Here is a 288,358-nt window from a genome sequence, read left to right on the forward strand (position 1 = left end):
AATATGATATCAACAAATTGAAGAATAAAAAATATGATTATTTCAAGAGATACAGAAAAAGCTTTTGATAAAATTCAACACCCATGTATAACAAAACCCTTCCCAAAAGTGGGCATTGATGGAACATACCTCAACATAATAAAGGCTATATAAAACAAACCCACAGCTAACATTATACTCAATGGTGAAAAGCTCAAAACATTCCATCTAAGATTAGAAACAAGATAAAAATGCCCACTCTTGCCACTTTAATTCAACTTAAAAAGCAATTTTTTTTGGATCCATCTCTTAGAGTAATAGAGAAGGAAATGGCAACCCACTCCAGTATTCTTGCCTGGAGAATCCCAGGGACGGGGGAGCCTGGTGGGCTGCCCACCTATGGGGTCGCACAGAGTTGGACATGACTGAAGCGACTTAGCAGCAGCAGCAGCATACTGAGCTCTTTATTTCTTCATATGGCTTTGAGTTACTTTCTGGTGTTCTTTCATTTCAACCAGCAAGATTCTGCTTAGTATTAAGGACAAGTCTAATGAACTATTTTTCATTTATCTGGGAATATGTCAATTTGTTCCTTACTTTTGAAGCTCAGTTTTGCCAGATAAATAGTTAAAAAAAAATTTTTTTTTCCTTTTAACTCTGAATATATTGGCCTGCTGCCTTCTAGGTACCAAAGTTTCTTATGAGAAATGTTGGCAATCTTACTGAGGGTCTCTTGTGTGTAAGAAGTCACTTCTCTCTTGCTGCTTTCAGGGTTCCCTTTGTCTCTGGTTATTGATAAATTGAATATAATGAGTCCTGATCTGGATATGACCAGGACTGACCCCTTAGAAGTAAACTTAAGTTTTCTGAGGCCTTTTCTGAGCCTGCACATTTCCCTAAGCGTGTGCAGTGACTTTTTAATTTCTCCTGTGTATGCAGTTGCTTTTGAATATTCCTAGTCTTTAATGTCAGGCTTCCAAAGGGGGGAAAAAAAGGTGGAAAAAATGTACTAGCCCTTTTCAATCCTCTGTAAATAACTTCATTTGGAGAGGGAGGGGCTTGTAACAAAGGCGGGGGTGGTGCTTACAAAATAGCTGTCTGCCTCTGTGTCTCCACCTTTATGATCAGAAGCAGCACTCAGCAGTCAGAACACAGATCTTCAATATTTGGATAACAGGATCCTTCTTATCTACCACGGTTCCTGCAAGTTGCTCCAGGTACACATACACAGTTGCCTGCCATGAGGCTGATGGTGCAGGGAAAGGGTGGGCAGAATGAGTAGCCTCTTCTGAGGTACGATCTTAAACTGACAGAAACTAATGGCAATTTGCTGCCCAAGTCTTCCCCTGGAAACTACAAATGTTCAATAGGTTCCAGAGTTGCAAAACAGTTACATTAGACAAATTCTGCTAGTTCAGTTGCCTATGTGTGAAGACAGGTTTCTGGTGCTCACTCCTCATCTGTCTTCCTAGAATCTTTCCCCTCTATCTGTTGCCCTTTAAAGGGGTCAGTTTAGTAGAATATACTGAATTGCCTTATCACTGAACTCAGAAATTTTGCTATTAGAAATCAGTCGTTTAGAAAATATTCACAAGCATATATTCACACACAAAGTTATACATACCAGAAAGTTTCCTGCCAGCATTATTGGTAACAATGACAAGTTGAAAATAATCTAAATGTTCATCAATAGGTGGATGATTAAATATATATATATATAAATTGTTTTGTAAGTTAATAAATATATATAAATTTTATCATATAATTATATACTTATTAGTTCAGTTCAGTTCAGTTGCTTAGCTGTGTCCTACTCTTTGTGACCCCATGAACCACAGCACACCAGGCTGCCCTGTCCATCACCAACTCCCGGAGTTCACCCAAACTCATATGTGTTGAGTCCGTGATGCCATCCAGCCATCTCATCCTCTGTTGTCCACTTCTCCTCCTGCCCCCAATCCCTCCCAGCATCAGGGTCTTTTCCAATGAGTCAACTCTTTGCATGAGATGGCCAAAGTATTGGAGTTTCAGCCTCAGCATCAGTCCTTCCAATGAACACCCAGGACTTATAATACATTATAAATATATGATATATGCACACACTGCTTTACTAGGTACTCATGAAAAGACTGGAATAGGTAAAATAAACTGGCATAGTAGGATTCTAAATTCCAGTATTTGGTTACAAAAATCAAGTTGTAGAAAAATGTAACATGATTCCATTTGTGTATGAGAAATCCACATATATGCAATCATGAATAAAAAGTTCTGAAAGAATAAACAAGTATTTATTAATAATTTTATATCTAGGAGAGACATGGAGAGGGTGGAAAAGAAAAATTTAACTTTTTACTCCTTATACTTCTTTAGTATTTGATTTTTTTTAAAGCAAGGAACATGGATTGCTGTGGTAAAGATAATTTTTTTAATAATAAAGAAAATAATTCTCCATGAATATTTTCATATTTATGCATGGTCAGTACTTACTACTGAAAAGAAATTTCTGGAAACTTGGGTTAAAGAATTATTGCATGCCAAAGAAGCCTTAGAGGGTGGAAAATATGTATTGTTTCAGAGGGATTTAAAGTCGTCTTTACCACAGAGCAAATTATTTACATCTCAGGATGGTGAAGGGAAGCTAGAGACCTCCTTTCATTGCCCTGAGGGAGATCAGTTTATATTGTAAGCCTGGAGCAAATTTCTCTCTCTTTCTCTCTCTCTCTCAGAGGGTCATATGTGTTAACAACTTCTGTATAAACTCCAAGTTTCATAATTTCAGTATTCTTTTTCTTTGGTGCATACTCTGCTGCATATGTAAGTACATTTGACTCTCAATACATCACCACGTGACAAATTGTGGTATGAGAGACTAATGCAAGATGTTCTTTGAGCAGATAAAAGGTCTGTTTCCTGATATATGGATTTGGTGTTACTGGAAATCTGTGTATTTGTATAACTATGCAGGCTAACTTGTTAGCTTTCAAGTAGGAAAACATCTCATACTCTTCGCAGTTTTGGACTTAACATCAGGCACAGCTGAGCTTAGTTGGCTTGTTTAGTGCATTCTGCTCCTCCACAAGTTAAGGATGGAGAGACTCTAGTCATGGACGATTCAGTTCAGTTCATTTCAGTCGCTCAGTCGTATCCGACTCTTTGCGAACCCATGAATCGCAGCACGCAAGGCCTCCCTGTCCATCACCAACTCCCGGAGTTCACTCTGACCCACATCCATCGAGTCAGTGATGCCATCCAGACATCTCATCCTCTGTCTTCCCCTTTTCCTCCTGCCCCCAATCCCTCCCAGCATCAGAGTCTTTTCCAATGAGTCAACTCTCCGCATGAGGTGGCCAAAGTACTGGAGTTTCAGCTTTAGCATCATTGCTTCCAAAGAAATCCCAGGGCTGATCTCCTTCAGAATGGACTGGTTGGATCACCTTGCAGACCAAGGGACTCTCAAGAGTCTTCTCCAACACCACATTTCAAAAGCACCAATTCTTCGGTGCTCAGCTTTCTTCACAGTCCAACTCTCACATCCATACATGACCACAGGAAGAACCATAGCCTTGACTAGACGGACCTTTGTTGGCAAAGTAATGTCTCTGCTTTTCAATATGCTATCTGGGTTGGTCATAACTTTTCTTCCAAGGAGTAAGCGTCTTTTAATTTCATGGCTGCAATCACCATCTGCAGTGATTTTGAAACCCCCCAAAAATAAAATCTGACACTGTTTCCCCATCTATTTCCCATGAAGTGATGGGCCCGGATGCCATGATCTTCGTTTTCTGAATGTTGAGCTTTAAGCTAACTTTTTCACTCTCCTCTTTCACTTTCCTCAAGAGGCTTTTGAGTTCCTCTTCACTTTCTGCCATAAGGGTGGTGTCATCTGCATATCTGAGGTTACTGATATTTCTCCCGGCAATCTTGATTCCAGCTTGTGCTTCTTCCAGCCCAGCGTTTCTCATGATGTACTCTGCATAGAAGTTAAATAAGCAGGATGACAATATACAGCCTTGACGTACTCCTTTTCCTATTTGGAACCAGTCTGTTGTTCCATGTCCAGTTCTAACTGTTGCTTCCTGACCTGCATACAAATTTCTCAAGAGGCAGATCAGGTGGTCTGGTATTCCCATCTCTTTCAGAATTTTCCACAGCTTATTGTGATCCACACAGTCCAAGGCTTTGGCATAGTCAATAAAGCAGAAATAGATGTTTTTCTGGAACTCTCTTGCTTTTCCCATGATCCAGCGGATGTTGGCAATTTGATCTCTGGTTCCTCTGCCTTTTCTAAAACCAGCTTGAACATCTGGAAGTTCATGGTTCACGTATTGCTGAAGCCTGGCTTGGAGAATTTTGAGCATTACTTTACCAGCGTGTGAGATGAGTGCAAATGTGCGGTAGTTTGAGCATTTTTTGGCATTGCCTTTCTTTGGGATTGGAAGGAAAACTGACCTTTTCCAGTCCTGTGGCCACTGCTGAGTTTTCCAAATTTGCTGGCATATTGAGTGCATCACTTTCACAGCATCATCTTTCAGGATTATAAAGAACTCCACTGGAATTCCATCACCTCCACTAGCTTTGTTCATAGTGATGCTTACTAAGGCCCACTTGACTTCACATTCCAGAATGTCTGGCTCTAGCGAGTGATCATACCATCGTGATTATCTTGGTTGTGAAGATCTTTTTTGTACAGTTCTTTTGTGTATTCTTGCCACCTCTTCTTAATATCTTCTGCTTCTGTTAGGTCCATACCATTTCTGTCCTTTATCGAGCCCATCTTTGCATGAAATGTTCCCTTGGTATCTCTGATTTTCTTGAAGAGATCTCTAGTCTTTCCCATTCTGTTGTTTTCCTCTATTTCTTTGCATTGATTGCTGAGGAAGTCTTTCTTATCTCTTCTTGCTATTCTTTGGAACTCTGCATTCAGATGCTTATATCTTTCCTTTTCTCCTTTGCTTTTCACTTCTCTTCTTTTCACAGCTATTTGTAAGGCCTCCCCAGACAGCCAGTTTGCTTTTTTGCATTTCTTTTCCATGGGGACGGTCTTGATCCCTGTGTCCTGTACAATGTCACGAACCTCTGTCCATAGTTCATCAGGCACTCTATCTATCAGATCTAGGCCCTTAAATCTGTTTCTCACTTCCATTGTATAATTATAAGGGATTTGATTTAGGTCATACCTGAATGGTCTAGTGGTTTTCCCTACTTTTTTCCATTTAAGTCTGAATTTGGCAATAAGGAGCTCATGATCTGAGCCACAGTCAGCTCCCTGTCTTGTTTTTGCTGACTGTATAGAGCGTCTCCATTTTTGGCTGCAAAGAATATAATCAATCTGATTTTGGTGTTGACCATCTGGTGATGTCCATGTATAGAGTCTTCTCTTGTGTTGTTGAAAGAGGGTGTTTACTATGACCAGTGCGTTCTTTTGTCAAAACTCTATTAACCTTTGCCCTGCTTAATTCCGTATTCCAAGGCCAAATCTGCCTGTTACTCCAGGTGTTTCTTGACTTCCTACTTTTGCATTCCAGTCCCCTATAATGAAAAGGACATCTTTTTTTGGGTGTTATTTCTAAAAGGTCTTGTAGGTCTTCATAGAATCGTTCAACTTCAGCTTCTTCAGCGTTACTGGTTGGGGGATAGACTTGGGTTACTGTGATATTGAATGGTTTGCCTTAGAAGCAAATAGAGATCATTCTCTCATTTTTGAGATTGCATCCAAGTACTGCATTTTGGACTCTTTTTTTGACCATGATGGCTACTCCATTTCTTCTAAGGGATTCCTGCCTGCAGTAGTAGATATAATGGTCATCTGAGTTAAATCCACCCATTCCAGTCCATTTTAGTTCGCTGATTCCTAGAATGTCAATGTTCACTCTTGCCATTCCCTGTTTGACCACTTCCAATTTGCCTTGATTCATGCACCTCACAATCCAGGTTCCTATGCAATATTGCCCTTTACAGCATCGGATCTTGCTTCTATCACCAGTCACATCCACAGCTGGGTATTGTTTTTGCTTTGGCTCCATCCCTTCATTCTTTCTGGAGTTATTTCTCCACTGATCTCCAGTGGCATATTGGGCACCTACTGACCTGGGGAGTTCCTCTTTCAGTATCCTATCATTTTTCCTTTTCATAGTGTTCATGGGGTTTTCAAGGCAAGAATACTGAATGGTTTGCCAGTCCCTTCTCCAGTGGACCACATTCTGTCAGACCTCTCCACCATGACCCGCCCATCTTGGGTGGCCCCACAGGGCATGGCTTAGTTTCACTGAGTTAGACAAGGCTGTGGTCCTAGTGTGATTAGATTGACTAGTTTTCTGTGAGTATGGTTTCAGTGTGTCTGCCCTTTGATGCCCTCTTGCAATACCTACCATCTTACTTGGGTTTCTCTTACCTTGGACGTGGGGTATCTCTTTACGGCTGCTCCAGCAAAGTGCAGCCGCTGCTCCTTACCTTGGACGAGGGGTATCTCCTCACCGCCGCCCCTCCTGACCTTGAACGTGGAGTAGCTCCTCTAGGACTACTAGGGATGGACTATTAGGGATGAACTATTATTAGGGATGGACAGTGCTGAGTTTGTAGTTCTGAGGCAGCTCTGGAATAAAAACCTGGATTATGTATTCTGCTGAGGGGAGAAGGTGTTTGTTACAGTAGGGATCCCACTTACATGAAGGAGACCTGAGCTAACTGACATACAACTGGATCCCATCTGGGTCTGTAGAAGGGGATTAGTCTGATTTCTGTCTTTCCACCATCTCAGCCTTTTCCAAAAGAAAGAAAATTATTATCATTTTAGAAAGGAATTTGCTGCTCTGAATGTATGCATATTAAAGTGCTTACTGAGCTCTCTTCCAAGCTGCTCTTAGAACACACCCAAGTGGACACTTCCCAGCCCTCCCCCTCACACCCAAAAGGAAATTACTATGCTGACATCTCAGTTTTCTAGGATAGTCATCTCAAGACTTTCTATTTCTTGACAGTCTCTGTTGTCTATTAAGAATATCCCTTAAAGATTACAATCCTAGAATATTGGGTAAGGAAGGGACTACAGAAAACATCTTCACGTGACCATGATGCAACTGAAGCTCTGAGGAGTTTGAAGCCCACTATCTTCTGATAACTATCATTCCTTTTGTTATCAATTATATTGGATTTCAAGGCTTATCACATTTTTTCTGTCACATGGATTTGGTCTTAATCATTTTGCACCTCTAAGGTCACTTTTCTTTAAGATTTGTTCTGTGCTTATCATACTGGCCTTTATCTGCAGGCTCTGGTTAATAACTACATTTCCTCCAATCTTTTATTTATTCAAAGATTGCGGTCTGTATTAGTATTATAATACAATTTTCTGTAATGAAGGACATGTTTTATAATCTGCATTGTTCAGTATAATAGCCATTAGCTAAGGAGCCTAGTGGGCTACTGTCCATGGGGCTGCAAAGTCAGACACAACTGAGCACAGCTACATGTAGCTACTGAGTACTTGAAATGTGACTTGTATGACTGAGAAACTTAATTTTTAATATTATTTGATTTTAACTAATTTAACCACATATGGGTAGTGGCTACCATGTTGGAAAGCAAAGTTCTATACAATTATTAATTTCCTTCCTTCCACAGACATTTCTAGGTTAAAAATAGTCAGTTCAGAGATAATTTGGATAATAAAACTATCTAGACAACCTGCTATCATGGCCCACACTCCCAAGACCCTGTTATATTTATTTTTTCTAAGACAGAAGTGACTTGGCAGCTTTACAGTAGGATGTAATCAGATGAAGACTAAGAACATCTGGGCCATGAAAAACATGGGAAGACCAGAACAGTGATGTAAGAGGATGCTTTTGGATGGCCATATTTTGCCTCATGAATATAAGAACAAGATAAAATGCTCTGGAAATAGAAGTAATTGATGAAATGCAAAGAAAAAACATGCAGTGGACAGAATATCCAAATGGATACTAAGCCTAATATTTTATGAGGACTTCCTGTGCCGCAAAGAAGCTATGCACATGCACTATTTCATTTAATCTTTGCAAGTCCATGAGGTAGATATTATTATATTCCCCCTTTTATAGACAAAGAATCAAAATGTCATACAACTACTAAGTGGAGGATTCCAGACCCCAAGTCAGGTCTACCTGGGTCCAGAACTTTGTATATTTGCATTTATGTACTGGGAGGCGAAATTCCAACTCTATTACCACCTTTCCATGAAATTAAAAGACGCTTACTCCTTGGAAGGAAAGTTATGACCAACCTAGATAGCATATTGAAAAGCAGAGACATTACTTTGCCAACAAAGGTTCATCTAGTCAAGGCTATGGTTTTTCCTGTGGTCATGTATGGATGTGAGAGTTGGACTGTGAAGAAGGCTAAGTGCCGAAAAATTGATGCTTTTGAACTGTGGTGTTGGAGAAGACTCTTGAGAGTTCCTTGGTCTGCAAGGAGATCCAACCAGTCCATTCTGAAGGTGATCAGCCCTGGAATTTCTTTGGAAGGAATGATGCTAAAGCTGAAACTCCAGTACTTTGGCCACCTCATGCGAAGAGTTGATTCATTGGGAAAGACCCTGATGCTGGGAGGGATTGAGGGCAGGAGGAGAAGGGGACGACAGAGGATGAGATGTCTGGATGGCATCACTGACTCAATGGACGTAAGTCTCAGTGAACTCCGGGAGTTGGTGATGGACAGGGAGGCCTGGCGTGCTGCGATTCATGGGGTCGCAAAGAGTCGGACACGACTGAGCGACTGATCTGATCTGATCTGATCTGTGGGATCTTATGCAAATAATCTCACTTCTCTGGGCTTCAGTTTGTGTGTAAAATATAGGGGTTGGATTCAATGATTTCTAAGTTCTAATTTAGCTTTGACATCCTAACACTCTGACAATCAAATTGCCCCTAATTTCCTTGAAGATTTCACTATACCATGATGGGCTGCTTTCTTTTGTTTTGTTTTCCCCTCTCTTTTGTTCCATGAGCCACAAAAGGATTTGATTTGGATAGCAATAACATTCCCAGATTTTCTCTGTGGGTCAAACATTAAAAAGGATAGTTTAACATTCTTCTAAAAATGTTAAAGAGACATATTCTTTTGAAACATAATGCACACATGATCCCAGTGATACCTTGCCAACAACATGAAATGCCATAAATTTCTCTCTTAGAGTGGGGGTTCATTACTGCAGAGGGCTCTCTGTGGGGACAGGGAGTGGTAGTAGGTTCGAGGAAGTTTTTTTTTTTGAAAAAGCACATTTGACAGTACAATAAAAGTGTGCTACTTGGAAAAGTATATGGGGAAGGGGCATTGTAGTTTGCTAATACTAAATAAACCACTATGAAAAATCTGCTTAGCTGATGAAGAGTATATGGATACAGAGATTGTGTGGGAAGAGAGGAAGAGGCATAATACCAGAGGAGGAAGATGAAGGGTGGTCAGTATTTGGTGGACATGGTGTAAAAGCAAGATTTTTTGAGAGTTAAGTTCATTATTTCCTTCCTACATTATTATTAATTACAAAAAAATAATGCTTATAGTAAATAGTCAAACTATACAGAAATTTACAAAGAAAAAGGCAGATTCTTGTTCATAAAAACCCATTTGTACACACATATATTCAATTTATTATTATAAACAGCTGTATAATATTTTATAACAGGCATGCACACATTCCTATATTGGTAGGCATTCATTTTCTAAGATATTTTATGTATATTGAAAAAATATACATATCCTGCCTCAAAGATAGACAGATCATATGGCAGAAACTGAATGAAGTCATAACATCATAAAGTCAGAGGATGAGATAGCTGAAAAATGAAAGTGAAAGTCACTCAGTCATGTCTGACTCTTTGTGACCCCATGGACTATGCAGTCCATGGAATTCTCCAGGCCAGAATACTAGAGTGGGTAGCCTTTCCCTTCTCCAGGAGATCTTCCCAACCCAGGGATTGAACCCAGGTCTCCCACATTGCAGGCGGATTCTTTACCAGCTGAGCCATAAGGGAAGCCATAACGTTATAAATCTAGTCACCTAATTTAACCAATGAGGAAACTGAGGCCCAGACAGGTTGTCTCCTCAAGGTCACGTAACTTGTAAAGTGTCGCAGTCATGATGAAAAATCATGGGTCCATCCTAGCCTTAGAAAGAAAAAGGATGTTACAAGTCCATCTATAATCAGATGCTAAAATGTTTCTTTCTCAGAGTGGTTTGAGTTATATATAGTCAAGTTTTAAAGTCCTACACAGCTCAGGCCCCATCCTTCTTATATTCCAGAAACACTTTCCCATTTATTTTACACATAGACATATAATTCCCATATTAATGAAAGCAAAGACTGAGCCGCCTCTATTACTTGAGGCGGGAGCAGAGTGTAATGGTTTATAAGCCCAAGTTACAGTCCCTGCTCTATCTCTTACTAGTAATACAACTTTGCTAAGTTAATTGATCTAAGCTTCAGTTCAGTGAAGTGAAAGTCGCTCAGTCGTGTCCAACTCTTTGTGAGCCCATGGACTATACAGTCCATGGAATTCTCTAGGCCAGAATACTGGAGTGGGTAGCTGTTCCCTTCTCCAGGGGATCTTCCAAACCCAGGGATTGAACCTAGGTCTCCTGCATTGCAGGTGGATTCTTTACCAGCTGAGCCACAAGGGAAGCCCTAAGCCTCTGTAATAGGGGAGAATAAAATTTTGCCTTATATTACCATTAGGAGAATTAAAAAATAAAACAAGTAAAATGGCTGTTAAATAATAAGTAAATTTCAACTATCACTATAACATGTCAGACATTGTGCTAGGTCCCAAAGATAAACAATTAACAAGATACACACATTGTGCCAATTCTTAAAGGGCTGATATTTGAAATTCTCTAACTTAATATTTTCACTAGTTGGGCCATTCTACAAGATTCCATTCCTTGTTTTGGATCCTTCTTTATCTAGTCAGTATAAAATTTGTCCCATCAAAACACATTTATCTTTTAAGACCCGATGGAAATCCCATGTCTACCATAAATTCCTTCCTGATTATTTCAGCAGGAAGTCATCTCTTTCTTTTTTTATACTCCTATAATCTTATAGCATATGGTTTTATAGCATTTTCACTATCTTCCCTGTGTCAGAATTAATTATGTCTTCTTTAATCTTTGTAGTCTTCACACAGATGGCCAAGAGTCACATGCAAAAATGCTCAACATCACGAATTATTAGAGAAGTGCAAATCAAAACTACACTGAGGTATCACATTACACTCATCAGAATGGCCATCATCAAAAAATCTACAAACAATAAATACTGGAGAGGGTGGTTCCTTAAAAAACTAAAAATAGAACTATCATGTGTGTGTTAGTCACTTGGTCATGTCTGACTCTGAGATCCCATGGACTACAGCCCATCAGGCTCCTCTGTCTATAGTATTTCCCAGGCAAGAATATCAGAGTGGGTTGCCACTGCCTCCTCCAGGGGATTTCCTGACCCAGGGATCCAACCCACATCTCCTGTGTCTCCTGCGTTATTGGCAGATTCTTTACCCACTGGGCCATGATAGAAGCCCCTAGAACTTTTATATGACCCAGCAATTCCACTACTGGGCATAGACCCTAAGAAAACCCTAATTCAAAAAGACACATGCACCCCAATGTTCCCTGCACCACTATTTACCATTGTCAGGATATGGAAACAGTCTAAGTGTCTATCCAGAGGAATGGATAAAGAAGATGTGATACATATATAAACGGAATATTAGTCACAAAAAGGAACAAAATTGATTCATTTGTAGAGATGTGGATGGACCTAGAGTGTATCATACAGAGTGAAGTAAATGAGAAAGAAAAAATACCGTGTGTGAAGGTATGTATGTGAAATCAAGAAAATGATACAGATTAACCTAGTTTCAGGGCAGGGATTGAGACGCAGATGTAGAGAATTGATGTGTGGACACAGGGCGGCAGGGAAGGTGAAATGAACTGGGAAGATAGTTTGACATAAATATACTACCATGTGTAAAATAGATAGCTAGAAAGAACCTGTTGTATAGCACAGGGAGGTTGGCCTGGTGCTCTGTGATGATTTAGATGGGTATGATGGAGGAGGGCATGGGAAGGAGGTCCAAGAGGGAGGGAATATATGCATACATACAGCTGACTCACTCTGCTGTACAGCAGAAGCTAAAACAACATTGTAAAGTGATTATATGCCAATTAAAAAATAAATCTTTGTAGTCAGTGCTTATTTGGTAATTGGTGATGTCAATTCCATCCATAATATTGTCATGCACCATTTTTACCTCAGTAATAATGATACTTTTATAGATGTAAAAGCTAAGGCTCACAAAGATGAATTACCTAAAGCCTATTAGATGGTAAGTGATACAATAAGGAACCAAGATCTTCCAAAAATGGACTTATCTCAATTTGGACAAGTCACTGTTCACAACTGAACAAGAAAAACATAATAATGTGTGAGGGAAATATAGAGTACAACTTGATACTCATAAAAAAATGCCTTAAAAAACCAAATTTCCCTATGTGTTGATTTCCCACCATGTGTGAGACATACATGGTAGATGTGACAGCCAGCCAATGACAGAATCAGGGTCATATTCGTGTCTCCTAAAGGTAAGCTCAGTGGTCTTTTCAATAGAATATACTTAGTGTGTTGCCACTAGCTACTTTGTATCCAGCATCCATCTACAGCCTTTAAACTGAAAGGGATCCCATATGCTTTGTCTGTGCTATTTTTGTTTGTATGCATATTTAAAAATAGAAGAAGTTGATTAGAAGAATGAACCAATAAGTAATCAGAAAAACTAGTTAACATTACCATTAAAACATATCATATCCCATCTCCTAAGGCTCAGCATACTTGCCTTATACATCACTTTTATTTACCATGAGATGCTTTAAAGGATTTCTTATTAAAAAGCGAATCATCAAATTTTAGTATGTGTCATTGAACTGTTAGTCACTCAGTAATGTCTGACTCTTTGCAACACCAGCAACCCCATGGACTGGGGATTTCCAGGCTCTTCTGTCCATGGAATTCTCCAGGCAAGAATACTGGAGTGGGTTGCTATTTCCTTTTCTAGGGGATCTTCCCAATCCAAGGATTGAACCTAAGTCTCCAACATTGCATGTAGACTCTTTACTGTCTGAGCCACCAGGGAAACTCTCATATCATTCAGTTCAGTTCAGTTCAGTCGCTCAGTCATGTCCGACTCTTTGTGACCCCATGAATCACAGCACGCCAGGCCTCTCTGTCCATCACCAACTCCCGGAGTTCACTTAAACTCACGTCCATCGAGTTAGTGATGCCATCCAGCCATCTCATCCTCTGTCGTCTTCTCCTCCTGCCCCCAATCCCTCCCACGATCAGAGTCTTTTCCAATGAGTCAACTCTTCACATGAGGTGGCCAAAGTACTGGAGTTTCAGCTTTAGCATCATTCCTTCCAAAGAAATCCCAGGGCTGATCTCCTTCAGAATGGACTGGTTGGATCACCTTGCAGACCAAGGGACTCTCAAGAGTCTTCTCCAACACCACAGTTCAAAAGCATCAATTCTTCGGCGCTCAGGTTTCTTCACAGTCCAACTGTCACATCCATACATGACCACTGGAAAAACCATAGCCTTGACTAGATGAACCTTTGTTGGCAAAGTAATGTCTCTGCTTTTCAATATGCTATCTAGGTTGGTCATAACTTTCCTTCCAAGGAGTAAGCGTCTTTTAATTTCATGGCTGCAGTCACCATCTGCAGTGATTTTGGAGCCCAGAAAAATAAAGTCTGACACTGTTTCCCCATTTATTTCCCATGAAGTGATGGGACCTGATGCCATGATCTTCGTTTTCTGAATGTTGAGCTTTAAGCCAACTTTTTCACTCTCCTCTTTCACTTTCATCAAGAGGCTTTTGAGTTCCTCCTCACTTTCTGCCATAAGGGTGGTGTCATCTGCATATCTGAGGCTATTGATATTCCTCCGGGCAATCTTGATTCCAGCTTGTGTTTCTTCCAGTCCAGAGTTTCTCATGATGTACTCTGCATATAAGCTAAATAAGCAGGGTGACAATATACAGTCTTGATGTACTCCTTTTCCTATTTGGAACCAGTCTATTATTCCATGTCCAGTTCTAACTGTTGCTTCCTGACCTGCATACATATTTCTCAAGAGGCAGATCAGGTGGTCTGGTATTCCTATCTCTTTCAGAATTTTCCAGTTTATGTGATCCACACAGTCCAAGGCTTTGGCATAGTCAATAAAGCAGAAATAGAGTTTTTCTGGAACTCTCTTGCTTTTTCCATGATCCAGTGGATGTTGGTAATTTGATCTCTGGTTCCTCTGCCTTTTCTAAAACCAGCTTGAACATCTGGAAGTTCATGGTTCACGTATTGCTGAAGCCTAGCTTGGAGAATTTTGAGCATTATCTTACTAGCATGTGAGAAGAGTGCAATTGTGTGGTAGTTTGAGCATTCTTTGGCATTGCCTTTGTTTGGGATTGGAATGAAATCTGACCTTTTCCAGTCCTGTGGCCACTGCTGAGTTTTCCAGATTTGCTGGCATATTGAGTGCAGCACTTTCACAGCATCATCTTTCAGGATTTGGAATAGTTCAACTGGAATTCCATCACCTCCACTAGCTTTGTTCGTAGTGATGCTTTCTAAGGCCCACTTGACTTCACATTCCAGAATGTCTGGCTCTAGGTCAGTGACCACACCATCGTGATTATCTGGGTCGTGAAGATCTTTTATGTACAGTTCTTCAGTGTATTCTTGCCACCTCTTCTTAATATCTTCTGCTTCTGTTAGGTCCATACCATTTCTGTCCTTTATCGAGCCCATCTTTGCAAGAAATATTCCCTTGGTATGTCTAATTTTCTTGATGAGATCTCTAGTCTTTCCCATTCTGTTGTTTTCCTCTATTTCTTTGCATATCATTAATATCCTATAAATCAATATTTCAGGCTTGACTAGGATATTTTCCATTAAAAATCATGTTTTATGCTGGAGGGTTTCTTGTTAAAATACATAAATAATTAACATACCTTATTGTACAGGAGGTGGTGATCAAAACCATCCCAAAGAAAGAGAAATGCAAGAAGGCAAAGGGCTTGTCTGAGGAGGCCTTACAAATAGATGAGAAAAGAAAAGAAACAAATAAGAAAGGGAAAGCTATATCCAACTGAATGCAGAGTTACAGAAAAAAGCAAAGAGTGATAAGAAAGACTTCTTAAGCAAAACAACACAAAGAAATAGGGAAAAACAATAGAATGGGAATACTAGAGATCTCTTCAGATTGGATCTATCTCAGATCTATTTCAGATTGGAGATACCAAGGGAACACTTCATACAAGGATGGGTACAATAAAGGACAGAAACAGCAAGGACCTAACAGAAACAGAAGATATTAAGAAGAGGTGGCAAGAATACACAGAAGAACTATACAAAAACGATCTTACTGACCCAGATAACCATGATGGTGTGGTCACTCACCTAGAGCCAGGCATCCTAGAATGTGAAGTCAAGTGAGCCTTAAAAAATATTACTATGAACAAAGCTAGTGGAGGTGATGGAATTCCAGCTAAGCAGTTAAAAATCCTAAAACATGATGCTGCACTCAATATGCCAGCAAATTTGGAATACTCAGCAATGACCACGGGATTGGAAAAGGTCAGTTTTCATTCTAATGCAAAGAAAGGCAACGCCATAGAATGTTCAAACTACTGTGCAGTTGTGCTTATTTCACATGCTGGCAAGGTAGTGCTCAAAATCCTTCAAGCTGGGTCTTAATAGTACATGAACTGGGAACTGCCAGATGTACAAGCTGGATTTAGAAAAGGCAGAGGGATCAGAGATCAAATTGCCAACATTCATTGGATCGCGGAAACAGCAAGAGAATTCCAGAAAAAACATCTACTTCTGCTTCACAGATTACATTAAAGCCTTTGACTGTGTGGATCACAACAAATTGTGGAAAATTCTTAGAGAGATGGGATTACCAGACCACCTTATTTGCCTCCTGATGAACTTGTATGAAGGTCAAGAAGCAACAGTTAGAACTGGACATGGAACAACAGACTGATTCAAAATAGGAAAAGGAGTAAGTCAAGGCTGTATATTGTCAATCTGTTTATTTAAATGCCATGCTGGATTAATCACAAGCTGGAATCAAGATTGCCAAGAGAAATATCAACAGGCTCAGATATACAGATGATATCACTCTAAGGGGAAACAATGGAAACAGTAAGAGACTTTATTTTCTTGGGCTTCAAAATCACTGCTGATGGTGACTGCAGCCATGAAATTAAGATGCTTGGTTCTTAGAAGAAAAGCTATGGCAAACCTAGACAGAGTATTAAAAAGCAGAGACATTAATTTGCCAACAAGTTCTGTCTAATCAAAGCTATTGTTTTTCCAGTAGTCACATATGGATGTTAGAGTTGGACCATAAAGAAGACTGAGCACCAAGGAACTGAAGCTTTTGACTTGTCATGTTGGAGAAGATCCTTGGACAGCAAGAAGATCAAACCAGTCAATACTAAAGAAAATAAACCCTGAATATTCATTGGAAGGACTGATGCTGAAGCTGAAGCTCCAATACTTTGGCCACCTGATGTGTAGAGCCAATTCATAAGAAAGACCTTGACTCTGGGAAAGATTAAAGGCAGGAGAAGGAGGGACGATAGAGGATGAGATGGTTGGGTGGCATCACTGACACATGAGTTTGAGAAGCTCTGGGAGATGGTGGACAGGAAAGCCTAGTGTGCTGTAGTCCATGGGGTCACAAAGAGTCAGGCATGACTGAGCGACTGAATAGCAACAACATGTACAAATATCAGAGTTGGACCCTAGAAAAAGCTGAATGCTGAAGAATTGATGCTTTTCTAATTTTGGTGCTACAGAAAAGTGTTCAGAGCCCCTTAGACAGCAAGCAGATCAAATCAGTCAATCCTAAAGGAAATCAACCCTGAATATTCATTGGAAGGACTGATGCTGAAGCTCCTATATGTTGGCCACTAGATGTGAAGAGTCGACTCTTTGGAAAAGACACTGATGCTGGGAAGATTGAGGTCAGGAGAAGTGGGAGATAGAGGATGAGATGGTTGGGTGGCATCATTGACTCAATGGACATGAGTTTGAGCAAATTCTGGGAAATTCTGAAGGATAGGTAACCCTGATGTGCTACAGTCCACGGGGTTGCAAAGAGCTGGACATGACTTAGCAACTGAACAACAACAGTAACCTAAAATAAAGTATTTCTACTGTTTAAATTTTTTTAGGGCGTGATTCTGTTTGGCAGCCATGTTTTAGAATTGGTCTGTTCTCTATCCACATAACTTTCTCTTCTCCATCATTATTTTAAAATTACTTGTTTCCACCACTCTATTTCATCTTACCAGTTTTAAATATTTCCTTTTAAAAGTGCAGCATAAAATTTACCTTGATGGAATAAAGAAATGAAAGCAAACTAGATGCTTGAAAAACAGAGATCCTGAGCAATTTATCTCTGCCATGGATGTTCACCTTGAGGTTAAACTTTCCTGCTATCTTGAATATTCAGTGCAAATCAAATGTACACTATAGATGATGGAGGTGAGGAAATATAGTAAGCAAAGTGAAAGCATTACTCCATCCCTTGGAGTGGCCTCTCTGCTTGGGGATCAAAATTTACCCATTAAAAAAAAAATAGCTTTAGGAAAACAAATATGAGTGAGGTACATATGGTATACTGAGGACACCAATTTGGGTGCAATGAAATTGCTAGAGTGATTCAGGGTATAATTATAAATATTTGCACATTTAATCCCATTTTATAGATAAAGAAATCAGTTCAAGGCCTTTCCCTTGGATTTAAAGCTAGCAAGTGTCACAACCAGGATTCAACACAAGGTCTGAGTCCAAATACTCTTAAGTTCTTTATTAAATAATATAGTAATACTCTATTATAAAATGTCTTGCATTTATTTGTTATGTTTTTGAGTGAAATGATAAAGCATTCTTTGATTTACAAACAGGATATGTTGGGCAATGGATCTCTATAGAGGTGATATAATTTATGAATTAGGTTGGGGTTTATCTTCAATTGAAGATATCTTCCTATTGAAAAAGGAAGATTTAAAAACCTTCCTATTGAATTCTAGAACTGTTATCATACAAAGCTTTACACTAGAGGAAACAGCTTAGGTCCCTGAGAAGGGCCTAGGGCATTGGCACAGATTTCTTGCTTCAGGAGGGCTAACATCAGGTGTTAGAATCTCACATGGACCCAGTTTCACAGCAGTGTTTGGTGACACAGACCCGATAACCCCAGACAGGAAGCACACTAGACACTTTTTCTCTTGTTCTGACTAGGCCAAGGCAGTCCTTATGCTCAGAGAACCTCAACCTTTGCCAAATTTCATCAAAAGAAGTAACTCAATAAGCAAGAAGTTGAGAGTGCAGCTGTTAACCATCTTATTTTAAAGTGCAGCCCCATCTGTCTTAGCAACAAACATGCCCATCACAAACCCATTCTCAGATCTGTGATCTATGAGAAAGCTCACGACTCCACCTGTGAGCTCCCCAGACATAAACATACCATATCAAATAGATGGGTAATAACCTGGAACTTTCACTCCAATAAAAACTGCCTCCTCTTATCAGTTGGTCAGGTCAGACCAGAACCCCAAGAGTGTTCTCAGATCCAGCTAAACACAGAAGGCTGCTTTTGTTGTATACTGGGTTATAGAAGATGGTTAAATAAATATTTTCCAAGCTTAAGACCTATTCGAGACAACACACCTGGCTCATTTTTGCTTGTTCAAATTCAAATTATTGTATGACCTCAAAGGACATTCATCTTGTAATAAACAAAGGATGATATACTTGTGAAATAATAAAATTAAAGAACACCTTAAAGCTCACTCAGTCTAAATCTCCTTCCCATAGTAAAACATTTTCTAAAGTACCAAAGATGAATGGGATCAGCAACAGTTAAAATATTTTTAAAATCCATTTTTAAATTACAAACAATTTCAATAATATAGAAAATGTCAGATTTAACCCACACAAAGTACTTTGGACATTTTTATCTCAGATGTTTAAAAAAATTGTGATCACACATTTATTATACATATGTACATGTGTATGTATATATAGTATTGCTTTTTGTTGTAAGTTTTACACAAATGGGAGTGTTAGCTGTTCTGAACTCCTAATGTGGTACACTGCAAAAAACATTGCACTTTCCTTCACCACAACTTGGGGTCAGCAGATTGGCTTCACGGCATGCAGGCAAGTGGACCCAAGCTTGGTTTGGTAGTTTCAGCACCCAAAGTGGGGCACAGTTCCAAGTGAATGTCTCCCCTTTGCAAATTGGCGCCAGCTAATGGTGGCTCCTGGGACCAGTCCAACAGCCTGCTGCATGTAGGTGCCTCAGGGATGGCCCCGAGTGCTGGCCATCAACTGGGTGTTCTTGGCCCACAGTGCTTTTGATTTCTGTGATGAAGGAAATAAGGCATTCACAGGCCACCTGAGATGTCTTTGGAAATTCATAAGCAGGTGCCAGGCCTTGCACCCACAGTCCTGGGAGGGTGTGGATAGCAAGAACCCCAAGGAAATCCACGAGAAGACACCAGGCCCTGCCCCTGCTGTTCAAGGAATGAAAAAGAGCCTCGATACCGGAACACCCTGTTATCAAGGGGATAATAGCCAGCACATGCCAGGGAAAGAGGCAGCAAGCATCCAAACTAAAAAGCATCTCCTCAATTCCAGAAAAGAGAGCAGAGTAGGATCTGAGCTCCCCTCTTCTCACGAAAACACCAAATTAAAATTAACTGCTAAACAACCATCAACAAAAAAGATTTGAACTTATCAAGAAGATATTTTATATTCAAAGGCAAGAAGCAACAACAGAATGGCAGGAGGGGTGCTTCTGAGATGTAATCAAATCACATACCTGACGGGTGGATGACCCACAGACTGGGCAAACACAGTCTCCCATACTGCAGGGCACACACAAGGTCTCATGTACACTGGGACACAGCACAAAGAAGTACCTCCATAGAAGCCAGGGCTGGACCTACCTACAAGTCATAGAGGGTCTCCTGGGGAGGCAAAGTTGACTGGCTCACTTAGGGGGCAGGGACACTGGTCCCAGAGACCCAGGGAATACTGAGTGGCATGAGCTCTCCTAGAGGCATTTTGGCATTAAGACCTGGCCCTACTCTATAGGTTACAGGTTTCAGTGCTGGAATGCCTGAGGCCAGACAACCAGCAGGACAGGAAAACAGAGCCACCCATCAGCAGACAGGGTGCCTGAAGCCACACTGAGCTCACAACACAGCCTATAAACACACTCCTTGACATGGTCCTGCCCACCAGAGGGACAAGACCCAGCTCTACCCACCAGTGAGCAGTCACCAGTCCCTCCTTCCAGGAAGCCTCCACAAGCCTCAGGATAAACCTCACCCACCAGACAGCAGACACCAGATGCAAGAAAAGCTATAATCCTCTAGCCAGCAGAAAGGAGTCCACAAACACAGAAAGTTAGACAAACTGAGAGGCCAGATAAATGTTTCAGATGAAGCAACAAAACTTATAAGAACAACTAAATGAAGAGGAGATATGCAACCTACCTAAAAAATAATTAACAGTAACTATAGTAAAGATGATCCAGGCTTCGAAAAAGAATGGAGACACAGACTGAGAAGTTACAAGAAATGTTTAACAAAGAAATCAAAGATATAAAGAACAGAAATGAACAAGATAATAACTGGAATGAAAAATATACTAGAAGTAATCAGTAGCAGAATAACTGAGTCAGATGAATGAATAAGGGAGCATGAAGACAGAATGGAAGAAATCAATTCCATGGAACAGAACAAAGAATAAAGAATGAAAAGAAATGAGGACAGTTTCAGAGACTTCTGAGACAAAATTAAGATACATCAACATTTATCATTATAGGGGTCCAAAAAAAGTAGAAAAGAGAGAGATGTGGCCTGGGGAAGTATTTGAAGAGATTATAGCCCCAAACTTCCCTAACATGAGAAAGAAAACAGTCACTCAAGTTCATGAAATGCAAAGAGTCCCATACAACATAAACCCAAGGAGGAACATGCCGAGACACATGTTAATCAAACTGAAAGAATTAAAGACAAAGAAAAAGTATTAAAAGAAACAAGGGGAAAACAACAAATAAAATACAAGGGAACTCCCATAAGGTTATCAACCGATTTTTGAGCAGAAACTCTGGAGGCCTCTCAGAAGGGTGTGGCAAGAGGTATTTAAAGTGATGAAGCGAAAAAATAAGATTTTTTTTTTTTTTAACAAGAATACTTTACCCAGCAAAGCCCACCTTCGCAATTAACAAAGAACTCAAAAGTATTACAAACAATAGCTAGGAGAATTCAGCACCACCAAGCCAGTATTACAAAAAAAAAATCCTAAAGGAACTTCTCTATGCAGAAAAGAAGACACAATTAGAATAAATAAATTGAGGAATGGGGATGCTCATTGGTGAAGGCAAACATAAAAACAATGTAGGAAATCTTCCATAAAGAAATATGATGCAAAAGGGAGAGTACAAATGAAGAATAGGAAATACATTTGAAATCAACAGATCAACAAGTTAATCTTGTACATATATAGAAGGCTAAATCAAAACCTCATGGGAACAACAAACCAAAAATCTAAAATAGATACACACAAAAAATGAAAAAGCAATCAAACACATCATGAGAAATAGATGTCAAATCACAAGAGATAAAAAAAAGGGGGGGGGGGGAAGACCTTCAAAAACAAATCCAAAACAATTAACCAACAGGCAATAAGAATATTCATATAAATAAAATCTTTTTCTCTCTTTTTTGGGGGGAGGGGAATGTGCCATGGTTCATGCTGTAGTTTCGCCAACCAGGGATTGAACCCATGCCCCCAACATTGTGATTGCGGAGTCTTAACCATGAAATCACCAAATAATTCCTTGACAATTACCTTAAATGTAAATGGGTTAAATGGTCTAGCCTAAAGACACAAACTGGCAGAATGGATACAAAATCAAGACCTGTATAAATGCTGTATACAAGAGACCCACTTCATATCTATAGAAACATATAGAATAAAAGTAAGGGGATGGAAAAAGGTATTTCATGCAAATGGAAATCAAAAGGAAGGTAGAATAGCAATACATATATCAAAAAAAAAACAAAAACAAAAACAGACATTTAAGAACTGCTATAAGGGACAAAGGAGAAGGCAATGGCACCCCACTCCAATACTCTTGCCTGGAAAATCCCATGGATGGAGGAGCCTAGAAGGCTGCAGTCCATGGGGTCGCTGAGGGCCAGACATGACTGAGTGACTTCACTTTCACTTTTCCCTTTCATGCATTGGAGAAGGAAATGGCAACCCACTCCAGTGTTCTTGCCTGGAGAATCCCAAGGATGGGGAGCCTGGTGGGCTGCTGTCTATGGGGTTGCACAGAGTCGGACATGACTGAAGTGACTTAGTAGTAGTATAAGGGACAAAGAAGGGTATTACATATGATCAAGGGATAAGTCCAAGATGAAAAAACAATTGCAAACATATATACACCCAACAGATGAGCACCTCAATATATAAGATAAATGCTAACAGTCATAAAAAGAGACAATGACAGTGACACAATAATAGTGGGGACTTTAATACCACACACTCATTAATGGACAGATCATCAAGACAGAAAATCAATAAGGAAACAAAGGCCTTAAATGACACATCAGACGAGAGGAATTTGATATTTATAAAACATTCCACCTGAAATAAGCTTATAGGAAGAAATGAATTTCTTCTTAAGTGCACATGAAACATTCCCTAGGAGAGATTACATATTGGAACACAAATCAAGCCTTGGTAAATTTAAGAAAATTAAAATAATCTCCAGTATCTTTTCCAACTATAACACTAAGGGATTAGAAATCAATTACAGGAGTAAAAATGTTAAAAAAAAAAAGGCAAACACATGGCAGTTAAACAATAGGTTATGAAATACCCAATGGATCACTGAAGAAATCAAAGAGAAAATTTAAAATAATACCTAGAGACAAACAACAAAAACACAACAGTCCAAAACCTCTGAAATGCAGCAAAAGCAGTTTTAAAATGGATGTTTACAGCAATACAGTCTTACTTTAGGAAACAAGAGAAATCTCAAATAAACAACCTAATCTTACATCTCAGGCAAGAAGAGAAACAAACAGAATCCAATGATAGTAGAAGAAAAAAAAATCATAAAGATGATATCAAAAAAAATGAAGATAAAGAAAACAATACTAAAGATCAATGAAACTTAAAACTGGTTCTTTCACAAGAAAAAACTGATAAAAACTTCAGCCAGCCTCATCAAGAAAAAAGAGAGAAGACTCATATCAATAAAATTTAAAATGATTAAGAAGTTACAGCAAAGACCATAGAATTACAAAGAACCATAAGAGACACTCCTACAAATAAGTGTTATTGTTCAGTAGCTCAGTCATGTCCAACTCTTTGCAACCCCATGGACTGCAGCATGCAAGGCTTCCCTGTCCTTCACCATCTCCCAGAGCTTGTTCAAACTCATGTCCATTGAATCAATGATGCCATCCAACAAGCTCATCTTCTGTCATCCCCTTCCCTTCCTGCCTTCAACTTTTCCCAGCATCAGGGTTTTTCCAATGGTTCAGCACTTCGCATCAGGTGGCCAAAGTATTAGAGTTTCAGCATCAGTCATTCCAATGAATATTCAGGATTGATTTCCTTTAGGATTGACTGGTTTGATTTCCTTGCAGTCCAAGGGATTCTCAAGAGTCTTCTCCAACACCATAGTTCAAAAGCATCAATTCTCTGTCACTCAGCTTTCTTTATGGTCCAACTTTCACATAACTATTTTCACACATAACTACTAGAAATACTACAGCTTTGAAAATACAGACATTTTTGGCAAAGCAACGTCTCTGCTTTTTAATATGCAGTCTAGGTTGATCATGGCTTTTCTTTCAAGAAGCAAGCATCTTTTAGTTTCATGACTACAGTCACCATCCACAGTGATTTTGGAGCCCAAGAAAAGAAAGTCTGTCATTGCTTCCATTATTTCCCCATTTATTTACCATGAAGTGATGGGACCAGATACCATGATCTTACTTTTTTCAATGTTGAGTTTTAAGCTAGCTTTTACACTCTCCTCTTTCACCCTCATAGAGGCTCTTTAGTTCCTCTTTGCTTTCTGGTATAAGGGTGATGTCATCTGCATATCTGAGGTATTAATATTTCTCCTGGAAATCTTGATTCCAGCTTGTGCTTTATCCAGCCTGACATTTCACATGATGTACTCTCCATGTAAGTTAAATACACAGGATGACAATATATAGCCTTGACATACTCCTTTTCCAATTTTGAACCAGTCTATTTTTACATGTTAGATTCTAATTATTGCTTCTTGACCTGCATAAAAGTTTTGCAGGAGGCAGGTAAGGTGGTCTGGTATTCCCATCTATGACAAGACGGCAGAGTAGAAGGAAGTGCGCTCATCTTCTCCTATGAGAACAACAAAATCACAACTAGCTGCTGAACAACCATCAAGAGATTCCCACCAAAAAAGACACCCCATGTCCAGGAGCAAAGGAGAAGCCCCAGTAGGACAGTAAGCAAGTAGTAAGTAGTATTAGTTGCTCAGTTGTGTCTGACTCTTTGAGACCACACTGTGGATTGTAACCCACCAGACTCCTCTGTCCATGGGGTTCTCCAGGCAAGAACACTGGAGTGGGTTGCCATTCCCTTTTCCAGGGGATCTTCCCAACCCAGGGATTGAAGCCAGGTCTTCCTTCATTGCAGGCAGATTCTTAAACATATGAACTGTAGGGAAGTACCACAACAGAAATGTAGGAGGGGGACAATCAGGTCTAAAATCAAAGCTTATACCCATACTGAGCCAGAGAAGCTCAGAGGGCACAAACAAAACTTTATGTGCACCAGGATCCAGGGAAAGGAGCAGTGACCTCCACCAGAGACTGAGCCAGACCTGCCTTTGAGTGTTTGAGTGTCTCCTGTGTAGGCACAGGTCAGCTGTGGCCTGCCACAGAGACAGGGGCTCTGGCAGCAGTTGTGGTCATGGAAGGTGAAACTTGTGGCATAAGTCTTCTTAGAGGAGGTCACCATTAGTCCCACTATAGAGCCACTGAACAGGAAACCCATGAACTGGAGAAAAATTATACCACAGAAGTTCTTGCACTGTTTCAAAAGTTCTAGGCACCACAACAGATTTCCCAACCTGGGGATCTGGCAAAGGGATTGAGAACCTCTAGGGAATTTGAAGGCCAATGGGAACTTCCACAGGATTGGGAAACAGAGACTCTTGGAGGGCACAAACAAAACTACAAATAACTATAAGCCAATAAAGTATAGAGCCTAGAAGAAATGGACAAATTCTAACAAAGATACAACCACCAAGACCAAACCAAGAAGTAGAAAGTATGAGCAGAACAATCACAAATATGTGAATTAAGGAGTTTTTTTTTTTTTCCATCTCCTCCATTTTCTTTTTTTTTTTTTTAATTTAAATTTATTTATTTTAATTGGAGGCTAATTACTTTACAATATTGTATTGGTTTTACCATACATGCACATGAATCTGCCACGGGTATACACGTGTTCCCCATCCTGAACGCCCCTCCCACCTCCCTCCCCGTACCATCCCTCTGGGTCATCCCAGTGCACCAGCCCCAAGCATCCTGTATCCTGCATCGAACCTGGACTAGCAATTCATTTCTTATATGATATTATACATGTTTCAATGCCATTCTCCCAAATCATCCCACCCTTGCCCTCTCCCACAAAGTCCAAAAGACTGCTCTATACATCTGTGTCTCTTTTGCTATCTCGCATACAGGGTTATTATTACCATCTTTGTAAATTCCATATATATGCATAGCCTATCAGGCTTTTCCATCCATGGGATTTTCCAGGCAACAGTACTGGAGTGGGTTGCCATTTTCTTCTCCAGGGGATCTTTCCAACCTAGAGATCAAACCCGGGTCTCCTGCATTGCAGGCAGATGATTTTACCCTCTGAGCCACCAGGGCTCATATATGCATTAGTATACTGTATTGGTGTTTTTCTTTCTGGATTACTTCACTCTGTATAATAGGCTCCAGTTTTATCCACCTCATTAGAACTGACTCAAATGTATTCTTTTTAATGGCTGAGTAATACTCCATTTTGTATATGTACCACAGCTTTCTTATCCATTTGTCTGCTGATGGACATCTAAGTTGCTTCCATGTCCTGGCTATTATAAACAGTGCTGCGATGAACACTGGGGTACACGTGTCTCTTTCAATTCTGGCTTCCTCGGTGTGTATGCCCAGCAGTGGGATTGCTGGGTCATAAGGCAGTTCTAAAGAGAGTTTTTTAAAAATTCAACAAACGAAAGTATACCCAGATGACTTCACAGGCAAAGTCTGCAAACATTTAGAGAAGAGTTAATGCCTATGCTTCGGAAACTCTTCCAAAAACCTGCTGAGGAAGGAACACTCCAAAACTCATTCTATGAGGCCACTATCACCCTGATACCATAATCAGACAGAGCTACCACAAAAAAATATTACAGGCTTATGTCACTGATGAATACGGATGCAAAAATCTTCAACAAACTACTATCAAACTGACCGCAACAAAAGGACAATACAAGGTGATAAGCTGGGATTTATCTCTAGCGGGCAAGGATACTTCAATACACAGAAATCAATCATCATGATATACCACATGAACAAACTGAATAATAAAAGCTGCATGGTCATGTCAATAGGTATAGAAAAAACTATGGACAAAATTCAGCATCTATTTATTATAAAAAGTTCTCCAGAAGCAGAGCAATGGTCATAGCAAACACCCTCTTCCAACAACACAAGAGAAGGCTCTACACAGACATCACCAAATGGTAAACACTCAAATCAGACTGATTAGATTCTTTTCAGCCGAAGATGGAGAAGCTCTACACAGTAAGCAAAGACTGGGAGTTGACTGTGCCTCAGATCATGAACTCCTTATTGCCAAATTCAGACTTAAATTGAAGAAAGTAGGAAAACCCACTAGACCAATTAGATATGACCTAAAACAAACCCCTTATACAGTGGAAGTGACAAACAGATTCAAGGGATTGGATCTGATAGACAGAGTGCCTGAAAAACTATGGATAGAGGTTCGTGACACTGTATAGGAGGCAGTGATAAAAACTATCCCCAAGAAAAAGAAATGGAAAAAGGAAAATGGTTCTCTTAGGAGGCCCTACAAGCTGAGAAAAGAAGAGAAGTGAAGGTAAAGGAGAAAAGGAAAGATATAAGCATCTGAATAGAGTTCCAAAGAATAGCAAGGAGAGATAAGAAAGCCTTCCTTAGTGATCAATGAAAAGAAACAGAGGAAAACAACGAAGTGGGAAAGACTAGCGCTATTCTCAAGAAAATTATAGATACCAAGGGGATATTTCATGCAAAGATGGGTATAATAAAAGACAGAAATAGTATAGACCAAATAGAAAGAGAAGATATTAAGAACAGGTGACAAGAATACACAGAAGAACTGTACTATAGAGATCTTAATGACCCAGATAACCACGATGGTGTTTTCACTCACCCAGAGCCAGACACACTAGACTGTTCAGTCAAGTGGACCTTAGGAAGCATCACTACAAAGAAAGCTAGTGGAAGTGATGGAATTCCAGTTGAGCTATTTCAAATCTTAAAAGATGACCCTGTGAAAGTGCTGCACTCAATATGACAGCAAATCTGGAAAACTCAGCAGTGGCCACTGGACTGGAAAAGGTCAGCTTTCATTCCAATCTCAAAGAAAGGCAATGCCAAAGAATGTTCAAACTGCTGCAAAATTGCACTCATTTCACACAACTAGCAAATAATGCTCAAAATTCTCGAAAGGCAATGGCACCCCACTCCAGTACTCTTGCCTGGAAAATCCCATGGACGGAGGAGCCTGGTAGGCTGTAGTTCATGGGGTCGCTAAGAGTCAGACACGACTGAGTGACTTCACTTTCACTTTTCACTTTCCTGCATTGGAGAAGGAAATGGCAACCCACTCCAGTTTTCTTGCCTAGATAGACCCGGGGACGGGGGAGCCTGGTGGGCTGCAGTCTATGGGGTCGCACAGAGTCGGACACGACTGAAGTGACTTAGCAGGCTTCAACAGTACATGAATCAAGAACTTCCAGGTATTCAAGCTGGATTTAGAAAAGGTAGAGGAACCAGAGATCAAACTGCCAACATCCACTGGATCAGAGAAACAGCAAGAGAATTGTAGGAAAACATTTATTTCTGCTTCATAGACTATGTTAAAGATTTTGATTGTGTGGATCACAACAAACTGTGGAAAATTCTTAAAGAGATAGGAATACCAGACCACCTTACCTGCCAGAGAAATCTGTATGCAGGTCAAGAAGCAACAGTTAGAACTGGACATGAAACAGTACTGGATTCAAATTGGGAAAGGAGTGCATCAAGGCTGTATATTGGCACCCTGCTTATTTAACATATATGCAGAGTACATCATGCAAAATGCTGGACTGGATGAAGTAGAAGCTGGAATCAAGATGTCTGGGAGAAATATCAATAACCTCAGATATGTAGATGACACCAACCTTATGACAGAAAGCAAAGAGGAACTAAAAAGCCTCTTGGTTAGGGTGAAAGAGGAGAGGGAAAAAGCTAGCTTAAAACTCAACATTGAAAAAAGTAAGATCATGGTATCTGGTCCCATCAGATTTGCCACTTCATGGCAAATATATGAATTAACAATGAAAACTCAAAGATGTCCTTTTCATTATAGGGAACTGGAATGCAAAAGTAGGAAATCAAGAAACACCTGGAGTAACAGGTAAACTTGGCCTTGGAGTACAGAATGAAGCAGGGCCAAGTCTAATAGAGTTCTGCCAAGAGAACGTACTGGTCATAGTAAACACCCTCTTCCAACAACACAAGAGAAGACTTACACATGGACCTCACCAGATGGTCAACACCGAAAACAGATTGATTATATCCACTGCAGCCAAAGATGGAGAAGCTCTATACAGTCAGCAAAAACAAGACCAGGAGCTGACTGTATATCAGATCATGAACTCCTTATTGCTAAATTCAGACTTAAATTGAAGAAAGTGGGGGAAACCACTAGACCATTCAGGTATGACCTAAATCAAATCCCTTATGACTATAAAGTGGAAGTGAGAAATAGCTTTAAGGGACTAGATTTGATAGACACAGTGCCTGATAAACTATGGACAGAGGTTCATGACATTGTACAGAAGACAGGGAGCAAGACTATCCCCAAGAAAAAGAAATGCAAAAAACCAAAATGGCTGTCTGGGGAGGCCTTACAAATAGCTGTGAAAAGAAGAGAGGTGAAAGGCAAAGGAGAAAAGTAAAGATATACCCATCTGAATGCAGAGTTCCAAAGAATAGCAAGGAGAGATAAGAAAGCCTTCCTTAGGGATCAATGCAAAGAAGTAGAAGAAAACAATAGACTGGGAAAGACTAGAGATCTCTTCAAGAAAATCAGAGATACCAAGGTAAGATTTCATGCAAAGATGGGCTTAATAAAGGACAGAAATGGTATGGACCTAACAGAAGCAGAAGATAGTAAGAACAGATGGCAAGAATACACAGAAGAACTGTACAAAAAAGATCTTCATGGCCCAGATAATCAAGAAGATGTGATCATTCACACTCACCTAGAGCCAGACATCCTGGAATGTGAAGTCAGGTGGGCCTTAGGAAGCATCACTACGAACAAAGCTAGTGGAGGTGATGGAATTCCAGTTGAGCTATTCCAAATCCTGAAAGATGATGCTGTGAAAGTGCTGCACTCAATATGCCAGCACATTTGGAAAACTGAGCAGTGGCCACAGGACTGGAAAAGGCCACTTTTCATTCCAATCCCAAAGAAAGGCAATGCCAAAGAACGCTCAAACTATCGCACAATTGCACGCATATCACACACTAGTAAAGTAATGCTCAAAATTCTCCAAGCCAGGCTTCAGCAATAACATGAACCGTGAACTTCCAGATGTTCAAGCTGGTTTTAGAAAAGGCAGAGGAACCAGAGATCAAATTGCCAGATCATCAAAAAAGCAAGAGAGTTCCAGAAAAACATCTATTTCTGCTTTACTGACTATGCCAAAACCTTCGACTGTGTGGATCACAATAAGCTGTGGAAAATTCTGAAAGAGATGGGAATACCAGACCACCTAACCTGCCCATTGAGAAACCTGTATGCAGGTCAAGAAGCAACAGTTAGAACTGGACATGGAACAACAGACTGGTTCCAAATAGGAAAAGGAGTATGTCAAGGTTGTATATTGTCAGCCTCCTTATTTAACTTCTATGCAGAGTACATCATGAGAAACGCTGGGCTGGAAGAAGCACAAGCTGGAATCAAGATTGCTGGGAAAAATATCAATAACCTCAGATATGCAAATGACACCACCCTTATGGCAGAAAATGAGAAACTAAAGAGCCACTTGATGAAAGTGAAAATGGAGAGTGAAAAAGTTGACTTAAAGCTCAACATTCAGAAAACTAAGATCATGGCATCCAGTTCCATCACTTCATGGCAAATAGATGGGGAAACAGTAGAAACAGTGGCTGACTTTATTTTGGGGGGTTTCAAAATCACTGCAGATGGTGACTGCAGCCATGAAATTAAGATGCTTACTCCTTGGAAGGAAAGTTATGACCAACCTAGATAGCTCATTAAAAAGCAGAGACATTACTTTGTCAAGAAAGGTCAGTCTAGTCAAGGCTATGTTTTTTCCAGTGGTCATGTATGGATGTGAGAGTTGGACTCTAAAGAAAACTGAGCACAGAAGAATTGATGCTTTTGAACTGTGGTGTTGGATAAGACTTGTTGGATAAGATTGCAAGGTGATCCAACCAGTCCATCCTAAAGGAGATCAGTCCTGGGTGTTCATTCAAAGTGCTGATGTTGAAGCTGAAACTCCAATACTTTAGCCACCAGATATGAAGAGCTCACTCATTTGAAAAGACCCTGATGCTGGGAAAGATTGAGGGCAGGAGGAGAAGGGGATGATGGAGGATTAAATGGTTGGAAGGCATCACCAACACAATGGACATGGGTTTGGGTGGACTCCGGGAGTTGATGAGGGATGGGAGGCTTGGCATGCTGAGGTTCATGGAGTCAAAAAGAGCCAGACACGACTGAGTGACTGAACTGAACTGAGCTGAACAATGAAAACACTGATGGACTTTCTTTTCTTGGGCTCCAAAATCACTGTGGATGGTGACTGTAGCCATGAAATTAAAAGATGCTTGCTCCTTAGAAGAAAAGCTATGATCAACCTAAACAGCATATTAAAAAGGAGAATCCTTACTTCGCAAACAAAGGTCTATATTGCCAAAACTATTTTTTCCAGTAATCATGTATGGATGTGAGAGTTGGACCATAAAGATGGCTGAGTGCCAAAGAACTGATGCTTTTCAACAGTGGTGTTGGAGAAGACTCTTGAGACTCTGCTGGACTGCAACGAAATTAAACCAGTCAATGCTAAAGGAAATCAATCCTGAATATTCACTGGAAGGACCAATGGTGAAGCTCTAATACTCTGGCCACCTAATGTGAAGAGCTGACTCTAGAAAAGACCCTGATCCTGGGAAAGATTGAAGGCATGAGGAGAAGGGGATGACAGAAGACGAGATGGTTGAATGGCATCACTGACTTAATAGACGTGAGTTTGAGCAAGCTCTAGGATATGGTGAAGGACAGGGAAGCCTTGCATGCTGTAGTCCATGGGGTTTTGAAGAGTCAAACACGAAGATGACAGAGGAATAGGATGAGGAGAGCACTTTCTCCGTCACAGATTCATCAAAAGGTCATTTGAATGTTGATCAACTTCCACAAAACAGCTTCTGAATGCTGCTGGAGATACCAGGCCCCTAGAAAGACAGCCCAATCTCTTCAAAAGGAGGTACAACAAAATATAAAAGACAAAACCAGAGACATAAATTTAGGGACAGAGACCCATCCTAGGGAGGGAGTCGTGAAGGAGGTGAAGTTTCCCCACAGTGGAAAACCCTCTCACAGGCATGTCTGTGGGGACTTTTGGAATCTAAGAGGGCAACATAACTGGGAGGAAAATACAAAAACACAGAATATGCACTTAACTGCAGTTGTCAGTTGAGAAGTGGCCCAGACACTCGTGTCCACCACGAGCAAGTGGGGGCTGGGCATGGAGAGGGGCTGCATCACTGGGCTTAGGGTAAGGACTGGGCCTGAATGCCCTGAGGACAACCTGAGGGAGCTAAAAGAGCAACCCAAACCGTGGGATCACCAGAGGGACAAAAAAGAAAAAAAAAAAAAAAAAGACCTTTCCTACAACAGGCTCTAATGCCTCACAGTACCCCTAGTGCGCCCACAGAACAAAGGACTTACTGAATACGAAAGGAGAGCAAGCCTGCTGCTGTATAGGGCCCTCCCTCCCCAGAGGCAGAAGGGCAGGCATGCAACAGCCAGAGCCAAAAGGCAAGGGGCTGCTTTAATCCCAGCCCCAGAGACCGCATCTTCCACCAAACTGTGAGCAGGTTCCCAGTTGCTAACCACGTCTTCCTGGGATCCTGGACAGTTGGCATCTGCCAGGAGTGTCACAGCCTGAGATCAGCTCCCCAGAGGAGACACACAATATGCCTGGGACTGTGCCCTTGCGGTGCACCCGGGACACTGAGTGATTGGGACCGGGGAGGTGAATAAGACAAACGGCCCACCTGGGACAGTGCGCCTGCCAAGCACCTGGTCTCCTGAGCTACTCGGACCTGGGAAGGGCAAAAAATGCACAGCTCTTCTGGGTCTGTGCCTCTTTGGAGCACCTGAGAACCTGAGCAGCTTAGTCCTGGGAACTGCATGAAGCAGGACCCACTTGGGACAGAGCCCTTACAGAGCACCCTGGAGCTTGAGCAGTGTAGATCCAGGCAGTACACGCCACCTTGGGCTGTGGCAAACCCAGTGAGGTCCATCACTGCAAGCATTCCTCACACATGTCAGCAGTATGTGTTTGTAGTGTCCCTCCCTCCCCACAACACAACTGAACAAGTGAGCCTAAATAGGTGGTCACCTTCACCCCACTTGTGCCACGGCAGAAATTAGACACTGAAGAGACATGCAAACAGAGGAGGCCCAAATAAACAAAGAAAGGGGAACCGCTCTGGAAGTGACAGGTGTAACAGATTAAAACCCTGCATTTAATACTGGAGACTATGAATTTGAGGGGCACCTATAGACCTTGAGAACAAGTACAAGCTGGAACAAGGGACTATCTGACAATGAACTGACCCTACACTGCCCACAACAGTCCCAAAGAAATTCCTAGATATATATTTTACTGTTATCACTTTTTAATTTTTTTAAAAAAAATTTAGTTCTTTATTACTCCTTTAACTTTCATTTTTATCAGATCAGTCACTCAGTCGTGTCCGACTTTTTGCGACCCCATGAATCCCAGCACGCCAGGCCTCCCTGTCCATCCCCAACTCCTGCAGTTCACCCAGACTCATGTCCATCGAGTCAGTGATGCCATCCAGCCATCTCATCCTCTGTCGTCCCCTTCTCCTTCTGCCCCCAATCCCTCCCAGCATCAGAGTCTTTTCCAATGAGTCAACTATTCGCATGAGGTGGCCAAAGTACTGGAGTTCCAGCTTTAGCATCATTCCTTCCAAAGAAATCCCAGGGCTGATCTCCTACAGAAAGGACTGGTTGGATCTCCTTGCAGTCCAAGGGACTCTCAAGAGTCTTCTCCAACACCACAGTTCAAAAGCATCAATTCTTCGGCGCTCAGCTTTCTTCACAGTCCAACTCTCACATCTATACATGACCACTGGAAAAACCACAGCCTTGACTAGATGAACTTTTGTTGGCAAAGTAATGTCTCTGCTTTTCAATATGCTATCTAGGTTGGTCATAACTTTCCTTCCAAGGAGTAAGCATCTTTTAATTTCATGGCTGCAGTCACCATCTGCAGTGATTTTGGAGCCCAGAAAAATAAAGTCTGACACTGTTTCCACTGTTTCCCCATCTATTTCCCATAAAGTGATGGGACCAGATGCCATGATCTTCGTTTTCTGAATGTTGAGCTTTAAGTCAACTTTTTCACTCTCCATTTTCACTTTCATCAAGAGGCTTTTTAGTTCCTCTTCACTTTCTGCCATAAGCGTGGTGTCATCTGCATATCTGAGGTTATTGATATTTCTCCAGGGAATCTTGATTCCAGCTTGTGTTTCTTCCAGTCCAGCATTTCTCATGATGTACTCTGCATAGAAGTTAAATAAACAGGGTGACAATATACAGCCTCGATGTACTCCTTTTCCTATTTGGAACCAGTCTGTTGTTCCATGTCCAGTTCTAACTGTTGCTTCCTGACCTGCATACAAATTTCTCAAGAGGCAGATCAGGTGATCTGATATTCCCATCTCTTTCAGAATTTTCCACAGTTTATGTGATCCACACAGTCAAAGGCTTTGGCATAGTCAATAAAGCAGAAATAGATGTTTTTCTGGAACTTTCTTGCTTTTTCCATGATCCAGCGGATGTTGGCAATTTGATCTCTGGTTCCTCTGCCTTTTCTAAAACCAGCTTGAACATCAGGAACTTCATGGTTCACATATTGCTGAAGCCTGGCTTGGAGAATTTTGAGCATTACTTTACTAGTGTGTGAGATGAGTGAAATTATGCAGTAGTTTGAGCATTCTTTGGCATTGCCTTTCTTTGGGATTGGAATGAAAACTGACCTTTTCCAGTCCTGTGGCCACTGCTGAGTTTTCCAAATTTGCTGGCATATTGAGTGCAGCACTTTCACAGCATCATCTTTCAGGATTTGGAATAGCTCAACTGGAATTCCATCACCTCCACTAGCTTTGTTCGTAGTGATGCTTTCTAAGGCCCACTTGACTTCACATTCCAGGATGTCTGGCTCTAGGTCAGCGATCACACCATCATGATTATCTGGGTTGTGATGATCTTTTTTGTACAGTTCTTTTGTGTATTCTTGCCACCTCTTCTTAATATCTTCTGCTTCTGTTAGGTCCATACCATTTCTGTCCTTTATCGAGCCCATCTTTGCATGAAATGTTCCTTTGGTATCTCTGATTTTCTTGAAGAGATCTCTAGTCTTTCCCATTCTGTTGTTTTCCTCTATTTCTTTGCATTGATCGCTGAAGAAGGCTTTCTTATCTCTCCTTGCTATTCTTTGGAACTCTGCATTCAGATGTTTATATTTTTCCTTTTCTCCTTTGGTTTTCACTTCTCTTCTTTTCACAGCTATTTGTAAGGCCTCCCCAGACAGCCACTTTTATTTTTTGCATTTCTTTTCCATGGGGATGGTCTTGATCCCTGTCTCCTCTACAATGTCACAAACCTCATTCCATAGTTCATCAGACACTCTATCTATCAGATCTAGGCCCTTAAATTTATTTCTCACTTCCACTGTATAATCATAAGGGATTTGATTTAGGTCATACCTGAATGGTCTAGTGGTTTTCCCTAGTTTCTTCAATTTAAGTCTGAATTTGGCAATAGGGAGTTCATAGTCTGAGCCACAGTCAGCTCCTGGTCTTGTATTTGCTGACTGTATAGAGCTTCTCCATCTTTGGCTGCAAAGAATATAATCAATCTGATTTCGGTGTTGACCATCTGGTGATGTCCATACATAGAGTCATTCATTTTTATAGCCTATTACTATTACTCTTCAAAAAAATACATTTTTAAACAAATTCCATATATTTTTTTTTAATTTTTGTAATTATGTTTTGTATTTTCTATATATTAGTTTTGAGAGTCTAACCTCTATTCTAGGTTTTTAATCTTTGCTTTTGATATTTGCTATCAATTTTGTACCTCTAAGAATATAATCTTCAGTATCCATTTTCACTTAGGGATTTGATTACCAGCTTGATTGCTCTCTCTCCTTTTGACTCTGGTTTTCTCCTCCAGGTCACCTCTATCTCCTTCCTCCTTCTTCTCTTCTCTACATAACTCTGTGAATCTCTCTAAGTGTTCCAGGCTGTGGAAAGCACTTAGGGATTTGATTACTGGCTAGATTGCTCTCTCCCCTTTTGACTCCTCCTTTTCTTCTCCTGGTCACCCCAACTCCTTCTTCCTTCTTATCTTCTCTATATATCTCTGTGAATCTCTCTGAGTGTTCCTGGCTATGGAAAATTGTTTCACCAATAACATGGGGGTTTTATATTGGGTTTTATCTTCTATGCTGTCTTGAGAAGTCCTGAGGCATCTTGAGAATTGTTTCACCAATAACATGGGGGTTTTATCTTGGGTTTTATCATCTATGCTGTCTTGAGAAGTCTTGAGGCTACTGTAAGAGAAGGACCTAAAGTCAGAGGCAGGAGGCTTAACTCCAAAACTTTACAACATCAGGGAACTCCTGTCTCCAGGGAATATTAATAGACAAGAGCTCACCCAGAAGTCTCCACACCTACACTGCAACCAAGCTCTATGCAAGAGCCAACAAATTCCAGTGGAAGACACACCACACTAATTATCCAGCAAAACAGGAACACAACCCTTAACATTAAAAGATGAGCTGCTCAGAGTCATGCCAAAGCCACAGACACCCTAAAACTGACTGCTGGACACTTCACTGCACTCCAGAGAGAAGTGATCCAGCTCCACCCACCAGAACACAGACACAAGCTCCCTCAAACAGAAAAGCTTGCAAGCCATTAGTCCAACCCCACCCACAGGGAGCAGACTCCACCAATTAAAAGGAACCACGAACTTCCAGCCTTCAGAAATAGCAGCCCAAACACAGCAATATAAACAAAATGAAAGGGCAGAGAAATATTCAGCAGGTGAAGGAACGTGATAAAAACCCCAAAAAACAAATGAAAGAGGAGGAGATAGCCTACCTGAAAAATATTCAGAATAATGATAGTAAAAATGACCCAAAATCTTTAACAATGGAGTTACAAAATGGAGTTACAGATAAATAGACTAGAGACAAGGATTGAGAAGATGCAAGAAATGTTTAACAGGGACCTAAAAGAAATAATGAAGAATCAGTCAATAATGAATAATGAAATAACTGAGATCAAAAGCACTCTGGAGGTTACCAACAGTAGAATGACTGAGGCAGAAGACAGGATAAGTGAGGTGGAAGATAAAATAGTGGAAATAAATGAAGCATAGAGGAAAAGATAAAAAAAATAATTAAAAGAAATGAGGACAACCTCAGAGACCTCTGAGACAATGTTAAACACCTCAACATTCGAATCATAAGTGTCCCAGGAGAAGGAGACAAAAAGAAAGGGTATAAGAAAATATTTGAGGAAGTAAGAGTCAAAAAATTCCCTAATATGGGGAAGGAAATAGCTTCCCAAGTCCAAGAAACCCAGAGAGTCCCAAACAGGATAAACCCAAGGCAAAACACCCCAAGACACATATTAATCAAACTAACGAAGATCAAACACAAAGAACAAATATTAAAAGCCACAAGGCAAAAGCAACAAATAACAGACAAGGGTATCCCCATAAGGATAACAGCTGATCTTTGAACAGAAACTCTTCAGGCCAGAAGGGAATGGCTGGACATACTTAAAGTGATGAAAGAGGAAAAACCTACAACCATGATTACTCTATCCAGCAAGGATCTCATTCAGATATGAAGGAGAAATCAAAACCTTCACAAACAAGCAAAAGCTGAGAGAATTCAGCACCACCAAACCAGCTCTTCAACAAATGCTAAAGGATCTTCTCTAGATAGGAAACACAGTAAAGGTTTATTAAAATGAACCCAAAACAACAAAGTAAATGGTAAAGGGATCATACTTATCAATAATTACCTTAAATGTAAATGGGTTAAATGCTCCAACCAAAAGACAAAGACCAGCTGAATGGATATAAAATAAGACCCTTATATATGCTGTCTACAAGAGACCCACCTCAAACCTAGGGACACATACAGACTGAAAGTGAAGGGCTGGAAAATGATATGTCATGCAAATGGGGACCAAAAGAAAACAGGAGTAGCAATACTCATATCAGTTAAAATAGACTTTGAAATAAAGATTGTGATAAGAGACAAAGAGAGACACTACATAATGACCAAAGGATCAATCCAAGAAGATTTAACAATTATAAATATATATGCATCCAACATAGGAGCACCTCAATACATAAGACAAATGCTAACAGTATGAAAGGGGAAATTAACAGTAATAATAGTAGGGGACTTAAATATCCCACTCACACCTATGGACAGATCAACCAAACACAAAATTAGCAAGGAAACACAAGCTCTAAATAATACAATGGACCAGTTAACCTAATTAATATCTATAGGGCATTTCACCCAAAAACAATGGAATTCACCTTTTTCTCAAGTGCACATGAAACATTCTCCAGAATAGATCACATCCTGGGTCATAAATCTAGCCTGGGTAAATTTTTTAAAAGTTGAAATCACTTCAAGCATCTTTTTCATTCACAATGTGGTAAGATTAGATGTCAACGATAGTAAAAAATGAGAAGGCAATGGCACCCCACTCCAGTACTCTTGCCTGGAAAATCCCAGGGATGGAGGAGCCTGGTGGGCTGCAGTCCATGGGGTCACTAAGAGTCGGACACAACTGAGTGACTTCACTTTCTCTTTTCACTTTCATGCATTGGAGAAGGAAATGGCAACCCACTCCAGTGTTCTTGCCTGGATAGTTCCAGGGACGGGGGAGCCTGGTGGGCTGCCGTCTATGGGGTCGCACAGAGTCAGATACGACTGAAGCAACTTAGCAGCAGCAGCATAGTAAAAACAAAACAAAACAAAAAAAAACTATTAAAAATACAAACATATAGAGGCTAAACAACACGCTTCTGAAAAACCAACAGATTATGGAAGAAATATAAAAAGGAAATTAAAATATGCATATAAACAAATGAAAGTGAAAACACGACAACCCCAAACCTATGGGATTCAATAAAAGTGCTAAGAGGGAGGTTCATAGCAATACAAGCCTACTTCAACAAACAAGAGAAACATCACATAAACAACCTAACTTTACACCTAAAGCAAATAGAAAAAGAAGAAAAAAAGAAACTAAAAGTTAGTAGAAGGAAGGAATCATAAAAATCAAAGAAGAAATAAATGAAAAAGAAACGAAGGAGACTGTAGCAAAAATCAACAAAACTAAAAGCTGGTTCTTTGAGAAGATAAATAAAATAGACAAATCGTTAGCCAGACTCATCAAGAATAAAAGGGAGAACAATCAAATCAATAAAATTAGAAATGAAAATGGAGAAATCACAACAGACAACACAGAAATACAAAAGATCATAAGAGACTACTATGAGTAATTATATGCCAATAAAATGGACAACTTGAAGAAAGGGACAAATTCTTAGAAAAGTATAACCTTCCAAAGCTGAACCAGGAATAAATAGAAAATCTTAACAGACACATCACAAGCAGATAAATTGAAGCTATAATAAAAAATCTTCCAACAAACAAAAGCCAAGGATCTGATGGCTTCACAGGTGAATTCAACCAAAAATTTAGATAACAGCTAACACCTATCCTACTCAAACTCTTCCAGAAAACTGCAGAGGAAGGTAAACTCCCAAACTCATTCTATGAGGCCACCATCACCCAAAGACCAAAACCAGACAAAGATGCCACAAAAAAAGAAAACTACAGGGCAATATCACCGATGAACACAGATGCAAAAATCCTAAATGAAATTCTACCATACATATTACAACAACATATTAAAAGGTCATACATACTCATGACCAAGTGGGCTTTATTCCAGGGATGCAAGGACTCTTCAATATTCATAAATCAATCAACCAACGTGATACACCATATTAACACATTGAAAGATAAACACCATATGATTATCTCTATAGATGCAGAGAAAGCTTTTGACAAAATTCAATACCAATTTATGATAAAAACTCTCCAGAAAGCAGGCACAGAAGGAAAATACCTCAACATAATAAAAGCCATATATGACAAACCCATGGCAAACTTATCCTCAATGGTGAAAAATTGAAAGAACTACCTCTAAAATCAGGAACAAGACAAGGGTGTCCACTCTCACCACTACTATTCAACCTAGTTTTGGAAGTCATAGCCATAGCAATCAGAAGAGAAAGAGAAATAAAAGGAATCCAGATTGAAAAAGAAGAAGTAAAACTCTCACTGTTTGCAGATGACATGATCCTCTACATAGAAAACCCTAAAGACACCACCAGAAAATTACGAGAGCTAATCAATGAATATAGTAAAGTTTCAAGAGAGAAAATTAATACACAGAAATCTCTTGCATTCCTATACACTAACAATGAGAAAACACAAAGAGAAATTAAGGAAACAAATCCCATTTACCATTGCAATGGAAAGAATAAAATACTAAGGAATAAATTGACCTAAAGAAACAAAAGACCTATATATAGAAAACTATAAAACACTGATGAAAGAGATCAAAGATGACACAAATAGATGAAGAAATACACCGTGTTCGTAGATTGGAAGAATCAATATAGTGAAAATGAACATACTACCCAAAGCAATCAATAGATTCAATGCAATCCCTATCAAGCAACCAATGGTATTTTCCACGGAACTAGAACAAATAATTTCACAATTTGTATGGAAACACAAAAACCTGAATAGCCAAAGCAGTCCTGAGAAAGAAGAATGGAACTGGAGGAATCAACTTGCCTGACTTCAGTCTATACTACAAAGCTATAGTCATCAAGATGGTATGGTATTGGCACAAAGAAAGATATATAAATCAATGTAACAAAATAGAAAGCCCAGAGATAAACCCATGCACCTATGGACATCTTATCTTTGACAAAGGAGGCAAAAATATACAATGGAAAAAAGGCAATCTCTTTAACAAGTGGTGCTGGAAAAACTGGTCAACCTCCTGTAAAAGAATGAAACTAGAACACTTTCTAACACCAGACAAAAATAAACTCAAAATGGATTAAATATCTAAAAGTAAGACCAGAAAGTATAAAACTCTTAGAGAAAAACATAGGCAGAACACTCTCTGACATAAATCACAGCAAGATCCTCTATGACCCACCTCCCAGAGTAATGGAAATATAAACAAAACAAACCAATGGGACCCAATTAAACTTAAAAGGTTTTGCACAATGAAGGAAACTATAAGCAAAATGAAAAGGCAGCCTTCAGAATGGGAGAAAATAACAGCAAATGAAACAACTGACAAAGAATTAATCTCCAAAATATATAAGCAGCTCATGCAGCTCAATACCAGAAAAATAAACTCAATCAAAAAATGGGCCAAAGAACTAAACAGCCATTTCTGCAAAGAAGACATACAGATAGCTAACTAGACATGAAAAGATGATCAACATCACTCATTATTAGAAAAATGCAAATCAAAACCACAATGAGGTACCATCTCATGCCGGTAGAATGGACGCCATCAAAAAGTCTACAAACAACAAATGCTGGAGAGAGTGCAGAGAAAAGGGAACCCTCCTACACAGTTGGTGGAAATTCAAACTAGAATAGCCAATATGGAGAACAGTGTGGAGATTCCTTAAAAACCTGGAAACAGAACTGCCATATGACCCAGCAATCCCACTGCTGGGCAAACACACTGAGGAAACCAGAACTGAAAGAGATACAAGTACCCCAATGTTCATTGTAGCACTGTTTACAATAGCTTGGACATGGAAGCAACCTAGATGTCCATTGGCAGATGAATGCGTAAGGAAGTTGTGGTACATATACACAATGGAATATTACTCAGCTATAAAAAAGAACTGATTTGAGTCAGTTCTAATGAGGTGGATGAAACTGGAGCCTATTATACAGAGTGAAGTTAAGTCAAAAAGTAAAACACCAACACAGTATATGAATCCATATATATGGAATTTAGAAAGACAGTAACGATGACCCTGCACGCAAGACAGCAAAAGAGACATAGATGTAAAGAATAGACTTTTGGACAATGAGGGGGAACAATGTGGGAGAAAGCGAGTGTGGGACAATTTGAGAGAATAGCACTGAAACATGTATATTACAATATGTAAAACAGATGACCAGTGCAAGTCTGATGCATGAAGCAGGCACTCAAAGCTGGTGCTCTGGGACAACCCACATGGATGGGGTGAGATGGGAGGTGGCAGTGGGGTTCAGGATGTGGGGACACATGTACACTGTGGCTGATTCATGTCAACGTATGGCAAAATACACAAATTGTGAAGTAATAGCCTCCAATTAAAATAAATTAATTAAGTTTTTTAAAAAGCACACGTTAGCCAGGTACACTGGCATCTCAGATAAACAACAAATATGTTTGTAGTGTAAGTTCTAAAAACGCATGGGACATATTTATCCTGTAAAAAATGATTGGGAATTTCCTGGCAGTCCAGTAGTTAGGACTTTGTGTTTGCACTGCCAGGGTCTAGGTTTAATCCCTGGTCAGAAAACTAAGATCCTGCAAGCTATGAGGGGTGGCCAAAAGTAATAAAATAAAAATGGTTGCTGGTCTGAGAGTACAAAAATTAAAAAAAAAAAAAAAAAGAGTCAAACACGACTGAGAGACTGAACAATAACAATTCCAGAAAGTAGGAATAGAAAGAAGTTACCACACTAATAAAATCCATATATGACAAACCCACAGCTAACATCATGCTGAATGGTGAAAAGATGAAATCGTTTCCTCTAAGATTAGGAAGAGGTCAAGAATGTCCACTGTCACCACTTTTATTCAACAGAATTTTGGAAGTCGTAGCCACAACAATCAGAGGAGAAAGAGAAATAAAAGGAATCCAAATTGGAAATGAGAAGTAAAACTGTTACTATTTACAGATGATATAGTACTATACATAGAAAATACTAAAGGCTACCAGAAAACTACTGGAGCTCATAACTGAACTTGCTTAAGTAGCAGGATACAAAATTAATACATGGAAATTGGTAGCATAGTTCTTTACACTAACAACAAAAGATCTGAAAGAGAAATCAAGAAAATAATTCCATTTACCATTGCATCAGAAAGACTTAAAGATCTAGGAAGAAACCTACATAAGGAGGGAAAATACATCTACTTTGAAAATTATAAGACACCAATAAAAGAAATTGCTGATGAGAAGTGTCACAAACAGATAGAAAGATATAGCATGCTCTTGGATTGCAAGAATCAATACTGTCAAAATGACTATAGTACCCAAAGTAATTACAAATTCAATGTAATTCCTTTCATATTAAGAAGGTCATTTTTGCAAATGTAGAACAAAAATCTCAAAATTTGTATGGAAACGCAAAAAACGTTGAATAGCCAAAGCAATCCTGAAAAAGAAAAATGTAGCTAAAACAATCAAACTCTCTAACTTTAGATTATACTATCAGGCTACAGTCATCAAAACAGTATGGCACTAGCACAAAAACTGACTTACAGATCAATGGAACAGAAGGGAAAAGCCAGAAGTAAATTCATGCACTGATGATCAGGTAATCTACTACAAACCAGACAAGTATACACAATAAGAAAAAGACAGTCCTTTTACCAAGTGTTAAGAAGTTGGACAGCTCAGTTCAGTTGCTCAGCCGTGTCCGACTTTCGCGACCCCATGTTCACAGCATGCCAGGCTTCCCTGTCCATCACCAACTCCCAGAGTTTACTCAAACTCATGTCCATAGAGTCGGTGATGCCATCCAGCCATCTCATCCTCTGTCGTCCCCTTATCCTCCTGCCCCCAGCATCAGGGATTTTTCCAATGAGTCAACTCTGCATGAGGTGGCCAAAGTATTGGAGTCTCAGCTTTAGCATCAGTCCTTCCAGTGAACACCCAGGACTGATCTCCTTTAAAATGGACTGGTTGGATCTCCTTGCAGTCCAAGGAACTCTCAAGAGTCTTCTCCAACATCACAGTTCAAGAGCATAAATTCTTCGGTGCTCAGCTTTCTTCACAGTCCAATTCTCACATCCATACATGCATGACCACTGGAAAAACCATAGCCTTGACTAGACAGACCTTTGTTGGCAAAGTAATGTCTCTACTTTTGAATATGCTATGTAGGTTGGTCATAACTTTCCTTCCAAGGAGTAAGCGTCTTTTAATTTCATGGCTGCAATCACCATCTGCAGTGATTTTGGAGCCCAAAGAACTAAAGTCAGCACTGTTTCCACTGTTTCCCCATCTATTTCCCATGAAGTGATGGGACGAGATGCCATGATCTTTGTTTTCTGAATGTTGAGATTTAAGCCAACTTTTTCACTCTCCTCTTTCACTTTCAACAAGTTGTACACATACACACACACGCACACACACATGCACACACACACACACACACACACAGAAGTCACTCAGTCATGTCCGACTCTTTGCAACCCCATGGACATCTGCATGTAAATCGAAGTTAGAACACACCCTCTCACCATACATAAAAATAAACTTAAAATGGGTTAGACCTAAATGTAAGACCAGATACTATAAAACTCAGAGGAAAACACAGGCAGAACACTGATATAAATCACAGCAATATTTTTTTGGATCCACCTTCTAGAGAGATGAAAATAAAAATAAACAAATGGGATCTAATTAAACTTAAAAGCTTCTGCACAGCAAAGGAAACCATAAACAAAATGAAAAGAAAACCCACAGAATGGAAGAAAATATTTGCAAATTATGAGACTGGCAACAGATTAATCTGGAGTACATTAGGGAGGTTCCTTAAAAATCTAAAAATAGAATTACCCTATGATACAGCAACCTCACTCTTGGGCATATATCCACAGAAAACTATACTTCAAAAAATACATGCACCCCAATGTTCATTGAAGCACTAATTACAATAGTGAAGACACAGAAGCAGTCTAAATGTCTATTAACAGGTGAATGGATAAAGAAGTTGTGCTACATGTATACAATGGAATATTCAGTTCAGTTCAGTTCAGTCACTCAGTCATGTCCAACTGTTTGCTACTCCACAGACTGCAGCACTCCAGGCTTCCCTCTCCATCACCAACTCCCAGAGCTTGCTCAAACTCATGTCCATCGAGTCAGTGATGCCATCCGACCATCTCATCCTCTGTCATACCCTTCTTCTCCTGCCTTCAATCTTTCCCAGAATCAGGGTCTTTTCCAATGAGTCCGTTCTTCCCATCAGGTGGCCGAAGTTTTGGAGTTTCACCTTCAGCATTAGTCCTTCCAATGAATATTCAGGACAGATTTCCTTTAAGATGGACTGGTTTGATCTCCTTGCAGTCCAAGGGTCTCTCAAGAGTTTTCTCCAATACAACAATTTAAAAGCATCAATTCTTTGGTGCTCAGCTCTCTTTAGAATACAACTCTCACGTCTATACAAGATTACTGGAAAAAGCATAGCTTCGACTAGATGGACCTTTGTTGGCAAAGTAATGCCTCTGCTTTTTAATATGCTGTCTAAGTTGGTCATAACTTTTCTTCTAAGGAGTAAGTGTCTTTTAATTTCATGGCTGCAGTCACTAACTGCAGTGACTTTGGAGCCACTAAAAATAAAATCTGTCACTGTTTCCACTGTTGCCCCATCTAGTTGCCATTGTGATGGGACCAGATGCCATGATCTTAGTTTCCTGAATGTTGAGTTTTAAGCCAACTTTTTAACTCCCCTCTTTCACTTTCATCAAGAGACCCTTTAGTTCCTCTTCACTTTCTGCCATAAGGGTGGTATCATCTGCATATCTGAGGTTATTTATATTTCTCCTGGCAATCTTGATCCCAGCTTGTGTTTCATCTGGCCTGGCATTTTGTGTGATGTACTCTGCATATAAGTTAAATAAGCAGGGTAACAATATACAGCCTTGAAGTACTCCTTTCCTGATTTGGAACCAGTTTGTTGTTCCATGTCCAGTTTTAACTGTTGCATCTTGACCTGCATACAGATATCTCAGGAGGCAGGTAAGGTGGTTTGGTATTCCCATCTCTTGAAGAATTCTCCACAGTTTGTTGTGATCTACACAGTCAAAGGCTTTGGCATAATCAATAAAGCAGAAGTAGTTGTTTTTCTGCAATTCTCTTGCTTTTTCTATGATCCAATACACGTTGGCTGTTTGATCTCTGGTTCCTTACCTTTTCTAAATCCAGCTTGAACATGTCGAAGTTCTTAGTTCACGTACTGTTGAGCCTGTCTTAGAGAATTTTCAGCATTACTTTGCTAGTGTGTGAGAAGAGTGTAATTGTGTGGTAGTTTGAACAATGGAATATTACTCTGCTACAAAAAAGAAGGAAATAATGCCATCTACAGCAACATGGATGAACCTAGAAATTATCATACTAGGTGAAGTAAGTTAGAGAAACATAAATATATGATATCACTCTCATGTAGAATCTGATTTTCAAAAAGAAAAGGAACAAATTAACTAATGTACAAAACAGAAACAGACTTACCGAAAACAAAAGCATGGTTACCAAAGGGGAAACATAGCTGTGAGGGATAAATCAGAAGCCTGGGGTGAACACACACACTACTATATATAAGATATAAAATAAATGAGGACATACTATATAGCACTGGAAACTCTACTCAATATTCTGTGATAACCTACATGTAAAAAGATTCTTAAAAAAAATATATGTATATGCATAACTAAATCACTTAGCTGTATAATTCAAACTAACAGAACACTGCGAATGAAATATACACCAATGATGAATGAATAAAATCTAAGGATATAAAAAAATTTACACAAATACTATTTAAGGGTGTATATATCTATTTATAAGTCGATTTTTTTTACTGAGCATTATACTTTTCCATCCCAGATTAACAAATATTATGCAATATTTACATCATTTAAGCAATCATCTAATATTTCACTATATTGATATATCCAGTATCCAGGGTGACTACACAGTTTATTATCGAAAGCAGGCCTCTTTTGGAAAATCAAAATAGGGTCAATTAATTACACCACAGATTGGGACAAGATGGCAGAATAGAGGACATGCACTCATCTCGTCTTGTGAGAACACTGAAATTACAACTAGCTGTTGAAGAACTATCAACCGGAGGATGCTGGAACCCACCAAAAAAATGAACCCCATGTGCAAAGACAAAGTAGAAGCCACAATGAAACAGCAGGAGGGGCACAATCATGATAAAAATCTAATCCCAAAACCACCAGATGGGCAACCCACAAACTTGAGAACAATGATACCAAAGAAGTTTTCCCACTGCTGCAAAGGTTCAGGTTTCCTGGCCTTGGGATCCAGCAAAGTGACTAAGAATCCCCAGGGAATGTGACTTTGAAGGTCAGTGGGATTTGGCTGCAGGACTTACATCAGACTAGAGGATACAGAGACTCCACTCTTGGATGGCATACACAAAATCTTGTGTGCACTAGAACACAGGGGAAGGAAGCAGTGATCCCACAGGAGACTGAGCCAGACCTACCTGCTAGTGCTGGAGAATCTCCTGTAGAGGCATGGGGTGGCAGTGGCTTATCATGGGGACAAGGAAACTGGCAGCAGCAGCAGTTCTGAGAAGAAGCTCATTGGCATGAACCCCACTGGAGGACACTATTATCCCTACCATAGAGCCTACAGACTCCATGGCTGACTCTTCTCAGGCAAAACAACTAACAGGGAGGGAGGGCAGCCCCACCCTTCAGCAGACAATTGTATTAAAAATTTACTGAGCATGACCCTGACCACCAGACAAAGATCCAGTTTTCCCCACCACCAGTACCTCCCATCGGAAAGCCTGCACAGGCCTCTTCTTATAGCCTCATCTAGGAGCCATGGCTGCACGGGCACAGGAGGGCCTAGAGGAGCTATCCCATATTGAGGTCAGGAAGGGCAGCGGTGAGGAGATACCCCTCGTCCAAGGTAAGGAGCAATGGCTGCGCTTTGCTGGAGCAGCCGTGAAGAGATATCCCACGCCCAAGGTAACCCAAGTAAGATGATAGGTGTTGCAAGAGGGCATCAGAGGGCAAACACACTGAAACCATACTCATATAAAACTAGTCAATCTAATCATACTAGGACCACAGCCTTGTCTAACTCAATGAAACTAAGCCATGTCCATGGGGCAACCCAAGACGGGCGGGTCATGGTGGAGAGATTTGACAGAATGTGGTCCACTGGAGAAGGGAATGGCAAACCACTACAGTATTCTTGCCTTGAGAACCCCATGAACAGTATGAAAAGGCAAAATGATAGGATACTGAAAGAGAAACTCCCCAGGTCAGTAGGTGCCCAATATGCTACTGGAGCATCATTGACTCGATGGACGTGAGTCTCAGTGAACTCCGGGAGTTGGTGATGGACAGGGGGGCCTGGCGTGCTGCGATTCATGGGGTCGCAAAGAGTCAGACACAAATGAGTGACTGATCTGATCTCACCATAAGGCAGACAGAAGAAGCAAGAAGAACTACAATTCTGCAGCCTGCAGAATGAAAACCACAATCACAGAAAGTTAAACAAAAGGCAGAGGATTAAGTCTCAGATGAAGGAACAAGATAAAATCCCAGAAAAACAACTAAATGAAGTGGAGATAGGCAACCTTCCACAAAAAGAATTCAAAATAATGATGGTGAAGATGATCCAGGATCTCAGAAAAAGAATGGAGAAGATGCTAGAAACGTTTACCAAAGACCTAGAAGAACTAAAGAACAAACAGAGATGAATGATAAAATAACTAAAATGAATAATACACTAGAGAGAATCAATAACAATTGAGGCAGAAGAATGGATAAGTGACCTGGAAAAGGAATGAAGACAATCTAAGAGACCTCTGGTACAACAGTACACACACCAACATTTGCATTACAGGGGTCCCAAAAGGACAAGAGAGAGATACAAAGGACTCAAGAAAATATTTGAAGAGATAATGGCTCAAAACTTCCCTAACATGGGAAAAGAAATAGTCAGCCAAGTCCAGGGAAGACAAACAGTCCCAGGTAGGATAAACCCAAGGGGGAACACACTGAGAAAGAGTAATCAAACTGACAAAAATTAAAGACAAAATATTAAAAGTAACAAGGAAAAACTGAAAAACAAACAAACAAACAAACAAACCATACAAGGGAACTCCCATAAAGGTATCAGCTGATTTCTCAAGAGAAATTCTGTAGTCAGAAGGGAGTTGCATGATATATTTAAAGTGATGATAGGGAAGAATCTGCAACCAAGAATACTCTGCTTAGTGAGACTCTCATTCAGATTTAATGGAGAAATCAAAAGCTTCACAGACAATTTGAAGAGAATTCAGCACCATCAAACCACCTTTACAACAAACGCTAAAGGAACCTCTCTAGGCAGGAAAAACAAGAGAGGGAAAAGACCTATAAAAATAAACCCCAAACTATTAAGAAAATGGAAGTAAGAACACACACATCCATAATTACCTTAAATGCACATGGATTAAATGCATCAACCAAAAGACAGATTGGCTGGATGGATAATAAGACAAAACCCATATGTAGGCTGTCTACAAGAGACTCACCTCAAATCTAGGGACACTTACACACTGAAAGTGAGGGGAGCAGAAGGTATTCCACTAAAATGGAAGTCAAAAACAAGCTGGAGTTGCAATACTGTTATCAGACAAAATAAGACTATAAAACAAAGATGGTTATAAGAGACAAAGAAAGACACTACATTAATGAAAGGATCTAAACCAAGAAGAAGATACATATGCACTCAACATGGGACCATGTCCAATAGAAGGCCAGTACTAACAATCATAAAGGGAGAAATCGACAGCAACACAATTATCATGAGGAACTTTAACACCCCACGTTCATCAATGGACAGATCATCCAGACAGAAAGTTAATGAGGAAACACAGACCTTAAATAACACATTAGACCAGATGGACCCAATGGACATTTACAGAGCATTCTATCTAAAAGCAGCAGACTACACACTATTTTCAAGTGCACAGGGAACATTCTCCAGGATTGACCACATGCTGGACCACAAGGTGAGCCTCAGTAATTTAAGAAAATTGAAGTCACATCATACATCTTTCCTGATCACAATGCTATGAGATTATAAATAAACTACAAGAAAAAAAATTATAAAAAATACAAACATATGCTAAGTACTGAATAGATTACTGAATAAATCAAAACGGAAATAAATAAAATACCTAGAGACAAATGAAAATGAAAGTACAGTAGTCCAAAACCTGTGGGATGAAGCAAAAGCAGTTTTAAGAGGGAAGTTTACAGCAATACAACCTTATCTCAAGAAATAAGAAAAACCTCAAATAAACAACCTAACCATAAACCTAACACAACTAGAGAAAGAAGAAAAAACAAAACCTCAAGTTAGTAGAAGGAAAGAAATAATAAAGATCAGAGTAGAAATAAATGAAATTGAGACAAAGGAAACAACTGCAAAGATCTATGAAATGAAAAACAGGTTCTTTGAAAAGATAAACAAAATTGATAAACCTTAAGCCAGATTCATCAAGAAAAAAGGTATATGACTCAAATCAATAAAATTAACAATGAAAAAAAAGAAGTTACAACTGAATCCACAGAAATACAAAGGATCATAAGAGACTACTACATGTAACTGGATGCCAATAAAATGGTCAACCTGGAAGAAATGGACAAGTTCTTAAAAAGGTTTAGTCTCCGAAGATTGAACCAAGAAGAAACAGAAAATATGAATAGACCAATCATAAGCACTGAAATTGAAACTTTGATTTAAAAACTCTCAACAAAGTTGAGGAGTTGATGGCTTCATAGGCAAATTCTATCAAACATTTAGAAAACAGTTAACACCTATCTTTCTGAAACTGTTTCAGAATATTGCAGAGGAAGGTAAACTTCAAAACTAATTCTATGAGGCCACCATCATTCTGATACCAAAACCCCAAAGATACCATAAAAATACCACAAAAATATTACAGGCCAATATCACTGATGAACAGAGATGCAAGAATCTTCAACAAAATACTAGCAATCTGAATCTAATAACACATTAAAAAGATCATACACAATGATCACGTGGAATTCACCCCACAGATGCAAGGACTTTTTAATATCTGTAAATCAATCAATGTGGTATACCACCATGAAGAAATTGAAGAATAAAGACCATATGATCATCTCAATAGATGCAGAAAAAGCTTTGGACAAAATTCAGTACCCATTAATGATAAAAATTCTCCAGAAAGTTGGCATAGAGGGAACATGCCTCAACATAATAAAGGCTATATACAACACACCTACAGCAAACTTCATAATGGGAAAAGCTGAAAGCATTTCCTCTAAGATCATGGACAAGACAAGGATCTCCACTCTCACCACTTTTATCCAACATAGTTTCAGCAGTCATAGCAATGGCAATAAGAGAAGAAAAAGAAATAAATGTAATCCCAATTGGAAAAGAATTTAGAATGTCACTGTTTGCAGATGACATGATACTATTTACAGAAGATGCTAAAGATGCTACTGGAAAACTACTAGAGTTAATCAGTTTGGTAAAGTTGCAAAATTAACACACAGAAAACTTGCATTTCTATACATTAACAACAGAAAATCAGAAAGAGAAATTCAAGAAACAATTTCATTTACCATCACATGAAAAAGATTAAAATACTCAGGAATGAATCTACCTAAGGAGACAAAAACCTGTACTCTGAAACCTATAAGACACTGATGAAAGAAATCTAAGAAGACACAAACAGATGGAAAGATGTACCAAGTCTGTGGGTTGGAAGAGTCAGTATTGTCAAAATGACTACACTATCCAAGGCAATCTACAGATTCAATACAATCCCTATCAAGTTACCAATGGAATTTTTCATAGAACTAGAACAAAAAAATCTTAAAATTTGTATGGAGACACAAAAGACCCTGAGTAAGGAAAGCACTGTTGAGAAACAAAAACAGAGCTGGAGGAATCTGGTGCCTTGTCTCCAGACTATACTACAAAGCTAAAGTCATCAAAACAGTATGGTACTGGCACAAAAACAGGAATATAGATAAATGGATCAGAAAAGAAAACCCAGAAATAAACCCATACACCTATGGTCAATTAATCTATGACAAAGAAGGCAAGACTACATGATGTTGGAAAGAGAATCTCTTTAATAAGTGGTGCTGGGAAAACTGGACAGCTACATGTAAGAAAATGAAATTAGATCATTCTTTAACACCATACACAAAAGTAAACTCAAAATGTATTACAGACATAAATGTGTGATCAACTCTACACAATTCCTAGAGGAAAACATAGGCAGAACACTCTCTGACATAAATTGCAACAGTATCATTTTTGATCCACCCCCCAGAAAAATGGAAATAAAAACAAAAATAAACAAATAGAAGCTACATAAACTCAAAAACTTTTGCACAGCAAAGGAAACAATATACAAAACAAAAAAGACAGTCCACAGATTTGTGGAAGATATTTGCAAATGATGTGACCAACAAAGGGTTAATATCCAAAATTTACAAACAGTTCAGGATGCTTAACAGCATAATACAAACTTCCCAATCAACAAATTGACAGAAGACCTAAACAGTCATTTCTCCAAAGAAGATATAGTGATGGACAAGAGGCACATGAAAAGATATTAAACATCACTTATTATTCAGTTCAGTTCAGTTCAGTCACTCAGTCATGTCTGACTCTTTGCAACCCCATGAATCACAGCACGCCAGGCCTCCCTATCCATCACCAACTCCTGGAGTTCACTCAAACTCATGTCTATCGAGTCGGTGATGCCATCCAGCCATCTCATCCTCTGCAAATCAAAACTACAATGAGATATCACCTCACACTAGTCAAATGGCTATCAGCAAAAAACAGATAAACAATAAATGCTGGAGATGGTGTGGAGGGAAGGGAACTCTCCTACACTGTTGGTGGGAATGTAAATGGCTACAGAAACTATGGAGAACAGTATGGATATTCTTTTAAAAATTAAAAGTAGAGCTAACCATATGACCCTGTAATCCCACTCCTGGGGCATGTATTAAGTCCAGAGAAACACATGATTTAAAAGGATACATGCACCCCAATGTTCACTGCAGCCCTGTTTACAACAGCCAGGACAAGGAAGCACCCTAAATGTCCATCTTCAGGGAAATGGATAAAGAAGATGTGGTACATATATACAAGGGAGTGTTACTCAGTCATTAAGAAGAATGAAATAATGCCATCTGTTGTAACATGGATGGACCTAGAGATTGTCATCCTGAGAAAGCAAGTCAGACAGAGAAGGAGAAATATCCTATGACATCCCTTATAGGTGGAATCTAAAAAGAAATGATAGAAATAAACTTACTTACAAAAGAGAAACAGTCTCATAGACTTAGAAAACAAACATTGCTGCCAGTGGGAAGGATGGAGGGAAGAGATAACTGTTAGTGAGTTTAGGACAGACATATACACACTGGTATATTTAAAATGGATAAGCAAAAAGTACCTATTGTACTGCACATGGAACTCTGCTTAATGTTATATGGCAGCCTGAATGAGAGAGGAGATTGGGAGAGAGTGGATACATGTATATGTATGGCTGAATCCCTTTGCTGTTCATCTGAAACTATCACATTGCTTGTTTGTACAACACTGTTGGTTAATTGGCTATGTTCCAATATAAACTAAAAAGTTAAAAATAATCACATTAATATACTAGGCATATCCTAGGACTGCTCAAGGCAAATCAGGAGGTAGGGTCATCCTGAGTATGCTAACATTTTAACTATGTGTTCTGGTACACAAGTACAATAGTTTTCTTTAACATTATAGTGTAAATTTTGAGCCTTACATGCTTATGTTCACTCTACTACATACTGACATATTTATTTGCAGATTTATATTCCCTTAGTTATCCTTAGTACTTAAATATTTCCCCTCATATCTTTACAGAAGCACTTGAGGTGGCATTTCATTATTGTCTTAGTTTGCATTTCCCTGATTAACAGTGAGATTGTACAACCTTCTAAATGTCCAACAGCCATCTGGATTTCCTCTTTTGGTAAGTATCTGTCATTTTTGTGTCATTATATTTGGATTAATCTCAAGTAAACAAAATATAACTGTTAATTTTTAATCTTATTTAACAATCTCTTTTAGGTAAGTGTAGGCAACTTATATGTTCTGTGATTATAAATGTATCCCAGTATTTTCTTTCTTGATTAAACACTGCAAGGAGTTATCAATGTTATTAATATTTTAAAATAAATATATGTTATTGTTCTTGTTCATTTGCCCAGGGATGTACAACTCTTTGCATCCTCATGGATTGCAGCATGCCAGGCCTCCTTGTCCCTCACCATCTCCAAGGTTTGCCCAAGTTCATGTCCATTGCATTGGTGATACAACCCAGCCATCTCATCAACAATTATATGTTGGTTATAGACAAATTTGGTGAAAGTTGGTAACTTAAAAACATCAGTCTTTCAATTCATGAATATGGGATATCTTCCCATTTATTTTGACCTCAGTAATGTTTTGTTGATGAGGATGTCCTGAGAAATCTGTATGCAGGTCAAGAAGCAACAGGTAGAACCAGACATGGAACAATAGGCTGGTTCCAAATTGGGAAAGGAGTACATCAAGGCTGTATATTGTTTCCCTGTTTATTTAACTTATCTGCAGAGTACATAAAATGCCGAGCTAGATAAAGCATAATCCAGAATCAAGATTGCCAGGAGAAATATCAATAACCTCAGATATGCAGATGACACCACACTTATGACAGAAAGCAAAAAGGAACTTAAGAGCCTCTTGATGAAAGTGAAAGAGGAGAGTGAAAACCTGGCTTCAAACTCAACATTCCAAGAACTAAGACCATGGCATTTGATACCATCACTTCATGGCAAATAGATGGGAAAACAATGGAAACAGTGACACACTTTATTTTCTTGGGCTCCAAAATCACTGCAGATGATGACTGTAGCCATGGAATTAAAAGACGCTTGGAAGAAAGTTATAACAAAGACACATTACTTTGCCAACAAAGGTCCATCTAGTCAAAGCTATCATTTTTCCATTAGTCATGTATGAATGTGAGAGTTGGACTATAAAGAAAGCTGAGCACTGAAGAATTGATGCTTTTGAACTGTGGCGTTGGAGAAAACTCCTGAGAGTCCCTTGGACTGCAAGGAGATCAAACCATTCATTCATAAAGGAAATCCATCCTGAATTTTCATTGGAAGGATTGATGCTAAAGCTGAAACTCCAATATTTTGACCACCTGATGCGAAGAGCTAACTCATTGGAAAAGACCCTGATGCTGGAGAAGATTGAAGATGGGAGGAGAAGGTGACAAGAGAGGATGAGATGGTTGGATGGCATCACCAACTTGATGGACACGAGTTTGAACATGCTCTGGGAGATGATGAAGGACAGGGAAGCCTGGCATGATGTAGTCCATGGGGTTGCAAAGAATCAGACATGACTGAGCGGCTGAACTGAATGTTTTGTTAGCTCTGTGCCCAGTATTTATTTATTTTTTATTTATTTGGCTGTGCCGGGTCTTCATTTCAGCACATGGGATGTTCATTGCAGGACACAGGATCTAGTTCTTCAACCAGAAACCAAGCAAGGGCCCCTAGCATTTGGAGCACAGAGTTTTAACCACTGGAACACCAAGGAAGTTACCAACCCAGTGCTTATTTCTGATGCTATTGTAGATGATATTTTACAGTTTTTACCCAGATAATCACAATGGTATAATCATTCACCTAGAGCCAGACATCCTAGAATGTGAAGTCAAGTGGGCCTTAGGAAGCATCACTACCAACAAAGCTAGTGGAGGTGATGGAATTCCAATTGAACTATTACAAATCCTGAAAGATGATGCTGTGAAAGTGCTGCACTCAGTATGACAGCAAATTTGGAAAACTCAGCAGTGGCCACAGGACTGGAAAAGGTCAGTTTTCATTCCAATCCCAAAGAAAGGCAATACCAAAGAAAGCTCAAACTACTGCACAGTTGCACTCATTTCACATGCTAGTAAAGTAATGCTCAAAATTCTCCAAGCCATGCTTCAACAATAAGTGAACCATGAACTTCCAGATGTCCAAGCTGGTTTTAGAAAAGGCAGACGAACCAGAGATCAAATTGCCAACATCTGCTGGATCATGGAAAAAGCAAGAGAGTTCCAGAAAAACATATATTTCTGCTTTATTGACTATGCCAAAGCCTTTGACTGTGTGGATCACAATAAACTGGAAAATTCTGAAAGAGATGGGAATACCAGACCACCTGACCTGCCTCTTGAGAAATCTGTACGCAGGTCAGGAAGCAACAGTTAGAACTGGACATGGGACAACAGACTGGTTCCAAATAGGAAAAGGAGTACATCAAGGCTGTATATTGTCACCCTACTTATTTAACTTCTATGCAGAGTACATCATGAGAAACGCTGGGCTGGATGAAGCACAAACTGGAATCAGGATTTCTGGGAGAAATATCAATAACCTCAGATATGCAGATGACACCACCCTTTTGGAAGAAAGTGAAGAGGAACTAAAGAGCCTCTTGATGAAGTTGAAAGAAGAGAGTGAAAAAGTTGGCTTAAAGCTCAACATTCAGAAAACTAAGATCATGGCATCTGGTCCCATCACTTCATGGCAAATAGATGAAGAAACAGTGGAAACAGTGGCAGACTTAATTTTGGGGGGCTCCAAAATCACTGCAGTTAGTGACTGCAGCCATGAAATTAAAAGAGGCTTGCTCCTTTGAAGAAAAGTTATGACCAACCTAGACAGCATATTAAAAAGCAGAGACATTACTTTGCCAACAAAGGTCCCTCTAGTCAAGGCTACGGGTTTTCCAGTAGTCATGTCTGGATGTGAGAGCTGGACTCTAAAGAAAGCTGAGTGCCAAAGAATTGATGCTTTTGAACTGTTATGTTGGAGAAGACTCTTGAGAGTCCCTTGGACTGCAAGGAGATCCAACCAGTCCATCCTAAAGTAAATCAGTCCTGAATATTCATTGGAAGGACTGATGCTGAAGATGAAACTCTAATACTTTGGCCACTTGATGTGAAGAGCTGACTCATTTGAACAGACCCTGATGCTGGAAAGAATGAAGGTGGGAGGAGAAGGGGAAGACATAAGATGAGATGGTTGGATGGCATCACCGACTCAATGGGCATGAGTTTGAGTAAATTCCGGGAGTTGGTGATGGACAGGGAGGCCTGGCGTGATGCAGTCCATGGGGTAGCAAAAAGTTGGACATAACTGAGCGACTGAACTGAACTGAACTGAATTGCTCTTAGGAGCTAGAAGTAAGTACAGTTGACATCTACATAGTTATCTTACAGGAATTCCTTTACTAGTAATGGCTTTCCTTAAATTAACTCATTGATTCAAACTATAGGTTTGCTAAAAATATAAAACAGCATCACATGAATAAAAGCAGTTCTGATTCTTTCTTTCCACCTTCATCCCTTTACTTCTTTTTCTTATTACACTGGAGTACAATGGTGAATGGTAGTAGTGAGAGATATTGTTGCTTTGTTTTTGACTTCAGGGTGAAATTCTCAAAGTCAGAACATTAAGAATACTAACTGTAGAGTTTCTGTAGATGATCTTTATCAGATTAAAACTCTCCCTTATTCCTAGTTTGCTGAGATCATTTAACATAAACATAAGTTGAGTTTTATGAAATGCTTGCATCTATTGAGATAAATAAGTTCTTACCCTTGCTTTCTTCTGTTATTATATTAGTTGATTTTTCTGAGTATTAAGACAAGCTTGGATTAAACAAATCCCACTTGGTTATAATGTATTATGCTTCTTGTATATTGCTTTTTTATTGACTGCCTGACAAGTTTGGGCCCTAAAATACTATGTGAGATTCAGTTTTACCCTGAAGAGATTTCAAAGCTATCTTTTGAGACAGTTACCCCATGCAATTTCAAAATATGGCAATAATTTTGAGTCTTCCACTCTGATAGAACTTAATCTCCTAAGTCCTTAAAGACAACAGAGATTTCATTATGAAAGTTTGTAGCCCACATCCCTAGCTTCCTCGGCTGTTTCAGAACTCAAGTATCTTGCTGGAAAAATTGGTCATGTGTTTCAATCCTTTTGAAATTGTAGAGTTTAAATTTATAATTCAGGTAGGCGATTTGCAACTGAGAAGAATAAGCAAATTATGTGGAAAGGAATCATTTTCTATCAGACAGTACAGAGATATTCCTGACCAGTGTATAGCCTGTAAACTCTGTCTTTAAGCCAGAGAAATGAAAGGAGGGGCTGAAGGATGCCAATCCAGGTACTAGATTAATTTAAATGCTATTGTATCTCCAGCACTTGTTCTAACAGTCTCCTCCTAAACACTCAATACCTGCATTCATAATGGCTGGCCCTAGGGACTCAAAACAGCTCACTGTCCCCACTGAAAGGAAATGAAAAATCGACTGATGCTAAACAGACCTCCTTTAGCAACTACAGCCATCTAATAAGCACTGTATCCAGCAGTGTGATTAATGATTTTTTTTCCCTTTACCTTTAAGAGCAACACATTTCAGAAAGTAGGGGAGAGAAAAAGAATGAATAAGGGGGATGAACAAGAGAGAGGGAAGAGATGTAAAAGTGAAAAAAAAAAAAAAAAGAAAAACTACATGTGAGAGGAAAGGGAAGAAAACAATTATTCAATATGAAACAGAGCTAGCCAGAATTGTATATTTTCTCCTAATATAAAGGATTACACCTTTAACCTATGTAAGAATGCCAAGTTATTGGCATTTATTGTTTATTGAAAACAATAAAGAGAAAGGAAAACCAAGAGAAGCTCTGTATCAGCCTACAATACTTTTGTTTTTATCTGTTCCTAATCTCAAAAATGAATGAAGCTTCACTACTACACTTTATATTTGCACATTAATGGCTTTAAAATTTAAATTCATTGGGAGGGGCAAGGAATTGAGAGAAGTGCTATTCGGCACATTGATATTCCTCTAAGCTTTCTATTTCATATATACATACATATATTAATATATATTGCATCATATATGTTATATATATGATATATGATGCATGTATATTTATCTAGCTAGTTAGCTAGCTGTGTATAAATAGATATTAATGTATCATGAGGAATATGAGATTGTAATATCCACCTCCTCATTTATTGACATTGTTAATTTTCCAAATCTGATTGCTTAGGCCAATGTCTGCTCTCTTCTTCACTTCCTCAAACATGTCAAGTAGTTCTACAACATGGAAAAAACTTCTGCCAGGGAAGAAGTTTATGCATTATGCATTATGAAGTGTGTGCTTTTTTTGTTAATTAACCTCAGCCTAGGTTAAAGATATAAAAGCTATTTCCCTTCTTCATTTTAAGTGCCTACTCTGGACCTTCATGTACTGAATTCTCAACAGCTTCCCATAATGCTGTAGATATCCCATTAATATGAACTCCATACATTGGGGCCTGAGTGTTGAGTCATGTATGACGACAAGAGAACATTTTGCAGAGGAACCTGGTGGAAAGAGAGGGGGAAGCTATTTAGGGGTGTTTTGTGTAATTAAGGTTTGAAGCAGCCTGCAGCCAAGAGTCAAACACTTGTGCACGTGAGAGAACAAGCCGGTTTGCTTGGCTGAGGCAGAAAGTAATTGTGGGTTAAAGATCAATCATAAATAAGAACAAGAATGCTGAGAGATGTTGATGGACAATCTTAAAGGCCCATTTGAAGCATTTGTAATTGATTTTTTTAAAAAAAAGACAAAAGAAAACCATGTAAATTTCTGAAAGCCTATCAATAGATCAAAGATAAGATTCATGCTTACCAGTCAAAGCCCTGGAGTATAACTTGATCAAAATGTTTGAGAAGGAAGAGTCTTTCTACTGTATAAATGGCAGACAGAAGGGGCAGACAGCTGGCAAGAGGGATGATTTGTAATATTCTAGGTGTCATATGATTAGAGAAGATTCAGACGAGAATATAGACTAGAATGAGTTGGAAACAATGGCTCTGAAAGGTTTTTCACATAAAGAAGCAGGAGGTCTTAGAGACACACTAGTCACGGGGGTGCTGGAGGAAGTAAGCTGTAACACTCCAGGTGATGCGCCAGAACAGGATGGTAGAATGCCACTGATGGGGACAGAATGTTGGGAAGGAATCAGAGTCCTGTCTAAGCTGCAGTATCAGTTTCCTTGCCACCTCTTTATTAATGCAGGTTTTATGACACAGGTGTAATAATTAATCCAAATGGCTAGCAGATGTGGCTATCCATCTTTGGGCATACTGGCCTCCAGTCCCCCAATCAGCAAATCCTCAAGCTAGGCCAAAGAAAATTAAAGAAAATAAATTCTGTTGAGATATTTATGGAGGCCACCTGGATTGAAATTTGATGGCTAAGAACTTGCCTGGGTGCCAGGCAACTAAGGAAAGGTCAGAGCCCCTGGAGCAATAGGGCTTGGGGAGCCAGAGAACAGAAATAGAAGGGGGGTGTTCAGTCACATTTCTTTCCAAAAAGATTAAAACTGGAGTTTTACTTTTCAGGAAGAAGCATTGCTAAAATCTTTCCCTGTATGCATTGGAGAAACCTGCCTCGTCTCATGACAAGGGTCCCACCATTTTCTTGAATTGCTCTCTCTACTCGAGCTGAACCAATCAATCAGGGTTCATATTTACATAAATGGGTTTTGTTTACATAAATAGATCTCATCACTTCTTTGATTCATGCTCTTAAATATAGTTCCTTCAATATAGTTTCTAACTAGTCTCCCTGCCTTCAACCTCTTCCTGCTCATCATAGTAATTATTCTAAATTATAGCTTTGAACATATACTTTGCCTATTTTAAACTTTTATCACTTCCTCTTTGCCTACTGAATAAAATCTAAATCCCTTTGCCTGCTATTACAGTCTCTATATAAGTTAGATTCAGTTTATCTTTCTGGTCTCACTACATACTACCAATTATCTCTTCTACTTCAGTCTTTTGCTTCCAATAAATTTATTAGTCTCTACTCTTCAAAATAATTCTTGCTCCTCCTATGCTGTTTACACAATGCTTGAATGACTGGGAACTCCTTTTTTTCTCCTCTGCTGTTGCTGTTGCTGCTAAGTCGCTTCAGTCGTGTCCGACTCTGTGCGACCCCATTGACGGCAGCCCACCAGGCTCCACCATCCCTGGGATTCTCCAGGCAAGAACACTGGAGTGGGTTGCCATTTCCTTCTCCAATGTATGAAAGTGAAAAGTGAAAGGGAAGTCGCTGAGTTGTGTCCGACTCTTCGCGACCCCATGGACTGCAGCCCACCAGGCTCCTCCGTCCATGGGACTTTCCAGGCAAGAATACTGGAGTGGGGTGCCATTGCCTCTATACACGTTCAAAACCATAATCTCACACTTTATGGTCAACTTACAGCCTACTTCCACCCTGTCATGAAAAAAACAGTAGAAATAGAATTAAACCAGAAACTAATACTAATTAAACAAGAAACTAAAACTAATACAAAAAGATAACAGAAAAATCCAACCACTTGAAAGCCAAACAACTTTCTTTTGAAGTCTCAAAAGAAAATTTTAAATGTTGAACATAATAAAATTAAAAATCCATCATATACAAAGTTGTGGGATATAATTAAAGCAACACTTTTAGGAAAACTTATAGTATTAAAAGCTAAAAAGAAAGACTTCAAGTCACACTAAATTTCCATCTGAAAAAATTAGAAAACAAAAAGTGTTAACTCAAAGCAAGCAGAAGAAAAAAAATATAGACTAGAAATCCACAAAACTGTAAACATAAAAACAATGGGAAAAAAATCAATAAAACCAAAGTCTGGTTCTTCAAAAAGAACAATAAACTGATAATGAAAGTGAAAGTCGCTCAGTCATGTCTGATTCTTTGTGGTCCCATGGACTATACAGTCCGTAAAATTCTCTAGGCCAGAATACTGGAGTGGGTAGCCTTTCCCTTCTCCAGGGGATCTTCCCAACCCAGGGATCGAACCCAGGTCTCCCGCACTGCAGGTGGATTCTTTACCAGCTGTGCCACAAGGGAAGCCCAAGTATACTGGAGTGGGTAGCCTATCCCTTCCCCAGGGGATCTTCCTGACCCAGGAATCGAACTGGGGTCTCCTGCATTGCAGGTGGATTCTTTACCAACTGAGCCATCAGGGAAGCCCTGATAAACTGATAAACCTCTAGCAAAAATGAGAACACAAATTATCCATATCACGAATTAAAGAGGGGATGTCTCTGTGACAGGTGGGAAGGGGGCAGGATATAACCTTTAAAGAATGACATAATGACAAAAACTGGTTAGAACCAATTAGGTCCAAGATCCTAGAAGATTCAACTTCCAGTAGATCTTAAATCTTATTATACACTCACTGTAATACATTAGGATTCTAAATAACTCACCTACAGACACCAAGACAGTTCCAAGGCTGACCAAAAAAGGCCAAAAGTGGGGGTGGTGGCCCAATCCCTGAAAATCCCCACCCTTTTCTCCCAAATAATTAAAATAATCCTCACATTTGTCAGCCTATGAAATTACCCAGCCCATAAAAAACCACCTCATATTTCATGGCCACTCTCACCATAAAGCAGACACATTACTTTGTCAACAAAGGTCTGTCTAGTCAAGGCTATGGTTTTTCTAGTGGTCATGTATGGATATGAGAGTTGGACTGTGAAGAAAGCTGAGCACAGAATAATTGATGCTTTTGAACTGTGGTGTTGGAAAAGACTCTTGAGAGTCCCTTGGACTGCAAGGAGATCCAACCAGTCCATTCTAAAGGAGATTGGTCCTGGGTGTTCTTTGGAAGGAATGATGCTAAAGCTGAAACTCCAGTACTTTGGCTACCTCATGCGAAGAGTTGACTCATTGGAAAAGACTCTGATGCTGGGAGGGATTGGGGGCAGAAGGAGAAGGGGACGACAGAGGATGAGATGGCTGGATGGCATCACCGACTCGATGGACGTGAGTTTGAGTGAACTCAGGGAGTTGGTGATGGACAGGGAGGCCTGGCGTGCTGCAATTCATGGGGTCGCAAAGAGTCGGACATGACTGAGTGACTGAACTGAACTGAACTGAACTGTACACTCTGTCTATGGAGTGTGTAACTCTAAATAAATCTGCTTTCCTACGTAGTTCTTAGGGCAGAGTCCCCTTACTTGCCTACTTGTTTCCCTTACAGATGTCCTATACTAATAAATCTATTTCTTTCCTATTACTTTTCCTCTTGCTGAATTCCTTCTGTACTGAGTCATAAAGAACCTGAGCTTCAGTAAGTCCTGATACCAGGTGAGTGATTTTTAACTAAAAGACAGTAGGTTCAAACCCCATCTGAGGTGTGACTGGGTTAGAGTCCTAATTCTAAGGTGTGTGGTTTCATCACCATACACTCCACAGACTTAAAAAAAAAAAAATCCTACAAATTTATGTACATAAATTCAACAGCACAGAAGAAACAAACCAATTCCTTAAAAACTACTATATTAGTTTTCTGTTGTTTTGTAACAAATTACAGAAAAACTAGCAGCAAAAAACAATATAACATCATCTGGCTGGGTCCTCTGCTTATGGTCTCACAAGGCTACAATTGAAGTGTTTTGGGTTGGTCTCAGCCTACTGATAGTCATGGTATAAGCTAGAAATGCCTGAAGGATCCTACCTGAGTCTGTACTATTTGTGATGAGTCATCGCAGATACTTCCCTTTTCAGAGTAAATTTTGTGGTTGGACCAGCCCTTGAGGTCCTTATGATTGTAAGACATACTGCAGCAACAACCATCTGGGAACTTTGAAAAAACAACATTCATTACTGACAAGTCCTGGGGGGTATATGGCACACTTGGGGCCAAGAGCAAGGTTGAGTAGAAAAAAGGATAAAGAGAGAGGACACAGACCTAGAATTCTGCCTTACTGGGATCTAAGTTAGGATGCATAGAATTTCACAGGTTCACTATTTACTGGTGAATTTAAAACACTAAACATGTGTGCTCAGTTGTATCTGTCAATTTGCAACCCCACGGATTGTAGTCTACCTGGCTGCTCTGTCCATGGAATCTTCCAGGCAAGAATACTGGAGCGGGTTGCCATTTCCTATTCCAGGGGATCTTCCTGACCCAGGGATCAAACCCATGTCTTTTGTGTCTCCTGCATTGGCAGGTAGATTCTTTACCAAATGTGCTACCTGGGAAGCCCAAAACATTAAGAACAGGAATTAAAGCACAGCAAAGGGAAAGCAAGCAGCCAGTCAGTTGGTCAGCTATCTAAATCTGATAACTGAGGTCCTTATGACTGCAGAGCTATCTAAAAGGGGGAACTTTATGTGTAGAATGGCATGGCTCTTTATCTAGGTGGGTAACTGTGCAAAGTACATCATGTGAAATGCCAAGCTGGATGAGGCACAAGCTGGAATCAAGACTGCTGGGAGAAATATCAATAACCTCAGATATGCAGATGACAGCACCCTTATGGCAGAAATCAAAGAGGAACTGAAGAGCCTCTTGATGAACATGAAAGAGGAGAGTGAAAAAGCTGGCTGAAAACTCAGCATTCAAAAAATTAAGATCATGGCATCTGGTCCCATCTTCATAGCAAATAGAAGGGGAAATAGTGACAGACTTTTTCTTGGGCTCCAAAATCACTGCAGATAGTGACTGCAGCCATGAAATTAAAAGGATGCTTGATCCTTGAAAAAAAAAGACACACCTGGACAGCATATTAAAAAGCAGATATATTACCTTGCCAACAAAGGTCCATATAGTCAAAGCTATGGTTTTCCAGTAGTCATGTATGAATGTGAGAGTTGGACTATAAAGAAAGCTGAGCCTTGAAGAATTGATGCTTCTGAACTGTGCTGTTGGGGAAGACTCTTTAGAGTCCTTTGGACAGCAAGAAGATCCAACCAGTCAATCCTAAAAGAAATCAGTCCTGAATACTCATTGGAAGGACTGATGCTGAAGCTCAAGTTCCAATACTCTGGCCACCTGATGCAAAGAGCTGACTCATTAGAAAAGACCCCGATGCTGGGAAAGATTGAAGGCAGGAGGAGAAGGGGATGAGAGAGGATGAGCTTGCTGGACAGCATCACTGATTCAATGGACATGAGTTTAAGCAAGCTCTGTGGGCTGGTGATGGACAGGGAAGCCTGGCGAGGTGCAGTCCATGGGGTTGCAAAGAGTTGGACACAACTGAGTGACTAAACTGACTGAACTGTCAACATGTTCATTTGAGATGGATGTCTTTGAAGTGGATGCCTCAGCAAACAAAAGTTTAACCAGGCCTTTAATTACACTCCAAACAGCTAATTTTCAGGCACTTACATCACACAAAATGTCAAGTGGGCATTATTCTCATCTGGATGCTCGAATAAGGAAGGAAGACTATGCTTCCATGCTCATTCAAGCTGTTGCACAATTCGTTTCCTTGTACCTAAACGACTGATGGCTCTGGGGTTTGATGACTGTTGGCTAGTGGCCACCTTTGGGTCAGACATGTCACTACAGTTCCTAGAGGCTGCCTGCAGTCCCATGCCACAGAGGTTCTCCAACATGAACATGTACATAATTCAGCCCATATGGAGAATCTCTAGAAAAAGCCTGTTATGTTATGTAACAATGTTATTACATGACTGACAACCTTTGCCTCATAAGGCAACTTAATTATGGGAGTGATAACTTATTGTGTTACCATATTCTACTGGTTAGGTGCAAGACACAGGGACTGTCCACACTTGAAGGGAGTAGATAACAAAGGTGTGAACACCAGGAGGCAGGCAGAATTGGGGGCCACGTTATGGTCTGTGCATGAGTGTGTGTGTATCTGACTCTCTGTGACCTCATGGACTGTAGCTGTCCAGGCTCTTCTGTCCATGAGATTTCTCAGGTAAGAATACCAGAGTGGGTTGCCATTTCCTCCTCCAAGAGATGTTCCCAACCCAGGGATCGAACCCCATCTCCTGCATTAGCATGTGGATTCTTTACCACTGCGCCACCTGGGTATGTCTTATGGTCTGTCTGACACAACAATTACAAGTTACTAAAACTCACTGAAGAGAGAATAACCTAAATAGCCCTATAGCTGTTTTTAAAATGGACTTTGTAATTTAAAATCTTTTAATAAAGAAACCTCCAGGTCCCCAGGCCCCAATAATTTTACTGCATTGAGTAAACATTATGAAACACTGATATTGAACATTAAAAAAAAGTTGCAGCAAACTGGAAACAGAAAAAACTTGCTCAATGTGAGAAAGAACATCTAAGAAGAAACCCCTTCAGTTAACATTAAAATTAATGGTGGAAAACAGAACGCTTTCCCCCTAAAGTCAGGAAAAAGTTAGGCATGCCTGCACTCACTACTCCTATTCAATACGTACTAGAAGTCCTAGCCATATAATAAGGCAAGAAAAATAAATTAAGAAGACATAGAGATTGAAAATGAAAAAAACAAAAATGCTCTTATTCATAGACAACATGATTGTCTTTACAGAAAAATCTTGATTCTATCAAAAACAAAACAACCTCCTAGAATCAATAAATGAGTTTAGCAAGGTGATATTTCTACATTCTAAAATAAACAAATTAGAAAACTAAATGTTTAAAAAATACCATTAACAATAGCTCTAAAAAACCTGAAATATTTATGTGTAAATCTAACATGACGTACAGGATCTGTTTGCTAAAAACTATAAAACATTAATAAGAGAGACTTTAAAAGATCTAATTAAATGGAGAGTTATATTGTTTCTGGAAGATTCACCATAGTAAAGAAGTTAAGTCCTCTCCAAATTTATCTATAATTTTAACACAATTACAATAAAAATCCTAGCAGGATTTTTGTAGATACAGACAAGTAAATCTTAAAATGTATGTAGAAAGACAAAGATACTAGAATAGCTGAAACAATTTGGAGAAGAAAGAATAAAGTGTGGAGAATTACACTACCTCACTTTAAGACTTAATATAAAGCTATAGCATAAAAAGAGAGTCGTGCTAGCAAAGGGATAGACACACAGATCAATGGAAGAGGGTACAGCTTCTACGATTAGACTTACACAGATACGATCATTTTTTTTGAAACTAAAAAATAATTCAGTGGATAAAGGATAGTTTTGTTTAGAAACAATTGCACATCCATTGGCAAAAAATAAACCTCAGCCCATACCTCATATAAAAATTAAGACATCTGAATGACAGATATAAATATAGAACTGTAAGGCATTAGAAGGAAACAAAGGAGATAAGTCTAAAAGTCAGGTAAAGAATTCTTCAACATGACACCAAAACATGATACATGAAGGAAAACATTGATAAATATGAGTCCATCAAAATTTAAAACTTTTGCTCTGACAAAGCTACAAGCTAGGATAAATATTTACAAATTACATATCTGAAGAAAGGCCTTGCATTCAGAATATATAAAGGAATCTCAACATTCAGCAATAAAAAAACAAACTTGAATATATCCTTCAAAAATGAGAATATGTGGATGACAGTAATTATATACATAAAAAGATGTTCAGCATCATCAGCCATCCGGGAAATGCAAATTAAAATCATGATGAAATACACCATCCCTCTATTTAGAATGGCTTAAAAAAAAAAAACAAACTGACAATGCCAAGTCAGTACTAGTGAAGAATGCAGGGCAACTGGAACTCTCATGCGTTTTTGGTAGGAATGTAGTATGGTACAACCATTCTGGAAACAATTTGGCAGCTTCTCATAAAGTTAAACAAATGACCCAGCAATCCCCAATCCTGAGTATTTTCCTTAGAGAAATGAAGACTTATGTTCACACAAAAACCTATGCAGGATTGTTTATATCAGTTCTATTCATAATAACCAAATAAAACAATCCAAATGTCCTTCAACATATGGGTGGATAAACAAACTTCAGTATACCTGTACAGTGGAATGCTATTCAACAATAAAAATGAATGAGCTATTGATATGAACAACTTGGCTGAATCTATAAGGCATTAGGCTGAGTAGAACTCAGTTTCAAAAAGTTATATTGTATTATTGTATAATGTATTATTCTATTTTATGACATTCTCTAAAAGACAGAACTATAGCTAGTAGTTTACTGGTTGCCAGGGCATAGCAGTAGAGTGAACTTAATAGTCTTTAGGAGTAACATAGGGAGCATTTTTTGGAGGTAATAGAGCCATTCGTGTCCTAATACTGGTGATTATGGTGGGTTGCCATTTCCTACTCCAAGGGATCTTTCTGACCCAGGGATCAAACCCACGTCTCCTGTGTCTCCTGCATTGGCAGGTGGATTCTTTACCAACTGTGCCACCTGGGAAGCCCATGAGCTGTACATGTATCAACATTAAGAATCAAAGAACTACCCCTCCCCCAATAAAAGTTAATTTGACTACATTATCATTTTTAAAAATTAAAAACACTCTGTGTTTAGAGTGTGACAGCATCTCTTTACATTGGCAATCAAGGAGAAGTTAACTTAAAAATTTGAGCAAAAGGTCTAAATAATGAAAAGTGTTCAAAAAGAAGGTCTAACCATCAGCTTCACTTGAGAAGTGATGTACACAGTAGCTTTCTAATAAATGTTCCTGGGATGACTAAAAACTGGATTAATGAATTCTAATAAATGAGTTTTAGAAACCGTGTCTTTGTTTACATTAATAGTATAGATGCCACACATATGGTCATTCCCTGGTGGCTCAGTGGTAAAGAATCTGCTTGCCAATGCAGGAGATGAGGGTTTGAACCCTGAGTCAGGAAGATCCCCTGGAGAAGGAAATGGCAACCCACACCAGTATTCTTGCCTGAGAAATACCATGGACAGAGGAGCGTGGTGAACTACAGTCCATGGGATCGCAAAAGAGTGGACACGATTCAGCAACTAAACAACAGCATACACATTAGCAGTGCCATGAGGGAACAGAATGTGCCTTTCTTATAGGTTCCTACTTCTTTATATATTCAGGTGACTCTGGCAAGGAATCATCTAGAAGAACCTTAGAATATAATCCTAGGGAACAAATGATAAACAGGAAAAAAAAAAAAGCCTCTGTATTATACCAAGCAACAAGATAAAACCTGAAAATGTTGGATGTTTATAAACTTCCTGCAAGTATACAGCAAATATCTGCTACTCTATAGATACAGCCCAGTGCATGATGGCCGGGAAGAGACTGTATGTACAATCTTTGGACCAAAACAAGCCAAAAGGAGATTGACTGAACTGTGTTTCGTGTTCAGCTTAATGTGGGTTCAAACATCATCCATGCTCCAAATCAATATTCCATTGCCCTTTCCCAAGAGTTCAGAACCTAAAAATACAACTTTCTCATTTACCTAAACATGGTCTTTATTCATTCACCTATACCATCCCAATCTTGTGTTCAATAAACTAATTTGCCCCAGCAGGCTGAAAGTATTCAAATCAGCTTAAGAACTTAGCTTCTGTAGAGCATAAAGGATACAACTCCTTGGAGAAGCCATGCCTCTCTAGTAGATGAGTCCTTGCTTTTCATGAGTAAGAATTCTTCATGAGTAAGAATCCTGTCTTCCTCCCTATTCAATGTTCTATTTTTATTTTATTTATTTTAATTGGAAGATAACTGCTTTACAATATTGTGGTGGTTTTTGCCATATATCAACAGGAATGAGCCACAGGTGCACATGTGCCCCCCATCCTGAACACCCCCTACTTCCCTCCCCACCCCTTCCCTCTGGGTTGTCCTAGAGCACTGGCTGTGAGTGCCCTGCTTCGTGCATCGAACTTGCGCTGGTCATCTATTTTACATATGATAATATACATGTTTCAGTGCTATTCTCTTAAATTATCCCACCCTCGCCTTCTCCCACCCAGTCCAAAGTCTGTTCTTTCCATCAGTGTGTCATTTGCTGTCTTGGGCATAGGATCATCATTATCATCTTTCTAAATTCCATATATATAATTAAGAGCATTCATTTCAGGATCAGCCTGGTGACTTGAGATATGTAATTAGCTTTGTAGTTTAAGAGAAAAACAATGACACAACCTGCCCTCTTCCTTAGAATATAATAAAAGATCCTAAGAGAAAAGGGGATGGAAAGAAGTGTGGACAAATAATTCTGCCTACCATTTTGACTACAAATGTAAGCTATGAAGTAACAGCGACACCCACAGGAGTATTCATGTGGGAATCTCTGCCATTTATTCATTCATTAATTCCATGTGTAATTATCAAACTAGTGCTATGTACAACTATTATCAATGTTAAGTTAAATAGGCTGATGCTAAAGAACAAGTAAAACGGAATTTCAAATTCTTGACTAATATTATATACAAAAATATCCCACTCTCCTATCCATCTCTGCTTACAAAAATACTCTCACTGTATTTCAGAGGCACTCTCCTTTTATGGGCTCACAAGCCCACTGACGATGCTTGGGTGACAGAATCAGTAGTTCACAAAGCCAGAGTTGAGGGATCTTATAAGTACATCCTTCTCCTTTTAGGAATGAAAAATCTCGAGTTTGAGAATGGGAACTTGGTCGGGCCAAACAGCCTGTTAGTAGTAGCACCATATGAAAAACCAGGTCTCTTAAGTGACATCTATTGTTTTTTTCTCCTCTGATCCACCTTCTAGCAACTTTCAAGGAGACGGAGAAAAATATCTCCCTGCAAAGAATTTAGCTGTCTGAGGTCAAATTTGAGTTGATTTCTCTCTTCCTGAACTTCACCTTACTTAAAGATTTTGGTGGTCTTTTCCTTAGACTTTATTTTCTTTTCAAGTCTTCAATTATCCTGTAAGTCTCCAGGTCTTGGCCTGGCCTGACTTACGCGGATCACTGTAACTTGGTTTGCCCCTACTCAGCCTGGCCATTCCTGCCCTCTGAAACATGCCTTCCTGATAACTCCAAGGCAAACCACCTTTTCCACATCTGTGTTACCTCTGGGAAACTGCTGCTATTTATTTACCTGTCAATTATCTGGCTATATGTCTTATTCAAAATACAATTTAGAACTGGTGTGTTTGACAGTGATCTGTAAGTGGAATGGCCTAGGTGCTATTAGGTCTAGGACTACATTATTTGACTGGATTTTAGCACCCCCCCTCCAAAAGAAAATAGATAGTCTACACTCTCCTGAACATTCATTCAGAGTAGAGTTGAAAGGCAAATTTGAGGTTTCTAAGGGAAACAGGGAAGCCTGCAAAAACTGAAGGTTGGGTGTACACCAAAATAAGGCATCCTTGACAGGCTTTGCAAACTCCAAGACACCTACAAAGACGCTTCCTAAACATTGGGTTGGCAAAAAAAAATTTCATGTGGATTTTTCCATAAGAGCTTATGGAAAAACCCAAACGAACTTTTTGGCCAACTCAAAATATTTGAAGAAAGATAAATATAATGGTTATGGTGATGCTCATTAATAAAAACAAAGTGGTAAAACAACTGAATGACATCTTTATCTTAGTGTTTATTGAAAAAGTTTTTAGCAAATTTACAGTCCAAATCATTTTCTGAAATGGTCATTAGGAATACTAAATCAGAGTGCTGCCCCCCCATGCCAGTGATCCTTGCTGATACCCCAGCCCCATCCCTCGACCATGTAACAGTGAATAAAGAGTGGGCACACAGGCCTGTTATCTGGAATTAAGAAATAAAATACAAAGCTGGAAAGGTAAAAATAATGAAGAAACTCCAACACACTATAGTAATAAAGGAATATGGATAACTTTTAAGTCTAAAGTTGATGAATTTTATATATAGTACTGCCCTAAAATTCACTGGACTAATTAATAGAGTATTGATAATTTACAGTTTGAAAACAGCCCTCACATACCCCATTTGACATGTATGTATTTACCAAAGACTATGATTATCAACCTGCTAACCTGTTTTCCATTAAGCCCTGCATAGGCCAATTTGCTTTAATGATCATCTTGACTATAATCCCCATAATAGGATAAAGTATTACTCTTAGAACAAAAAAAAAAAGAAAGAAAGAAAAGAAGAACCCAACTAGTAGCTGCTGCTGCTGCTGCTGCTAAGTCGCTTCAGTCGTGTCCGACTCTGTGTGACCCCATAGATGGCAACCCACCAGGTTACCCCGTCCCTGGGATTCTCCAGGCAAGAACACTGGAGTGGGTTGCCATTTCCTTCTCCAATGCATGAAAGGAAAAGTGAAAGTGAAGCCGCTCAGTCGTGTCCAACTCTTAGCAATCCCATGGACTGCAGCCTACCAAGCTCCTCCCATGGGATTTTCCAGGCAAGAGTACTGGAGTGGGTTGCCACTGCCCAACTAGTAGAGTCCACTTCAATTCAAAAGCACAAGACCATCGGATGAAAAACAAATGCTGTTATGTTTGTTATGTTAAAATAATCAGCAAAATTGGTGTCAAAGTACTGTTAGAGGGTAGGGAGGAGCAGAAGTACCACTTTGAAGAGTTCAAAGAAGAGAAGCTCTATTGGAAAACAAATCAATCTTACTCTTTTTCTGACATTTCCTACTTGGAGGGTGAAAATTGATTTGTTTCTCCTTGATCTCTCCTGTCACATTTGGGCTTCTGTTCTAATTAGTTACTATTTGGCCATCCACTTGCAACCTCTCCAAAGTTTGTTAACACCTCTTATTCATTATCTCTTTCAACATTTATTCATGGTTATGAGTTTAAGCTTAAGAGAATCTAGTATTATCTTTATACTTGGATCTCAAGAGGAAGAAATATGCACCCCAATGTTCACTGCAGAACTATTTACAATAGCCAAGACATGGAAGCAACCTAAATGTCCAGCGACAGATGAATGAATAAAGAAGATGTAGTATATAGAGAGAATGGAACATCAATAAGCTATAAAGAATGAAATTATGCCATATGCAGGAACACAGATGGACCTACAGATTATCATAATAAGTGAAGCAAGTCAGAGAAAAGACAAATATTATATGATATCACTTATATGTGGGTTGAAACTCAACATTAAAAAACTAAGATCATGGTATCCTGTCCCATCACATCATGGCAAATAGGGGAAAATGTGGAAGAAGTGACAGATTTGATTTTCTTGGAATACAAATTACTGGGGACAGTGACTAAAGCCATGAAATTAAAAGATGTTTGTTCCCTGGAAGAAAAGCTATTACAAACCTAGACCACATATTAAAAGGCAGAGACATCACCTTGCTGACAATGGTCTGTCTAGTCAAAGCTATGGTTTTTCCAGTAGTCATGTATGGACATGAGAGTTGGACCATAAAGAAGGCTGAGCACAAAAAAATCAATGTTTTCAAATGTAGTGCCGGAGAAGAAGCTTGAGAATCCGGTGGACTGCAAGGAGATCAAACCAGTCAATCCTAAAGAAAATCAACCCTGAATATACACTGGAAGGACTGGTGCTGAAGTTCCAATACTTTGGCCACCTGATGTGAAGAGCCAACTCATTGGAAAAGACCCTGATGCTGGGAAAGACTGAAGGCAGGAGGAGAAGGGGGCAACAGAGAATGAGATAGTTGGATAGCATCACCGACTCAATGGACATGAATTTGAACAAACTCTAGGAGATAGTGAAAGACAGAGGAGGTTGGCATGCTGCAGTCCATGGGGTTGCAAAGAGTCAGAAATAACTTAGTGACTGAAAAACAACCACCAAGGACACTATTCCTTCTGATTAGCTCAAAGCTAATGATTTTTTCAAATCATCTTTACAAAGTTATATTTGCAAGTTCTTTTCACCTCTGTCATATCACTACAGGAGTGACCAACATAATATTCAAGGTGAGAGGTTTATAAATGGCACACATACAGTGGGACAGAAATCACGGGAATCACAAATAAACTACATTATGGATTTATAGATGTAAAGAGTTTACTTGACAAACAGTTGTTCTACCAAAACAAGAGAGCAGATATAAAGTGGATGGACATTTTTGAAGAGCTAGGAACTGATTCCTAAAAATTGGAATTTCTATTGTTAATAAGGAAAATTCTAAGTGTACCATCCAACAAGTATTCTTGAGGAGATATAACAGATTGATACCATCACACTGGACTGACACAAAAATCAATGTAATATAGGTTTGATAAGAACACAACTATAAGTCAAAATAAATTTTACATCTGACTGTATTAAATTTACCACCATATAAAAGATGTCCAAAAGGCTGAAAGCAGTTCAAAGAAATACTATTAGAAAAGAAAGCAGAAAGAGTAAACAGCAGAGTAAGCTAAAACTAATCATCAACTCCTGAGAAAAAAAGAAGTGGTACAAGAATGGAAATAAAATCATTGTCTTACCTTTAGCTTACTTGTGAATAATATTTCAATAGTCCCAATAGCAAACAATTAGCATTTTATGAGAATTGGAGATGCCAAATGCATTCATGTAGGGGAAAAGATACATTCGAAGTTAAGCTTCATTTTACATTATGAAATTCAGTAGAAGATGACCAACTAAAACTGAAAAACCAACAACTGGCAGTATAAGGATGGTAATTAGTAATATGGTGTCAAATATAAGCAATATGTCAAAGAGTTGCAAGTTATTGCCACTTGGTGTATACTGGGAGATAGGGTGACAAGGAATCTTCCTCTCATAAGCTCTGTTGTGCTATTTGATTTTTTCTTTAAATTGCGTACTGATAAAAATAAAAACTAAAGAAAAAGACTAAAGTATTTCTTAAGAAACACAGAGGCAGAAACTGGACTTTTTGAAAAGAACAGGTACTAATAGAAGGGTATGCATTATCTCACTCAATTTTTAATTAATTGAGATATGGTATTTTTTACTGAAGAAATCAAAATTTTAAGAAAATAATTACCATGGCCAAAGTCACAAAATTGTTAAGTGGAAGTCAGTTTTCAAACTGAAATCTTTAAAGTCATGACTTCTAGATAGAAAGAAGAATATAATATTGATAGGAAAAGCTGACATTTTAGATGCAACATGAAATGTTGACAGTATTTGATCATGTAAAAGCATAAAAGAATAATATTTTGAGCATAGTAAATAGCTTTTAAAACCCAGAGTTGAAAAGGAAGGAAGGATTATAGCAAAGGACTCATCTGACTAAAATGGTGGGAGATGAAATTCAAGGTCAGGTCAGGATTGTTTAACAATATTTATTATCATTTTAGGCCACATTCATTTTTTCTGTTCTATTTATCTTTATTGAAATGTAGTTTATATATAGTATTACACTACTTTTATGTGTATTATTGAATATATAGTAAGTTGATAATTGCATACATTATGAAATGATCACCATAAGTCTAGCAACCAACTGTGCCCATAAGAAGTTACAACAGTATTTTTGACCACATTCCTTATTGTGTATATTACATCCACATGACATTTATTTTATACTTCTTAACCCCCCTCACCTACTTCACTCATCCACTCTCCTCTGGCAACCATGCATTTATTCTCAGTATTTATGTCTATTCATTTTGTTTTGTAGATTCTACATGTAAGTGAGATTACATGGTATTTGTCTGTCTGACTTATTACACATAGTACACTCTAGATCAATTCAAAGTGTTGCAAATAGTAAGATTTAATTTTTTATGGCTGAGTAATATTCAATTGTGTATGTGTATCCATCTGATAGATGTCCCTTTGACATCTATCTATCTATCTAGATATACAGACTGATTGATGTTAAAGGGTGTACTGCCCTGTGTTTTCTTCCATGAATTAAATTTAAATTTTTCATACATTTTGACTTCATTTTTGTAATATATGGCATGAAAAAGTTTCCAGTTTCATTCCTTCGTACACAGTTGTCCAGTTTTCCCAACACCATTTACTGAAGAAACTGTCTTTTCTGCATTGTATAATCTTGCTTCTCTTGTCTTCCTTAGATTAGTTAATCATAGAACTGGGTTTATTTCTGAAGTCTCTATTCTGTTCCACTGGTTTATGTGTCTGTTTAGCTACATACACAATACTGTTTTCATCACTGTAGTTTTGTAGTATAGTTTGAAATTAGGGAGCATGATACTTCCAGCTTTGTTCTTTATCAATATTGCTTTGGCTATCCAGGATCTTTTGTGCCCATGTACAAATTTTCTAATTATTTTTTCTAGTTCTGTGAAAAATGACATTGGTATTTTGATAGAGATTGCACTGAAAATGTAAACCTTCATGGGTAGTATGATCTTTTTAACAATATTAATTCTTCTAAGCAATGAGAAGGATATTTCTTTCCATTTGTTTGTGTCAATTTCTTTCATCAGTGTCTAATAGTTTTCTGGGCACAAGTCTTTACCTCCTTGATTTATTCCTAAATGTTTAATTCTTTTTGATGTAATTGTAAATGGGATTTTTCTTAATTTCTCTCATAGTTCATTTCCATTGTATAGGAAGACAACAGATTTCTGTACATTAATTCTGTATCCTGCAATATACAAAACTCACTTATTCTCACTTTATTTTTTGGTGGTATCTTTAGAATTTTCTATAGCATAGTCTCATGTCATTTGCAAATGAAATTTGCTTCTTCCTTTCCAATTCTGATTCCTTTTGTGACACTGGACATCCTTCTCTTGTTCCTGACCTTAGAGGAAATAGTTTCAACTTCTTAATATTGAGTGTAATATTGACTGTAGTTTTGTCATAAATGGCCTTTATTATGTTAAGGTACACTCCCTCAATATCCATTTGTGAGAGTCTTTTTTTAAATCATAAATGGCTATTTTTTGCCAAAGGGTTTCTGCAACTATTGAAATGATATAATTTTTATTCACCATTTTGTTAATGTGGTATATCATGTTGATCAAGTTGCAGATCCTGAACTATCTTTGTACTCCTGGGGTAAATCCCAACTGAGACATGGGCAAACCCATACGGACGGGTTACAGTGGAAAGTTCTGACAAAGCATGGTCCATTGGAGAAGGGAATGGCAACCCACTTCAGCATTCTTGCCTTGACAACCTCATGAACAGTATGAAAAGGCAAAAAGATATAACACTGAAAGATAACCCCCTAGTTCAGTATGTGTCCAATATGTTACTGGAGAAGAGTGGAGAAACAGCTCCAGAGGAATGTATAGGCTGTGCCAAAGCAGAAACAACACCCAGTTGTGGATGTGACTGGTGATAAAAGAAAAAGTTCAATGCTATAAAAAAAAAAATTGCATAGAAACCTGGGATGTTAGGTCCATGAATGAAGGCAAATTGGAAGAAGTAAGACAGGAGATGGCAAGAGTGAACACCGACATTTTAGGAATGAATTCAGTTCAGTTGTGCAGTCGTGTCTGACTCTTTGTGACTCCATGGACCGCAGTACGCCAGGCCTCCCTCTCCATCATCATCTCCCAGAGCCTACTCAAACTCATGTCCATTGAGCTGGTGATGCCATCCAACAATCTCATCCTCTGTTGTTCCCTTCTCCTACCACCTTCAATCTTTCCCAGAATCAGGGTCTTTTCAAATGAGTCAGCTCTTCACATCAGGTGGCCAAAGTATTGGAGTTTCAGCTTCAACATCAGTCTTTCCAATGAACATGTAGGACTAATTTCCTTTAGGATGGACTGGTTGGATATCCTTTCAGTCCAAGGAACTCTCAAGAGTCTTCTCCAACACCACAGTTCAAAAGCAGCAATTCTTTGGTGCTCAGCTTTCTTTATAGTCCAACTCTCATATCCATATATGACTAATGGAAAAACCATAGCTTTGATTAGACAGATCTTTGTTGGCAAAGTAATGTCTCTGCTTTTTAATATGCTGTTTAAGTTGGTCATAACTTTCCTTCCAAGGAGCAAGCATCTTTTTATTTTATGGCTGCAATCACTATCTGCAGTGATTTTGGAGCTCAAAATAATAAAGTCTGTCACTGTTTCCACTGTCTCCCCATCTATTTGCAATGAAGTGATGGGACCAGATGCCATGATCTTCGTTTTCTGAATGCTGATTTTTAAGCCAACTTTTTCACTCTCCTCTTCCACTTTCTTTAGTTCTTCTTCGCTTTCTGCCATAAGGGTGGTGTCATCTGCATATCTGAGGTTATTGATATTTCTCCATGGAATCTTGATTCCAGCTTGTGCTTCTAGTCCAGCATTTCTCATGATGTACTCTGCATATAAGTTAAATAAGCAGGGTGACAATATACAGCCCTGACGTACTCCTTTCCTGATTTGGAACCAGTCTGTTTTTCCATGTCCAGTTCTAACTGTTGCTTCTTGACCTGTTTACAGATTCTCAGGAGGTAGGTCAGGTGACCTGGTATTCCCATCTCTTTCAGAATTTTCCACAGTTTGTGATCCAGACAGTCAAAGGCTTTGGCATAGTCAATAAAGTTTAGAAATAGATGTTTTTCTGGAACTCTCTTGCTTTTTCGATGATCCAGTGGATGTTGGCAATTTGATCTTTGGTTCTTCTGCCTTTTCTAAAACCAGCTTGAACATCTGGAAGTTCATGGTTCACATACTGTTGAAGCCTAGCTTGGAGAATTTTGAGCATTACTTTGCTAGCATGTGAGATGAATGAAATTGTGCGGTAGTTTGAGCATTCTTTGGCATTGCCTTTCTTAGAGACTGGAATGAAAACTGACCTTTTCCAGTCCTGTGGCCACTGCTGAGTTTTCCAAATTTGCCGTCATATTGACTGCAGCACTTTCACAGCATCATCTTTTAGGATTTGAAATAGCTCAACTGGAATTCTATCACCACCACTAGCTTTGTTCATAGTGGTGCTTCCTAAGGCTCATTTGACTTCACATTCCAGGATGTGTGGCTCTAGGTGAGTGATCACACTATCTTGATTATCTGAGTCATGAGGATCTTTTTTGTATAGTTCTTCTGTGTACTCTTGCCACCTCTTTTTAATATCTTTTGCTTCTGTTAGGTCCCTACAATTTTTGTCCTTTATTGAGCCCATCTTTGCATGAAAATTTCCCTTGCTATCTCTAAGTTTCTTGAAGAGATCTCTAGTCTTTCCCATTCTATTGGTGTCCTCTATTTCTTTGCACTAATCACTGAGGAAGGCTTTCTTATCTCTCCTTGCTATTCTTTGGAACTCTGCATTCAAATGGGTATATTTCCTTTTCTTCTTTGCCTTTAGCTTTTCTTCTTTTCTCAGTTATTTGTAAGTCCTCCTCAGACAACCATTTTGCATTTCTTTTTCTTGGGGATGGTCTTGATCACTGCTTCCTATACAACGTCATGAACCTCTGCCCCATAGTTCTTCAGGAACTCTATCAGATTTAATCCCTTGACTCTATTTGTCACTTCCCCTGTAAAATCGTAAGGGATTTGATTTAGGTCATAACTGAATGGTCTAGTGGTTTTTCCTACTTTCTTCAATTTAAGTCTGAATTTGGCAATGAGGAGTTCATGATCTAAGCCACAGTTAGTTTTCAGTCTTGTTCTTGCTGACTGTATAGAGCTTCTCCATCTTTGGCTGCAAAGAATGTATCAATCTGATTTTAGTATTGACCATCTCATGATGTCCATTTGTAGAGTCTTGTCTTGTGTTTTTAGAAGACAGTGTTTGCTATGACCAGTGCATTCTCTTGGCAAAACTCTGTTAGCCTTTGTCCTGCTTCATTTTGTACTTCAAGGCCAAATTCACCTGTTACTCCAGTTATTTATTGACTTCCTACTTTTGCATTCCAGTCCCCCCTAATGAAAAGGACATCTCTTCTGAGTGTTAATTCTAGAAAGTCTTGTAGGTCTTCATAGAACCATTCAACTTCAGCTTCTTCAGCATTAATGGTCGGGGTATAGACTTATTAGACTTATCAGATTACTGTGATACTGAATGGTTTACCTTGGAAACAAGCTGAGATCATTCTGACACTTTTGAGACTACATCCAAGTACTGCATTTCTGACTCTTTCATTGACTATTATGGCTACTCCATTTCTTCTAAGGGATTCTTGCCTACAGCAGTAGATATAATAGTCATTCAAGTTAAATTCACCCATTCCAGTCCATTTTAGTTAGCTGATTCCTAAAATGTCAATGTTCACTCTTGCCATCTCCTTTTTGACTACTTCCAATTGCCTTGATTCACGGACCTAACATTCCAGGTTCCTATGTAATATTGCTCTTTACAGCATTGGACTTAGCTTCCATCACCAGTCACAGATGACCATCATATCTACTACTGTGGGAAAGAATCCCTTAGAAGAAATGGAGTAGCCCTCATAGTCAACAAAAGAGTCTGAAATGCAATACTTGGGTGCAATCTCAACAGAATGCAAAAACAACAGAATGCTCTCAGTTTGTTTCCAAGGCAGACCATTAAACATTACAGGAATCTAAATCTATGCCCCACCACTAATGCTGAAGAAGATGAAGTTGGATGGTCCTATGAAGACCAACAAGACTGTCTAGAACTAACACCAAAAGAGAAGTCTTTTTCATCATAGGGGACTGGAATGTCCCCTATGTAGGAATGTCAATGTAGGAAGTCAAGAGATACCTAGAGTAACAGGCAAGTTTTTCCTTGGAGTACCAAATGAATAAGGGCAAAGGCTAACCAATTCTTGCCAAGAGAACACACTGGTCATAGCAAACACCCTCTTCCAACAACAGAAGAGATGACTCTACACGTGGACATCACCAGATAGTCAATACCAATATCAGACTGATATTCTCTGCTGCCAAAGATGGAGAAACTCTATACAGTCAGCAAAAACAAGGCCAGGAGTTGACTAAGAGCTTCTTATTGTCAAATTCACACTTAAACTGAAGAAAGCAGGGGGACTTCCACTTCAAGATGGTGGAGTAGAAGCACATGCATTCATATCCTCCTGCAACAGCACCAAATCACAACTAGCTATTGAACAGAAGGATGCTAGAACCTACCATAAAAAGATATCCCACATCTAAAGTCAAAGAAGAAGCTACAGCAAGACAGCCAGAGGGGCACAATCACAATAAAATCATATCCGATACATGCTGGGTGGGTGACCTACAACCTGGAGAACAATAATGCCAAAGAAGTTCTCGCACTGTTGTGAAGGCTTGGAACCCCACATCAGGCTTCGTAGTCTGGGGACCTGACAAAGGCAGCAGGAATCCCCACGGGATCTGACCTTGAAGGCCAGAAGGATTTGATTATAAGACTTGCACAAGGCTGGGGGAAACAAAGACTTCAGTCTGAAAGAGCACAAACAAAACCATGTACACACCAAGACTCAGAGGAATGGGGCAGTGATTATACAGGAAACTGAACCAAAACTACATGCTAGTATTGGGGTGTCTCCTGTGGAGGTACGGGTCGGCAGGACTCACCAAAGGGGTGGGGGACTGGCAGCAGCTATCTGGGAAGATCCTGCTTGGCATAAACCCTCTTGGAGATTCACCATCAGGAAGCTTACACAAGCCTCTTAGCCTCCTCCATCAGAGGACAGACAGATGCAGCAAGAACAACCACCCCACAGGGACTAAAACAAAATCACATTTCAGAAAGTCAATCAGCATGAAAAAGCAGAAAGTTATATCCCAGCTGATGGGACAAGATAAAACTCCAGAAGAACAACTAAATGAAGTAGAGATAGGCAACCTTACAGAAAAAGAATTCAGAATAATGACAGTGAATATGATTCAGGATCTCGGGAAAAGAATGGAGAAAACGTTCGAGAAGATGCAAGAAATGTTTACCAAAGACAAACAAGAACTAAAGAACAACCAAACAGAGATGAATAATACACTAGAAGGAATCCATAATGGAATAGCTGAAGCAGAAGCACAGATAAATGACCTGGAGGGCAGAATGGTGGAAATCACTGCTGCAGAACAGAATATAGATAAAACAATGAAAAGAAATGAAGACAGCCTAAGAGACCTATGGGACAACACTAAACACATGAATGTTTGCATTATAGGGGTCCCAGAAGGAGAAGAGAGAGATAAAGGGCCAGAGAAAATATTTGAAGAAATAATAGCTGAAAACTTACCTAACCTGGAAAAGGAAATAATCAACCAAGTCCAGGAAGCAAAGAGAGTCCCAGACAGGATAAACCCAGGGAGGAACACACCAACTGACAAAAATTAAAGACAGATAAAATATTAAAAGCAACAAGGGGAAAACAACAAATAACATATAAGGGAACTCCCATCAGACTATCAGCTGATTTCTCAACAGAAACTCTACAAGCCAGAACAGAATGGCATGACATATTTAAAGTGATGAGAGGGAAGAATCTACAACCAAGCATATTCTACCCAGTAAGACTCTCTTTTAGATTTTATGGAGAAATCAAAAGCTTTTCAGACAAGCAAAAGTTAAGATAATTCAGCACCACCAAAGCAGTTTTACAACAAATGCTAAAGGAACTTCTCTAGGGAGAAAACAAGAGAAGGAAAAGCCCTCAGTTCAGTTCAGTTCAGTTCAGTCCCTCAGTCATGTCTGACTCTTTGCAACCCTATGGGTTGCAGGACTCCAGGCTTCCCTGTCCATCACCAACTCCAGGGAGTTTACTAAAACTCATGTCTGTTGAGTCAGTGATGCCATCCAACCATTTCATCCTCTGTCATCCCCCATTCCTCCCACCTTCAATCTTTCCCAGCATCAGGGTCTCTTCCAATAAGTCAGTTCTTCCCATCAGGTAGCCAAAGTATTGGAGTTTCAGCTTCAGTATTAGTCCTTCCAATGAGTATTCAGGACTGATTTCCTTAAGGATTGACTGGTTTTATCTCTTTTCAGTCCAAGGAACTCTCAAGAGTCTTCTCCCAACACCACAGTTAAAGAGCATCAATTCTTTGGCGCTCAACTTTCTTTATAGTCCAACGCTCACATCCACACAAGACTACTGGAAAAACCATAGCTTTGACTAGACAGACATTTGTTGAAAAAGCCCTACCTACAGAAAATAAACCCCAAACAATTAAGAATATTGTAGTAGGATCATACCTATGGATAATTACCTTAAATGTAAATGGATTAAATGAACCAACCAAAAGACATAGACTGGCTGAGCAGATGAAAACATGTGCATGTATGCACTTCCACTTACCACATCACTCTGCTTGACCCTTCAAATTATATACAATTATTTTATACTGTTTGGTTAATCGTGTTTCCATTATGGCTTGTTATTGTAATTATTTTTTATTTTTTGATTATGAAAACTGATAAATATCTTTTACTATTGCAATTATTAACTATTACTCACTTAATACTTTGGTATCATGATTGGTCAACAGAAAAATTATGGATTTCTATATCACCAAAACTACCATTTAATAGAAAAATGTGTAATCACTTTTAAAAAATCTATATGCATATCAGAATTATCTTAAGAGAGTTTTGAAAAACACAAATGCCCAAGTACTGCTTTTTTTTATTTGGCCTGAATTCCAGATATGTTTCTAATAAGTAGCTATGTTTACAAACAACTGGACTATATGAGGATCTTTTACTTTTATCTAGTTTCATTTTTCTATTTCATATTCAGTACTCCCATTTCATTCAGTTATGTTTTCCAATTTCCTCATCTCCTCTTTATTTTTATGTTCTTTCTCAAGCCTTTATCAAGTGTAGTATAAAGCTTTTGTATACATATATATATATATAAACAATATGTATAATACATAAATATTTTAGAAAACATGAATTTTTGCTTAGCTAAAAAATTATGGCATTTTGATTCCATTTGTTTGACTTAGTATGAATAGAATGCTAGATTTCTAATTAAAAAAACAGATATACAACAAGCAACAAAGGTTTACTGTGTAGCACACAGAACTATAGTCAATATCTTGCAGTATAACAGAAAATAATTTCAAAAATAGCATATGTGTATAACTGAATCACATACACAAAAAAGAATTCTACTTTTTGAAATTTAGTAATGTTGTTTTAAATGTCCTGCTGCTGCTGCTGCTAAGTCGCTTCAGTTGTGTCCAACTCTGTGTGACCCCACAGACGGCAGCTCACCAGGCTCCCCCGTCCCTGGGATTCTCCAGGCAAGAACACTGGGGTGGGTTGCTATTTCCTCCTCCAATGCATGAAAGTGAAAAGTGAAAATGAAGTCGCTCAGTCGTGTCCGACTCCAGCGACCCCATGGACTGTAGCCTACCAGGCTCCTCCATCCTTGAGATTCTCCAGGCAAAAGCACTGGAGTGGGGTGCCATTGCCTTCTCCTTTAAATGTCCTAGGGACATCTAATAACAAAGTATGAGATACAAAAATTTAAATATATTTGTTTAGGATATGATTAATATAAATTAATTAAATATAAATATATTATATTTAAATTATTAATGACATCACTCAAGATGCTTCTATCCTTATTTTTTCTGCATTTGATAAAATATTCTCAGAGAAATGTTAATAAGTCTCACTATGCTTATATTTTTTTCTTTTCCCTTATATTTCTTCTGATGTTTGCTTTATGTATCTTTGTTTCTTTGTTGTTAAGATGTCTAATGCTTTATGATGTCTTATTTATGAACTGTACCTTTTATCATTAAAAATATTCATCTTTGTTTCATTTAAAATAAATTAAAAAAAAAAAGAAGGTAGGGAAAACTACTAGGCCATTCAAGTATGACCTAAATCAAATCCCTTATAATTATACAGTATAAGTGACAAATAGATTCAAGGGATTAGATCTGGTAGACAGAGTGCCTGAAGAACTATGACAGAGACTGCAACATTGTACAGGAGGTGGTAATCAAAACCATCCCCAAGAAAAATAAAGGCAAAATGGTTGTCTGAGGAGGCCTTACAAAGAGCTGAGAAAAGAAGAGAAGTGAAAGGCCAAGGAGAAAAATAAAGATACACCCATCTGAATGCAGAGTTCCAGAGAACACCAAGGAGAGATAAGAAAGTCTTCTTAAGTGAACAATGCAAAGAAATAGAGAAAAACAATAGAATGGGAAAGACTAGAGACTGCTTCAAGAAAATTAGACATACCAAGGGAACATTTCACACAAAGACAGGCACAATAAAGAAAAGAAATGGCAAGGACCTAACAGAACCAGAAGATATTAAGAAGAGAAGGCAAGAACACACAGAAGAACTATACAAAAAAGGTCTTAATGACCCAGATAACCACAATGGTGTGGTAACTCACCTAGAGCCAGATATCCTGGAGTGTGAAGTCAAGTTGAACTTAGGAAGCTTGCTATGAACAAAGCTAGTGGAGGTGATGGAATTCCAGCTGAGCTATTTCAAATCCTAAAAGATGATGCTGTTGGAGTGCTGCAGTCAAGTAGAGAACAGTCTTAGGGACATGAGGTGGGAGCTGAGAAAGTACAGGGTGAGACGTATGGAGAGAGTAACATGGAAACTTACATTACCATATGTAAAATAGATAGCCAATGGGAATTTTCTGTATGATTCCGGGAACTCAAACAGGAGTTCTGTAACAACCTAGAGGCATGGGATAGGGAGGGAAATGCAAGGGAGGTTCAAAAGCAAGGGGACATATGTATACCTATGGCTGATTCATGGTGATATTTGGCAGAAAACAACAAAATTCTGTAGAGTAATTATTGTTCAATTTAAAAAATAAATATATTTTTTTAAGTGCTGCAGTGAATATGCCAACAAATTTGGAAAACTCAGCAGTGGCCACAGGACTGGAAAAGGTCAGTTTTCATTCAAGACCAAAGAATGGAAATGCCAAACAATGTTCAAATTGCCATACAATTGCACTCATTTCACATTCTAGCAAGCTGATACTCAAAATCCTTCAAGCTAGGCTTCAGCATTACGTGAACCGAGAACTTCCAGATGTACAAGCTGGATTTAGAAAAGGCAGAGGAACCAGAGATCAAATTGCCAACATATGCTGGATCATAGAAAAAGCAAGGGGATTCTTCTGCTTCATGGACTACTCCAAAGCCTTTGACTATGTGCATCCCAACAAATTGTGGAAAATTCTTCAAGAGATGGGAATACCAGACCACCTGACATGCTTCCTGAGAAACCTGTATGCAGGACAAAAAGCAACAGTTAGGACCACACATGGAACACCAGACAGATTCAAAACTGGGAAAGGAGTATATCAAGGCTGTATATTGTTCACCCTGCTTATTTAACTTATATGCAGAAAACATCATGTGAAATGCCAGCCTGATGAAACACAATCTGGAATCAAAATCGCCAGGAGAAATACTAACAACCTCAGATGATACCACTCTAATGGCAGAAAGTGAAGAGGAACTAAAAAGCCTCTTGATGAAGTGAAAAGAGGAGCGTGAAAAAACTGGCTTAAAACTCAACATTCAAGCAACTAAGATCATGGGCTACAGTCCCATCACTTCATGGCAAATAGATGTGGAAACAATGGAAACAGTGACAGACTTTATTTTGGGGGACTCCAAAATCACTGCAGATGATGACTGCAGCCATGAAATTAAAAGACACTTGTTCCTTGGAAGAAAAATTATGGCCAACCTAGATAACATATTAAAAAGTAAAGACACGACTTTGCCAACAAAAGTCCATCTAGTCAAAGGTCTGGTTTTTCCAGTAGTCACGTACGGATGTGAGAGTTGGACTATAAAGAAAGCTGGGCACCGAAGAACTGATGCTTTGGAACTGTGGTGTTGGAGAAGACTCTTGAAAGTCCCTTGGACTGCAAGGAGATTCAACCAGCCCATCCTAAAGGAAATCAGTCCTGAATCTTCATTGGAAGGACGGATGCTGACGCTGAAACTCCAATACTTTGGCCACCTGATGTGAAGAACTGACTCGCTGGAAAGACCCTGATGCTGGGAAAGACTGAAGGCAGGAGGAGAAGGGGACGACAGAGGATGAGATGATTAGATGGCATCACCGACTCAATGGACATGAGTTTGAGTAAGCTCCAGGAGTTGGTGATGGGCAGGGAGGCCTGGCATGCTGCAGTCCATGGGATTGCAAAGGGTCAGACACGACTGACTGACTGAACTAAACTGTTAGAGTATTCTAGCTGTTAGCTTTTTCTCCCTTCTTCACTTTAAACATCTGTGCCACTTCCTTCTAGTCAGCAAAATTTCTGCTGAAATGTTGGCTTATGTTGTTATGGAAGTTCCTGTCTATGTAACTGTTGCTCTTTTGCTGCTGCTTTTAAGATTCTCTATGTATCTTTAATTTGCCATTGTAATTATAATGTATGTTGGTGTGCACCTCTTTGGATTCATCTTACTTGAGCTTCTCTGTGATTCCTTTATTTGGATGCCTGTTTTCTTTCCCAAGTTAGGGAAGTTTTCAACTATTATTTCTTAAATTATTTCTGTGCCCCTTTCTCTCTTTATTCTTCTTATGGGACCCCTATGATAGAAATCTGACACATGCTGTTGATCTGTCATAGTTCTCTTCAGTTCAGTTCAGTTCAGTTGCTAAGTCGTGTCCAACTCTTTGAGACCCCATGGACTGTAGCACACCAGGCCTCCCTGTCCATCACCAACTCCCGGAGTTCACTCAAACTCAGGTCCATCGAGTCGGTGATGCCATCCAACCATCTCATCCTCTGTTGTCCCCTTCTCCTCCTGCCCCCAATCCCTCCCAGCATCAGGGTCTTTTCCAATGAGAAAACTCTTTGCATGAGGTGGCCAAAGTATTGGAGTTTCAGCTTTAGTATCAGTCCTTCCAATGAACAGCCAGGACTGATCTCCTTTAGAATGGACTGGTTGGATCTCCTTGCAGTCCAAGGGACTCTCAAGAGTCTTCTCCAACACCACAGTTCAAAAGCATCAGTTCTTCAGCGCCCAGCTTTCTTCACAGTCCGACTGGAAAAACAGTTTCCACTGGAAAAACCATAGCCTTGACTAGATGGACCTTTGTTGGCAAAGTAATGTCTCTGCTTTTTAATATGCTATCTAGGTTGGTCATAACTTTCCTTCCAAGGAGTAAGCGTCTTTTAATGTCATGGCTGCAATCACCATCTTCGGACTTTCCTAATTTCTTTTAATTCTTTTTTTATTTTTTTCTGTTCACCTTGAGTGATTTTCACTACTTTGTTTTCAAGACTGCTGGTCTATTCCTCTATATTACCTAACTTACTGTTGATTCCTTCTGAGGTATTTTGTATTTCAGTTATTTTATTCTTCAGCTCTGTTTGGGTCCTCTCTATATTTTCTAACTCTTTTCAAATTCTCACGATTGTCAACTACAAATTGGCACTTTCCAAGAGCACTGCCAATGACTGAACAACAAGGGCATTTGCAACTGCCTTTGCAGAGACTGAACCCTGTGCTGTTGCAGGTGTCGATTCAGGGTAGACTGAGGCACTCTGTGCTCCAGGGAATCTGGTGGGACAAAGTGAAGTGAAAGTGAAGTCACTCAGTCATGTCCAACTCTTTGTGACTCCATGGACTGTATCCTACCAGTTTCCTCCATCCATGGGTTTTTCCAGGCAAGAATACTGGACTAGGTTGCCATTTCCTTCTCCAGATCTTCCTGACCCAGGGATTGAACCCAGGTATCCTGCATTGTAGGCAGACACTTTACCATCTGAGCCACCAGGGAAGTCTGGTGGGACAAGTATTTAGATAGTTAGGTAGTTTTAGGAACGAATTTTATGATCTCAATCCTTGTATCTCCTCATATCTAGAAAACCACTAAATTCCTTCATGGTGACATCAGATCTTCCTGACTAGCAGAAAACCTTTTGTAAAATGAGTGCTTAATGGTACTCAACTACCCCCTTCACCAAAATCTTGTCTATATTGACTTTCCACTATTGCCTGTTTGGAGCAGTCTCTCAGAGCTATCTGGGGTGCTGCTTCCTCAGCTGCAGTCCTCATTTTGCCCCAAATAAAACTTAACTCTCAACTCCCAAGTTGTACATCTTTTTAGTTGATACTGTGTCCATCCATTCTTCACTTTAGTTCAATTAACATCTTTGGGATCACTGCTTTGAACTCTTTATCAGCTCAACTGTTTATATCCACTTTGTTTAGTTTTTCTGAGATTTTGTCTTGTTTCTTCATTTTTTCAAACATAGTCCTCTGTTTTCTCATTTTACCTAATTTTCTGTTTTTATTTCTCCTTTCACACGACTGCCTCTGTGCAAGGACTCCGAGAATGAGAGCCTTTGTGTACTCCCTTTCCAGGGCTCTGTAACAACCCAGAAGGGTGGGATGGGGTCAAGAGGGAGGGGACAAAGTACAACTATGGCTAATTTATGTTGATGCATGGCAGAAATCAAACCAATATTTTAAATCAATCATCAATCAATTAAAAATAAATATATATATATATATATATATTTTTTTTTTTTTTTTAAAGAGTGGAGTTATCTGTTTCCTATAGCCCTCCAGCTCTCTGGACTATAACCCCAGCTGTTTTTAAGAGCCAGATGTCTTCCTAGTGCAGGTCCCCTGACCAGGACATCCCAAGGCTCAAAGCCTTGCTCTTTGTGTGATTGTGATATTCTTTCTATTTGTGGGTCAGCAACCTGCAGGTGTGTGTCTTGACTATGTTGCATCACCCTTTTACTTGGTTCATTTGGTTCTTTATTTCTGTCTTTAATTGTGAAAACTCTTTTGTACTGGTCTTCAGGTTGTTCTCATAAATAAATTCTCTGTAAGCAGCTATAACTTTGGTACGCGTATGGGAAGAGATGAGTTCAGGGTCTACCAACTCTCTGACGCTGGCCACACTTTCTATTTTTTCTGTTTTAAATCTCTGCTTTTCCAATGCTTTTAAAATTCCTCATATTGACACAAACCTGCGCAGATACAGTACTAATTATGCCTATCTATATGGAAATAGAAACAAGAGCATTCATATCTAACAGGCATATTTTGCTGTTTAGTCGTGAGGCATATATACACACACATAAATATACACAGTTAACAAAAATGTTCACATTTCATATCTCATTAGATTATCACAATAAACCTCAAGTCTGGAGGCCAGTTATTATTATTACTACATTTATTTCATAGCAGACAAACTACTATTAAGATATTAATATAGCTGCCCAATGTTATAGAGTTAGTAAGTCAGGGTTTGAACTTTGGACTTTTGATCTGCATTTATTCACAGTGTTCTGCCAATTATCATCCACTATCTTCTCCTCTGTTGCTGCTGCTAAGTCGCTTCAGTCGTGTCTGACTCTGTGCGACCCCATAGATGGCAGCTCACCAGGCTCCCCCATCCCTGGGATTCTCCAGGCAAGAACACTGGAGTGGGTTGCCATTTCCTTCTCCAGTGCATGAAAGTGAAAAGTGAAAGTGAAGTTGCTCAGTCATGTCCAACTCTTAGCGACCCCATGGACTGCAGCCCACCAGGCTCCCCCATCCCTGGGATTCTCCAGGCAAGAACACTGGAGTGGGTTGCCATTTCCTTCTCCAATGCACGAAAGTGAAAAGTGAAAGTGAAGTTGCTCAGTCATGTCCAACTCTTAGCAACCCCATGGACTGCAGCCCACCAGGCTCCTCCGTCCATGGGATTCTCTAGGCAAGAGTACTGGAGTGGGCCGCCAGTGCCTTCTCCACTAAACACCTACAAATACTTTCATATTCTTGCTCAATACAACAAAGTAAACTGAAAAAGAGGAACAATACTTGACTGTTAAGTGAGGTGAGATAGTTTGGACACCGACTTAGGAGTTCTATTCTTAAGCCTGTTCTCAGCTGATCAGTCTCAAACCAGACCAATGACACGAATACAAAAATTCAACTCAGTATTTTAAAAATTCAGCAACATTCAGACCAAGCAACTGGAAAATTATCTTTTGCAGTTGTCAAATACCTACTCAAGACTGAACATCTGGATAAACATTCAATTACCCAGATGTTTTTAAATGGCTAAATACTTTGCAACATGACTACCAAATATATAATTGATAGAATGTTTTATAAACATCCAGATGTTTTAAACTTCAAATGCAGAGTTTAAGCAATTATGGATGAGTTATCTCCTTCCTTTATTACACCTGTAATATTCAATCACTCTCATAAGATGCTTAAATACGATGAGGTCCATTGAGATACTTCACAGACTCACAGATGAAAAAATATTAATTTTCCAGCTGGATATTCATATGGTCAAAATAATATATTACTCACCATCATGGGGCGGGTTATGAAGAACCCTAACATTTCATTTGTAAGTAATTAACACTGGCCCACCCACCGGAACCATGGGGGATGATTTTGTTTTCCAAAGTCTTCCTGTTCAAGTAGTATCCATTTTTTTGCCCTGCAAATAATTATATTCTTCTAGAAGTTACATCCTGTCTTCTACCCTTTAGCAATAAAAAAGCACACAAAAAAGAGGAGGAAAACTAAAGCAATATATCAGTCCACATTCTTCACTGTCCTCTGCCTAATTCGTGCCTTTTTCAGGAGAAAATCAACTGCCAGTTCTCTTATTATGGCCCTGTGAGTAGTTTATTATCCTCTAACATCAATCAATTCATTAATTTGTTTTTCTTATATTGAGGACTGAGTTCCAGTGAATGAAACATTGCACAAGATTTTACAGTAAATAGTAAAAAAAGAGACATAATATCATAATGATTTGAGGTTTATATTCTCCTATTCATACAATATTTATAATAATTTTGAGAGATGGAGACTATAATGACCATTTTATCTATGAAGGCACTGCAGCTCAGAGAAGTTAAACAACTTAAGAAAATGGGTCTTTGGGTCAGACCTTATTCCAAATCCAGTGGTCTATAGGTTTTCTGATATTGTGCTCAGTGGAAATCTTAGGTCTTGAGTTGAAAAGGACAGCTGTGACTGAATGGTTGTGTCCCCAGACTCCAGATTCCTAAGTTGAAACCTAATCCTTAATGTGATGGTGTTTGGAGGTGGGTCATTTGGAAGGTGATTAGGTCATGAAGGTAGGGCTTTCACAAATGGAATTAAGACCTTTAACATACCTCAACATAATAAAAGCTATATATGACAAACCCACAGCAAACATTATCCTCAATGGTGAAAAATTGAAAGCATTTCCTCTAAAGTCAGGAACAAGACAACGGTGCCCACTTTCACCATTACTATTCAACATAGTTTTGGAAGTTTTGGCCACAGCAATCAGAGCAGAAAAAGAAATAAAAGGAATCCAAATTGGAAAAGAAGTAAAGCTCTCACTATTTGCAGATGACATGATCCTCTACATAGAAAACCCTAAAGACTCCACCAGAAAATTACTAGAACTAATCAATGACTATAGTAAAGTTGCAGGATATAAAATCAACACACAGAAATCCCTTGCATTCCTATACACTAATAATGAGAAAACAGAAAGAGAAATTAAGGAAACAATTCCATTCACCATTGCAAAGGAAAGAATAAAATACTTAGGAATATATCTACCTAAAGAAACTAAAGACCTATATATAGAAAACTATAAAACACTGGTGAAAGAAATCAAAGAGGACACTAATAGATGGAGAAATATACCATGTTCATGGATTGGAAGAATCAATATAGTGAAAATGAGTACACCACCCAAAGCAATCTATAGATTCAATGCAATCCCTATCAAGCTACCAACAGTATTCTTCACAGAGCTAGAACAAATAATTTCACAATTTGTATGGAAATACCAAAAACCTCGAATAGCCAAAGCGATCTTGAGAAAGAAGAATGGAACTGGAGGAATCAACCTACCTGACTTCAGGCTCTACTACAAAGCCACAGTTATCAAGACAGTATGGTACTGGCACAAAGACAGAAATATAGATCAATGGAACAAAATAGAAAGCCCAGAGATAAATCCATGCACATATGGACACCTTATCTTTGACAAAGGAGGCAAGAATATACAATGGATTAAAGACAATCTCTTTAACAAGTGGTGCTGGGAAATCTGGTCAACCACTTGTAAAAGAATGAAACTATGTGGCGGATTCATTTTGATATTTGGCAAAACTAATACAGTTATGTAAAGTTTAAAAATAAAATAAAATTAAAAAAAAAAAAAGAATGAAACTAGAACACTTTCTAACACCATACACAAAAATAAACTCAAAATGGATTAAAGATCTCAATGTAAGACCAGAAACTATAAAACTCCTAGAGGAGAACATAGGCAAAACACTCTCTGACATACATCCCAGCAGGATCCTCTATGACCTACCTCCCAGAATATTGGAAATAAAAGCAAAAATAAACAAATGGGACCTAATTAACCTTAAAAGCTTCTGCACATCAAAGGAAACTATTAGCAAGGTGAAAAGACAGCCTTCAGAATGGGAGAAGATAATAGCAAATGAAGCAACTGACAAACAACTAATCTCGAGAATATACAAGCAACTCCTACAGCTCAACTCCAGAAAAATAAATGACCCAATCAAAAAATGGGCCAAAGAACTAAATAGACATTTCTCCAAAGAAGACATACAGATGGCTAACAAACACATGAAAAGATGCTCAACATCACTCATTATCAGAGAAATGCAAATCAAAACCACTATGAGGTACCATTTCACACCAGTCAGAATGGCTGCGATCCAAAAGTCTACAAGCAATAAATGCTGGAGAGGGTGTGGAGAAAAGGGAACCCTCTTGCACTGTTGGTGGGAATGCAAACTAGTACAGCCACTATGGAGAACAGTGTGGAGATTCCTTAAAAAACTGGAAATAGACCTGCCTTATGATCCAGCAATCCCACTGCTGGGCATACACACTGAGGAAACCAGAAGGGAAAGAGACACGTGTACCCCAATGTTCATCGCAGCACTGTTTATAATAGCCAGGACATGGAAGCAACCTAGATGTCCATCAGCAGATGAATGGATAAGAAAGCTGTGGTACATATACACGATGGAGTATTATTCAGCCATTAAAAAGAATACATTTGAATCAGTTCTAATGAGGTGGATGAAACTGGAGCCTATTATACAGAGTGAAGTAAGCCAGAAAGAAAAACACCAATACAGTATACTAACGCATATATATGGAATTTAGAAAGATGGTAACAATAACCCTGTGTACGAGACAGCAAAAGAGACACTGATGTATAGAACAGTCTTATGGACTCTGTGAGAGAGGGAGAGGGTGGGAAGATTTGGGAGAATGGCATTGAAACATGTAAAATATCATGTATGAAACGAGTTGCCAGTCCAGGTTCGATGCACGATACTGGATGCTTGGGGCTGGTGCACTGGGATGACCCAGAGGGATGGAATGGGGAAGGAGGAGGGAGGAGGGTTCAGGATGGGGAACACATGTTTACCTGTGGCGGATTCATTTTGATATTTGGCAAAACTAATACAGTTATGTAAAGTTAAAAAATAAAATAAAATTAATTAAAAATTTAAAAAATATATAAAATTGTACATGAAAGAAATTATAAATAAATCATGGACTATTGTCCACTTTCTTGTCTAAAAATAAATAAATAAATAAATAAAAGTGTAGTTTGTGAACCAGCAGTATAGTATCACCATTACTTGGGAGTTGGTTGGAAATGCTGAATCTAAGACCCTACTGCACACCTAATCAGTCAGAATACACTTTTAGAAAAAATTTGCAGGCAATCTCATGAACATGGGAGACTGAGGAACCTACTTTATCAGTATTTACACCCCTCCTTGGCTCAATAATAACTATGTCCTCAAAGCAGTGAAAAGATTACTTGTGAAGGATGGGTCCCATGATGAGGAATGAATTACATATAGACTATTAAACATGCATGTTTACAAATACACTTATATAACTACAATTATTATATCATTCAGCTACTAAATATCTTTCAAAATTCCCCACGAATTCATGATAAAGCCTAAGCTCCACAGCATAAAAACCCCTCGTGGTCTATTCCTACAGAGCCTGTCAGTCTCATCTTTCCCATCTTGTCCCAAAATTCCACTGTTATTTATGTTCCAGCCATAATGAATGACTGTAATTTGTTAAACAGTCTGTGTTTTTTTTTTTCTCTTGTCCTTGTTACTTTGCCCATTAACCCCCCGCTGTCTGGTATGCTTTGTCTTTCTTCACCTGGCCTATGCCTACTTGTCTTTAAGATCCTATCATAAGTGGCAATGCATCTGAATATCATTACCTGATCCCTTCACACCCTACCATATATATTCACTTATTTCCTCAATAAATACTGATTACATGCCCATCAGCTACCAGCTACCTCTATTATAGCAATCAACATGCGTTACAATTATATGACATATTGTCCTCACCAGATGAGAAATTCTCTGAGGACAAAACTATCTTCATTCATTCAATAAATATTTGCTAAGTACCTTAACTGGGCTTCCCTGGGAGCTCAGCTGGTAAAGAATCCACCTGTAATGCAGGATACCCCAGCTCAATTCCTAGGTCAGGAAGATCCTGAAGAAGTACTTTAACTACATGTTTTATAAATGGTGCCACATACTGAGATGTACACGTGAAAGTCATTCATTAAAGGGATAAGGAAGAGGAACTGACTGATATCCTCAATGTATCCTCTATGGGATATGAGAAACTTCATCTTAGTCTTTTTTGGAAGAGCTCCAACTCAAAATTTTTACTTCTATATCCCCCAAAGTTTCCTAACTTTTAGTTTAAAACATGTATCCACCATAATAATCAAATACAGTATTCTCATCTTGAAAAATTAAACAAGGACTTAAATCTGGGTATGCTGTGTTATAGGAGAGATTAGAGATGATAAGAGGGACATGGGTTATAGCAAAAAAGAATATGGCTCTACAGCTAGACTTTCCTGATACAGACTACCATTCTAATGCTTACTTGTTTGACTTTAGCCAACTTATTTCAACTTTCCAAGAATCCACATACTCATCTATAAGGTGAGAATAATAACAGTACCTTCAACTTTTATATTTATTGAGGGATTAAATGACAAAATGCACACAGAGCACTTAGGGCAGGGACTAGAATAAAATAAATGTTCAATAACTATTACTTACTACTTACTTATTACTTACTACAATAACAATAACTTACTACTATTACTATTTGTGCATGGGATTTACATTTGGACTACGTTTTCAAAACAACATTATACCACCACCAAAAGGACTTGCTAGTGGAAGAAAATTTGGGGTTTCTTGCCATATATTTGAGACAATGGTTTATCCTCTTTCCTTCTCGAAGAAAATGAATGGAAACAAGAGTTTTTCTAGTTATAGTCCACTCAGTTTACCCAAAGAGTCCCCCCAGACCAGTTGAAACAAACTGAAGGCAGTCAACTGCAAGGTTGTAAGCAAACTGCCTTTACTGCACAAACCATAGGAAATGCCAAAAAGTTGTGAAAAAGTACAAGACATAAAAGAATCTCATTTGACACTCCAGTCCTTGGCTTGGGACAGCAACAAAAATGTTCTCAAGGACAGCAGAGACCTTTTCCATTGTTCAACTCAGCATTCTACTTAGGACTTAATGACAGAAGGCGTTGCAGTTCTAATTATTTTCCTCTGGGTCACACCCAGACCACCCTCCAGCAGTTCCTCTGCAGCCCTGCCCAAGCCATGTAGAAGAGAAAAGGCACAAAGTGGGATGTTTGTGGCCAGACTGTCTCCAATTAGTCAGAATGAGAACAATGATTGGCCTTTCCTCTGGGCCAGCCTGGAAAAAACATCCTACATTGTTGGGTGGGATGGGGAAAAAGTTTTTGGCCAATGGATCAAATTCCAACCTGGAGTCTTCAGGGATCCAAACTGACTGTGACCCATTTAAACTGATTAGTCAGCCTCAGAAACTCAGAAGTATATGGTAATAGCCCTAGAAAGGATGGTGGTATGGCTATTAAACCATGTCTATTAAAGTCTAGAACACTTAAAATCGCCAGCTTGCTTGTTTTAAAAAGGCAAGTTCCCATTCTAAGTAAGCTGAGTCAGTAGGCTTGGGATAGGGCCCAAGAATCTGAAATCTTAACAACCATCTCTCCTCCCCCAGAATCATTCTGTTCCAGGTGACCTGTCCATCAGTGTTTTAGGGGGTAAAAAACTGCCCTGAATGGATCTGAGGACTGGCTTTAAACAGTCTGATGCCCAGGTCATAAGAAGGTGACATTTCAGATCATACATAATACAATTATGAAAAGACAGTAATGATTAATAGTTAGCATTGAGTCTAAGAAATAATGACCAGAATTAGTCAAATATAAGATCAAATTCTAGCTCCTATACTTCAGGACCAAAAACATACTTTTCTGAGACTCCTGATTCTTCTAATATGGTGAGGAAAAATATGGTTGTTGTTCTGGGTAAGTGAGTCATTGTATGTAAATACACTTGTAAATTGCAGAAAGCTCAACAAATATTTGTGGTGATTAATAGGATTCTCTCATAACTAAATGTATTTAACAGTGGGATTGTAACAATTTTAAGAACTAAGCCATAGAAACAACTTTTGAGTAGTGGAGAGAGATTTTAAAGCCACTAATAAATAGATTTCAGAGCAAGTAAGGGGCTATTCAGGATGTCCAAATCTCATTATATAGATTATGAGCATATATTACTAATATGTACATACATATTTATGCATATGCATCTAAGTATACTGAAACACAAATGCAGCATATATGACAGCATTTCTAGGCTCCAGCTCCATCAATGACCTTGGCTCACTCATTATTTTCTCAAGTCCAGTAAGCACAATTCAATAAAAAGAACTCCTGTGACAAACTTTTCCACTTTGTTTTAAACCCATCCACTCACTAGTCAACTGCTGTAATTCTCTTAAGCTGTGGAGAATTTTCTAGCTAGCTCTAAGTCTGAAGAAACACCTCTGTTACTAGGGCCAGCTCACCCTAGAATGCTGTAAGCTCCTGGAAAAATACCTCAGCACCCAGCACTAAGACTAGGATTCACAGGAGCTTCTTCTCTGTACCTTGATGCTGACACAATTTGGCTATAGCTTACGTGAGAGGGAAAAAAATGGGGATTAAAAACTGGGGGCAGAGAGAGTAATAATGTAAAGAAAAGACTTGAGAAAAAAGAATCCCCAAGAAACTCTAGCCAAATACATATAATAATTTTTACATCTGGTGGGGAAATAGCCAGGAAAGAACCCCTATGTAGGTGGTGGGTCCTGAGGGAATGTCAAGTTGATGAAGCTATCATTCACATGCTCCAGGTTTGGCTTCCCTCAGCCCCCTCCCTAACTCCCCTACACACAAGCTGTTCCTTAGATCAGCAGAGGGTCTCCTCTCTGCAAATGTACCCTTAAAAATCTAGATCCTCTGTAGTCCCAGTGCCTCAGTCTTTAGGAGAACAGGAGGCTTAAGTCAAATGACCGCTCAGGGGAAGAAATTCAGAGGAAATGCATACTTAACCTCCACTGTACCCAGTATATCACACCTCCCTCACAGCACAGAGGTGGCCCCCAAAGAGTCAGGCAAGTTGAGAGCTTGTAAGCCTGAGTGCTGGCAGTGCTGGAAATTGGTGGCAATACTGTGCAAAGACACACAGAGGAAAGCTGCTGCTGCTAAGTCACTTCAGTCGTGTCCGACTCTGTACGACCCCATAGACGGCAGCCCACCAGGCTCCCCCGCTGGTGGGGGTAAAGGGAAGTCTGGAGTGGCTTTCACCTTTATTAGCTGTGTGCCCTAAAGCAATCTGCTTTAACCTCTCTACACCCAGTTTCTTGATCTATCCAGTAAAATGGACAATATCTGTTCCTACTCTAACAGCAGAGGACTGCTGAGAACATCAAAGTCAAAATTCAGTATAAAATAACATTTAGCCATTTACTCAGGATGTGTTCTCTTCCTCATTTCTACAAAAAAATCTAAGTAGGCATAGAACAATAACTCTGTATACGAGACAGCAAAAGAGTCACTGATGTATAGAACAGTCTTTTGGACTCTGTGGGAGAGGGAGAGGGTGGGATGATTTGAGAGAATGGCATTGAAACATGTATAATATCATATATGAAACGAGTCGCCAGTCCGGGTTCGATGCACGATACTGGATGCTTGGGGCTGGTGCACTGGGATGATCCAGAGGGATGGTACGGGGTGGGAGGAGGGAGGAGGGTTCAGGATGGGGAACACGTGTATACCTGTGGTGGATGCATGTTGATATGTGGCAAAACCAATACAATATTGTAAAGTTAAAAAATAAAATAAAATAATAATAATAAAAAATAACAAAAATGGAGATAAAAATCCAAAAATGTATTCATGCAGTTTACATTAGATAAATTAGGAAGAAGCAAGCTCATTTGTTACACTAAAAAGTTTAAATATTGATTTGCATGAGGTTGATTCAAAATGTGCAAAATATGCACTTGACTATTTTTGCACATAACATTTTGTTTAGTTACAAATGAGGAAAAGATAATGAATACAATAATGACTGTCTATATTAATCACCCATACACATATCTTAAATAACCAATTTATGGATATTTTGTAGTCATTTTTCCTATGCAATATTTCTTGTGGTTATAGTCATTGAAATTTGATTTTATGTTCATTAAATCTAAGCATCTTGTTTAGTCTGTGTTTGCATTTTGGATGTCTTTGCCTTTTCACTTTATTTTTGTTGTTAATTCATTTTTTAAATATTGGTACCTGAGGTACTGGGTATAAAAAATAACCAAAACCTGGTTCTTTACCACAGTTAATTTGAAATATATTGTTCTGAACAGGAAATATACTTCTTTTGTCCAAATTATTCTTGGTATTGCTTTATATCTAAAAATAATTCATTACTGTATTATACTAAATACATATTTCTGGTTGAGGGATTATGATAAACTTATGAAATTAATTTAAAAATGTCAAGTACTAATGATGCTCTCAGCATAACATCATTTAAACTAAAATTGTTTAATAAAAATTGCAACAAAAAAAAAGAAGGCATAGAACAAAATAAAATTTTAATGATAACACTGAAAACTAGAACACATTATTAGCTATCCCTCCCTATTTTTCTCTATCAGTATTCTAGTGCAGCATCAGCTGCTGCTGGACAATTGGAACAATATAGCTGATTTCCTGGCTTCTGCTATTGGTCCCCAGTAGGGCGGAGCCTGGTGGGCTGCCGTCTATGGGGTCTCACAAAGTCGGACACGACTGAAGTGACTTAACAGCAGCAGCAGGGCATTTTTTATAGAAAGCACGCAGGATTTATAAACGGTTTTTTTATGAACTATATCATACATACAAAAGAGTAGGTATAATGATCTATAGAGCAAACATCCAATTTAAATCTTGGTGAGGGTGTGGAGAAAAGGGAATGCTCTTGCACTGTTGGTGGGAATGTAAATTGATTCAACCACTATGGAAGACAGTATGGAGATTCCTTAAAGAACTAGGAATAAAACCACCATATAACCCAGCAATCTTACTTCTAGGCATATACCCTGAGGAAACCAAAATTGAAAAAGACACATGTATCCCATTGTTCATTGCAGCACTATTTACAACAGCTAAAACATGGAAGCAACCTAGTTGTCCATCGACAGATGAATGAATAAAGAAGTTGCACTACAAAAAAAAAAAAAGAAGTTGCACTACATATACACAATGGAATATTACTCAGTCATAAAAAAGAACGCATTTGAGTCAGTTCTGATGAGGTGGATGAACCTAGAACCTATTATACAAAGTGAAGTGAGTCAGAAAGAGAAAGATAAATATCATATTCTAACGCATATATACAGAATCTAGAAAAATGGTACTGAAGAATTTATGGGGCAGCAATGGGAAAACAGACATAGAGAATAGACTTATGGACATGGGGAGAGGGGAGGAGAGGGTGAGATGTATGGAGAGAGTAACATGGAAACTTAACATTACCACAGTAAAACAGATAGCCAATGGGAATTTGCTGTATGGCTCAGAAAACTCAAACAGGGACTCAGTATCATTCTAGAGGGGTGGAATGGGGCAGGAGATGGGAGGGAGGTTCAAAGGGAGGGGATATATGTATACCTATGGCTGATTCACGTTGAGGTTTGACAGGAAACAACAAAATTCTGTAAAGCAATTATCCTTCAAGAAAAAAAATAAAAAAAAAGACTGCTGGGAGAAATAACAACCTCGCATATGCAGATGATACCACTCTAATGGCAGAAAGTGAAGAGGAACAAAAGAGCCTCTTGATGAGGGTGCAAGTGGAGAATGAAAAACCTAGCTTAGAACTCAACATTAAGAAAACTTGAGATCATGGAATCTGGTGCCATCACTTCACTGCAAATAGAAGGGGAAAAAGTGGAAGCAGTGACATCTTAGGCTCCACAGTCACTGCTGATGGTGACTGCAGCCATGACATTAAAAGATGCTTGCTCCTTGGAAAGGAAGCTATGACAAACCTAGACAGCATATTAAAAAGCAGAGACATTTTGTCAACAAAGGTCCGTCTAGTCAAAGCTATGGTTTTTCTAGTAGTCATGTATGGATGTTAGAGTTGGACCATAAAGACGGCTGGGTGCTGCAGAACTGATGCTTTTGAATTGTGGTATTGGAGAAGACTCCTGAGTGTCCCTTGGACAACAAGGAGATCAAACCAGTCAATCCTAAAGGAAATCATTCCTGAATATTCATTGGAAGGACTAATGTTGAAGCTCCAATACTTTGGCCATCTGATGTGAAGAACCGACTCATTGGAAAAGACCCTGATTCTGGGAAAGACTGAAGGCAGGAGGAGAATGGGGCAAGAGAGGATGAGAAGGTTAGCATCACTGACTCAATGGACATGAATTTGAGCAAACTCCAGGAGATAGTGAAGGACAGGGAAGCCTGGTGTGCTGCAGTCCACGGGGTCCCAAAGAGTCAGACATGACTTAGGGACTGAACAATAGCAACAACATCTGTGATTTCCTTTTCATTCTCTACATGCTATTTTTTGATTATCAGAAGTTCTTAAATTTAACATTATCCAGTTTATCAATATATTCCTTGACAGTTGGTGTGTCTATGTTATTTTCTATTAATAGTTCTGCTTTTTTATTCTTCTTGTTTAGATTTATAATCCACATAAAACTGATTTCTTTGTAAGACAGGTGCTATTTTTACTATAATATGGCTAGATAATGACCAAGCATGATTTTTGAAAACATAATCATTTTTCACTTATCTACAAAACAGAAATAGTCACAGATGTAGAAGACAAACTTATGGTTACTAGGGGGTAAGTTGTGGGAGGAATAAATTGGGAGGTTGCGAATGATAAACATATTCTACTATATGTAAAACAGATAACTAATAAAGACCTACTGTATAGCACAGGGAACTCTATTCAATACTCTGCAAAGACCTATATGGGGAAAAAAACCTTTAAAAAAAGTTGATATGTGTAAATGGTAACACATATACTTAATTCAGCGCTGTACAACAGAAATTAATAGAACATTGCAAATCAACTATATGCCAATAATTATTTAAAAAAAGAAAAACGAGAAAAGTTAATCATTTTTCATGTGTGAAGTCCATAAACACAAGGCTTGGCCTCTTGGCTCTCTGTTCTATTTCACTGGCCTATTTGCTTCCCTCTGTATCAAAACCATGTGCTTTTAATTACTCTAAGTTTATAATTTGTCTTTTTATCTGTAGAGAAAATCGACTCTTGTTCAAACATGACATTGCCATTCTTAGCTGTTTGCTATACCATGTAAATTATGGAATCAATTAGCTAAATTCATAAAAAAAACTATTGGGATTTTGATCAGTTGAATTCAGTTCATTTCAGTCACTCAGTCGTGTCCAACTCTTTGTGACCCCATGGAAGACAGCATGCAAGGCTCCCTCTCCATCACCAACTACTACAGCCTACTCAAACTCAAGTCCATTGAGTCGGTGATGTGATCCAACCAGCTCATCCTCTGTTGTCCCCTTCTCTTCCTGCCTTCAATCTTTCCCAGCATCAGGGTCTTTTCAAATGAGTGAGCTCTTCACATCAGGTAGCCAAAGTATTGGAGTTTCAGCTTCAACCTCAGTCCTTTCAGTAAACATTCTGGACTGATTTCCTTTAGGATGGACTGGTTGGATCTCCTTGTAGTCCTAGGGACTCTCAAGAGTCTTCTCCCACACCACAATTCAAAAGCATCAATTCTTTGGGGCTCAGCTTTCTTTATAGTCCAACTCTCACATCCATACATGACTACTGGAAAAATCATACCATTGACCAGATGGACCTTTGTTGGCAAAGTAATGTCTCTGCTTTTTAATATGCTGTCTAGGCTGGTCATAACTTTTCTTCCAAGGAGTAAGTGTCTTTTAATTATATGGCTGCAGTCACCATCTGCAGTGATTTTGCAGCCCCCCAAAATTAAGTCTGCCTCTGTTTCCACTGTTTCTCCATCTATTTGCCATGAAGTGATGGGGCCGGGTGCCATGATCTTTGTTTTCTGAATGTTGAGCTTTAAGCCAACTTTTTCACTCTCCTCTTTCACTTTCATCAAGAGGCTTTTGAGTTCCTCTTCACTTTCTGCCATAAGGGTGGTGTCATCTGCATATCTGAGGTTATTGATATTTCTCTTGGCAATCTTGATTTGAGCTTTTTTTTTTTCTGTATACAGAGATTTTATTCAATTTTAAAAGAAAACGAGAACTTTAGACAATGCTTTGACCCTATTACAAAGCAAATCTGTCCAGCTTTGAACCAAATTCCAAGAGTAGCCAGCTATTTTTCAGCAGCTGGCAAGAGCACCCTTAATGAGCTCTATTGACATTTCTATCTTCTTCATCCATATGGTAAAAAACCAATCTAGACTCCTTGATAAGCTTTATGTGGTCATTTGAGTTTTACAAATGGTTTCTCTAATGGTATGCCAAAATCATTTTTGTGTTCTCTCGAGACAGCTTTACTATACAATGGCACCCCACTGAGGCACTCTTCCTGGAAAATCCCATGGACAGAGAAGCCTGGTAGGCCGCAGTCCATGGAGTCGCTAAGAGTCAGACAAGATTCAGCGACTTCACTTTGACTTTTCACTTTCTGTTCTTGCCTGGCGAATCCCAGGGACAGGGGAGCCTCATGGGCTGCCATCTATGGGGTTGCACAGAGTCGGACACGACTGAAGCGACTTAGCAGCAGCAGCAACAGCAATGTTTATCTCGGTAGTAAGTCTTCTGTAAACAGTCAACCAACACTCTATGTTATGGAAACCAATCTATATGCAATTGAAACAATCCACAGGTTCTAACCTGGAAACACTAGAAAAAGAATCTGAATGCATTAATCACAGCACTATGAAGACTATATCTACCCTATGAAGAATGATGTGAACAGCTACCCTAATACAAGCTTTACTTTCCTAGAGCCAATAGGTCTGTCATTTAAGTCAATGACAGCAGCTGTGGCTTCATCCCGAGATTCAAAAGCCACCATAGCTTCACCGGTGGGCATACCCTTTTCATTGTACTTTAAACAAACTGAGCCTGGGATCACTTGATAACCGTAAAAGAAATCTAAAATGTCATCAATAGACACAGTGAAGGGCATGTTCTGTACTTTAATTATTGTTGGTCCTGGTTTTCCAGAACTAGATCCAAAGCCAGGAGGACCACCAATGTGGATTGGGCCAGGGCCAGGACCAAAGCCTGGAGGCCCACTCAAAAATGCCCAGGGGCATTTCCAAGGCCAGGGGGCCCACTTCCAAAGCCAGGGGGGGCCACCTAAGCTACCAGGGCCATTTCCAAAATTCTGAGGGCCCCCTCCAAATCCTGGTCCACTTAAATCATTTGGTCCACCTCCAAAACCTGGAACATCCAGTCCTAGACCAGGCAAACCACTATTTCTAACTGAAGGCATTCCAGGCCTAGCATCACCAAAGGCCCCTCCTAATCCTGGAGGAGGGAGTGGTAGTCCAAAAGGCATTTGACCCACCAAAATTACCAGGAAAGTTAAATGGAGGCCCACTGTTGGCCTCCTTAGATCCTACAGCCAAGAAGGCATGCTTTTCACCTCCTGCACTAGGCATTCCTGCACCGGGCATTCCCACACCAAGCATTCCTGCACTGGGAATTCCTGCATTGGGCATTCCTGCAGCAGGTATTCCTGCATTGGGCATTCCCGCAGCAGGCAGTCCTGCACTGGGCATTCCTGAACTGGGCAATCCCGCATTGGGCATTCCCACATTGGGAATTCCTGGAACTGCAGGATTACCTGGCACAGACCTCTTTAACCCCTTTTTTCCTTGGGCAGGAGGATTTTTCTCAATCTCTCTCATATCTTCTAAAGTAACTACATGAACAAAAGCTTCTCTCCCATTAAGTTTTTTACGGTGTAAGCGTTCAGACTTACATGCATCATCTTCATTTTTAAACTGAACCAATGCCTGTCCTAGACCTTGCCCATTGTTATCAACAAGAACATGTACAGCATTTTCATCCACTGGGATTCCTTCTAAGAACTGAAGAACATCCATCTTGGTAATGCTGAAGGGAATATTTGTTATATGGGCACAGACTTTGGCAGAGGTGACATCCCCCTCTGGATTTAAGATCATTTCCCTCTGGTCATAGCTGAAGTTCTGCAGTCTTTTTCGAATCATATCTATCTTTTCTAGCATACCTTTCTTGGTAATTGGATGAACTTGAATAAAGCGATTACCCATGTATTGTTTATGACGACACAGAGCAGCCTTATAGTCAGCCTCATTCCTGAACTCTACGAAGCCTTCACCCGTTGCTTTCCCATAGGGTCCATAAGCAATATAAATACTATCTTCCACAATATCCAACTTTTTAAAAAAAATCAATGACATGTTTGTTTTCTGGTTCAAATGGCAGCCCTTTCAAGTAAACACAAAAACCAGCCTCATGTGGTGATCTTGACCTTGACCTTTTCTGCCCACTGAGCGATTTTGACCTGGGAAGTGGCTGAGGAGGGTGATGCGTTTGTCCAGAAGGTCCTATACTTTGCTTAAAAGTGATATGGCCTCCAGCAGCTACCCACTGTCTCTCTGTGGCAGGACTAACTTCCACATAGCGTTGAATCATCAGCATTCTGTTTCGTTTCAAAGCTTCAAATGTATCTTGAGGGGAGAGAAACTTAACCAATCCATTCCCATTATTTCGACCTACATGATCTTTCAACAAATGCACCGCATCAACACGGAGCCCATGGAAAAAATCTAGGACATCATTTTCCATTGCAGAAAAGCACGTTCCATGCACACTGACATACAGATCATCAGGGTTGATGGGAAGTGGTTTCACATTGCTTTGTGAGTTCATCTGGACAGGGTTAACAGGATTCAATGGACCCAGAAACACAGGGTTCAGGTTATTGTTCAGGTTCACGGGTGCTCCAGAGCCATTCATTCCAGCAGGTAGAGGTGCCACAGGTGGTGGGTTCAAAGGTGGCATGCCTGACATGGGTGGCAGTGGGGTCATGGGTGGCAGAAGGGAGTGGGGGAATTGAGGGCACAGGAGGCATTGTAGGTACCAGAGGAGGAACTGGTATTGGGGGAATAGACGGCATTGGCAGCAAAGAAGGCATCACTGGAATTGGAGGAATTGGTGGAGGTGGGACTGTGTTCATCTGAGAGGCTATGCTTGGAACAGTTGAGCTAAACGTTGGACTCCCAAAGGAAGCCCCCATATTTGGAGGAGCAGTTCTTATGCTGGCTGTGGAAAATGTCTGAATGTTTTTGCTGCTTTCATGAACAGAAGTGGTGGCAGTAACTACACTGGGTGAAGGATTATTAAAGTTGGGTACTGTTGTAGGCAAGTTCACCCTGCCAGTCATTCCTGAGCTAGGTGGTGGTCCTGATCTACTAGCATTTGCCGGTGGTATGTCTAGGTTGGCAGTTTCAAAACGCCTAGGACTCAGTTCAATCATATTCTGCATTTCCGTTTTACTGCTCAACAACAGTGTTACTTTTGACCCTTTAATTGTACCACCTGTGTGCATCATACCAAGCCTTGCATCTTCATCAGTGGCAAAAACAATGAAAGCCTCACCCAGTTCACCCCCTACAATATGCACACCCCCATCAGGAATGGTCAATCCAGAGAAGAAGCAGCGAATGTCCATGGTCCCCGCCATAATTGGGAGACCTTGTAAGCAGATGACCACAGCTATGCTGAGCTGAAAGCACACACACCTCCTTCTTCTCTGCTTCACCCAGCTTGTGCTTCTTCCAGGCCAGTGTTTCTCATGATGTACTCTGCATATAAATTAAATAAGCAGGGTGACAATATACAGCCTTGACATACTCCTTTTCCTATTTGGAACCAGTCTGTTCTTCCATGTCCAGTTCTAACTGTTGCTTCCTGACCTGCATACAGATTTCTCAAGAGGCAGGTCAGGTGGTCTGGTATTCCCATCTCTTTCAGAATTTTCCACAGTTTACTGTGATCCACATGGTCAAAGGCTTTGGCATAGTCAATAAAGCAGAAATAGATATTTTTTCTGGAACTCTCATGTTTTTTCAGATCCAGCAAATGTTGGCATTTTGATCTGTTTCCTCTGCATTTTCTCAAACCAGCTTGAACATATGGAATTTCACAGTTCACATATTATTGAAGCCTGCTGCTGCTGCTGCTGCTGCTGCTAAGTTACTTCAGTCATGTCCAACTCTGTGAGACCCCAGAGACAGCAGGCCACCAGGTTCCCCCGTCCCTGGGATTGTCCAGGCAAGAACACTGGAGTGAGTTGCAATTTCCTTCTCCAATGCATGAAAGTGAAAAGTGAAAGTGAAGTCACTCAGTCGTGTCTGACTCCTAGTGACCCCATGGACTGCAGCCTACCAGGCTCCTCCATCCATGGGATTTGCCAGGCAAGAGTACTAGAATGGGTTGCCATTGCTTTCTCCGATTGAAGCCTGGCTTGGAGAATTTTGAGCATTACTTTACTAGCGTGTGAGATGAGTGCAATTGTGCAGTAATTTGACTATTCTTTGGCATTGCCTTTCTTAGGGATTGGAATGAAAACTGACCTTTTCCAGTCCTGTGGCCAATGCTGAGTTTTCCAAATTTACTGGTATATTGAGTGCAGCACTTTCACAGCATCATCTTTCAGGATTTGAAATAGGTCAACTGGAATTCCATCACCTCCACTAGCTTTGTTAAGCTAATGCTTCCTAAGGCCACTTGACTTCACATTCCAGGATGTCTGGCTCTAGGTGAGTTATCATACCTTTGTGACTATCTTGGTTGTGAAGATTTTTGTTGTACAGTTCTTCTGTTTATTCTTGCCTCTTCTTAACATCTTCTGCTTCTGTTAGGTCCATACTATTTCTGTCATTTATTGTGCCCATCTTTGCATGAAATGTTCCCTTGGTATCTCTAATTTTCTTGAAGAGATCTCTAGTCTTTCCCATTCTGTTGTTTTCCTCTATTTCTTTGCATTGATCGCTGAGGAAGGCTTTCTTATCTCTCCTTGCTATTCCTTGGAACTCTGTATTCAGATGCTTATATCTTTCCTTTTCTCCTTTGCTTTTCACTTCTCTTCTTTTCACAGCTATTTGTAAGGCCTCCTCAGACAGCCATTTTGCTTTTTTGCATTTCTTTTTCTTTGGGATGGCCTTGATCCCTGCCTCCTGTACAGTATCATGAAATGCCGTCCGTAGTTCATCAGGCACTCTGTCTATCAGATCTAGGCCCTTAAATCTATTTCTCACTTCCACTGTATAATCATTAGGGATTTGATTTAGGTCATACCTGAATGGTCTAGTGGTTTTCCCTACTTTCTTCAATTTAAGTCTGAATTTGGCAATAAGGAGTTCATGATCTGAGCCACAGTCAGCTCCTGATCTTGTTTTTGCTGACTGTATAGAGCATCTCCATCTTTGGCTGCAAAGAATATAATCAATCTGATTTCGGTGTGAACCATCTGGTGACGACATGTGTAGATCTTCTCTTGTGTTCTTGGAAGAGGGTGTTTGTTATGACCAGTGCATTCTCTTGGCAGAACTCTTTGCCCTGCTTCATTCTGTATTCCAAGGCCAAATTTGCCTGTTACTCCAGGTGTTTCTTGACTTCCTACTTTTGCATTCCAGTCCCCTATAATGAAAAGGACATCTTTTTGGGGTGTTAATTCTAGAAGGTCTTGTAGGTCTTCATAGAACCATTCAACTTCAGCTTCTTCAACCCCAGCCTTACTGGTTGGGCATAGACTTGGATTACTGTGATATTGAATGGTTTGCCTTGGAAACGAACAGAGATCATTCTGTCGTTTTTGAGATTGTATCCAAGTACTGCATTTCGGACTCTCTTGTTGACTATGATGGCTACTCCATTTCTTCCCCAGAATTCTTGCCCACAGTAATAGATATAATGGTCATCTTAGTTAAATTCACCCATTCCAGTCCATTTTAGTTCACTGATTCCTAAAATGTTGACATCCGCCTTAGTCAGTATATCCTATCAAGAAGCTTTCATAGGCCTCCATCAGAGGGCTGCTGCTGCTGCTGCTAAGTTGCTTCAGTCGTGTCCGACTCTGTGCGACCCCATAGACAGCAGCCCACCAGGCTCCCCCGTCCCTGGGATTCTCCAGGCAAGAATACTGGAGTGGGTTGCCATTTCCTTCTTCAATGCATAAAGGTGAAAAGTGAAAGCGAAGCCACTCAGTCATGTCCAACTCTGAGCGACCCCATGGACTGCAGCCTACCGGGCTCCTCCGTCCATGGAATTTTCCAGGTAAGAGTACTGGAGTGGGGTGCCATCGCCTTCTCCAGGCACAGAGACTGAAAACCACAATCACAGAAAACTAACCAATCTAATCACATGGACCACAGCCTTGTCTAACTCAATGCAACTATGAGCCATGCCATGTAGGGCCACCCAAGACAGATGGTTCATGGTGGAAAGTTCTGACAAAATGTGGTCCACTGGAGAAAGAAATGGAAAACCACTTCAGTATTTTTGCCTTGAGAACACCATGAACAGTATGAAAAAGCAAAAAGATAGGACACTGAAAGATGAACTCCCCAGGCTGGTTGTTGCCCATTTTGCTACTGGCAATCGGTGGAGAAATAACTCCAGAAAGAATGAAAAGACGGAACCAAAGCAAAAACACCACCCAGTTGTGGATGTGACTTCTGATGGAAGTAAGGTCCAATGCTATAAAGAGCAATATTGCATAGGAACCTGGAATGTTAGGTCCATGAATCCATGCAAATTGGAAGTGATCAAACAGGAGATGGCAAGAGTGAACTTTGACATTTTAGGAATCAGCATCTAAAATGGAGTGGGATTCTGATCAAATCTTTACTAAATCTGACAAGAATTAACTTCTTTTTTTTTCTATTTATTTTCAATTTATTTATTTTAGTTGGAGGCTAATTACTTTACAATATTGTGGTGGTTTTCACCATACATGGACATGAATCAGCCACAGGTGTACATGTGTCCCCCAGTCCCAAACCCCACTCCCACCTCCCTCCCCATCCCACCCCTCTGGGTTGTCCCAGTGCATTGGCTTTAGTGTCCTGTTTCACGAATCAAAGTTGGATTGGTCATCTATTTCACATATTATTTAGGTCTTTCCTCCATGAATTTAGTATATTTCTCTCTCTCTCTCTCTCTCTCTCTCTCTCTCTGTGTGTGTATGTTATATTTTGTTTTGCATATAAATAATTATATTACTTGCTACCACTAGCATTTTTGTATCTTTTCCTCTACATTTCTTATGCCTTCATTTTTTTTCTTACATTTTTTTCTGTATCTATTGAACAAAAATCATATAATTTTCTTGCTTGAGAGGCATTACTCAATACATTTTCCCCCCCCTAATTCTGAACTAAACTGACTTCTGGAATATTCACTACTTGGTCATAGTGTATTTTTTCCCACACACTGCTAAGTTCAGTTGCTAATATTTGTTTAGGATTTTATAATACTTGTTCATGAGTGATTCTGACCTGTACTATTTCTCATTTTTTAAACTGTTCTTATCTGTTTTTGTTATTACAATTGTACAAGACCATTATGGTTTCCCTCTTCCCCTCTATGATCTGAAAGATGTTTTGTAGTGTTTGCATTTTCTAATCTATGGATGTTTGGTAAAAGTTACCTACAAAATTAGGCTTGTTATTTTCATCATAGGATGTTTTTTAAAATAGTATTTAAATTCTTCAATAGTTATAGAACTATTCAGTTTTTCTGTTTCTTATTGAATACAGTTAACTTTATATTTCTTCTAGGAATTAAATATTTCATAAGCTTTCAAATGTGTTAAATAAAGTTAATCATAATTTTATTTTACCTTTTTACCCCTGTTAAAACTGAAGTTAGAGCATACCCTTTCAAAGTCTGATGATTATGCCTTCTCTTTTTCCCCTTATTTTAACAAGATTCTTTCTTTCTTTCTACTTGACAGGTATATTCTTTTTTATTTTTCTCACTTAAGTTGTATGCTGCTGCTGCTGCTGCTAATTCTCTTCAGTCATGTCCAACTCTGTGCAACCCCATAGACAGCAGCCCACCAGGCTCCCCCGTCCCTGGGATTCTCCAGGCAAGAACACTGGAGTGGGTTGCCATTTCCTTCTCCAATAAGTAGTATGCATGGTACATCAATTTTCAGGCTTTAGTCTCTTCCAATACAAGTAGGCAAATCTATAAATTATGTCTTAAGCACTACTGTAGCTATATCCCACACACTTTTATATATGCTGCTTTTCTTAGCATGCAGTTATACAAATTTAGTAAGGGATACAGAAGTGTGTTTTAAAATTTCTAATATGAAAATAAAAAGATTCTCCCACTGAAAAATTTTAAAAATAAATTAAAAAATAAAAATAAATTTTAAATTAAATTTAAAAACTATTTTAAAATATATAACGTAATACTAACAAAAAAATCAGTTGTGTTTCTTCCTGTACATTAACAATTGAACAATATGAAAAGGAAATTAAGAAAATTCTATTTACAACAGCATCAAAAAAGATAACACACTTTGGAATAAATTTAACTCAGGAGGTGATTTATACACTGAAAACTATAAAACACTGCGAAAAGAAATTAGAGAGAATACAAATAAATGGGAAAACATCTGTGTTCATGGCACTGGAAGACTTAATATTGCTAAAATGTTAATATTACCCAAAGAAATCTACAGAGTTAATACAATCACTATCAGAAATCTAGTTGCATTTTTTGCCAAAAAAAAAAAAAAAACTAAAATTCACTTGGAATCTCAAGGAAACTGTACATCCAAAATATTCTTGAAAAAGAACAGAGTTAGAAGTCTCACACTTCCTACTTTTAAGGCTTCTCTGGTGGCTCAGAGGGTAAAGAATCTGCCTGCAGTATGGGAGATGCAGGGTTTGATCCCTAGGTTGGGAAGATCTCCTGGAGAAGGTAGTGACTACCCGCACCAGTATTCTTGCCTGGAGAATTCCATGGACAGAGGAGCCTGGTGGCTACAGTCCACGGGGTCGCAGAGTCAGACACGACTGAGCAACTAATGCGCATTGCAAAACTACAATAATCAAAACAATGTAATACTGGCATAAAGACAAACATACATCAATGGAATACATCAGAGAGCCCAGGAATAAATTCTTGTATATATGGTCAAATGATTCTTGACAAGGGTGTCAGGACCACTCAGCAAGGAAAGGACAATCTCTTCAAAAACCTACACTGGGAAAATTAGATATCCACATGGAAAATTATGAAGCTGGTCCTTATCTTATAACATATACAAAAATGGATCAAAGACTCAAGAGCTAAAACTGTAAAAAAACATACAAAAACACAGGGTTAAAGCTGTATGACACTGAATTTTGCAATGATTTCTTGGATATGATACCTAAAGCGTGGATAATAAAAGTAAAAATGGTTAATGAGACTCCATTGAAATGAAAAACTCATGTGCAGCCATGTACAATTGTGTAATTACAATCAACAGCATGAAAATGCAACTAATAGAATGCAAAATAATATTTGAAAACTACACACACATACATATATATATATGTGAATGTATATATATGTATATATATAACACTAGAATATATTTTTTAAAAACCTTACAACTCAGCAAGGGTGTCCCAAGTGGCTCGGTAGTAAAGAAACCATTTCCCAATGCAGGAGATTCAGGGGACATGGGTTCCATCCCTGGGTCAGGACAATACCCTAGAGTAAGAAATGCCAACCTGTTCCAGTATTCTTGTCTGGAAAATTCCATGCACAGAGGAGTCTGCGGGCTACAGTCCATGGGGTCGCAAAGAGTCAGATAAAACTGAGTGACTGAACACGCATGCACAGCTCAACACAAATCAAAATATACGCCATTTAAAACATGTGCAAAGGACTTAAATAGACATTTTACCAAAGAAGATATACAAATGGCCAATGGGCATATGAAAAGATGTTCAATATCAGTAACCATTCAGTTCAGTTCAGTTCAGTGGCTCAGTCATGTCCGACTCTCTGCAACCCCATGAATCGCAGCATGCCAGGCCTCCCTGTCCATCACCAACTCCTGGAGTTCACCCAAACCCATGTCCATCGAGTCAACGATGCCATCCAACCATCTAATCCTCTGTCGTCCCCTTCTCCCCCAGACCCCAATCCTTCCCAGCATCAGAGTCTTTTCCAATGAGTCAACTCTTCGCATGAGGTGGCCAAAGTATTGGAGTTTCAGCTTCAACATCAGTCCTTCCAATGAACACCCAGGACTGATCTCCTTTAGGATGGACTGGTTGGACCTCCTTGCAGTCCAAGGGACTCTCAAGAGTCTTCTCCAACACCACAGTTCAAAAGCATCAATTCTACGGCACTCAGCTTTCTTCACCGTCCAACTCTCACATCCATACATGACCACTGGAAAAACCATAGCCTTGACTAGATGGACCTTTGTTGGCAAAGTAATGTCTCTGCTTTTAAATATGATATCTATTTATCTAGGTTGGTCATAACTTTCCTTCCAAGGAGTAAGCGTCTTTTAATTTCATGGCTGCAGTCACCATCTGCAGTGATTTTGGAGCCCAGAAAAATAAAGTCTGACACTGTTTCCACTGTTTCCCCATCTATTTCCCATGAAGTGATGGGACCGGAGGCCATGATCTTCGTTTTCTGAATGTTGAGCTTTAAGCCAACTTTTTCACTCTGCTCTTTCACTTTCATCAAGAGGCTTTTTAGTTCCTCTTCACTTTCTGCCATAAGGGTGGTGTCATGTGCATATCTGAGGTTATTAATATTTCTCCCGGCAATCCTGATTCCAGCTTGTGCTTCTTCCAGCCCAGCGTTTCTCACGATGTACTCTGCATATAAGTTAAATAAGCAGGATGACAATATACAGCCTTGACGTACTCCTTTTCCTATTTGGAACCAGTCTGTTGTTCCACGCCCAGTTCTAACATTAGAGAGATGCAAATCACAACTACAATGCAGTATCAGCTTATATCCATCAGGATAGCTACTATCAAAAACAAACAGAATATAGCCAGGAAGAATGTGGAGAAATTGGAATCTTTGCACCCTGTTGGTGGAATGTAAAATGCTGTAGCTGCTATGGAAAAATATATGGCAATTCCTCAAAAAAACAAACAAACCAAAAAAAGAAAAACATCACTATGTGATACAGCAATTTCATTTCTCAGTATACATCCAAAATAACTGAAACTAGTATCCCTAAGAAATATTTGTACACCTCTGTTTATAGCAGTATTATTCATAAAACCAAGAAGTGGAAGAAATCCAAGTATTCACGGGCAGATAAATGAATATACAAAATGTGGTACATAGAAGGAAGGAAATTCTAACGTGTGCTGCAACATGTATATACACTGAGGATACTATATTTAGTGAAAAAAAGCCAGTCACAAAATAACCAACACTGATTTCATCTGTACAAAGTATCTAAAGTAGTCAAATTTACAAAACAGAAAAGTAAAATTGTGATTTCCAGGGGCCCTAGGGAAGGAGAAATAGGTAGTTGTTTAATTGGTATAGAGTTTCAGCTTTGCACTATGAACTTCTGGAGACTGGCTGCACCAGCAATGTGAATACTTAACAAAGAACTGTACACTTAAAAGTGGTAAGATGTTTTATGTATTTGCAATTTTTAAAAAACCTAAAGTTGTTCTCTAACTTAAAAATTTTATGACTATGGTTAAGCCAATAAAAATGTGTGATGGACCCAAACGCAAAACAAAACAAAAACTACAAGTGAGATATCATTTCTCACCTGTAATACTGTCAAAAATGAGAAAAACATGAGAAAACATTCTGCCTGCAGGGCCTTGGGGAAACAAGCATAGTCATACATCGCTGATAGGGATCCAAATTAGCATAAACCTTTTTGGTGAGAAATGGAGAAATATCTGGGACTTCCCTCGTGGTTCAGATCATAAAGAATCTGTCTGCAATGCAGGATATCCAGATTCGATCCCTGGGTCGGGAAGATCCCCTGGAGAAAGGAATGGCTACACATGCCAGTGTTTTTGCCTGGAAAATTCCATGGACAGAGGAGTCTGGTGAGCTACAGTCCATGGGGTCATAAAAAAGTCAGGCACAACTGAGCTCTAGTACCCAGGTAGAACTATCTAACACAATTAGGTATGTGCTTACCTTTTGACTAAGTTTCACCTCTAGAAATTTACCTTAAAATACTCCTCCAAAAAAAAAAAAAATGCTCCTCCAACAATATGAAAGTAAAGCTGCACACTACAGCTTTGTTTTGTAACTGCAAAATGTTGGAAATACTCTAAATTCCCCAATATAGGTAAGTAGAATAAACTATGGCATATCTGTATATTTTATACAGAAATTTATACAAGCAATGTTTTACATATATATTCATGTGTGTGTGTATATATTCTCCCCTGGAGAAGGAAAAGGCAATCCACTTCAGTATTCTTGCCTGGCAAATCCCATGGACAGAGGAGCCTGGTGGGCAACAATACATGGGGTCACAGAGAGTTGTATATAATTTAGTGACTAAACAGCAACAACAACATACTAATTGTTGCTCATCTGTGGATTTTTTGAAATCTAAAAAAGTCATCAAAAGTATGACTTCAACAAGTCACTCATCAGTTCAGTTCAGTTCAGTTCAGTTGCTCAGTCTTGTCCGACTCTTTTTGCGACCCCATGAATTGCAGCACGCCAGGCCTCCCTGTCCATCACCAACTCCCGGAGTTGAGCCAGACTCAGGTCCATCGAGTCAGTGATGCCATCCAGCCATCTCATCCTCTGTTGTCCCCTTCTCCTCCTGCCCCCAGTCCCTCCCAGCATCAGAGTCTTTTCCAAGGAGTCAACTCTTCGCATGAGGTGGCCAAAGTATTGGAGTTTCAGCTTTAGCATCATTCCTTCCAAAGAAATCCCAGGGCTGATCTCCACTCATATCTATCATCAAAATGATTGCTTTAGAAGAATTATTGATATTATTGATGAATAATGACATAGTCATCAATTTGATACCTTTAGTGAATCCTTTTTTGATATCCCCTCTTTGACATGACAAACTTTTCAGTAATAGTCATTAAATAAAATTAATAATGGTCAAAAACAGCTGGAGAGATATTGTTCAGATATCTCCCAGACCTCAGATTTTAATTTCTACCAGGTTTAAAGTCAGTTACAAGATTAGATGTTCATTTTTTTTGTCCCAACATCCAAAGTCTACAGACAAAAACAATTATTTCAATTGGAGAACACTGGCATCTTTTTTTTTCAGTGTTTGGTAAGGATTTATAAAATCATGAAGTTGTCAAGTATTGACTGCTTCCTTTGCTCTTTTCTCCTCTTCTTTGAACTGTAGAGAAAGGTTCATATTTATTCTAAAAAGATTCACTTCCTTTCTTAACTGGATTAACTCTCTTCATCTGGAAATAGTATTGACCAAGCAGAAATATCAAAATAGATTAAAATATCATTCACTGTCTCTTCTTCATCAAAGTCTTGGCTTTACTAGTATAATTTTCTTCTCCATTAAAAAAAAAAAAATCCTGTCAGTGTTGACGCTTACTAACATTTCCTTTCTCTTCCGCATTGTCAGTACTTATAGTAAATGATTCATTATTGTCTTTCATCCCTTTGTCATCTGAATCTTGTGCTGTTTCTCGTATGCATGCTTTGGATGTGCCAACTTGCACTACTCACAATTTTCATAAAGTCTGGGCAATGTTGAAGGCATTACACATTTCAAAACAGATCCAGACACTGCTGAAATTGCCTCTTTTGCTTCTTGAGCTCCACTGAGTTGTTACCCTTTCATGTTGGTATTGGTTTTGACTTCAAATTACTTTATGAAATTCACAAAAAATTATTAAGTAGTTTCTAATTTTAGAACAATTTTCCAAATGACTGAAAGGTACTTCAAATTCCTGTAGGACAAAGATGTAGAATTCAGTAACTTTTATATCAACCTAGTAGTTTTAATTTTGATGTCTTTTATCAGAATCTTATGCAAAATACTTTATGGAAATAACTGTCTAATAATTAGTTAGTGAAATTTAATATGACCAAAATATCAGAAGAAGGGTCAATTTATACAATGACTAAATTGTACCACTAGAACAATATTTTCTTGATTTGTTCTTTAGCTTAAAAACAAAAAGTTAAAGTGGAATACATTTCAATTTTTAAAATATTTTCCAGGATCATTAAAAATTTAACATATTAACTAAAATTTGTACTTTGGAAAGAAAAATATCTCACCTCAGTTTTCACTCTGTTCCACTGTTTAAATTTTAAACAAATAACAACTCCATGTAGTATTACAGAATAACAAAATTGAAGTAACTATACTGTTTCTTCATTTTTACAATTACAATGCTATTATTGCTTATTTCAAATACAGTTTAAATGCAGGAATGTACTGTTCTACAAGGATTGCAGGTGAAATAGTACACAGAGTACACACTCAAATTATTCAAATTTTATTAAGTTATGCTTGGAATGAATACATATACCTGAGTCTGACTGTGTTCAGGCTTAAGCATACAACTGGAAGTACTCAATATTAACTTCTTTATGGAATATAGTATTTATTAAAAATTAAGTTTAAAATGTGCTAATTAAAAGCTAAAATATAAATTATTAAAAAATCAACATTAACCATAGCAGTTATCTAGCTGGACAAACAAGGAATTCTGGGAGAAATATTTACCATGGATGTTCTTTAAAATTGCTAGCACATGGTGATAATATAAAGCAGATAAACTTTGAGTTAATTTCAGTTACAAATTGTCTTTAGAACAATGTACCCAGGGTGGACTGTTCTCCATGCCCCATCCCAAGAATGCCACTAATAACAAGTAACACATGAATCACTAATTGAACTCATGTTTCTATTTCTTCAACTATGGCTTTCTGCACCCCTGTCTCTCTGCTATCCACCTAGGTTCCAGGTACCTGTATGCTTTACTTCCAAATATTATTCCACAGGCCCCCGCAGGTCTCTTCATCCCTCTCCCTTCCAAAAAAACTTCTCTATGTTCTTCAACTGGATACTTCATTTTCAAGTTCACTGACTCTTGTATCATCTCCCCACTCCAGTACTCTTGGCTGGAAAATCCCATGGACGGAGGAGCCTGGTAGGCTGCAGTCCATGGAGCCGCTAAGAGTCGGACACGACTGAGCGACTTCACTTTCACTTTTCACTTTCATGCATTGGAGAAGGAAATGGCAACCCACTCCTGTGTTCTTGCCTGGAGAATCCCAGGGACGGGGGAGCCTGGTGGGCTGCCGTCTATGGGGTCACACAGAGTTGGACATGACTGAGATGATTTAGCAGCAGCACAGAATTTTTAATATTTCAAGTACTGCCTTTTTCAGTTCTATTTAGTTCCCCTTTTGTTCCTCTACTAAGGATTTTCCATCATTGCATTCACTATGAGAAGATTTTCATTTACTTTTTTAAGTAGAGGTATAATCATTGCTTGGAGAAGGCAATGGCACCCCACTCCAGTACTCTTGCCTAGAAAATCCCATGGACGGAGGAGCCTGGTAGGCTGCAGACCATGGGGTCGCGAGAGTCGGACACGACTGAGCGACTTCACTTTCACTTTTCCCTTTCATGCATTGGAGAAGGAAATGGCAAGCCACTCCAGTGTTCTTGCCTGGAGAATCCCAGGGACAGGGAAGCCTGGTGGGCCGCCGTCTATGGGGTCACACAGAGTCGGACACGACTGAAGCAACTTAGCAGCAGCAGCAGCATAATCATTGCTATAAAACTGTCTATTAATTCTGACATCTGGGTCCTATCAGAATTGGTCTCCCCTAATTGCTTTTCTCCTCGAGAATTGGTCAGGTTTTCCTGTTTCTTCTTTGTTTATCAATTTTACCTTATACCATGGACACTGCAAATATGTTGTAGACGTTAGATTCTTTCATATTCCTCTGAAGACCCTGACTTTGGATTTGTGTGTTTTAGCAGACATTTCTTGACTGGACTTGTACTGGAAACTCTGTGGTAAATGGTACCTCAAATAATCTCAACTCAGCTCTTTTTCCTTTCACTGGCTGCTTCAAATCTACCCTCAAATGTGTATCTCAAGGAGGAGCCACCAGAGATTAAGCTAGAAATTATCCATAGCTTTAGCAATACTCTATTTTTGGATTTCTCTTTTTCAGAATGTCTGCCCTCACTTTCCAATTACTGTGATTATTTCAAATTCTGTACTCTGGTTAGTTATTCAAGCCAATAAAATTGTAGATTTTTTCCATTAGAGTTCTAGAAGTCCTGCACAGTGCTGCTTGGGGCCTGTCTTTGCAAAAGTCATAAAAATATGAAACTCACTTAGCACCATCTCTTTCTTCCAAGCATCGTATCCTCTCTAGAGTCTGTCTGTTTTTGGTCCATCTTTAGAGCGTTTAGATAGATTTTACAGTTTTTTTTTTTTTTCCAGAGCTTATATGTACTATCTCTGAGAGAATTTTTCCAATAGGAGCTGCTACTACTGCTGCTAAGTCGCTTCAGTCGTGTCCGACTCTGTGCGACCCCATAGACAGCAGCCCACCAGGCTCCCCCGTCCCTGGGATTCTCCAGGCAAGAACACTGGAGTGGGTTGCCATTTCCTTCTCCTACCTGGCCACAAAAACTCATATTTTTCATTGAGGATTTCTATTTTCTTCTTTCCTTACTCTCCTCTTATAGCATCATTTTACTTTTTTGCTATCCTGTGCCAGAAAATGCTTTGGTTTAACTTATGCACTTGAATTAGAGATAGCTTCATCATTGGTGCTAGGGTACCAAGGCTGGTGTATTAGTTTGTTAGGGCTGCTATAACAAAATATCACAGACTTATTTTTGCACAGTTCTCAAGTCTAAAATCAGGTGTCAGCAGGTTTGGTTTCTTCTGAGGACTATCTCCTCAACTTGCAGATGGTCACCTTCTCACTTCACTTGCAGACAGCCCCTCACATGGCCTTTCTTCTGTGTATATGCATCCTTGACATTTATGTGTTCTAATCTCTTTTCATAAGGACACCAGTATACCTGGAGTAGAGCCCACCCCAATGGTCTCATTTTTAACTTAATTATTACCTCTTTAAAGACCTTAATTCTGTATCTGGTTACATTCTGAGGTGCTGGGGTTAGGGTTTCAACATATGAATTGGGTAAAATGGGGAGGGACACAAATTCAGCTCATAATAGCCTGCCATCTCTTCTTCATATAATTTTTATTTTGGGGGTGCTTTCCAAAAAATACTTTCACATAGTATGTTTAACCACTTAGTGTACATCTTACCTAGAAGAGCCCCACAGCCAGTTGGTTTCCTTACTGCATGAGGACCTCCACGTAGTTCTTGACACGTCTCCACTGTACCTTTGCCTACCTTTTCTTTTCTCATCTTCCTTCCAAACCTATTCCATTACTATTGTAAGTTTTACTAAAGGCAAAAGCCTCAAACTAGATATTTTCAATCTAAGGGGCTTGGCTCAACGCATCATTAATTCTGTGATAATAGCTTGAACACGGTTTCCAAATCATGAAAGAGGTATCATGAGACATTAAACCCTGATAGTCAAAATTTGACCAAGAGTTAAGAACTTTTATTCTGGTCAATTGGGCCAGAAGTTAACCTCCTTGCTCTATGGAATTAAGCTAGAAATGGTAATAAAGAAGAGGAAGAACAACAACATAATATTTCAGGTTATTCCAATTTTAAATTATTGAGATTCAATGTCACTCTGCTTTCTATAAGACAAACTCTAAACCCCTTGAGCTTGGTATTTCAGTCTTACTACAAATTAAACTATATTTACTTTTCATATGTTATCTTTAAACAGAAAAACTCAACTCAAGCTAGTCTAGATTATTGCTTCCTCAGATTTACTTCATCCTTGCTTATACAGTGTCTTCAGTCTCTAATATTCCTCGTTATTCTCTCCATATACTGGAAATCCTCCTTCATGCTTCATCAGATCAGATCAGATCAGTCACTCAGTCGTGTCCGACTCTTTGTGACCCCATGAATCGCAGCACGCCAGGCCTCCCCGTCCATCACCAACTCCCGGAGTTCACCCAGACTCACGTCCATCGAGTCAGTGATGCCATCCAGCCATCTCATCCTCTATCGTCCCCTTCTCCTCCTGCCCCCAATCCCTCCCAGCATCAGAGTCTTTTCCAATGAGTCAACTCTTCGCATGAGGTGGCCAAAGTACTGGAGTTTCAGCTTTAGCATCATTCCTTCCATAGAAATCCCAGGGCTGATCTCCTTCAGAATGGACTGGTTGGATCTCCTTGCAGTCCAAGGGACTCTCAAGAGTCTTCTCCAACACCACAGTTCAAAAGCATCAATTCTTCGGCACTCTTCACAGTCCAACTCTCACATCCATACATGACCACAGGAAAAACCATAGCCTTGACTAGACGAACCTTTGTTGGCAAAGTAATGTCTTTGCTTTTGAATATACTACCTAGGTTGGTCATAACTTATAGTACCCATAAAATCCTATATCATCCACTGTGATTTTTCTGATTATTTCAGTCCACAGTAGAATGTACCTCACTCCATCACTTACTACACCTCTATGAAGCTGAGGTCTTCATTTACACAAGAGGAATTGCTGAATGAAGTTCACAGCACAGTGGACATGGCTCTGGAGTCCTGAGCTCATCCTGTTCCAGCCTCCAGGGGCAACCAGCAGTGATGGCAGCAGCAGGAGGCAGAGGGGAAGCAGGAGCCACTGAGACGAGGAGGTGCACATATGCCTGTAGACTGTGGACCTAACAGGAGAGTTCCCAGACAAGATGGTAGAGTACAAGGACCTGAGCTAACTTCTTTTCACAAAAACACCAAACTCACAACTAACTGCTGAACAACCATTTACATAAAAAAAAAAAAAAAGATTTTCTACTTTTAAAAACAAAGAAGCCACGAGATATTAGGAGGTGTACATTCATGATATCAAATTCCAGACCCACAAACTGGAAAATAATTATATCTCAGAGGTTCTCCCACAGGAGAATTCTGAACCCCAGGTCAAGCTCCCCAGTTCGTGGGTATGGCATTAGGAGAAGTCCCCAGAGCATTTAGCTTTGAAGGGGTTTGATCACAGGAACTTCACGGGACTGAGGGAAATAGAAACACCACTACTGGAGGGCACACAGAGGTTTCAAGCACGCTGGGAGGGACCCAGGGGAAAAAGCAGTGACTTCATAAGAGCCTGGCCAAACCTACCTGCAGGCCTTAGAGGGTCTTCTGGAGATGTAGGAGGTGGCTGTGGATCACTTCAGGGACAAAAACACTTGTGGTGGATGTACTTGGGAGCACTCATTGGCAAAAGCAATCCTGGGGGCTGACATTTTGAAGCCAAGACCTGGTCCCAACCAACAGCCCAGAGGCTCCAGTGCTGCGATGTCTCAGGCCAGACAACCAATAAGGCAGGAGCACAGATCCACCCATCTGGAGACAGGCTACCTGAAGTATTCCTGAGCCCACAGCTGCCTCTAAACATACACCTTGACACAGTCCTGTCCACCAAAGGGACAAAACCCAGTTCCATCCACCAATGGCAAGCATCATGCCCTCCCAACAGGAAGCCTGCACTAGCCTTTTAGACCAGCCTCACCCACCAGGGGGCAGACACTAGAAGCAAGAGGAACTTGCTATCTGCTACCATAATTCCGCTACCTGTGTGACCTCAAACACAGAAAATTAACAAAAACAAGACAGCAGAGGAATATATTCTAGATAAAGAAACAGGATAAAATCCCAGAAGAAGAACTAAGTGAAGTGGAGATAGGCAATGTAGCTAAAAAAGAATCCAGAGTAATGACAATAAAGATGATCCAAGATCTCAGAAAAAGAATGGAGGTACAGACCAAGGAGATACAAGAAATGTTTAACAAACAGCTAGAAAATTTAAATAACAGAGATGAAAAAGGCAATAACTGACATGAAAAATACACTGGAAGCAGTCAGCATCACAATAAACGAGGCAGAAGAATAGATAAGTGAGTAGTCTCAATGGTGAACATAGAATGGTAGAAATCACTGCAAAAGAACAGAATAAAGGAATCAAAAGAAATGAGGACAATGTAACAGACCTCTTGGACAACATTAAAAGGATCTACATTTGCATTATAGGAGTCCCAGAAGGAAAAGAGAGAGAGAAAAAACCTGAGAAAATATTTGAAGAAGTAATAGCTGAAAACTTCCTTACAGTCCCAGACAGGATAAACCCAAGGAGGACCACGCTGAGACACATATTAATAAAATTTACAAAAGTTAAAGACAAAGAAAAAATATTAAGAGCAACAAGGGAACAGCAACAAGTAATATACAAGGGAATCCTTACAGGTTACCAGCTGATTTTTCAGCAGAAACTCTGCAGGCCAGAGGGAGTGGCATTAGATACATAAAGTGATGAAAGGGAAAAACTTACAACCAAGAATACTCTACCCAACAAGACTCAGGCTCAGAAGCAACAGAGAAATCGAAAGCTTTATAGACAAGCAAAAACTGATACAATTCAGCACCACTAAACCATCTTTACAACAAATGCTTACAGGAATTTCTCAAGAAGGAAGAGAAAAAGCCACAACTAGAAATAAAAAAAATTACAAATGAGAAAGCTCGCCAGTAAAGGCAAACATACAGTAAAGGTAGGAAATCATCCATATACAAATAAGACATCGAAACCAACAATTGTAAAAACAGAAGACTACAAATTGAGGATATTGGAAATGCATCTGAAATTAAGAGACCAGCAACTTAAAACAACCTTGTACATATACAGACTGCTAAATCAAAATCTCATGGTAACTGCAAACCAAAAATCTACAATTGATACACACACAAAAAAAGAATAAAAATCCAAACACAATACTAAAGATAGTCATCAAATCACAAGAGAAGAGAACAAAAAGGAAAGGAATGAAAAATATCTACAAAAACAATCCCCATGCATATTGGTAATTACCTTAATTTTAAATGGATTAAATGCTCCAACCAAAAGACACAGACTGGATGAATGAATACAAAAACAAGACCCATAAATATGCTGTCTACAAGAAACCCACTTCAGACATAGGGACACATACAGAGTAAAATTGCAGGGATGGGAAAAGATATACCATGCAAATTGGAATCAAAAGAAAAAGAAAGCTGGAACAGCAATACTTGTATCAGACAAAATAGACGTTAAAATAAAGACTGTTAAAAGAGACAAAGAAGGACACTACGTAATGATCAAGGGATGAATTCAAGATGATATAACAATTATAAAATAATTGAACATAATTAAATATAACATGTAAATATTGTAGGCACCAAAATAGGAGTACCATAATATATAAGGCAAATGCTAATAGCCATAAAAATAGAAATAAATGATAACACAGTAATAGTGGGGGATTTTAACACCTCACACAGGTCAATAGATAGATCATCCAGACAGAAAATCAATAAGGAAACAAAGATTTTAAATGATATATTAGACTAGATGGACTAATTGATATTTATAGGTTATTTGATCAAAAAACAGAAAAACATACATTCTTCTCAACAGCACATAGAACATTCTCCAGGACAGATCAGATGCTGGGTCATAAAGCAAGCCTAGAAAAATTTAAGGAATCTGAAACCACATCAAGTATCTATTCTGACCACAGCATTCCTGGAAAGTCCCATGGATGGAGGAGCCTGGTGGGCTGCAGTCCATGCGGTCGCTGAGGGTCGGACACGACTGAGCGACTTCACTTTCACTTTTCACTTTCATGCATTGGAGAAGGAAATGGCAACCCACTCCACTGTTCTTGCCTGGAGAATCCCAGGGATGGGGAGCCTGGTGGGCTGCCGTCTATGGGGTCACACAGAGTCGGACACGACTGAAGCGACTTAGCAGTAGCAGCACAAGAAAAAAACTGTAAAAATTATAAACATGTGGAGCCTAAAGAATATGCTACTAAACAACCAATAGATCACTGAAGAAATCAAAGAAAATCAAAAGATGCCTAGGGAAAAATGAAAACACAACAAACCAAAACCTTTGGGATACCGTAAAGCCAGTTCTAAGAGGGAAGTTTACAACAATAAAATCTTACCTCAGGAAACAAGAAAAATCCCAAATAAACAACCTAATCTTACACCTAGAGCAACTAGAGAAAGAACAAACAAAACCAAAACTTAGCAGAAGAAAATAAAAATCAGAGCAGATATAAATGAAATAAAGATGAAGAAAACAACAAAAAAATCAGTGAAACTAAGTGTGGGTTCTTTGAAAAGATAAACAAAATGGATAAACCTTTAGACAGACTCACCAAGAAAAAAAGGAGAGGACTCACATCAATGAAATCAGAAATGAAAAAGGAAGTTACAACTGCAACCACATAATACAAAGTCTCACAGGAGACTACTAAAAGCAACTGTATGGAAATAAAACAAACAACCCAGAAGAAATGGAAAAATTATTAGAAAGCTACAATCTCCCAAACTGAACCAGGAAAAAATAGAAAATATGAACAGACCAATCACAAGTATTGAAATTGAAACTGTGATTTTAAAATGTGCAATAAGCAAAAGTTCAGGACCAGATGGCTTCACAGGAGAATTCTATCAAGCATTTAGAGAAGAGTTAACAGCTATCCTTCTGAAACTACTCCAAGAAATTGCAGAGGAAGAAATACTCCCAAACTCATCCTATAAGGCCACTATCAACCTGATACCAAAACCAGACTGAGATACCACCAAAAAAAAAAAAAGAAAGAAAGAAAATTACAGGCCTATATCACTGATGAACACAGTCACAAAAATTCTGAACAAAATACTAACCTGAATACAACAATACATTAAAAGGATCATACACCATGATTAAGTGGGATTTATCCCAGGGATGCAAGGATTCTTTAATATTCACAAGTCAGTTTAACATACCACATTAACACTATGGTACATATACACAATGGAGTATTATTCAGCCATTAAAAAGAATACATTTGAATCAGTTCTAATGAGGTGGATGAAACTGGAGCCTATTATACAGAGTGAAGTAAGCCAGAAAGAAAAACACCAATACAGTATACTAACGCATATATATGGAATTTAGAAAGATGGTAACAATAACCCTGTGTACGAGACAGCAAAAGAGACACTGATGTATAGAACAGTCTTATGGACTCTGTGGGAGAGGGAGAGGGTGGGAAGATTTGGGAGAATGGCATTGAAACATGTAAAATATCATGTATGAAATGAGTTGCCAGTCCAGGTTCAATGCACGATACTGGATGCTTGGGGCTGGTGCCTGGGACGACCCAGCGGGATGGAATGGGGAGGGAGGAGGGAGGAGGGTTCAGGATGGGGAACACATGTATACCTGTGGCGGATTCATTTTGATATTTGGCAAAACTAATACAGTTATGTAAAGTCTAAAAATAAAATAAAATTTAAAATTAAAAAAAAAACTAAACTAAAATAAAATAAAATAAAAACCATATGATCATCGCAATAGATTCAAGAAAAGCTTTTGACAAAATTCAATACCTATTTATGATTTTTTAAAAATCTTCAGAAATTGGGCAAAAAGAGAACCTACCTCATAACATAATAAAGGCTGTATTTGAGAAACCTGGGCTTCCTGGGTAGCTCAGCTGGTAAAGAATCTGCCTGCAATGCAGGAGGCCCCAGTTCAATTCCTGGATTGGGAAGATCCCCTGGAGAAGGGATAGGCTACTCATTCCAATATTCTCAGGCTTCCCTGGTAGCTCAGACTGTAAAGAATCCACCTGCAATGCAGGAGACCTGGTTTGGGAAGATCCCCTGGAGGAGGGCATGGCAACCCACTCCAGTATTCTTGCCTGGAGAATCCCCATGGACAGAGGAGCCTGGCAGGCTATAGCCCATGTGTTGCAAAGACTTGGACATGACTGAGCAACTAAACACAGACTTGAGAAATCCACAGCTAACACAGCATTCAATGGTGAAAAGTTCAAAGCATTTCATCTAAGGAACAAGACAAAGATGCCCACTCTTGCCACTTTAATTAAACATAAAAGCAGTTTTTTTGATCCATGATAAACAGGCACATGAAAATATACTCCAACATGGCTAATTATTAGCGAAATGCAAATACCTACAATGAGATATCACATGAGTCAAAAAGTCTATGCACAAGAAATGCTGGAGAGGGTGTGGGGAAAATGGAACCCTCCTACACTGTGGGTGGGAATTTAAATTGGGACAGCCACTATGGAGAACGGTACAGAAGTTTTTTTAAAACATTAAAAATAGAGCTACAATAAGACGCAGCGATCCCACTCCTGGGCATATATCCAGAGAAAAGCACATTTCAAAAATACAGGCACCCAAATGTTCATTGCTACACTATTACAATAGTCAAGATATGGAAGCAACCTAAATGTCCACTGACAGGTGAATGGATAAAGAAGATACGGTACATATGTACAATACAATATTATTCAGTCATAAAAATGAATGAAATAATGCCATGCACAGCAATATGAAATGATCTAGAGATTATCATACTCAGTAAAATCAGAGAAAGACAAATATCTTATGAAATCATTCATATGCATAATCTAAAAAATGATACAAATTAATTTACAAAACAAAAACAGACTTACAAACTTAGAAAACAAACTTAGGCTTACCAAAGGGGAAGGTGGGGAGAGGGATAAAATAAGAGGTTGGGATTAACATGTACTTACCATTACATATAAAACAAACAATCAGCAAGGATCTATAGCACACAGAACTATACTCAATACACTAATAACCTATATGGGAAACAAATCTGAAAAAGAATAGATATTTGTATCAGTTCAGTTCAGTTGCTCAGTCGTGTCCGTCTCTCTGCGACTCCATGAATCGCAGAATGCCAGGCCTCCCTGTCCATCACAAACTCCCGGAGTTCACTCGGGCTCACATCCATCGAGTCAGTGATGCCATCCAGCCATCTCATCCTCTGTCATCCCCTTCTCCTCCTGCCCCCAATCCCTCCCAGCATCAGAGTCTTTTCCAATGAGTCAACTCTTCACATGAGGTGGCCAAAGTATTGGAGTTTCAGCCTTAGCATCAGTCCTTCCAATGAACACCCAGGACTGATCTCCTTTAGGATGGACTGGTTGGATCTCCTTGCAGTCCAAAGGACTCTCAAGAGTCTTCTCCAACACCACAGTTCAAAAGCATCAATTCTTCAGCACTCAGCTTTCTTCACAGTCCAACTCTCACATCCATACATGACTACTGGAAAAACCATAGCCTTGACTAGATGGACTTTTGTTGGCAAAGTAATGTCTCGGCTTTTTAATATGCTCTTTAGGTTGGTCATAACTTTCCTTCCAAGGAGTAAGCATCTTTTAATTTCATGGCTGCAATCACCATCTGCAGTGATTTTGGAGCCCCAAAAAATAAAGTCTGACATTGTTTCCACTGTTTCCCCATCTATTTCCCATGAAGTGATGGGACCAGATGCCATGATCTTCGTTTTCTGAATGTTGAGCTTTAAGCCAACTTTTTCACTCTCCTCTTTCACTTTCATCAAGAGGCTTTTTAGTAACTCTTCACTTTCTGCCATAAGGATGGTGTCATCTGCGTATCTGAGGTTACTGATATTTCTCCCAGAAATCCTGATTCCAGATTGTGCTTCTTCCAGCCCAGCCTTTCTCATGATGTACTCTGCATAGAAGTTAAATAAGCAGGATGACAATATACAGCCTTGACGAACTCCTTTTCCTATTTGGAACCAGTCTGTTGTTCCATGTCCAGTTCTAACTGTTGCTTCCTGACCTGCATACAGATTTCTCAAGAGGCAGGTCAGGTGGTCTGGTATTCCCATCTCTTTCAGAAGTTTCCACAGTTTATTGTGATCCACACAGTCAAAGGCTTTGGCATAATCAATAAAGGAGAAATAGATGTTTTCCTGGAACTCTCTTGCTTTTTCCATGATCCAGCGGATGTTGGTAATTTGATCTCTGGTTCCTCTGCCATTTCATGTTCAAACCAGCTTGAACATCTGGAAGTTCATGGTTCACATACTGCTGAAGCCTGGCTTGGAGAATTTTGAGCATTACTTTACTAGTGTGTGAGATGAATGCAATTGTGTGGTAGTTGGAGCATTCTTTGGCATTGCCTTTCTTTGGGATTGGAATGAAAACTGACCTTTTCCAGTCCTGTGACCACTGCTGAGTTTTCCAAATTTGCTGGCATAGCTAAACCACTTTGCTGTACACCTGAAACTAACACAATATTGTAAATCAAATATATTATAAAATTTTAAAAATAAAATAAAAAAGGATTATTATCCCTGTTTATAGGATTTCTTAGAGAATCTCAGATAATATTTTTAAAAGAAAACATAACGATAACAAATACTTAAGCACAACTTCTAGGATTTAAATCCAAGAGGCTCCTGAGATTCTATATCCTTATAGGAAATATACTATTGATATATTAGTAAGCAAAAGATAGCACTTGAGGGCTGCTATTATTAACTTTTACCATGTCTATCTACTGAATTTATGATGAATGCATTTTTTATTTTACTAAAAAGATTTTTATCTCTTTGAGAACAGGGACACTTTTTCTTTTCCTTCTACGGTATGCGTCTGCACAGGAGGCACTTAACTAATATTTGCTGAATACGTGAATAAATGATTAAACCTATTACAGAGACATTATTTACCTAGTTAAAATCACTGTTTTACCTCTCACTGCATCCTTCTTGGAAAAAATCATAGAGTGCCTGATTCTTGTTCAAATATAAATTCCCCCAAGAAAAGGAACTTCCTGTGGCTGCTGAGGAGAAGCTGAAACCCCAATCCTGATTGCAGCAAGCAGAGATTCAGAGAGAAAATAAGGTTCTGATGTCCACAAAAAATTCAAGACTCTGGATGTGTCTGAAGCATAAACTGCTGAGCCAACAAGGAATAAATGCAGCAAAAACGTGTTGCAAGGTGACTGAAGTTTTTTTTTTTTTTCCTCACATTCTGTAACATCTAGAGCTGGCTGGCTATGACCTAATTATTGGACTAGCAGTGTGAAAGGACTTCTGTGCAATATTTAGCATTTCCAGTGACTTTAGGCATTAAGGCTGGATATTTTGTTTCTTAAAAAACAGTTTCCTTTACCTTAACATACTTATCCCAATAATTCTGTCATCTCTGCTTTTCAACCAGAAAACCTCTCAGTTCTGGACATTGTCAGGTTTTGTCTCTTACTCACTAAAGACAGACTTCCTTCTGTCTTTATTTGGGGACTTCCTCCTGATTGCTACTGGGGCCAAACTATAAAGTCAGGAAGACAGACCCAATCCTTTATGTGGGAAGCTAGAATAATAAGAATCCTGTCTCCTCTCTTAGTCTTGGAATGGTCTCAAACCCCACCAATACTTTGTCAACCTTTACTCCAAGAGCCAAGGCAGTTTTCCACATTGCATTATGTAAATATATCACACATATTTTCTAAAACTGTGGTGTATTAATCAAGAGAGTCAAGAGAGTTACCTGTATTTTCATGAAAATACCTACATCAATATATATTTTGCCTTTCAAGTTTTAAATGCCATTTTCATATAATTAAGTACAAAGATCTTGAATGTTAAGGTTATAAGAAAGTTTTTCCTTTTATATACTTTTAATCAACTTTATTGAGTATACTTAATACAAAATATAATTCAACAATTTAAAATGTACATTTCAATGATTTTAGACAAGTGCATATAATCATGAAACGATCACAACAATCACGAAACAGAATATTCCCATTACCTAAGAGCTCTGTCATGCTCTTTTGCACTCAAAACCATTGCTATCAATTCTGGCATCTAAAAACCACTAATATATTTTGAGACATTATATTTTTGCCTTTTGCAGAAACACAAATAAATGGAATCATATGGCAGTCTTTTGTACCTGATTTATTTCACTTAGTATGATGATTTTGCGCTGAAGAATTGATGCTTTTGAATTGTGGTGTTGGAGAAGACTCTTGAGAGTCCCTTGGACTGCAAGGAGATCCAACCAGTCCATTCTAAAGGAGATCAGTCCTGGGTGTTCTTTGGAAGGACACTGAAACTCCAGTACCTTGGCCACCTCATGCGAACAGTTGACCCATTGGAAAAGACTCTGATGCTGGGAGGGATTGGGGGCAGGGGGAGAAGGGGATGACAGAGGATGAGATGGCTGGATGACATCACCAACTCGATGGACATGAGTTTGAGTGAACTCTGGGAGTTGGTGATGGACAGGGAGGCCTGGCATGCTGCAATTCATGGGGTTGCAAAGAGTCGGACAGGACTGAGTGGCTGAACTGAACTGATGATGATTTTTGTATTTATCCACAATTTTTTATATCAATAGTGCACTCCTTGGGACTCTCAGGAGAGAGAGAAAGTATAAATGACAATTTGTTTATCCATTAACTAGGTAACAGACATTTGAGTTGTTTCTGTTTTGACTGTTATGAATAATGCTACAATGGCTACATAAATATAAGTCTTTGTGTGATCATACATGTTTAATCTCTCTTGGGCAAACAGCTAACAGTAAAACTGAAGGTTCAATACAGTAGGTGAACGTTTAACTTTTTAAGAAACCATCCAATTGTTTTCCAAAGTAACTGTACCATTCCGTAATCCCTCCAAAAACATACAAGAGTTCAGGCTGCTCTACCACATCTTCATAACATTCCAAGATTTGGTACTGCCTATCTTGTTAAACCTAATTCATTACAATGGATGTGTAGTATGTCATAGTGATTTCAATTTGTATTTTCTTAAAAATGAAATAAATATCTTTACATGTGCTTATATGTCATTCATATATCTTCTCTGCAAGTGTCTAGTCAAATCTCTCTTGCCTGTTTTTTAATTGGTTTGTCTCATTAAGTGTAAGAGTTTTTTATATATTCCAGATACAAGCTATAGATTTTTGTTTTGCAAATATTTTCTTCCTCTTTGTGGCTTACCTTTTCATTTTTTCATAGTATCTTTGGAGAGCAAAGCTTTTGAATTTTGAAGAAATCAAATTTCACCCATTTTTTTTCTTTTTGATTAGTGCTTAGAGAGTGAAAAAGTTGGCTTAAAGCTGAACATTCAGAAAAAGAAGATCATGGCATCTGGTCCCATCACTTCATGGGAAATAGATGGGGAAACAGTGGAAACAGTGTCAGACTTTATTTTTCTGGGCTCCAAAATCACTACAGATGGTGACTGCAGCCATGAAATTAAAAGACGCTTGCTCCTTGGAAGGAAAGTTATGACCAACCTACATAGCATATTCAAAAGTAGAGACATTACTTTGCCAAAAAAGGTTCATCTAGTCAAGGCTATGGTTTTTCCTGTGGTCATGTATGGATGTGAGAGTTGGACTGTGAAGAAGGCTGAGCGCCGAAGAATTGATGCTTTTCAACTGTGGTGTTGGAGAAGACTCTTGAGAGTCCCTTGGACTGCAAGGAGATCCAACCAGTCCATTCTGAAGGAGATCAGCCCTGGGATTTCTTTGGAAGGAATGATGCTAAAGCTGAAACTCCAGTACTTTGGCCACCTCATGCGAAGAGTTGACTCATTGGAAAAGACTCTGATGCTGGGAGGGATTGGGGGCAGGAGGAGAAGGGGACGACAGAGGATGAGATGGCTGGATGGCATCACTGACTCGATGGACGTGAGTCTGAGTGAACTCCGGGAGTTGGTGATGGACAGGGAGGCCTGGCGTGCTGCGATTCATGGGGTCACAAAGAGTCGGACACGACTGAGCGACTGATCTGATCTGATCTGATCCTATTTAAGAAATCTTTCCCTTACCAAAGGTCACATAGGTTTTCCTCTTATGCTCTCTTCTACTAGTGTTACAGTTTTAGCTATTACATTTAGATCACTGATTCACTTTTGGGCTAATTATTTCATATACGGTACAAAGTAATGGTCTAGGTTTATGTTTATACATCTGGATATCCAAATATTCCAACAGTAATCTGGGCAGCATAGGTAATTTCTCTGCCATTCCCTGAACTGGAACAATACCTTCTCCAATGAGATCTGAACTCCAGGCTTGAGGAGTGATTCCCCCCTCAAAGTTTATCTTTAATTAGAAAGTTTTCCTTAGCTCTTAGGGTGCTATCTAGCACTCCCTGTACATCATATATTTACTGTTTTCTTGTGGCCTAATAGTTCTTTATATGAAACCAAAACATTAGACTGAAATCAACCAAGAATTATACCTAATTTTGTTGGACTGTTTTTTTCCTGATGGAACTGACCCTTTTACCATTATGAAATATTCCTGAAATATTCCTCTAATAATACTATCTAAGTCCATTTTGTATAACACAAACACAGCCATGCCACAGCATATTTCTTATGTGTAATGATTGCATGCTACATCTTCAACTGCATTACTTTTAATTGTCATCCTTAAGTGTCTCACTTATAAAAAGCACATATTTGGTTTACTTTCAAATACAGTTACCAATATGGTTAGTTTTAGTTTTATTTTCTATTTATGACATTTATTAGTTATTACGGTCATTCTTTTTTAATCTTTTCTCTCCTTTTCAATATTCTATGGATTGTATATTTTTTGGTATTTATTACCTTCTCTACAGTCTTGTTAACTATAGCTTTGTGTGTTTTTTTAAGTGATTTCTCAGGGTTTTCAATCTTTTATAATCTCCTAGTAGTTAACATCAAATCACTTCAGGTACAATGTAAGGTCCTTACAACAGTATGCAATAATTATCCTTCTCTCATTACTTTTGCTATTCTTATATATTTTACTTCTAAACATGTTGTATATCCCACAATACATTGTTATTATTTTTGCTTTCATGAGACAACACTCTTGAGAAATTAGGAAATGAAAAAATATGTCTTCTCTATTTACCCACATACTTGTCATTCTCAGTACTCTCTGTAGATGTGAATTTCCATGTTGTATCATTTTTCTTCACTCTGAGGAGCTTCCATTAATGATTCAAATACTGCAGGTCTCCTGAAAAGTAAATCCCTCCACTGTTTAACCAAAACTGTTTTTATTTCACTCTAATTTTGAGAAATATTTTCATTGGAACTGAAATTCTAGGTTGGCTCTTTTCCTAGCAATTTAAAGATCTCATTCCATTATCTTCTGGCTTCCATAATTTCTGATGAGAAGTTATTAGTAAGCCTTTTGGTTCTTCTGCTATATTTGTCTTTTTCTCTGCTCTTAAGATCTTCCCTTTATCATTGGTTTTCAGCAATTTTGTTGTGCATGCCTATCTGTATGTCTGTTTACAGTGCTTGGGGTCCACAGAGCATCTTTGATCTGTCAGCTTATATTTTTGACAAATGTGGAAAAAATTCTATTAACTTTTTTAATATTCTTTTCCATGTCAATCTCTTTTCCTTCTAGCTCTCTAATTACAGATATGTTAAAGATACTTTAATATTTCCCACAAGTCACTAATGGCTCTGTTCTCTGTTTCTGCTTGTCAACCTTTGTTTTTTTAAACTTTGGTTTGTCAAGTTTCCAAAGCAATGTCTTCAAATCCACTAATATGTTCTTCTATAGTATCTAATGTGATAACAAGCCCATTAAGCAAATTTTCACTGTAGATATTGCTTCTACAGTTCTAAAATTTCCATTTGGTTCCTTTGGTTAATTGTCATTTCTCTATTGAGATTTTTATTTCATTCCTATTTATGACCAAAATTTTCTTTTAAATCCCTGTACTTATTTATAATAGATATTTAGTCTTTGTATATTAATTCCATCAATTCTTTTTTCTTTTCTTATACAGAGTACTTCCCTTGTGGCTCAGCTGGTAAAGAATCTGCCTGCAATGCAGGAGACCTGGGTTTGATCCCTGGGTCAGGAAGATCCCCTGGAGAAGGGAAAGGCTACCCACTCCCGTATTCTGGTCTGGAGAATTCCATGGACTGTATAGTCCATGGGGTCACAAAGAGTCAGATACAACTGAGCAACTTTCACTTTCACTTTCTAGAGAATGCTAGTTTCTACTCTATTTGTGGGTGTCTAAGGAATGACTACATCAGAAAGGGATAGCTAATGTCCATAAACAAATTCCCTACCAATTGTCTTGGGGCAGATGGCACTTATGTCTCCTATTTTTATGCAGAAAGAAATGAAAGCTGAGATTACCACACATGCCCTGATGCTCTCTCAGAAAGTTCCTTAGACCTAAACTTTGCTCCATTATAATGAGCTACAGAAACAATCATTAGTATTATTTTCCATCATTATACTTGACATAAATAGGAATAAGCTTTTTCTTGTAAAGCACTTAATTAGATCTGAAATCCTCCCAATGGCCTTGAAAGAAGGGTATCATTACCCTTACTTCTTAAAAAACTATCTCCTATCTCAGGTTCACAGAAGTTCCAAACATGCATGTTTGTCTGTAAACATTATGCATTTGGCATTAAGTAAACTGCATCTTGTCTCTGGGTAGTGTGTCTATGAATGTTCACTTAAGACCCACTATATGCACTGAAACATGTATATTATAATTAGTGAAATAGATGGCTAGTCCAGGTTCGATGCATGAGACAGGGTGCTCAGGGCTGGTGCACTGGGATGACCCTGAGGGATGGGATGGGGAGGGAGGAGGGAGGGAAGTTCAGGACGGGGAACACATGTACACCCGTGGCTGATTCATATCAATGTATGGCAAAAACCACTACAATATTGTAAACTAATTAGCCTCCAATTAAAATAAATAAATTTTTTAAAGGAAATAAAAGACCCACTATGTGACGTGAGTGAAAGTCTCTCAGTCGTATCTGACTCTTTGCAACCCCATGGTCTATATATAGCCCACCAGGCTTCTCTGTCCATGGAATTCTTCAGGCAAGAATATGGGAGTAGGTTGCCATTTCCTTCTCCAAGACCCACTATGTGGTCCTGATGTAATGCATGATCAATGTCTTTTATAAACTTAGGTCTCCCTGGATCAGATGAGTAACACTGATTTCTGTTGGACTTGTCAGGCATCTTGTATAAGCCACTTAATTGTTACATATATTTTTCTGATTCTATTTATGATAATCATCTCTCCCCTCAATTACTCTTTCTTGTTTATTCAGAAAGTATACTGAAAGAAGGCCTGGACTCACAAGGCTCTCTACTTCTACATGGCACCCTTACAATCAAGAAGAAGAAAAACTCCCTGAAGGTTTTATAATTCTAGACATAATTTATGCAGATATAAATGCAGAGATCTGACTCTGATTTAGAAGAACAAAAGCTACCCAAAATGCATTTGGTCTCTGATGTCAACAATTCTTTCTACACATTTCTATACAGCCATGTAGCAACTTTAATGTAGGTCAGTTATCATATAGTCTTTCTTAATGGAGAAAGAAAATAAGTCCAGTTCCCCAGGCCATGAAATACATGTTTCTCTGGAAGTATTTCTTCAGAAAAGGGTCCTTCTCACCCAAGACCTCCCATGGGATTCAGTTCTTACATTGTCTTAGACACACATGTACCTGATTCAGTCTGACTAGATAAAGCTCAAGGGCCCACTACCCAGAGTTCCAACTCCCCTAGAAAGGCTGTAAAGCATACACACTTTAAACCATGCTCTTCCTGGCTGTGAAATCTTCCCCACACATATTAGAAAGATTTTTTAAGAAATCCTTACACACATAAATCAGTTGATGCCTCAACCTTAGCAAGACCTGGAAGGTTGTAGGTTAGAGTCCATTCTGTAAGACTGGCTCTTGCTTTGCAGTAAGGTTAGGCCATTAGATATTCTAATGAGTGCCCAACTTGTACATTCCCATTAAAGATTAATTTGGCTGCCTTGCAACATCTGTGTTCTGCTGACTCCTATCTGTTCCCCAGACTGCAGGGCCAAACTCATCCATCATCACAGACAGACACTTGGAAGCCACCCCTTGCTGTTGCTTCAAAATATCAAAGAATGAGTCATCTCAGGCAAGGGAGATTCCTAGAGTGGCCTGCCCCAGGGGCTTCTTCTCAAAAGCCCTTCTCAGGTCCCCCACTTGCCTTTTGGGGTTGAATCTTATGAAGACACCATCACAGCTGAGTCCTTGAAAGCACAGCAAATGGAGCATGCTGAAAGGTGGCTTTAAGGAGGCATTACAGCCACGTGGAATCTGGAGACATTTCTGCCATAGTTCCCTACCCAAAATAGCAATTGGTGAAATTTAACCTGAGAACTGTTGTCGAAAACAAGTGTGAGTATTTTAGTTAATGGAAGCCATCCCAACTGTGGGTGTGGGTTCACCCCAAGGCCCAAGGGATTTGAAGAACCTAAATTCTCTCTGTTTGCTGAAAGAGTACTGCAGGTGAGCAGGAAGCTACTCTGAGTGTGCAGTTAAGAAAGTCTCCCACGAAGCTGAGAGAAACCCATAAGGACTAGCAGTGTTCAGCATCAGAGACTCACACACTAGGTATACAGACCCCAAGAGGGCTCTTTGCATAGGGAGAGAGGATTGGTCTGGGTACAACTTGCTTGTGATGCCCAGATTCTCATGGAAAGAACCCTGACTGCTATCATTTACACATGCCATAGACAGGACCCCACCTCTGATATAGGCAGCTATGAAATATATCCACATGTGTAACACACAGACCAAGAGAAGAAATACAACTGAAGATGATATAGGCAATTTGGAAAGTTAGGAAGCTTCCTGACAACTGAGGTATTCAAGTCAAGGCTGGTAAACACTAGGATAAGAAAGTCATACAGAGGGTTCAAGCATCAAATGAGTCATTTTTTAAAAAGATTGTCTTTGTGGACCCTTCCAACTCAGATTCCACAGTCTACAAATTCACCAATTAACAGGACATACCAAGCGACATAAGTTACCTGCAAATGTGTACATCAAACCATTTACAAATATATACCATACATATGCTGTCTGCTTGCCTAAATATAAATGGGGCAATCTGCAATATAAACAAGCATCAAAGTCATTTATACACTTTTACATAAGCGAACTTGCTTGTGTACAAAGGTGTGCACATAGACAGGCTAGGATGACAAATGAGGCTGTAGAGACAATGTAATAGCTTGATCTGATAACTCCTAAAACTAAAATACAAAAAGTTAAGTTTACAGCTCTTTTCCTTCTTCATTTTGTCAATGTTGAACTAAATAAATGAAGAACATCTCCCAAATAAAACCCTTGGGAAAAAATGAGAGAAAATGTAGATAAAGACTATGAAAGGTTGGGTAAGTACAGGGCATGGAAGAGCATGCTTTACTTCTCAGAAACATCACTGTACTTGTGAAAACACAGCAGGAGGCAGAGAAGGGGGCAAAGAGCAGGAAATTGTGTTCAGTCGCTCAGTCATGTCCGACTCTTTGCGACACCATGGACTGCAGCATGCCAGCCTTCCCTGTCCTTCCTGCTCTCCTGGAGCTTGCTTGGAGGAAAGCCCTTCTCCAATTACAACTGTCTTTTACACAAGGTAAAGGTGTTGAGTAGCCTTATGGATACAAGCATACAAGCTTATCCAGTCTTCCAGTACATCTGCTTCTGCTAGGCACCAAGTGATTTAATGTCCAGTCCACTCATTTTATTTACTGCCTCTTAATCTCTTTAAGTGGACCTCAGGGCTTTTGCACAAGCACGGATCAATGAAGGAGCATGCACTCCTCTCCTGCATCAGATGGAGAAGAAAGTTATGGGAAAGTAAAAAACAAAACAGATAACACAGTGAACAAAGCTTCAGTTTTCCCAGTATGGCCTTGTTGAGAGAGCTAAGGAAAGCATCAGGATGTCCTTCTTACCTTTGAAAACTTTGGGGGAAATTAAATAAGGCAGAACTAATGGGGCAGACTCCCTTGTGGACTATGCTATGCCTCCAAATCTGATTAGGAAGCGTTATGGACGGAGGAGCCTGATAGGCTGCAGTCCACGGGTTGCAAAGAGTCAGACATAACTGAGCGACTTCACTTTCACTTTTCACTTTCATTCATTGGAGAAGGAAATGGCAACCCACTCCAGTGTTCTTGCCTGGAGAATCCCAGGGACGGGGGAGCCTGGTGGGCTGCAGTCCCTGAGGTCGCTAAGAGTCGGACACGACTGAGCGACTTCACTTTCACTTTTCACTTTCATGCTTTGGAGAAGGAAATGGCAACCCACTCCAGTGTTATTGCCTGGAGAATCCCAGGGACAGGGGAGCCTGGTGGGCTGCCGTCTATGGGGTCGCACAGAGTCGGACACGACTGAAGTGACTTAGCCGCAGCAGCAGCAGCAGCAGCAGCAGCAGCAGCATGCCAGCTGCCATGAGTTCTGTTTATTTCCTATGCTTGGAAAGCAAGGAGATCAAACCAGTAAATCCTATAGGAAATCAACCCTGAATGTTCATCAGAAGAACTGTTGATGAAGCTCCAATACTTTGGCTACCTGATGCAAGGAGCTACCTCACTGGAAAAGACCCTGATGCTGGGAAAGATTGAAGGCAAAAGGAAAAGGGGGTTACAGGGGATGAGATTGTTAGATAGTATCACTGATTCAATAGACATGAATTTGAGAAACTCTGAGAGATACTGGAGGACAGAGGAGGCTGGTGTGCTGCATGACCATGGGGTTCTAAAGAGTCAGACATGACTTAGCAACTGAACAACAGCTTTAAAATGTGTTTTCAGAAGGGGCTAAAATGCCCATCAAATAACCTTTACCTACTTTCATCTGGTAAGAGTGTTAGAAGCATATTTTAGAAACATATTCACCAATTACAAAACACAATTATATGAACTACTTTTATTGGTTATCATTCAACTTTAATGTGGCTTTTTAAAGCCCTGGTTAATATCGATATATTATACTGAATGATCTTAAATGCAATTGTAATGAGAGCACTGACACAATAAACTATTTAAGTTTCAATACCAGAATTCACTATCTTTATTCTAGCCAGATCTATACAGTGAATTAGATCTGAATAACAAACAGGTTCACCACTGTCCCCAGTTATCTTGGACAATTGTATCAGGTATGCTGAATGACAAATATAACTAATGTCAATAGTAATACCTACCATTCATTCTAGCAGGCACTCTAAAATTATCTCTAATTCTTATAACAACCCTGCAAATTTCTATTACCCATTTTACAGAGAAGAGTACTGAAACACAGACATGTGGGGCTCCTTGACCAAAGCTTGTAAACTTTCTATATTACTCTCATCATCTCCTACTAAAATATCCTGGATAAAATCATAACCTAAACAGGATTTGTGTACACGCACCATTAGGTAGAGCTGGTGATCTAATATACAGCATAATCTGACTTCATAACCCTTGGATAAGTTGAGGATCCATCAGCTGCACCATTATGGCTCAGCAGAAATATAGATAAGGAGGTGGCAAAACTTTGGCAGCTGAGACCTTTTCTAAAGCACTAAACATATATAAAGCAAAGTCCAAAGAGAAATATACTTAAGTTCTAAGATTATGGTTTTATAGGCTCTGATGATCTTACAGATTCTTTAAAAAATTCTCCCAAAGCAAGCAAGACCATAGGCTACCATCTTTCCAATCTATAAAGAGATATTAAGGTCCATATTTTCATGAAAGCTCACAGGAACACTTATCATGAAGTGTGTAATTTGAGATACAAGTTGATCCAAATGCTTAGTTATCTAAGACTTAGCTATTACACTTAAAGTATGGTCAGTAGACCAGTGGCCTCAGCAGTCACCTAGGAACTTACTAGAAATGCAGAAATCTTAAGGCCTATCCTGGACCCGCTGAATCAGAACCTATATTTTAGAAAGATCTTCAGTTTATTTACAGGTACATTAAAGTTTGAGAAGCATTACTCTTAGAGGCACTATTTACATGAAGAGCCTAAAATGCTGAATTCTGAACTAGACAGTTTATCTGGCAGGAAAGTGCAGTTGAAATGTTTTTTATCATACAGGTACAGGAACTGCTAAAAGGGAAAAAAGACATTTTTATTAAATTTAATCCCTAAAGAGTGTCCTGATTCACATTTTGTAAGAATCAATACATCTTTAAATAATCCAGGCATTAGAAGGTCTAAATTTTACAGCCTAAATATAGTCTCAAAATGATTTGTAGAGTATTCATGGAAGGGCAATAAGTCTTGCTTCATTGGGCTCATGTCTGACCCTCAATTTTCTGATTTTCTTGGGATTTAAATTTCATTAGCAGTGTTTTAGTTAAAAATATATTCAGGTCTTTGCATGACCTTTTCTCAAAGAATATAAATTTACCCTAAGAAGTACAGAATCTAACCAGCACCAAGAAATCATGTTTTATGGATTAAAGTGATGTGATAGCTTCAAAACACCAAGAATCCATGTTGTATGGATTAAGTAAAGTGATGCGATAACTATAAGTTGAACAAGGCAGTAAAAAGATGAGCTCTTTCACAGAATCTACCTGTCTATAAGTATGAACAGCTGTCAAAATCATTAAGGCCAGCCCAGTCATAGCACTAACCTAGGAATGACCATCCTCGGGACCCTTGATGAGGCAATGCAGAGATGATCAAACAGAAGTAATTGTTCAATCCTCTAACAGCTCACCAACTACAGGAGATGAAATCACACATATGAATCTTTTGGAAAAAAATGGTATAAGACAGTAAAAATCTTCACCACATTATAAAAAGATAAAAGTATGACGGGAAAACCAGAAGAAGGGAAAAAAGGGAAAGAAGTGAAGAGAAAAAAAAAAGAGAGAGAAAGATAGGAAGAGAAAGGAAGGAGAAAACAAAGGAATAAAGATACATGTGATTACTTTGAGCTGGATACTGTGGTGGGCCCTTCATTACATCTCAGATAACTACAGATGATACAATTCAGACCTAGAGTTTTTATTATTTTCCCAAGGTCAAACAGCTAATGTGTCCTAGTAGAGAATAGCTACTGAGTTCTAGTATTTTAACCTAAATTTGAAATCGTACCTTGACAGCATGGTTCTAAATGTGTACTGATTATAGAGCTACAGAAACCCTGCATTTTCAAACTGAAAAGAACCTTAGAGCAGAGCATTAAAAATACGAGGCTTTTACAGTTCAAGTGACTAGTGGAATTAAAATGACCAACTGGTAGGGATGTGACTGAGACTGAGCAGTAGGCAGGCAGAAAAGAAAGCAAGCAAGAAAGAATCAGAGCTTTTCTAGAATATATCATTATGCACAGCAGGAGGTTATTTGCAAAGAGCTTAACTGTTGAGCAACATGGTCACCACTCAGAGGGTCTGAGAGTTTGCTCTAAAGTTCAAAACCCAGTTTCTGCATGACTGAAACCAACTTAGGATTTGCAAGTGTCCAAAACTTAGCCATTCCTAAAACTTATCCAGAGGAAATGGCTTAACCGAAGTCAAATATGACTTCCTGTTTTAAAGAAATAAGGCTTAAACCGCTTGTTTAAAAGACTCATTGAATTTCTTGGCCAAGATATCACTTAAAAAAAAAAAAAAGACAATCTATTTTGATGATATAAGTGTAATTGAATCAGAACCATATGGACTGCATTCCCCCTTTTAAACTACACATGAACTAGAAATTAAGTGTTCATGCTTCTCAAAGTAATTAATGATTCAATTGATTAAATATGATACTGGCCTTAAGTACCATGCTGAGCTCACACTGGCTCCATTTTGCAGGAATCAAGATACTTGCTGAATCCCAGACTCAGCTCACACACATTCTTACTTTGTCTCATGCAAGTTTTCTTTTGTTTGCTCTAAATAAAACCTACTCTTTACTAAGACGCATGGGCAGCCTATTCACAATGCAACTGTTGTTTAGTTGCTAAGTCATGTCAGACTCTTTTGTGACCCCATGGACTGTAGCTTGCCAGGCTCCTCTGTCCATGGGGTTTTCCAGTAGAGAAAACAAGAAAAAAGCCCTGGAGTGGGCTGCCATTTCCTTTTCCATTACAATGCAATGCTTCTGCTCAAATCCCTTTTCTTTTAGGTGTGCCCTAAAAGGGGGGGAGGAAGCACAGACTTTCCGCTCCAACTCCTGACTGGGTTGAGTTCTGGCAATGAAGGCAGAAGGCTGGATCCTGGGAAGCTTCAGGGAGGTGGGCACAGTATAACTAAAGTACCTCTCCACTGTCTACCATGCACAGGGCTATGGTCCCTGGAAAATAATATTCTCAGCCAACCTGGTTTAATGTATTTCTCAATCACCTCCCAGCCAATCCAGCTCAGAATCTTCACACCTGGCTTCATACCTAGCTGATCTCAGAGGAATGAAAAGTGAGCACTTCTCTTTCAAGGCCATTACTTGATATTTTGATCACTTCTTTTGATAAGGGCAACACTATTTCCTGAACTCTAACCTCTCTGCCAGACACCATACAGAGCATTTTACTTACAACCATCCTGAAAGGTGAGGTAGGTGTTATTAACCTCATTGAATAGATGAGGAAACTAAGACTTGAAGAAGTGGAGTCAGGTACTCATAGCCACACAGCTGGGAAGCAGTAGAGCTGTGATTTAGACCCAGTTTCAAAATGACTTGAAAGCCTGCTTCCCTCTCTTTTAGGCATTGTTAAAGACTCACCTCAGCCTTCAGTCCTGATGGTCACTAGTTCAAATGCTTTCTCATTGTCATTAACTCATTTTAGAAGTACAAGGAGGAACAAAGAGATGGGCTCAGTCACTGTTGCACATGTAGGACAAGAGTCATCAATTCTTACAGAACACCCTGCCCAAATCCCACCCAAAGAATCAAGATGCTATGGAAGTCATTCTTTTGGCACCTTCTCTAGCTTCTGTAATTTCTGTGTATGATACTTTCTGCAAAATTCACAATTTTGAAAGAAAAGAAAGCAAAGATTTATGCATACATTATTGTATAGGTATAATATCTATTACTTCTAAAAGTTGTTCATTCATAAATCCTTATTGAGATAATTAATACATGTTGAAATTTAATATAATTATAGAATCTGATCTGTTTATAAATATGCTTTCAAAATTTACAATATCTCACAGTTCAGTTACTCAGTCATGTTCAACTCTTTTCAACTTCATGGACTGCAGCATGTCAGGACTCCCTGTCCATCATCAACTCCTGAAGCTTGCTCAAACTCATATCTATCGAACTAGTGATGCCATCCAACCATTTCATCATCTGTCATCCCTTTCTCCTCCTGCCTTCAATTTTTTTAGCATCAGGGTCTTTTCAAGGAGTCAGTTCTTCGCATCACGTAGCCAAAGTATTGGAGTTTCAGCTTCAACATCAGTCCTTCCAATGAATATTCAGGACTGATTTCCTGTAGTATTGACTGGTTGGATCTCTTTGCAGTCCAAGGGACTCTCAAGAATCTTCTCCAGCACCACAGTTCAAAAGCAGCAATTCTTTGGTGCTCAGCTTTCTTTATAGTTCAACTCTCACATCCATAAATGACTACTGGAAAAACCATAGCTTTGACTCAGTTCAGTTCAGTTCAGTTCAGTTCAGTCGCTCAGTCGTGTCTGACTCCTTGCGACCCCATGAATTGCAGCATACCAGGCCTCACTGTCCATCACCAACTCCCAGAGTTCACTCAAACTCACGTCCATCAAGTCGGTGATGCCATCCAGCCATCTCATCCTCTGTCGTCCCCCTTTCCTCCTGCCCCCAATCCCTCCCATCATCAGAGTCTTTTCGAATGAGTCAACTCTTCGCATGAGGTGGCCAAAGTACTGGAGTTTCAGCTTTAGCATCATTCCTTCCAAAGAACACACAGGGCTTATCTCCCTCAGAATGGACTGGTTGGATCTCCTTGCAGTCCATGGGACTCTCAAGAGTCTTCACCACAGTTCAAAAGCATCCATTCTTCGGTGCTCAGCTTTCTTCACAGTCCAACTCTCACATCCATACATGACGACTAGCTTTGATTAGACAGACCTTTGTTGGTAAAGTAATGTCTCTGCTTTTTAATATGCTGTCTAGGTTGGTCATAGCTTTTCTTCCAAGTAGCAAATGTCTTTTAATTTCAAGGCTGCAGTTACTATCTGCAGTGATTTTAGAGTCTAATTGGTCTACTACTTACATGCACGTATACACATTACTCTATTGAATTATTTCTCACAGGAAAACCACACATTTTTATATAGTTCACTCCCACATAAAATAAACACACCCACATAAACACAAGGAAACAATATGCAAAATCATAATACAGAAGAGATTTGCAAATATACTCACGAATCTGTTAAAAGTGGAAAAAATCACATGCTCATTCATACTTTACTTTCTCCCTCTCTCCTTCCCTCCCCTCCCCACTCTCTCTGATAAACACACATGCACATCAAAATCTTCAAACAAATAACTTTTTCAAATTGAAATACTGAGCAGGGGAAACTCTTTTGACTGAAAATACATCCTCTTACAGTCCTGAGAAATAAGAAGTCTCTATACAAACCAACTCTCTAATCACTCCAGACATGCTACTGCTGCTGCTGCTAAGTCGCTTCAGTCGTGTCCGACTCTGTGCGACCCCATAGACGGCAGCCCACCAGGCTCCCCCGTCCCTGGGATTCTCCAGGCAAGAACACTGGAGTGGGTTGCCACTTCCTTCTCCAATGCATGAAAGTGAAAAGTGAAAGTGAAGATGCTCAACCGTGTCCGACTGTAGCAACCCCATGGACTGCAGCCTACCAGGCTCCTCCGTCCATGGGATTTTCCAGGCAAGAGTACTGGAGTGGGGTGCCATTGCCTTCTCAGTGGTCCCCATTTGTAATATTCAGGCTTTCATAAGGAAACGTTGTTCAATTTAGACCTTAAAAAAATCTTTCCCCAGTTCTTGAGCCTCCTACCTGTTCTCCAAAGTGATGTTTAGCCAAAGGAAAATCCTGCTTTTCTGCTGCTTCTCTTCTCCCTCTTTTTTTAGTGGTGATAGTGGGTAACCACAGAAAAGAAAATTCTGAGGGTACAGCTCTTAAATTAACTAAAAAAACCTTTATGAAGTACCTTCTATAAAGCATGATAAGGATATATAACTGAACACCTTGGTGCTCAAAAAATTTAAGTAATGAATAAAGTAAAGAGGAAGATTTCAGAGACATTTCTGAGGTACACTTCATAGGTCTTATTGCCTAAACAGATGGGCTGGAGTGGGCGGAGGAGGAAGATATTTCTACCTCTAAAGACTAATGTTTGATCTCTAAAGGAGAGTGAGACACGGTCTGCATTGGAAAAAAGCGGATATTAAATTTCTGTGCATTTGAATTTGCATACTTGTGGGACATCCAGATGAAGATTTCTATTGGTTGTCAAAGGTTCAGAACTTGGTAACTGTCAAAATGTACATACATTCTCCCAGAAAAACCATGTAGAACAAGAAAATGAGACCAAACTTGAATCCAGAGAGTAAACATTTCCCTTATTTTAAAAGGTTCAGGACTGAACTGTTAACCCTTGCTAGGCCCCAGGTGCAGCAATGTTTTTAACCACGCAGGCTAATTGTGTTCAATTAACAGGATACCACAAAAGGCAGCACCAAAAAACCAGACTAAACCTGCTATGACTTGACCACAGGAACCACATATGAAACCTGTTGGCATCTAAAGGTACCTCTAATTCCCACCATGCTAAGACCTCTGCCAAAAAGGGGGGACTTGTACTCTGCTAGGCATAATTTGTGCCTGGTGCAAAGGAGCCTGAGGCACCGCTCTTGGTCAGCTGCTCCTGGCCCTCTCCGCCCTCTTTCCCACTTTCTGGTGACGCACACTTTCCTCCCTTCCAGAAGGTGCCTTTAGAGTATAAACTCCCCTTCTCCATTCTCTGACCATTGAATAAAAGCCTATCCCACTGACACCAAACTCAATTTTCCTTACTGGCATCACAAACCTGGGCCCTAAGTCCCTTGGAAACCCTTCCTGGGGCACATCAATTCAGTATGGACCCCAAGAAGAAGACCTTGAAGTCTAGCGTCTAATTTGGAAACAAACTTACCAGCTGGTATTCAGCATGCAGCCTGCAGTCGTGGCTCGGGAGGCTCCCTGCTCTGAGAGTTAGAGGTCCACGCTTAAACTCCATGAGGTTCTGATGGCTCCATAAATGAATTATTCATATGCTACGTCTGATAAAGTTCCAATTCATACCTCCCAAAACCTTTAAAACGCTGGAATGCACACACGGGGTCTGTAGCAGACACAGCTTCTGATGAGAGACTGCCCTCGGGCACCTTGCTTGGAGCATCTGCGGGCCGAAGTATTGAAGGCCGCAGCCCTACCGGAAATACCTGACTTCCCATGAGTCATAGTGTTCTAAGTTCCCGGATGCAGAAAGGCTGAACCTGGAGGTTCCTAAATGCACACGTTTGTGTTTCCAAAATTTCTCAGTGCCTTATCCAGAGCAGGTGATGCAAGGAATTTTGAAACTTAAGAGAAGTTAAAGATCTATCTAAGGTAAGGCATATCTCAATGTATCTTTATACCATTAAAAACTGTTAAATGTGTAAAATTGGGGTCAGGATTGAATACACCTGGACCACAAGGCTGGTTGTTTGGAGGAAGGGATTTGACGTTTTCAGCAGCCCCTCTCCTCCCCCGAATCTTTTCTGGCATGATGTCTGAAATCTCATTACAAATTTTTTGTTCGTGTATTTTTTTTCTTATTAAAATCTAAATATTCCAAGGATGTGCTAACGTAGTGGTAACAAACAGAGCCAGAAGATGTTAGAGGCCAGCTATTCCAATAGGTTTTTTTTTTTTTTTTTAAGGTTCATAATTAGATTTTAATTTGTGTGCTTTTTTTTTTTTCTTTCCTCTTTTAACTTTGGAATCCTTGTTCAAATTATAGCTTACTCCTGAAGTTCAAAGTGAATAAAGGAAAACAGCAAAGCTGTTGTAGTATGTAGCAAAAGGAAAACAAAATACCACTAGTTTACTTGGAGTCCATTTTTAATAACCATTATTCTACTCCAACACTTCATATTTAAAGAAGCTCTTTTGTATAACTCTCTTTACTCTAGACTTGGATGGTATTAATGCTGCTTGTGGGGCTTCCCTGGTGGCTCTGCTGGTGAAGAATCCACCAGCAATGCAGGAGACCCTGGTTCGATTCCTGGGTGGGGAAGATCCCCTGGAGAAGGGATAGGCTGCTGCTGCTGCTGCTAAGTCGCTCCTGTCGTGTCTGACTCTGTGCGACCCCAGAGATGGAAGCCCACCAGGCTCCCCCGTCCCTGGGACTCTCCAGGCAAGAACACTGGAGTGGGTTGCCATCTCCTTCTCCAATGCATGAAAGCGAAAAATGAAAGCGAAGTCCATCAGTCGTGCCCGACTCCTCGCGACACCATGGACTGCAGCCCACCAGGCTCCTCCGACCATGGGGTTCTCCAGGCAAGAGTACTGGAGTGGGGTGCCACCGCCCTCTCCGAAGGGATAGGCTACCCACCTCAGTATTATTAGGCTTCCCTGGTGGCTCAGACTTTAAAAATCTGCTTGCAATTCGGGAGACCAGGGCTCGATTCCTGGGTCGGGAAGATCCCCTGGAGGAGGGCATGGCAACCGACTCCAGTATTCTTGCCTGGAGAATCCCCATAGACAAAGAGTCCATGGGTTCTCAAAGAGTTGAACACGACTGTGTGACTAAGCATAGCACAATGCTGCTTGTGTTTCCTAGTCAGAATTGAAAATTGGTACCACTGCACCTCAACTTCAAGCTTCATTTCAGTTTGACACCTAGGAGCTTGGATTCCTTATTTAATTCCCTTCCTTCTCCCCACCCCATTGCATTTCTTGTTTTGTTTGTATAACATCCACTTCCTTCACTAGATCATGTCTTTATTGTCTTTACCCCAATTTATTGATTTTTATATTTTTCACGCGTATTAACTACTCTTTATACCAGATGTAATGCTTTGCACAGTGTAGTTGTTTCAAAAGTGTTAAATAAATAGATTTTACAGAATTAAACACAGGCCTGCAGAAATTAAGCAGTATTTTCTATTTGGTAGAATATAGGGGCAAGATTCAACTCTTGGCACACATTTGGTGTCTGGTAAATATATGAGGTAGGAATGCATGAATGGATGAATGAACAAATGAACTAGGTGATAATGTATGTGAATGTACCTTGTAAACTGTAAACTACTTCACAAATATGAGTTCTTGTCCCGGTTATTTGATTATTTTCTAGCTCTCCCAATCTGTTGCACATTTACGAAATTTTGGCCAATTCAAGTAAAGCCCAGGAGGAAATCTGTGGCATGTGCCTCAGGGGGAGCTGTGAAGCAAAGCATAGAGAGATAAACCTAAGGGGGTGTACAGAGCCCACGGGCCTGGAACAGAGGGCTCCCTGACTACTAACAATCCAGTTCTCACCCTTGAATTTCCAATGATCAGCAGTAAGTAAACATGAATGTCTTAAGCAGCTCATAAATCTTCCCAGAGCCTGGGTGCTGAATAAGTCCTAGGAAAGTGGTAATGGTGGAAATAGGATCTGCTCCCTGGAAGTAGTTCCTTTCAGTGCCAGTTTTTGCCCCTTTTAGCTGCTAACACACATACCCCAGCTGCCTCAGTGAGTCTCCTATTCCCATAAAACAGGGCAAATGGAGGAATAGAAACCAGGAAAGGATTCTGTCATCCCTGAGTTTCCCAACTGAGGACCCCTCAATGAGTGATGCCACCCCCTTCAAGAGTTTCCATGTTGGAGATCTGTCCCTTAGGTCTGGCAACCCTGAAGGACTGGGTTTTCAGGCTGAAAGAACAGACTGGAGCTAGTCAGCTTCTGCTCAATAACCCAAAATAGAGAAGAGAAGGGTGGGGGGAAACAACAACACACACACACAGAAAGGTTACAGTATATCTGACTGTGGAATCTAGTGTGCGTTGACATTAAGCAGATTTCTTTTACCATACTTTGATGAGCGGGGAAAACACCAAAATCTTGTTTAAAACATTTTCCTGCTTAGTAATTGTGCCTAGGAGATGACAAATCTCAGAGTGGCACAGAGCCAGAGGGTCACATCCTAAGCAGAGCTAGACCACTCTGCTGCTGTTGCTGCCTGCTAGCTTTCCATGTATTGTAATTATTTCTCTACATGAATGTCTAGAATGGAAGGGACTATATCTCATTTATCCTTTATTGACTCAATGATAGCCACTGATAAACAAGTTTTCAATAAGGACTTTCCCCAGTAATGTTTCTTGGGTTTTTTGGTTTGTTTTTTTTCACTCTTTTTTAAAAATTGAAGTATAGTTGATGTACTGTATTATGTAAGTTGGGCTTCCCTGGTGGCTCACACGGTAAAGAATCTGCCTGCAATGCAGGAGACCTGGGTTCGATCCTTGGGTTAGGAAGATCCCCTGGAGAAGGGAATGGCTACCTACTCCAATATTCTTGCCTAGAGAATTCCATGGACAGAGGAGTCTGGCAGGCTATAGTAAGTTATGTAAGTTACAGGTGTACAATATGGTGATTCACAATTACTAAAGGTTATACTCCTATTATAGTTATAAAATAAAATATTGGCTATATATGATAGTAATAATATAAAATATTGATGATATAAAATATTGGCTATATTCCCTGTGTGGAACAATATATCCTAGTAGCTTATTTTATTCATAATAATTTATACCTCTTAACCTCCTATCCCTTTATTGTTCCTCCCCCTCCTGTTTCCCCACTGCTAACCACTGTGCTGTGCTCAGTCGCTCAGTCATGTCCAACTCTTTACAATTCCATAGACTGTAGCCCACCAGGCTCCTCTGTACATGGGGATTCTCCAGGCAAGAATACTGGAGTGGGTTGCCATGCCCTCCTCCAGGGGATCTTCCCAACCCAGGGACCAACCCAGGTCTCCTGCATTGCAGGCGGCTTCTTTACCAACTGAACCACCTGGGAAGCCCTAGTGCTAACCACTAGTTTGTTCTTTATATCTGTGGGTCTGTTTCTATTTTGTAAATTCATTCATTTGTTTGATTTTTTAGATCCCACAGATAAGTGAAACCAAACAGTACTTGTCTTTCTCTGTCTGACTTATTCCATTTACCATAATACCCTCCCAGTCCATCCATACGGCTGCAACTGGCAAAATTTCATTCTTCTTTATGACTCAGTAGTATTCCATTGTATGTGTGTATATATAAATATATATTTTATGTGTGTTTATATAATATTGATGTGTGTATATATAAATATACACACAAACACATATATAATATTATATATAACATATATATGTATAACATATATATTATATATATGTGCATATATATATATGCACCACATTTTATTTATCCATTCATCTGTTGATGAACACTTAACTTGCTTCCATATCTTGGCAGTTGTAAAGAATGCCACTAGAAACGTTGGGGTGTGTGTATCTTTTCTAATTAGTATTTTTGGCTTTTTTAGATATATACTCAGGAGTGGAATTGCTGGGTTGTATGGTAGTACTATTTTTAGTTTTTTTAGAAATCCCCATACTATTTTCTACAGTGGCTGCACCAACCCCTTTTTTCCACATCCTTGTCAGTATTTGTCATTTGTGTTCTTTGTGATGAAAGCCATTCTGAAAAGTTTTGATTTATATTTGATTTGATTTATATTTCCTTGATTAGCAGTGTTGAACATCTTTTCATGTGCCTGTTGGTCATCTGCATATCCTCTTTGAAAAATTTCTATTCAGGTCTTCTGCCCATTTTTTGATGTTGAACTATATGAACTGTTTATATATTTTGGATATTAATCCATTACTTGTCATATTATTTGCAAATATTTTTTTCCCATTCAGTAAGTTGTCAATTTGTCAATGGGTTCCTTTGCTATGCAAAAGCTTTTAAGTTTAATTAGGCCCCATTTGTTTATTTTTGCTTTTAATTCCTTTTCTCTGCTTTATTGACTATGCCAAAGCCTTTGACCATGTGGATCACAATAAACTGTGGAAAATCCTGAAATAGATGGGAATACCAGACCACCTGACCTCCCTCTTGAGAAATCTGTATGCAGGTCAGGAAGCAACAGTTAGAACTAGACATGGAACAACAGACTGGTTCCAAATTGGGAAAGGAATACGTCAAGGCTGTATATTGTCACCCTGCTTATTTAACTTCTATGCAGAGTACATCATGAGAAATGCTAGGCTGGATAAAACACGAGCTGAAATCAAGATTGCTGGGAGAAATATCAATAACTTCAGATATGCAGATGATACCACCGTTACAGCAGAAAGTGAAGAAGAACTAAAGAGCCTCTTGAGGAAAGTGAAAGAGAGAGAGTGAAAAAGTTCGCTTAAAGCTCAACATTCAGAAAACTAAAGTCATGGCATCCGGTCCCATCACTTCATGGCAAACAGATGGGGAAACAGAGGAAACAGTGGCTGACTTTATTTTTGGGGGCTCCAAAATCACTGCAGATGGTGACTGCAGCAATGAAATAAGAAGACACTTACTCCCTGGAAGAAAAGTTATGACCAAGCTAGACAGCATATTAAAAAGCAGAGACGTTACTTTGCCAACAAAGGTCCGTCTAGTCAAGGCTATGGTTTTTCCAGTGGTCATGTATGGATGTGAGAGTTGGACTCTAAAGAAAGCTGAGCTCTGAAGAATTGATGCTTTTGAACTGTGGTGTTGGAGAAGGCTCTTGAGAGTCCCTTGGACTTCAAGGAGATCCAACCAGTCCATTCTAAAGGAGATCAGTCCTGAGTGTTCATTGGAAGGACTGATGTTGAAGCTGAAACTCCAATACTTTGGCCACCTAATGTGAAGAGCTGACTCATTTGAAAAGACCCTGATGCTGGGAAGATTGAAGGCAGGAGGAGAAGGGGACGACAGAGGATGAGATGGTTGGATGGTATCACCAACTCAATGGACGTGAGTTTGGGTGAACTCCAGGAGTTGGTGATGGACGGGGAGGCCTGGTGTTCTACAGTCCATGGGGTCTCAAAGAGTCAGACATCACTGTGTGACCAAACTGAACTGAACTTTAGGAGACAGAGCCAAAAAAACTATTGCTGCAATGTATGCGAAAGAGTGTTCTGCCTCGTTTTCCTTTACGAGTTTTATGGTTTCCGTTCTCACGTTTAGGTCTTTAATCCATTTTGAGTTTATTTTTGTATGTGGTGTTAGAGAATGTTCTAATTTCATTCTTTTAATTGTAGCTGTCCAGTTTTCCCAGCAGCACTTGTTGAAGAGACCATCTTTTATCCATTGCGTATTCTTGCTTCCTTTGTCATAAATTAATTGACCATAAGTATATTGGCACAGTAAGTTTTGATATTGGTCTTATTGACTTATTTAACAAAGTTCATTTCCAGGGTGTGATTTTTTATTCAGTACAGGTTTAATGCTATGCATACGATGGTTTTACCTAGACTAGCATAAGATGAGAAGTGTTGGTAGGTATGATGGATCCAGTGCAACACAACATTTGCGACTCCCTGTTGGATTAGTCCACCTTGAGGTAGATCCTTCTCCTGTGTTAGTCACCTACTGCTAAATGATGGGGTCAGAAGTAACAAATATGGTCTGAAGTGGGAGTTAAGTAGTACTTTCTAGAAAAGGATAGTAGAGGGCTCTTCAGACAACTTAAAAATATGTCAAATGTAGACCTCAAGTTTCTATGTATAAATAGGTGCATTTTAGGATTGGAAGTTCGTGCATTTGATTAGCTAAGATAGTGTGTATGTGTAAAACTGTAATGCTTTATTAAATCTTGAAACAAAATAAGTTTCTTCCCTCCTCTTTGTTTCCATAATGCCTTGTACACACTTTTAACATAACCATTAGCAAGTTGTATTTCAAACATTTATTTAGAGAATACTCTCCTCCATTACACTATGATCTTAAGAATGAATGCATCTTTATTTTATCTTATATCCTTTGTTCCTAGAACAGTGCCTTGGGGATACACTAGCAAATGATACAGAATCCTTTCCTCAAATTGCTTAGAATCTAGTGGAGAGGTCAGATTTGTTAAAAACTAAAATTTAAGTATAATCTCTGTGAACTAAAATAAATGAAGCAAATACAATGGGATTTCAGAAAAGGGCAGTCAATTCAGACTTGTTCAATCGAGGAAAGAGGTAGCCTTTAATCTGGGTTTGTAAGGAAGAATAGGATTTCAACAGACTTAGAGCCCTTTAAGTCTTTAAAAGATCCATTCATTTTAGCCAAGGAAACGTGCTCTCCTGAGGAGTGTCCTGGCCTGCCCTGATGGCTCCTGTACTGAGGCAGTGTTACCAGTAGGAGAAACTGTTCATTAAGGGTGAATTAAACCCAGCTACCTTTCCCTAAGCTCCCTGTTGGGAATTACCTTTATATGCTATTGCCTTTAAAGGGATCTTGTCAGATTGTTTAGGCCTTTCGCATGACTGATCTTTATAGTTGTGTTTTTAAGCAGGAAATGACCAGACCCCACCCTGAGCACTCTGTCTTTTTTAACAAAAAGTAAAATCCATCATTTCAACAATGAATCTCTTTTCTTGGTTTAAAGAAACATTTGAAAACAGAAAATCCATATAAGAAGCTTTTTAAAAAGTTACTTGCAAAAATTTGGCTTTACTGAAAGTTAGTCATAAGGAAAACAGCCCAATTTAAACTTGAATTCTAAAAATTAATGGAAAGCATTATACTTATGGCTAAGAAAGTTGGGACTAGCCTGGTCTATGAAACTGAATTTAATTCTAGAAGCAAAAAGGAATTTTATGCTTTAGGACATGGACCTTCTTGATTGAGAAGGGATAAGGCCAGGAGTGCTACAATTCTGAAAAAAACTAAATAGAAACATTTTTTCCATAATGTGATTATGTTTTCTCTATTGCAGCATTCTGGCTGAACTAGCCTGGAAAGTAAGATTACACATTCATTAAAATAGATTTCTTGAAGGAACTGAGGATAAAATAAGTTTTCTGAGAATTTATCTCCAGCATAACGTGCCACTTATCTTTCATAGTCTCTTAAACAAATAGATTATTCCCCTTTCCCCTGTGCCACCCTTAAGGGAGTAAAGGAAAGAAGAAATAATCAAGCTGCAAAAGAAGTAAAATATCCTTCTATGGAAGTACCACAATTTTAGAAAAGTAGAAAATGTCACATTTTGAGAAACTGAATAATGATATCAGTATACATATTATGGTGACATTTTGAATGAAACTGGACTTCAGAAATTGTTTAATCTCTTTTTTTTCTTCCCAGTAGTATATCCTCTAAGAAGATTTACTTGCCTAAATAATTTGACTGTTTTATTTCCACTGCCTTCGAAGCAAAATGTGAATTTCACCTCAATTAAAAAAAAAAAAAAAGTACCAGTAGTAGTAGATTTTATATGCTACTATAAAAGTTTGCCCAGTATATCCCTGTCTTATTGGTTATATAATTCTATAATGTAATGAAAGAGTATTAAAATCAATGGAATATGAATGCAAAGAAACAGTTGTTTGGGTTTTTCTGCAAGAAATTATATTGAATGCTTTGGAAAGATTCAGTAAAATCATTTTAAAAGTTGCTGTAGGCAAGACAGTGTGGAAGGTGAAGGAAATTTTTTTAGAAACACAGGCTTCTGCACTCGGATTGCTTTAAAAACATACTTAAATTCTCATTACATTTTATAGAAGCTATAAATGGAAATGAGAGATGTTGCTTTTTGGTGACACAGAACTCATACTCAAGGATTCATACTCAAAGAAAAAGTGTTGGCCTCTCATCAAAAGATTGGCACATAAATAGTCATTCACATGTTTTAAATTATAATAAAATGCATAAGCTATGTGTATATCATTTTTTATGATTTCTCACTTTAACTGGCTTTTTTGAGCAACACGTTAACTACTGGTCCCAACCGCATTGGATAAAGATGACTTTCAGTGAACTACTTTAGACAGCAGTTAATAAAGTTGGGGGTGCTCTTCCTTTCTTAAGGTGGTACAAACCAGACTTTGAAAGTATATATATATATTTTTTAAAAAAGGCCACTCAGAAGCAATCAGTATTTATGCTTTAAGTTAAGTATGGTACATGAAATTTCCTACAACTTTTTCTGGCACATAAAACACGGAAATAGATGGATAAGGCAATGCACATCAACGTCTACCAGTATCTCAACTGCCTTCTACTTAAGATAAAGACCCTTACCACCATTCTTCTGCCTTTCCTTGTTCTCCTCTCTCTCCATCTTCTGTCTTGCATGCCTTCCTTCATTTAAAAAAAAAATTCCTTCACCCATTTTCTCACCCTCCACTCCATATGCCTTTTTTTTAACAATGAAAAATTGTTAAAATTTACATTCTGATCTATAAATATTAAATATTTGATGTATCACCTATAGAGCAATTCTAAAAGTTGAGAACCAACAAATAATAGTATTACAAATGATATGACTGATGCTCCCTATAGACTGTAAGTTTGTCAGATTAAGCAAATAAAATTCGAGGATGCCCAATTTGAATCTCAGATAACAAATTTTTTTTAGTATAAATATGTTCTCTGTAATATTTGGGACATACTTACAGTAAAAGATTGTTGATTATCTGAAATTTGAATTTATCTTGATACCTTGTGATTTATTTGGTGAACTACCTACAAGGTATTGCCCTGAGCAAGGTTTATATTTTCTCCATGGATCTAATGCCATGACTCCTGGGCCATTCCAAGGAGAATATTCCTGGATTAAAAGTCAAATAGATAATCTTTTCTTAAATAACATCAATTATTTAAACCCCAGTAGATTCCTTATTTAATATCAATCCAAATAAAAACTTGCTTCAAGAAATGTTAGTTGCTCAGTCATGTCTGACTCTCTGCAACCCCATGAACTATAGCCCACCAGGCTTCTCTGTCCATGGGATTTTCCAGGCAAGAATACTGGAGTGGGTTGCCATTCCCTTCTCCAGGGTGTCTTCCTGACCCAGGGATCGAACCCAGATCTCCTGATTGCAGGCAGAATCTTTACCAGCTGAGCCACCAAGGAAGCCCATTTCACAACTCAGCATGATCGTACTCTTACTCTCTTCAGTCATTCTGAAATCATGTGATAGGTTTTATGACTTCTCATCATAAAAATGAAGAAATGAGACTATTTGTGTGCGTGTGTGTGTGTGTGTGTGTGTTTTCACAAATACACTTTCTGTGCATTTTTTTCACAGAAACATCTTATGAAATACCTGTCAAAATGATGTTTTACACACATTATTTAATAGGCATTCCTCTGCTGAAAGCCCTTCTCTGGCTGCCCTGTTCACTTCAGATAATGTTCAAAATATATTAAATGGTCTGCTATCCATCCTTTCTTCCTTTTAGCTCTACCTGGCTGTGCTATTTTCATTTTGTTCATGTTCTTTGTGCTGTTTTTGTTGTTTATGAAAACGTACTCATTCCTCTGGAGAAGGCAATAGCAACCCACTCCAGTACTCTTGCCTGGAAAATCCCGTGGACGGAGGAGCCTGGAAGGCTGTAGTCCATGGGGTCGTGAAGAGTTGGACACGACTGAGCGACTTCACTTTCACTTTTCACTTTCATGAATTAGAGAAGGAAATGACAACCCACTCCAGTGTTCTTGCCTGGACAATCCCAGGGACGGGGGAGCCTGGTGGGCTGCCGTCTATGGGGTCGCACAGAGTCGGACACGACTGAAGCGACTTAGCAGCAGCAGCAGTCATCCCTCAGCACCTTCAAACAAATTGTTCCCTCTACCCAAAGTAGACAAATCTACCACTTTGTCCCATTGCTACTGTACCTCACTACACTAATTCCTACTCATCCTTCATATCTCAGCCCTAATACTACTACCCCAGAGATCCTTTTGACTTCACATCACATTTATTAATTTATTCATGTGATTCATCATTGATGTCTGCCTTCTCCAGCAGAGACACTGTAAGCTTCATGAAGCTAAGAACCATGTGAAGCCAAGAACTATACCTTGGGTCTCTACTGTATGTACTGGACACGTCATATGTTGATGTCCGGTTCATCGTAAGCACTATATAGATATGTGTTAAATGAACAGATAGATGGATGAATGTATAAAGAATAAGGGTTATATTGTTTTCATCACCATTTTACAAATTAGGAAAACTGAGTTTTGGAGAAATTAACTAACTTGTTTATTTAGCTCATGAGTGGGAGTCAGAATTGAAATTCATATCTGACCATTATCCCTTTTTTCTATGACACTTCTCTCTCAAGTCCCTTCATGGTCCAACAGCTCATGATTATGTAATCTAAAATCCTCTTCATGAGACAATAGGTAGGGAAAATAATATTAGTTGGTTTTGCTAGAAAACTTCTTTCGGACTTTAAGTTATGTGTCTTGGAGGAGTTGCAGAGGAGTAGGAATGGCTTGTGGTTTGGGGAAAGGGAGGGGCAGACTGAGCCGCACAGCCACCAGAGACGGCACCTGGAACAGAAGAGGGTTTTTGCCCACACACTGAGTATCTGGCTTCCAGATGGATCCCGGGCACACATTTGTTTTTTTAATCTTCCCCCTCCTCCTCATCTCTTCATTCGCCACCCTCCTTTCAGAGGAATTTAAGGATGGGCTTTGTGCTGCATTGCCTCTTTTTTTCCTTCTTCAACCCCACCCTCTCTTTCTTTTGCACAAACAGCAGTGACAGACCTTTCCTGTGCTTGGAATCAAAGGGGAAACGAAATCCAACTGATTCACTCAGCACCCTTCATCTAGACACCTGGCTGTTTGTGCAGCTTTGAGGTAGTGCCTGATCTATTTAATCAGGACAGTGGCAGCTCAATTCATCTACTCCAGATAACTAGAAGTTCTCTCTGTTGAACACTGCTTACCTGTCCGATGATCTGCATCCTGTAGGGACTACCTAGAGGATGCAGTACTGACCAGTTCTGTTATGACAGAGCAGAGGGCAGCTGTCTTGTTAGCAAAGCCACTTCCATGACTTAGGAAGCATGTCTCTAGGCATTTTACAGTCTCCTGACTTTTGAAGAATAAGGAAGATTTCCATAATGTTTTAATAAACTTTATTTTTTAGAGCAGTTTTAGGTTCACAGAAAAATTGAACAGATGGTAGAAAGATTTCCCATTTGCCCTCTGTCCCCAACACATGTATAGCCTCTTCCACTGTCAACAGCCCCCTGCCACCAGATTGGTATACATTATTGGTGTGTCTGATGAACCAACATTGAAACATCATTATCAAACAGAGTCCATAGTGTGCCTTAGGGTTCACCCTTGGTGTTGTAATTTCTATGAATTTTGACAAACTTATGATAACCTATATCCACCATTATATTAATAATATCATACAAAGTATTTTTATTGCCCTAAAAATCCTTTGTGTTCTTTCTGTTTTTCCTTCCCTCCTCCATTTTTTTTTCTCAAAGGCAATCTTTAGACATTTTTAGAAAATAGTAATTGGCTCATTCATTCTGTAAGTGGAGGGCAGAGTCTAGAATGGTCTGTCTTCTATTATCTTTATTATTCTTCATACAACATACCTGTGCTCAATGAGGATAGTTCTATAAATGGATCCAGGTACATCAGTGAACGCATGCCTATTTCCATCAACCAGATGCTTTGAGAAAGACACCTGCCTCTATCTTTCCACATTATGTGGAGGTGTGGGAGAGAAGACTCTGAAAAGGTCAAAGGAAGGTTGTAACAAAGATAGTTTCTGTTCAACTAATGTCTAGTTCGTGTTCTCACCCTAATTGTTCAGGCTAAAAATATAAGAACTTAAATCAAAAGTAGAAAAATATGGAATGTGATTATTATCCTCATTTGTTTATAAATTAATAGAGGGAGGTATCATATCCTTTTCCTTTCAGTGTTACTGCTATGGTAAGTTATAGCTACAAATACTCTTTTCCCACATGTAGGGATTATGTATCCTTTCCCTGTTGATGTTGGGCTTGGTTATGTTGCTTGCTCTGGCCACTTAAATATGAACAGACGTGATATGTGCCATTTCTGAGAAGAAAGCCATAACACAATATTCTCTCTTCTTTCTACCACAAGACTAGGAATATCCCTGAAAAATATCATTCCTTCAGCTAGGGTCCTAGATAGAAGATGAGGTTGAGCAGAGCCATAGATGATGTATAATGAATATAGTTTGAACAAAAACAAATGCTGGAGTGGGTTGCCATTTCCTTCTCCAGGGGATCCTCCCAACCCAGGAATCAAACCCAGGTTTCCCGCATTGTAGGCACACGCTTTACTGTCCGAGCCACCAAGGAAGTCCGCTTATTATAAAAGTCAGTGAGATTTGGAGGTTATTTGTCATCACAACATAATTCATTCTTTATTACCTGACCAAACGGACTTCTCTGAGCTTGGCCTAAACTTACGTATAGTTGTATCAACCTCCAAGGTAACACATTACACTCATAAACATTGAAGCCCCAGTTCAAAAGCTACTGAAAGTGGCCCAGCTACACATATAAATGGCAATATCTATAGCATTTCAGTCAGTTCAGTTGCTTAGTCGTGCCCAACTCTTTGTGACCCCATGGACTGCAGCACACCAGGCTTCCTTGTCCATCACCAGCTCCCTGAGCTTGTTAAAACTCATGTCCATCGAGTTGGTGATGTCATCCAACCAACACATCCTCTGTCATCCCCTTCTTCTCCTGCCTCCAATCATTCCCAGCTTCAGGGACTTTTCCAGTAAGTCAGCTTTTCGCATCAGATAGCCAAAGTATTGGATCTTCAGCTTCAGCATCAGTCCTTCCAATGAATATTCAGGACTGATTCCCTTTAGGATTGACTGGTTTGATCTCCTTGTAGCATTTAAGTGTACTTAAACATTTTTCTGTTTGAGGACTGAACAGTGTGTGACTGGTATGATTTCTAGATACACTACAAGCTTCTGTGCCAATAAATTTTCTTCTTTCACATTTTCCCGATTGATTTGTCCAACCTAGGTTACTAGGGAGTAGTCCTAACCCTACAATTTGTCAAGGTCTAACACCAAAGGAAGAAAGTTGAAGTATCAAAAATAGCAACCAGAATGTGAGTAGGAACACCATGGAGTTAGTCTGGCTTGGAATAAGTTACAAAATTTTCCAGGGATATTGTACCGAGTGGATAAAGGATAGATTACAGAATCAGATACATGCCAGATTCCAAAAAGTGGGATTTCATCAGGGACTGGAATACTTGAAATGTAGAGTAGGAATAGCAAATAAGTAAAGCAAACATATTTCTTTTGTGTTTCCATCGCTGGCCTAATTCTAAAGGACATTCAATGAAATAGAAACATGGTTCCAAAAACTGGAGAAGTTCACTATCTGCTTAAGGAGATGAGTAAACCAAACTGGTTAAAAAAAAAAAGTGATGCTGAAATATAATACAGAGAAATACTTACATCATAAGACTACCAGATGAAGATTTTTTACAAACTCAGTACAGTCTGGGTGACACTGAGCCTCTTATCAAAAAACAGATATTATCCATCCCCCAGAAACCACCCTCATGATTCTAATTTCCTCCCAAGGGTAACAACTATCCTGGATTCTAGTAACACAGATTCATTTTGCATGGTTTTAATCTATATATAGTAGAATCCTACAATATATATTATTTCATGTTTGGCTTCTTTGGTTTAGTGTTATGTTAGTAAAGATCATTTATATTATCCACCATAGTTGTAGAACTTTCATTTTCATTGCTGTATAATAGTCACCCGTTGTGTAAAGATACCATGCTGATTTATTCAAAATACTGTTGAGTATTTGGTAGTTTTTTCTCTGTGAGGCTATTACAAACAGTGTTGATGTAATAAGTCTAGTATATGTCTTTGGTTAACATATATATGCGTTTGTATTGTATACATGATGGGGTTACAACCCCTGCACCATAGATGTTGATAGTGGTTATGTGGAGTCTCCCTATGTTGAGAGCTGTAAGGTCATATGAGCCTAGAAAAAATTATAAGATAATCAGTATCTTCCATGGGCAAGGGACAGAGATGATATGCATCTCTGGTATTGGCATTCCTGGTATTGGATCTTAGCTGAGTCAGTTTGTAAAACAGGTGGTTCCAAGTATAAAGTTAAGGAACCAAACAGGAATTCTAAAAGCCTTGGAGAAAAAGCCACGAAAAAAATGGTGATTTTGTTCTCCCTCATTATCCCTTAGTTCTTTCGTTTATTTAGGGCAAATGGCTATATGACTGTTTTGAGAAACTGATAGTAATGGGACATGACTGCTAGTGTGAGCCACATTTCTCCAAGTGACATCAGCCTGGATGACTTTCAGTACAAGGTATTGATGAAGAGGATAGCTGGGATAATACTAAAAGTAGACAATATTAATATAAACTATTAATACTAATATTAAAAGTACACAATAATACATAGAATAAAAACAATAGAGAAAATCAACTAATCATGTTTTTCTTTAAAAAAAATCAACAAAATTGACAGATACTTAGCTAGATTGACGCAGAAAAAAAAAATTACTAAAATCAAGAATGAAAGAAGGGACATCACAAACAACCTTAAAGAAATGAAAAATATTGTTAAGAGTATACTCTGAATAAATGTATGCCGATGAATTAGATAACTTAGAAAAAATGGACAGTTCTTAGAAGAACACAAATTAAGAAAACTGACTCAAGATGAAAGAGAAAGTGTGAACAGATCTATAAAAATGAAGATATTTAGCCAGTAATTTTAAAACTTCCCACAAAGGAAGGCCCAGGCTTTATTCACTTCACTGGTGAATTTTATCAAATATTCAAAGAAGAATTAATACACCTGCTCATAAACTCTTAGAAAAACAGAAGAGAAGGAAACACTTCCTAACTCATCTTATGAGGTCACTATTGCACTGATAATAGAAATAAGCAAAGATATCACAAGACAATAAAACTATAAACAAATATCACTTATGTATATGGGCTCAAGTATCTCCAACAAAGTACCAGCAAACCAAATCTAGCATGATTCAGAAAGGACTATGCACCATGATTTATTCCATGAACGCAGAAATCAGTGTCACATCATATTGATAGGAAAAGGATGAAACCACATGGTAAAGACAAAGCCTCAGACAAAGACAATGCTTTCCTTATAAAATCACTCAAGAAAAAACTTAGGATAGAAGGGAACTTCTTCCAAATGATGAAATGCCTCTGTGAAGAATACGCAACAAAGATCAGGAACAAGATAAGAAGTCTGCTCTTACCACTTATGTTCATCATTGTACTCAAGATTCTACTCAGGGTAAACAGGTAAGAAAAAGAAATGAAAAAAAACAGTAATGACAGTCACCCAACTATAGGAATGGCCAAAATGCTTTCCCTCCTTAGTTTTGCCAGCTCATTGCTGAACAGCATCCCAGAACCCTTAACATTCCAGCCACCACATCTGTGCCCCAGAGCTGCCTCTTGCTTCAGAATCCATGACAGAGATGCGTGCACAGCAGGCAATGCCCTGAGCACCTCTCTCCACCCCTTGCCTGGTCTTCCTCAAGGGCTAGAGGCAGACTGGGGTTAGATGCCATGACTAAGCTGCTATTTTCCCCAGAGAAAATATGGGCCAAATATGTTCTCACCCTGTCCCAGACAACCTTTTATGGAAGGTGTCTTCTCTGTTGCCTGGCTAGAGCTGCAAAGAAAGACCCTACTTTGGTAAAAGACTACAAGGAAAAGCCATAAACAAAGACAGACTTGCAGTTTATTTTGCTTTTTAAAAAAAAAATAAATACACTTTACATTAAAGAAAGAAAAAAGAAAGATGTCCAGATTGAAAAGAAAAAAAGTAAAACTACCTCTGATAGATGATGAGATATATAGAAAAAATCTTAAGGAATTCACTAAAAAAAATGTATTTTCACTAAGAAACATGTCCAACAAAACTGCAAGATATTGGATTATTATACAGAATCTATTGTATTTCCATGCAGAAACAATACACAAGTCAGAATGAAATTAAGAAAGCAATTGCATTTATAATAAAGCATCAAAAAGAAGAAAATACTTAGTAAATTTAAGAAAAGAAGTTCAAAACTTGTACTAAAAACTATAAAACTTTCATCATCAAAGAAAGTTAAAAGATCTAAAACTGAAACATATCCTATGTTCATGGATTGGAAGAACTAATAATGTTGAAATGGCAGTGCCTCTAAAATTGATCTGCATATTTTGAATGATATCTATAACTATCTCAGCTTCCCTATTTACAGAAACTGGTAAACTTATTCCAGAATTCACATGGAAATTCTAGGCACCCAGAATGGCCAAATAGAAAAGGGAGGACTAAGTTAAAGGACTCAACGTTTTATGTTTTCCAAATTTCCTGTAGCCATGATTTCCTGTAGCTATAGGACCCAGAAGTGTGGTACTGGCATAACAATAGATATGCAGGTCAATGGAATGGATTTAGAGTACAGAAATAAACCCTTCTCTTTTTTCAATAGTCAGTTAATTTTCAATAAAGGTACAAAAAAAGTCCAAGGGGGAAAAAATAATCTTTTCAACAAACAGTGGCAGGACAGCTAGCTTCCTACATGCAAAAGAATGAAGTTGGACCCCTTCTAAGCAAATACAAAATTAACTCAACATGGATCGTAGACATAAACATTACCATTAAAACCATAAAACTCTTGGAGGAAAATATAAGAATAAATCTCTATGACCTTAAATCTTAAATGATACCCAAAGCGTGAGTGACAAAAGAAAAAATAGGTAAATGGAATTTCATCAAAATTGGAAACGTATGTACTTCAAATGATACCATCAAGAATGTGAAAAGACAGCTCACAGAATGGGAGAAAATATTTGGAACTTATGATAAAGGAGTGACATCTAGAATATGTAAAGAATTCTTATAGTCAGCAATAAAAAGGAAACCTGATTTCAAAATGGGCAATGGATTTGAATAAGCATCTATACGAAGAAGGAATTCAAATGACTGATGAGCAAGTGAAAAACTGCTCATTAGTTGTTAAGGAAAAACAAAGTCACAGTGAGACTACTCACATCTGCTGGGATAACTGTTATCACAAAGACAGATGATAACAATGTCTTGAGGACATATAAAGAAATTTGAACCCTCATACACTGATGGTGTGAATGTAAAGTGAGAGAAGCAACTCCTTAAAATACTAAACATGGAGTTACCAAATGATCCAGCAATTTGACTACTCCCAAAATTGAAAACATGTATCCACACAGAAACTTGAATGTCACAGCAGCATTATTTGTAATAGCCAAAAAGTAGAAAAAACCCAAGTGTCCTACAATTGATGAACGGGTAAATGTAGTATATCCATACAATGAAGTATTATTTGACTATAAAAAATGAATGAAATACTGATCTATGCAACAGCATGGGTGATCCTTGAAAACATTATGCTAATTTAAAGAAACCTGTGACAGAAAGCCATATATCATATGGTGCAGTTTATATGAAATGTCCAGAATAAGCAAATCTATTGCAATGGGAGATGAGTGTTTGCCTTGGGTTGCGATTGGGTGGGAGGTGGGGTGCTAGAGGAGGAATGGGGAGTGACTGCTATTATATTAAGGTTTTTTGTGGGGTTTTTTTTTAGGATTAAGACAATGTTCTAAACTTAGATTCTGATGATGTTTGCACAACTTTCCAATTATCCTGAAACTATGGATTATACACTTTCCATGGGTGAATTTTACAGTACATTAATTATATCTCAGTATAATTTTGAGTTTTTAAAAAGTGAAGCTTAATTATGATGATGATTTTTAAAGTTGTTTACACGGAGGAGAAACAAAAGTACAATCACAGATAAAAGTGGAAGCAAGTACATTTTGTGTTAGAAACAGCTAATCTGATTTAATAGGGTCACATGGTTTCCAACTCACAGTACATAAATGGGGCCTTTGGTAAGGAGGGGTAAAGCATATATAGAACAAGGTATATAGTTTTTTGCTGAGTGCAGATCTAATCTTTGAACTCATTTCCAGGACTTCTGAAAGTCTTAAAGAGCTATTAACGTTATTTTAAAAAACTTTTCGTGAATAAGCAGTTTGCTGCCCAAATCTGGCAAAGCCACTTCTCTCCAGAGAAGGCTGGGCTAGGAAGGAAGCCTGGACAGGAATCTATGCAGGCAGCAGGCTGGGCTGAGTTGATTCTACAGCCTTTATAAACGCCTTTCTCTCTGCCCTTTACCACCTACACATCTTCCCAGAGCTGTGCACTACTCCTGGCCCCACAGCAAGGTCTCTATTGACGTCAGCCAGGCCCCAACCAGCTTCCCTGTTGATGAACAGACTAGGTTACACTTGCACCTTAATTGGAGAGAGGTTGCAGGAAACCAGGATAAAGTCTTCATTGTGGGCCTGTGTTTCCTGAAGATGCTGAAGTTCAAGGCAGTAGGGTGAAAATATCAATGTTTCCATGCTACCCTAAGCAGAAACCTTTCCCTTCCTCGGCCTCCTTCTCTCACTTTTTTTCCCTTTTCTCTTTCATATTTTGGCCTGAGATACCTTGTTAATTTTTCAAGATTAACAGGCCATTTAGCACAAGATGAGTGTGATGCAGGTCGCAGATGAATAAATTAATACCAAAACTCCACACTAAGATGAAAATCAAAGCTGTCTGTTTTATTGCTTAAAGTATCTGTGAGTGCTGGACAGGAGGAAATTGGTATCTCATTAAAAAAATGAGGGGGTGTGGTAGAGAGGAAACTGAAAGCTCGTTAAAAGTGGTGGAAAAGCTGTCTTAATTATACCTTTCCATTTGCTAACAAGAGGACATTTGTTATGAGTTCAGGACACTTTATCCCAAGCAAAATAAACACAGTTAACGACATTATTTTTGTCTTTTTAGCCAGTGGTGGCTCTGGAGTCCTGTTTCAAAATAAAGGTTTCACTGCGGGAAGTCAATTAGACCAGAGAGTGCTGGCAAAGGGTCAACTGCTTTCACTTTCAAAGATTGATTTGAGAGCTGCTACCCAACCTTTCACCTTGCCCCCATGTAAGGGGGAAGGTGGGCAAGGGTTCCTTATTAGTGCAAGAATCTGTGGGCCTGGAGAAGTATTTGAAGGCCGTGCTGATTGTCATTCAGAAACAGTTGCTGAAAGTACACTGCTCTTGTAAAGCATCAGTTTTCTCTTCTGGAAAATGGAGATACAAATGACTTTGTAGTGGTGGTGGTGAGTAAATAAGATGTTACGTAAGAAAATACCTCCAAAGAACTTTAATGACACTGGCTACAACTTACTGATGATTATTGTGAATCGGGTACATCGTCTTAATTTTTACTATAAACATGTAGTACTGTGGTCTCCACTCGATGAGTGGAAAATTTTGGAAAGGTCATATGGTTTTGTACAAGATCATCCAGGAAGTGAGAGAGTGGGATTTAGACCCAAGTCTCTTTTACAGTTTCTCATGAAAAGTCATGAAAAAAAAAAAAAAAAGATATGGCCCCTGACTTCAAGACCCGTAGAGGAATAGAAACACACTTTGATAACGAAGCCGAGTATGATTAATGGCCAAAAGGATTTAATGTGCTAAGGGAATTCAAAGAAAAAAGAAATTTTGGTTGGAGAGTTATGCCAAGAGGCTGTAACATAATGTGCAAGAGCATATATAGAATATTCTTGGTTCAAATCCCAGATTTCTTAGTTTCTAAACAGTGTAATATTGGACATACTAGTTTTTCTCTCTAAGCTGACTTCAGCTATGACATGAACATTGAAATACTACCTCCCTTTCAGGTTGTTGTGAGGGTTGGAAAAAAAAATGATGTCTGTTAAACACATATCAGTGCCTGGTGAATGGATTTTTAAAAATCCAGGTTTATTTCATATAAGAAGTGGTCGATTAAAAGCTTTGAAGGACAGCAATAGAGTTTCGGCATAGACATGTAAGTTTGGGAGAATGAAGTATCCCCAAGATTAAACATGCTGCAGGAGAATTGTTATTTTATGTACTGAACTTTTTTAAGAATCCATCAGAAGCATACCATTTTCTAAGTATGTCAAGCTTAAGAACTGATTTCGGGTTTGAGTAATGGTGGAGCAGTTTGCATCAGACTAACCTTCCTGCCAATAACAGGTATAAACTCTGCACAAAATATAAAAATCAACTGTTAAAAAGCACTGGAGGGGGACCAAAGGTAATCAAAAACGGAAAGGGCTTTGACACTTGATTGGAGGGGATCACACTAGATGAGATTCATATTTATAAGGCTTTTATTCTGAGGATAGTCCCAAATCTGTATGGTGCTGAGGAGCTCAAACACAAGACTGCTGTCTAAGTGTCCTGAGGAGACAGAGAGTAGAAATCTAAAAAATAATGTGCCACAGTGGAAGGATCCCTCAAATCTACAGATCAGCTCTCCTCGAACTCTTGACTGACTGCTGAATGGTCTTTGCATAAGGAAAGACTACAAAGGAAAAAAACAACAGCTGTAAGGCTGATGGTGCTGAGCAGATGTTTTAATGCCTTTCCATTGCAGGGGAGTCAAAGGCTTAGTGTTTGAATCCAGTTAGAGAGGCTTGGACTTTGCATTGAAACCACAGAATGAGCATTCGTTAAGCTGATGATTATGTCTCATGACTAAAATATTGACCTTAAGACTAAGAGGGGCTTCCCTTATGGCTCAGCTGGTAAAGAATCTGCCTGCAATGCAGGAGACCTAGGTTCTATCCCTAGGTTGGGAAAATCGCATGGAGAAGGGAAAGGTTACCCACTCCAGTATTCTGGCCTGGAGAATTCCATGGACTGTATAGTCCATTGGGTAGCAAAGAGTCAGACACGACTGAGCAACTTTCACTTTCACTTCACTTTAAGACTAAGGGGAAAACCTTATAAAGGCCAACCTTTATGGAGTCTAAAATCAAGTGATCACACAGTAAAAGTAATCCACCCATAGTTTAACTGACTTCTAGGACAAAGTAGATTTAATCAGGAAATGTAACTGAATCCAAATTGGGCAATGTGGAGGTCTTTCTTTATGGTTTCTTTGCTTTCTATTTCATTGATGTATGTTCTTTATTAAACTTTCTTCTGTCTTTGATTTTATTATGTCATTCCTTTTTGACTTCTTAAATTGTATGCTGCTACTGCTGCTAAGTCACTTCATTCATGTCCGACTCTGTGCGACCCCATAGACGGAAGCCCACCAGGCTCCCCTGTCCCTGGGATTCTCCAGGCAAGAACACTGGAGTGGGTTGCCATTTCCTTCTCCAATGCATGAAAGTGAAAAGTGAATGTGAAGGTGCTCAGTCGTGTCCAACCCTCAGCGACCCCATGGACTGCAGCCTACCAGGCTCCTCCGTCCATGGGATTTTCCAGGCAGGAGTACTGGAGTGGGATGCCATTGCCTTCCCCGAATTGTATGCTAGCCCTTTGCTTTTCAGTGTTTTTTACTTTCTAATATAATCATTAACATTAAAGCTTATAAATTTGCCTATAAATCACTACTTTAGCTGTATTCCAAATTTTTTTCACAGGTAGTATTGTAATTCACCTTTACTTCTACTTATTTCCAAAATTCTGTTATATCTTTTTTAATTTATTTGATTGGTGATTAGAGTGTGAGGTCTATAGCACACTCATTCTTGGAAATTATTAAGACTTGCTTTATGGACTAAACTATGGTCACTTCTTTTAAAAAAAACCCTCTATGTATGCTTTTAAAAATGGAAAATATACTTAGATTTGATAGAAAATCCAAGAGTATTTCATCTGTTATTCTGGGGTGGGTGGATAACTGAGAGCCTGTGATTTTAAAACTTGACAGTTTATAATTTTGGAAAATTACATAGTGTTGAGTTTTAAATCATGGTTGCTGTCACATTATACCAATAAATGTAATCCTTAGTTAGCAAGTTAGACAGGCAGAATGGTGGTGAAGAGGCAGACACCCTGGCCTGGTCTTCCTTAAGTAGGATAATGAAAAATCCAGAAATTTGTGATACGGATAACAGGGATAAAGGCGTAACTGACACTTGTCTGTAGCCCTGTCCTCAGGTCTGACTTTCATGCACCTTTATAATCAGTGCTTAACTCCTCTTCTTCGGAGGGTGTTCCTAATAATTCTACGTGTGAGGACTTCCAGCAACTCTCCATTGCATCTAAAATCCTGATGACAGCAATTAGCGTATTCCATTACACTGATGTTTTGGGTGTAAAACATACAGCAGCTTTTGTCTGAAATCTGCCAAGTTCAAGAGTCAAAACACTACGGCTTTTCCACAGGCCCCCTGCCTCATCTTTCCTCTCAACCCCCTTCCTCCTTTGTCAGGAGTAACTTTTACTTAATGATTAGTGACTTTGCTCAGTTCATCAATACTGGTCAGAATTACATCAGGCTCTTGGGCATTCAACAAAAATCTGACCTGGTAGAAAACAGCCCTCCAAAGGAAATTCACAATCTGAAGACTGGAAAAAGAGACAAAAAGGACAGATTGAAGGTTGAGGCTGAGGGATAGGAGAGCCTTTGGAAGAAGAAACTTCAGATCAGTTCCAGTGTATTGTCACAGTATGAAATCAAACTTTTAACACCAAAGGATATGTGATTCAGAGCTAGCTGTCAAAGAAAAAACTGTGCTTGTTTGTTACAGAGGTCATTTTTTTTTTTTAACCTATTCTTTCCCTTACTTGATGCTGAAAAGGTTTTTCTTCTGTGAGCCAGGGACTCATTTGTACATTTTTCTCTTTATCATGTTTTTTTAAAAACCAGGGATTATGTTACACCTCCAGATACATGGACAGCCTAAAAGTGGATAGCAAACTCAGTGCTTTATGGGAGTAACTAGGGACCTTATTACCCTTGGAACTAAGGGCTGGAAAAGCAATAAGATGTGATATCTTTCCCAGGTTGGCAACCTTGAGATGTTAAGAAAGTTGAGGGGAATGAGAGTTCAGCATCATCAAACAGATTTGGCATTCAGCTTTTCACATAGCCTACAGTATAGGGAATTATACAGGATGTGGGCAAGAAGAAACATGATTTCCATTTCCTTGGGGCTCCAAGTTCACAGAGTATAATTAATCTATGTCTTTGACTACTATTTCTAATGGGACTTTTATCCAATGCAGTTAAACTGTGTTCGTGTTCATCTTTGGTCTTTTGACACTAAAGTGCCTATCATTGTGATTCCTGACTTGACTGAAGATGTTGTCTCCTCTGCCTTCAAAATGCCAGTGTGTTCTGGGTATATGATGGTAATAAAAATGCCCTGGCTATCAATTTATCAAGTTGTATCCTGTCACCCAGCCAAAAACAGAGCCTCAAAGGAATGAAAAGCTGAGCTGTTTAGCATGGTGAAGACCAGAAGTATATGGTATGGATGTCAAAATGAAGAACAAGATAGAGAAGTGCTATCGGTATGGGAGCAAGTGGCAGCTCTGAGAAGGCTGTAAAAGCCTGGCAGGTCTTGGGCTAATGAGAGATTCAAGTTAAATTTAGAAGGACACCATGGAAGGCACATTTTGATGCCTTCTTGAAAGTTCACTTAAAATGTGGTCAGTAAGAAGAGCTTTAGAAAATTTTGTTTCCTCCCCAGTTTCCTCATTAAGTGAGTTTGTGATGTTAGGCAAGGATATTAGAACTCAGTTTTCACCTGTGTGAAATAGAGAGGATAAAATCTGTCAGCCTCCCTCACAGGGTTGTCTTGAGAGTTCATTACAATTGTGTAAGTCAAGGAGATTTGGAAACTGAAAATTCATGTACAGGAGGAACATATTTAGGGACAGTTTATTTCCTCAAGTTTGTTCCTTTTTAAAGATGTCTCTTTGAATAGGGAAATTAGGATTGTAGAATAGGAAATAACTGACCAAGAATGGTGAGACTCAAAAAAAAAGATGCAAGCAGGATATGAAAAAAAAAAAGTGATCAGTGCCAGGTTTATGTCCTATGTCAATAAGTGGAACAGGAACAGTCATTATCTGTTGCCTTTGTTTTGTTCAGTTCAGTTCAGTTCAGTCGCTCAGTCGTGTTCGACTCTTTACGAGCCCATGAATCGCAGCTCTCCAGGCCTCCCTGTCCATCACTAACTCCCGGAGTTCACTCAGACTCACGTCCATCGAGTCAGTGATGCCATCCAGCCATCTCATCCTCTTCGGAAATGTAAATCAGACACAACTGAACATGAGCACTTTGTCTAAATGAAGCACATTCAGTTCAGAGATATAGATCCTGTAATTTAAATACATATTTCTTATCACTGAAGAAAAGAGACACAACTGTTCCTCTTGGGAAGTGTGTGATGTTTGAAATAATTCTCTGTAAAAGAGAAACTCTCCCCAATCATTTTGCTTTCATGAAAATTGTGCTGCAGTAATAAATACTTAAAAAGAGAATTAATACAGGAGACTTCAACTGTATGTATATGTTTAAAATTCACAATAAAGATTTAAATCAAATATAGCAAAATGTTAAGATTTTAGAGCTTCCCTGGTGGCTCAGCTGGTAAAGAATCTGCCTGCAATGCAGCAGACCTGGGTTCAATCCCTGAGTTGGGAAGATCATCTGGAGAAGGGAATGGCTACCTTCCCTATTAACTGTATGCTTGAAATGTCTCAATGCAAAAACTATAATTAAAAACAAAATAGACCAATTCTAAATTTTTACCAATAATTTCATAGAGGGGAAAACTGTAAATGGGTTGAATGCCCCAACCAAAAGACAAAGACTGGCTGAATGGATACAAAAACAAGACCCCTACATATGTTGTCTACAAAAGACCCACCTCAAAACAGGGGACACATACAGACTGAAAGTGAAGGGCTTGAAAAAGATTTTCCATGCAAATAGGGACCAAAAGAAAGCAGGAGTAGCAATACTCATATCAGATAAAATAGACTTTAAAACAAGACTGTGAAAAGAGACAAAGATGGTCACTACATAATGATCAAAGGATCAATCCAAGAAGAAGATATAACAGTTATAAATATATATGCACCCAACATGGGAGCACCGCAGTATGTAAGACAAATGCTAACAAGTATGAAAGGAGAAATTAACAATAACACAATAATAGTGGGAGACTTTAATACCCCACTCACACCTATGGATAGATCAACTAAACAGAAAATTAACAAGGAAACACAAACTTTAAATGATACAATAGACCAGTTAGACCTAATTGATATCTATAGGACATTTCATCCCAAAACAATGAATTTCACCTTTTTCTCAAGCGCACATGGAACCTTCTCCAGGATAGATCACATCCTGGGCCATAAAGCTAGCCTCGGTAAATTCAAAAAAATAGAAATCATTCCAAGCATCTTTTCTGACCACAATGCAGTAAGATTAGATCTCAATTACAAGAGAAAAACTATTAAAAATTCCAACATATGGAGGCTGAACAACACGCTGCTGAATAACCAACAAATCACAGAAGAAATCAAAAAAGAAATCAAAATTTGCATAGAAACGAATGAAAATGAAAACACAACAACCCAAAACCTGTGGGACACTGTAAAAGCAGTCCTAAGGGGAAAGTTCATAGCAATACAGGCACACCTCAAGAAACAAGAAAAAAGTCAAATAAATAACCTAACTCTACACCTAAAGCAACTAGAAAAGGAAGAAATGAAGAACCCTAGGGTTAGTAGAAGGAAAGAAATCTTAAAACTTAGAGCAGAAATAAATGCAAAAGAAACAAAAGAGATCATAGCAAAAATCAACAAAACCAAAAGCTGGTTTTTTGAAAGGATAAATAAAATTGACAAACCATTAGCCAGACTCATCAAGAAACAAAGGGAGAAAAATCAAATCAATAAAATTAGAAATGAAAATGGAGAGATCACAACAGACAACACAGAAATACAACGGATCATAAGAGAGTACTATCAACAATTATATGCCAATAAAATGGACAATGTGGAAGAAATGGACAAATTCTTAGAAAAGTACAACTTTCCAAAACTCGATCAGGAAGAAATAGAAAATCTTAACAGACCCATCACAAACACAGAAATTGAAACTGTAATCAAAAATCTTCCAGCAAACAAAAGCCCAGGTCCAGACGGTTTCACAGATGAAGTCTACCAAAAATTTAGAGAAGAGCTAACACCTATCCTGCTCAAACTGTTCCAGAAAATTGCAGAGGATGGGAAACTTCCAAACTCATTCTATGAGGCCACCATCACCCTAATACCAAAACCTGACAAAGATCCCACAAAAAAAGAAAACTACAGGCCAATATAACTGATGAACATAGATGCAAAAATCCTTAACAAAATTCTAGCAATCAGAATCCAACAACACATTAAAAAGATCATACACCATGACCAAGTGGGCTTTATCCCAGGGATGCAAGGATTCTTCAATATCCGCAAATCAATCAATGTAATACACCACATTAACAAATTGAAAAATAAAAACCATATGCTTATCTCAATAGATGCAGAGAAAGCCTTTGACAAAATTCAACATCCATTTAGGATCAAAACTCTCCAGAAAGCAGGAATAGAAGGAACATACCTCAACATAATCAAAGCTATATATGACAAACCCACAGCAAACATTATCCTCAATGGTGAAAAATTGAAAGCATTTCCTCTAAAGTCAGGAACAAGACAACGGTGCCCACTTTCACCATTACTATTCAACATAGTTTTGGAAGTTTTGGCCACAGCAATCAGAGCAGAAAAAGAAATAAAAGGAATCCAAATTGGAAAAGAAGAAGTAAAGCTCTCACTGTTTGCAGATGACATGATCCTCTACATAGAAAACCCTAAAGACTCCACCAGAAAATTACTAGAACTAATCAATGACTATAGTAAAGTTGCAGGATATAAAATCAACACCCAGAAATCCCTTGCATTCCTATACACTAATAATGAGAAAACAGAAAGAGAAATTAAGGAAACAATTCCATTCACCATTGCAACGGAAAGAATAAAATACTTAGGAATATATCTACCTAAAGAAACTAAAGACCTATATATAGAAAACTATAAAACACTGGTGAAAGAAATCAAAGAGGACACTAACAGATGGAGAAATATACCATGTTCATGGATTGGAAGAATCAATATAGTGAAAATGAGTATACTACCCAAAGCAATCTATAGATTCAATGCAATCCCTATCAAGCTACCAACAGCATTCTTCACAGAGCTAGAATAAATAATTTCACAATTTGTATGGAAATACAAAAAACCTCGAATAGCCAAAGCGATCTTGAGAAAGAAGAATGGAACTGGAGGAATCAACCTACCTGACTTCAGGCTCTACTACAAAGCCACAGTTATCAAGACAGTATGGTACTGGCACAAAGACAGAAATATAGATCAATGGAACAAAATAGAAAGCCCAGAGATAAATCCACGCACATATGGACACCTTATCTTTGACAAAGGAGGCAAGAATATACAATGGATTAAAGACAATCTCTTTAACAAGTGGTGCTGGGAAATCTGGTCAACCACTTGTAAAAGAATGAAACTATGTGGCAGATTCATTTTGATATTCGGCAAAACTAATACAGTTATGTAAAGTTTAAAAATAAAATAAAATTAAAAAAAAAAAAGAATGAAACTAGAACACTTTCTAACACCATACACAAAAATAAACTCAAAATGGATTCAAGATCTCAATGTAAGACCAGAAACTATAAAACTCCTAGAGGAGAACATAGGCAAAACACTCTCTGACATACATCCCAGCAGGATCCTCTATGACCCATCTCCCAGAATATTGGAAATAAAAGCAAAAATAAACAAATGGGACCTAATTAACCTTAAAAGCTTCTGCACATCAAAGGAAACTATTAGCAAGGTGAAAAGACAGCCTTCAGAATGGGAGAGGATAATAGCAAATGAAGCAACTGACAAACAACTAATCTCGAGAATATACAAGCAACTCCTACAGCTCAATTCCAGAAAAATAAATGACCCAATCAAAAAATGGGCCAAAGAACTAAATAGACATTTCTCCAAAGAAGACAAACAGATGGCTAACAAACACATGAAAAGATGCTCAACATCACTCATTATCAGAGAAATGCAAATCAAAACCACTATGAGGTACCATTTCACACCAGTCAGAATGGCTGCGATCCAAAAGTCTACAAGCAATAAATGCTGGAGAGGGTGTGGAGAAAAGGGAACCCTCTTACACTGTTGGTGGGAATGCAAACTAGTACAGCCACTATGGAGAACAGTGTGGAGATTCCTTAAAAAACTGGAAATAGAACTGCCTTATGATCCAGCAATCCCACTGCTGGGCATACACACTGAGGAAACCAGAAGGGAAAGAGACACGTGTACCCCAATGTTCATCGCAGCACTGTTTATAATAGCCAGGACATGGAAGCAACCTAGATGTCCATCAGCAGATGAATGGATAAGAAAGCTGTGGTACATATACACAATGGAGTATTACTCAGCCATTAAAAAGAATACATTTGAATCAGTTCTAATGAGGTGGATGAAACTGGAGCCTATTATACAGAGTGAAGTAAGCCAGAAAGAAAAACACCAATACAGTATACTAACGCATATATATGGAATTTAGAAAGATGGTAACAATAACCCTGTGTACGAGACAGCAAAAGAGACACTGATGTATAGAACAGTCTTATGGACTCTGTGAGAGAGGGAGAGGGTGGGAAGATTTGGGAGAATGGCATTGAAACATGTAAATATCATGTATGAAATGAGTTTCCAGTCCAGGTTCGATGCACGATACTGGATGCTTGGGGCTGGTGCACTGGGACGACCCAGAGGGATGGAATGGGGAGGGAGGAGGGAGGAGGGTTCAGGATGGGGAACACATGTATGCCTGTGGCAGATTCATTTTGATGTTTGGCAAAACTAATACAATTATGTGAAGTTTAAAAATAAAATAAAATTTAAAAAAATGAGAATTATTAATCCCCCCCAAAAAAAGATAAAAAGAAACACAGAATTTACAAAGCTAGTAGAAAACAAATTTTGTAAGGTGTAGACTGAAGCCCAAATATATTAGTAATTATGTCAAGTGCAAGGAAACAAAATATTTCCTAATAAAATATTAAGATTATCAGACAACTTAAAAATAACAAGCTATATGTTCTTTATGAAACGTACCTTTTAAATGACACAAGGGTTTAAAGTGAAAGAATGGAAAATACAAAAGTGTAAACACTAAGCAATAAACAGACAAGCTGATTTTATTTGTAGGGTGAAAAGATTAGGGGGCTTGCCTAATCAGCCTGCCGGTGCAGAAGACACAGGAGCCACAGGTTTCATCCCTGGGTTGGGAAGATGCCCTGAAGGAGGAAATGGCAACCCTCTCTAGTATTCTTGCCTAGAAAATTCCATGGACAGAGGACCCTGGCATGCTATAGGCCATGGTGTTGCAAAGAATGGAACATGATGGAGCACAGCAAAGTTGTCAGATGATTAGAAATAAAGAGGCACATCCCATAATGATTGTACAGTCAATTCATTGGTTATACACATACTCATATGTGACATGTATATATATACAATGTGTATAATACGAATAGCCTAACTATAATAGCCTCAAAAAATAAAAAACAAACGTTGAAAAATAGTAAACTTACAATTATGAGAGATTTGTTTATATTGTTTTTTTGAAGGCATGATTAGCATCCAGTGAAATGTACAATCTTAAATTGTGAGTTTAAATATTTACAAATGTATGTACCCATGTAACCCCCTCTCCTATCAAAGGTGGGATATTTCAGTCACTTTAGAAGGTTCACACCTGTCCCACTGTCAAGTCTGACCTGCTAGAGGCAAGCACTGTTCAGATTTCTTTCACAGTGTGTTAGTTTTGTCTTCTAGTTTCTTGTAAATGAAATCATTCAATATGCACTCTTTGACTTCTTTTTTTTAATTGCTGAGTAGTATTCCATTACATGAATATACCATAATTGCTTAAAAATTCTGTCCTTATTGGATATATGGGCAGTTTTCAGTTCAGCTATTATGAATAAAGCTGCTATGACATGTTTGTACAAGACTTTTTATGATTATATGTTTTCATTACATTTGGATAAATACCCACAAGTGTAATTACTGACTTCAGGTAGGTATATATGTTAATGTACAAGAAACTGCCCAATGTTTTTTTTCAAAGTGGTATTGCCGTTAATAATGTATAAGAGTTCTTTTTCTACATACTTTCCACTGTTTGGTGTTGTAAATAATTTCATTTTAGAAATACTAGGTGTCTGTAGTAGTATTTCATTTTGCATTAACATTTAATTGAATTTCTATGTTGACCAATAATGATGAGCATTTTTTACACGTGAGTTGAAAGTGCTGCACTCAATATGTCAGCAAATTTGGAAAACTCAGCAGTGGCCACAGGACTGGAAAAGGTCAGTTTTCATTCCAATCCCAAAGAAAGGCAATGCCAAAGAATGTGCAAACTACCACACAATTGCACTCATCTCACACTCTAGTAAAGTAAATCTCACTCAAAATTCTCCAAGCCAGGCTTCAGCAATACGTGAACCGTGAACTTCCAGATGTTTAAGCTGGTTTCAGAAAAGGCAGGGGAACCAGAGATCAAATTGCCAACATCTGCTGGATCATCAATAAAGCAAGAGAGTTCCAGAAAAACATCTATTTCTGCTTTATTGACTATGCCAAACATTTGACTGTATGGATCACAATAAACTGTAGAAAATTCTGAAAGAGATGGGAATACCAGACCACCTGACCTGCCTCTGGAGAAACCTATATGCAGGTCAGGAAGCAACAGTTAGAACTGGACATGAAACAACAGACTGGTTCCAAATCCGGAAAGGAGTATGTCAAGGCTGTATATTGTCACCCTGCTTATTTAACTTTTATGCAGAGTACATCATAAGAAATGCTGGGCTGGAGGAAGCACAAGCTGGAATCAAGATTGCCGGGAGAAATATCAATAACCTCAGATATTGATATTTGAGGTGTCACCAAATACGACACCACTCTTTTGGCTGAAAGTGAAGAAGAACTAAAGAGCCTCTTGATGAAAGTGAAAGAGGAGAGGGAAAAGTTGGCATAAGGCTCAACATTCAGAAAACTAAGATCATGGCATCTGGTCCCATCACTTCATGGCAAATAGATGGGGAAACAGTGGAAACAGTGTCAGACTTTTTTTGGGTCTCCAAAATCACTACAGATGGTGATTGCAGCCATGAAATTAAAAGATGCTTACTCCTTGGAAGGAAAGTTATGACCAACCTAGATAGCATATTAAAAAGCAGAGACATTGCTTTGTCAACAAAGGTTCGTCTAGTCAAGGCTATGGTTTTTCCGTTAGTCATGTATGGATGTGAGAGTTGGAATATAAAGAAAGCTGAGTGCTGAAGAATTGATGGTTTTGAACTGTGGTGTTGGAGAAAACTTGAGAGTCCCTTGGACTTCAAGGAGATCCAACCAGTCCATCCTGAAGGAGATCAGTCCTGGGTGTTCATTGGGAGGACTGATGTTGAAGATGAAACTCCAGTACTTTGGCCACCTGATGCGAAGTGCTGACTCATTTGAAAAGACCCTGATGCTGGGAAATATTGAGGGCAGTAGGAAAAGGGGATGACAGAAGATGAGATGGTTGGATGGCATCACCGACTCAATGGACATGGGTTTGGGAAGAGTCTGGAAGTTGGTCATGGACAGGGAGGCCTGGCGTACTGTGGTTCATGGTGTCGCAAAGAGTCAGACATGACTGAGTGACTGAACTGAACTGACCATTTCTATGTCTCTTTTTGTGAAGTGCCTGTTTAAAAATTTTACCCATTTTAGGGGTTATCATATTATTGAAAAAATGACCTTTATAATATATGTCTTGAAACACTTTCTCCTAGTTTGTGGCTTGACTGTCATTTTTCCTAATGGTGAATTTTGATAGTCAAAAGTTTTGGATTTTGAAAAGGTTCAATTTATTCATTTTTGTTTCTTCTACAGTTAGTCCTTTCTAGACTGATCTAAAAATGTTTTAATAAGATGAAAGTCTTGAATCTATTTTTCAATATTTCTTCTAGAAGCTTTAGAGTTGTAGTTTTTAATCTTTAGGGCAATGATATATATGTAATAAATTTTTTGTGTGGTGTAAAGAAAAAGGGCAGGTGAGTTTCTTTTTTAATGGACATCCTGTTGTTTCAATGCCATTTGTTGAAATAGCTTTCCTTTACCCATTGAATTGCTTTGTTGACTATAACAGAATAGGCTGTATAAGTGTAGGTCTTTACGTAGACTCTCCGTTGTGTTTCACTAACCAGTTTTTCTATCTTTGCGTTAGTAGTAATTATTTTCATTTTATAGAAAACTTAAAGACAGTTAGTATATAGGTCCTCCAGTTTTTTGTTCTTATTTGGTATTTTACTTTGGCTAGTCTAGGTCATTTATGTTCCATATAAATGTTTTAATTAGCTTGGATATTTTATAGAAAAAAATAGCTGAGATTTTTATTGTTTTTGTAATTGAGTTGAATCTATAGATCACTTGTGGAGAATAGAAATCTTAATATTTAATCTTTTGATGCATGAACATGCCATTTTATTCACTAATATGGATCCTCTTTAATTTTATCTTTAGTATATTTCTATGAATAGATTTTGAATATTTTTTAGTTTATCATATTTTATGACTTTTAACATACTATGATACTGATTTTTACTACATATTCTAAGTTTTTATTAATATTATAGAAAAAAATGTTTGTTATTGACTTTTTATGTTGTGATCCTGTTAAATTTACTCATTAGTTCCAGTAGCTTTTTTCATATATTCCTTAGAATTTCCTATGTACCTGATTATCTCATCTATAAATAAAGATAGATTTACTTCTTTCTTTCCATTTTGTTTGTCTTTTACTTTTTTCTCATCGTATTGTACTGGCTAGGACATCCAGTAAAGTTTTGAATAAGAGTAGAAAGCAGGTCTTCTTGCCTTTTTCACCGTATTAAAGGGAAAGTGCTCATTTCATCATTAAATGTAACATTGGCATTTAGATTTTTTAAAAGATGTTTTTTACCATTGTAGAGGGAGATTGCATCGATTACAAGTCTGGGTGTTGAATTCTGTCAGATGGTTTTCCAGCACCTACTTGGAAGATCATATGGCTTTTCTCCTTTATTCTGATAAGTCTTACTCCATCATATGATGTTCTTCTTTCATATTTTGCTGAAAATGTTTTGCTAATATTTTGTTAAGATTTTTGAGTATATGTTAATAAAGCATATTTTAATATTTTTGTTTGTTGGTGGAAAGAGGGTAGAGTTGAACTGGTGTTCCCTCCTCTCCTACTTTATTAAGATGATGGTAGGAATAGGCTATTTCTTAAATAAATGTTGACAGAATTCACCAGTTAAGTATTTTGTGTATGTATTTAATTATGAAGGTGTTTCATTATGAATTCAGTGTTTAGCAGTAGTTAAGGTTTTCCATTTTTTCTCTTTTAGTTTTGATTTTTTACATTTTAAGGAATTTGTCATTCTCTTTATCCATGGTATTGGCGTATAATTATTCACAATATTTCTTCATTTTATTTTTCAGCCCCTTCTAATATTGATAATTTGTGACTTCTTTCTTTTTTAGCAAACAGCCTTGCTAGTATTTTATAAATTTTATTGACCTTTACAAAGTTTTCATTAACTTTCTCTATCGTTTGTCCATTTTTAATGCCATAAATATCCACTCTTATGTGTTTTATTTCCTTATTTCTATTCATAATGAGTTTAATTTGGTTTTATTCCTCCTTCTTTATAGAGAAGTTTATTCTAAAGTATTTTCTCTTTTCTTTGTGCAAGTGTTTTAAAATTGTAAAAATTTTCCCCCAAGCTCTGCTTTAAACTTCCCAGGTGGCTCATTTTTATTTTATTTATATTTGGCCACACTATACCGCATTTAGGGGCTTCCCAGATGGTGCTGGGAAGTTTTTTCCAGTAGTCATGTATGGATGTGACAGTTGGACCATAAAGAAAGCTGACTGCCAAAGAATTGATGCTTTTGAACTGTGATGTGCGAGAAGACTCTTGAGAGTCCCTTGGACTACAAGGAGATCCAACCTGTCAATTCTAAAGGAAATAAGTCCTGAATATTCATTGGAAGGACTGATGCTGAAGCTGAAACTCCAACACTTCGGCCACCCCATGGGAAGAACTGACTCATTGGAAAAGACCCGGATGCTGGGAAAGATTGAAGGCAGTAGGAGAAGGGGACGACAGAGGATGAGATGGCTGGATGGCATACCAACTCAATGGACATGAGTTTAAGCAAGCTCCAGGAGTTGGTGATGGACAGGAAAGCCTGGCATACTGCAGTCCAAGGGGGTCGCAAAGAGTTGGACACAACTGAGCAACTGAACTGAACAGGTGGCGCTGGTGGTAAAGAATCCGCCTGCCAATGCAGGAGACATGGGAGAGACAGGTTTGATCCCTGGGTCAAGAAGATCCCCTGGAGGAGGAAATGGCAACCCATTCTAGTATTCTTGCTGGGGAAACCCCAAGGACAGAGGAGCCTAGCAGGCTACAGTCCATGGAGTCACAAAGAGTCAGACATGCCTGAGCATGCATGCAAGCACTGCTTTAGTTGCAATGTACAGGTTTTGATAACGTTGTATTTTAATTATCCTTCAGATTGAAATGTTTTCTGATTTCAATTAGTTTTCATTAGTTTTTATTTTAGCTTGTGAGTTTTCTAGAAATGTGTTGCTTAATTTCTGGCCATTTCCCAGATAATTTTACTATTATTGATTTGTGATTTCATATCATTTTTGTCAGAAAACAAACAAGCATAATTTCACTTATTTTAAATTTATTGAGCTTTGACCTTGAATATAATATAACCTTGGTTCATGTTCCACTGGCACTTTAAAATAATGTATTTTCTACATTTTGTGGTCTAAAGTTTTATACGTAACAAATGGTTGATGATAATGTTTAAAGTATCTACATCCTTATTGAATTTTGTCTCTTTGTCTATCAGTTACTTAGAAATTAGAGCTAAAATTATCCACTCTAATTGTGGATTTTTCTCTTTGTACCTTTGATTTCATCAGTTTTGACTGTATACATTTTGAAGCTATGTAATTAGTTGTACATACATTTAGGTTTATTACATATTTTTGGTAAATTAATCCTTTTCTCATTATGAAAATCTCCTTTGCCTGAAATCTGCTTTGTTTCATATTACTATAGCCACTCCAGCTTTCTGACAATTAGAATTTGCACAGTGTTTATTTTCTGTCCCTTTTACTTTTAATGTATGTGTGTCTTTGTTTAAAGTACAGCTTTTATAAATGTCAGGTAGCTGGGTCTTGCTTGTTTATTCAGTCTAACAATTTCTGCCCTTTATTGTAGTCTTTAGTTCACACACAGTTCATATAATTATTTATAGTGTTTTAAGTTTACTAAAGTTTTACTGAATGTCTTTTATTTCTCTTATCTCTTTTTTTTTTCCTTTCCTCTATTTCTTGCCCTTTTTTTCATTAATGGAGCAATAAAAGGTGTAAGATTTTATATCTTATATTGGCTTTTTAATTATACCTCTTTTTTCATTTTTAATATTTGATCCAAGACTTACTATCTGTACCTTTATCTAATAGCATTTTATTTTGAATGAATATATCATTTCACATAGAATGTAAAACAAACAACAGTGTATATCTGCTCCCTTCCCATCTTTCTACAATTGCTTACTAGAATATATAAGCAATTGTTTGCTTCTACCATTGCTTACTTCTCTAGAAGATATTAATTTTGCTTTAAAGAGTCAATTACCTTTTCAAGCAATTCAAGAAGGTGAAACATAAAGTTATTCTGGACTTATTTATACGTTTTATCTTCTGAGAAATGTTTTGTGTAGATTTGAGTTCCCATTTACTACCATTGGCTTCTCCCTAAAGAACTTCCTGTAACACTTATTATAGTGTGGGCCAGATGGCCACAAATTCTTTCAGAATGTATTTGTCTGAGTATGTCTTTGTTCTGCCCTCATTTCTGAAAACTTTTTTCACTGGTTATGCAATTCTGGGTTTTTAACCATTTTAAAGAGGTCTTCTCACTCTCTTTGACTTTTATTGTTTCTTTTGAGAATGTTGCAGTAATTCTTATTATTTTCCTACTTTTAATGTCTTTTTGGAGGAAAAGGGTACTTTTAATATTTTCTTGTTTATTTTGGCAACTTAATTATGATGTGCCTACATGTGATATTCCTTGCATTTCTGCTGCTTGGGGAGTAGCAGATGTCTTAGAATTGTGAGCTTATATTTCTCATGAAATTTGAAAAACATTTGGCCATTATTTACTTCAATATTTTTGCCCCTAACTCTCCTCTCCTTCTTTTCTTCAGTGTGACTAAAATATTCAGTTGTAGAACAACTGAATGTCTCTTATTAATGGTAGGAGTTTAAATTGGTACAACCATGTAGGAAAACTGGTTTCGCTATCTGCTAATGTTGATACATGTACTTAATTATACAAAAATTACATTCCTTGTATATATCCAAGAGTATGTCCATATATGCACCAGAAGATGTGTTCAAGAGTGTAAAAACACATATTTGGAAATAAATAAATGTAGTATAATCAATAATTATATACAATTGTCACCATTACATACAGCAATGAAAAGAAACTACTACCTGACATTGATCACAAGCATGATGTTGAGCCAAAGAGAGAAGAATCATACAGTGTGAGTTTATTTGTATAAAATATGAAAATAGACAAGATCAACCTATGATGTTAGAAATTGGGATAGTGGTTTTCCTTTGGGTAGAAGGACAGTGAATGAAGCAGGCATAAGAGAACTTTCTAGATGTGTTAAGTTTGTGAAACTTCTTTTGGCTATACCTGTTTCTATGTATTTCTATATGTAAAATGCAATGTGATTTTATCTCTATATATTATAGATCAATAAAAAGGTTAAAAAAGAAAAACTAAATCAAAATTAAGTTAAACAAGAAAGGATTTATTTTTGCTAGTAAGCCAATACTGCTTTGGAAATAAAAATTATATAATTCAAAACAAGTATTAAATGGTTATAATGCATACTTTGGGTCTTTCTTCACCAGTTGTTTTCATTTAGCCTGCTTTTCTTTTATAATGTGGAAAATAAGACACAAAGGCAAATATTTGTCTCATTTAGGTACCAAATTCTAGAGTCATGAGACTCAACTTGCTCAACTTTACACTTCGTTTCCTCTCTGCATGTTCTGTAGTGTGCTTCTCCTACTCTCCAACTCCAGATACTTTCTCTATTTTTTGAGCACAGATGTAAGTGGAATTTTTTTATGTCAAGGAAAGATTCAGGCAGAAGCTCTTCAGATGGTTAAAATGAAGAAACTAAGCTCTTTCTCTCCCCGCTTCCCACCCTCCCCACCCTCCCACGCCATATGTTTCAGAAGGGCCAAGAGGAATTTGATGCTGACTACGGAGAGAGAATGTGAAGGAAACATACAGAAAAGATGTTTTGTACTTGGTGAAGCAAGTGTGTGGATAATGAAGATCTTTGTGGTGGTTGGGTTGGTGGGGGCACAGTGGTGGTAAACTAGTGAATACCGTTTGTTTCGACTTCCAAGTGTCTCTTCACAGGTTTCTACATGTTCACGAAACCACTTTAAATCTGTGCTCAAAATTAATTTTTAAGTGTATTTGAACTATTTTATTCTAGATGATATATGAATCACTTTCAGTTCAGTTCAGTTCTGTCGCTCAGTCGTGTCTGACTCTTTGCGACCTCATGAATCGCAGCACGCCAGGCCTCCCTGTCCATCACCAACTCGCGGAGTTCACCCAAACTCATGTCCATCGAGTCGTGATGCCATCCAGCCATCTCACTCTATCATCCCCTTCTCCTCCTGCCCCCAATCCCTCCCAGCATCAGGGTCTTTTCCAATGAGTCAACTCTTCCCATGAGGTGGCCAAAGTATTGGAGTTTCAGCTTTAGCATCATTCCTTCCAAAGAAATCCCAGGGCTGATCTCCTTCAGAATGGACTGGTTGGATCTCCTTGCAGTCCAAGGGACTCTCAAGAGTCTTCTCCAACACCACAGTTCAAAAGCATCAATTCTTCGGCACTCAGCTTTCTTCACAGTCCAGCTCTCACATCCATACATGACCACAGGAAAAACCATAGCCTTGACTAGATGGACCTTTGTTGGCAAAGTAGTGTCTCTGCTTTTTAATATGCTGTCTAGGTTGGTCTTAACTTTCCTTCCAAGGAGTAAGCATCTTTTAATTTCATGGCTGCAGTCACTATCTGCAGTGATTTTGGAGCCCTAAACAATAAAGTCTGACACTGTTTCCACTGTTTTCCCATCTATTTGCCATGAAATGATGGGACCAGATGCCATGATCTTAGTTTTCTGAATATTGAGCTTTAAGCCAACTTTTTCACTCTCCTCTTTCACTTTCATCAAGAGGCTTTTCAGTTCCTCTTCATTTTCTGCCGTAAGGGTGATGTCATCTGCATATCTGAGGTTATTGATATTTCTCCCGGCAATATTGAGTCCAGGTTGTGCTTCTTCCAGCCCAGCATTTCTCATGATGTACTCTGCATAGAAGTTAAACAAGCAGGGTGACAATATACAGCCTTGACGTACTCCTTTCCCTATTTGGAACCAGTCTGTTGTTCCATGTCTAGTTCTAACTGTTGCTTCCTGACCTGCATATAGGTTTCTCAAGAGGCAGGTCAGGTGGTCTGGTATTCCCATCTCTTTCAGAATTTTCCACAGTTTATTGTGATCCACACAGTCAAAGGCTTTGGCATAGTCAAGAAAGCAGAAATAGATGTTTTTCTGGAACTCTCTTGCTGTTTCCATGATCCAGCAGATGTTGGCAATTTGATCTCTGGTTCCTCTGCCTTTTCTAAAACCAGCTTGAACATCTGGAAGTTCATGGTTCACATATTGCTGAAGCCTGGCTTGGAGAATTTTGAGCATTACTTTACTAGCATGTGAGATGAGTGCAATTGTGCGGTAGTCTGAGCATTCTTTGGCATTGCCTTTCTTTGGGATTGGAATGAAAACTGACCTTTTCCAGTCCTGTGGCCACTGCTGAGTTTTCCAAATTTGCTGGCATATTGAGTGCAGCACTTTCACAGCATCATCTTTCAGGATTTGAAATAGCTCAACTGGAATTCCATCACCTCCACTATTAGAGCAAGCATAATAAAGTTTCTATGTTGATTGGAAAGTGATACAAAGAGGGCAGACTTTTTTGTTCAAGAGAAAATAAGACTGAAAATGACAGAGAAAGACTATTGCTTCTTGCTTTCTGAGCAGAAGAGAAAACTATAAAAGAATGTGCTAACAGTTTCTCTCACTGAGAGTTTCCCCTGGATAGCTGAGAAAGAGGGAATCAAGCAGAGAGAGAAAACAAGAGCACTGGAAATTCCAGGGCTAAGCATGAAGTGGTACAGTTGAGGTACTTCTCACTAGTGAGCCAGAAGCTATACTGCTCTTAAATTATTAGGTCTCTTTATCCAAACTAATGTAAAGTTCCTAAAATATAACACGCTACAGAAGAGCTGAGACAAGGATTTTACTCAAGTCTGTTAGAGGTTTGGAATGTTAGTTACTTGATTCTCTTAGACCTTAATTAAGTTCATAATAAACATAAAACAAATGATGATCAAAGTATCAGCTCTAAAGCTGGAAGTGAGTGCTCAATGACTCCCACAGGACAAGATTCCCAGGTAACCTTCACTTGGAAAATGAAGGTGAGTCCTCAGGACTCAGTAGGTTCCTGCTACTTCTCCAGGTTACACCTTGGGACTTATCTTGGCAAGTATGAAGTTTGACCTTGATGATTTTGAGTACATTTATCCAAGAAGATTGTAGATCTGTGTTACAAATACAGTTACAAAAAGAATGCAGGTTGAGAGAGAGCTTGGGCTTCCAGGCAAATTTCTAATGGGTACAAGGAAGCAGGAAGCAGAAGAGAGGCTACCTCCCTTCTTATCCGTTAAGTTCTCTGGGAAGCAGACATTGAGATGGAATGAGGAGTAAAGAAGATTTATGTGGAAGTAACACTTATGAAAGAAAAAAGAAGGAGGCAAGCAGCGTCAGGCAAGGAAATTGTCAGACCACAATGTAAACCTGGCAAAAGTCTCCGCCAACCTAACAGAGAGACCTGGAGCAAAGATGGACCCTCGCAGAAGTGCTGTTTTGGGGCAGGAAAGGTTAGGCTCATGTACTACCAACTTGTTCAGTCACTGGCTGTATGACTAGCTTGTTCTTGGCTCAAGACTTACACAGATCCTAAAGAAGTGAAGAGCTAGAAGCTCCTGATGACCATACTCCTGGAAGCTGGTGGTACTTTCTCAAAGGAGGATCTGAGCTGCTTATCTCTATGTCTGCTACAATCCACGCCCTGTGTCCGCATATCTGCTTCTCTGTATGTACATGGGAAGCAGCAGCTCCTTCAGGGTTCTGAGAGGAAACCCAGAAGAGGGAGGCGAGAAGAGTAAACTGAAGGCTGCACGACTGCAGTTAGTCTTGGAGCTGCAACTGGGATTTGTTTTCCTCTTCCTCTCTGCATTCACTTTCTCCTTACTCTCAACTGCCACCTCTGCTTACCTGATGAAAGTGAAAGTGTTAGTCACTCAGTTGTGTCTTGACTCTTTGCGAGGCCATGGACTGTGGCCCCCAGGCTCCTCTGTCCACGGGATGGTCCAGGCAAGAATACTGGAGTGGGTTGCCATTTCCCCCTTCCAAGGGATTTTCCCTATCCAGGGATTGAACCCTCGTCTTCTGAGCCTTCTGCACTGGCAGGTGGATTCTTTACCACTGAGCCACCTGGGGAGCCCAGCTTGATCGTACATATGTATAGAATAAATAAGCAACAAGGAAATACAGCCATTATCGGGGGAAGAGCACCGTATAAAAGACTTCGATTTAATGTATTTTATGCATTGTGAAGAATAGTACCCCCATCCTCTCAGGGTATGAGGTCTGACCTGGCCCATCAGCAACATCTTTAGTAAGCTATTCCAATGATCTTTCAGGCTGGCAGCTTCTAGGTAGTTCAGTATGTGAAAAGACTGGTGGAACTGTGGTCACAGGCTCAAATCTTCAATGGGAGATGTATTCCTCGGTCAGATGGGATAGTGTGTGGGATTCCAAACCTGAGGACCAGGCACTGTCTGAGTCCCACATAGTGGTGTTGGTTGAGCCAACAAAACTCAGACCAAGGAGTGAGTTAACAAGTGAGAATTCTGACTCTTGCTTCTTCCTCTCTCTTCTCTTGCCAGCCTTTACTGGAAAAAAATTTCCTTCCTTTCTATATTATTGATAATGGCAAAAGTCAACATTCCAACCTTTCAGATTCATTTTTAAACTATACAGGTAATTTTTAGAGTTGCTGCTGCTGCTGCTAAGACGCTTCAGTCGTGTCCAGCTCTATGCGACCCCATAGACAGCAGCCCACCAGGCTCCCCCATCCCGAAAACTTCTTTATTCTCAATGCCTTACTCTCCAGAGTATATATTCCCCATGAACAAGAATCAGCTTTGAGAGTGAGAGCAGAAGGTTGGCCCTTTTCTATTTGCTTCTCTGCTTTAACAGTCTGCTTCTGGTTGGAAAAGGAATTAACCACATTCAGTAAAGTGGAAAGATAAAAATCACATTAATAACTGCAATATTGAGACTATAAGGAATATTGAAGTTTGTAGAAATTTAGAAGAAATATCTGATGAATGAAAGGCATTTCCCCTATATATTTGGTCTTCCTCTACAGTTCCAGATTTCCAGCTCCCCAGATTCTTGGAATTTGCTAAATGTTGAGAGTGATCGTTTAGTCAAAGCTATGGTTTTTCAGTAGTCATGTATGGATGTGAGAGTTGGACTATAGAGGAAACTGAGCACCAAAGAATTGATGCTTTTGAACTGTGGTGTTGGAGAAGACCCTTGAGAGTCCCTTGGACTGCAAGGAGATCCAACCAGTCCATTCTGAAGGAGATCAGTCCTGGGTGTTCATTGGAAGGACTGATGCTGAAGCTGAAACTCCAGTACTTTGGCCACCTCATGTGAAGAGTTGACTCATTGGAAAAGACCTTGATGCTGGGAGGGATTGGGGGCAGGAGTAGAAGGGGACGATAGAGGATGAGATGGTTGGATGGCATCACTGACTCAATGAGCATGAGTTTGAGTAAGCTCTGGGAGTTGGTGATGGACAGGGAAGCCTGAGTCCAGGGGGTGGCAAAGAGTTGGACATGACTGAGCTGAGTGACTGAACTGAACTGAGAGTAATAATGGTGTTTTGATATGTTAATGAGGTGACTTTTTAAAAGCATCCAGGGATAAGGGCCACTAGTATCTGAAGTTGGGTGGTGAGGGAGATGAAGGGTGAGGAGGATTCTTGTGTGACTGAACTTGTGGAATCTGATATTATATCTAGATAGTAAGTGTCAGAACTGAGTTGAATTCTCAGACACTCTGCTGGTATCTGAGAATTACTTTTTGGTGTGAGGGAAACTGCGTGCACCCCCCAACATTGGAAATTGAGTCTTAGAACACTGAAAAAATAACATATTATGCCCCCTTTGCTAAATACTTATGATTTTCCACATATGATGCAGTCTTCATCCTTCTCTGCCCTGTATTATGCCCAGAACAATAACTTTATATAATGCCTTGACCTGCCCTGCTTTTGTCTTCAGGTTGGGAGCCAGCCAGTGGTTGACACAAGTGAGAAATCAGAGGTTGGAGTTGAAGTAAGGCAAGGTTTTCATTTTCCCATCTCCCCAGCTACCTCTGCCAGAGGTCACAGCTCCTGTCTAGCAGCCCTCCTGTGCAATCACAGTTGCTGCTTACTATTCTAGTAACTTCTCCCTCCCTGTGTGTCTTCACATCTAGGGATGGTGACATTCTCATCTCCTGCCGCCTCTCCAGTGGCACACCATTCCTTGTTTCCCTTAACTTAAAAAAAAATAATCCCTTAATTAAAGTTTCTTCAGTTGTCCTGGTAAGGATGGCATTTACTTTTCTTCAGACCATTACTGATAAACTCATTGTATCTGTATGATTCTGTATCTGCATGAAGTATTTTTTGATTAGATTAGAACTCCTTAAAATCCGGGATTCTAATTCTTAAAATTCTCTCTTATCCTTTTCCTCTACTACAAAGCACAAAACACTATAGACAGAGATGGGCGTGAAATGCTTTCTGAAATTCTTCACTTAACCATTGAGCTGTTATGTGCCCGGCATTGTTTTAGGCACTGTGGATACCATGATGAACAAGATGGAAGTGTTCTTGTCCTTAGAATCTATACTCTCCTGACTCTAACAAGTTCCGCTTTGCAGGCTGCAGTTTTTAATGAACAAAGTGTGTTGTAGTTGTTGACTCTCCTGGTCACATCCTTTTCAGGCATATCTATTCTACCCGCATACCAGGTGGCAAGGATAAGGCAGAATCATGTTTAAGCTGAAATTTGAGGACCCAAAGCTATAAATAAGCAGTACAAGTATAAGGAGAGATCTGGAAATAGAAATAAATAGGCATAGAAAGAAATACAGGTGTCACGATGATTTGAGAGACCATTTTGTCTTGGCACTGATTAGATTGCCTATAAAGACTTTTTTTTTTTAATTAAATAAAATGGTTTTTTTTTTTAATTTTATTTTATTTTTAAACTTTACATAACTAAAGACTTGACAGCAGTTTCTCTTCTTAACATCTCAGGAGTTCATTGTTGAAACTTTAGAAGCAAAACCTTCTTTGCTTGAAACAGTTTGAACAGCTCCTAGTTCCTGAAATGTGGCTGAAGATATTACTCCCATGGGAAGGAGGGAAAGGGAAATAAAAGTGCTCTGTAGGTTTTGCGTTTGGTATTGCTGCTGCTGGTGGCATCACTGAGGCATCTGGGGGAGCAGGCTGAACCAGTGAGCAAACTGCTGTGCTTTCCTTACTGTTTTCAGAGAAGACTGCATTGCTTCTCAAGCTGGGCTGTTAGGCCACCTTGCTTCATGAATCATGGCCCCACAGCTTGTTTCTCTTTCTCTGACCCTCATACTCCACACCCCCTCTCATCAGTAATTTTGTTTTTCTAGATGATGAGAAACTGCCAGATGGATCTCTTGCTTTGCTTGATCCCTGGATCATTGGTCCACCTGCTGCTTCTGCTGGTACTTGCCCCTGGGACTCCAGTGTCTAAAAGGACTGCCAAGGTACATTTGTCAGAGCATGGCTCATTATCATGCAAACTAAAGGCAGATTTATGTCCTAAAACCTAAGTATTGAAACTGCCTTGAAGAGTCCTGTTGAGCTAAAAAACACTCATGGAATCTGTCTGCAACATCTCATTATTTAAAAAGAATTTATAATGATCTACTGGTTACCCTTTTCCTGTGATTCTTCAGTCTCATTGCTGAGAAGTCATTTTTGCAGTCTCAGTCTGAGTCCATTTTCTGGGACCAACCTTGTCAATGTAGGGAGAGAGTAACCAAGCTCAAGAAATCCATCCCTTGCATTTCCTGCTCTGACCTTACAGTTGAGTTCTAGCATCTAGACTCATGCTTTGTTCTGAGAACCAGTCCCCACCATATGTTCCCGATTCAATGGCATCGTAAGCATAGGATTCACTTTTGACCTCAATGCCATGTGCCTTTGGGGATGTTCTCTTTAGAATATTTTTAGAATTACCTTATATATACCCTTTTCCTCACTTGATTCACAGAACAGTCTCACTGAAATCAATTATTTTACACTTAAAATCCATTTTCAATGTAGCTGGGACTTGAACAAAGCCCTTATAACTCCATAATCAATGCTTTTTACTTTTAAGCAACATGTATTTTCTGTTTTAGCATAAACCTGTTCTGAAATATGTGGAAATAGAGATTAATATGAAGAAGATCTAAATAAGCTTTACTGGTATTTTAGAATTTTTAGTCTACACATATAGTTTTTTTTCACTGTTGATACCATTCTATAAAAAAACTTCATAACCTGAAAATTTGCATTCAGTGAATTTTGATGGTCTTTTGGTTCTGTTTTCTTTTTTTAAATACTGCCACTGTTGATTTTGATCATCATATTAAATCGGTCCTAAGACTATACAAAAAAAAAGAAAAAAGGAAGAAAGAAAGGGAAGCAGGGAAGGAGGGAGGAAGGAAGGGAAGGAGAAAGAGAGGAAGAGAGGCAGGAAGGCAGTAGACTCTCCCAGATACAATAGAAAGGAACTGTCAGAGCAGGATATTCCTGAGCCAGGTTTCTTGAGCCGGACACTGCAGACTAGAGGAAAATTTGTAGAAAATTTGTAGATAGGCAGACTAGAGGAAAATCTGTAGATAGGCACACAAACAAAACATTGCAATGGTTCACTGGGCTTGGTTTAGAAACTATCTGATTCCCTCCTTAAGCTATGTAAAATTCGAATACCTCTTTCAGAGTAGCCAGTGCAGGGAAACATCTCTAGTACAATCCCAGTGCCTACTCTGAGACAGTGTATAGTATGGTACATGAAACAACCAAATGAAACAAGGCATTACTTCCTGAGCAGGTATGCTCATGTTAGGGAAACCTGTGCCCAAGAATAGCAGCAGAGTTCTTCTTCATCAATCTCATTTACCTAAAATGCCAACCTAAAAGGTGATAAGAGCAGCCAATTTTTGTGGTTTAATTGGAAAGGTCTTCAAACTGCCCCCTAATCCCAAGCCTACAAGTCTCCACATCCTTTATTCCAGAATCCCCACTCTTTATCATTCTTTCTGATTAAGTGTTAAAGAACTTTGTTATAATATAAACGTATCATTGGAATGAACCATTACCCACTTTGAGCTCCTAGTTTGAATTAATGCCTAATGCATGATGATCTAGTTCATCACCATAGGGCAGTGATGTAGACTTAGCTGTAAGACCAGGTTCTGGACACCTAGATGTAGAAGAGACAGAAGGGAACAGAGCGTGAGTACTGCCAGGAGGCTCTGCTGGGAAGCCAGGGCTCTGCATACACACAGGGTGCCCAGGAGTGCTGGAAGAGCACGGGAAGCACCGTGAGGGAGCACTGACCCCAAGAACGGTCTTCACCACTGTGAATCGTGAGGAATAAGGATGTAGCTTACAGGCCTGTGAAGAGCTAGGCTGTTCCATGCTTAGAAAAACTAATTTAGTAAATATGTGTTCTTGACATTATAGCAGTTCCATCTGTGGGTGAAACAGAAAACTTTCCTTGGGAACAACAGTAAGGTTCTGCAGTGGCCCAGGGCCCAGACCACTGGGCTGAGGCCCTTTCGTTGGGAGAAAAAGTCACATTTCCTTGTTATTTGCGACAGCTTCAGAACCCACAGGCTGCCTGCGATGTGCACACTGCAGAATTCAGCATGAAGGTTGCCAACAGTTTTTGGCCTCTGCTTTTTAATTGGTTTTCATTTAGCAACAATTTCCCATTTTTCCAGGACCTTTTGTGTGTTGATGAAGAAAAATCAGATGACCTTTAATCAACTTGGCAAAAGAGAAGGTGGGTGACAGTGGTCCAGAATAGTAATTATAGGGCTTACTATTCCCATTAAAAACCCCAGAGCATCCATTAGCAGTTCACTCTCATGGAGTCTGAAAGAGAGGCAGTCTTGTTCTTAAGAAATGACAGTCCATACTTATCAAGTCATGAAGCTATATAGCCATCTGTGAATTTGGAAGCAATTTGTTGAAAAAGAGAGCAGCATTGACCGCTGAGTGAATTGAGGACAAAAAAACGCCACACAGCTTCTGCCACCATCTCTCACAGGACATATAAATAGCAGGTAGAGCTGCCACCTAATCAAGTATATGAATAAACTATAAATTGACTCAACTTATCTCATTATACATGTGACAAGACCGTAACTTTCTTAGGACAGATAGTGCTACACAAGCCTCCTACCCATCACACTTCTAACAGAAGACCTGTACCAGCCTCTGGGGGAAGTGGCCTACCAATCCACACATAAGGGCTTATTCATTGATCTAGTAGAAGTTTTCACTGGACAACAAAATTTTCACAGGCTGACAAGGGGACTGCTCTATTCTTACAATGGAGCTTCCAGCTCAAGGCAGTGATCAGGACAGGGTTCCCCCAGGTCTATGGTATGGCCCTGGTCTGGAACCAGAAGGAAATGTTCAGTCTTATTTCAGCATTTTGTTCCTCAACACTCCATTGAGGAAATGGTCCCCCACCCTCTGCATTTGATGTACCAGATGCACAACGGCTGTGAAGACTGGTTCTCAGCTCAAGTGAGAATGTGGGAGCCACCACGAAGGACTGCACAGATTTTGCTCCATCACTCACATCTGCCAGAAATGGACTTTTTGGCACTTGGTATTTTTTAGTTCTCTACGTTCAGTATGTGTAATTCAGACTCGGACCTCTTTGCCCTATGCTTTGGTCCATTCTCTTGGCAGTTTCACTTGAAAGAAAAACACAAACTTAAAAGGCAGAGGCTTTTAAGTTTCTTTTACAGCTTTATATTTATAACCTAGGACTCTCGATGCTTTGAAAAGATGTATGAAGTCTTTTGATCATATGTGATGAAGCTAGTATTGCTAAAAGGCTGTGCATCTATATAGCCCCTTATTCTTAGAAGATAGCATAACCTGGAAACCACAGAGTAAGCATTCAGAGAACTATTTTAATGAATGCATGGTTCACATAATCTAGAAATAAGGCGGTGAATTATAATTAGCTTGATTGTGTATAAGGCTGTGCTACTGTGATAGTTATTGACAGAAAAGACGTATTAATACTTTTGGCTCTCCATTCGAGTACGTTGAAGATTTTGACCAGTAAAATATGAGTAGAATAATGTTGCTTCCCTGGTGGCTCGGTAAAGAATCTGCCTGCAATATGGGAGGCCTGGGTTCAATCCCTACGTTGGGAAGATCCCCTGGAGGAGGGTATGGTAACCCACTCCAGAATTCTTGCCTGGAGAATCCCATGGACAGAGGAGCCTGGCAGGCTGCAGTCCATGGGGTTGCAAAGAGTTGGACATGACTGAGCACCTAAGCACAGTACAGTGTTACTTCTGGGGAGGGTTTTTAAGATTTGGATGCAGTATTCCACCTCTGTCTATCCATCTCTCATGAGTAAAAGCAACACTCCAGATAGAGGTTGTTCCATTATTCTTGAACTGGAGTAAGGAGAATGCAGAGGGGGCTAGCCAACATGCAACAGATGTATCATGAAAAAGAGAATGAACCTTTATCATTTTAAGTCTTTGGGATTTTGGAGTTGTTGCAGAAGCATAATCTAGCTTATCCCAACTAGCTATGAGATAGCTACTTCAATTCTATTTTTTAGGTGTGAGTATAGAACAGGTGAGAAGAGAGAGAGAGAGGTAGAGCTTCTGGATTTAGATTTCTGTTGGAATCTTAAAGACATACACTTTCAATAAAGAACATATGGTGATCTACCCACCCCGTTGTTGGCTCAGCAGCCAACTCATAGAATCTCTTAAGCTAAGCTGGCTGTGACAGTGACAGAGGAGAAGTGATTTAGCAGCGCTTCTTATTTCCTGGAGTCATTGTTTTGGTCTGATATCAAGTCACTGCATGTGTGGGAGAAAATGGAAAATGTGTTGGATTGTACTAAATGTTGTCATGCTAAATATATTTTATTATGAGAAAACCACTATCATTTATAGCATCAAAAATATTGAGAATTATAAAAGAGAATGAAATGATTTTAATTGTTTTGTGGAAAATAGTGCTAATTTAAAGGTTCATATACCATAGAAGAGTATAAAAAGAAAGTAGTGTAATTACTTAAAACCAGAGATAGCCTTGCTTATGTAATAGGCACACATGTTTTATATAAATGGAAATATGCTATTAAAATTGCATCCATTTAATTAAATCTAATATGCACAGGTCTAAGAACTGAGATGCAGGTATAAGCCATCCCTATCCAAAACTTACTAAATGTAAAGACAGGTATTCAACAAGACTTTTCAAGAAAAGTTAGTGTTGTCATATGGAAGTCCAGGGCACTAGGCATATTGGAAGGAATTTAACTTAGCCTAAGGAGTAAGGGATGAACTTCCAGAGGAAGTGATTTTTTTTTTTAATAATAAGACTTATTTTATTCTACAGCATGTCAAATAACTCTACATTATAATTTTCAGTGGTGGCATAATATTTCTTGTATGAAAGTATGAATGTATCATAATTTGCTTGCAAGTCTTTATTAGCAGACATTCAGTTTGTCTCCTTTTTTAAAAATCTCTTACATACAGTGCTGCAGTGGCAGTTCTTTTGTATGAATTATTTTGCCCTTACTTACATTTCTTTAGGATAAAGAAAGAGAAATGAGATCATTGGATCTGAAGTTGTAAAGATTTTATATTTATGTTTTATACATATTTACACACACATTATATATAGTAAATATATCAAATTATAGAAATATATATTACCAATTCTCCAAGCCAGGCTTCAGCAATATGTGAACTGTGAACTTCCTGATGTTCAAGCTGGTTTTAGAAAAGGCAGAGGAACCAGATATCAAATTGCCAACATCCGCTGGATCATGGAAAAAGCAAGAGAGTTCCAGAAAAACATCTATTTCTGCTTTCTTGACTATGCCAAAGCCTTTGACTGTGTGGATCACAATAAACTGTGGAAAATTCTGAAAGAGATGGGAATACCAGACCACCTGATCTGCCTCTTGAAAAATTTGTATGCAGGTCAGGAAGCAACAGTTAGAACTAGACATGGAACAACAGACTGGTTCCAAATAGGAAAAGGAGTTCGTCAAGGCTGTATATTGTCACCCTGTTTATTTAACTTATATGCAGAGTACATCATGAAAAATGCTGGACTGGAAGAAACACAAGCTGGAATCAAGGTTGCCGGGAGAAATATCAATAACCTCAGATATGCAGATGACACCACCCTTATGGCAGAAAGTGAAGAGGAACTAAAAAGCCTCTTGATGAAAGTGAAAGAGGAGAGTCAAAAAGTTGGCTTAAAGCTCAACATTCAGAAAACAAAGATCATGGCCTCCAGTCCTATCACTTCATGGGAAATAGATGGGGAAACAGTGGAAACAGTGTCAGACTTTATTTTTCTGGGCTCCGAAATCACTGCAGATGGTGACTGCAGCCATGAAATTAAAAGACGCTTCCTCCTTGGAAGGAAAGTTATGACCAACCTAGATAGCATATTCAAAAGCAGAGACATTACTTTGCCAACAAAGGTCCGTCTAGTCAAGGCTATGGTTTTTCCTGTGGTCATGTATGGATGTGAGAGTTGGACTGGGAAGAAGGCTGAGCGCCGAAGAATTGATGCTTTTGAACTGTGGTGTCAGAGAAGATTCTTGAGAGTCCCTTGGACTGCAAGGAGATCCAACCAGTCCATTCTGAAGGAGATCAGCCCTGGGATTTCTTTGGAAGGAATGATGCTAAAGCTGAAACTCCAGTACTTTGGCCACCTCATGTGAAGAGTGGACTCATTGGAAAAGACTCTGATGCTGGGAGGGATTGGGGGCAGGAGGAGAAGGGGATGACAGAGGATGAGATGGCTGGATGGCATTACTGACTTGATTGACGTGAGTCTCAGTGAACTCCAGGAGTTGGTGATAGACAGGGAGGCCTGGCGTGCTGTGATTCATGGGATCGCAAAGAGTCGGACACGACTGAGCAACTGATCTGATCTGATCTGATCTGATGCGTGTAAGTGTGTATACATATCATAGACATCAAATATAGATATTGTTCTACTGCCTACAGAAATGAACAGTTTATGTTCTCATTATTGATGCTTAGGAGTTACAAGTCCCCATTCTTTAAAATTCAGGAAATACAAACCATTAAATCATTTTGTAAATTTTGCCAGCATTGTAGCTGAGAAAATCTTCATTTTGTTTGCATTTCCTTAATCATCATGAGGCTAAAATTGAATATAGTGAGCAGGATGTAGATTCCATAAGTAGGCACATGTAAGCCAGAGAGTTGGAGATAGCCTCACAAAAATTCAGGAGCCTTTGCATTAATGAAGTTAATTAATGAAATTTTTAGGGGTGCAATGGTTTGGGCCATTCTGAGATATCCTCTTTATGGTAAAGTATCAATTTTTGCATCTTGAACCCTCCAGCACTGAGAACAAGGCACAGTGTTCAGTGGTCCTCTTTCAAATTGGAATGTAACATATATCATACTTGGGAATAAAGTTTTAATCCATTTATCAGGTGACTCAGAAGGATGTAAGTCTTGAGTACAGCCCAGATCAAGAAAAGGCTCTATAACAGGTCAGCTTGCATCTTGGGCCATATGACCCAACAGAGACAACAGTGCTAGAGGCATTTGAGGTGGTTAGGGTGCTGGGTAAGGACGCTATGTGAAGCCTCCAGCAAGTGACACTAGGAGATGTTCAGGGCACATACCTAGAATTCTAAAATAAGCCATGTCCCTGCAGCAGACATTATCCACCATTTGATAAACTCCTATGGGTCCTAGCAGAGACTGGAAGCCTGACTACCGGACAGCTGTCTATGTGACCAGAACTTTTTGCCATGACCTAGGTATTTTCAGATCCACCAGATTAATGAAGAGACAGTAGCAGCAAGCCATTGTACAAAGGAAACAGAACATCCAACACTGGGCCTGAGAGGGTCAAGAAGGTTCAAGTAAAGTGCATGAATAAATGGTTCAACTCCCAGGAGCCCATGGACCCCTCTCCGTCAGCTTTGGGCCTGCATGGTGATGCAGATCTCTACAACCAATAGAAAAAGGAGGGGAAATCTCAGGCTCAAAGATGACTTATCATAATACCAAAAATGAAGTACTTTCACACTATGGCTACACTCAAAGAAGTTTCCCGAAAACAGTGGTGAAGAGAAATTCCCCAGTATGGAAATCTACTTTTGGTGATTGAATTTGTGTGGAAGGAGAAGTGGACTGAGATAAAGTTTTCATGAATTCTTGAGCTATGACGAGGAGTTTCAGTGGTTGGTCCAGAGTCTGGAAGGAGCAAAATTTTTAAAATGTAAGACAAAGAACTTTGGGGAAGAGGCATGTAATTGGGCTTTTGGGAATGGACACGAGAAGCAGTAATTCTCCCAGGATAAGTCCTGAAGGTTGGCGTAGAAGGGGCTGAGGAGGAGAATATCTGCTTCCAGCAGCGTTTCTCATCAGCAAGGCTGTTGGCACTGACCTGATTGTGCTTGTTGACCCAGGACTGACTGACCGAGACGGGGTGAGGCAGACATTCTCTCAGAGCAGCGCTGAAGAGAGGGAAGGGGAGATTTGAAGTATTCCCCAGCGCTGCCTCTTCCCAAGGCTTCTGCCTCAGGGATTTCTAATAATTTTAAGTCAGTTCCTATAATCTACCTCCCTTGGGTTTTCTGTGATTTCTATAGCGTTGAATTAGGAGCAAAGAGCAGAGCCTTTTCTAGTTCACTATCTACCTGAATCGCTGTTTTCAGCTTCACTAGCAGTGGGATTGGGGTGAAATAAAGTGCACAGAAAAAAAGAAATGTTGGCACAAACAGAGAAAACAAAGGAAGCTGGGAGGGCTATGGGGAAAAGAAAAAGGATGCTGAAAGAAGAGAGAAAATACATGTAGTTCCAGGATGTTTCATATATTTGTGGTTCAAGTTCAAATCATTGTCTGACTTCATTGGAACAAATTAGATCCATTTTCCCAAACCCAGTCTCCATGGTCATATGAATGACAAGTAATCGCCGGATCATTTCTTCTACAACCACTGGGGCATTAATCTTGAAATTCTCTACTAGACTCAGAAATGTGTGAAATAGTGGGGAGGGGAAGTTCCCTGCATAATTTCAAGGTCTGAGATTTCCCAGAAGGTACAGAATACACTTTCTATTATTCCCATAACTTGAAGTTGATACTTTCAGGTATTTTTTTGATAAGTAGAGCCCTAGTTGTTGTCATAAAATTAGATATTTCAAATATTTTGCTTTTCTCTCTTTCCTTCCCTATGTGTAGTCATGGGAGGCTCACATCAGGCAAGTGTTTTGATTTCACCATCAGTGTGTAGGATTTCATTGTTGTCATTACTATGTTTATCACATTCCTCCCGGTTATGGGCCATTAGCATTCCACCAAAAAAAAATCTAAATTCTGAAATGTAAGGTAATTCAGTGGCTAGATATCCTGGAAGCCCCTGTCCCCATCCCAGCCCACATGGGAGGCCTCTCCCATCTGGCCAGACCTAGCAGCTGAACTTCACCCCTGGGGCTTCTCAGTCCTGTCAATCACAGCATCCTGCTGTGAACACCATGCAGCCATTCCTCTCACACTGGCTCTCAAGCTGGCAGAACAAGTAACCACATGGGCTCTGGTCCACACCGCTAAGGCCCATGACATTCCTGGAGATAGCAATGAATCAAGGCACGTCACCACTACAGCATCTCTGTTCTGCCCAGAGTCCTTCATCCCAGAGGGTTCCCAAATATTTTGCAAGCTGATACTTTGTCCAAGCTGTGCATAAGCCTCTTGCTTCATCCACCAATGGAACCCATGCACAGTACCTCAGTGGTGGAATGCAGCAGCTGTTCTACAGACGCACCACAATCCCATGGACCTCAGTTTGGGACAGGAAGCCAAGAGGAATACCATATCCAATTGAAAGGACAGGAGGTAATTTCAGGAGGTAAAATTCACTAAGCCCAACTTGGAAGCTGGCCAGGACACCTGGCTAACACCCTTCCTCTCCCCAGAAAGCATGGGTCCCTGTGACCACCAACAGCCTGACTCTAAGCTCCGCTGGCCCCCAGCACCTAGCAATGTCATCCTAAGACTAAGACTAAACTCTAAATAACTCAAGGAAGTAACAGTAAGATATTATAAAAGCTAAGGGCAACTCATCTCACACCTGCTGAGCTTGGCTAATGTCACCTTAGAAGGAACAGAAATATCCCTGAGGTATATTGAAGGTATGGAAAGTGACCAGAGTGTCTAGTCTTACTACCTTCTTGACGTTAGAGAGACACCCAGACAGAGGGAAGTATCCAGTGTTTGGAGCTGAAGATAAGGATCATGGCCAGAAAAGTGGCTTTGGGCCACGATGTCAGCTTTGAAGACTCCGTTTAAGTGAGGTATAAGTAATTTCCCAAGCCAGTGATTTTACCCCACAGTAATGAAAGAAGTCTTTATTGGTGTCTGCTTGAAGAAGCATTTAATTAAACAACAGTAAAAGCTGTAAACAACAACTACTGCTCACGACTACCACCATGACCACCACCAACACCACCACCACCACTAATAATGGTGATACTTAACAGTATCACCATATGTGATGTGCTCTACCAGGCACTTCACGTGAATTCTCCTGTAGTCCTTCCAGTAACTCTGTAAGATAAGTACTGTCATTGTCCCCATTTTACACATGCATGAACTAAAGAACTAAGCAGTTGAGCAATTTGTCCAGAATCAGACGGTAAGCGGCGGCACGGGGATGTGGCCTGAGGCCGCCCAGCCGCTGCACATGCTGTCACTGCACCTGTGCAGTCTTCCCCTCGCCACCCTGCATTGCTCTTTCTAAAAAGCCAGGACACACCACAACAGTCGTATACTCTGTGACCCCAGAGAAGCACCATATGCAGATTATAACAGATAAAACCAATTTAAATTGAGAACCTATAGGACCGCTCATTCCTTTCACAAGCATCTGTTAAACATCCACAAAGTACCTGATGCTGTGCTAGAGATAATGGGGACTAAAGTAGACACGGTTCGGGGTTTGTTGGCACTTATAGATTAGTGGATATCCATAATACCTCCTATGGCCTCCAACAACTTTCTTCTAAGGTGCTTTTGAAACAAACTGACCATAATACCTAGAAAGCAACTTCTGAAATGTTATTAGCACCTCTGTTTTGAATTGTCTACTCAGTTATTTACATGTGAAGCTTGAGTTACTTTTATCCCAAAGTTCTTTATAATGTACCTATATATATATTACTTTAAAAAGCATCTTTGAGGAAAATAAAAAGTAACAGAAAGTACTTGAAGAGCTTTTACTGCTTTAAATAGGAACAATATAATTTATATAGAAAATATTTGCATGATGGGTTACCCCTTCCATGTGACATTTATACCATTTGTGATGGTTAATTGTATATGCCAACTTGGCTATGCCATAGTACCCATTCTAGATGTCTGTGAAAGTATTTTTAGATGATATTAACATTTAAATCAGTAGCCTTTCAATTAAAAAAGAAATCGCTTTCCATAATAAGAGAAGGCCTCATTCTATTGGTTGAAGGCCTTAATACAGAAAGGTTGACCTCGCCCAAGGAAGAAGGAAGTTTACCAGCAGGCTGTCTATGGACTTGAGCTACAATGTTAACTCTTCCCAGGGTCTTCAGTCTGTTGGCTTACCTTGTATCTTTAGACTTGGCAGCTTCTACAATGATGGAAGCCAATTTCTTAAATCCCTTTGTCTTTCTTTCTATATCTCTTTGTCTCTACCTTTCTGCCTCCAACTTTTATCTCTTTCTCTCTCCCAACCCCCTCTACACACACACACACACACACAGACACACACACACATGCTAATGGTTCGACTTCTCTGGAGAAACTTGACTAATACACCTTTTAACAGCCTCTAACTGTCTTCCTCCCTTCCACCTCTCCCCAGAAAGACTTTCTGTGAGACTTTCAGGCAGCAGAGCAGGCTGACACATCTTTAGCATCTTCAGTTAAGAGGCCTTATTGAATCACTCTTAAATGATTTAATGTAGGCTACTGCCTAACTTTTTCAGATCAGCCTTGAAGTACTCTGGGGCTCAGTAAAAGGCAGAAGGCAGTGTGGGGAGCAACTGAGCAGCCACTAGTTTAAGCAAGTCCCTGGATGAATGGAAAAGTATTAAGTCCTATTTCCAGGCTGTAAGAGTATTTGAGGCAGTTCAAATATCAGAGAGCAGCTGATGTGTAGAATTGGGAAATGAGAAATGGGTTAGATGTCAGGCTATAATGGGAGCTTTGAAGGCTCTGAGAGGTGAAGCAGGCTGGGAAAAGTGTCAAGTCTAGACCAAGAGCTGGCCTTGCCAGGTAAACTGGGAAGGCCTCAGTCTCTGGGTACATGAAGATAAGACTTTCTACTAACAACTTGTTTATCTTATTTCTAGCCGTGGTTTTTAAACTGAATCATAACTAGGGCTACCACACTTTGGCAGCTGTGTGGACAGTTGATCGTAAGGGAAGAAGAACAAAGTTGGAAGACAGTTTAGGAGTTCCTACAATCCTCTGGACAGGGAGTTGTGGTGACTTGGAACCAACTTACAGTGTTTGAGATGGTGAGAGATGGAAGGAGTCAGGGAACATTTGAAAGGTAAAGCAAGCAGACTTGCTGATGGATTAGAAATGGAATGTGAGTGGAAAATCGTAACTAAGTATGACTCCTGGGTTCAGGGCCTGAGTGAGTAGATGATGCTATTTATTAAGATGGGGAACACTGGGAGAGAAACAGGTGTGCAGGAGAAACCAGAAATGCTATTTTGACCGTGCCATTTTGAAATACCTGTTAGAAATGAAAATATCAAACAGTAAATGTATATTTGTTTGAACACAGGAAAGCAGTTGAGGCTGGAGGTATGAAATTAGAAATCCTTAGTTTATAATGTCACTCAGATTGGTGGGATTGGACATGATCACCTAAGGTTCTCAACACTGGCTGCACATTAAAATGCTCTGCAGACACTTAAGAATTGTTGTTGTCCTGGGGTCCATCCAGAGTCCAGAAATCAGAATCTCATATCTAAGGCACTAATTTCATTGTTTGTTGTTTAAGTTCTCCTTGTGATTCTATTGAACACCCATGGTTAGGGACAACTGAATAAGTGTAGAAAAGGAAGGCAGCAGGTTCAAACATGTTCAAAGAAGTGGGGGCAGCCTTATAAGAATTTGGGTAGAATTCTCAAGGTGAAAATTTGAAATTTGGTTTGTCATTATTCAAAGATGCTAACAAAATCAGGTAATATTTAAGAAGCGGAAAATACTTTCTTCCCAGACTCTTCTGTGGATTCTTTTACCTCCGCATTGTCCAATGCCTGTTCCTCCCACAGCTCTGCCCTCTACCTTCTTCTTTTCACACTCTACAGACAAGCCCTGGCATGGCATCCACACTATATCAAATACCAAAGACAGGCTAACGTTACCAAATCTAAACCTCCAGGCCAAATCTTTCCAATCACATATGCAAACTGCTACTAGACTTTTCTATCTGAATATCCTCCAGATTCTCATACTCGTAATCAAGACTGATCAAAGAAGATGGTCTATATAAAATAGATAATCAATAAGAACCCACTATATAACACAGAGAACTCTTCTCAGTACTGTGTAATGACCTGAATGGGAATAGAAGCTAAAAAAGAGGGGCTATATATATATATATATCATTCATTTTCCTGTACAGCAGGAATTAACGTGACATTGTAAATCAATCATATCCAATAAAAATTAATTCTAAAGGAAAGAAAAGAAGGAAGATAGTCTTCTCCCTGCCCAAACCTTTCCTTCTCTCCTATGGCTCTGACATTCAGCTATCTACTTGAGACAGGTGGGAATCAAATGTGGGAATCAACCTAGATCCTTTCTTATCTGCTTAGCTAATCAACCAAAAAATTATATTTATCCTTCTCTTAATTCTATTTTTCTTTTCTTTTTTTGATATCTTCTTTTACATTTACTATGAATTTGCTTATTAATTTATAAGTAAAAACCACATTTTATTTTTCTCTTTAAAAATGCTTATTTATATAATTTGCCATGTTAGAAGTATGAACATTTACTCTATTGATTAGGATGAGCACTTAGAATATTATTTATTGCCTTCCTTTTTCCATTGTTTGTATGTAAAATGCTTTCTCTCTTTTCAATTCTCTCTTTTCCATCCCTGAGTTCAGATCATCATTATTTATCACTCTTGCTCCAGCGCTGTCCCACTCTGCTCCATCCTTGACAAGCCTATACCTCAAAATAAAAATCTAATGCCTGAATCAAGTCTTCAGTCAATCCCTACTGCCTAAAAGACCACATCTACACTCCTTAATATCTTCCCCTTATTTAGCCTCTGACTGCCTCCTGGTTTTAACCTGGTTTTTTGTAATTCCACCATCCTATCCAGATACAAAGTCTCAGTCTCAGATAGAGTGAGTTGCTTGTAGTCCTCCAGCGATGCCCTGTCTCTGGCATATCTCTTAAGGCTTATCTAGTAGTTTCCTCTGCCAGAATGGCCTCCTACCTTTCTGTCTCTAGCCAGCCTCTATTCAGGCTTCATGATCAGCTCCAATGTGAAAACTTCTGGATTCCCCCCAGGGCTGCTTCCTCCTAACTTTTCATGGTACATTTTATGGATCTCCATCAAATGCTTTATCATATATATTATTGTTTTATCTGTTCTTTTTTTCTTAAAGATGGTCTCCAAGTTGAATAAGTTTCCAGATGCCATAAAACTTGACAGGGGCCATTTCTTTTTCATCTTCATACTTAAATAAGCTAGCATGGTGTCTTGTCCATATTAGATGCTTAATATGTATTTGTTGGGTGTTAAGTGAATTTTATTTTATTGAAAGAATCCAGGTTGATTTCTGCCTCCTGAGAAATCCGTGTGCAGGTCAAGAAGCAACAGTTAGAACTGCACATGGAACAATTAGACTAGTTCCAAATTGGGAAAGGAGTACATCAAGGCTGTATATTTCACTCTGCTTATTTAACTTATATGCAGAGTACATCATGCGAAATGCCAGGATAAATGAAGCACAAGCTAGAATTAAGATTGCCGCGAGAAATATCAATAACCTCAGATACGCAGATGATACCACCCCTATGGCAGAAAGCAAAGAACTAAAGAGCCCCTTGATGAAAGTGAAAGAGGAAAGTGCAAAAGTTGGCTTAAAGCTCAACATTCAGAAAACGAAGATCATGGCATCCGGTCCCATCACTTCATGGCAGATAGATGGGAAAACAGTGGAAACAGTGGCTGACTTTATTTTTCTGGGCTCCAAAATCACTGCAGATGGTTACTGCAGCCATGAAATTAAAAGACGCTTACTCCTTGGAAGAAAAGCTATCACCAACTCAGACAGCATATTAAAAAGTAGAGACATTACTTTGCCAACAAAAGTCCATCTAGTCAAAGCTATGGTTTTTCCAGTAGTCACGTATGGATGTGAGAGTTGGACTACAAAGAAAGCTGAGTGCCAAAGAATTGATGCTTTTGAACTGTGGTGTTGGAAAAGACTCTTGAGAGTCTCTTGGACTGCAAGGAGATGCAACCAGTCAATCCTAAAGGAAATCAGTTCTGAATATTCATTGGAGGGACTGATGCTGAAGCTGAAACTACAATACTTTGGCCACCTAATGCAAAGAATTGACTCATTGGAAAAGACCCTAATTCTGGGCAAGATTAAAGACAGAAGGAGAAAGGGGACAACAGAGGATGAGATGGTTGGATGGCATCACCGACTCAATGGACATGAGTTTAAGTATACTCTGGGAGTTGGTGATGAACAGGGAAGCCTGGTGTGCTGCAGTCCTGGGGTCACAAAGAGTTGGACATGACTGAGCAACTGAACTTAACTGAGAACTCAGTGTGGCCTAGTGAAAATAAGGGCTTTGGAACTAGAGAAATATGAATTTGAGTCAGGGCTCTGCTATTCCCTAGCTATGTGATTTTGAGGACTATTGTTAGCCTTAGCTTGTAAAATGAGGCTAACAATAGTACTTAACTCATAGAAATACTCCTGGCAATACTCTTGGTATTTGAGTTACATATTTAAGACTCAGTAAATTTACTTATATTGGAAAAGGATTAACCGAATAACTAAAATAGAAAATGTCTAGACTTGTAATATGGCTTTAATTATCATAATATAATACTTTTAATTAAAAATGAGAGTGTTTTTCCCCCCACCTTTGTAGACATTGTTTAGAAAGTACTGACATAGTAGGGCTGTGGCTTTCTCAGTGTTTTATTACAGTTAATGCCAAGGCTAGAACTTTGCCTGCCATGAAAATTTGATAAATATTAACTCATGATTATGGTAAACTTCGAAATTAATAGAAAAGGATAGGTGAAAACTCAATTCATAGAGTCTTTTTCCTAAAGCAGTCAAGCCATGTTCTCTGTCTCACATGGATGATTGCATTTAGTAGCAATTAGAATTTGTTCTGACATTAATTGAGTTTGTTTCACTTCTACCACAAATAATATTTCACTGAAATATACGTTCAAAGAAATTGTTTTCCATAAACCTAACAGCTTTAATTACCTGATACACGCAGAACCGATGATTGACTACCTAAGACTCCAAAGACAAACTTCATGAGGACCTGAATAGAGCAGAGCTTCCAACCATTTCTAGTTATGAGTTGTAACACTTACATTATCCTTTTCTATGTGTGTCTTGATATGAATAGGAGTGAGAAGCGCTTGTGTAGATAGAGACCACATTAATCATGAGTTAGTGGCTCGTTTTCACAGTTCTGCTTAGTCTGGTTTGGTCCCTTAGGGTACCTGCTCCCAATCTGTGTGTGAATGGTTCTCAATGGGAATCTGACTCTTTTAGCTTCTGAACTAGTCCTTTTTATCTGTATATGGTCAGCTATGTCCCTTGCATTCCTGCTTTCCTCTTCTTAAAATAGATCCATTCATTGCTACCAAACCAGCTTTTCTTGAATACTGCCTCTTTAAGTACTGAGTTCTTGATACCCCATCCCTAGCTAAATGTGCACATTTGTAATTTAGACATTCTTTACCTGTATTTGTCCTACACGAAGTAACATAGGTCATAGCCAGTCCTCAAGGAAGAATCTAAGAAACTTTTCTTCTCACATCTTTCATCCATTTTTTGGTCATACCAGAAATCAGAGCAAGGAAGAATCTTATTTAAAAATTCACCCTGTGTGTATTATTTCCACACATTCCCCATCCAATAATTTATTCCACAAGCATATTTTGAATGTCATCATGTTTTAGGGTCAGGCACTATGCAAGAATCTTAGTATAAAAATGAATAATATCATGGTCCTACCCTAAAATTGTTTAAATTATTAAAGATACAGACATGTATATGTGTATATGTATACACACACAAACGCATACACATACATATATATGGGCTTCCCAGGTGGCTCAGTGGTATACATATCCTTGGGTTGGAAAGATCCCCTGGAGAAGGAAATGACAACCCATTCCAGTATTCTTGTCTGGGAAATCCCATAGACAGCAGAGTCTGGTGGACTATAGTCCATGGGGTCACAAAGAGTCAGACATAACTTAGTGAGTAAAAATTATACATACATGTATGCATGCATACATGCATACATCCCATACATACTGTTTCCTTTAAGGTCTTCATAAGATAAAGGTATATTTTTAAAAATGTCATCACTGCTGCCAATATTCATTTCACTCTCTAGTTGGGATATTTCCAGACAGGACAAGGGAAAACAAGGGAAGAAGCCAGACCAGGCATACTTCTGGCTGGCATACCTGACTTATTGCTTTGATTAAAATGGGATAAATCACCTCTGATAAAATCACTGCATTAACCCTACTATCCCAACCAAAAGATGGTACTACTTCCCAAATCTTTGCTTGATATGTGTCTTCTTACCGTAGAAGATCTTAGTTGTTTGTATCATTTGACATGCATCCTGTCTCTCCCATCCCCAACTCTACCAAGCCTTAAGCTGATCTTGCTTTGTGTTGGTTGTGCTTCTATTGTGGCACATACTACATAATATTAGAGACATATAGTCATGGATCAGCAATTGGAGCAAGGTAGGAACTGCTTTTAGACTTGGTCCCAAGGGTAGGATTTGTCCCTTCTGTGCCTAAAACTTCCATGCATTCATTTATTAGAAGGATTAGATAAGTTATTCTTTCTGAATCAATCCAGTTTTAACTCACTTTCAAATGACATTTCCAACAAACCCTTCCAAGGCACAAGATGTCCCATGGGTCTGCTTGGATTATTCACAACTTAAATGAGAAGATTGCAGGTCATGCTCTCAGCTTTGGGGGTTGGATCCAAACTAGGTACAGTGAGCTAGAATGAAATTACTGAAACACTCCCTGTTCCTTTGTGACAAATGTCAGTTCCTCCTTTGAAAAAGAAAAGTTAACTGTCAACTGCTGTAGCAGCATGAACATTTTTACTTCAGAGGACTCTGGTGAAATGATACAAGCCCAAAAGGTGGAACTGATTTTAGACTCTATTACCATATCAAAGAAATTTTCTGCTTCTTGACAAACATCATACCAAAAATATTTTAGATTCATCAGCCAAGGGTTTAGGACACCCTAGTGTGCGGTGACTATGTTTTCATGGCCAGGTGTATCTTGAGAATTTATGGGTCAGAAAATTGGAAAGGATGCAAAAGAGAAAACTCTAATTTTAAATGATGGACTCAAAATAATTTTCAGATTGATTTTCCATTCATAGTGTGCAGACTAGATTGACTGGAAGATCTGGTGAAATAAATCAGCCTATGAGGTCTGACAAAAATGAAAGGATGCTGTTGCTCACACAGCAGTGTTCACAGGACTCCAGTTGGAGCCCACACAAAATCATTCTGTCAGGCAAATTCGAGCTAAGTGAATATATGCAGTGTTCAGTTCAGTTCAGTCGCTCAGTCCTGTCCAACTCTTTGCGACCCCATGAATCGCAGCAGCACACCAGGCCTCCCTGTCCATCACCAACTCCCGAAGTTCACTCAAACTCACGTCCATCGAGTCGGTGATGCCATCCAGCCATCTTATCCTCTGTCATCCCCTTCTCCTCCTGCCCCCTATCCCTCCCAGCATCAGAGTCTTCTCTAATGAGTCAACTCTTCGCATGAGGTGGCCAAAGTACTGGAGTTTCAGCTTTAGCATCATTCCTTCCAAAGAAATCCCAGGGCTGATCTCCTTCAGAATGGACTGGTTGGATCTCCTTGCAGTCCAAGGGACTCTCAAGAGTCTTCTCCAACACCACAATTCAAAAGCATCAATTCTTCGGTGCTCAGCTTTCTTCATAGTCCAACTCTATGCAGTATTAATAGTTTATTTAACATTTGTTGGGATCCCATGAAGTTTTGTTCAGTGTGCTCAGAAGGCCAGTACGTGGAGGAACATAATTTGAGTTGACAGGCAAGAAAGCAGACAATTTGATGCGACAGCAAAGGTGCTAGAACGAGTTATGGAGTGATGCAGCAGGAGCACAGAGAGAAGGTACAACTAACTTCAGAGGCCCATGGAAAAGTTCTAAAGGTGAAAGAAAAAATTGTTTTCCAAGGCAGTTGAAGGAACCAGAAAAGGACTGGTGTAAATTTCTATTGCCTGTACCATAGAATGATGGCAGATACAGCCAGAGAGATTTTAGGTTAAACTGTAAAAAAGAGTTTCTATTCAACCATTTTTGATTTACGTTAACTTGGATTCTGAGAACGAAAGATCATATATGCCTTCTCTATAGAAAAGTTAAGCTTTATCCTATGGAAAATGCAGAGCAAACCAAAGCTTTTAAGTCAGAATGACATGCATGGAATTGTTTCATAGTAGGTTAGCCTTGGAGAAGCTCTGAAGTAGGTACTACAGTAGGAAGAAGCTGATGCTGGGAAAGCCACTGAGGAGACTATACACACAGTCTAGGCACAGGTCCGACAGTCTAAACAAGGGCAGGAGAGAGACTGAGAGGGAGCTGATGGGGCTCAATAACTGTCCCTTCCTCTTGGCCAAGACTATATGGAATCTAGTCACAAAATGAGACCAGGAAGGAAGTTAGTTCCTTGTAATGTAAAGCAATCCTGAATATTCATCGGAAGGACTGATGCTGAAGCTGAAACTCCAATACTTGGGCCACCTGATGTGAAGAACTGACTCACTGGCAAAGACCCTGATACTGGGAAAGATTGAAGGCAGAAGGAGAAAGGGGACGACAGAGGATGAGATGGTTGGATGGCATCACTGACTCGATGGACATGAGTTTGAGCAAGCTCTGGGAGTTGGTGATAGACAGGGAAGTGTGGCGTGCTGCACTCTATGGGGTTGCAAAGAGTTGGACGTGACTGAGCAACTGAACTGAACTGACTGAACTTAAACCAGAGGTACTGGAGAAAAACGGAAAGCAGAGGTACTGGAGAGGTACTAGAGGAAAACTGGAGATTGAGAAGAGGAGAAAGCAGGGCTGTCCCATTGCCTTTCTAGCCCTATAAGTGACTGGTTTTCTACTCTTGTTAAATGTTGAATGTCTCTGTTTTCCTCTCAGCTCTTCCATTACCTACTGAAACCAATTAACTGAATAGCCTCTCTGATAGATATACAACTGTGGCAGTGTCTATTTTCCTGACTGGAAATAGGAGAATTAACACAAGAGATAGAATCAGTACAAAGGAGAATGTATAAGGATTAATGACCATGGATATGGAGGTAAAGAAGGGAGTGGTAGTAAGGACAACTCTGACACTTTGAAGTCTTGAGGCTGAGTAAGAAAAATAATGCCAGTAAATACTCACTCTCTGGGGTTAGAATGTGCCAGGAACCATTCTACATGCTTTACATATAATAACTCATTTAATCCTTACAACAACTCTATGGGGTAGAAACTTAATGTTATATAACTTTACAGATAAGAAAAACCAAAGTTAGGGAGTTTAAATCATTTATCCACAATCACAAATTAGTGAATAGCAGAGAACTTAGTGGCCAAGAACGTAGGGAAAGGTTTGAGGAGAAGGACGAGACAGTGAGCTCATATCTGGACATGTGGTATACTTGCCGAACACCCAAGTCTAGATGTTCTGTAGTTGGAAGTACAGCCTGTAATTTAAGAGACAGATTAAAGCTGGGGCTGTGCGTCATTGTTGTATAACTATATGTTGAAGCTAATATAATGTCAGGTAGAAAAAAAAAACTGGGGAAAAAAAAAGGTTTAAAACTTTAGTAGTGGATGTTATTGAATAAATGAGGCAGATGAACTGGCCTGTTCTCTTGAATACAGTCTATGGACAAAATGACTGCCAGTAAGATGCCTCCCAAATTACCATGCTATGCTGCTATGATATAATCCCCGATTTTCCCTATTGTACCACTAACTTGTCACCACTTAATAAATTAGTATGGGAGTTTCTTGGCAGCACTGACTGTGTATATTTTAAACAGTCAATCGAACACCAAGTATCTACTGAGCTCTTGGTAAATGGTTAGCTAGATATTAGGTTCTGTAGAGGATTTAAGAGAAACCCAAGATACTGTCTCCTCCCTGAAGTACTTTACACAAGCAGATTTGTCAAATATTCTGTACCTCTATCTTATGACTTCATTGGAAGCACTATACATACTGAGAGGCTCAGTCAGTACTCAGAGAACAGGTTTTTAATGACAAGGGGGTGATTGGAAATTCTTTCACATTTAAAAAACTCTCAGTTTGATAATTTAGGGTGCTTTAAAGATGTCTAAAATTTCCCATACAGTTCTTATGGAACTTCTTTGTTGCAAAAGGGTGTAAGTCATAAGATGAGGTCATACATTCAAATTTTTTTGAGCATTCTCCACATTAATCCAATGGGATAAGTCCTAAGGATACAAAAAGGGGTAAAACTTCCCCCCTGAAAATGATGAAATAAAAGTAATGACTGTAAAGCAGTGTATTAAGGGCTACAGTAGGACTGTTCATTGGCTGAGTTAGATTCAAAAAGGCATCTAACTCAGGCAGGGAGGGGATATTAGGTCATGCCCGCAGGAGAAGATGGAGCTGGAGTTAAGTCTCAGGAGACAAGTCAGAATTAATTGGAGAGGGATAAGGCATCCTGGACAAAATAAGTCTACTTGACAGCATGGAGGTGTCAGCTAGGGACATTCGGAGGTTGTAAACCAGAACAACTAGAATGAAAGGAGTGTGAGCAGATGCCACTTACTGTAAGTCTGAAAGGTTATAGGAAGATCGAAGCTGAAGAGCCATGTTAGTCATACGCAGGGGCTTTCATTACAGCCCCACAGGAGTGAGAGGAGCCACTGAGGGTTTTAATGAGGGGAATGAAATGATGACATTTACCTCTAAATGAAATCAAGTCAGTGATATATGGGGAATGTATTTGCTGGTGGTTGCAAGGAGTGGGAAGGAGTGGAATGTGGGGCTGAGACAGCACTTGGGAGGCCATTGCAGAAACCCAGGCAAAAAATGATGAGGGTAACTAACGTCTTTCTCAAATCAGCCAAGAAGCCCATTCACAATGACCTTTGGTTCCGATGTGTAAACAGAAGGAATTTATTTTCCCTATCTTTCTTTTTTAATGATTATTATTTAATGTAGGTTATAACCCTTCCTGGAACAGTTCACTAAGACCCCCGGAAAGAGGCAGCCATTAAAATTAAGCTGAGTGAGATGGAAAGTGGGGCTGTAAAAACTCCACCGCAGCCACCTGGAAACAGAAAATGTTAGGTTTGTGAGTCCTGGCAGGCTTCATGGGAAGGAACCCTGTACTTTCAGTCAAAAAGGAGGACCAGGAGCTGGATTTTCTTTTGAGTTTTCAATTTTAAACTTAAAGCAAAATGAGTTACTAGGGTATAGAAAGGGTCAACATCTGTCTTTTCTAATTCTAGGAATATAAACATTAAAACTCCTTTGTACTCACTAAAAGCAATGAATGGTAACAGAGTTGGAAAGAAATTGTCAAAGCCAATGGTATTAAAGTATAATTTTTGAAAAGATATAAACTCATAACTTCCAGACAAATATAAAATGAACATATGTCAAAGATTTTATTTAATTCATTAGTTAACAAGGGAACAGTAAGATCCTAAAATTGGTCTTATGCTTATTTAAGAATCTGAGTATATATAGGCAATTTAATAAGTTGATGGGTTAGATATAAAATGGTTAATGTCTAACAGGTCTATAAACCTTTTAGTCATGTATTCTACTAGTCAGTAATTATTTGCATCTCTACTGGGCAAAAGTTTCATGGTTACCCTTGCTCCTGGAGAGTTGTAAAACAGACAATCAATAGAAAGTCATACCCAGCACTTTCTTGTAATCAAAGGCCTGTCCCAATTGTTAGATAATTTTTCTGACAAAAGAGCTTTTGGTGAGAATGCAACTTTATATCTAGCATGGAGGAAACTACCAAGGATAACAAATTCAGATGTGGACATAGCAATACCATGATAACAACAGTAGAAAAAGGGGTTAAGCCTATGAACTGACAAGTCAAAAAAGAAGAAATAAAAATGACCAATAGACATACTAAAAATGTTCACTCTCACAAGGGTGTTTAAGAAATGTTAGTTAAAACAATAAGGTTCCAGTGCCCCGCCCCCTGACCCCAAGCTAATAAAAGCAAGCTTAGATGAGGATATCCAGTGTTAGCAATACTATAGGGAAATAAACACTGCCATAATCAGCATATGGCAGTATAAACTGAAAGCAGCTCTCTGGCTCCGACTCCAGTCCTTAGGGCTCCGCTGTACTGTGCTTCACATCCCTGCTTAAGAGCAGAAAAATGGCATGAATAGAACCCAGGTAAGCTCACCTCTTCCCTAGAACCTTCTGGTTGTGCCAGGGTTCCAATTGCACTACTCCCAAGTCTAGTAAGGCAGAGAGGCCCCCAGAGCATCCACAGTTGGCTTCCAATAGAGAAAAAAATCTTCCATTTATATCACTTGTTGGCAGAGGGGTTGTGGGTGCTGTGAAAATGATCACAGAAGGGAGAAGATGTGCCATTCCTTGGAATCAGGAGGATAGTGCTGTTGCCTGCTCCCCTCCCATCACATCTCTCTTTCTCTTACACACATACACACACACATGCACATCACATTACCCTAACAAGGCTTCTCTATCTAAAAAAGAGATCTGGTAAACTTATTCACAAGATCAGTTCAGTTCAGTCACTCAGTCATGTCCCACTCTTTGCGACCCCATGGGCTGCAGCACTCCAGGCTTCCCTGTGCATCACCAGCTCCCAGAGCTTGCTCAAACTCATGTCCATCGAGTCAGTGATGCCATCCAACCATCTCATCCTCTGTCATCCCCTTCTCCTTCCGCCTTCAGTATTTCCCAGCATCAGAGTCTTTTCCAATCAATCAATTCTTCACATTAGAGTTTCAGCTTCAGCATCAGTCCTTCCAATGAATACTCAGGACTGATTTGCTTCAGGATTGACTGCTTTGACCTCCTTGCAATCCAAGGGACTCTCAAGAGTCTTCAACACCACAGTTCAAAAGCAGCAATTCTTTGACACTCAGCTTTCTTTATAGTCCAACTTTCACATCCATACATGACCACTGGAAAAACCATAGCTTTGACTAGATGGACCTTTGTCAGCAAAGTAATGTCTCTGCTTTTTAATATGCTGCCTAGGTTGGTCATAGCTTTTCTTCCAAGAAGCAAGTGTCCTTTGATTTCATGGCTGCAGTCACCATCTGCAGTGATTTTGGAGCCCAAGAAAATATAAAGTGTGTCACTTTTTCCATTGTTTCCCCATCTATTTGCCATGAAGTGATGGGGCTGGATGCCATGATCTTAATTTTCTGAATGTTGAGTTTTAAGTCAACTTTTTCACTCTCCTCTTTCACTTTCATCAAGGGGCTCTTTAGTTCTTTGCTATCTGCCATAGAGGTGGTGTCATCTGCATATCTGAAGTTATTGATATTTCTCCCAGCAATCTCAATTCCAGCTTGTGCTTCATCCAGCCTGCATTTTGGCATTTTGCATGATGTACTCTACATATAAGTTAAATAAACAGGGTGAAAATATACAGCTTTTATATACTCCTATCCCGATTTCGAACTTGTCTGTTGTTTCATGTCCAGTTCTAACTGTTGCTTCTTGAGCTGCATACAGATTTCTCAGGAGGCAGGTCAGGTGGTGTGGTATTCCTGTCTCTTTAAGAATTTTCCACAGTTTGTTGTGACACATAATCAAAGGCTTTGGCATAGTCAATAAAGCAGAAGTAGATGTTTTTCTGGAACTCTCTTGCTTTTTCAATGATCCAACGGATGTTGGGAATTTGATCTCTGGTTCCTCTGCCTCTTCTAAATCCACCTTGAACATCTGGAAGTTCACGATTCATGTATTGTTGAAGCCTGGCTTGGAGAATTTTGAGCATTACTTTGCTAGCCTGTGAAAGTGAAAGTGAAGTCACTCAGTCATGTCCAGCTCTTTGCAACCACATGGACTGTAGCCTACCAGGCTTCTCCATCCATGGGATTTTTCCAGACAAGAGTACCGGCATGGGTTGCCCGTTTCCTTCTCCAGGGGATCTTCCCAACCCAGGGATCGAACCCAGGTCTCCCGCATTGCAGGCAGATGCTTACATGGTAGCGTGTGAGATGAGTGCAATTGTGCGGTAGTTTGAACATTCTTTGGCATTGTCTTGCTTTGGGATTGGAATGAAAACTGACCTTTTCCAGTCCTGGTGGCCACTGCTAGTCCTGTGGCCTTTTCTAGTCCTGTGGCCACATTCACATGATACTTCCTGATGTTTGGTGTTACTACTTGCAAAAGTGTTTGCATTTCAAAAGAAAATTTCTATTTAATCTATATTTGGTCTATATGTATCCCAAGTCTATGCTGATAGAATTCCAAAGCTTTCTTTGGATGGGAAGGAAAAAAAAATCAGACTGACAGAGGAAATAAATGCTTTGAAGGGGCCAAACACATAAGTGATGTGTTTTCAGAAAATATGGGATAGAGTTGAGGAATGCAAACAACTGAAAACTTGTCTTTGGAGCGCTTTACTCCTTAGTTTTGGCAGATAATAAAATGTTTATCTGACCAAATAGTGAAAGAAGTTTGTGTATCACAGGCAAATATAATCCATTAAGCATAGCACTAGGGAGGAACTTACTGTTTTACATTATCATGTTCAGTAATGAGAATACCCGGTTGAGTAAGTCATGGTCCTTTGAACTCAAATGCTATGAAATCTAAAAGTGTCAGTTAATTTAAACAATAATAATAAACATAACAAAGATAATACTTATTAAGGGTTTACTGTGTTCTGGATACTGTTCTAGCTAATTTTCAAACATGAACTCATTCTTAGCTTGGACCAAATTGAAACAACATTTTAAACCATACATTATTACTATTCCTATTTTTCAGTAGAGAAAACTGAAATGAAGAAACCCTAAGTGACTTGCCCAAGGTCATCACACAACTGGTAAATGGCAACACATTCTATTAACAGAAATCTATTTTGAATTCTATCTATCTATCTGGGCTTCCCACGAGGCTCAGTAGTAAAGGATCCACCTGCCAAAGCAAGAAATGCAGGAGACATGGGTTCAATTCTTGGATCATGAAGATTCCCTGGAGTAGAAAATGGCAACCCACTCCAGCATTCTTGCGTGGAAAATCCCATGGACAGAGGAACCTGGTGGGCTGCAGCCCATGGGGTCACAAAGAGTTGAACACGACTGAGCAACTGAGCAGGTATCTGTCTATCTTGTATCTATATATCTATCCCTAGTCCATCAGGTAAAGGGAGGTGTTCCACACTGAGCGATGCAGGGGAATCTGCAGATGGCAATGCTACAATAATGGTCCATAGACTCATAAATTCAGATAGAAACTTTTCTGCTTCACTCTGTCTTCTCACCCAGAGGCTTGGCAAAAATATGTTGCCATTGCTGAGTTTATTTTTATCCTCCACATTTGCCTACACCTGCAGTCTGGGGGTGAGTACCTCTGGAGTGACAGTGTCCAAGGTTACCCTTTGTGAGAGGACTGCTGGGCTCACCTCTGCCTTCCCTCTGCACACCCTGGGCTCCAGGCATAAATGAAGAGCACAAACACCACCAGTCTTGCCACCAGCCCCTCCCAGGCAGCATCTGGGAAGTGGGATCCAGTGGTTGGTAAACCTCCCCAGAGCATCCCAGCAGATTCTCCACCAATAAATTGTGGCCCTCTGGCAAGTCAAATGACTGCCAGATCAGCTGGGAGTGGGAAGAGACAGGTATGTTTAACCTTTCAGACTGAAAAAGGGGAAACTCTGATTCACGAGGAGTCAAGCTTCAGAAAGAGCAGACCAGTTGTCTGGTTGATGCTTCCTGGTGTTCTGTAGTTGTCATTTGTTCTATTCCCAGAATTGTGAATCTCTTTAAACAACACACACACAACCTAGTCATGTGGATTTCCACTGAGTCCAAAGTCCAGAACCTGGGACAGTAATTTTTACAAGATGATCACTGAGCAAGTCTTGAAACTTGTTTCTCTTGTAGCAAAAAGAAGAAGGGGGGGGGAAAGGGTTTTAGATGCAGCTTGCTACAATTTCTTCAAGAGAACAGCCATTTTAGCCTGTGAATATTTTCATTCTTAAAAGTTTTGACAATGAGGGTACAAGTGAAAGGAAGAGACAGAGAAAGAATGGTGATCAGTATAAAAGTGATTTCATTACTTTCATTACAGTTTCTATGATGGTAGTATTCTTTGGGCTTACCTACCAAGCAGTAAAGGAGATTAAAAATAATTAGGGCACCAGAGATTCTTGTGGAACAGGAAAAAGAAATTCTAATCTGGATGCTGGAGTAGCTTAAAGAAAGAGATTTTAGACTCTTCATAGATCTTTAAAGAGAAAAGAGAAAATCATCCATTTGATGATCTAGACATTCATTAACATCAGATTTTTTTCTCTGGATATACCCCCAAGGTTTTTATTCTGCAATTCCAAGTCTCCTATTGCCTGTTTGCTTGTCTGTTTCTTTCCCTGTAGGAAAGCTTCCTCTGTTCTAGCTTTTTTATTCTTATTTCCGTATTGAAACTATTACTCTGCAAAGTTGAATAATCTCTTACTTCTACCAAAATATGCTTCCCTGTATTTATAATGCATAATTATCTCCTTGAAATTTCATTTTCTGGCATTTTCTGTGAACTCGCCAGTAGGAAGAAGCACTGGCTTTCTCTAAGCTTAATATCCTGTGTACATGTGTCCTCAGTCGTGTTTGACTCCTTGTGACCCCAGGCTCTGCTGTCTATGGGATTTTCCATGAACAATACTGGATTGTGATGCTTTTTCCTACTCCAGGAGATCTTCCCGACCCAGAGATAAAACCTGTGTCTTCCGCATCTCCTGCATTGGCAGGCCGATTCTTTACCACTGTGCCACCCGAAAAGTCCTAGTATCCTATGAATTCACCTCAATTTAAAACGAAGTGACCATGATGACTCATTTTTTCCATTCTTTGTATTCACACCTCCATTGAGATACTAGATCTTGTATTATGATAATATAAAGCTTTAAGCTAATTTCAACACTCAAGAAATGCAACTAGTGACGATGGTGAAGATATTCAAGTAGTTTATCAAAATCAATAAAAATCTAAGACTAACATCTCTTATTTATTAATATTAGCACTTAGCATAAATTCCCAAAATCAAAATTTTGCATTGAATGTTCTATTTTCTAGAGTTAGAGAACAAAGACACTTCCTCCTTGGAAGAAAAGTTATGACCAACCTAGACAGCATATTAAAAGGCAAAGACATTACTTTGCCAGCAAAGATCCATCTAGTCAAAGCTATCAGTAGTCACATATGGATGTGCAAGTTGGACTATAAAGAAAGCTGAGCACCGAAGAATTGATGCTTTTGAACTGTGGTGTTGGAAAAGACTCTTGAGAGTCCCGTGGACTGCAAGGAGATCAAACCAGTAAATCCTAAAGGAAATCAATCCTGAATATTCATTGGAAGGACTGATGCTGAAGCTGGAACTCCAATACTTCAGCCTCCCAATGCAAAAAACTGACTCATTGGAAAAGACCCTGATGCTGGGAAAGATTGAAGGTGGAAGGAGACGGGACGACAGAGGATGGTTGGATGGCATCACCTACTCGATGGACATAAGTTTGAGTAAACTCTGGGAGTTGGTGTTGGACAGGGAAGCCTGGACTGCTGCAGTCCATGGGGTTACAAAGAGTCAGACACAACTGAGTGACTGAACTGAGAGAGCAAAGTTCTGATTAATCAGATATACTAATGGAAAGAAATTGTATTTACAGTATATGAATGACTGATCTTCAGGAAATTGCAATACAGCCAGATATTTTTAAAACCAAAATTTTACTGAAATGTTTAATTTTTATTATTTGCTATGGCAAGGGTACTGTGGAATCCTATGGTATCTCAAGGTTATTATGAATTTAGTTGTCATTCCTCTGGCTAATAGATAGAACATCATTGTCAGTCAGAGCACCAGAGTTCTAGACCTAAGTTGGTCAACTAACAGTATGATTGGGTGAGCCATGCTTCTTCTTGGCCTTCACCTCCTGAACTATAAAGTGAGATGATTATACTGGATGATCCCTTAGGTCCACTCTAGCTCTAACAGTCTGTGCCTGTGTTAGCACATACTGAGGGAAGTAATTATTTAACCTATATGCAACTGATGGAATGCCATATTACCTAAATAACCCCAAAGATCATAACATATGTAATCTCTTAACATGAAAATAATTAACAGTAATAGTGAAAAAATCTAGGTAGTTAGAACCAAAATGCTTTCGAAAATGCTTTGACTCAGAGAATGTGTCCACATGATATTCAAATTTCTGTTTGAAGAAAAAGTAAATTCTGTCCAACTTCTAGTATTTACATACACAATTGAAAATTAGATTTACTAGAATCCAAAGTAAACTGGATTGTTGAATCACATTAATGAGAGATGCTGTTATGATTACCCCTGGAAAAGTAGGTCAGTAGATACCCATTTGGACTACTTATGATGGTGAACAAAAGACTGAAGCACTTAAAACACGAAGAGAATCTTCAGGATCACCAAACCCAGCCCTGACTTTAACAGATTTTGGTGACTGAAGTCTAGAAAGATGGAGTTTTAATTCATTTTATTTAATGAACACACATGTAGAAAGCATCATTCCAGTGCTTTACAAATTCCAAATCATTTTTAGAGCAACCCTATAGACAGATTATCTTCATGGTACAGCTAAGAAAACTCAGGCATAGAAAGGCTAAGCAACTTGCCCAAGATCACACAGCTAGTAAGCAGGCAAAGCCAGAATTTGAATATAGTACTGGTTTTGTTTATGATCATGGGTAATGTATGTTGATAGAGGGAAAATAAAGAGTCTGCAGTATTTTTCCAATATACTTCAAAATTGCTGCTGCTAAGTCGCTTCAGTCATGTCCAACTCTGTGCAACCCCATAGATGGCAGCCCACTAGGCTCCTCTGTCCCTGGGATTCTCCAGACAAGAAACTGGAGTGGGTTGCCATTTCCTTCTCCAATGCATGAAAGTGAAAAGTAAAAGTGAAGTGGCTCGGTCGTGTCCGACTCTTCGCAAACCTATGGACTGCAGCCTACCAGGCTCCTCCATCCGTGGGATTTTCCAGGCAAGAGTACTGGAGTGGGGTGTCATTGCCTTCTCCAACTTCAAAGTTAAGAGGTTATAAAAATATCTTAAGACCTCTGGTGGTCATGACCTTTTGTTCCATTGAGATATAGTTGATTTACAATATTAGTCTCCGGTGTACAACATAATGATTCAAATTTTTTAAGATAATACTCCATTTAAAGATACTATAAACTATTGTTTATAGTATCTTTGTTCCCTGTGCTGTACAATATATCCTTGTAGCTTATTTATTTTGTACAATTTGTACCTCCACTCATATCCCTATCTTGTCCTTTCTCACTTCCCTCTTCCCATTGATGTAGAGAAGTGATTCTCTATGTCACTGAGTCTGCTTCTATTGTGTTATATTCATTCTTCTGTTTTATTTTTTAGACTTCAAATATAAGTGATAACATAGAGTATTTGCATTACTTATTTCACTAAGCATAACATAATACCTTCCAGGTTCATCCATGTTGTTGCAAATGGCAAAATTTCATTCTTTTTTTTATGACTGAGTAGTATTGCATAGTATATATAAACCATATCTTCTTTATCCATCTGTTGATGGACACTTAGATTGCTTTTATATCTTTACTATTGTAAATAATGCTACTATGAACATTGGGGTCAATGTATCTTTTCAAATTAGTGTTTTCATTTTCTCTGGATATATATCCAGGAGTGGAATTGCTGGATCATAGGTGGCTCTGTTTTCAGCTTTTTGAGGAAAGTTCTCCACAGTGGCTACATCAATTTACATTCTTACCAATAGGATAGAAGAGTTCTCTTTTCTCCACATCCATGCTAACATTTGTTATTTGTGGTCTTTTTGATGATAGGCATTTTGACAGGTGTGAGGTTATATCTCCTTGTGATTCAATCTGCATTTCTGTGATGATTAATGATGTTGAACATCTTTTCATGTGTCTGGTTGCCATCTGTATATCTTCTTTGGAAAAATGTCAGTTCAAGTTTTCTGTCCATTTTTTTAATCAAGTTGCTTTTTTTTGGGGGGGGGGATATTGTATTGTATGAGCTGTTTACATGGTTGAGATATTAACCATGATTGGTCATATTATTTGCAGAAATATTTTCTCGGAGGAGCCAAGATGGCAGAGGAGTAGGACAGGGAGAACACTTTCTCCCCCACAAATTCATCAAAAGCGCATTTAAACGTCGAGTAAATTCCACAAAACAACTTCTGAATGCCAGCAGAGGACATCAGGCACCCAGAAAAGCAACCCAACTCTTCGAAAGGAGGTAGGAAAAAATATAAAAGACAAAAAAAGAGACAAAAGAGGGAGGGACGGAGTTCCGTCCCGGGAAGGGAGTCTTAAAAAGAGAGAAGTTTCCAAACACCAGGAAACCTTCTCACTGCTGAATCTGTGCCGAGCTTTGGAAGCACAGAGGGCAACATAACAGGGAGAAAAAAATAAATAAACAATTAAAAATCGCAGATTGCGAGCCCTACGGTAACTCCCCCAGCGGAGAAACAGCACAGACGCCTGCACACGCCATTAGCAAGCGGGGGCTGGGCAGGGAAGCACAGTGCGGGCTGCGTCGCTTAGAGTAAGAATCTGGCCCGAATGTCCTGAGCGCTATCTGAGCGAAATAATTTGGGCTAGCAAACCAGACTGTGGGATATCTACCACGCGAAAAGCCAGCCCTAACCTAAGACACCGCCAGGCCCGCGCACGGAACAAAGGACTGAACAGAGATAGCCGGCTGCAGACCTTCCCCCTCTGGTGACAGGCAGCCAGAGCCAGAAGGGGGCAATTGCAACCCCAGAGAGACACTATCTATAAAACTGTAAGCAGGCTTCTTTGCTAACTAAAACTTCTTGGGGGTCTGGACGGTCAACATCTGCCTGAGAAGGTGCGCCGGTTTTACACCCAGATAACCGAGTGGCGGGAAGGCAATAAGTCGCAGCATCGGCATTCGCCAAACACCTCATCACCTGAGCTGCTCGGACCTGGGAAGAGCACAAAACGCAGGCCCAACCGAGTCTGCGCCTCTGAGGACTACCCGAGTGCCTGAACCTGAGCGGCTTGGACCTGGGAGCTCAGCCCAGGGCCGGCCTCTGATTGTTCCCGGCGGAACAACCTAGAGCCCAAGCAGTGTGGGCAGGGAGGCTACACGCGCCGTGAGCGGGGGCAGACGCAGTGTGGCTGAGGCACTGCGAGCGCACGCCAGTGTTATTTGTTTGCAGCATCCCTCCCTCCCTCCCCACAGCGCAACTGAACAAGTGAGCCTAAATTTAAAAAAAAAAAAAAAGTGTCCTCCACCGTCCCCTTTGTGTCAGGGCAGAAACCAGACACTGAAGAGACCAGCAAACAGAAGAAGCTATAACAGAGGGAAACGCCTTGGAAGCTACAGGCCATAGATTCAAACCCTGTGGTTACTACGGACTACATAGGAAGGGGCCTATAGATCTTGGGAAATATAAGTCGGACCAAGGAACTAGCCAAAAATGAACTGAACCCACAATACTCACAACAAAACCAGAGAAAGACCTAGATATATTTTTACTATTTTTACGATCAATCTTTGTTTCTTTTTTTTTTTAATTTAAAAAAAAAAATTTTTAAGTCCTCTATTGTCCTTTAATTTTCACTTTTATAACCTATTACTTTGCAAAAAAAAAAAAAAAAGACCCTATGTTTTTTTCTTCTTCAGCAAACTTCATATATATATTTTATAATTTTTTGACCGTGTTTTGTTTTTTTTTCTTTTTCTTCTTTTCTTTAACATTGTATTTTTGAAATTCCAAACTCTACTCTAGATTTTTAATGTTAGCCTTTTGGTATATGTTATCAATTTTGTACCTATAGTTTTTTTTATAATTTCTGAGACTTTTTTTTCTTTTTTTCCCCTCTGTTTCTTTCTCTTCTTCTTTTATATAACATCGTATATCTGCAATTCCAAACTCTACTCAAGATTTTTAATTTATGCTTTTTGGTATTTGATATCAATTTTGTACCTGTATTTTCTTTATAATTTTTGCGACATTGTTTTTGTTGGTTTGTTTGTTTTCTCTCTTTATTTTTCTTCTTTTTTTTTTAACATTGTATTTTTGAAATTCCAAACTCTACTCTAGATTTTTAATTTTTGCTTTTTGGTATTAGTTATCAATTTTGTACCTGTAGTTTCTTTATAATTTTCGTGACCTTGTTTGTTTTTCTTTGTTCATTTTTTCTCTCTTTCTTTTCCTTCTTCTTTTTATTAACATCGTATTTTTGAAATTCCAAACTCTACTCTAGATTTTTAATTTTTGCTTTTATGTATTTGTTACCAATTTTGTACCTTTAAGAACCCAATCTTCAGGACCCATTTTTCACTAGGGAGCAAGATTACTGGCTTGACTGCTCTCTCTCCCTTTGGACTCTCCATTTTCTCCACCAGGTCGCCTATATCTCCTCCCTAACCCCTCTCTACTCTACCCAACTCTGTGAATTTCTGTGTGTTCCAGACGGTGGAGAACACTCAAGGAACTGATTACTGGCTGGATCTGTCTCCCTCCTTTTCATTTCCCCCTTTTATCCTTCTGGCCACCTCTGTCTCCTTCCTCCTTCTCTTCTCTGTATAACTCCGTGAACATCTCTGAGCGGTCCAGTTGTGGAGTGCACATAAGGAAGTGACTACTGGCTAGCCCACTCTCTCCACTATTGATTCCACCTCATCTCATTTGGATTACCTCTAAATCCCTCCTCCCTCCTCCCTCTTCTCTTCTCCATGTAATGCTGTGAACCTCTCTGAGTGACCCTCACAGTAGAGAAACTTTTCATCTTTAACATAGATGTTTTATCAATGGTGCTGTATAGAAGGAGAAGTTTTGAAACTACTGTAAAAATAAGACCGATAACTGAAAGTAGGAGGCTTAAGTCCAAACCCTGACTCCAGGGAACTCCTGACTCCCAAGGAACATTAATTGACAGGAGCTCATCAAACGCCTCCATACCAACACTGAAACCAAGCACCACACAAGGGCCAACAAGTTCCAGGGCAAGACATACCAAGCAAATTCTCCAGCAACAAAGGAACACAGCCCTGAGCTTCAAGATACAGGCTGCCCAAAGTCACCCCAAAACCATAGACATCTCATAACTCATTACTGGATATTTCATTACACTCCAGAGAGAAGAAATACAGCTCCATCCACCAGAACATCGACACAAGCTTCCCTAACCAGGAAACCTTGACAAGCCACCTGTACAAACCCACACACAGCGAGGAAATGCCACAATAAAGAGAACTCCACAAACTGCCAGAATACAGAAAGGACACCCCAAACTCAGCAATTTAAACAAGATGAAGAGACAGAGGAATACCCAGCAGTTAAAGGAACAGGATAAATGCCCACCAAACCAAACAAAAGAGGAAGAGATAGGGAATCTACCTGATAAAGAATTCCGAATAATGATAGTGAAATTGATCCAAAATCTTGAAATTAAAATGGAATCACAGATAAATAGCCTGGAGGCAAGGATTGAGAAGATGCAAGAAAGGTTTAACAAGGACTTAGAAGAAATAAAAAAGAGTCAATATATAATGAAAATGCAATAAATGAAATTAAAAACACTCTGGAGGCAACAAATAGTAGAATAACAGAGGCAGAAGATAGGATTAGTGAATTAGAAGATAGAATGGTAGAAATAAATGAATCAGAGAGGATAAAAGAAAAACGAATTAAAAGAAATGAGGACAATCTCAGAGACCTCCAGGACAATACTAAACGCTACAACATTCGAATCATAGGGGTCCCAGAAGAAGAAGACAAAAAGAAAGACCATGAGAAAATACTTGAGGAGATAATAGTTGAAAACTTCCCTAAAATGGAGAAGGAAATAATCACCCAAGTCCAAGAAACCCAGAGAGTCCCAAACAGGATAAACCCAAGGCGAAACACCCCAAGACACATATTAATCAAATTAACAAAGATCAAACACAAAGAACAAATATTAAAAGCAGCGAGGGAAAAACAACAAATAACACACAAGGGAATACCCATAAGGATAACAGCTGATCTTTCAACAGAAACTCTTCAAGCCAGGAGGGAATGGCAAGACATACTTAAAATGATGAAAGAAAATAACCTACAGCCCAGATTATAGTACCCAGCAAGGATCTCATTCAAGTATGAAGGAGAAATCAAAAGCTTTTCAGACAAGCAAAAGCTGAGAGAATTCTGCACCACCAAACCAGCTCTCCAACAAATACTAAAGGATATTCTCTAGACAGGAAACACAAAAACGGTGTATAAATTCGAACCCAAATCAATAAAATAAATGGCAACGGGATCATACTTATCAGTAATTACCTTAAACGTAAATGGGTTGAATGCCCCAACCAAAAGACAAAGACTGGCTGAATGGATACAAAAACAAGACCCCTACATATGTTGTCTACAAGAGACCCACCTCAAAACAGGGGACACATACAGACTGAAAGTGAAGGGCTGGAAAAAGATTTTCCATGCAAATAGGGACTAAAAGAAAGCAGGAGTAGCAATACTCATATCAGATAAAATAGACTTTAAAACAAAGGCTGTGAAAAGAGACAAAGAAGGTCACTACATAATGATCAAAGGATCAATCCAAGAAGAAGATATAACAATTATAAATATATATGCACCCAACACGGGAGCACCGCAGTATGTAAGACAAATGCTAACAAGTATGAAAGGAGAAATTAACAATAACACAATAATAGTGGGAGACTTTAATACCCCACTCACACCTATGGATAGATCAACTAAACAGAAAATTAACAAGGAAACACAAACTTTAAACGATACAATAGACCAGTTAGACCTAATTGATATCTATAGGACATTTCATCCCAAAACAATGAATTTCACCTTTTTCTCAAGCGCACATGGAACCTTCTCCAGGATAGATCACATCCTGGGCCATAAAGCTAGCCTCGGTACATTCAAAAAAATAGAAATCATTCCAAGCATCTTTTCTGACCACAATGCAGTAAGATTAGATCTCAATTACAGGAGAAAAACTATTAAAAATTCCAACATATGGAGGCTGAACAACACGCTGCTGAATAACCAACAAATCACAGAAGAAATCAAAAAAGAAATCAAAATTTGCATAGAAACGAATGAAAATGAAAACACAACAACCCAAAACCTGTGGGACACAGTAAAAGCAGTCCTAAGGGGAAAGTTCATAGCAATACAGGCACACCTCAAGAAACAAGAAAAAAGTCAAATAAATAACCTAACTCTACACCTAAAGCAACTAGAAAAGGAAGAAATGAAGAACCCCAGGGTTAGTAGAAGGAAAGAAATCTTAAAACTTAGAGCAGAAATAAATGCAAAAGAAACAAAAGAGATCATAGCAAAAATCAACAAAACCAAAAGCTGGTTTTTTGAAAGGATAAATAAAATTGACAAACCATTAGCCAGACTCATCAAGAAACAAAGGGAGAAAAATCAAATCAATAAAATTAGAAATGAAAATGGAGAGATCACAACAGACAACACAGAAATACAAAGGATCATAAGAGAGTACTATCAACAATTACATGCCAATAAAATGGACAATGTGGAAGAAATGGACAAATTCTTAGAAAAGTACAACTTACCAAAACTCGACCAGGAAGAAATAGAAAATCTTAACAGACCCATCACAAGCACGGAAATTGAAACTGTAATCAAAAATCTTCCAGCAAACAAAAGCCCAGGTCCAGACGGCTTCACAGATGAAGTCTACCAAAAATTTAGAGAAGAGCTAACACCTATCCTGCTCAAACTCTTCCAGAAAATTGCAGAGGATGGTAAACTTCCAAACTCATTTTATGAGGCCACCATCACCCTAATACCAAAACCTGACAAAGATCCCACAAAAAAAGAAAACTACAGGCCAATATCACTGATGAACATAGATGCAAAAATCCTTAACAAAATTCTAGCAATCAGAATCCAACAACACATTAAAAAGATCATACACCATGACCAAGTGGGCTTTATCCCAGGGATGCAAGGATTCTTCAATATCCGCAAATCAATCAATGTAATACACCACATTAACAAATTGAAAAATAAAAACCATATGATTATCTCAATAGATGCAGAGAAAGCCTTTGACAAAATTCAACATCCATTTATGATAAAAACTCTCCAGAAAGCAGGAATAGAAGGAACATACCTCAACATAATAAAAGCTATATATGACAAACCCACAGCAAACATTATCCTCAATGGTTAAAAATTGAAAGCATTTCCTCTAAAGTTAGGAACAAGACAAGGATGCCCACTTTCACCATTACTATTCAACATAGTTTTGGAAGTTTTGGCCACAGCAATCAGAGCAGAAAAAGAAATAAAAGGAATCCAAATTGGAAAAGAAGAAGTAAAGCTCTCACTGTTTGCAGATGACATGATCCTCTACATAGAAAACCCTAAAGACTCCACCAGAAAATTACTAGAACTAATCAATGACTATAGTAAAGTTGCAGGATATAAAATCAACACCCAGAAATCCCTTGCATTCCTATACATTCATAATGAGAAAACAGAAAGAGAAATTAAGGAAACAATTCCATTCACCATTGCAATGGAAAGAATAAATACTTAGGAATATATCTACCTAAAGAAACTAAAGACCTATATATAGAAAACTATAAAACACTGGTGAAAGAAATCAAAGAGGACACTAACAGATGGAGAAATATACCATGTTCATGGATTGGAAGAATCAATATAGTGAAAATGAGTATACTACCCAAAGCAATTTATAGATTCAATGCAATCCCTATCACTACCAATGGTATTCTTCACAGAGCTAGAACAAATAATTTCACAATTTGTATGGAAATACAAAAAACCTCGAATAGCCAAAGTGATCTTGAGAAAGAAGAATGGAACTGGAGGAATCAACCTACCTGACTTCAGGCTCTACTACAAAGCCACAGTTATCAAGAAATATGGTACTGGCACAAAGTCAGAAATATAGATCAATGTAACAAAATAGAAAGCCCAGAGATAAATCCACACACATATGGACACCTTATCTTTGACAAAGGAGGCAAGAATATACAATGGATTAAAGACAATCTCTTTAACAAGTGGTGCTGGGAAATCTGGCCAACCACTTGTAAAAGAATGAAACTAGAACACTTTCTAACACCATACACAAAAATAAACTCAAAATGGATTAAAGATCTCAACATAAGACCAGAAACTAGAAAACTCCTAGAGGAGAACATAGGCAAAACACTCTCTGACATACATCCCAGCAGGATCCTCTATGACCCACCTCCAAGAATATTGGAAATAAAAGCAAAAATAAACAAATGGGACCTAATTAACCTTAAAAGCTTCTGCACATCAAAGGAAACTATTAGCAAGGTGAGGACAGCCTTCAGAATGGGAGAAGATAATAGCAAATGAAGCAACTGACAAACAACTAATCTCGAGAATATACAAGCAACTCCTACAGCTCAACTCCAGAAAAATAAATGACCCAATCAAAAAATGGGCCAAAGAACTAAATAGACATTTCTCCAAAGAAGACATACAGATGGCTAACAAACACATGAAAAGATGCTCAACATCACTCATTATCAGAGAAATGCAAATCAAAACCACTATGAGGTACCACTTCACACCAGTCAGAATGGCTGCGATCCAAAAGTCTACAAGTAATAAATGCTGGAGAAGGTGTGGAGAAAAGGGAACCCTCATACATTGTTGGTGGGAATGCAAACTAGTACAGCCACTATGGAGAACAGTATGGAGATTCCTTCAAAAACTGAAAATAGAACTGCCTTATGATCCAGCAATCCCACTGCTGGGCATACACACTGAGGAAACCAGAAGGGAAAGAGACACGTGTACCCCAATGTTCATCGCAGCACTGTTTATAATAGCCAGGACATGGAAGCAACCTAGATGTCCATCAGCAGATGAATGGATAAGAAAGCTGTGGTACATATACACAATGGAGTATTACTCAGCCATTTAAAAGAATACATTTGAATCAGTTCTAATGAGGTGGATGAAACTGGAGCCTATTATACAGAGTGAAGTAAGCCAGAAAGAAAAACACCAATACAGTATACTAACGCATATATATGGAATTTAGAAAGATGGTAACAATAACCCTGTGTATGAGACAGCAAAAGAGACACTGATGTATAGAACAGTCTTATGGACTCTGTGGGAGAGGGAGAGGGTGGGGAGATTTGGGAGAATGGCATTGAAACATGTAAAATATCATGTATGAAACAAGTTGCCAGTCCAGGTTCGATGCACGATACTGGATGCTTGGGGCTGGTGCACTGGGACGACCCAGAGGGATGGTATGGGGAGGGAGGAGGGAGGAGGGTTCAGGATGGGGAACACAGGTATACCTGTGGCGGATTCATTTTGATATTTGGCAAAACTAATACAATTATGTAAAGTTTAAAAATAAATTAAAATTAAAAAAAAGAAATATTTTCTCCCATTCAGTAGACTGTCTTTTCATTTTGTCTGTGGTTTCCTTTGCTGTGCAAAAGCTTTTAAGTCTAACTGTGTCCCATTTATTTATTTTTGCTTTTGTTTCCTTTGCCTTATGAGACAGATACAAAAAAAATATTGCTATGATTTATGTCAGAGAGTATTCTGCCTATGTTTTTCTTTTAGAATTTTTATGGTTTCTGCTCTTACATTTAGGTTTTTAATATATTTTAAGTTTATTTTTGTATATAGTGTGAGAAAATCTTTTAGGATCTTTGCAGGGGAGTAAACAGCAAACATTAGCTGATTGAGTGTATGCATTGGAGAAGGAAATGGCAACCCACTCCAGTATTCATGCCTGGAAAATCCCATGGACTGAGGAGCATGGTGGGCTACAATCCATGGGGTCACAAAGAGTTGGACACAACTGAGTGACTTCTGTGTGTGTGTGTGTGTGTATTGACTCTTAACCAAAAGAGTAGGTAAGTAAAATGGGCACTTCCAGTTCAAAATTGTGTATTGAAAAAGAGAGACTAAATGTAATGATACAAAAGATGATTTTAAAAAATAGAAAAACAAAACAGAATGGTTCTAACAGGGTCAGAATAGAAGTATAGACTGTAATTATTTACTGTAATTATTTTCTGGAAACTGAGTTTTAAATCTCAGACTTGGTGTGTATAAAAAACAGCACAGAAAATAGGGGCAAAGTGATTAAAAAAAAATTTACTTTGGGAAGGGAGCTGGGTGATAAAAGACGCACAGAGTACTTTGTAGTTCTGCCCTTATACAGTCACCTGAACTGTCTGGACCTTTGTTTTCACAGGTATGTAGTCTGAGGACAATGGTATTTACTTTTTTTTTTTCTATCAGAAATAGTTTAAAGCTTTAGCTCTCATCTGTAAATGAGATTAGAAGTAATTTATAAAGTGTCCAGCACATTGACATTTGCTTGATCAGTAAATGTTTTATGCAAATATGTGATGATAATTACAGTAACAGAATTATTGAAGTTTTTCTCAAATAAGATTAATAGACACTGTCTTTGTGTTTTGGATGCCATTTATAATCTTAATTATATCAACATTTTGTGAAAGGATCCTCTCCAAGTCTCTCATTCTCAAGCTCATCTTCACCATGCCATTCTTTTCTTTCCCCAACACTGATAAAGTCCTTTGAATGCTAAACCACTAAGTTCAGGACAAATAATTATATACTTTTGTGACTATGTTATTGAACACTATTATCCAAAGAGTCTAAATTTGCTGGCATACTAAATTATTTTCATATTAAAAATAAAAAAGAATTTCTGAATTTAAAACTCTGTTTTGATAACACATGGATTCTATAAAATAGGTATAGTCCACTCTGTTTTACATTTGAAGAATGTGATGTCCAGAGAAATTAAGTAATTTGTCCAAACTTTTCATCAGTCAGGCAGACTGGGATGAAAAATCTCTCCCACATCAAACTCATCAAATTCCCCACTCCTCAAATACAGCAAGGGTGATTAAATATAGTCAAGAAATGAAAATCCCCAGTTTTCAGAAGGTATGAGAACATTTCTTAAAGAAAAGGCACAAATGCTGTGGGGCTCACAGGAAATTCACAAAGAAGGGAATGGAAGAGGAGAGTTTAAGAGTCTGGCCCAGGGAGGGAAAGAACAACAGGGAAGTTTAGAATCCACTTAGAACCATAAGTAGAAAATATATGAGAACTGGAAACCCAGGCTCATATAGTAGGTGGGTATGAAGTTCATGGAACCATATGGTTAAAGTTACTCAAAATGAGAAATTAACTTGAAAACTGGAATGAGTCCAGGGAAATCATAGGGTTCCTGCAGAATAGTTTAGAGAAGCATTTCCACATCCCCAAACATACTGAACTCCAGTAGAAAGTATTTTGTGCCCGAAAATGATGTTAAAGTATAATTGTAAATCTCGTGGCTAAATAAACTAGCATTCAGGAGAGACAGTAGGCCCTACAAGAAAAGAAATCTGCACACCAAAAATGAGATAATATAACAATCTAAAGGGAACTATAAATACATCTGAAATGGTCACAGATATCAAGGAATTGATGCAACATAAAGTAGAAACAGAATTTTTTTTTTTAGAGGTACTGAGCACAGAATATTTTTAAAAGAAAGAAAAAATTAATATGAGAAATAAATCATTTTCTATAAATGGGAAATATAGTCATTGATATGAGAAGCTGAATATATGGCTTAAATAACAACTCTACTCTTTATCATGGTGCCTTGGAGGCTATCAGCCACTTCAGAATGAAGCTGAAGGTCTCTTTGCTGGCCACTGGCTGCCAGAAGCTCATTGAAGTGGATGATGAATGAAAACTTCGTCCTTTCTACAAGAAGAATATGGACACAGAAGTTGCTGCTGATGTACTGGCTGAAGAATGGAAGGGTTATGTGGTCCAGATCAGTGGTAGGAATGATAAGCAGGGTTTCCCCATGAAGCAGGGTGTCTTGACCCATGGTGGAGATGCCTGCTGCTGAGTAAGGGGCATTCCTGTTACAGACCAAGGAGGACCAGAGAGAGAAAGTGCAAATCTGTACAGGGTTGCATTGTGGATGCCAATCTGAGTGTTCTCTATTTGGTATCATGAAAAAAGGGGAGAAGAATATTCCAGGACTCACTGATACTACAGTGCCTCATTGCCTTGATCCCAAAAGAGCTAGCAGAATCTGCAAGCTTTTCAATCTCTAAAGATGATGTCTGCCAGTATGTTGTGCGAAAGCCCCTAAAAAAAGAAGGTAAGAAACCTAGGACTAAAGCACCCAAGATTCAGTGTCTCATGACTCCAAGATTTCTGCAACACAAACGCGGGAGAAATTGCTCTTAAGAAACAGCGTACTAAGAAAAATGAAGAAGAGGCTGCAGAATATACTAAACTTTTGGCCAAGAGAAAGAAGGAAGCCAAAGAAAAAGCAGGAACAGATTGCTAAGAGACGGAGGCTGTCCTCTCTGATAGCTTCTACTTCTAAGTCTGAGTCCAGTCAAAAATGAGATGTTCTAAGAGTAACTAATAGATAAGATCAGGCATTTAAAAAAAAAAAAAAAAAACCTCTATACAGATAAAGATAAAAACCAGTGCTTTAGAAAGCAAATCTAAGGGCATCACACGGAAAATCAGCAGGGAAAGGATAATGGGATAGAAGAAATTAAGAGATAATGAAGAAAGAAGAATTGAAATTTTGTTTTGTTTTTTTCAAATTTCAGAAGGAAACAACAGAAAGAGTAAAGAGAACACTTTGGAAAAGACAATGGATATAATTTTCCAGAACTAAAGAAAGATATGATTCCACAGACTGAAGAATCGCAGAATTTTGAACAGGATAAATAGCAATAAATCCACACCTAGCTAGGTGTAGAGCATTAAAACCCTCAAAAACCTACTAAACAACAGGTTACTTACAAAGGAACGGCAGTAGGAAGGTAGAATTCTCATCAACAGATGCCAGTTTAAAGTGGAATAAACATCTCAAAAGGGCTGAATTCTATAAGCAGCTAAAACATCCTTAAAGAGTGAGCACAGAAATTACATTTTCAGACATAAAAAGACTGCAGTTACTATTTCCATATCTGTGCTAAGAGAATTACAAAAGGATAAAACTTTAACAAGATGAAATGTAGTCTGGAAGAAAAGAATAGAAAAAACAAGATGTACAAGTAAGCAAAGAAATCGCTACACATGCTAAATATTTAGGTACCTGTTTTAAAAATTATAATGACCAATGGGGATTAAGTTTAAATCGATTTGGAACTAAAATTCTAGACAGTAAAATATGAAAGAGTTAAACTGTCCTAAAGTTCTATTGTTTAAAAACACACATAAAGATATTGTCGTGAAGTCACTCAGTCGTGTCCGACTCTTTGTGACCCCATGGACTGTAGCCCACCAGATTCCTCCATCCATGAAATTTTCTAGGCAAGAATACTGGAGTGGGTTGCCATTTCCTTCTCCAGAGCATCTTCCCAACCCAGGGTTCAAACCTGGGTCTCCCACATTGCAGGCAGACGCTTTACCGTCTGAGCCACCAGGGAATTTGGTTAACTTTAATTGTCCATGTTAAAAATGTAAAGATATGAATGTGCCAAGATGTATGTATCCACTTTATTGTTGCTAGACATTCGATTGTTTCCAGTTTGGGGCTGTTATGAATAATATTGCTTTGAACATTCATATCCTTTGTGTGCACATAGGACAATATATGGCAGTGGAAATGAATAAAATACAACATTTCACAACAACATCAATTAATCTCACAAGAAACAATATATACCCTGTCATCTCACTAAAAAAAAACCTGCTAAAACTGGAAAAACTAATTTATTGGGTTTTTTTGAAGTTACGAGTGTTGACCTTTGAGGAGGAAGAAAGAGGAGTCGTGCTTTGGAGGGGCATCAAGGGGACTTCTAAGATATGAGGAATATTCTATTTCTTGATGATAGTTACTTGATATGACATGACTGTGTTCATTTTATACTTCATTTCATTGTACAATTATGACCTGGGTTTTTCTGTATGTGTATTATAGTTCAGTAAAAAGTAGTTTATTTTTTTATTGTAAGTTTACCACCAAAATAATATAAATAAATTATGTAATTTTTCAACCCAGTAAAGGAAGAAAAATAATTTAAAATATGTCAAAAGAACCAAAAGCAGAAAAGAAATAAAAATAGGATAGAAAAGACAAAATACTATGCCAGAAATAGTTCAAATATATCAAGAATCATAAGAAATGTGAATGGAATTACATAGGTACTAAACGACAACAATTATGAAATTGATTTTAAGAAACTAGCTATTGTCAATATTGTTTATACACGGAATGGTTCAAAATGAAAGTTATTCATATATGTTTGTTTTCTATAGCTGCTGTGACAAATTACCACAAATTTAGTGACTTAGAGGAAAACTAATTTACTATGTAAAAGTTCTGTAGATTCAAAGTTCAACGTGGGACCTCGCTAAAATCGAGGTGTAGGCAGGGCACCATTCTTTTCTGGAGGCTCCTTGTGTTTTCCAGCTTCTAGAGGCTATCTTCCTTGGGTCATGACCCTCCCTCTCCATCCTCAAAGACAGCAACACTGGTTGAGTCCTTCTTTTATCCCATCATCCAGCAACACTGGTTGAGTCCTTCTTTTATCCCATCATTCAGACTCCTGCCATTACATCTCTTTCTCTCTCTTCCTTTTCCTCCCACTTCTACTTTTAAGGACCACTGTGATTATGACTGAACGACTTCACTTTCACTTTTCACTTTCATGTATTGGAGAAGGAAATGGCAACCCACTCCAGTGTTCTTGCCTGGAGAATCCCAGGGACGGGGGAGCTTGGTGGGCTGCCGTCTATGGGGTCGCACAGAGTCGGACACGACTGAAGTGACTTAGCAGCAGCAGCAGAAGTGATTACATTACCCAGAAGAATCTCACTATTTTAGGGTCATCTAATTAGCAATCTTGAATCCATCTGCTCCCTTAATTCCTCTTTGACTTGTAATATAACATATTCACAGGCTCCAGGGTTTAGGACAGGGGCATCTTTGGGAGATCATTGTTCTTCCTACTACAGATATATTTGGCAGATAGTCACCAAAAAAAAAAAAAAAAAAAAAACAAGTACAGTGATAGTTATTAATACATGGCACAATAGTTTATAAATCAAAACATGTTATTAGGGAAAAGGGAGAAGCTACATAATGATAAAATCTACCAAAAAGATTAACAATGTGATTGGTCCAATAAGAATTAAATCCAGGACTTGGACTCAAGTTCTGTGTCTTCTAGTTCGGTATTCCTACTAACAAAAATTTCTGAAGAACACAGACCAATAGAAGGTGGTACTTGAAGCTCTCTGTGCAAGTACTGGTAAATTTCTTGCCCCAAATGAAAATAATAATTATGACCCAGACCACAGGGCTGTTGTATGAAATACCTTAAGGATTGAGGCACACTGCAGCTATCATATAAATGTTAAATAAAAATAATATTTCCTGTATCCTTACTAGGGTTGGGCAAATCCAGATGTATATTGTACTTTTCACATATTTCAAAATATTTTCAAATGTTTTGGTTTGGGTTCAATAAAAACCTCAAGTACATTTTGCCAAGTGCTTTTTCCATTAATTATTCAATCCATTTGTATTTCAAGGGAAATTCAGTCCACATGTTTCTAATTCATTTAGCACTAACTCATCAAAATATTGTTTCTCTCACTGCTATTTTCTGTCCAAGAGGCTTTTTAAGCCCTCTCCTCCTTTTTTTTTTTTTTTAATTTCTTAGAAACAAAAAGATACAGTTTTCCAAGGGCAAATCCTAGTAAACTACCAAAAGATTTACTAAACATTGCAACTAGAATTCTTTGAGTTTCCAAGTCCCCTGTCAGTCTACCCTGGTCCACGTCACCTCTCTCACCTATTCCCTGGTTTCCTTAACTTTTTCTTTCCTTTGATCAGGTTCTTCTTTGTTCTCATTGACCCTCCACAGATTTCAGGTTTTCTATCATCGAAGTCCATAGGCCTCTAGACACCTTAATCCTCTTGGTGAACCCCTCCCTTTTAATGAAAACCTTCCAAGGCTGGGGCCAGTGAAATAATGGATTCAAACTGCCTTCCGAAATATCCCCATGGGATCTGTGGCAAACCTTAGAAATAGATACATTAAAAAAATCTGATCTTTTTGAGTGTATACTTTGTGTGTGTGTGTGATATCTTATGTGCAATTAATGTTGTCTTAACAGTACCTAAAGGGTGAGGAACTTGATACTATGTTCATTGTGAGTGATCCAAAAACAGCAAGAGCTGTGTCAAAGAGTCAGTTCCCACATCACTTGTGGAGCCCTCTTACCAAAAAGATTTAACCTGAATCTAAGCCTAAGGACATTGCAGAGCATTCTACAAGACAACTTCTCTGGACTCTTCAAATATGTTAATGCTATGAAAGAAAATCAAAGCTTTCAGGAAACTCTTCTTCTAGATGTAAGGAAATTAAAGAGACATTACAGCTAAATGCAGACTGTTACAGTCGATTGAATTCTGGAATTGAGAAAAATATAGGGACATTCTGAGACAGTTGCAGAAATTGCAGAATGTTGCATTTCTTGAGTGTGGGAGTGATGTCATGGTTATATAGAAGGGTTCATATTCATATGTGTATACACACATTTGTGTATATATGAAGAGAGAGTAAATATGCAAAATGTTATACTTGATAAATCTGTATACACCTACCCACACACACAAACACCCACATACACAATTATACATATTCACACTCACCTGCACACACTCATACACACCCAGATACCCACACACAGAGGAAATATGTAGGAGACTCTTTGCAAATTTGTCCATCTCAATCCAGAAATCCTTTTTTAAAAAGTCCTCCTTCTAAAAAAAATGAAGTATTGTTGATTTATAATATTGTGTTAGTTTCAGGTAGACAACACAGTAATTCAATTATATATACATAGTTTTTCAGATCCTTCTCCATTATTATAAGACATCAAATATAGTTCCTTGTGCTATGCAGTAAATCCTGGCCTTTCCTGGTGACTCAGTCAGTAAAGAATCTGCCTGCCAATGTAGGATATGCAGTAGACGTGAGTTGCATACTCCTAACCATAAGTTTGTTTTCTATTTATGTCTATAAGTCTCTTTTATAAATAAATTCATTTGTATTAATTTTTAGAGTCCACATATAAGCACTATCATATAATATTTGTCTTTTTTCCATCTGACCTACTTCCTTAGTATGATATTCTCTAGGTTCTTCTATGTTGCTGCAAATTACATTATTGCATTCTTTTTATGGCTGAGTAATATTCCATTGTGTGTGTTTGTGTATATGATATCTGCTTTATTCATTCATCTGTTGATAGACACTAAGATTGTTTCCATGTCTTAGTTATTGTAAATAGTACAGCTATGAAAATTTGGGTGCATGTGTCTTTTCAAATTAGACCTTTCATATTTTCCAGATATATGCACAGGAATGGGATTGCTAAATCATATGATGACTTTTATTTTAGTTTTTAAGGAACCTCCATACTGTTATCCATAGTGGCTGTACCAATTTCCATTCTCACCAACAGTGTAGGAGAGTTCCCTTTTCTCCATACCCTCCTGAAAATTTATTGTTTGTAGACTTTTTGATGATGGCCATTTTAACCAATGTGAGATGATACCTTATTGTGGTTTTGACTGGCATTTCTCTAATAAATAGCAATGTTGAACATCTTTTTTTCATATGTCTATTAACCATCTATATATCTTCTTTGGAGAAATGTCTGTTTAGTCTTCTGCCCACTTTTTGATTGTGTGTGCTTTTTTTTAATTGAGTTGTATGAGCTGTTTATATATTTTGGAAATTAACCCCTTGTCAGTTGCGTCATTTGTAAATATTTCCTTCCAATCCATTGGTTATCTTTACATTTTGTTTATGGTTTCCTTTGCTATGCAAAAACATTTAAGTTTGGTTAGTTCCCATTTGTTTACTCTTGTTTGCTTTTTTTTAATTTATTTTAATTGAAAGGATAATTGCTTTGCAGTATTGTGTTGGTTTCTGCCAAACAGCAACATGAAGCAGCCATAGGTATACATATGTAAACATTTAGATCTTTGATGTTGACTGTTTTACCAATTATGCCAAGTTTAATATGTGTAAATGTTAGTTATTGATAATAGTATTGCTGTGTGTATGCGTAAGCATTGTAAAGCAGGAATTCTCAATAGTTAATGGAGTGATGGGCTCTCAGAAGAATAAGGATCACCTGAAAATGTGTGTACCTGCGTTTTTCAATAGAGTACACATAATTTTGATCACATGTACAAAGGAAACTATAAGAGATTTTTAACTGCTTAAAGAATCATCTAATTGAATATTTTGTTCATGAAGAGAAACCTCAGATAAACCTCTAATTTGTAATTTCTAATAATGCCTGTGGCACTTTATGCCAAGAAATACACAGTAGCTAGTAGCTATTTACAAGAAACCCATCAGTAAAATTGAAGTCTCTTCACCAGCTACACATACTAGCTGTCAGGATGCATAGAGACTCCTCTTTGAGAAGCTCAACCCATTGGTAAGATACCTAATCACTTTACGAGCTAGAAAAAGGAAAGAAAGACAGTGAAAAGTTAAGTGGCCAAACAGTGGCTGGGCTTGTACATTTTAAAGATTGCAGCATGCAGCCCCCCAGAGTATGAAAGGAGAACTGACTGTGCCTTCCAATTAGAACAGAATTAATCTCAGCAATGTGACTTTTGTTTTGGAAGGGGATTTGGGACATCACTGGTTTATGGGACACAATTGTACACCAGGTGGTCCTAGTTAGGTGAGAGGCTTTATGTAAAAATAATCCTTCTTTGGCCTTATTCAACATAATAAAACCACTAAGACGTTTTCCCATATGAAGTATTTCTACAGGCACATTCAAAATGTTAATCCCCATTTTTATATGCATTTTTCATGACTCCTAAGAAGTTAACCAGGTTGGGAAATTTGCAAAAACTGATCCCTTGACAAACTCATGGGATGCTTTTATCATCACAAATTTGTTTGTTTTCATGTGAGCCCGAAGTCCTTTAATAACATCCCTCACTATGTTGTCACAAATATGGTCAAATATTGTTATCCTAACCTTACAAATGAAGGCAAGGGTCTCACATTGACTTTTAAAGGCTATCAAGTTCTGAGTTAGTACTGTACCTTTATTCACCTCGAATAAACCATCTAGAATTTTATCCATGCTGAAAATTCTTTATAATACAAATTTCTGTTAATGAAAGTAAATAACAAACATTTTTATGCTACAAATACAATATCATACAATACATATTATACGTAAAGATGTATATGTGAATACATCTATAATATAATACTTAACATTTGGAGCAATCATCTGAGGTCCTGAGCATTTCTGAAGTGTCTGCAGAATCTTCACTAACAGATGAAAGCTGAGCTCAGGAGAATTTAATTTTCACAGAGCTTGGTGCAGGGAAAAATTTCAGACTGGATTTGAATTCTGAAGTCACCTTTATTATTTATGTGACCTTGAGAAAAGTTATTTGGTCTCTCTGAGCTTTATCTGTTTCCTTATTGGGCTTTTATGAAGACCAAGAGGTACATGTTTTGATTGCTCTCATGCAATTAGATTATTCAATTAATGCTTTTTCTCAGTGCCTCATGGTAGAGTTCACCTACGTCTTGGCCATTTAAAATAGAAATATATACTTTCTTCTCTATTTCAAGTGCCAGTCATCTGTATGAGTATATATGGATATTTTAGGCACAGCAAAAAGAATGAAACGACAGCTTTTGTCCATGTCCTATACCACATTAGTAAAAGTGTCAGGAAACAGTACATATGATTAATGCTGCTGAAATAGGCAGGAAATTATTCAGGTGGATTCAATCAACTCAGCCAAACATATAGGTAGCTTATTAAAATTTAGACAAAAGTCTACAGGCACTTAATACATAACGATGACTCTAGACCTAAATTAAGAGTGCTCCCCACCCCCAAGCACCCCAGCCCCTACAACTTACTGCCTAGAAGCAGCCACTCTTCCTACAGCTGAGTTATTGAGCTGATTTCCAGCTTTTTTCCCCCACTCTCCGAAAGTAAGACATGTGACCTTCCTAAGCCCTAACCCAAAGCCCTTGCAGAGACGCTGCGCCGTTGAGTTTGCCCTTGAAGCTGTCTCTTTCCAAAGCAAAACAACAGGAGATGGACAACACTGCTGTCTCAACTACCCCTCAAACCACTGACCAGGACTTTGAAGAAAAAGTGACACAGTACGGACTTAACGGGGATGTAAGGAGAGAGTTTTCTAGACACAAGATTCCACATCTGCCTCACTACAGTGAAACTACGTAGACTTTGGATATTTAAAGCAGTCTTTGAGATAACACAGTTAGAGTGCTTTTTCAGAGTTAAATTTCCTTGGTTACCATTATGCAGCAATAGGTATGGCCTCTTCCCCTCCCGCTCTATGGGATCACTTCACCTAGGTTTAAGAAAGACAGGTCTCCACTCCTGGCCAACCCTAGTCTGAAATTCCCTTAATTAACACAAAGTGGTTCACTGCTTTTAAAATTAGCTCAGAAAGAAAACTCAATGTGGCACTAAAAGCTCTGTCTCAAGTCCCAGTTCTGTGCTTCACCCGCCATAGGGCCTTAAGAATAATAATAATAATAATAATAATAATAATACAATGACCTGTCTGTAGAAAGCACCTCCTGTTCAAAGAGTAACAAATTATGTTTGTGGCAGATGGGACTTTTGAGAACTCCAGAGACTATAAAGATTTTAAATAGAAATTTAAATCCAAGAATAATAGCGGCAGCATTAGTGGACACCCCCATCGTAGATCTAATGATCCATCTACTGTGGATTCTGTGTAACAGCATAGTCTGTGTGAGATGACAGACCCAGTCCGGTGGTATGGGTAAATGTAATAGAGTTCTAGCCCTAGTTCTTGTATTTACCAGCTGGGTGATCTAGGGCAAGTTATTAGAACACCCTAGGTCTCTATTCCTCTCATCTGTGAAATGAGGGGATCACATTACATCAGTGTTTCCCAGAGTGTGTTCCTTGGAGCATTCTATACGTTTTGCTCCCCACTTATTCCCACCTCCACAAAAATGAATAATCTGCAATGAAATCCATTCAAAAACAATCTTTATTATACAAATTTATACTATAAACATCCCAAAGGGATGTTTATTTTTTAGCGTTTTCCAAAATTATTTTCCCACAGTATTATTTTCTGAACAAGAAAGAAAAAAGTACTTAACTAGCAACATACCTGTATCTAGAGTGAGACCTTTTTAAACTGGGTTTATTATGGTATTCACTGGTTGCCAGGTATACTGAAAGCAGAAAATGGGTAGTTTCAGCTGATTGCATTAGTTATTTTCACCTCACTTAATAGCGAGTTCTATTCCTCCAAGCTGCCATTTGGCTTCAGAGGTCTTCCTGAGTCATTCACCAATTGTCTCAGTTAAAAATAGGACCTTGTCATGTGGGCGAGATCACCAACAACAGCAAGCATGACCTTATTTAACGTTACACACTTGCCCCAGATGCTTCTTTCTCCTGGATGTCTTTGAAAAGCCTACCCAGATTTAGATATTAATCCAGATAATGCATATGTCTCATGTTCAAGTAAGGAAGGAAAAGACCGTTCAACAGAGAAAACAAAAAAATTTTTTTAAATGTAATGACCTCTCCTGATACAAGCTCTGTAGAAAATAGTGAGGAGGATAAATAAGGTTGTTTGGGGGAATTTTTTCCTGCTAATTTGTTTTTTGCTTTGTTTTGATTTTTAAACTCAGATGGGTGTAACAAAACCAGATGCCATTCTTCATAAAATAGTGTGGTGGTCCCTGAGGGATGGAGGGAGGGAAATTGTACTCTGCTGACTTATCTAGATACTTGCCTCAATTTACTGCCGGCTCACCGGGGGACTGTGATCCAATCTCCTATTTCGTTTGTGAATATGTAACTATATTTAATTTTAAAGAATGAAAGTACTACAAACACTTGTACATTTTAGGAAAGAGAAGAAAGAATAACCCATAATCCCACCATCTGAACACTGGTAATATTTCTGTGTACATGCCTCCAGTCTGTTATAAACATGCTTCTTATTTATGTAGTTGTAATTCTAATGTATAAAATTTTTTTCATTTAACTTATTTCATTTACATTGTATCATAAGCTTTTTCTCATGATGATATATACCAAAGGTCACATCATTTTTTAATGACTACCTAAAATTTCATCAATTTATTTACTTTACTATTCCTTTATTGTAGGACTTTTAGTTACTTCACATTTATAAATTGCTCTGCAATAAGCATCTTTGTGCAATTATCTTTTTTTAGAACTTTGAATAACTTTTAAGGTATATTTACAGGACATGAAATTACTGAGTCAAATGAAATGAGTTATTTAGGGGTCTTGATATAAATTCTAAACTGCTCTTCAAAACGTTTGGGTCATTGTGATCTCATCACAGTGTTAATAGCCTTGGTTCTTAACATTAAAAAAAATATTTTTACTAACTTAAAAGTATCTCTATTTTCATTCAGATTTCTTTAATTACTAATGAAGGATATACTATCTTTGGAGATCAGATTGTAGTCCTCTCACTGAAAAGAATGCAGTTCTATAAGAATACCTGCCTGCCCCTTAACAATATTTTAATAATTTGCAAGTTGGTAGACTCAATGCTCTAACCCTCAGGTCAAAGTCAGGCCTCAAGTTACAGGGCAATCAATCAAGGAAAGTGCTGCTCTAGGCTTCCAGCCCTGCCCCCTGCCTGAACAGAAGCTGAAATTGCTCTTTACAAAGATAGCCCTGGGTTCCAGCTAGGCATTTTGCAGCTATTATTTCCCTAAAGTTGAGTGTCTCTCTCTGCCCTCATTATAACACTTCAGTTCTGTGTGCTAAATATTCATGGGACCTCTTTGGGGGGCTCAATAATGTGATAGGTTCCTATAGACTCCAAAATGACTAAGAAACAGGCTTGCTGAGCAAGTTTAAATTTAGCACAGTGGGACTGGAACCTGGCTGACCATAGAGTCATCTGGGAAGCCTTCAGAAAAAGAAGTTTCCTGGATTCACCTCAGACCTACAAAATCAGAGGTTTCAGGTTTCTGTATTTCCAATAAGCCACCTGGGATAAGCCAGGCTCAGTTTCCAGTGGCCTAGAGTTTGCTTCTTAGTAGTGTTCTCAAGCAGAGAAGGCAATGGCACCCAACTCCCGTACTCTTGCCTGGAAAATCCCATGGACGGAGGAGCCTGGTAGGCGGCAGTCCATGGGGTCCCACAGAGTCGGACATGACTGAGCGACTTCACTTTCACTTTTCACTTTCATGCATTGGAGAAGGAAATGGCAACCCACTCCAGTGTTCTTGCCTGGAGAATCCCAGGGACAAGGAAGCCTGGTGGGCTGCTGTCTATGGGGTCACACAGAGTCGGACACGACTGAAGTGACTTAGCAGCAGTGTTCTCAAAATGACAAAGTTTATTTATTTATTTATTTATTTGACCACTTATAAGAGGATTTATTTTATTTTGTGTGTATGTGTGTGTGTTTTAATTTTATTTTATTTTTTAACTTTACAATATTGTATTGGTTTTGCCATATATCAAAATGAATCTGCCACAGGTATACATGTGTTCCCCATCCTGAACCCTCCTCCCTCCTCCCTCCCCATACCATCCCTCTGGGTCGTCCCAGTGCACCAGCCCCAAGCATCCAGTATCGAGCATCAAACCTGGACTGGTGACTCATTTCATATATGATATTATACATGTTTCAATGCCATTCTCCCAAATCATCCCACCCTCTCCCTCTCCCACAGAGTCCAAAAGACTGTTCTATACAACAGTGTCTCTTTTTTTCAAAGTAAGAACATGAACAAGCGATTGTCTATGGGAAGATACCCGAAGTGAAGAAGGAGGAAATCAGCATAACTGTGGGGAAATAATTGACCCCATCAGAACAAAGAGCAAATCGCACAAAGCCTACTGACTCTTACTTTGAAAGTCAGCCCTTTCAAGCCACAGGTGATGTTTCTTGTTTTGCTTTAGTAAAAAGAGCCTCTGGCTTACCTTTTGGCTCAGTTATTAGAATTCCCTGCCTTTAGTTTCTTCTCACCACCTACAGTCCAGCCTCCAGGTCACTAGAGTAATCCCCTAAAGCACAGGCAGGCTCCCCATTGTCAACCAAGTAACACCTACCCTTCTTAACCTGACAATCTCGGTCCTTTATCAGCTCTTCAGATCACCTTTCTATCCCCAGTAATGAAATCAGCTGGAGTGCTATTGGGTAAGTTTGCCAAACCGTGCACCCTGTATTCCAGCCCCTCAGTCTAAGTCTCAGTCTCTAAAGATGCTAAGTGGGCTGTCATCCCGTTCCACACCGTTAATAATACCATCCCTGCCCCCTGGAATGCCCTCTCCCTACATCTAAGTCCAGCTCAAATCTTACATCTCTCCAGAATCAAGTACTTGTATACCATACCCCTTTAATTTCACCTGCCACTGTTAGCTATCCTTTATGAAATATTCAGTCTACCAGATGTTGATGCACTCTACTAGAAGCTTCACCGATATACTAGGTTAGGTATGCTCATTTGTCAGATAAGGCAAATAAAGTTGAGAGAAATTAAATACAGTATATAGGTTACCTAGCTAACAAGGGACAGAACATGGCACCAAAACCAAATCTAATCACAAAACCTAAACTGTATTTCCTGTTTGATACCTCGATCTCCTGAGACCTCCCATTGCTTGTTATTTATTTGAGAATCATCATTTTCTGCCTTGTGTTAGAGCTAATTCTAAATGATTTGGGCTCTGTCTCTGGGGAGCAATTTTTCAATGGCAGGGATCCTAACAGGTGATTAGTGCTTAGTATTCCCTAGAATGCTTCAGTTGTGTCTTTCACTAAATTCTTAGTGGCTGTATGTAAAAACCAAATGAATATAGTTGTAGTTTTACTGAGAATTTTTGCTATGAAATAGACTAATTTTCCATAGAACGCATTATTACATATCTAATTTAGTACACTGACTCAGACATTCTAGATAAGTTTGCCCTTAAAATATACAAAGCAGGAAGGCAAAGTCTGACATAAGAGTCAGCTTGCAAAGGGTTGTTTGCCTTATCCCTCAACATTATAAAAGGTCCCAGTGGATTAGCACTTAAAATGTTTTGCATTTAAAGCACTCTAATACTTTTTAAAAGAAGGCCTTTGCTATGATACCACATGGTTAAAAGATAGGAAAATAGCTATGTAAACCACATGTGAATATTAACTGCTATGAACACTGGAATGAAATTTGACAGAATAAATTATGTTCTCACTCCCAAATTAAGGACCCATATCTCATCTTCTGCAGCTCAAATATGCCTTGAAGATGCAAGATGCTAGAATCCCAGGGCATTTCAGAGTCGTCTCATTCTCAGAACAGCCGCTTATCCTGTATTCTACCAAGTACAGTGCTTTCAGATGCTTTAACATTTTGTGTCATATGTTTCTGAATCATAAACATTGCTTTTGTAACAAAATGACTAAGAGGGTCTGTTTTTTAAAAATCCAGTTCTCAGAGTCAAAGAAAATTCCACCAGGGCAAGGGTTTCTGATGAAGGGAATACTGTTGGGGCCAAGAAGGGGTTAACCCTGAGTCATTCTCCCCCCCACCTCTTCTCTCAGCCTCCCAGATACCATACAGCTGTTGAAAAGTATCTGTCAACAAAACTATTACTGTCTTTCCTGGGATCAACACCATGTCCTGGACCCTCAAGGTCAGCAGAGCTGCCTTCAGAGCTAGGAGAGGCGACAAGCAGAAAGCTTGCAAAACCAGTGAAACCCCAAGCGACACTGGCAGGTGGAGGGTTTTCCCCAACTGCTGTGAATTCTAGAGGGAAAGGTAGAGCTTACAGGGCAGAGGCTGCCCAACAAGATAAAGACATATTTCCACACCCTAAAAACTCTTTCTGGAACAGCCTAAGTCCTTCATCTCCCTTTCTCCCTTCTAGTCGCTTCTCATGCTTCCATTCACTGTAAGGAAAATGGGTTGTTACACGAAGCAAATGACTAGACACAGTGTAATAAAATATTGACTAATGATTTGAAAATAACTACTATATGTCTGCTGCTGTGTTACGCCCTTTTTCTATATCGCCTTCATGAAAAATACCCTGCCAGATAGATATCTGCCTTTTTATAGTTGATAAATCAAGTTAGGGGAGGTTAAGTAGCTCACTTAAAATTGTTGAACTAATAGATGGTGGGAGGCAGAGTTTGAACCAAATTCTAACTTTTAAGTCTGTGTATAATGAATGATGTGTCTCCTGCAGGTAAAGAGACTGTCCCAGAGAGGATCTAATACAGGGTCTAATACAGTCTCAATCTCCTGGGACTTCTCATGTGATAGTTTATATTGCCAGAAAGTCATCATCAACAGTCATGGTGTGACCTCTGGTGGGATATAAATTATACAGTGTTTCTGAAAGACACTATCTTTATAGACATAAAAACCCTGAAAAATGTGACACACTTTGACTTCACAATTTGAATAAATAAGCATATTCACAAAAATATAGACAGAGGTATTCATTGATGCTACCAATAATATCAAAAATTAGGGGAAAACTCTTCTGTTAAAAATCAGGATCTTAGTTAAATTATGAAATACATTGGAATACTATAAGTCCATTAAAAATAAAATTGTGGAATAAATATACATGGAAATACATTCATGATTAAAATGTTTAAAAATAACATTTAAATGTGATTCTATTTAAATGCATATGTGTATATTCTATCTTTACATTAAAATTACATGCCAAGCTAAGAGCAAAAACTGGGTGGCTGTAGAGTTTATGACTATAGTATCATAAAATCTTGTGGTGGTAAGGGCTCTTAGATGTGTTTTATTCCAGAAGTGCCTATCCCAACATGACTGACAGATAATACCCAGCATCTGATCCTGGGCTTCCACTGTCAGGGAACTCATTAACACCTCCTTTGCTGAGTTTCGATGAATGTATAGCATGTATAGTTTAAAAAATCTTCTGTCTGCATAGTACAGACCTATGTCATCTTGGGTTAGCAGAAACAAGAGAGGGCAACTATGACCCTTGGAAATAAATGATTAGCTGCTATGAAGCCATTTTATTCCATAACTTTCTCTTCAGGGGAAAGATGTTATATAAATCCAACTAGGTAAAGCTTATAAAATAGTTTGAGCTTTTCCTAATCACCAGCAATAACAGCTCCATTATCTCTAACCAGCATCAGAAGCTGTAACAAGTTCTGGTAAAATGCCCCCAAAAGGTTTTATTTGTTTATGTTAGTGGTACTTGTGGAAAATTCTGCCAGTGAAAGCCAGGCTCCACAGGAGAAATTGAGTGCAAAAATGAGAAACTTACTGTATTGTATGTAAAACCAAGAGCTAAGCTAGGTCCTCAGGGTATGTTTGAATGTTCATGAATTTTCTAACTTGTGTTCTTGGCTTATGTTCTATGCATCACCTAACTCTGTAACAGAGTGTTAGCCAGGATCAAGAGGTTTTTCTGAAACTGGACATCCACGTGATGAGATAGAGAATTATTTAATTTGGAATAGCAAGTTAGCCCTAGAAAGAGTGTGTATATACCTGTGTGTGTGTGTGTTGAAGGGTATGGGTACATGTAACTCACTCACTCATCCATTTACTCATCTATCCATTTCTGTTCCAGGTCTTTAACTGAACTCTGACCAACAGTTCCTTACTGCATGGAGGTCGCAATATAGCCTAATAACTGCCATGATAGCAAAGGCCTGAAAGATGGAATGATACATGAGGGAGAAAAGAGTGGGCTGGTGTGAGTATTCCAGAAAGAAGCAAGAGTGTGTGTAAAGAATTAGTAACCTGAAGTAATATTTGAATAGCCAGAAGTTTAGTCTTACTTCAGAGAAAGAAATTAGCCACCTAAGAAAAGATCAGATCATGAAATTTCTTTTAGGCCAAGCTTGATGTCTAGATTTTATGTTCAAAGAAGAATTACCTTAAAAACAGTACTGTATATCACAATGGTGAAGAGCCTTAACTTTATTTTTTAAATAAAATAACCATTGCTTTAAATTAGGCAGTACTATACCCTAGCAATGCATGGTTGAAGAGCCTCAATTTTATTATAAAATTGATCCCTGGGTTTGAAAACTATCTCTGCCTTTACTCTTATCTTGAACCACATAAAAGTGCCAATATTCAAGAATGCTTGACCTTCAAAAATGGCAGTTTCATATGGTTCAACCTAATAAAAAATAGAAGAATTGATTCTCACCTCTGAAGTCTTACTGAGGTCCCATTCATTACCACAGGAAGTGGGACAGCCCATCAGGAGTCTAACCAAAGGCCCGGCAGTTCTGCTGACTCCTGTGAGAAATGACACCTAACTTAGCTGGCACACCAGGCAGGCCGTACCCAAGGAAGGCACTGATCTTCAGCTTGCACTCGCTGTCCTCAAACCCATCTCCCCTGCAGGGCCTGGCCCTGTTTCTCCTTTCCCTGGTTTTGGTCAGAAAATGTGTCATCAGGGCCTGCTGCTTGCATCATCCCTCAGCTGTCTGACGATGTAGAGGAATTCCTGGCAAACCAAGCCCTGTGCACCCACAGGCCTCTCCTCTCTTCCTCTTGCTCATTTGCTCCCTTTCTTTGGCTCGGGAATCTGCCTCCTCTGGTAAGGCAGGGATGAGCCTTCTGAATTGTGTTTATTTGTTGGCACTCGGGTGTGAAAGCACACCCCGTCAACTGCATATTAATCTTGTCAGCAGTTTGTATCTATTTTCCTCTGCCCTGCTCCCCTGGCCTAATTTACGGCTTTCCTTTCCATGGCCTCCTATCGTCACAGTGACAGGGAGCTCTCTGTTATGGGTGCTCAGGCCTCAGACAGGAGCAAGACCTGTCCTTATGAGAGTGATACAAAGTCTCGCGATTTGTGTGACAGGGATAAATTTAGACCAGGCCTTTCCTCATTTATTGACATCCTACCACATGCTCTGGCTGTGCTTAGAGGAGAATAGGCAAAGAGGAGAACTAGGAAAGCTAGATCCCGGCTTCCAGTGAAGGCACAGGGGGTGGCAGGCAGACATTACGGCCAGCATGTATATTTTAATTGCTCAACCACAGACAGTAATAGCACAGACTTGAGAATTCAGACAAAAAGGGTTTAAATCCTAGTTCAGATAATTTCCATTTGTGTGATGATCTGTGTGTCCATTTATAATGAACATGTTAATTATCTTCCTTTAAATCTCAGTTTCCTCATCTTTAAAAGCAGTGAAATAATATCTACTCCATAGAATAATTAAGTGATTTATGTAATAAAGGGAGCCTTAGCTCCTGTTATGCTGCTGCTGCTGCTAAGTCGCTTCAGTCGTGTCCGACTCTGTGCGACCCCATAGACGGCAGCCCACCAGGCTTCCGTTGGCCGAAAAGTTGATTCCAGGAAAAACCCACACATACTTTCTGGCCCACCCCATACTAAGCATTCAACTTATGGGATATATTTTTATGTACTATTACTTAAAAGGAGAAAAGAGGGAGAGAAAGAAGAAGGAAAGTAAAAGAACTTTGTGAAATGATAGACTTGTATAATTAGGAAAGAGTTCAATAATAACATTGGTTTTGAAGCCCTGCCAATTAATCTAGAGCTTTATGTTAATATGGAGTTTCTTATATAATTAGACCCTTAGTAACAGGCCGTGCGTTCGAAATCTCCATAAACCTAAAGCCGGTCCATCTCGTCCTAACACTGACCCTGGAATTAGACCAAGGCTCAAATATTTAGTGTGTCTAAATCCTCAGGTGCTATCTTTGAAGACTGTGTATCCTGAACTAGAATTTCTTTATAATGTTAAGTGGTTCTAACAAGCTGTTGTGAGCTAAACCTTATTCCATGCCTGAATCAGTACTGCTCTTTTCAAGGTCAGCCTGTGGCTATTTTTCTAGTCCTCTTCTATGGCTGAGGTCACAGTTACATCTCTGAATTAGACTCAGTCTGACACACCAAGTGCTATGGTTTTATTGCAGAAAAAGTATAGCCCAATGTGGTATAGAATAAAACCGCACCACACAGCCTTTCCCTCAATGGGCTCAAGATCTTTCTAGAAGATGTGTATTGCATTCCTTTCCCCAGGTAGCAATTCCAAGCTGAGGTCTATGATTCCTCTGTGGAATTTCCCTTTATCTCGGTGTTTTTGTGAAATTCTTAGAGACCAGGGGAATTCTTACGTTCCTTGAACTCTAATGCTACTCAACTTAAAAAGTTAAAAACAAACCCAATAGATTGTCTGCCACTCTTGTATAAGTGGTGGACAAAGACAGAGAGCTAAGATGGGCATAGCATGCCTCTCTGTCTGGCAGGTCTCAGTTTCAGAGGTATTTTGGTCAAGGAAGCCTTTGCTGACCAAATTTATTCCTCTGAGTTCCTCTGCTTTCCTGATCAGATTGCTTACCACACTGTATCCTAACTCCTCATTTGTCTCTTTTCCCAGTGATAGCAGGGACCATACTCATTGTGATCTTTTTTTTCCTGCTGTTCCCTAGCATGCTGCCTGACTTTAGCTGTGTATTTATTGAAAAAAGGAAGAGAGAAGCACAAGGATGCTGCATTACTGGATCCACAGTGATCAGACTGGGCTAGATCAGTACAAAGTCAACTTCAGATTCTAAGTCTGGAAGGCTAACACCAAGTGATGGATCCTAGCACGGCAGAGAAGCAGTGGAATCAAAGGGTCTGAGCGTGGGTCTGCCAGACATTAAGTGGAGGATTTTTGTTGAAGTGTGCTTTTTGTACCTTGGGTGTTAATTTTAGGTTGCTCCTAACTTACATACGCGGAGAAGGCAATGGCAATGGCAAGGCCCACTCCAGTACTCTTGCCTGGAAAATCCCATGGATGGAGGAGCCTGGTGGGCTGCAGTCCATGGGGTCGCTACAAGTGGTACATGACTGAGCAACTTCATTTTCTCTTTTCACTTTCCTGCATTGGAGAAGGAAATGGCAACCCACTCCAGTGTTCTTGCCTGGAGAATCCCAGGGACAGGGGAGCCTGGTGGGCTGCCATCTATGGGGTCTCAGAGTCGGACACGACTGAAGTGACTTAGCAGCAGCAGCAACTTACATACGAGCTTTTTTGTTGTCCTGAGACTAGAAGTCTCAATTTTGCTTTCTAACCAAAATTTTAGTTTCAAAAATTACCATTATTTTTTTATCCTGTTTCCATCTATGGCTTGGACTTGTAACAAAGACAAGTAAGAACTAAGGTGTGTTGAAGAGAACATTTGAGAAATAAACCAGTGCCAGGGAATAGGTGCAATTTAGAAACACTCAAACTCAAAAATACACCTAGGTCTCTCTGTCTCTCACTCACATGCATACAACACGCACATATATATGCACAAAGTGGCAAATTAGAAGCTGAAAGGTGTCACAGGAAGGAGAGAACAGACATCTAGTTTCAAACTTACTAAGTGTATGCCTCTGGCAAGTTACTCGAGCGTACTGTGTCTCAATCCCATCATCTATAAAATTGGGATAATACTGCCCATCCAATAGGATTGTGGAGGAGATTAAAAATAATATCTGTAAAGTACCTCACACATAGTAGGCACTCAATAAAAGACAATGAAGACGACGATATCTCTGGCATTAACCAGGGAGGAACGGAGGGGACAGCGAGTTCCCTGGGAAACCCAAACCCCTCCTAGCTTACAGGAAAATCCTGGCCTGGATTCCTGGGATGGTATCGTGCAAACACCATGGAGACAGCTGATTACATGACTTAGCACTGATTTACGGAACTTGTCCAGGACCCAAGGGCTATCTCCCGTCCAGGGCATACCTGGCTAGAGCATGGGTGGAAGCTTCTCTGTACAGTGACATTTCAGAAAGCAAATCAACTCCAAATGCTCCTTATTAAGTGGTAATTCAGTCATTTCCAGAGGTTTCTCAGCTCTAACCCAAATACTTTGGTCTGCTCCCTTTTGTCAACCTGTGTATTAAAACTGGTGAGTTTTGTTATCACATCTAGCCCCAAATGCAGTAACATTTTCTCCTTCAAACCCTCAACTCCAGGAACTGTTGGCCTGCCAAGTATCTGAGCCATGAAGATAGACAGTCTCAGTCACTTTTCTCCTCTCAGCTGTGGTCTCTAGAGTCCTCAGGTAGGGCATCCTGTCCCTGAGACCCTCTTGCTCAGTTTCATATGCTCTCTGGGAGCAATCTGTCAGGCTCAGTTGATTTTTAACCTGTCCTACCGAATGTATAGAAATATTCACAAAGTTGAAATCAGAGTGTATGTACACTTTTGAATCCTGCTTTTTTCATTTACTATAGTAAATATCTGTATATTAAAAAAAATTTTTTTTTTGCTAAGTGTTATTTCTGCTTAGTCACTCAGCTGTGCCCAACTCTTTGTAACCCTATGGACTGTAGCCCGCCAGGCTCCTCTGTCTATGGGGTTTTCCAAGCAAGAATATTGGAGTAGGTTGCCATTTCCTTCTGCAAGGGATCTTCCGGACCCAGGGATTGGACCTGCATCTCTTGCGTCTCCTGCATTGGCAGGCAGATTCTTAGCATGCGCTACCTTTGGCAACATAATGTTGCATCTCATGAAAGGTCAAAATCTATTCAACCTTTCTCTACTGCTGAGTACCTAGGTTGCCTCTCCCCCACTTTTTTTCTCATATGTTTAACAAAATAGTAACTTCACCTAAAAGAGTTTACGTAATTGAGGAAACCCCCAAGGCCTCTGCAGTTGAGGGGCCTCTCTCCACCCAAGGCTGCAGGTCTCAGTTGCTCCCAGCTTTCACAGACAATTCCCTGAAAGAATGTGCTGCCTGGATGTCTGAACACAGGAAACAAATATGCTAACTGGAAAGAAGACTGTGTTGTGCATTTCTTTCCTCCTGGAGAGTCTGATGAGAGAAACAGAGGAGGCATCTCTCATTCAGATGTCCAAGTGAAAGCCCGGAGGCCTTTCGCCAGTGACTGCAGGACTCATTCCTGGTTCTAACCAGCTCCATCTCTTCATACATATTGAACATACCATTCCCATTCCCACCTCTCTCTGCCTTAGTTCATGCTGCTCTTCTCTGTTGGGACTACCTTTCTTCTACTCTCTATCTGTCCATTCTTCAGGTTCCAACCTGCTTTCCATGCAGCTCCTTCAACCTGTTTCTACTGCATTACTTGTCACCAGGATCTTGCTTCCCTGAACTTTTTGTTTGTGTTCTTAATTAAATATAATTATCATTAATTGAAGGTTAATACTTTACCATATTGTGCTGGTTTCTGCCAAACATCAGCATGAATCATTCATAGGAATACCCTAAAGCAGAAAATAAAAATTTTGTACTCAGTTGTCCTATGCAATCTTCATATAGAATTATCTTCCCCTTCTATCTAGGTCACAAGCACCTTAAAATAAACAAGTTCACCATAATTTTTAAAAATGCCACAGCTATTGTAGTCTAATATCATAACTGGGGACTCAATGGGTTATAAAGACCAAGTGTACTGGCGGGTCTGAAGATGTGTGAGACCAAGGATATATTAAACTGGGGACATAAAAAAATGGGGAACCAACTCCTAGAAGATAAGATCAGAAGGAAGAAAAGAGGGAGCTCTGAAAGGCTCTGCAAGCAAGGGAGGCATAGATGAGGAGGGGTCAGTAAGTGAACAGACAGGTGCTATTAGAGAGGTTTGGTAACAGGTAGCAGGGAACTGAGGAAATTAATACACCAAGTATTTCCATGGTCATGGCCAGTAGGAATGATCAGGATGTCACACCCTGGAGATCTGGTAAATAAGGGCAACATGTGGCCAGGCTGAGACTGAGTCCAGAAACTTCCTAAGAAGTGCCCCAGCTTACTTGGGGACAGTCACTCAGCAGAAGCTTGTACACTAGAGATTAAAGGTTGCTTTTTCTTATTTAATGCTAAAAGAGAGACCTAAAGCAAGTCCTAATATGCATCCTTTCATCCCATGCCAGATTTGTCTCAGGTATGGAGCAAGGTCTCATCTACAGATAAATCCTAAATAGGAAAAGTTACATTTAGAGAATTTTCATGGAGGAGAGGTATACAAAACCATTGTTGCTATTCATATACTAGGTACTCAATTAATAATTATTGCCTGATTAAAATACAACAACAAAAAAAGATTTTGGTGTTTTTTTTTCCCTTCTTTTTCCTTTATGTAGTTGTAGTTGTTATTTACATGATGACGATGAAGAATTTTTCTAGAGCCTTGAAATCATGACAGAGGGGACAGTTAAGGAAGGAGGCAGAGGAAAGGATGGTAAAAGAATAAAACTCAAGTAGAACTAAAACCACTGGCTCCAATGGTTTGGAGCTGCCTTCCTGCTGGGGAGCCTAGACAACCATAGCAAATAAGGAATTGCACAGACAGGAGAATGGCAGGTTGGCTTTTGAGATCTCCCAAGAGATTCTAACCCTCTGAATAAGGATCCTAAAATAATGTTGGCATAACTTGCAAGATCTGAGACGGTCATGTCAGGCTCCTGTCCCCCAGCCCAGTATTTCTAAGCTGACCACAAAGTCTCCGCAGAGAACAACAGGGTCATGAAATAAACGCAGTTGTGTAAGCAGCAGGCAGGAAAGGATTTCTCAAGTAAGACAAATAATTTTACAAAAACTCAGATAAAGTCTTGAATGCCCTAACCTCCCTGTTATATAAAAACCAAGGGTCATTTGATGAAGTGAAGCAACCCCCCCAAATTAACATAATTAAATAAATAAGTCAAGCAGGCTCTAGTCAGCTGGTGTGGTTTTCTGTCACTGGGGAAGTCCAAGTCAAACACTGTACTCGAGTTTGAAAACAACGGGGTCATTTGAAGACCATTCCTTGCATTCATCTCAGGTCAAAAGAGGATAAAGATCAGAGTAATCAGGGCTGAAGTTTCAGGACATGATGTGATTACGATGGTGTTCACTCTGTCATGTACAGCCATCCCAGCTGGCATGGGGCATTTTGAAATTCCCTGCCCCAGGCATGTGGAACCTTCGCCACATGAGAGATTGGTGGGGACATCCCTACTGCCTGACCTATTACTCTGTGTTCTCATAAAAACAGGATGGAGTTCAACAGGCCCCTTCCCCTGGGCAGAAGGAAACCCTCACCCAAATACCAACAGGGGCCACAAGTACTGAAGGTGGCAAAGTGGAGATCTGATGTGCAGTTTAGAATACTGTCCTACCAAATTTTTTAAACAGTTTAGGACTGGTTCTGGCCAGAATCTCTCTGCCAGGGGCAGTAGAAAGAGACAATTAAAAAAACAAACAAACAAACAAACAAAAAAAAACCGTAAGCCTGCTAATCCTACCCAGAACTGCCCAAGACTACTTTGGGCTGGAGACACACACGCTCAGCCTTCAGAGATGCATATGGGTGCATTTTGTTAATCCCCATCACTGCGTGTCAGGGATAACTGATCTATGACTAAAAATAGTGTGAGGACAGCAACACCAGCTATTTGGGGCCGAGCTGAGGACACAGTGGAAAACTTGACAGCAGCACAGTAGAACCTTCCTGGCCCGAGGCCGTAGGCTCAAGGGCAAGAGCTCTGCGCGCATCTGCTGGGCGAGCTGGATTGACAGGGTGATGAGCTTCTCACATTGTTGGCCGCCTTCTGAGTACAGGGCAAAGAGCTAGGAATGGGGGATGTCATGGCAGAAGACATGGTTCTCTGGAAGAAGCTTACAGTTGAGGGATATTTAAGAAGGGTAGGCAGAATAAAACAAAAACACTGACTTCGGTCTGAAACTGTCTTCAGCCCCCCACACTAACCAAGGAAGAAATTGAGATAGTAAGAGCAGAGATTCAAGCCCGTTCTTGGCCTAGGTATGACTCAGTGGGTTCCCAGTGGTAAGAAGGAGAAAAGCAGAAAGAGGCCCTAAAGTCACATTTGCCAATTTATTCAAATTAGTTGCATGTAGTTAGTATCCAGTGGACTTCCCTGATGGCTCAGATGGTAAAGCGTCTGTCTACAATGCGGGAGACCCGGGTTCTATCCCTGGGTTGGGAAGATCCCCTGGAGAAGGAAATGGCAATCCACTCCTGTGTGCTTTGTGTGCTCAGTTGCTTCAGTCGTGTCCGACTCTTTGCGACCCCATGGACTATAGCCTGTCAGGCTCCTCTGTTCATGGGATTCTCCAGGCAACAACACTGGAGTGTGTTGCCATTTCTTTCTCCAGGAGATCTTCCTGACCCAGGGATCAAACCTGTGTCTCTTGTGTCTCCTGCATTGGCGTTGGCATGCAGGTTCCTTTACCGTTAGTGCCACCTGGGAAGCCCTACTGCTTTCTGTATCCTAAGGATACGTCTGTCCCCAGACATTAATTTTTAAAATATAGAATTGCTGAATCTCAGGACTCTTCCCCTACATAATTATCACATGCCTACTATAAGCCAAACACTGTGCAAAGAATCTAAAACGTTTTAAAGATTGCCCTAAACTCTTGTTATAATCATCTTGTCCAAAATGTATTTAATAGGAGGGTAGCTCTAAGGAAAATTGCTAGGTATTCTTGAGAAACCCACATGGTATATGCCATAGAGTGGCAATTGCCAACTGTGATACAAGGTTTTGTCAGGACACTCCTTTGCGCCTCAGAATGTCAAACATTATCCAATGGTAACCAAGGCATCCATCTCGTTTCTTAGAAGACTTGATGCTGGGGGCTTGAAGACATGACTGGGAAGCAATCAGGGGAACGTTCATCTTTTTTAACTGCCTTCAGGCTGCAGGCTTTGTAGAATGTGCTAATAGTTTACTTAAAGAAGTTCAAATTGAATTCATTGAAAAATGGCACATTTCACTCACCAGTCAGACATCATCAGGCTGCATTGTAATAGAATGTGACTCCATTTTGTAATGTTGGCCTCCTAACAGCATTTAAGCCTCACTCCCACTTCTCCGCTGTGTCTGATATCTGGGCAAGTGAATAAGAAAGCTGAGTGCTTCCTCCTTTGGCAACAGTGGGAGAGTTAAGCCAGGCAAGCCCATGCCTGAACACCAGGGACCCTCATCCAGACTCCACCCCACAACCACCTATTTTACTTATGCAAGTTTACCCATGGAAAACACTTAAGACAGCTCCTGGCACATACTAAGTGCTATGTAGGTATAAGCTATCACTCCTGTTGTGATTGCTATTGTTGTTGACAGTGTCATCACCAGGGGGATGGAATGGAAATCTCCTTCCTTGTGGCTTTCATTGCAACCCTGTCCTGGAAAGAACCCAGAGTGATTTACCTTCCCAACCTCCACTTTCCCTAAGGATGAATCTCTTATATTAAGTATGGCTGGTTGCTCATTCTTCTTGGGGACAACAAATTCCTAGACCTCTTGGAAATGAGTAACTAACCCAATGTCAAGCCCTCTGTGAAACTTTTCCTAATTTACCCACATACAGTTCATCACACACCCCACTTCTGGTTGGTCCTATGGCCCCACACCATCAGAGCATTAGCCACATTGTGCCGGAGTCTTTATGTATTTATCTGTTGTTCCCACCAATTTGTGAGTTTCTTTTGGGCAGGAACTGTGCTGACTCATCTCTGTAGGCCCTTGCTATTTTTTTTTAAACTGTAAAAGAAAGCAAAGAAACACTTATTTTTATGCATATTTACACTCAGTTGAGTTCAGTCATGTCTGACTCTTTGTGATCCCATGGACTGCAGCACACCAGGCCTCCCTGTCCAACACCAACTCTCGGGATTTACTCAAACTCATGTCCATTGAGTCAGTGATGCCATCCAACTATCTCATCCTCTTTCATCCCCTTCTCTTCCCACCTTCAATCTTTCCCAGCATCAGGGTCTTTTCCAATGAGTCAGTTCTTCACATTAGGTGGCCAAAGTATTGGAGTTTCAGCTTCATCAACAGTCCTTCCAGTGAATGATTTCCAGGACTGATTTCCTTTAGGATGAACTGGTTTGACCTCCTTGCAATCCAAGGGACTCTCAAGAGTCTTCTCCAATACCACAGTTCAAAAGCATCAATTCTTCGGTGGTGCTCAGCTTTCTTTATAGTCCAACTCTCACATCCATACATGACTACTGGAAAAACCATAGCTTTGACTAGATGGACCTTTGTCAGCAAAGTAATGTCTCTGCTTTTTAATATGCTGTCTAGGTTGGCCATAACTTTTCTTTCAAGGAGCAAGTGTCTTTTAATTTCATGGCTGCAGTCACCATCTGCAGTGATTTTGGAGCCCAAAAAAGTAAAGTCTGTCACTGTTTACACTGTTTTCCCATCTATTTGCCATGAAGTCATGAGACCAGACGCCATGATCTTTGTTTTCTGAATGTTGAGTTTTAAGCCAACTTTTTCACTCTCCTCTTTCACTTTCATCAAGAGGCTCTTTAGTTCTTCTGCGCTTTCTGCCATAAGGGTGGTGTCATCTGAATATCTGAGGTTATTGATATTTCTCCCAGCAATAGATTCAAGGGATTAGATCTGATATTGACACTGGAAGTTTCAAAACATGAAAATTTATGTATATATTCATCAGAAGTTGTTAAATCAGCTGGAGTTTGGAGAAGGTCAGGGCTAGAGATATACATTTAAGAGTCGTTGGCACAAACTGATATTTGAAATGATGAGTGTGGATAAGGTGAGATTTTACAGAGAGGAGGAGGGCCACAAAACAAACTTGGGGAAATTGTGCCTTTAAAATTCTTGCCCTTTATCTCCACCAGAGAGCCAATTGCATCTCCCTCCCATTTTCAAAAGGTTCAGTCCTTCTCTAAGCTCTGGGACTGATTTTGACCACAGGGAAATTTAAGGAGCTTTGAATTTTTTTAAGCTTTCATTAACCTCTGTAACTAATCCAAGATATTTTGTTATTGCTTAATTGCTAAGTTGTGTCCAACTCTTTTTGTGACCCCATGGACTGTAACCCACCGGGCTCCTCTGTCCATGGGATTTCTCAGGCAAGAATACTGGATTTGTGTTGCCATTTCCTTCTGCAGAGTTTGTTCGCAACTCAGGGATCAAACCCGCATCTCCTGCATTGGTAGGTGGGTTCTTATCACTGAGCCACCAGGGAATCAGCCATCCAATATATAAACCAGGCCTGAGAAGTGAGGCTCTGTCTTATTCATAAAGTCTTCATCCTATGATAATCTTTCTAGAATCTCAATTCTAGTCTATCTTGGCCATGATGTACATATCAATCACAATAAGTGTACAAGATTGAGATAAGATTGACTAAATGAGATGAAGGATAGATTGGTGGTCCAAAACCTAAAATCTTAACATCATACCAAACCTTAATACATGAATCAAAAGCGAGGTCATGAGTATAGAAAGCAGTTGCTGATATCAGTTCCTGAGTTATCACAACAGAAGGAGCAATGTGCAAGTGTAAGATTGCATGGGAGCTCCCAAAGTCAAGGGCCAACAGAATTTACCAGTATTCCTAAAATCCTGAAAAACCAGGCACTTTTATCCCCCTTAGAGGAAGCATATCTTATTATCAACCATTGTAGAGAACAATTGGGCAGTATATTTCAAAAGCTTTAAAGAAAAGATTTATATGGACTCCTTGATCCTGTTGTTCTAATCCAACCATTTGATCCATGAAAACAAAGAATCTTTAGCATGGATACTGATGATTGAAGATAAGATAGAGAGGAAAACAAAGCCTCCTCATTAATAAGCTTCCAGAATTATATGCACATATAAATTATGACTGAGGCTAAAGTTTTGGTAAAATCTTGGTAAGCAACTGTTGCAGTTCTATAGATGAAACTCCATCAATGTGTGTAGAGAAATAATCCTCATATGAGAAAGCCTGATTGGTTGACCATTCAGATTTTTATGCTTCCTATTTCCTGTGGAGGCCTGAAGACCTTTGAGTTTCTGCTGACAGCTTTGATAGAAGCAGAGGTCAATAGGGTCCAGTTTCTCTTAAATGCCCAGAAAACTAACAGATTGACCCTCTTAAAAGATCAAATCAAGCCCTGACTGACCCACCCAATTCATGTATCAGGTGACTTACAGACCTTAAACTTTATCTTAGCCATCTCACCAGTAAACTTAGATCAATTCAACCATTCATTGCCCAGAGATTACCTATCATAGAGTCATTGTAAAACAATGTAATTTACCCATCTGGGGTCAATTAAATCATGGTATATCACATGTATGCTGCTGCTGCTAAGTCACTTCAGTCGTGTCCAACTCTGTGCAACCGCAAAGATGGGAGCCCACCAGGCTCCCCCATCCCTGGGATTCTCCAGGCAAGAACACTGGAGTGCAGTGCCATTGACTTCTCCCATATCACATGTATAGTGATAGGATAATTTTCCAGGTAAGTGGCATAAATGATACACACTAAAAATTCAGTTTACCTGCCATACTTCTAAAATGTTAAAAGCAACAAAAAAGCTGAGATGATCAGTTTGATGTACATGCCTCTTGGAGAAAGGAGGAATTTTACAGCTCTGAATAATGTCAAATTGTATTTGCCTGTCATCAAAATTGGTCCCAGAGAAAGACACATCAGAATGTGTCAGCACTCCATATAAGAAGACTGCCAGCTGCCCAGAATGAAGAGAGAGGATGAAAATTGCTCTAAGAATAGTGCTTTACACCTTCTTTGGTGTTTCCATCTGGAATGTCTCAAAACATTTGACTAATTTAATTATATATCTGTAATTATGCTTTGCTAGTTTCCTTGGAAACAAGGGAATGAACATTTATTGAGTGCTTTTCTATGCCAGACACTGTGGTAGCTATTTGACAAATACAACAAGATGGTAAAATGGAACTTGATGCTAAGACGCCAAGGAAACGATTCATTCCAGTTTGTACAGTTGGCAAAGAAGATGTTCAGAAACTCTTACAGGGTCAATTACTTACCCACATTAAGGATATAAAAGATCAAGAGGTACGTATTTGAAGAGATTTCTTTGGAGAGACTGGTACAATGTGTCTTCCGCCCTGCCCCATCGAGGGAGAGAGGGGTGAGAATACCACCTCCTAAACCCAAATCCAGAAAGAGGGATTTTGAAGAGACCCATTCAAGATCTTAATATAATTCCTGTGAACTCTGGGAGACATAATGGTTCGATGTTTGAACCACATCTTAAAAATATAAACAAGCACAGGCTGGCTGAAACGGAGTAGGCAGCTAAGGTATGGGAATCGCGTATGCTCCCAGAGTCAGGGCAAAGACTTTGTGCATTTCCTATGACCCAGATGATTAGAGAGAACTTCCTGGAGGGACAAGAGGACCTAAAGAGTAGGGAAGCCAAAGGTAGACTCCTGGATGCCCAGAGGCCACACAAGAAGCCAAGTATTAATGCATGGGAGAACTTAAGGTGAGAAAAGCCTAATGATGACTTTCAAGAAGCATCCAGTAAAGGAAAAGTCATTTAAATATCTACAGGTCCACAGGCTGCTGACTCTGGACCACCCCAGACTTCCTGTTTCCCTTGCCTCTTCCTTCTCCCCACCTGCTCTAATCCTGGGGAAATCAGAAGCACTGATCAGAAGAGAAGATGACTCCATGAGGAAAGAGAAGAGTAGCCCATTGTAACCTCTTTTTAGGACTGAATGCCCACTTTCTGCTCAAAGAAGCATGAGATGCTGATGAGCAGAAGCATCAAGTTAAATAAAATTTAGCTTTATTACATGAAACTGTTATTTTTAATCCCTTAATTGAAATACTTCTGACATGAAACAATGTAGCACATATATTACCTGACGGCAACTGGAGAAGTAATAGAGTATGGTAGGGTGAATGGTCTCCCAAAGATGTCCACAGCCTCATCCCCAGAACCTGTGAGTCTATTTCCTTAAGTGGCAGAAGGGATTTTGGAGATGCGATTAAGTTAAAACTCTTGGGGTGGGGAGATTGTCCTGGAGTTTCCAAGTTGGCTCAGTGTCATCCCAAGGGTCCCTCTAAGAGAGAGGTAGGAGGGTCACAGACGTAGAAATCAATGTGATTACAGAACCAGAGTGACCGAGAGATCAGAAGATGCTCCACTGCTGGCTTTGAAGATGGAGCACAAGACCAGGAGCCAAGAAATGAGGCAGCCTCTAGAAGTTAGAAACAAAGAGGAAATCAATTTCCTCCCAGGGCTTCCACAAGGAGCACAGGCCAGCTGACCCTTCAGGACGTCCAACCTCCAGAACTATAGGATAATAAATGTGTGTTGTTTTAAACCACCAGGTCTGGGGTAGTTTATTACAGCAGCAATAGCAGACAAATACATCAAACTAGTCCTAAAGGAAGTCAACCCTGAATATTCATTGGAAGGACTGATGTTGATGCTGAAGCTCCAATACTTTGGCCACCTGATGGGAAGAGCCTACTCACTGGAAAAGACCATGATGCTGGGAAAGATTGAAGGCAGGACGAGAAGGGGGAGACAGAGGATGAGATGGATGAATGGCATCACCGACTTAGTGGACACGAGTTTGAGCAAGCTCCAGTAGACGGTAGAAGACTGGGAAGCCTGATGTGCTGCTGTCTGTGGGGTCACAAAGAGCCAGACATGACTGAGCAACTGAACAAAAGTAGCAAATATATGGGACTTGCTCAAGTTTTCATAGAGGGTCAGGGGAAACAAGGGGGGAAAGAGTTGCTTTATGATTTTGTATCTCACAAGGCAGGCTTGTTCACGGTCATACTTTGTTATCTTGATTAGATGCACAATAACTTTATGATTAGTTATTATAATCCCCATTTTTAAATAAAGAAGCTGAACATTAGAGGATTGAAAGTGACACAGTAGGCAAGTTGAAGCCAAAATAGGGAAAGAGTCCGGGCTACAGGTAACAGGCCAGTTGATAGAAGCTGCCTCATTCCATCCGGCTGCAAATATTGTGCCCTTTTCATTGCACCACACCATCTTTTGTGTGTATCCATCTCATTTTGAGATGGGTCATAGACTGAAACACTTTCCATACGTTTTGTGTCCCCTACATGTATGAGCTCCCCACCAGGGATTCAATGCCAGGTTCATCTTAATTAGCCTCCCCAACACTCTTGAGGTGACAGTTTTTCCAGTCTAACTCTAGTTCTGATCTCTCACCACTAGACTGTATTTCCCAGGAGGCTTCCCCAGTTCAGTCTTCCTGAAAAGAATCTTGTCATTTAAGAGTTAGGTCATCATCTGGACCTGTTTCTCTGGACTTCTAATTTCTCTTAACGTTACTACCCTTTTCCCAGTCTTCCAGGCTGAAAAGTGAGGACTTATCTTAGGCTTGTCTATTTATCTCATTCTTTAACCCAACCCCCATGGTGGTCACAAATAATACATTCTATCCAAAAGGAACTCAGAGAGCCAAATACGGAAGAAAAATGAACAGAATAACAGTCATCTGTAAGATGACTTCAGATGGCTTCCTGTATATATAAACTGGAAATCATGGAAGTGATGGCCATGATTATAACCTTTGACTGTGCTGATGGTTGCATGGATGTACACATATACCAAAACTTTGAAAATTGAGTATTTTAAATATGTGCAGCTTATTATGCCATTTATATCTCAGTAAAGCTTAAAGCTGAAGAAAATACTATATTCAAGGGTATGTCCAATACCAGTCCTTCTGTCTGCCCTTTCCCTGCCCTGTAGTCCCGCCCTCAGGCATCCCCTGCTCTAGGATTGATAGCCCACTGTGAGCTGTGTGCGCTCTCTTCTCTAAGTCTTTTCCACTGCAGAGGATTCTTTTAATATGCCTTCGCTTTCTCCAGCTGCTTGACCAGGGACTTGGCCAGGAACAAATTGAGCATTCCTCAGCACACTGCTATAAGTACAAAATAAAAATGGATCAAAACATCTTCACAGAAATTTCCAAAAGCTTCTATGAATTACTATAAACATTATAAGTAGTTTTTAAAAGTCAAATAAATCTAGTTAATTAGCAAGTCTGTGAATTAGCCAGATTTAGCAATTTGGTTTTCAGGGAATTGTCCTTTGGTAAATTGACATCAAGCCGCCTGATATCAGCATCTGTCCTTTATCAAGAGAACCAGATAGACCAATAAGTATCCTACATAAAGTACGGAGTTGGTGATGGACAGGGAGGCCCGGCGTGCTGCCATTCACGGGGTCGCAAAGAGTCGGACACGACTGAGCAACTGAACTGAACTGAACTGAATTGAAAGTACAATAAGAACTGGTGTGTCCTTTCTCTTGGGATTCCCTGGTGGCTCAGCTGGTAAAGAATCCAACTATACATTTACAAAGGAGAAGAAACTACATAATGGTTTGCAACATTCACTTTCCTATAAATTATGCTTTCTTGATTTTTATGGTTTCTGACTTTAAAGTTTTGACTGGCAGCCAAAGTACAGAAATTCACAATTCAGTGAAATGATATTAGAGTTCTGACCAGAGCTAAACGTAAAGACATTAAAATGACCAGAACTGGTCAGGAAGGTAAAAAGAATGAAGAATCAAATACACATCATATAAATTAATTGAAAATAGTCTGAGTGGGGTTTTTGGAATTTAGGTAGATAACCTGAATCAGGTAATAAGCTTTGAATATGTTTATAGAACTGGGGTGGGGGCTTCCCAGGTGGCGTTAGTGGTAAAGAACCCACCTGCAAATGCAGGGGGTGTAAGAGATGTAGATTCAATCCCTGGGTCTGGAAGGTCCCCTGGAGGAGGGCATGGCAACCCACTCCACTCTTCTTTCCTGGAGAATCCCATGGACAGAGGAGCCTGGCGGGCTATGGTCCGTAGTGTCGCAAAGACTCAGACACAACTGAAGTGACTTAGCACGCACAAACAGAACTAGGGAGGTGGCTAAACTGAATCTAGGGACACAAGATATGAAATTGATCTGATCTAAGGATATAGACTTGAAATCTTGTTGAGCTAAGGGCCATAAAGAAGGCCCAGCAGCCCATCAGTGCCTGCAATAGTATTATCTTACACATCATAATACAGAGATCCTGTGTCCTGGCCTCATTTTCTCTACTTAAAAAATAGCTGTAACTTGGTCTCATGTATTTTCATCCAATCATGGCTAATCTCCTAAGATGGTAAAATGATGTCCTATAGTTTTTTCATGATCACCTGTGACACCAGTACACTCATCCTAGATATTTACAACCCAAGTCCCATATTCTTCTCTTGAATCTTATCCAGTTTTGAAACCTCAGCTTGCTTAAGATAGAAAAACTATTCCTCATCATAGTGAAAGTGCATTTCAAACTTGGGAATTAGTAGATTTTAATGTAGGAGTGATACAGTAAATCAACACACACTATTAGTATTTTATTATGTTTAGAAATATTATGATTTGTGTTTATTATTTAAAGTCTGTAGTGTTCAAGAAAATCTGACACTTAAACAAAAATCTAATTACATGACAAAGTAGTAGCACTTTTAATAACTCTTCACACTATTTAGACAGTTTGCAAATGCAAACACAAATCTTGTTTAACTTTTCACTGAATGGGAGATTAAAGATGAATTAAACCACACTATTGCTTTATTCTTCTGCCAGGAGATTTTTGGGTCCCTATACAGCTAACAGCATAGTAAATCTAATTGAAGAAATAATTACAGACTGAGAAAATGTCATGCAGGTGTCATTGACAATGGAACAGTCAGATGAAGTAATTTAGAAGTCATGAACATAAGACATTGTATTCACAGCCTTCAACAGGGTGTTCAGACAGAAATGACACCCTGTAACAGAATCACAGACCCAGAAAGACAGTGGGTCCCTATTATCAGCTAATTGATTTGATAAGTACTTTATAATATAAAAAGATGTTAAAATGAAATCACAATGAGTACAAGTTAAAAGTCTGTTCCAACACCAACACAACCCTGAACTTTGTAATGTGTAAATGACAGTACCTAACAAAGCAGAATTTAATAAAGAAAGGTTGCCTAAAGAAAGTGGTTTGCTGGAGCCTGCTGCAAAGTCATTGACTGATGAATGAATCCTGTGGTAAAGAGCCTTCTATCACTCAACTCCAGCTATGATTTTAGCATTTGTGTGCATGCCAAGAAAACAGGTATAGATGAAAAGGCAGAGCCATGTGGTTATCTTGAAATCTAGTGATACAGCTCCAACGCTACAGTAATAGATCAAAAGATAAAAACCCAACCAATTAGGAAAAGCAGGAAGTGATTGCAAAAGTGTTAGAAATAAAATGAAAAACAGGAGGAACAATTTAAGTCTAGTTCTGAAAATATTCAGGAAGTCCCTTCAGACAGTGCATAAAGCTTTGGTTGGGGATTGCTTCAACAAGACTGCCATAATCATGGGCCAAGTCTTCAATTCAGGAGATAAAGAAAAGGTGAGTTTTCATCCTAGTTGCTATTGGAAAGACAGAAAATATTTCTAGCATGAGCTTGCCAAATGATATTTTGGTTTTCCCCTGATATTAGTTAATAGTGGGTACCTATATAAGGTCCCAAATGAGCAGTATTACCCGGAAAGTCGTCTAACATCAAACGTCTTCAAGTATAGGTTGTTCTGACATTGTAATGTCAAACTTTTAAATGTAATCCCCAACATTTTTTTATCATTTAGAATGTTTATTTATGCTTATTGAAATAAATTTTAGAATAATTTAGATATAGTTTTATCACATTTATGGTGGTGCTTACATAAAAAGGAAAACAGAAGCAATAAGTTGCCATCCATGACTTTGTGAGTCCAACACCTCTATATGATTTTTCATCCACATTTTTCCAGACAGTATCATCTTTTGCACCAAAATAATAATGTATAATACTATACATTATAATACATTATATATGTATAATACATATATAATATAGTGTATCATATATAAATTATTTCTTAAAAGAATATTTCATGATGTTCTTATGTTTAATCAGCAGGGAGTTTATGAGAAACGGATTTTTTAAAAATAAATAAATAAAAATTAAAAAACAAAAATTTATTTATTTATTTGGCAGTGATGGGTCTTAGTTGTGGCATGTGGGATCTACTTCTCCAACCAGGAATTGAACCTAGGATCCCTGCATTGGGGGCATGGGGTCTTAGCCACTGGACCACCAGTGAAGTCCCCAGATTGATATTTGATGCCTTAATGATAGGTTTGCTTCAAGCATGAAACATTTAACCATCTATCGTCTTGTTGCTTTGAATTTTCTATCATCTAGTCCATGGATTTAGAGACTTCTCCTTCAATTCTACTGCTTCAAAAGCAAGAGGCAATCCTTTTGCACATATCTTTTTAACACGTGTAGTGATCCCTTCATCTTCTTGTGAGTATGAGCCAATAATACTTTAAATAATAAATCACAATAATAATCTTTGAAGTTTATCAATTTATTCTTATCCCAAAAGTCAATTTTATGATGGCAACATCTGACTTAAGTCTTGATTTTAACAAGGTATCTATTTTAGTTCCTGGCCATTTGGGATTCTGTTAAAATGTGTATTTGGTCCAGCTTTGCTTTTTTAGGAACCCTCTTGTTGCCATCTCCATATCTATTTTCCCCATTCTCTTTATATATATATACATATATATATGTATATGTATGTGTTATTATATATATATATATACACATACATGCATGCATGCTAGGTCAAAGTCTTTCTCTCTCTCCTATGCTGCTACCAAGACAGGGGAAGCAGTCTCCATTCTTAGTTTCAAGGATGGGTCTGATGGGTCTTAGAGAAATCCTATCCCTTTGCCAATGACTGATTCAGAAATGAGTATATTACCAAATTTTAGCCAATGAGATGTGAGGGGGGGCATTTGGTGAAAGTTTGGGGAAATTTTTTTCTTCAATCTTAAAAGAAAGCCAATGAGGCCTTTCTTTCTCTGCCACTAGATGGGATAAAGAAAGTAGACCCAGTTACTACCAGCAGCCATTCCATTGCCATGAAAGAAGCTAGACAGGCTCAAACTGACAACGGCCAGTGGTTCAGCAGAAGAGAATGCTGAGAATTCTTGATAATACCATTGAGCCACTGGACAAACCAAATGAGAAATGTGTGCTATGATTGCTCTTCCATTTGTGTGAGCTAATGTATCTTTTAAACAATACACAGATTTTAATATACTTGTGGCTGAACACATTCTAATTGATGTAAATCCATTATGCTTGGTTGATCGGAATGAAATTTTAGTCTAAGCCCCTTCATTGACTCCTATACACTAAAAAAAAAAAAGTGAAACTATCAGTAAGACATCTTAATCAAAAATTTATCTGATGCCTTCTCTAGTTTTAGCAAAATGAAATCTAGCAGCCGTCTGGATTACTGACATCTGCCATTAGTATTTTATCTTGGCTTTGTCGATTAGATGATCTTATTCAGTACAGCACATTAGTCCCTTGGTCAGGGTGATAGGCTTGGCCTAAACATGCTTTGAATTTGAGAAGTTGACTTTATCTTCACCTGGCGAAACCATTGTTTGCACTGTGCTCTAAGTTGTTGTGGCTCTAACTCCAGAGATGTCTGTGTGTAGCTTAAAACTTACATGAGGTGATACTGACTTATCAACTTTCAGATCCAAAAAACATCATATCCTTTCTTATAATACATGTAAAATCAGCTTTTACTTTCTGATTAACTTTGAAGTAAAGTTCTGTGATTGAAAGAATTTTTCATTCTTTTGTCCTTTTTCCTCGCTTTTTTTTCTCTCTAGTTATTTCATAAAAGCAAATAGTTATTGATATTCTACTATATGTCAGACAGTCACTGGGTGAATGAAATTCAATGATGAACAAGACCTATAACCTACCCCCAGAGCTCTCATGCCTAGAGAAGTGTCAGGCCTGCCAGGAGAAAAACCCGAGAGCCATGTGCTGCAGAGGAGAGAGAGCAAGTCATTCTTTCTGATCCCACATAAAGACTTTTCATAAATCCCTAAACTCCTGCTTTAAGATTTTGTTGTTAAGTCGCTCTGTCATGTCCAACTCTTTGAGACGCTATGGACTGCAGCATGCCAGGCTTCCCTGTCCTTCACCTTCTCCTGAAGCTTGCTCAAACTCATGTCCATAGAGTTGGTGAAACCATCCAACCATCTCATCCTTTGTCGTCCCCTCCTGCCTTCAATATTTCCCAGCATCAGGGTCTTTGAATTTTTTTTTTTTTTTTTTGGACTGAGGTTTATGTAAAAATTGTCCCTTATCCCATACCAATTCATTTTGCAATTAGATAATCTCAAAAATGACTCCTGCAAAAATGACATGAACATGTAATAAGGATTGTGATACCATCTTAAGAAAGAACTTCCTTTCTTGGCCTTCTTCCATAGGTTGAAGGTGTGGGGTTCTGTAAGAAAAATAGAAAGTGGTCTGAGGTTCAGAGGTCATACCCTGTGAAACTATGAATCCTGGGCCAGTCTCATAGAAGTGTCCCTCTCTGCTTTATAGACATGCCCATGTCCTGTTTTCAGCTTGAAGATAAAAACACTGAGAGACCAGTTCATCCTCTTAATGTAGGCAAAACCAGCATCTAATTTTCTCCTGCCCTGGTCTCAAAGTTTGATCCACTAAAATAAAGACAGAGAATCTTGATTTCTGCTCTATACAAATGTGCATGAAAAATAATTGCCCTTCCTGGTAGAATCTTATTATTCTAACAGTTATAGTGGAGAGATTATTCTTGTTTTAATAGGGACCATTATCTTCTCTTAGCAATTGACCTGGCCTCCAAAATCCATCGAGTTTTAACGTTAACTCATTCTTACTTGCCCTTTTAAAATGAGCCTATGCTTTGGGACGCTGCTTCACTTTCTATGATGTGTCCCTGTCCTTAAGTGCTATAGCATGTCTCTAGTTGCCTCACCCCGGGGTGAGTAGTCTCCCTTGAACTCATGTGCTTTGCTAGCCAGCAATGTTGGTGCCTACTTCACACAACTGGATCCATTGCTCACTCTGGAAAGATGGGACAATCTGGGGATCAAGCATAAGCAAACATATAATAAGCAGGAAGGAGTGACCATGGGGTGCAAATTGCCCTGGTGCATATAAAAGACGAGACTGATGAGGGGCTTTGGGTACTAGAGAGGGTATCATTATAGTTTTGATCTCCTGGAACTAAGCCTTCTGAACTGATAAGAAAAGCATGAGTTCCTCTAACTGCATAGAGGAGGAGAAAAAAGAACACAGCTAACATTAATGAGTCCTACACTATGTGACAGGCCCAATGCTAGATATTTTAATATATTTATTCTTCTTCAAGGGCTCCAAAGCCTCCGAAGTGCCTCCTTGCTCATGAGTGGCAGAACTGGGACTCGACCAAGAACCATCTGACACTAAACTTACCTCTAATCGGCCTTCCTGAAGTGCACCTCTCCTTGTGTTTATCCTTTTCCTGAACCTCAGGCAGCCATGTTTATCCAGACCCCGCAAGTGTAAAATTGATGACATAATCATGTGATGGTGTCTATGGGACTATTACAGGAGGATTAGGCTATTATCAACAAATCGGGGACTAGTATTGTTTTATCAGCTTGGGAGTGTTTTCAATTAATTTGTAATTAAATAAAGGAAGCAATTTACTGACTCTTGGAGGAGTCAGGCCTGGGGAAGGCTTATCTCATCAGTCTCAGCTGTGCATTCCTCCTGCACCGGCTCATTGTTTAGATCACAGCAGTGATACATGATCTGACCTATAGGAGTAATTCAATAAAGCATCAATATTTTCTTTCCTTTAACCCGTGATGCTGTGATGACTGGAGAAATCTGTCTGCAGTGTCCTCGACCATGAGCCCATCAAGAGCTGCACCTTTGGCCTTTAATGTTCATTCAGCTATTCCTGCCAAAGAGCCTGCCCATGTCAAAACTGACCAAGCTAGTTTCATCCAGGTGGGATACAAGTAGACTTCATGGAGTCAATCATATTCTAAATACCTTTGCATCTAGATTTTCTAGGTACTATTCTGCCCTCTTTACAACTATGGTCTCATCTCTTCTCAACCATCTTGCACATCTAGGCACTGTTATCCCCATTTTATTGGATGAGCAAATTAAGATTAGTTGGTGGCTGAGCCAGGAACAGTACCTAGTTCCATGGTATTTTAAGGGCCTGGAGCTTTTCCACTGACACTACTCAGCTAAGCTCTATGCAGACCGTGAAAAATGAAAAAGTAGGCAGTCTTCCTACACAGCCTGAGGATATTTCTTGATAAGCTTTTCTTCTATTTATAGTATCATAATCATTATCCAGATATCTGCAGGCCTTAGCACCCATATTTCAGTAAATATATGCTAAAAAATGGGCTTCCCCAGTGGCTCAGTGGTAAAGAATCCATGTGCCAATGCAGGAGATGTGGGTTTGATCCCAAGGTCAGGAAGATTCCCTGCGGAAGGAAATGGCAGCCAACTCTAGTATTCGTGCCTGGGACATCCCATGGACAGAGTAGCCCGGCAGGCTATATAGTCCATGGGATCACTAAAGAGTAGGACAACAACAAAAGCAAAATAATAATAATTATTATTATAACAACAATGACAATAAAAACCATAAATACAAACTTTATTGCTTCATAGGTTTTAGGGACTTTTCTGAATGCTTGGAGTACAAAAAGAAGCAGCGCAAGGGCTAACAGAGTTTCGCCAAGAGAACGCACTGCTCATAGCAAACACCCTCTTCCAACAACACAAGAGATGACTCTACACATGGACATCACCACATGGTCAATACCAAAATCAGATCTTTGCAGCCAAAGATGGAGAAGCTCTATACAGTCAGCAAAAACAAGACTGGGAGCTGATTGTGGCTCAGATCATGAACACCTTATTGCCAAATTCAGACTTAAATTGAAGAAAGTAGGGAAAACCACTAGACCATTCAGTTATTTATCCTAAATCAAATCCCTTACAACTATACAGTGGAAGTGACGAATAGATTCAAGGGATTAATTCTGATTGAGTGCCTGAAGAACTATGGACGGAGGTTGGTGACATTGTACAGGAGGCTGTGATCAAGATCATCCCCAAGAAAAAGAAATGCAAAGGAGAAAAAGATATACCCATTTGAATGCAGAGTTCCAAAGAATAGCAAGGAGAGATAAGAAAGCCTTCCTCAGTGATCAGTGCAAAGAAATAGAGGAAAATAATAGAATGGGAAAGACTAGAGGTCTCTTCAAGAAAATTAGAGATACCAAGGCAGCATTTCATTCAAAGATGGGCACAATAAAGGACAGAAATGGTATGGACCTAACAGAATCAGAAGATATTAAGAAGAGGTGGCAAGAATACACAGAAGAATGATACATAAAAGATCTTCATGATCCAGATAACCACAACTGTGTGATCACTAACCAAGAGCCAGACATCCTGGAATGTGAAGTCAAGTGGGTCTTTGGAAGCATCACTATGAACAAAGCTAGTGGAGGTGATGGAATTCCAGTTAAGCTATTTCAAATCCAAAAGATGATGCTGTGAAAGTGATGCATTCAGTACAGTTCAGTTAAGTCACTCAGACGTGTCTGACTCTCTGTGACCACATGGACTGCAGCACACCAGGTCTCAGGTCTCCCTGTCCATCACTAACTCCCAAAGTTTACTCAAACTCATGTCCATTGAGTCAATGATGCCATCCAACCATCTCATGCTCTAACATCCCCTTCTCCTCCTGCCTTCAATTTCTCCCATCAGGGTCTTTTCCAATGAGTCAGTTTGTTGCATCAGGTGGCCAAAGTATGGGAGTTTCAGCTTCAGCATCGGTCCATCCAACGAATATTCAGGACTCATTTCCTTTAGGATGGACTGGCTGGATCTCCTCGCAGGCCAAGGGATTCTGAAGAGTCTTCTCCAACACCACAGTTCAAAAGAATCAATTCTTTGGCACTCGGATTTCTTTATAGTCAAACTCTCACATCCATACACGACTACTGGAAAAACCATAGCTTTGACTAGATGGACCTTTGTCAGCAAAGTAAAGTCTCTGCTTTTTAATATTCTGTCTAGTTTGGCCATAACTTTTCTTTCAAGGAGCAAGTATCTTTTAATTTCATGGCTGCAGTCACCATCTGCAGTGATTTTGGAGCCCCCCAAAATTAAGCCTGTCACTGTTTCCATTGTTTCCCCATCTATTTGCCATGATCTTAGTTTTCTGAGCGTTGAGTTTTGAGTCAACTTTTTCACTCTCCTCTTTCACTTTCATCAAGAGGCTCTTTAGCTTTTCTTCGCTTTCTGCCATAAGGGTGGTGTCATCTGCATATCTGAGGTTATTGATATTTCTCCCGGAAATCTTGATTCCAGCTTGTGCTTCATCCAGCCTGGCATTTCACATGATGTACTCTGCATATAAGCTAAATAAGCACGGTGACAATATACAGCTTTGATGTACTCCTTTCCCAATTTGGAACCAGTCTGTTGTTGCATGTCCAGTTCTAACTGTTGCTTCTTGACCTGCATACAGATTTCTCAGGAGGCAGGTAAGGTGGTCTGGTATTCCCATCTCTTCAAGAATTTTCCACAGTTTGTTGAATCCACACAGTCAAAGGCTTTGACATAGTCAATAAAGCAGAGGTAGATGACTTTCTGGAACCCTTTGCTTTTTCGATAATCCAACAGATGTTGGCAATTTGATCTCTGGTTCCTCTGCCTTTTCTAAATCCATCTTGAACATCTGGAAGTTCATGATTCACGTACTATTGAAGCCTGGCTTGGAGAATTTTGAGCATTACTTTGCTAGCGTGTGAGATGAGTGTAATTGTGCAGTAGTTTGAGCATTCTTTGGCATTGCCTTTCTTTGGGATTTGAATGAAAACTGAACTTTTCCAGTCCTGTGGCCACTGCTGAGTTTTCCAAATTTGTGGGCATATTGACTGCAGCACTTTCACAGCATCATCCTTTAGGATTTGAAATAGCTCGACTGGAATTTCATCACCCCACTAGCTTTGTTTGCAATGATGCTTTCTAAGGCCCACTTGACTTCATATTCCAGGATGTCTGGCTCTAGGTCAGTGATCACACCATTGTGATTATCTGGGTCATGAAGATCTTTTTTGTATAGTTCTTCTGTATATTCCTGCCACCTCTTTTTAATATCTTCTGGGCTTCCCTGGTGGCTCAGATGGTAAAGCATCTTCCTGCATTGTGGTAGACCCAGGTTCAATCCCTGAGTTAGGAAGATACCCTGGAGAAGGAAATGGCAACCCACTCTAGTACTCTTGCCTGGAAAATTCCATGGACTGAGAAGCCTGATAGGCTATAGTCCATGGGGTCGCAAAGAGCTGGACATGACTGAGCGACTTCACTGTCACTTTCACTTCCTGTTAGGTCCATACCATTTCTGTCCATTGTGCCCATCATTGCATGAAATGTTCCCTTGGTATCTCTAATTTTCTTGAAGAGATCTCTAGTCTTTCCCATTGTATTGTTTTCCTCTATTTCTTTGCATTGATCCCTGAGGAAGGCTTTCTTATCTCTCCTTGCTTTTCTTTGGAACTCTGCATTCAAATGGGTATGTCTTTCCTTTTCTCCTTTACCTTTCACTTCTCTTCTTTTCATAGCTATTTGTAAGGCCTCATCAGACAAACATTTTGCCTCAATATGCACTCAATGCACTCCATATGCCAGCAAATTTGGAAAACACAGCAGTGGCCACAGGACTGGAAAAAATAAGTTTTCGTTCCAATCCCAAAGAAAGGCAATGCCAAAGAGTGTTCAAACTACTGCACAATTACACTCAACTCACACGCTCAAAGTAATGCTCAAAATTCTCCAAGCCAGGCTTCAATAGTACATGAATCATGAACTTCCAGATGTTCAAGATGGATTTAGAAAAGGCAGAGGAACCAGAGATCAAATTGCCAACATCTGTTGGATCATTGAAAAAGCAAAGGGTTCCAGAAAGTCATCTACTTCTGCTTTATTGACTATGTCAAAGCCTGCAGGGAGCTGCCTGTGAGAATGGGGTCCTTTATCTAAAGGACACAGCCCCGGGAGCTGCCTCAGTCCTTGAGGGTTTGCTTGCAAACATAGCTCTCTGTCCCACCACCCCAGAGATTAGGCGATTATTTACTGCAGACACCTGGAGTTCTGGACAAACTTCTCACTCACAGGGAAATGTTATCTGGTGTAAGAAATAATAACAGGGTGCCATTCCCATGCTCTCAAGATTTTTTGTGACTTTTAGTAAGATGTATAGGTCAGCCAAGAAGAATGTTAACTGTCTTGTCTTTCTCACGCTCTCCTGTATAAATATAAGATGCTGAATAAAGTCATGGTCAGACCGCTTCCCTTTGTGGAGATGTGTCTGATCCTCTCGACCCCATCTTTGTTGTAGTATTCTTTCTCAGCCGCGTTGTGCACGTTCTAGGGACCTGATCGACTTTGCCGGCTGGCTCCGGCAAAAGCCTTTGACTGTGTGGATTCAACAAACTGTGGAAAATTCTTGAAGAGATGGGAATACCAGACCACCTTACCTGCCTCCTGAGAAATCTGTATGCAGGTCAAGAAGCAACAGTTAGAACTGGACATGCAACAACAGACTGGTTCCAAATTGGGAAAGGAGTACATCAAAGCTGTATATTGTCACCGTGCTTATTTAGCTTATATGCAGAGTACATCATGTGAAATGCCAGGCTGGATGAAGCACAAGCTGGAATCAAGATTTCCGGGAGAAATATCAATAACCTCAGATATGCAGATGACACCACCCTTATGGCAGAAAGCGAAGAAAAGCTAAAGAGCCTCTTGATGAAAGTGAAAGAGGAGAGTGAAAAAGTTGACTCAAAACTCAACGCTCAGAAAACTAAGATCATGGCAAATAGATGGGGAAACAATGGAAACAGTGACAGGCTTAATTTTGGGGGGCTCCAAAATCACTGCAGATGGTGACTGCAGCCATGAAATTAAAAGATACTTGCTCCTTGAAAGAAAAGTTATGGCCAAACTAGACAGAATATTAAAAAGCAGAGACTTTACTTTGCTGACAAAGGTCCATCTAGTCAAAGCTATGGTTTTTCCAGTAGTCGTGTATGGATGTGAGAGTTTGACTATAAAGAAATCCGAGTGCCAAAGAATTGATTCTTTTGAACTGTGGTGTTGGAGAAGACTCTTCAGAATCCCTTGGCCTGCGAGGAGATCCAGCCAGTCCATCCTAAAGGAAATGAGTCCTGAATATTCGTTGGATGGACCGATGCTGAAGCTGAAACTCCCATACTTTGGCCACCTGATGCAACAAACTGACTCATTGGAAAAGACCCTGGTGCTGGGAGAGATTGAAGGTGGGAGGATAAAGGGATGACAGAGGATGAGATGGTTGGATGGCATCACTGACTCAATAGACATGAGTTTGAGCAACATCTGGAAGATAGTGAAGGACTGGGAATCCTGGAATGCTGCAATCCAAGGGGTTGCAAATATCAGACACAACTGAGTGACTGAACAACAAGAACACCCTCTTACTTGTGATGGAATTGGATGTAAAAATCACGAAGACAGCAGTTGTCTATTGTTAAATAGAATATTACTAGAAACTATTTAAATGTATCATTGCATTTATTATTTATCTAAAAGTTAATATACTTATTATTTTTAACATTGGCACCTGCTGCTGCTGCTGCTAAGTCGCTTCAGTTGTGTCCGACTCTGTGCGACTCCATAGATGGCAGCCCACCAGGCTCCCCTGTACCTTGGATTCTCCAGACAAGAACCCTGGAGTGGGTTGCCATTACCTTCTCCAATGCATGAAAGTGAAAAGTCAAAGTGAAGTTGTTCAGTCGTGTCTGACTCTTAGCAACCCCATGGACTGCAGCCTACCAGGCTTCTCCATCCATAGGATTTTCCAGGCAAGAGTACTGGAATGGGTTGCCCTACAGTTCCAATATTTAAAAAATTTCCCCCACACCAAACCAGCTGGAAACATTAACATTGTCTACTAGAGACAGTATGAGATCCACAGATTAAGGGCTCAGTCTTACAAGACAGCTTCTTATCCCTCACTTCAGATGCCAATCATAATCCAGGTTATGACCTGTGCCTCTGACCTATCTGCTGTAGTTTGAAGGTCCCAACAACCCGCTCCTTGGGTTGAGTAATGTGCTAGACTGGCTCACAAAACTCTGAGAAACATTATAATTACTAAATTATCTGTTTATTATAAGAGAATATAACTCAGGAATAGCCAGATAGAAGAGATGCACAGAGGCACAGAGCTTCCATACCCTCTCCTAGAGTGCTAGGATCTCCACATGTTCACAAATCTGGGAAATCTCTGAACTCTGTGGGTTTTTATGGGTTTTATTACATGGCCATGATTGATCATATCATTGACCATGGGTGATTTAACTTCATCCTCAGCCCCTCTCCTCATTGCATAATCTGAGAATAAAGAGTGGAGGTCTACCAAATCCATCCCATCTTACTTTGATAAAATAATATGCCATTGAAATAAAGAAAAATCTGGAATAAATGCTAACTCAGACAGATGCTAGAGAACAGGTGTCAACTGGGATTGTCCCAGTCAAAGCAGGATGCATAGTCACATTTCCTTTAAGGTCCCTTCCAATCCCAAATGACTCCAATTTGATGATAACTCAGTCAACTGCTTACCTTACTGTAATTCCAAGATCTGACATCTACAGTTGCTGAGTCTTCCTTATTAGTAGCCAACCTCCATTTGTTCTTTCAGTACTAGGCACATGATATGTAAGAGATACTGAGTTTATTTTCTTGCCCTGAAGAAACTCACAGCAGAGCAGGAAAATCAGGAAAGAAATCCAGTAATTAGAATACAACTCACTGGATCTCATGGCCATTTTTTATAGGTTGCCTTGTCCGTATGTGTGTGTCTGTGTGTGTGTATACACACACACTTGTGGAGTCTTTGCTTACTTTTGATGTATGCAGGACTCAGCATAGTACCTGGCATCTGGTAGTCATTTAGTAATATTAATTTAAGAAATGAATGAACAAAGCACTATGATAGAGGTAAACCTCAGTGACACGGGATTACATGGACAGGCATCTGAGATAGGAGGTCAGAGAAAGCTTCTCAAGGGATGAAAAGGTGAATGGACTTGAAGGTCAAGGAGGTCCCAACAAGTTGGGTAGGACAGGAAAGGGCTTTCTTGGCATGGGGGGAAATGTATGTAAATAAATGTGCTGTGTTGTGCTTAGTTGCTTAGTCGTGTCCAACTCTTTGCGACCCCATGGACTGTAACCCACAAGGCTCCTCTGTCCATGGGGATTCTCCAGGCAAGAATACTGGAGTGGTTTCCCATGTCCTCCTCCAGGGGATCTTCCAACCCAGGGATCAAAGCCATGTCTCCTGCATTACAGGCAGATTCTTTCCCATCTGAGCCACCAGTCCTTCAGGATGGACTGGTTGGTTCTCCTTGTAGGCCAAAGGATTCTGAAGAGTCTTCTCCAACACCAGTTACATTTAACTATGTAAATGCATAAACATGGGAAACTGTAGATACTTAGGGAACTTCTCAAGGATTGGGTGGTAAGGTGGAGGCATGGCAATGAATGAAGCTGCAGGCAGAGCCAGCTAAGATTTAGGAATATGGCTCACCCTTAGTCATGAGAAAACAGGGTTTCTTAAGGATACCACTCAGAGATCTAAACTGCTCATCTGAAGATCCGAAGCTCCACTTACACCTAAATCCCCTGGTCCTGCAGAACAGTGACACAATAAAGAGAGAAATCCAAAATCAACTCGACTCTTAACTCTTGGAAGGAAAAGGATCAGTCCCTACCCAAGTTCAACGGTAGTAAACCTTTTACATGAGCTCAAGGCCATATTCATCTCAGCACTGCTGTTGCACTTGGATCAGGGAGAGTGACGGGCCTGCTTCATAGCACTCAGCCTCTGTCTATAAAAAAAGGAAAGAGTTGAAGTAGTTAAGTGACTTATTAAATTTAAAAGTCATAAAGATTTATCTGAATTCTTTAGGTTTTTCCTCAACATATTCCCTGCATTCATACCATGATTTTCCAGTTTACTTTGGGAATATCCTTCCCTTCCAAATAGTTTGGCAACTCTTGAGCAACTAACTTCGTTGGTGATTACAAGCAATGGGAATTATTTGGAAGCTTGTGTGAAAGGGTACATGGGGGTGGAAGAGACAGGGAGGAGGTAGCATAAGGCAGAGACTGAGGACATCTGTCTTTTTGACGATACCTTTGATCACATTTCTCTGAACTCTCACTAGCGTGTTTTTCTAGTGTTACCTCTTGTTAGACTGTTATGGCAGTTCCCTTGGTGGAATTTCTGCCTCTGGTGTCTGTCATTACGAGGTTAATTCCTATAAAGCGCAATCCCATTGCCAGTTCTGCTTTCAGCCTCATCCCCTTCCATTCTGTGCTGCTGCTACTGCTTAGTTGCTCTTAGTTGCTCATCATCCTCAGTTGTGTCTGACTCTGTACGGTCGTGTCTGACTCTGTACGGTCCCATAGACTGTAGCCCACCGGGCTCCTCTGTCTATGAGGTTCTCCCAGGCAAGAATACTGGAGCAGGTTGCCATTTCCTCCTCCAAGGGATTTTCCTGACCTAGGGATGGAACTCACATCTCTTGAGTCTCCTGCACTGGCAGGCACGTTCTGACCTAATTACTATTCTCCAAACATACCCTGCACTTAAATACTTCCATAGCTTTGATCTTACAGGTCCCTCTGCCTGTACTGTTGAAATTTTGCATACTTCAGGAATGCAGTTAAAATTCTCTGAAACTTTCTCTGATCTCCTAGCTAAAAGGAACCCTTCCCTCTTCCCAACTCCTATAGCAGTTTACTTATGCTTTTTTGGCACTTAGCACTTTCACCTTGCTGCTGCTGCTGCTGCTAAGTCGCTTCAGTCATGTCCGACTCTGTGCGACCCCATAGACGAAAGCCCACCAGGCTCCCCTGTCCCTGGGATTCTCCAGGCAAGAAAACTCGAGTGGATTGACCATTTCCTTCTCCAATGCATGAAAGTAAAAAGTGAAAGGAAGTCGCTCAGTCGTGTCCGATTCTTAGCGACCCCATGGACTACAGCCCACCAGGCTCCTCCATCCATGGGATTTTCAAGGCAAGAGTACTGGAGTGGGGTGTCATTGCCTTCTCCGACTTTCACCTTATATTAGGGCTATTTATGTATCAGGCTTATTTTGCTTGCCTTGAAGTCTGTGCATCACCCACGTTTGCCTTTCTTAGACTTCCTGTCATGATGCCTGACTCACAGTGGAAGCCAGTTAATGAATGAATGAGCCCAAGGTGTCTGGAGACTTCTTATGCCAAAGAGGTGTTTAAAGCTAATGGCTTTTCTGAGCAGAGATAGTCAAGCTACAGTGCCTCTTTCTCCCCAGCTGCTGGCTTATGTGGTACTCAAGTCCCCAGCTGGAGACAGCTGTGCCAGTTGGGACCAGCTGAACATCCAGCTACATCCATAGAATGAAAACAGGCAGGCAAGGGTGGGGCTTGTCTTTCTGACTACTAACTTTGCCTAAGTTGTTGTAACCCTGGGAAGTCTACCCACATTTCTCAGGCTTCTGGGTGGGCTTCTGGGCATTTGTACAACTTATTAGCTACAGTCTGCGAAATGCTTTGGTCTTGTTTCTCTGCTGCCTCCGTAAGGGAAGTCCTGCATCTCTAGGCCCTTGGATTTTCTGGATTCTCTGAAGTTAGTGGCTGGTGTTGTGATGAGCTAGTGGCTGGTGTTGTGATGAGCATGGCAGGAACACCTGTTATAGTAAAGGATTATTATTTTTAAAAACTCTTCCTATTCTAAAAGGATTTTAGGAAGATTACACAAAGATAGTTTTTAAAGTGAGAAAATTAATGAAAAGGGGATATAGAACAAGTAGATGATTAATTATTAATAGAAAATGATTAATGTAGAACATGAAGGCCATAAGATCCTGCATATTTGCTGTAAATCTGACTCGAGCTTCCTATAAACCAGAAAAAAAAAAGGGAAGGGGGAAAGATCATCAATTACAGGAGTCACAGCATCTGTAAGATAAGAAAAAGCCAGTTGCTCAAAGGAGCATTTCTCAATTCCTGTGCCCTAAAAAATCATACTCTGTGCATTCTGTAGAGAAGTATCATGCTTGATTCAGATAACGATGTCCTTAGGAATGCTGAAACACAACAGCAGTCTGGGCTTGATGTAAATCCGGTGATAGGCAGCATATCCCTGTGATGAGGAACTGCTGTATAGACAGTGGTTTTCTCCTGCTCCTTACCACTTTAGCCCTGTAAAGCTTTCTCGAGTTATTACTCAGTGTCAGCTAGGAGGAAACGTTCCAAGGAACCAGGCAACCGGACAGTATTCTGAAATCTAGGAAGGCTGTGGTCCTTGTCCATGATACTAAAGAAGGAAGGAATCTCAGTCAAAATCTTGGCTATTACCACTGGAACCAGAAAGTCAGTGCAATTCAAACTTGAATAGGTAAGGAGGGAAGTCTTAACAATAGCTGTTTCTTAAAGACCTCTATTCTCACTAATTCTGAATCCCTTAAAGGTATCCTGGGGACCCAAAACTATAGCCTCAACAAAGCACTCTAATCTTTGCTCCAGAGAGAGGTACATTCTCGTAACATAGAAGAGAAGGGTACCATCTTGGTGTAGTACAAATAAACTTACAGTGGTTATTATTCTTTGAACCACATTTAAGAGTCTCCAAACTATTGAATCCAGAATAATATTAGGAAAGGCTTTTATTGAGGTAGTTATACTATGGTAGAACACAGCAGTCTTTTTTATGTAGCAGTAACATCATGTATGGATGTGAGAGTTGGACTGTGAAGAAGGCTGAGCACCGAAGAATTGATGCTTTTGAACTGTGGTGTTGGAGAAGACTCTCGAGAGTCCCTTGGACTGCAAGGAGATCCAACCAGTCCATTCTGAAGGAGATCAGCCCTGGGATTTCTTTGGAAGGAATGATGCTAAAGCTGAAACTCCAGTACTTTGGCCACCTCATGCGAAGAGTTGACTCATCAGAAAAGACTGATGCTGGGAGGGATTGGGGGCAGGAGGAGAAGGGGACGACAGAGGATGAGATGGCTGGATGGCATCACTGACTCGATGGACGTGAGTCTCAGTGAACTCCGGGAGTTGGTGATAGACAGAGAAGCCTGGCGTGCTGCAATTCATGGGGTCGCAAAGAGTTGGACACGACTGAGCAACTGATCTGATCTGATCTGATCTCAACATCATTATTTCCCCAACAAACATTTATGAGCTCTTGGGCATAAACTGAGAAGAGAAGGGTAATGGTGGACAAAAGCATTGGATATCAGTGTTTGAAAGCTCACAGTCTAGCAGGGGCAGTTGAGAAACTCATCCAAAGCCACCGTGGCCATACAGCTGTGTGTGGGGTAAGGCTCTGACTTAATATAACTTCCCATGCCTTTCTCAGACACTCACATGATGCTCTTCATCTAAGAATTCATTCTTATTAGCAGAGTCCACTTCCTCTGCTCAAGGAGAAGGAGGTAACACGAAACACAGTGTTTGTGTCCTGACCTGTGTGCCTGGAACAGAGTGAGAGAGGGAGAGTGGTAAGAAATGAGGCCAGGGAGATGACTGGGCCAGCTCACATGAGGTAAGTATGAAGACTTTTGCTCTGAGTGAAATTGGAAACCACTGGAGGATTTTGAGCTAAGGAGAAACACCTAAATGTGATTAGTAAAGGATGCCTCTGGGGCAACCGAGGCTACTGTTCCAAGTGTTCACTGTAGAGAGGTGAGGGCAGGATCTGGGAGGGTGGTTGGGAGTGCTTTCAGATGATTCTGGTGAGGTTTCAGAGAGGTTAGGGTGGCCATGGCACAGTGCAGTGAGAAGGAAGGGTGCATGGGATGGGGGCATGGAAATGATCAGAATCAGGCTTCAAGAAAATTGATCTGGCCGTTGAGATGGATGAAGGAATATATCGATAGTAGGAAGAAGCTTGGAGAAGGCAATGGCACCCCACTCCAGTACTCTTGCCTGGAAAATCCCATGGACGGAGGAGCCTGGTAGGCTGTAGTCCATGGGGTCGCAAAGAGTCAGACACGACTGAGCGACTTCACCCTCAGTTTTCACTTTCATGCATTGGAGAAGGAAATGGCAACCCACTCCAGGGTTCTTGCCTGGAGAATCCCAGGGACGGAGGAGCCTGGTGGGCTGCCGTCTATGGGGTCACACAGAGTCGGACACGACTGAAGTGACTTAGCAGCAGCAGCAGCAGCAGGAAGAAGCTGGAAGCTGTGAGACAGTATTTCTCCAAGGTGGGCCAAACCACCTACACTTGAATTACCTGTAGAGTTTGTTAAAAATAGAGATCCCTGTATTTAGGTTATTCTTTTGAACACCAGGGTAGGGAACTACAAATAATCACAGTCCTTAAACCGAAAAATCAACAGAATTTCAAGTCCAAAGAGAACAGATGAGTGAGTTTCAGAGGGTTTTTTTTCCCCCCTCTAAAATAATATTAATAGCAATGCTAGACTCTCCCATTTGGGTACATGAACTGTATGCTAGATACAGCCCTAAATAATTTACCCACATGTCAAGGAAAAATTATTTGTTTCTAGGGAACTTTTGCTAGCTACAACCACACTCTCGTCCCTCCTGTCAAAGATGAGTCCTTAGCTTGCAGCATGCAGCCATGGGTATGGAATGGCCAATTAGAAGCTGAGAAGGTGTGGCAATGCTCTGTATAAGAAAAGGATGGAGAGAAACCCTTGGATGGCCCAGGATAGGGCTGGAGCTTTGACCGCAAGTAGGAGCCGAAAGGAAGAGGTAGATGCTGGCCCTGAAGAAGACTGGAGAGGAAAGATGACGTGACAAAGGCCCATAGGGGAATCTTGGGAATTGACTGAAATATTTAAACAGGATTTTATGAGGCTTTGTCAGGTAACCTGTGATGCAAACTCTCTTTCCCACCACCTCCCCCATCAAGTCTTTACCGCTATTTTCTACTGGATCTGTTTTGTGATGTGCTGGGTTCTGCTATGAAGGGGCAGACTAAGAACAAAAGCTGCCCAGTCACCTCTGGTTTGCAGCCTTGCCAGCTCATTCAAGCTAACAGCAACGTCACAGAAGTCATCCACTTTGCCACCCAAGACTGTCCTGCTCACCTTCAGTCTCTCTCCCACATGAACCCCTTGTGGGTTTTACAGAATCCGTGTGGTAATTTATTGTCTTGGTGTTCTCCAGGCTGAGAATCTGGAATTAGAGTGACCTTTCGCCCACAGCAGCTGCTGATTTATCACAGGATCTATTAGAGTCTTGTCCAGATGTTGATGTTCCTGACATGAAGCCGTTTAATTTGAAGTTGGCTCAGCTGGAAAATTAGGTTAAGGGATTTTATAACCAGAGTACAAGGCAGAAAATTTACCCTTTTTTATAAACCCAAGGTGCTCATGGTACAAACCACAATTCAAAGAAGTTTCAGCTCTGGAACAGGCGATGTTACACTGTACGTGGAGAAGGCTAAAAGTGTGGGAGGAAAGTTCAGAGTTCTTACCTAAGGAGTCACCACAGGGGCCTCAAGAATGGCTGCTGGAAGCTGTAAAGACACTGCAGATGTGTGGGAGCCTCAGGAAAGCTCAGGTGAGAAAAGGGGGCAACTCGCCCGCCCCCGCCAAATAGAGGGAGCATGGACATTTGCTTCTCAACTCTGCCCTCAACTCTGCCCTCCAGGATTGTTGCTGCTGATTAACTACCTGCCGGGTCAAACTTTCCATCCATAGGTGGTCCGGGTACCTGTCAGAAAGCCTGACCTATTTAGTGCTATGTAAAGTTTCAGAGCCCTCACCTCGTGCTGGAACCCTGCCAGGAGAGGCCAGGTGGCAGTGGCTGCTGCTGGGAGAAGCAGTTAACCATGTTGGAGAGAGGCAGTACTCAAGGTAATGTTCATCATCAAAAGAGCCAGGCCTCCAAGGTGAGGATGGACTCAGAAGTGAACCAACCCAGGATGGAAGCCCTCTAGATCTGGCTGGTGAGGCCCCCGCCCACCTTGGTGGCATGCTGCCAGACTCCAAGCAGGGGCAGTGGTTTGGGTGTGGGGAGCCCCGGAGAAGCACAGGCCCGCCCTGTGTTTAGTGCTTTAAGAGAAACACAAACTGGAGCACATTCTGGGTAGAACCTCAGCCCTCATGATAGAAGGGGCAGAGGTAGCTGGAGTAGAGAAGTCCTGGTGAAATATTAGGACAAGTGGGTGGTCAGATGTAAAGGATAAGATAAATTACTTCAAACAACAATGATGTAGAAAAGACAGCCTGACTTGTCCTGAGGCTTCAAGGAGGAAGTGAGGGTTAGGAAATGGAAGCCATAAGAGGTAGTTCTTGGGAAAACTTAAAATAATGATGAGACCATTCCTTATCTCTAAAACTGCTTGGATACCCCTCAACAAATGTGCCACACGGGGAGCATATGGAAGCACTGGGTGGGGATTTTCCTTAAAAGGCCTTTAAAATCCCTCACATCTATAATCCTAGACTGAAGTCTAATCTTCGAATGTTTTCTACCTTTTATGTGAAACTGTCTAAGCCTAACTCTCATCATTTTATCAATTAAGATAATAAAACTTTTTTCACTGGAATATTGAGAGAACGTAAAATGTACCATGCGTTTAGCATTTCAAATCTTGCAGAATGTCAGTGTCTAAATGCAAAGTGTGTGTTTTTCATTTAATTACATTAAGGAATAAGTTAGGCAAATTATGCAGACTTAAAGAATTGAATAGTGTGGAGGATATCTAGAAGTATTTACCATGATTCTACAGCTGAAGAAGATTCAAGTTCCTGATTCTTTCTCCCTTGATTTTTTTTTTTTCCTGGCATCTGGATTTATTTATGCTGGGACAGATGCCCACTTCGTAATCCACAATTCTTCATGGTAATAAGCCCATTGTGTCCACATAGGAAGATACTTCATCTCAACCTGGACAGACCAGTGGGCAGAGGTTCTTTTCATACAGGAGTTGAGCCTATCAGAAACTACCATTCTTTACAGAGTGCGTGCACATAGTCAAGCTGTGTCTTTATTAAAGCATTAAGATGAAAATGTTGACTGTAGAGGAATCACTCATTATCCAAAAATATCATCCCCACTTGCCAAACATCTGGATTTGGTGGATAAACATCTGAGTGGTTCAACTGAATTTTTCTTTCTCCTTTGGATGTTTTGGTGTCATGTAGACCCAGCCCCAGTCAAGACTTGGAGAAAAAATACTTGGCAGGAAAAAAACCAGAATGACTTAATGCAAGCATAACAGTGTAAAAAGAATGAAGATTTTTCATTTATGATTGTCATGATGTGAGAAGACACTGGAAAAAAAATTTTTTTTCTAAATAAGTCAGTGAGTAATGACCCGGCAACAGAAAATAATGAACTAAACTCTTAGACCTCTTGCACAATTCAGGCAAG

The 288,358-nt window shown here is 39.3% G+C and overlaps 1 protein-coding gene, 2 long non-coding RNA genes and 1 pseudogene across 3 annotated transcripts; 2 read left to right on the top strand and 2 right to left on the bottom strand.

Annotated features, from left to right (window-relative positions):
• Nucleotides 1-103,735: 103,735 nt before the first annotated feature.
• On the bottom strand, nucleotides 103,736-114,798 carry LOC112585771 (RNA-binding protein 12-like). The gene is given in 7 exon segments (XM_044945437.2): nucleotides 103,736-104,231; nucleotides 104,234-104,284; nucleotides 104,286-104,486; nucleotides 104,488-105,369; nucleotides 105,371-106,022; nucleotides 106,024-106,774; nucleotides 114,759-114,798. Coding segments are annotated over 7 exon segments (2,904 nt in total). The 3' UTR covers nucleotides 103,736-103,904.
• A 1,091-nt stretch (nucleotides 114,799-115,889) lies between these two features.
• LOC123334004 lies at nucleotides 115,890-147,009 on the bottom strand. Its single transcript, XR_006551706.2, has 2 exons — nucleotides 146,883-147,009; nucleotides 115,890-116,898 (listed from the first exon to the last, which is right to left on the bottom strand). It is a non-coding gene; the product is annotated as an uncharacterized LOC123334004 (long non-coding RNA).
• Nucleotides 147,010-147,213: 204 nt separating this feature from the next.
• On the top strand, nucleotides 147,214-223,162 carry LOC123334005. The gene is made up of 3 exons (XR_006551707.2): nucleotides 147,214-147,337; nucleotides 191,791-191,907; nucleotides 223,104-223,162. It is a non-coding gene; the product is annotated as an uncharacterized LOC123334005 (long non-coding RNA).
• Nucleotides 223,163-233,756: 10,594 nt separating this feature from the next.
• Nucleotides 233,757-234,515, top strand: LOC102408053 (annotated as a pseudogene).
• Nucleotides 234,516-288,358: the final 53,843 nt, after the last annotated feature.

Source organism: Bubalus bubalis, chromosome 6 (assembly GCF_019923935.1).
Source record: "Bubalus bubalis isolate 160015118507 breed Murrah chromosome 6, NDDB_SH_1, whole genome shotgun sequence".
In the NCBI taxonomy this organism is placed as follows: Eukaryota; Metazoa; Chordata; class Mammalia; order Artiodactyla; family Bovidae; genus Bubalus; species Bubalus bubalis.